The sequence below is a fragment of the Plecotus auritus genome (genome assembly GCF_963455305.1).
Source record: "Plecotus auritus genome assembly, chromosome: 9".
In the NCBI taxonomy this organism is placed as follows: Eukaryota; Metazoa; Chordata; class Mammalia; order Chiroptera; family Vespertilionidae; genus Plecotus; species Plecotus auritus.
Genome location: NC_137783.1, coordinates 43985781 through 44271745, shown reverse-complemented (window position 1 = coordinate 44271745; position 285965 = coordinate 43985781). Strand labels below are relative to the sequence as shown.

The 285965-nt window shown below is 51.2% G+C and overlaps 1 protein-coding gene across 2 annotated transcripts; it reads right to left on the bottom strand.

The window, feature by feature from the left end:
- Nucleotides 1–43413: 43413 nt before the first annotated feature.
- COL13A1 (collagen type XIII alpha 1 chain) lies at nucleotides 43414–182791 on the bottom strand. 2 transcript variants are annotated; one of them, XM_080640098.1, is made up of 38 exons: nucleotides 182629–182791; nucleotides 165264–165333; nucleotides 120598–120624; nucleotides 117580–117615; nucleotides 114709–114735; nucleotides 113436–113486; nucleotides 109075–109110; nucleotides 108333–108359; nucleotides 107443–107469; nucleotides 103344–103370; nucleotides 103221–103247; nucleotides 102323–102349; nucleotides 99297–99362; nucleotides 95855–95962; nucleotides 93500–93526; nucleotides 92729–92764; nucleotides 82322–82366; nucleotides 81381–81413; nucleotides 80571–80597; nucleotides 77609–77650; nucleotides 76293–76379; nucleotides 74499–74552; nucleotides 73108–73152; nucleotides 72682–72750; nucleotides 69914–69976; nucleotides 68858–68902; nucleotides 68339–68491; nucleotides 67678–67776; nucleotides 66374–66418; nucleotides 63959–64000; nucleotides 63022–63048; nucleotides 62059–62139; nucleotides 56010–56063; nucleotides 55433–55486; nucleotides 54426–54461; nucleotides 49007–49093; nucleotides 45229–45267; nucleotides 43414–43634 (listed from the first exon to the last, which is right to left on the bottom strand). In XM_080640098.1, exons 1-38 carry the CDS (start codon nucleotides 182631–182633, stop codon nucleotides 43632–43634), a joined length of 1854 nt encoding a protein of 617 aa, XP_080496224.1. In that variant the 5' UTR covers nucleotides 182634–182791; the 3' UTR covers nucleotides 43414–43631. The 2 variants fall into 2 exon arrangements, with proteins under 2 accessions (XP_080496224.1, XP_080496223.1); XM_080640097.1 differs by lacking the exon at nucleotides 103344–103370 and adding an exon at nucleotides 58776–58811 and having other exon boundaries at nucleotides 43489–43634; nucleotides 182629–182759.
- Nucleotides 182792–285965: the final 103174 nt, after the last annotated feature.

Sequence of the window (285965 nt, the reverse complement as noted above, 5' to 3'; positions counted from 1 at the left end):
AATCAATAATCAAACTAGGCATTCTTTTTTTTTTAACGTATACTGTGGTTCCTTTGCTAATCTTTTGAATGCATGAGGTGTTTTCTTGGGAAACACTATAAGGTTGATATTCTATGTGGTTAATCTTACTTGACCCAACCCCAGTCATTCACAAACAACAGATGTTCATGGTATATTTTTCACTTTCCTGCTTGCTCTGTGAGCAATTAAGTGTGTAGTACTCTGCCTTTTTCAGGGCCTCAGATTTCTAGTCAAACTTGGAATTTTCCTTGTGCTGATTCTCCTCCCTTGGTGTACAGTGTTTGGGTGTGGTTCGAGGCTTGTGGCTGTCTTCATTCAGGCTTGTTCTTGTTTGGGGTTGCTGCTAGTTCAGGCATAAGGTTTGTGTCAGAGGAAATTTAGAGGCACTTGATATTTCTGTTTGGAATACTGGGAACACAGGGGTTTTTCTACAAAATTTGAAATGTAATAGCTCAGTCTCCCTGTTTACAAAACAATCACAAGATTTTTTGGACAATATCAGAGCCTCATAGAGAAACCTCCAGGGTAGCTGATTGTCAACTCTGGCTTTGGAATAACTGTTCATCATCCCTCGACTCTCAGCCAAATATTATTATTAATTAGAACAACAGATTCATAAAATGTGATTTTAGCTGTCTTTACTTCAGTTCTGTATATAAAATTATTTGAATGCCTACTTCCGGTTGTTAGCACGTACCGTGAAGCAATTTGGATAGGAATGGGTAGGACTAATGTAATCAATCCAAAGAAGCAAAGGCAGTGAAATGGATCCAAAGGTATGCATTTTGTCCCCAAGGACCATACATACAATTTCTGGGTAAGGTATTTCCATTCTAAGTATTTTTGGTTTTATTTCTTTTTTTCCTGATGACAAAAGTGAATAATATTCATTGTAGGAATTTTGGGAAAAACAGAAAAGTAGACATCATTCTTAATCTCAACATCAATAAAATAACCATTGTTAACACTTTTTTCATATCCTTTCTGTCATTTTTATCTTTTAATATATTTTTATTGATTTCAGAGAGGAAGGGAAAGGGAGAGAGAGCTAGACACATCAATGATGAGAGAGAATCATTGATCAACTGCCTCCTGCATGCCCCACATCAGGGATCCAGCCCGAAACCCAGGCATGTGCCCTGGCCAGGAATCAAACAGAGTCCTTCTGGTTCACTCCCGCAGGGCTAAGATTTTATCTTAATCACTGGTTTTAAGCAATTTAATTATGATATGCCTTGGTAGAGTTTTCTTCTTGTTTATTTCTTGAATCTATGGGTTAGTAATTTTGATAAAATTTGGAAAAATTTCAGCCATTATTTCTTCAATTATTTTTTTGCCCCATCCCTCCTCTTTTCTCCCCTTTGGGGACTCCAATTGCATATTTTTAGGCTGCTGGAAATTTTCCCACTGCTCACTGATGCTCTGTTTTTTCATTTGTTTCTTTGTTTTTAGTTTTTAAAAAACAATTCAGTCTTTTTTTCTCTGTATGTTTTATTTTGTATAATTTCTATCACAGTGTCTTCAAGTTCATTAATCTTTTCTTCTGCAATATCTAATATGCTGTTCCTCCTATCCAGTGTGTTTATAAAATATCGGATGTTGCTGTTTTCACCTGTAGTTCATTTGGGTCTTTAAAAATATATCTTTCGTATTTCCACTTGCTCAATCTTTTCTCAGCTTTATAGAATATATAGACTGTAATTATAATAACTGATTTTGTGTCCTTGTTGATTAATTCTATGCATATCATTGCTGTATCTTCTTATTATGGATCATATTTTCCTGGTAATTTTTTAAATATAATAGTTCAGCAGTTTCTTTTTTTAAAATATATTTTTATTGATTTCAGAGAGAGAGAGAGAAACATCAATGATGAGAGAGAATGATTGATCACTTGCTTTCTACATGCCCCACACTGGGGATCAAGCCAACAACACGGGCATGTGCCCGGACTGGGAATGGAACCATGACCTCCTGGTTCATAGGTCGATACTCAACCTATGAACTGAGCCACACTGGCCTGCCTCCTGGTAATTTTTTTAATTGGCTCCAGGTATTGTGGGTGCTGTATATTTTGCATTCCTACCAATATTCTTGAGTTTATTCCTGGGGTTCAGTTAAGTTAATTGGAAAGAGTTTGATTACTTTGAGACTTTCTTTTAAGCTCTTGTCAGATGGGATCAGAGCAGCTTTTGTTCTAGGGCTGATTTCGCCTCACTAATGCCTTAGGAATTACAAGCCTTCTCTACTCGAGCTGGTGCAGCCACAGACTTCACCTGGTTCTAAGTGAACTCTAGATGTTTTTCACCTTGCTCCTGTTGAGTGGTTCCTTCTCCAGATTTGGGTAGCTCCTTATGTCCATGTGCTCATCAGTACTCAAGGGGTGCCCTCTGCAGATCTCTGGGCTCTCTCTGTGTGCTCCTCGCTTCTCCTGTACTTTGCCCTGTGGATTCCAGCCACACAGCCTCCTTGAATTCCGAGTTTTGTCTCCTCAGTTCAGGAAGACAGTTGGGTTCCTCCTCTCTATGTTTTGGCCTGAATATTTTCTCCAGGCTTAAGCAAGCTGGGACAGTTTAAGAACCCACCTCATTTGTTTCCCCTCTCTCAGGGATCACTGTTTTGGACAGTCAGCCAGTTTCTAAAACCAAGTGTTTAAAATACATTTGGTCTTGTATTTTAGTTATTGCATGCAGGAGGGTAAATCTGGTCCCTGTTACTCCATTGTGGTCAGAAGCAGCAGTCCCTGTCACAACTTTTATAGTGATCACTTCCTTAAGTTACTTTGTAGTTTTATCACCCAAATGTACATCTCTAGAAATTATAGGTTAGTCTTGCCCATTAAAAAATTATTATATAGCCCTGACCGGTTTGGCTCAGTGGATAGAGCGTCAGCCTGGGGGGGGGGTCCCGGGTTCGATTCCAGTCAAGGGCATGTACCTTGGTTGCGGGCACATCCCCAGTGGGAGGGGGGGTGTGCAGGAGGCGGCTGATCAATGTTTCTCTCTCATCGATGTTTCTAACTCTCTATCCCTCTCCCTTCCTCTCTGTAAAAAATCAATAAAAAATATTTAAAAAATTATTATATATCTTTTAAGTCTATTTTAATATACAGAATCCTTCTCCATCCTTCCTTTTCGTTTCATGTTATCTGTGGAAGAACTGGACTGTTTGACCTGTGGTTTCTCATGCTCTGGATTTTGCTGGTGAATATCTGTGGTTCAGTTCCTTCACACATTGTGCTAGTCTTTTGTGTTCCCTGCCGTGGGGTAGCACCAGAGGTCTGATTGTCTGATCAGACTTGGGTTCACTATCTTTGGCGAGATTACAGTGCTTCTGTCCTTTTTCACCAGGAGGCACATAATGTCCGTTGACTCTCTTTTTGTGATATTAGCATTAATGCTTAATGCCAAATTTATCAATTGATTGAGGATTGTAAAATGGTGATATTCTAACTCTTTAATTTCTTTTTCATTCATTAGATGGAGTACCTTTATAAAGAGTCACATGACCTCATTACTATTTGATTACCCATGGTACAGTTATATGGGAAAGCAGAATAAATGATTCATTTAAGATAATGAATTGGTTTCATATTATTCTCTCAGGATGACCTATTAGTTTTTAAAAAAAATCATTTTAAATATTTTAACTCATAGATTGATGGGTTTTAATCAATTGCAATAATTATCCTTTTTGAAGCTCAAATTGTCCCTTCTCTGGCTTGGGGGAGCCTCTTCAAGTTGGCTCTGAGTCCTTCTAATACTTTAGTAGCTTGATAGTTGCCTCTTTATCTAGTGTGACAAGATGTCTTGGGCTCATTTTGTACAAATTCTGCCCCAAACCAGGAACAGCAACTTCCCCGAGAAGCCCTAATTTCTTTCTGTGGAAAAGGTATTACAAACATCTGAGTGCTATGGATGATCACTGCTATTAGGTCATCATTGTTTCTAGGCTTCTTTATGAAAAGAGCTAAGATTTTTAAAAAATTTAATTGTGTAGATTTTTTAGAGAGCGAAGAAGGGCGAGGGGAGAGAAAGAAACATCGATTTGTTGTTCTAGTCATTCACGCATTTATTGGTTGACTTTTGCATGTGCCCTGACCGGGGATTGAACCCCCAACCTTGGTGTATCTGGATGATGCTCACCAACTGAGATAGCTGGCCAGGGCCCAGAACTAAGATTTTATATGTATGCTTGTGTGTGGACTTTTGTTGTTGTTGTTGTTAATCCTCTTCTGAGGATATTTTATCCATTGCTTTTCAGAGAGAGTGAAAGGGAGGGAAATTGTATGTGTTTGCAAGAGAGAGAGACATTGATGTGAGAGAGACACTTTGACTGGCTGCCTACTGCGAGTGCCCCACTTGGGGCCAGGGAGCAGACCCGCAATCCGGTTATGTGCCCTTGACTAGGAATCGAACCTCCCACCCTTTGGTGTGTGGGTCAACACTCTAACCACTGAGCACACTGGCCAGGGCTATGTGTGTGTACTTTCTTATTTTAGAAGAGAGAATATCTTATAAGTTTATTTTGATACTTGTAATTCATAACCACGGAGTTGTAAAATTCAACCTTTTCTATATTGCATCTGTATCTCCTCTCTTCTCTTCTACACCAGGAATTTTGATTCTCAAGGACACAAGAGATGATATAATTAGAATAATCCATAATTTTACTTTATCCCTCACTCATACAAAACACCCTCGGAACAATAATTGTAATACTACTACCACCAATGTTATCACTAAGAGCAGCTAAATACTTTTTTTGCATATCGTCTCCCCATTCTACCTCCATTTAAAAATAATTAACTGTATCTACCTTGTTTGAATTTCACAGCAAGCCGTTGCATAAATCTCTTCCTTTTAGTGTTATTTCTATAAATAACTACTTGTTCATTACTTATTACTTGTCCTTATGTTAAATATTTCTTTAGTCATTTTGCTTGACTGAGCTCATTCATTAGTATATTTCTCAAGGAGGGTCTCATGGGACCAAAACTATCTATTTTTGCACATGGATAACATTTTTTGCTCTTTATACTTAAAAGTCACTTTTAGTGTTTATACAATCCTTGGCTCATATTTTCTATCTTTGAGTATCTTAAAAATACCTTCCATTTGCTTCTGGAGAAATATTAGTGCAGAAATATTTTATGATAGTATAATTCGTTCTCTTATAATCACCTACTGTTTTAACTTGATGCTCAAAGTATTTTTTCTTTAAAGTTTAGTGACTTCATTAGAATACTTTGTGATGTAGGTCATTCTGAATTGGTAATCTTAGGTACATGGTGTGTTCTTTTAAAATGTAGTTTCAAAACTTATTTTATTTAAAAAATGTGTTTTTGAATTGCAGTTTTTGGCAATGATTCTGTTTCCTTGTTTTAGTTTTTCTCTTTGGAGACTCCTATGTACTTATATATTGAATCTTCTTTGCCTATATTCAGTATTTGTTACTTTTTCTCTAATCTTCTTTAACACTTCTGAAATTACTTTCTTTTATTAAATAAACTTTATGTTTTTTAGAGCACTTTTAAGGTCACAGCAAAATTAGGTAGAAAGTACAGAGTGTTCCCACATCCCCTCCCTCTTTACCCCCTCCCCTGGCTACATACACATAATCAACATCCTGTCCTTTAATGGTACATCTGTCTCAATTGATGAAACTATCTTGACATATTGTTATCCAAAGTCTGTAGTTTACACTGGGTTCACTCTTGGAGTGGTTTCAACAAATGTATAACAACATGTATCCATTGTTTAGGATCATGCAGAATAAAAATAATAATATATTTGGATTAATATCTACTATATTTATTACTGTTTTTCTTTTGGCTGCCCTTTCTGCTTTTTGTGGTTTCAATTGAACATCCTTTCTAAAAAAGAGGGAATACGCTAATTGACCATCATGCCCTCACAAAGATGGAAGCACCCACAGCCAATAAGGAGGGAATATGCTAATTGACTGCCACACCCTCAAAGATGGTGGCAGCCACAGCCACAAGATGGCGATGCCCAGGGCCGGCCCAAGGTGCAGGCAAGCCTCAAATGGCGGCTGCCCAGCTGCCCAGGGCCACCCAAGGCTCAGGTAACCAGGGCCGGCTGAGGCTTGTGCTGCCAGCAGTGGCAGCAGCAGATGTGTGATGGGGCATCACCTTCCCCTGATCACTGGGTCACCTCCCGCCCCTGAGGGACCAGGCTGAGGGACCCGCCCCTCGGCCTCTAGTTTTATATAATTACTAGAGGCCCGGTGCACAAAATTCATGTACGGGGGGCGGGTGTCTCTCAGCCCAGCCTGCACCCTTTCCAATCTGGGACCCCTTGAGGGATGTCCAACTGCCCATTTAGGCCCATTTCCAGTGGGATCGGGCTTAAACAGGCGGTTGGACATCCCTCTCACAATCCAGGACTGCTGGCTCCCAACTGCTAGTCTGCTTGCCTTCCTGATTGCCCCTAACCGCTTCTGCCTGCCAGCCTGATCACCCCCTAACCACTCCCCTGACAGCCTGATCAATACCTAACTGAACCCCTGCTGGCCTGATTGTCCCTAACTGCCCTCCCCTGCCGGCCTGGTCACCCCTAACTGCCCTCCCCTGCCAGTCTGGTTGCCCCTAACTGTCCTCCCTGCAGGCCTGGTCACCCCCAACTGCCCTCCCCTCCTGGCCCAGTCACCCCTCACTGTCCTCCCCTGCAGGCCTTGTCCCCCCACAACTGCCCTCCCCTGCAGGCCTGAGTCCCCCCCAACTGTCCTCCCCTGCAGGCCTGGTCCCCCCACAACTGCCCTCCCCTGCTGACCTGGTACCCCCCAACTGCCCTCCCCTCCTGGCCCAGTCACCCCTCACTGTCCTCCCCTGCTGGCCTGGTCCCCCCCAACTGCCCTCCCCTGCAGGCCTGGTCCCCCCAACTGCCCTCCCCTGCAGGCCTGGTCCCCCCCAACTGCCCTCCCCTGCAGGCCTGGTCTCCCCCAACTGCCTTCCTCGTCACCCACAACTGCCCTCCCCTGCAGACCTGGTCTCCTCCAACTGCCTTCCTCTGCTGGCCCAGTCACCCCTAACTGCCCTCCCTGCTGGCCTGATTGCCCACAACTGCCCTCCCCTGCAGGCCTGGTCCACCCCAAGTGCCCTCCCCTGCTGACCTGGTCTCCCCCAACTTCCCTCCTCTGCTGGCCCGGTTACCCCTAACTGCCCTCCCTGCTTGCCTGATCACCCACAACTGCCCTCCTCTGCCAGCCTGGTCACCCCCAACTGCCCTTCTTTGCTGGCCTGGTCACCCCTAACTGCCCACAACTGCCTTCCCCTGCAGGCCATCTTATGGTGGCCATCTTGTGTCCTCATGGGGGCAGCCATCTTTGACCACATGGGGGCGGCCATCTTGTGTCTTGGAGTGATGGTCAATTTGCATATTACTCTTTTATTAGATAGGATACTTTCACTCCTTTATTTTACTTATTTATTATTTTTTAAAATTTAATAAATCTTTATTGTTCAGATTATTACAATTGTTCCTCTCCCCCCCGCCCCATAGCTCCCCTCCACCTGGTTACCACCCCACCCTCTGCCCTTACCTCCCCCCCACTATCCTCATCCATAGGTGTATGCTTTTTGTCCAGTCTTTTCCTGCACCTCCCACACCCCTTTCCCCCTGAGAATTGTCAGTCCACTCCCTCTCTATGCCCCTGATTCTATTATATTCACCAGTTTATTCTGTTCATCAGATTTTTTATTCACTTGACTTTTAGATTCACTTGTTGATAGACATGTATTTATTGTTCCTAATTTTTATCTTTACCTTTTTCTTCTTCCTCTTCTTAACGAATACCTTTCAGCATTTCATATAATACTGGTTTGGTGGTGATGAACTCCTTTAGCTTTTTCTTATCTGTGAAGCTCTTTATCTGCCCTTCAATTCTGAATGATAGCTTTGCTGGGTAGAGTAATCTTGGTTGTAGGTTCTTGCTATTCATCACTTTGAAAATTTCTTGCCACTCCCGTCTGGCCTGCATAGTTTCTGTTGAGAAATCAGCTGACAGTCGTATGGGTGCTCCCTTGTAGGTAATTAACTGTTTTTCTCTTGCTGCTTTTAATATTCTCTCTTTGTCTTTTGCTCTTGGCATTTTAAGTATGATGTGTCTTGGTGTGGTCCTCTTTGGATTCCTTTTGTTTGGGGTTCTGTGGGCTTCCTGGACTTGTAAGTCTATTTCTTTCACCAGGTGGGGGAAGTTTTCGGTCATTATTTCTTCAAATAGGTTTTCAGTATCTTGCTCTCTCTCTTCTTCTGGCACCCTCACAATTCGGATGTTGGTACGCTTGAGGTTGTCCCAGAGGCTCCTTACACTATCTTCAAATTTTTGGTTTCTTTTTTCTTTTTGCTTTTCCAGCTGAGTGTTTTTTGCTTCTTTGTATTTCAACTCTTTGACTTGATTCTTGTGGTCCTCTAGTCTGCTGTTGGGTCTCTGTATAATATTTTTTATTTCAGTCAGTGTATGTTTAATTTTTAGTTGGTCCTTTTTCATATCCTCGAGGGTCTCACTAAATTTATCGGCTTTTTCCAGGAAATTCTTGAAAAACCTTATAACCGTGGTTTTGAACTCCATATCCAGTTGTTTGTTTTCCTCCATTTCTTTCATTTGTGATCTGTTTCTTTGTCTCCGCATTTTCGTTGCTTCCCTGAGTTGGTAGAGTAGCTTTGTGTGGTAGGTGTCCTCTAGGGAACAGTGGCTCAGCCTCCCCAGTTACCTGAGGTGGACACTCTTGGTGCACCCCGTTGTGGGCTGTGTGCTCAGCCTTGTTGTAGTTAAGTCTTGATTGTTGTTGATATCACTGGGAGGAATTGACCAGGCCAACTGGCTTTGAGGATCAGCTGTGTCTATGCTGGGAACACTTCTGTGCTGGAGACACTCTTATGAGACAAGACTTGAAAATTGCAAAAGCCTCTGTGCTCAGCTTGGATGGGGCAGAGTTTCAGGGCGGAGCAGACAGCCTTGGTTTCCCATCAGCCCTGCCCTATGAGGCCCCTGGGTCTCAGTGTCCCTCAGTAATCACTGCAAGTACCTCTGAGAGAAAGCCACCCTCGAGTTTCGCCCGCTGCCAGACAGTCCAGTTTCTCCCCAAATGAGTCGTGGTTCCCAGAAACTTGCTTGGAACTGGAGTTCAGCACAGTCGGGAGCTTCTGTCTCCCTCCCGCTTTAGAAAGCCAGCCGCGCTCTCAGCCGCCTGTGCATTCAGCAGTCATTCCTCTCTGCACGTGCACGCCTCTGGACCTCTGCCTTCTGCAGCTCCTGAGTCTCAGTGTGCTTTCTCTTTTCCTGACAGTCCAGATTCCCCCGAATCAGTCTGGTTTCCCAGCATCTCGCCTGGGACTGGAGTTCAGTGCAGTCGGGAGCTTCCTTCTCCCTCCCGCTTTAGAAAGCCAGCCACGCACTCAGCCGCCTGTGCACACAGCCACCCGTCCTCTCAGTGTGCGAGTCTCCGTACCTCAGCCTTTTGCAACTCCTCTGAGTCTCAATGTGCTTTCCACTTTTCTTCTAGTTGTAGAATTTCCACTAGGCCAGCTTTCCTGTGGTTCTGGATGGTGTCCATTTTGTCTTTTAGTTGTAGTTTTGATATTGTTGTGCGAGGCAGCAGTTTAGGTGTTTACCTATGCCACCATCTTGGTTTCTCTCCCTTTCTCTCCTTTATTAGTACATCCATAACACTTTACAAAAAAACCTTTTATAGTGGTTGCTCTAAAGTTTGCAATATACATTTACAACTAATTCAAGTCCACTTTAAAATAGGTCTATACAGCTTCATAGATAGTCATTTATTTTACTTCTACATAGCAAATTTAAGCATTTATCTATATAATTATCATAATCAAATACATTGTATTATTATTTGAACAAACTGTTAGCTGTTATATCAATTAAGAATAAGAGAAATAAAAGTTTTTATTTTAGCTTTTCTTATTCATTCTCTGATGTTCTTCCTTTCTGTATGCAGATCTGAGTTTCTGACATATATCATTGTCTTTCTCTCTGAAAAAACTTTTAAAATTTTTGGCAAGGCAGGTCTGCTGGCAAGAAGTTCCTTCAATTTTTTTGTTTGTTTTGTTTTTTGGTCTGAGCAAGTATTTTGAAGTATAATTTTTCAGGGCACAGAATTCTAGGTTGGCATTTTTTCTTTTAACACTTTAAATATTTCACATCACTCCCTATTTGCTTGCATGATTTCTGGGAAGTCAGATGTAATTCTCATCTTTGCTCCTCTATAAGGAGCATTCTACCCCCTTTTCTTCCAAGATTGTTTCTTTACTTTGATTTTCTGAAATTTGGATAGGATATGCCTACGTGTAGTTATCATTTATGTTTTACATCCATCCTTAGTGTTCTCTGCGTGTTCTGGGTCTGTGGTTGGAGTCTTGGGTAAAAGGAACTGCAGTGAACAGGCCTTTAGTAATGTAGTGGTGAGATGCAGGGGAAGAGGAGCGCTCTGTAGTCTATTGCCAGCAACCAATTCCAGCATGTAATAATTACAAGAGTTTTATCAAAAGGTTGATGAAGCTTGGGCGGCTCAACAAGGGTGAGCCACATATGTAATTTACCTGTTGGAAATGGCTAAACGGCACTTCCCCCAAACCTGAATAGGATTGTCTACTGCCAGACAGCTCAGGGCATTTTATTGCCTCCTGTTGGCCAAACACCTGAACAGCTGTAGGCTATTCCCCAAACTGATAATGCTTCTGTATTCTACCCTTTGAAGTGTGTATTTCCACCTTGCCTTGGGACAAATTGTGTTTAATAAATACCTTGGGGTCCTTAGACAAGGTAGAGTCTTTAGCTCCTTTTAGCTGAAGATCCTCTGACCCCTAATGCCTTTCAAAATTATCTTTCATCTCCGGACTCCTTATTGAATCTACGCGCAGCCCCTTTCTCCAGAATGCTGAACCCTTTGTAAGGCTGGGAAAAGAACCCCGGCAGTCTATGAGGAAGTGTCAGTCTTTTGGTAAGCTTGTGTCCATGGACTATGAACTTCACGGGGCAGTTCCCCCCACCCCGCCTCCAGGAGGTGGGACAGGATGGCTAGAGGGGTCTGGAATTAGGTATTTCCTTTTCTCTATGTGGAGGGCTACAGGGAACTGGAATTGGGTATTTCCCTTTCACCAGGCTGGTTAGGCTCTGATAAAACCCAGCAGGTTAGGCTTTGGAAAAATAATTTCTCCTAAGGGCAAGACTTGTTAAAAAGAACAGCGTGCTCTGGGGTGTTTCAAAATGGTTTCTTTCGCCCCCTCCTGCCTGAAGCACAGGGCATTTTTCTCTGATACTCATGCTGAGGACCTTGGAGGGCTCCTGGAGGTAAAACTCACAAGAGTGGGAGGGTTACCCTGAGAGTTATTAAGTCTCAGACCTGTCCACACTGAGCCTCCAGCAATTCATCAATTACAGCTCAGGTTTTCCTACCCAACCCTGGTTCTGTGGAAGTTGTGATTCTCCTTATCCACCTGTCAGTGCCTCCAGTTTAGAGAGTTCACGTTTCCTTTTAGTCCTTCACAGTCTCATTTGAAAGGTCTTTCCTCCCTGGTGGGCTCAACTTCAATTTTTGTTCTCCCAGCCAGTGAGTCACCTGAGAGCTCTGCCCCACCTCTCAGCTGCTGTTTTCAAGTCAGCAAATAAAAAGAATATTAATGTAGCTTTTTATAGCTGTTTTCAGTAGAACAAAACAAGCTAGCCTATCATTTTCAGAATAGAACCTACTTCACTGGGTTTTAATTTTGGTAAATATTTAAATGATTTTTCTAGCATTTCTAATTGCTTATTTTTTAAAATGGTCTGATTGTTTCATAGTGTCTTGTTCATTCGATATAGCTTCTGCACTTAAAATATCTCTAAAATTTTAAGCAGATGGTCTTTATTCTATCTTTCAGTTTTCTATTATTGTTGGTTCTTAGGATATTATTTTTCCTCTGTGAAGCTTTGTGCCTCGTGCGTTCTGTAATTTTTGATTGCAAACTAATGTTCACCAAGAATCATTATGTTGGAGTTCTTAATATGGTTTGTAGAAATTTTCTAATAGACAGTCTGCATTTGCCTCTGGTAATACTGTAGGGGTTTTACTATCTTCAACCAATTTTAATGTTAATTTCAGGGTTGTAGGTAGATGGGGAATGGGAATTGCTATTAACAGTAACAGGATTTCTTTTGGGGTGGTGAAAATGCTCTGAATTAGTTTTGATGTTTGTACCACTTTGTGGATAAACAAAAAACCACTGAGTTGTACACTTTGAAGTGGTGTGAATATTATTTTATGCATTTTTATTTTATTTTATACATTAAAAACAAAAATATCCAAGTTTATATTACCATTCAAATAACATAAATTCAGACTGCACATTCCTCCCGCCCAGCCCAAGACCCAGGCCCAGGTGGACAGCAGATTTTTTGCTGCATTCCTGGGCCTGTGGATAGTGTTTTTCAGTCCCTCTTTTAAAGACAAAGTGATTCAAGGTGTGTTTTTTTAAATTTTAGCTCTTGCCTTATATAAGCCTTAGACATTTGTTCATATCTTCAGTGGGCATGAAAATCCCAACCTCAAAGTCTTATGTCTTAAGTCTAATATCCCTTTATGCCACCATACTCTTTCTTCCTTCTTATCATTCTAATTTGAATTATCTTTTTACTTTTGGTTCTGGGAATTTTTTCTCTTGCTTTAGAGCTATCTCTCTGGGTTAGCTAATTATTTTTAAACATTGGTAAATATAGCCCGACTGGTATGGTTCAGTGGTTGAATGTTGACCTACGAACCAGGAGGTCATGGTTCCATTCCCAGTCAGGGCACATGCTTGGGTTGCAGGCTCGATCCCCAGTGGGGGGCGTGCAGGAGGCAGCTGATCAATGATTCTCTCTCATCAATGTTTCTATTTCTCTCTCCCTCTCCCTTCCTCTCTGAAATCAATAAAAACATATTTTAAAAAATAGTTTAATATAGCATATTATCACTCTAGTACATACATTGAGTTAGCCTGTTCCCTATTTTTACCACTACAAATAAGACTGCAAGAAACATTCTTGCTGAGTCTTTCAGGTTTTTTTTGTAAGGTATAGTCACAGAAGTGGGACTGTTGTGTCAAAAGTATGTGCATTTTGAATGTCAATAGCTATTGCCAGATAATTTTCCAAAAATGTTGTAGAACTCCTCACTCCCACCAGCATGGGTGAGACAGCACTGGCCAGTGCCGCAGAGTGGCAGCAGCCTTCTCTCAGCTTGGCATGAGATGGAGGGTTGAAGCGCCTTAACCTGAGTGAGCTTCCCCGGAGTTTGGGTGGTGGAGGTGGAGGAGGAGGAGATAGAGAGGATACCTCAAGAGGGATATATTGTTGTTGGACTGCTTATAATTGGGCAGGTGGTTGAATAACTAATTTTGAAAAGGGAGAGAGGAAAATTTATGAAGTTGTGAAGCAGGTCTTATCAGTTGTAGAAGGTCTAATTCATACTAAAGATTAGCCCTGTCCATCTTTTAAAGTATATGCTGTTATGTCATGCCAATTGGCCCATAAAGATAACTCCCAGGCCCTCATTAAGGTGATTCCACCATCTGTTCAGTTGTTCTGGAATTGCTGGAGCTTCAGTTCAGTTTTGTTCAGTCTTACTCTTTGGATCCACCTCTCAATTTTTATCCCAAAAGAAACTGACTTTGGTAACTTTTCTCTTTGGCTGAACATCCCCCTGTCCCCGCCCTGGGATGCTGGCTTTAGTCTTCTCTCCCAGCTTTTGACTGTTTTGGGATGTGACCTTTACATACACTCATTTGGCTACCCCTAAGTCCCAACCTTGGCCCACCTGTGGTGGGTTGGAGTTGGAAAAGAATAGCCATCTAGTCATTGAAACTTCTGAATTTTCTTTTGCTGTGATGGAAGACAGTGTTGGGAGTTAAGGAGAAGATGGGTTACAAAGATGTGTCATTTTGAGAATATTCATATTTAAAACTAACATTGATGTTTTTGAATACATGGTAAGGAATTGGAGAGAACAGAGTAATGGGTTTTAAGCACAGAGGGTTTATCAAGGGAAAAAGTTATGTCAGGCAACGTTTTGTAGCTTATTTTGATAGCTTTTAAATAAGAGGAGATGCAGTAGATGTAATGTGCTTATGTGTTAACAACACATTTCAGTGTTTGAAAATTTTACTAGTAAAATTTAAGATGCCTTGGAATTAGAAACACAGTCACATGGTTTGCAATCTGTTTGAAAGACTGTAAACTACAAATGATATTGTTTAGCAATTGGCTGAGAAGTTTAACAGAGGTTGTAGAATGAATATGATTGCTGGAACCTATCATTCTTAAGAAAAAATGTCTAGGAATTTCAGGAGTCTCTGAGCAGGATATTTATGGGAAGAGAAATAATTTCAGATCCGTCCTCTTAGAAATCTTGAGGTGCTGGGTGAGCTGACTTTTCAACGAGGTGGCAGAGGGGACAGTGTTTAATGGAAATGAGCATTTTATGTTCCGCTATGGCAACCAGCGTGGACCACAGCTTGCTCCATAGGAATTCATTCTCTCTGTGGTGGTTGGTAGTTTCCTACTCTAAGTGTTGTAAGGATTTAGAAAGCTTTTTCTTATAAATTAGCATTGTTTGTATTCCAAAGTCTTATGGTTTGATATAAATTATTACATTCATTTTCCTGAATAACTGTTGGGATTCTTTGCCAATTGTACTGATGTTATTTTCAATGATAAAACCCCACAATTTTGTTATTCAGGAAGAAACTACATTCAGTTGTTTAATTTCCCCCAGACGTGTAAATGTTTGATTGATTTTTTTCCCCCAGAATGTAATTAATCTAGTTAATCTGGGTGTGTTTTTGAAGGAGGTTACAAAGCATTTTTAGATCCTGTCTTAGCTTGGGTTCTACAACAAAATATCAATAGGTGTTTTGTGCCTTAAACAACACGTGTTTATTTCGCACAGTTCTGAAGGTTGGAAGTCCAAGATCAAGGTGCTGGCAAATTTGGTTCCTGGTGAGGTTCTCTTCCTGACTTGTAGTTACTGCCTTCTTACTGTCTGCTCACATGGTGGAGAGAGAGCTGTGGTCTATCTTCCTCTTCTTACAAAGATCCTTGGGTCAGGGGGCCCCACCCTCATGACCTCATCTAAATCTAATTCCCTCCCAAAGGCCCCATCTCCAATTACCGTCATATTTAGGGATAATGCCTCAACATATGGATTTTGAGAGGATACAAACATTCAGTCCATAACAGATTGCATGCCTTTAAATTTGATTCCAAGAAAATGCCTACTAATTACACATTTGTAATGGGAAAAAATTTATATACAAATATTATCTATATCTATATTTTTTCTCTATCTCTATCTCTATCTCTATCTCTGTCTCTGTCTCTGTCTCTGTCTCTATCTCTATCTCTATCTATAGAATACATTGTTTTAATTTATAATAGCATAATCAAGTGAAAAGTTTGCTTATCTCTGTCTCTCAATTAAACATGTCTCAAGCAGCTGTATGATTTGCCCACAAGGCCAAGACTAAGGTGTGCATATACACTGAGTGGCCAGATTATTATGATCTCTGAATGCATAATAATATGGCCACTCTGTGTGTGTGTGTGTGTGTGTGTGTGTGTGTGTGTGTGTGTGTGTGTGTATATATATATATATATATATATATATATATATATATATATATATATATATTAGAGGCCCAGTGCATGAATTCGTGCATGGGTGGGGTCCGGCCAGCCTGGCCAGGGGGAGGGGACATGGGCGGTTGGCGGGCCTGCCTGCTGGTCGAACTCCTGGTCGAGGGGACAATTTGCATATTAGCCTTTTATTATATAGGATATACACTGAGTGGTCAGATTATTATGTGTTCAGAGATCATAATAATCTGGTCACTCAGTGTATATAGATATGTATATAATTATGATCTATGATATACAGAGGATAATGAAAAATATTTTGAAGTTGTACAAAGGGCAATGTCGGGAACCAGATAGAATTCACCATGAAGCTATTCCTTTTGGGAAGTTTTAAAATTACAAATTTAATCTCTTTAATTGTTATAGTTATATTCAGATTTTCTATTTCTTCTTCAGTCAGGTTTGATGGTTTGTATCTCTAGATTTGTCCATTTAATTTATGTTATCTAATTTGTTGGCATACAAGAACTCATAGTATTCCTTTATTATTTCTTTTATTTCTGTAAGATCAGTAATAAAGTCTCTCTTTCATTCAATTTTAGTAATTTGAATTCTCTCTCTTTATTTTCTTTGTCAGTCTGGCTAAATCAACTTTTTTTTTGAAGAACACATTTTTTGTTATCAGTGATTTTTCTCTGTTGTTTGGTGTTCTCCATTTCATTAATTTCTCATTGGATCTTTATTATTTCTGTCCTTGTGCTTTCTTTGTATTTAGTTTGCCTTCTTTTTCTGTTTCCTTCAGGAAAAAATTAGGTTATTGATTTGAGACTTATTTCCTTTCTTTGCCTTTTAAGTATAGGCATTTACAGCTATAAATTTCTCTCCAAGCACTGAGTTAGCTGCATCCTCTATGTTTTGGAATGTTGTATTTTCATTTTTATTCACACAAAGTATTTTCTAATTTCCTCGTGATTTTTTTTCTTGACTCACTGGTTATTTAGGAGTGTGTTGATTTAAGTTTCCTCATTTTTGTGAATTTTCCTAATTGCCTTGTGTTATTGATTTCTAATTTAATTCCATTATAGTCAGAAAACATAGTTTGTATTATTTCAACCTTTTAAAATTTATTGATAATTGTTTTGTGGCCTAAAAAACAGTCTAGCCTCAAGAATGTTCCATGTGCACTTCAGTAGAATGTGCATTCTGTTGTTTCTGGATGGAATTGGAGAGAACAGATTTCCATAGATTTCTGTTAGAGTTGGTTTGTTTATACCATTGCTCAAATGTTCTCTCTCTCTCTCTCTCTCTTTTTTTTTTGTTGACCTGCTACCATGTTCTTTTTATGAATTATTGTAAGTGGAGTATTGATGTTTTCAACAATTATTTTATAATAGTCTGTTTTACCTTTCAATTCTGTCAGTTTTTACTTTACGTATTTGGGGATCTGTTGTTTGGGGCATACATGTTTATAATTTTTATATCTTTTTGATGGATTGATCCTTTTATCATTATAAAATACTCTTCTTTGTCTCTAGTAACAATTTTTTTCTTAAAGTTTATTTTGTCTGATAATAGTATAGCCACTCCAGTTCTCTTTTGATTACTATTTGGATGATATATATTTTTTCCATTATTTTCCTTTCAACCTATTTATGTCTTTGAATGAAAAACGTGTCTCTTGTAGGTAGCATATATTTACATTATATATTTTTTACCCATTCTAAGAATCACAGGACTACAAATCTGTGTTTTGATTGGCAAGTTTAATTAATTTACATTTAATGTAATTATTAATAAGGTATTATTTACATCTGCTCTTTTGTACATATTTCTTTAAATATTTTTTTCTGTCCCTTTCACTCGCTTCTTCTGAGACTCCTATTAGCACATGTTGGCATGCTCGATGATGTCCCACATGTCCCCAAAGCTTGTTTAGTTTTATTCTTTTGGTTCTTCAGACTGGATCTCAATTGATCTATCTTCATGTTTGCTGACTCCGTCTTCTGTATGCTCAAATCTGCTGTTGAATGTCTCTAGTAAATTTTTCATTTCAGTTGTATTTTTTAACTCCAGAATTTCCATTTGTTCTGTGTTATAATTTCTATCATTTTTTTATATTCTTTATATGAAGAGACAAGTTTTCATATTTTCATTTAGTTCTTTAGTTATGGTTTGCTGAAGTTCTTTGAACATATCTAATACAGTGATTTTAATGTCTTTGTCTATTAAGTCTAAGGGCAGTTTCTATTGCTCACTTTTGTTTTTTCCATTTATGGATTTCCTTCCTACCTATCTTCTTTCCTTCCTTCTTTCTTTTATTTATGCGTGTATATATACACATATGTACATATGTATATATGTACATATGTATATATGTATATATGTATATTGTATATGTGTATATATGTATATATGTATATATGTATATATGTATATATATATTTCTTGAAATAGAACACTTTAAATAATATTATATATCATCTCTAGAAATCAGATTCTCCCTTCTCCCCAGAACTTGCTGTTGTTGCTGTATTTATAAATTAACTTTCATGAATAATTCTGTAAAGTGTGTATTTGTCATTTGTGGCCACTGAAGTCTCTGCTCAGTTAGTTTAGACATCAGCCAATGATTAGACAGAAATGTTCTCAAATGGCTAGAACCAATAAGTCTTTCATTCTTTGCCAAGTGTCTCTGTGTATGTGTTGGGGCATGCCTTCAACACTCAGCCAGGTACTTGACAGCTCTCCCTTAGCCCTGACTTGCTATACAGGGAGGGCCTCAAGGTCAGTCAAAGGTAATTGCCTAGGACCTTCTCAGGTTTTCCTGAGCATGTGAACTGCCTAAGCATGCGTGTGGCCTTCTACATTACCAGGAATATGTTGGCACTTTTAAAAGTCTCCTGTGGAAGTCTCATTTCCCAGTTTTACTCTTTTTTTATTTTATTATTTTTATACATATGTGTCCTTATTCCCCCATTACCACCCACCCTCATGCTGCACCCACCTCTTGTCTGTGTCCATTGATTAGGCTCACATGCATGCACACAAGTCCCTTGGTTGATCTCTCCCCCTTACTCCCACCGACCCCCTCCTTCCCTGAGGTTTGAGGTTCTGATCGGCATTTCTCAGTCTCTGGTTCTGTTCTTGTTCATCAGTCTATGCCGTTCATTATATTCCACAAATGAGTGAGATCATGTGATATTTATTTTTCTCTGCCTGGCTTATTTCACTTAACATAACACTCTCCATCTCCATCCATGTTGTTGCAAATTGTAGGAACTCCTTCTTTTTTTACCTCAGCGTAGTATTCCATTGTGTAGATTTCCACAGTTTTTTAATCCACTCATTTGCTGATGGGCATTTAGGCTGTTTCCAAATCTTAGCTATGGTGAATTGTGCTGCTATGAACATAGGGGTGCATATATCCTTTCTGATTCGTGTTTCTAGTTTCTTGGGATATATTCCTAGAAGTGGGATCACTGGGTCAAATGGGAGTTCCATTTTTAGTTTTTTGAGGAAACTCCATACTGTTCTCCACAGTGGCTGCACCAGTCTGCATTCCCACCAGCAGTGCAAAAGAGTTCCTTTTTCTCTGCATCCTCGCCAACACTTGTCGTTTGTTGATTTGTTGATAATAGCCATTCTGACAGGTGTAAGATGGTACCACATTGTTGTTTTGATTTGCATCTCTCTGATGATTAGTGACTTTGAGCAGGTTTTCATATGTCTCTTGGCCTTCCTTCTGTCTTCTTTCGAAAAGTGTCTATTTAGATCAGTTGCCCATTTTTTTTTGATTGGGTTGTTTATCTTCTTTTTGTTAAGTTGTATGAGTTCTCTGTAAATGTTGGAGATTAAACCCTTATCGTTGATATCATTGGCAAATATGTTCTCCCATGCAGTGGGCTTTCTTGTTGTTTTATTGATGGTTTCCTTTGCTGTGCAAAAGCTTTTTATTTTCATGTAGTCCCATTTGTTTATTTTCTCTTTAGTTTCCATTGCCCTAGGGGCAGTATCAGTGAAGAAGTTCCTTTGGCATATGTCTGAGATTTTTTTGCCTGTGGATTTCTCTAGTATTTTTATGGTTTCCTGTCTTATGTTTAAGTCCTTTATCCATTTTGAGTTTATTTTTGTGTATGGTGAAAGTTGGTGACCTAGTTTCATTTTTTTGCATGTATCTGTCCAATTTTCCCAACACCATTTGTTAAATAGACTGTCTTGACTCCATTGTATGTTCATGCCTCCTTTGTCAAATATTAATTGGGCATACAGGTTTGGGTCCATTTCTGGGTTCTCTATTCTATTCCATTGATCTATATATCTGTTCTTGTGCCAGTACCAGGCTGTTTTAAGAACCGTGGCTTCGTAATACAGCTTGATATCTGGTATTGAGATCCCCCCTACTTTGTTCTTCTTTCTCAGGATTGCTGCAGCTATTCAGGGTCTCTTTTTATTCCAGATGAATTTTTGGAGAGTTCATTCTAGGTCTGTGAAATATGCTGTTGGTATTTTAATGGGAATTGCATTGAATTTATAGATTGCTTTGGGTAGTATGGACATTTTGATGATGTTGATTCTACCAATCCATGAACATGGTATGTTCTTCCATCTGTTTATGTCTTCCTCTATCTCTTTTTTTCAGTGTTGTGTAGTTTTCCACATATAGGTCTTTTACCTCCTTAGTTAAGTTTATTCCTAGGTATCTTAATTTTTTTGGTGCGATGGTAAATGGGATTGCTTTTTTAGTCTCTCTTTCTGTACGTTCACTATTGGTGTATAGAAATGCCATAGATTTCTTGACATTAATTTTGTATCCTGCTACATTGCTGAATTCATTTATTAAGTCTATTAGTGTTTTGATGGAGTCTTTCGTGTTTTTTTTATGTACAATATCATGTCATTTGCAAATAAGGACAGCTTTACTTTTCTTTTCCAATTTGGATGCCTTTTATTTCTTCTTCTTGTCTAATTGCAATGGCTAATACTTCCAGTACTATGCTGAACAGGAGTGGTGAGAGTGGGCATCCCTGTCTTGTTCCTGTTCTTAGGGGAAATGGTTTTAGTTTTTGCCCATTGAGTATGATGTTAGCTGTGGGTTTATCATATATAGCTTTTATTATGTTGAGGTATGATCCTTCTATTCCCACCTTGTTGAGAGTTTTTATCAAGAAAGGGTGTTGGATTTTGTCAAATGCTTTTTCTGCATCAATTGATATGACTATGTGATTTTTATCTCTCAATTTGTTTATGTGATGTATCACGTTTATTGATTTGTGGATATTGTACCATCCTTGCATTCCTGGGATAAATCCTACTTGGTCATGGTGTATGATCTTTCTGATGTAGTGCTGGATCTGATTTGCTAGAATTTTGTTGAGGATTTTGGCATCTATATTCATGAGGGATATTGGCCTGTGATTCTCTTTCATTGTGTTGTCTTTATCTGGTTTTGGTATTAGGGTGATGCTGGCTTCATAGAATGAGCTTGGAAGTGTTCCTTCCTCCTTAATTTTTTGGAATAGTGTGAGGAGGATAGGTTTTAGTTCTTCCTTGAATGTTTGGTAAAACTCCCCTGTGAAGCCATCTGGCCCTGGGCTTTTGTTTGCTGGAAGCTTTTTGATGACTGCTTCAATTTCTTCCATAGTTATTGGCCTATTGAGATGTTTAGATTCTTCCTGATTGAGTTTTGGAAGGTTATATTTTTCTAGGAATATGTCCATTTCCTCCAGGTTGTCCAGTTTGTTGGAATAGAGTTGTTCATAGTATTTTTTAACAATCCTTTGTATTTTGGTGGGGTCTGTTGTTATTTCACCTCTTTCATTTCTGATTTTGTTTATTTGGGTCCTCTCTCTTTGCTTCTTGGTGAGCCTGGCTAGAGGTTCATCAATCTTGTTTATCCTTTCAAAGAACCAGCTCTTGGTTTTGTTGATCTTTTGTATTGTCTTTTTTTTGGTTTCAATGTCGTTTATCTCTGCTCTGATCTTTATTATTTCCTTCCTTCTGCTTACACTGGGCTTTTCTTATTGCTCTCCTTCTAACTCTTTGAGTTGTAGGGTTAGGTAATTTATTACCATTGTTTCTTGTTTTTTTGCAGTAGGCTTGTAGAGCTATGAACTTCCCTCTCAAGACTGCTTTCACAGTGTCCCATAGATTTTGGATTGTTGTGTTTTCATTGCCATTTGTTGCCATGATGTTTTTTATTTCTTCCTTGATCTCTCTGGTAACCCAGTCATTGTTTAATAGCATGCTGTTTAGTCTCCATGTGTTTGATTTTTTTTGGATTGTTTTTATTGTAGTTGATTTCCAGTTTTATGCCACTGTGATCTGAGAAGATGCTTGATATGATTTCTATCTTCTTGAATTTGAAGAGACTTTGCCTATGACCCAACATATGGTCTATCTTTGAAAATGACCCATGTGCACTTGAGAAGAATGTATGTTCTGTGGCTTTGGGGTGAAATGTTCTGAAGATGTCAATTAATTCTATCTGGTCTAGTGAGTCATTTAGGATTGATGTTTCTTTGCTGATTTTTTGTTTAGAGGATTTGTCCAATGGTGATAGTGGGATATTAAAGTCTCCTACTATGATTGTATTGCTGTCAATTTCTCCTTTGATATCCTCCAGGAGTTTTTTTTTATGTATTTGGGTGCTCCTGTATTGGGTGCATATATGTTTACCAGAGTTATTTTTTCTTGTTGGATTGCTCCCTTTAGTATTATGAAGTGGCCTTCCTTATCTCTTGTTATGTCCTTCACTTTGAGACCTAATTTGTCAGATATAAGTATTGCTACCCCAGCTTTTTTTTCCATTTCCATTCGCCTGAAAAACCTTTTTCCATCCCTTCACCCTCAGTCTGTGTGCGTCTTTTTTTCTGAGGTGGGTTTCTTGTAGACAGCAGATCTATGGGTCATGTTTTCTAATCCAATCTGTTACCCTATGTCTTTTGATTGGTGAATTTAATCCATTTACATTTAAAGTTATTATTGATAGGTACTTACTTGTTGCCATTTTTATTCTTTACCCCTGTGTTCCTTCTTCGCGTACTATTTCTTTTTTTACAGCAGACCTTTTAGCATTTCTTGCATCGCTGGTTTGGTGGTAATAAATTCCCTTAGTTCTTTTTTGTCTGTGAAGCTCCTGATTTCACCTTCAATTTTGATTGATAGCCTTGCTGGGTACAGTATTCTTGGATTCAGACCCTTCCTTTGCATCACTTTGTTTATTTCATTCCATTCCCTTCTGGCCTGATAAGTTTCTGTTGAGAAATCAGTTGCTAGTCTGATGGGGGTTCCTTTGTATGTAACTTTCTGTCTCTCTCTTGCCGCTTTCAAGATTCTTACTTTGTCGTTGGTGTTTGCCAATTTAATTATAATGTGCTTTGGCATCAGTCTTTTGGGGTTCATTTTGCTTGAGACTCTGTGAGCTTCTTGGATTTGTGTGGGTTTTTCCTTCCTTATATCAGGGAAGTTTTCTGTCATTATTTCTTCAAACAGGTTTTCTATTCCTTGCTCAGTTTCCTCTCCTTCTGGAACTCCTATTATGTGGGTGTTGTTTTGTTTCGTGTTGTCCCAAAGTTCCCTTAGGCTCTCCTCCTGATTTTTAATTTTTTTTTCCCTAGAAGCTGCTCTACTTGGGTATTTTTTTCCCCTACCTTGTCTTCTAGCTCACTGATGCAGTCCTCTGCTTCTTCTAGTCTACTCTTGATGCTTTCTATTGAGTTCTTTACAGCAGCGATGTCATTTTTCATTTCTTCTTGGTTCTTCTTCATTTCCTCTTGGTTCTTACTTATATTGTCAAATTTGTCTTACATTCTTTTCAGCCACCTTATGACCATTTATCTGAATTCTTTCTCTGGCAGTTGCTTGCCTCCATTTCGTTTACTTCCTTTTCTGGTGATGCCTGCTTTTCTTTCATATGCGGGCTGTTTCTTTGTCTCCCCATGGTCTCTCCTTCTCCGGGTGTCTGGTTATGTAGTTCTCTCTCTCCTGTGTTGATTTAAAGGCACAAAATACAACACAACCAAGTACCACACACAAGGCACTGAACAGAAATGTATTCACAATATTAATAACCCCAAATAAAGGTGACTACCAGAGAAAGGCAAATTAGGGGATAGGAGAGAAAGAAGAAGAGAGGAAAAAAAAAAAAAGAAAGGAGTGCCAAAATGAAATTGGGAAAAGAAAAAAAAAGTAAGAGAGAAAAGAAAGAGAATAAGAAGAAAAGGGGAACAAATTGTATATATGGGGGGGCGGGGAAAACTCCAATAGAACAGCCACTAATCCCAGCAAATGCCAGCAACAATTACCTGGAGTTGAATACAAACTACAAACAACAATTAATATCAAGCGAGGCGAGGAAAAACAGATGCAAAAAACAAACAAAAGCAAAGCAAACAAGAAAACAAAACAAAAAAAAGAATAAGCAAAAGAATCTCACAAACAAGCATAAAAAACAATATAATCAACATTCGAGCAAACAACAAAAGGACAGAGAGAAAAACAATTTTTGGATAGTGAAGACAGAGAAGAGAGAGGTGTGCATGAACTTGGAGCAGGGGATTGGAAATTAGACATATAAGTATGGTGAAATTTTAACAGGGGGTAAAAAGAAAGAATAGGGAAAATCTAAGGCAGGAAAAGGATAAGAGAAACAGGACAACAAAAGGGCAAAAGTTAGGAAGAGCGTGATGGCATAAAGGTAGAGTTGAGATAGAGTAGAATGATGCTAAAGGAAAGATGAAAATAGAATGTAGAACACTAATCTCAAAGTCAAATAAAGAGAAAATAAAATGACACTTTTTTTTAAAAAAAAGGTAAAATAGTAGTAGTAATAATACTGATTGAAAAAAATGTAATAATTAAAAAGGTAAAATCAAGTGAGGAAAAAAGAAAAAAATTAGTTTCTTAAGTAAAAGATGAAAAAGAAAAAAAATAATAAAAAAATAAAAATAAATAAAAATAAAATGTGCAGTAGTGAAGGTCATTCACTTCCTCTATTGTTCTGTTTGGCACACCTGTTTCCCAGTCAGGACAGTATTGCAGTTCCCTGCATTCCACTGCTCCTCAGTATTGTAAGCCAGTCCTGATATTTAAGCAGGCGGTGTGTCTTACTTTCTTGTATTCCTTAATTTGTGATTACACAGGAGTCAATTTGTGTTTCAGCCCCTGGGTGGCAGTGTTTCTGGGTTGACTTCTGGTTCTATGGGTCCTTTCTAGCCTCTACTTTAGATCCTGCTCTCCCTATGGCACTCAATACCGGTTTGTGGGAGTGGGCTGCCCCAGAGCTGATTTTCTGACGGTCACTCCCCGCTCTGATCCCCAGGTTCCAGAAACACAACTTTCCCCTGCAGTCTCCTAGGGTGTCCCCAACTGGGTGATCCTATGTATTGGGCTCAGTAATCAGAAACAAGGATTCAAAGAAGAGAAAGCGCGAGTGTGCGAACTCCGGGTTTGCTCCTAAGCCTGCGCAATCCCCTTTTCCCCCTTGTGTCCAAACAGCTGGCACACTCCCAGAATTTTTAGGCTGTCCTTCTGCGTCAGATCAAAATGGGTTGCTTTTTAGAGATCCCCTCTGTTAGCAGCTCTGAGGACCCCCTTCCACTTTCATGGATCATGCCAGCCCCAACAGCCACGGATTTTTCTAGGCTCAGACTTCCCCTGCTCCTCCAGCTTCCACAGTGCGCTCGTTTCTCTGTCCCGCCAGGACCAGAGACCTCACCTTATCCCAGACGAAATCTGACCTTTCTGTGGTGGAGTGTAGAGCTCCTCTGAATCCGCGTGTTTGCGCCAATTGGGGACCGGTGTTCTGGGGTTCACAGCTGTTTGGTGGGTGCCGCAGTTGTAGATTTTCAGGTTTCCAATAACATCCACTTTCCCCTTCAAGATGGTGCGGTCTCCGTGTCCGAGCCGGTGGCTCTGGGAGGGAACCCAGCAGCAGTGGGGGCTGCCTGGTCAGGGGAACCCCGTCCAGCAGTCCCCCACCTTCTCCTGGAGTATAGCTGTCCCTTAACTCTCAACAGACACTCCTTGTGCGACCCTCAGCTGTTCTTTCTATCTGCTCCGGGACAAGGCTCGGGACACGTCTTTCCATTCCGCCGCCATTTTGGTTCCCCCCCCCCCCCCCGCTTTACTCTTTAGAACTTGTTAGTTAGACAGTTGTTTGTTCTAACTGGCATCTACCACCCCGGAAGCCATAGTGTTAAAAAACCACTGTGATGGTTTCTCACAAATGCTCCTCCAGGTCAAATAAAGATAAACATGTGAATAGAGCCTTCTAGGTAATGGCCAGACAGGTCAGGTAATGCACATTTTCTGCAAATGTAGCCTCAAGTGAATCCAAATCTGGTTCTGCCTCTCACTCCCTACACCCCCTCCCTCCCCAGATAGTTGCTAGACTGCTGATTTTCATTGTGATTTTAGGTTGTTCATTTTCAAGACCACCACTGAGCTGGGGAGGCAGGTATGGAAATGAGGCAAGTCGGGTGTCACCCAGTTTTCTTTAGTTAATGCTCTTTGGATTGCTGTAAACTTTTAATTAATTTCTAGAGTTCTGAAAATGTTGATTCTGAAAATTTTGCCATTCTTCTAATTGTTTTTATGGGGGAGAGGATTTTTGGATCTCCTTAGTCCACCATTCTTACTGTTGATACCATAGATACCTTAAAAATTTTTAGCACACAGCATCTCCTGTATATGTCCACAGTTAACCAGTAAGTTTATCTTTCTCCTTATTCAGAATAAGGAATAAGCTGGGGAGGTTTTACTTTCTCTTTCCCTAGGTCTCTGATACTTTTGTTGTTGAGAAAAAAATTCTCAAAATTGATAATTCTGTTTGTTCTATTGCTATCAATAAAACAACAATTTAGGCTTAACTGTACATTTTACTAATTTCTATGCACATACCAGTTTCTTATACCCTATGCTGCCCTTTTTGCTGGAGTATACTTCCTAGTAATAATTTCAATAAGAGTTTATAATCTAAGAAATATTCTGAGTTCTAGATATCTGAACATGTCTTTATTTTATTCTAATACTTAAATAATAGTTTGATTGGATATAGAATTTAGGTTTGAAATTATTTTGTCTCAGAACTTCAAAATTATTTCTACACCATCTTCTTTTTAAATATATTTCTTGAAATAATTTTCAAACAATAAACAATTACAGTAGTATAAGGAACTTCATATCCTTCACCCAGATTTACCAAATGTTCACATTTATTATTTTATTTTTGTCTTTATCCTTTCCTATTTTTTCTAAACTATTTGAGAGAGAGTAGTAGATACTCATCTCCTTGACTTCTAAATACTTCAATGTTTACTAAGGGCAAGAGTATTCACTTATATAACCACAACGCCATTATAAAATCAGGAAATTTAACATTGATACAATACTACTATCTAATCCTCAGACCATATTCAAGTGTTTCCTATTGCCATATATTGAAATTTATAGCATTTTTCTTTCTGAACCGGGATTCATTTTGTTGTTATGTCTCTTTAATCTTTATTCTTCATTAATCTGAGTCAGTTCCTCAGCCTTTCTTTGTCTTACATGACATTGATATTTTTGAAGAGTACAGGACAGTGTTTTGGTTGAATCTCCATCCATTACATTGTATTCCTGCATCCAGTGTTGTTGGTTAGAATTTGGAGGTAGAAGGACTGAACAAGGGTGTCTTTAACTCAGCATAACCCAACTTCACTTTTAAAAAGCCAGGGAGATAAACAAGTCTACTTTTGGACCATCCAGTACCCAAACTCCTCAAGGCCTGTTCAAGCTCAGAATCCTTGGAGGGGAATTTAACAGCTCATTTTGGGGAATTTACTGCTCTTTCAAATGGAACATGAGCTGGGAGAGTGATCTCTATGTTTGGTGCTATCTCAACCAATCTCTTCTCATTCCCACTTTACAAATCTAATCTCTGAGAGGTTGTCTACTGACTTTTGTCAATCACACTTACAGCTGTCAACGGCAACTATGCTCATATCATATAGAAAATACCAGTGGTCACAATGTATCTCCAGTTATCACTGTGGGCCACAGTAGTATCAGAAGAGAGTTAGTTTCATGACTTTACTTTATGAAGAAGTAGAAGCCTTGGGAGGTGAAGAACTAATGAAGGCCACATAACTTATTAGTGCCACAGCCACATCTTGAATTAATATTCTGATTTATTATTTAAACGTGAAATGATCCAGCAATCCTAAGGAAACGACTACTTAGCAGTGGCAAGAATACAGCGGCCACATTAATTAAATTAATACTGGAAAAGGGGGAGGGGCATAGTTCATGTCTCCATGGCTAAGACTCTGTGAATTAGCCAGCATTCAAAAGGCCAGGTGAGTGATATGCATAAAGTATTATTGAAGGGCGCTCTAGGAGGTCAAGAAAAGAGAGACTGAGTGCAATTCATTATTCAAAGAGCATCTTAACTGTCAGCACATTAAATTAAGGGGCCAGTAGCAAAGAGGTCCTTCCCAGTTAACAGCCACAAATGTGAGGGGTCAGGGGTCTCTAATTCAGAGGTAAGACTCTAGCCATATAATCGTGGAGATTTATTGTTCTTCCAGCGATGAGTGTTATGAGATCCAGGGTCAACATCCTTCACTACATCTGCTTTTGATAAGCTCTGCAGAGTTAGTTATTTATGTCAAGAGTTCTTAGCCCCAAGCAAAGTGGGGGTGGGGTGGGGTGAAGAGACAGTGAACAGAGAGAGGGGAAGGGCACTGAGCTCACAGAGGTCAGAAGGTTAATACTCAGATACAGGACTCCATCAATATCTGCTCAAGGGTTTTCCTGGTTACACATTTACGAGTATAATGTATGAGTTGAAAATGATGATGGGCTTTCATGTCTGTGGACTAGGCCTTGGAATTAAATAAAGCAGAGCATTGCTGTATAATTATAGAAAATATTCTTCTGTTTCAATGGAAAACCATGCCTCATCTATAGCAGATCCTTCTGGCTTGTCAGATTCTAGATCTGTTCATTGTCTCCAAGCTATTTTACAATGCTTTGTAAGTTGTAGGTAAGTGGTAGATATGTAAATTCCATCCTGGGTGATAGTGATTATTGACTTTGTTCTATTTGTAAGTCTTTCAACATGCCTTTACTCTATACAAATTTGCGCTTTTTTGACTTTTCCCCTGGACTGGTTAAAACATTTTCAACTCATACAATATGCTAGTAAATGTTCCCTCATCATGTGAGTCAAATAAAATATTTAAAATGTGTTAATTTTTATATCTACACGAGAGTCAAGATTTTTACTTTTCCTGACCAGTATATTTCTTTTAAAACATAATTTTCTATGGTTTTCTTTGTGTGTATGTTTTTAAAAATATATTTTTATTGATTTTAGAGAGGAAGGGAGAGGGAGAGAGAGATAGCAAACTCAATGATGAGAGAGAATCATTGATTGACCACCTCCTGCATGCCCCAACTGGGGATTGAGGCTGCAACCTGGGCATGTGCCCTGACTGGGAATCAAACCATGACCTCCTGGTTCAACCACTGAGCAACACTGGCCGGGCCTGAGCGTATCTTTTAACACAACATCCTCTGAGCTTGGTTGTTTGTGGAAAAGTTCAGCCACTCTCCTCTTCCCTGTTTTTCTGAGGTCTGGTTCTGCAGATCATCGCTCTGGAGATTCCTTCCCTGGAACTTTTAAACATCAGTCATTTAAAACAAAACACAGCTGAGACCTTTATTTTTCTTTTTTGATGCTGTTTTTAGCACTGTTGGGTTTATTGATTTAAAATCACAGGACTACAAATCTAAAGTACTTACCTGTTGAACCAAATGTGCATCCAGGAGCTGGTAGAAGTTGGTGGTGGTAGGAGAGGGCAGTGGGACAGAAAATGTCAGGAAACTGGAAACAGAAGAGGTTCTTTATATATTTCACCCTGGTGCAGGCATTTCAGAACAGGAAATGGCACAGTTCATGGCAGACCCAGACCTGGCATCCATATTTCCTGGTTGGCAAGTCTGCCCTTTTCTTCAGAAAAAGAGGAGCGGAGAGAGAAGCCTTAACTTTTAGAAGCCCTCCTGTTGTGAGCAAGGAAGTGTACCAGGAAGCAGTCACTCACACATGTTTATGTCTTCCCACAGCTAACTTTATTGGGGGAGACAGGCCCAATAAGCCAATTGAGTCACACACAGGGGGCGGGGAGCTTATGGAATAGAAGTGAGCAGAGTGAGTTCCAGTCATTGGCGGCATCCGCAGGTGGACAGGTAGGTGTCCCCCTCAAGCCAGGTGGCTACAGTGGTGGCACGTGTCCAGTGGAGTGTAGGTTCGGCAGGAATCCGAGCATGACCCCTGGTACAGCCAAGCTCAAGTGTTGTGTGGTCAGAACTCTTGAGTTCTTACAGCCCAGAAGGGGTGGAGGCCCCACTCATATGGGATCCAGGGGGAGTCCCTATTCAAGTGCCCAGACTTGTGGTTTTGGGCCTCTACAAGGTGTTCCCATGTCAAGACATAGTACTTGACAATGGTCATGGCTGACAGTGACTCCATATTGTTTTGTCTAAAGTGTCCAAAAAGTCCTCTCTGCTTTTGCTCCATATACCCCCAGGCAGACCTCCAAACTGTCCGATGCAATGACTGTATTTCTGATGCCTTAATCTGAAGATAGCGGCCATAAGTGACTGAAGATGAATGTAAGTTCCCTTTCACTTGCCCACCATGCGTGCACCATCTTGAACAGCAGGAAGAGAGGGAGGGACCACAGCTCCAGAGAAGGGCCTGTGGATAAAGGGCCCTCCCTTTGTCCCTAGCTGCTTTTCTCATGAGCTGGAGGAAACATGATGTTGAGTGACCTTGGGTGACTCACAAAAGTTCTCAGACTCTTCTGTACAAGACGAGGTGGGTATAGACCAGGGGTGGGCAAACTTTTTGACTCGAGGGCCACAATGGTTCTTAAACTGGACCGGAGGGCCGGAACAAAAGCATGGATGGAGTGTTTGTGTGAACTAATATAAATTCAAAGTAAAGGAGCGGAGGGGAAAGCAAGAGAACCGGATAGAACAGCTGGATCCGGCCCGCGGGCCGTAGTTTGCCCAAGGCTGGTATAGACAATCTTAAGGCTCATTTCTATTCAGACATGGTAGGAGGTCTGTGGTCTGTTGAAGTGGGAAGCAATCAGCCATTCACGTGGCTTTCTCTGGAATTAGATAACTTCAGTTTGGTCACCCACAAAGGATCCGAGGGTACTGCTCAGTGTGGTAGAGTTATATGCAGGATTTCCTTGGCTCCATAGTAGAGTCTGCACGGGACATTCCTTGGGGTTTCTGCCCACTTTAAAAGGACTGTCAATCCTAGGTCACTTGATTATATTTCTGACCCAGTAAAAGTCTTCTTCCTGGGATGTTAGTCATCAATGAAGAAATGTTGGTGTCTAACAAAGAACATACTCAAAGTTTGAATATTTAAAATAATTTTTTTGAAACTATGTCTTCCCTAAATGCTCTTAAAGCTAATAAAATAATTATTAAGTACTGACAGGAAAAGTTAACTTCACACTCAATTTCTTTTCGCTTTGTCTCAAAATAGAATTCAAGCAAAATACAATTTTATGTAAAAATGTCCATCTTCCAACCAAATGACATAATGAAAATTAAGATTAAATAATTCCATTCCTTTGAGTACAGTTTTTTTTTTTAACTTTCAAAGTATTTTGCAGCTGTTACCTTTTGGATTTTAAAACAACTGTGACAGCTGTTTTCATTTTTAGATGAAGCTCCAAGAGGTTAAGTGACTTAGTCAGTCCCACATCTGTTAATGAAAGAGTCAGAACTAAAACCCACTCTCCTGACCCCTAATCTTTTCCTCTTTATATGGCACCATCTTACTTCCATTAGTTAGGAATGAGGGTTTCCTTTAATCATGAAACTCTTTCCCTTCTGAAAGATATTAAAGTAAAGGTATATAATTTCCAAACACACACACACACACACACACACACACTCCAAAAACCAAGATGTAGATGATTTGTAATTTATTACTTAGATCAACTTCCATTTTAGAAAAGACAGAAACAAAATATATAATTCATATTTACAGTATTTACATTGGAACATATTTACACCATAGATATTAATTACAAAATAGCATAGAAAACTCTAGGACGCAAACAGTAAGGACCACAATTCCGGCAGAGAATTTTCTGGTTACGTTTCCCCTTAGACGTCAAAGTGCATTAGACTAACTGTTGCCCAACCGTTTTGCTAATTGAGCCCGTTACTCTTTCATCTTTTTAGCTTGATGGTCTCTCCTAAAGAGCCCTTGTTTAGTGTAATTAGTAATTAATCTTTCCACACCACTCTCTTGGGTTCACCTTTGATCCTTAGGATACCTATTCCATCACTGTGGTTCAGGCCATTGGCCCTTGTGGGTTTTCAGATGGCAGCGCCTTCTACTTAAAGGAGCAGTTGTACTCATTTGCTAAAGTTCTCCCCATTTGGGAGTAGAAAAAGCTACATATTAAGGAATAGGCTGATTTGTTCAGCTACATTGATACAGAATTATCCAGGTGTAAAGAATATTTAGCGCTGCTCTTTATGATGCCAAGGTCCAGAAAGGGTTGACATTTAGTGCATTAGTAGCAGAACTGAGATTGGAACCTGGGTCTTCTGACCCCCATGCAGGGCCCTTACCTGGTGTCTCTCTGTCTGGGATGGAGTTGTTCAGAATTCCAGGTTGCAGGCTACCTAGATGTGTTGAAGTGGGAGGCAAGCAGTTTCAACGAGATATGGGTATGGGTTAGCTGGGGGCTCGGCTCTCTACTTCAAAATTTGCTACTTGTGAAGCCATCTGGTCGTAGGTCCTTAGGCAAACCCCAACCACCTGGGATGTTTTTCCTGGGGTTCACTTTTAGTCTGGAAGTTATCAAAATGAAATGAGACCCTACTGTCAAGGGGAAAAAAAGCTATCTTTGGCCTGGTATGTTCAGGCATGGCTAATTGAATCATGGGTAATTAAAAATCAAAGTCAGAAATGAGAAGGGCAAAATAATCCACAGAGAAACATGTTTTGTTGAAATAGCACCTGATAATGGGAAGAAAAGCATATAGGTAGCATTTAAAAGGACCCATCTTTTAATGTCAGTATTTCTCAGAGAGCTTGCTCCCTGCTTAAGCAAAGCACTTTCCTATATTTTCATAAGTAATTACCAGCCTTCCAAATACCAAAGGTGATTAGAAAAATAAATTGAGTGCACCAAAAAAATCTCCAAAATTAAGAATGATAATAGAATAATAGTGATAATGGTCACAATAAAAAGAGAGACAGTACTTAAAACACCAACATATGCCAAAAGGTATTTACATATATAAAGTTAGCTACAGCACAACATCTATAAAATGGGTGTGTAAGATTTAAACATTTCTGGAAGCTGTGAGAAGCAAGAGAAACTGTTCCATTATCAAACTCATTACGGAAATAAAATACTGTGCATTTAAACATTGCGCCAAATAACAAGAAAATAAAAAGCTTCAATGAAAGTGTAAAGGTAACAAACGCATAAAATCCAGTTGCTGCAATGAACTGGCTGGGAAGATCAGCCTGGAATTGCCATGGAAGTTTGCAAGTTCAGTTGGGCAGAGAGGAAGTGCTGGGGATAAGGGAATCAGGTACCTTGCCCCTTGTATCGTTTTTCTGGTAAAATGACATTTGTTACTGAATCCCTGAAATATAAGATTCTATAATCTTTCTCACAAAGGAAGCTCTTATGGAGTCATTGAAATTCTTTGGAGCCTTTCTTCAGATCATCCATGGAAGAGGCCGCGGCGCTCAGTGGAGTCTGGCGTGCAGAGGGCTGTTGGAGAAAAGCCATGGTCTGAGGCACAGGGTGCTGCCCAGAAGGGGTCCCTTCGGTCAGTAGTGACAGACTGAGTTTGAGGGTAGGACCTTGGGAAGCGCACAACAGCCATCGTGCTCTTGAGTCACATCCAAAGTGGAATGCGCTTCAGAGGCTGCGAGTAGAAGCTCAAGAGGCCCCAGGTCTCCCATGCCCCGGGAAGGTTTCTTCCTGCCACCGCCAGCCGTCTGGTGTGGACAAGCCGGGAGCTGGAGCCCTGATGGTCAGAACCACGTGCATTTTGAAGAAGCCAATGCGAGTGCCTCGGGACTTGGGGAGGGACATTTCAAGAAAGAAAACTTCTGAGAGGCTATTTCAGAAAAGAAAACTTAAACCGGAGACACCTGACTTTTGCTTCCAACGTGGGGACATCTCGGTTTACGATTAGGTTAATATCTGGGCCGGGGGACAGAAGGCTGTGCCCCAACATAGCACCAGCCAGTTCCTTTGAGTTTGTGTGCCAGGTAATGTCATATTTCTCGGCCAATCGGTACAGAGGAATGTTGCTCTGTGCTGCCTCTACTCCTACTTGGTGAGGGTGTGCATGACATGTTTTTGTATAATTCATGCACAACCATATTCCCAGAGACAACACGTTCCCCTGCATGAACCCGTGGCAATGCCTTCCAATAAAACACAGGCATTGATTTCCCCTCCAACACAGTTATTATAAACCCTTTCGGCCAGATGACAGCTACAGAACCACAGTTGATCATTTGAGAGCACACACTGACTGCCAAGGCCCGGGTGGCAGGAACCCTGCAGAACTCTGCTCATTCATGGGAAAGAAATACTGGGCGTCTTCGGGGGCGGAGGGGAGGGGGCGGTCTTGGATGGCCCTGGAACAGGCTTGCTTGGTTTTTGGCTAAGCTATGAAGCAAAGAGTTGGTTTTTAAGAAACCTCTATTTTATGCCACAAATACCTGGCACTGGGTTTCTCTGAAGGTCTCATTACATGTTTGAGATCTCGCCTCAGATCCCATCGATCCAGGAACAGGGGTGGGGGTGGAGGTGGGGGGGTGGGGGGCGGGGAAACCAAGCGGATTTCCGAAGGAAAAGAGATAACCAGCACAGGGAACTTTAGCTCTTCCTTGTTCACTGCAGCTTTCCATCCAGGTTTGGTGGGGAGGGGCCTTTATCAACTCAGGCGTAAGCCAGAGCACATCTTTAAATTAGAAATAAGTGGTACCTGTGTGGTGAAAACAGAACAAACCAACCCCTGATAGGCATAAGGAAAAGTGCATTTGACCTACAAAAATCAACAAAAAGTTATTGAACGATAGAATCACAACATATCACCCTCAGTCTCACCCTTTCATTTTAAAGACACTCTCTGTACGCAAGCCTCTGCCTTCTGCTGAGATGCAGCATTTTGTGGGTCTGTACTAAGGAGTTTGCTGTGACACGTTGAACTTAAAACCAGTAGGAAACCCCGGAGACTTTGCTTATGACCCTGAAACCAAAAGACAAAGAAAACAAAGCATTTCCTCACCAGTTGGTCTTCATAACAATGTTTTACCAAACTGAGGATAGAAACTAAAATAAAAGTAGGTATTTCTCTTCTTGTGGGGAACATGAGATAATGATGCATCCTTTCTATTGAAATGGAAGTCACCAGGAGTGTTTGATCGGAAAACAAAACTATCAGAGGAGATGGCAGATCTTTCTCCCCAAGGTACTCGTTCAGGGAAGGTGAGCTAGATTGATGCTCAGTGGACTGAACTGAGAGATGGGGACAAGGACGGAGGGAGCCAAGTGGTCTGAGAGTGAGAAGTAGATGGAGGGAGAACTGAAAAATAAATACACAGAACAAGGGCAGATGCAAGATAAGGAGGGGAGAGGTTCTCAGGGGTGCCATAAAGAGAAAAGGTTGGAGCTAAAAAAAGTGATGGCCATGAAGACATCTGAGCTGCTGGTCTGGCTGGGGGTCTGATCCCTCCGGGGTCAGAGATAGCTAAGAGGCTTTGGGAACCATTTGGGAAAGCACCAAGAAGGTAGGCACCTTCCAAACTCTCCCCATCTGCTGGGCCTAGTGGGAGATGGAAAAATGAGGCCCCCTGAGACCAGCCACTGACCCGCTGCCCAGGATAGGTCCTGTTTTAAAATAACCTCTTCTTGGTAACTGGCACCTGGGAGAAAGGGGCTCCGGAGGGGCTCAGGATGGGGCAGCCATGCATGTGTGTGTGTGTGTGTGTGTGGGGGGGGGATACCTGGGGTGAGGGGCGGGGCTTAGCACCAGGTTGCCTTCACGGGAGGCACTTTTGACCCAGAGGAGAGCTCAAGAGAAATAACTTTTTAAAAGTCATAGGAAAAATATAACAGCAAAAAGAAGACATCTTGTATAACATTAAGACAGAAATGATAGAACAACTTAAGCCATTAGCAAACTATATGCAGGTAAATGTTTTCTTCCCAAAAAACCCCCACTGCCCGCAGTATGGACAGGTCCAGCCCCAAAATAATTACCTCCAGGGAAAAAGGTAATTAATTCTGGGAAACCTTTTTCCTACCTCCTCCTCCATACAAGCAGATGAGATAAGCTGTTGACCTTCCTTAGGCAATTCTGAAAATTAGGTTCTGACTTACTTAAAAAACAACACCAAGAAAACATTTAAACCTCAATGAACTGCACTGAAGTTTCCTGCATGACAATTTTTCATCAATGAAATAGAACTTCTTCTACTGAAATACTAAGGGGATGATTGTTAATCCTAAGGTGAAAGATGGACCACCTGGGGTCTCGCCCACAATGTCAGAGTGGGCACAGGTGGGGAGGATGAGGAAGGCGGGAGGATGAGGAAAGAGGGAGGCTGCTGGGGAGGTGGAAGCAGACCCGGTATAAACAACGCACACCCATCTTATGCTGGAGCCAAAATGGGAAACATTCTCATTCAACCAGAAATACGGATAAAGCAAGATTTTAAAAATTGCCGATTTTTCTCTTTTAGGGAAAAGAACTAAAAGCCCCTATGGATGGTTATGGACTTTAGTTTTAAAAAGCAACTTCCCAAGGCAGTCCTCATGTCCCGCCCCAGATCAGCCACCATTCCCTATTCGTTATTCGGCCACAATGTTTGTCAACAAGGCCCTCTGTGTGCACACACGAGAGCCTCCTTTGAACCTAATTTTGCCAGAAGTTTTAATGAACCATTTTTCAAGTTACTCCAGTTAACTGAGGTTTGTCTATGAAAAGCAAGGCTTTTTCAGAACAGTGAACACGAACCCTCACGTTGTCCAACCTTCGTACAGTACAGTACACTTCTCTTGGGTGTGCCAAGTCATGTCATGGAGATGTTCTCCCATCACCTGCGGGCCGGCAGAAACTGCCCGAGGCCACAGAGGAGGGAATGGAGGCTCAGAGCCTGGGAGGCCTTGCCCCAGGTCGCTCTGCGGGGGCGGGGCCGAGGGTCAGCGTGCAGGCCTCCTGCCTCCAGGCCAGAGTGCTTTCCCACTGGCTGAGGGCACTGCAGGCACATTTATTTTGGCCAACATTGTAATAAAACACTTTGTCTTTGGAATGAGTGGAGTGCAAGAAAAATGTCTTAGCAGGCGGTTTCACTGCATGTCTTCCAGGGAAGTGAGCCCAGGGACCACGGTATCCTCTCTTTGAAGGGGGCTGTGATGGATCTGTCTTCCTCGACGGTTGTTGGTTCAGAGTGGGTTGCTTGCTGGCAAGTGATGAAAACCATTTGACTGTATACAAATGTCCAGGATTCTGTGAGTCATCGAAAGTCCTCAAGCCCATTCACTTGTGTGTCATGTCATGGAAGGATGTGTTTAATTTCTCCCATGCCCCGGGGATGGCAAGGAGAGTTGGGCAGCTGGTTAACTTGGCTGTAAAAAGGCCAGTGGTACCCACTGTGCCCCACGTCATGTCTGGATCACCACCCAAGTCCATTAGCCATGACTTTTGCCACATCCAGTTATGCACATGCACCCGTGTCCCCAAAGGGGGCTGAGATGGGCTCATGACGTTTGTCCGAAACCCTGGATGAGCTACTCCTACTCCGGTAAAGAGGCTGCTGTCCCTACTTACAGCACACATCCAAGGAGGGAGAGAGGTGGAGTTGTCAGTGAAGGTGGGACTGTGATTGACAAGCTTTGTGAGCCAGACACTCTGAATGGGAAAAATAGTAAACTTGTTCTAATGCATTTTCTGTAACCTACAGGGCTGAGAAAAGATGTTATGGATTTAAAGTGAGAACGTGGGCCCTGGTGACCCAGCTCCTCAGCTTGGAATTGTCTTAGAGAGGCATCCCTCTGAGAGTGAGTTATTCAAGAACACCCACTGCCCCTTGTTCCTTCCTCCTCTGTCCCCCTTCCCTTTCCATGCAGGTGTCATTTGAGTTCTGATCTTAACTCCCCACCAGATGAGACTGGAGGTGAGAACAGAGGGTGTTTACCTTTGTTCCCCAACTATATGCACCTGGCCCCGACTTCTCAGGCCCTCCTAAGTAGGTTGTAGCTCTAGGGAGCCATGAGTCATTGCTGGAGCTTGGGGTTGGGGGAGGGCTGGTGTTGGGTCATGGTTAGTGTGACCCTACCTCCTGGTTTGCCAGGTTGACTTCTGTTGTCAGGGCATAATGATTAAGTGCCTCCTTCACTTGCAAAGTGTCCTGGACTGAACAAGAGAATACGGCCACCCTACAGGAGAAGCGGGCAGCAGGGTGGTCTGCCTGTGGTGGCCACGGGAGAAGGAAGGCAGTGGGTGGCTAATTTCCAGGCACTGTCCCGTTGACAATCTTGCTAAAGGAAGATGGTTTATTCAAGATCCTCTTGAAGATAATGTATGTAGATTGCTTTCTCTCCATCGGTGTCAGCTCAGTCCTGGCTGGGGCATCTCAGGGCACCAGACTGAATGCATGAGGCCCTGGGCTCTGAGGACCAGACCAGGGTTCCAACCCAGGAAAGAACACTGTGTCTTCCTCTTGAAGACTCATGTTCTCTGCTTTACTAGCTTGGAACACTCATCAGCTTATGACATTTGAAAAGCCCAGGGAGTCAACGGGCTAACGGTGGCAGCACCAATGGGAGTTAAAGGAAATCTGCTGAGAAGGAGTTGGGAAAGGTGGCAGGCCTCTGGCCCCGCCTCCTGGGGAGACTGCCCAAGGTCAGGACCTGGCAGCTCCTTCTTCAGACAGGTTGCTCAGAGAGGTTGCTCAGAGAGGTTGCTCAGAGAGGTTGCTCAAAGAAATGCAATTCTCCACAAGGAATGGGCATCCCAGCGCCCTGAGATGGCAGCGACAGCAGAGGGCCCAGCATTGGGCGCGGCAGAAGCCCCCGCAGACAGCTGGGGAGACGGGCACCAGCCTTGCTCTTCGGGCTGGGCTCTGGCTCTTGGAGAGGGCAGGAAGCCGTGCTCTCCTGCGGTCACCCTCTGGTCACCTCCTCGAGCCAGGACCCCGGGAAAGGTTCGGCTGGCGACCCTCTGTCCAGGGGCAGCTCCGTCTTCTCACTCCTCCAGGGAAAGGCACTTTGCCAAGGCTCTGGGCTGGCTGGCTTCACTTCTTGGCAACTAACCATGGACTCTGGCCCTTGGGGAGGTATAAAGAAGGGGATGTTTCAGATAGAACCCCGTGGGTGATTGGCACATGGGGGTGCCTCCTGGGCCGGGTGATCCCACAGAATTGGCTGACCTTGGCATAAGTCTAGCACCCTCCCAATTTGGACCTGCCCTCTCTGCTCACTTTCTTACAACACAATTCCATTTGCCATCCCTTGATTCGAGAAGCAAGTGTGGCGCAGGATCATGCTCACTGGAAGATGCTATCAGGGAAAGGAGAATGAGGCAAAGGAGGGGACTGCCTGTGTGTCAGCCAGCTCCTCCCTCTCTGCTGGGCCCACTGGGATCTCTCTTCACACTGGCCATGCTGTGTTCTCTTCATTCAGGCCATGCTGGCTGCCAGTGTCCTCATTAAGTACTCAGTCTCTGATGAATTCGCCAGCCAGACACCAATGTGAGAGGCACCCTCTGCCACCAGGGCTGCCCTGGGGACGCTGACCCATCACCTCCTGTGTGGCCAGGGTCCCTTGGGATGCTGCTGGTTAGAGTTAGGAAGCACACGCATGCCACACAGGTTTGTAATGCCAACTCCATGCATAACAGCATCACAGCCAGGAGCTCTAGGGGAGGGGCCGGAATGCTGCCAGGAGCTGAGTGGTCAGTGGAATCTGAAGGTTTCAGGTAGTCAGAGGTCACTCAAGACAACTTCCTCACTGGACACTCAGGGCAACTGACCCCTGGAGTAAGTTGCCCTGCTCCAGGTGGTGGAGAAAGGACTAGAAGCTGAGCCTCCCAGCTTGCTGGCCAGTGACCACCTTTTTCGTGGACTAACTTGACTCTCCTCATGTCCGTGGCACTACCTTCTGCCAGGTGAAGGCAGAGCCTGGGAAGGGAGGCCAGCATGGGCCTGGCAGGGAGGAAGCACAGGGGGTTTAGCTGGGGCGTGGTATGCGTGTGTGTGTGTGTGTGTGTGTGTGTGTGTGTGTGTGTGTGTGTGTCTGTGTGTGTCTGTGAGGGGGAGCTTCCTTTGGCTCACATGACTACAGAGGCATAAGTTGGTGAGAGCCACTGTCACCCTCAGGGCACTGGCTCAGTCTTTGTCAAGCCAGGTGTTTGCACGTCTCCAGGTAGAGTGCTGGGCAGCACGTCCCCTGTGCCAGAGCACAGAGCGCGGGCCAGGGAGGGAACCAGAGGAGGCAGCCACTCTCAGGGCCAGGGCCTTCCAGCTCACAGAGCACGTCGCCAGCCGGGTGATAGTTTGGCCCATGGACCAGGGCTGGGTTCATGGCTTTCTCCCTGGGCTGGCAGGTCTCAACAGGAGGCGCTGCACTTCCCCAGAAGGTCCTGAGTGTCTTTACCTCTGTGAGCCCTCTCTGCCCTGCAACCCTGAGCGGCCCTTTCCTGATCCTCCCTCGGTCTGCACCTGCGCTTCCTCCCAGCACCTGGTTGTCACTTGTCCACTGGGCTGCTGGCATTAGTTTGATCCCCAGTTACTCCGCCAGCTTCCTGCCATTTGCTTCCCTATTTCTAATCTCCCCGCACCACTTTTGATGCAGAGTGGAGTTAAGGTCCAAGTGGAGAGGCCCAGGGGTTCCTGGAGTCAGGAGGGTGGGGCTGCGGGTGTGCAGCTCGCAGCCTGTGATGGGAGGAGGTCCTGGCGGAGGAAGCACCAGGCTGCTTGGGGAGACAAGGAGCTTGTGGACGGGGAGGGTGGGGAGGAGGAGGCAAACCTCTGTGAACTGCCACCCCCTGTGGAGGGCAGCATGGGCGCTGAAACCAGGCAAATCATTTCTTTTTTCTCTGAGCACCAGGCAGCCTGCAGTGGAATATGCCTAGGGCCTCCCTGCCCCCTCCTATTTGGGGTTTTCTGCCACTTTCTCTGTACTTACTTTCCTTGACTCTGAATTTTCAACTTTTCTTTGCACACATTTCTATTTTATTAACTATACTAGAGGCCCGGTGCACGAAATATGTGCAGGGAGGGTCCCCTCAGTCTGGCCTGCACGCTTCCGCAATCCAGGATACCTCGGGGGATGTCCGACTGCCGGTTTAAGCGTGATCCTGCAGGAATTCCTACGGGATCGGGCCTAAATAGGCAGTTGGACATCCCTCTCGCAATCCTGGACCGCTGGCTCCTAACCGCTTGCCTGCCTGCCTGCCTGATTGCCCCTAACCCCTCTGCCTGCCTGGCTGATCACCCCTAACCCCTCTGCCTGCCTGTCTGATCACCCCTAACCACTCTGCCTGCCTCATTGCCCCTAACCACTCTGCCTGCCTGCCTGATCGCCCCTAACCCCTCTGCCTGCCTGCCTGATCGCCCCTAACCACCTCTGCCTTGGCCCCAGCCCACCGTGGCAACCACCTCTGCCTTGTCCCTGTCCACCATGGCAGCCACCTCTGCCTCGCCCCTGCCGCTGGCTTTGTCCAGAAGGTTGTCCGGAAGGTCATCCGGAAGGACATCCGGAATGACATCCAGAAGGTCATCCGGCTGTCCGTCTAATTAGCATGTTACGCTTTTATTATTATAGATTATTGCGAGGGACTTTAAACCCTCGTGATATTAGCTGGGGGGTAATAAGCAAATGAAAAATGGTGGGACTGAAGCACAGACAAAGGCTTCTGTAGGCCCGAAGGGGATTCATCTAACACAGAATCCCAGCGTCGGAAGCTTCCCAGTGAATGCTGGGATCATCAGTGGGTTCCAATTGCTCCAACCAGGACAGAAAGGGAATGAGGCAGTGGGTCTAGAACGGCCAGATCCTCGGGATCTCAGATGGAGCGAGGAAGCAGAGAAAGCGGTGAGGAGAGCACATCGAGGTGGAGAGCTCAGCTCATGGAGCTCAGGACGAGGCAGGGCCTCAGTGGGCTGCTCCCTCCATAAAATAGAAAAGAAATTATATTTTATGACTGCTCTGATTGGAAGGGGAGTCAAACCCTGCCTGGGTTCATGATTACATATTAATTTTTATTTTTAAAAGAAATAAAAACGAAAATATTTTCTCAGCCCCTGAAAGTACTTGGCTGTGCCAAGTGGTGAGGCCGGCCCGGATGGGGCCATAGGAGCTGGTCAGTGTTACCCGGAAAGCGCTGCCCCTGGCACTCTCCCTCGGTAGGAAAGCACCTGTGCCAGCTGGTGGCTTGGGCCTGTTCCCTCCCTCATGCTCTGTCACGTGGGGAGGGGCAGATGACTCCATTCAGTGGCCATGGAGGTCAACTCTAGTTCAAGTGCTCCACTTCTCAAACGAGGAAGCCAAGACTCAGAGGAGGAAGCTGTCTATATCCGAGTGGACATTCAGAGTAAGAATGCAGGTACAGTCCCCCGGCTTTGGGCAGCTTTGACGCAAGAGTTTGTGAGTGAGACCTCACCAGCAGTGCGGCAGGGTCTCAGGATGTGAAGCCTACCGATGTAGCAATCCTGTGACTGTGTGTGGACAGGTTTGAGTTTGAGTTTGCCTGTGTACTTTCTACAAAGAGAAGAGATACAAAGACAAGTGAAAATGGAAGCAAAATGAGAGGGTGTTTAAACTACTCAAGTAGTTTGTTATTGTCAAGACCTTCAGAAGCACCAGTTTATGTTGTAAGGCATCTGACAATAAACTTGTGTGCTGCACCAGTTAATTCTTTTGTCTTTAAGATAGGTTTCCTGAGACCTCTACTCAGCAAGGTGCTATAAAGAGGCAGCAGTAAAACTCTATTTCTGAAAAGACAAAAGCAACTTCAGATGGACCCAATCTGGCCCAGATTCGTGACCGTTTTCTGCCTGTTCTTTGTTGGAGTGAAATGGTGGCTGAGGCAAACCTTCCAACTGCTAGTTGTGGGTGGACCTTGCAGATCTATATCAACTCACAGCCACCACCAGCAGTGGCCGGTACTAGTGACAAGCATAAAGGAAGAAAAACAGAAACCTACCAACAAACAAAAGTAGCAAAGAGCCCTTTGTAAGGAGGTCTGGGGGCTGCGGGGGAGTGAGGGGTTCATCACAACTGAACCCTAAGTGCTCAAATGACACCGTCACGAACTTGGAACATGTTACAGTAGACATTGCTGAACGGAGTCCCCTCCCTCCTGTCGGACTTCACATCTCAAAACATGACACTTCCGAGAGCCCTGCTTCTGGGACCTTCTGCTTTCACAAGAAATAAGGTATTTAGTTTAATGACTAATCAGGATCATGAACTGCTGTTTCTTTTTTTTTTAATAATGAAAATCCATAAGAGTTTAAAAGATACTTAGACACACCTGGTTTGGCAAACACCACGGACCTTCATGTTTTTGTGGGTTCACACATGGGCTAGCCAGCACCTTCATGCTGGTTGGCTCCCTTTGGCAGCGGAACACAATAATTTATTAAGTTTCCATACTTAATAAGTGTGCACAAATATCATGCAAACATGTGACCATCTCAGAAACAGAAAGTGTATTAGAGTCATAGACTTATACAAAACATCTTGTAAACAAAAGAGGAGAGGTTGGTATTTTCTGTACAAAATATGCAAGTTTTTACTTTTTTTAATAATCTGTAAGATGCATCATACTTCAGGCACTTTCCAAAAGTAAAAACTGTATAAAAATAAATATTCTATGTACAAACACACACACAGGCCAATCCCAGGTTAGAGGCATCACTGCAAAACAAAAACAAACACAAAACAACGTAGAGTTAGTGCCAGTGGGCCTCTGGGTGTTTATCTCCCTGTGTGAAAGGAGGTCGATCTTGTCCTGGGTTGGATGGGCGCTCTGGATGGGCAACTGGGGTTGAAAACCCTGGTTCTGACAGTCTGCCCCCTGAGGGTGGGAAACCGCTTTCACCTTCCAGTCCCTCCCCTTCCTGGCCACTAGAGGGCACTTTCTGTCCATGCTGCCTCTGGAGGCTGGGCAGTTGAATTCCTGACCATCCCAGACTGTAGTTATGATAGGAACCAACTGACAGGAGGCTCTCTAGCTGCTCTTCCAAGACACCGTAGCTCTAGAGAGTAGCTGTTCGTCCACTGCAAAGCGCAACCATCTCTAGTCCCTAACCATCAGCAGCAACCTTGAAGGAGAAAATCTTACCCTGAGGGGGCAAGGGGTCTCATTCAACACACCTCTTACCTGCTTCTGTGGAGCTGTAACTAGGTTTAGGGGAACTCGCCAGATGACGAGGCACAGCTGGAGGGACAGATTCTTGGGGAGGCATCGGCCTGGGGTGCTGAGCTTTCTCTCCCTGGTGAGGGTGTTTAGGTACCTGGGCAAGTAGTGCTTCACCAAGGGCTTCACTACTTTTACCCAATCCCATGAACGAATGAGATTTGGGCATTCAGCATAGAGGAGCATATTTAGCTCATTGTCGGTATGACCCTGCTGCCACGGGGACAGGACCGGTTTAGCTAAGCACAAACTCTGAGACAGGCTGGGGGTTCCAGCCCTGTTACGAGGAAAAGTCTTTGATGGGGGGCAAGGTGGAGGCAGGCTGTGGGGGGACAGCATGGCAGTGTTATCTTTGCCGGGGACCACTCTAGGTTTCTGGATTAGTAAACAGATGGCCCAGGTCCGGCTGGGGAGCTCTGTGTGTTGGGGGCTGTGGCTGAGTGAGACAGTTGTGTGCCAGGGCACAGCCCTTTGAGGTCAGATGGCTTTAATGATGGCAAAACCCAAGGCAAGTGTGAATAAATGACAGCTCCTTGTTAGAAATTCTGGGCCACAGGTCTCACGTGTGGAAGCATGAAGCTCTGACACTTACATGCAAGGGAAGGGTCGAGTGGTGAGCCGGCCAAGCTCTATGTGGAGGGATAGAAGCCATGTGGATTTATAGTTTAAGAAATTTAGATTTCTTACATCTGGATAAATGTCATCGTATGGCTTAAATGACCTCAGATGAACACTATGAGAATAGCTAATGACAACTAATTTTAAAACAAGGTCTAGAGCTCCTTGGAGAAAAGGTACTGTATACATTAACCACACAAAGCATACAGATGTCATCTGTGTGGCTGCATGGAAATTCCATACACTGGGTTTGCTGGTGCCTTAAAAAGCATGTTTAAATGTTCTCCAAGTGTGTGCAGTGCGTGGGATGTCTAACGGGCACCCTGCCTTTGGGATCATCCCTTTTCCGACCCACATCTACTGCCTCATCTGCAGAAAGGCCCCGGATGGAAATGGTGCATGCTTATCACGCTGTGGAAACAGCGCCCGAGGACACCTGTGCCTGAGGCACAGCGAGGCGCTGGGAAGACTCACCTTGTTCCAGCAGCCCTGGACTGGTAAGCCATCTTCGCCCTGCGGTGAGGAAGGAAGCACATGGCTCAGACTCTCCGGATGGCCCATCGAGCAGGCAGGACGGGGCAACAGGACCACACACTGTGGTAGCTGGTCAGAACCCGGCCCCTGCCTGCTCCTGTCTATTTCTTTTCTATTCCTATTTCCTCCTGGTCAGGGCCTTGGAAGGAGGCAGGAAGCAAGTCCATCTGTGTTCCCATTGGCTCAGGTCACGTGAAGTTACAGTGCGAGCCCAAGAGGGCTGTTCTAGTCTGAGGGTTGGTGAGCAGAGGCAACCTGAGAGACATGGGAAGAACCGCCTGCTCTCTGCTCTGGCTCCATGGAGAGCTGCATGCTCAGGGGCAGGTCCCTCAGCACCGGGCAGCCTGCTTCCTCCTCTGTAAAGCCTGGGGAAGGCAGGGCTGCAGGACATAACTGCCAAGGCCCCCCCGCACCCCAGCCCCCCGTCCTCCCATTCTCTTATTCTTTTCTCTTTCTCAGCAGTGGCAGGAGGAGATGTAGGTAGTTCCCATCTGATAATCAATAAGGAGGGGCACAAAGGGACATGGCTCTGAGGGGCCTTCAGTGCAGTGACAAGGGCTTGCAGGGAATTTGGGAAGAAGATGCAGTGGCCAGATGGCGATGAACTGTGCACTGTTGTTCCCTTTGCTGAAGGCACCCCTGGAGCATCGGCAGCCTCGGGGTGTCCCATCTTCTGGGGCTCTGCGCCCTGTCTCTCTGGCCACCCTGGGGGAATCTAGGGACCTCTGAGAGACAAGGTGGGAGTGGGAGGCTGAATCAGGGCAAAAATCGGGTTCTCAATCCTCGTGTACTAGAATTGAAACCCAGATCCTAGAATTCCAGGCTCCAGGGCAGAGGAAGAGATGGACACAGAGATTCAGGGGCCCAGAGCCAGGGGTCAGCCCCAAGGAGATTGCGTGAGAGCCCCCTGGGCCCCAGACCCATTTCATCCACCATGACGGCGCCTAAACCTCTCTCCTGGCGTTCAGCAGGCGGCCAGTCGGTATGGCGGGCTAAAGTCTAGTTATCTTGTACTAAAACCCATGATCAATAGCACCCCTGCCCCACACCCATAACAACACCATGCAGGAGACAGCAACGAGAAGTGAAGGGGAGTTAGGTGCACTTCCACAGCAAGATTAATACACATGACACCTCAACATGGGATGTTATTGGAGAATATGCTAGTTTGCATTAAGGGTCAAATAAACATGACCTTCATTTGTCCCCTCTGGGTGTGGGAGAGTCTGCAGTGGGAGGTGGTGCATTCCAGGGTTCATGACGACCTCATGCCCCTTCCCCAGCCCGCCACAGAGTGCCCGCTGCACACGGACTCTGGAAGGGAGAGGAGCCTCCGCTGGCCACAGTGGCATCCCATCGGCACATGGATGGTGGCAGGGGTGGGGGACAGAGGGCGGGGCAGGTGAGGAGAAGTGTGAGGGGAGCAGGGAGGCTGCGGCTGGCGGAACTCCAGGTGCTCAGATGTGGGAGGATGTGGCAGAGGACCTGGCTGATAGGAGGGACAGAAATTCCACAGTGGAGAAAGGTGCCTGCGTGCGCCACATGCTCGGGTTCAACAGGCCGGGCCAGTGGGACGTGGGGGCCAAGCAAGGGTTTGAGAAGAGGGGACAGGCGGCATGCTGCTGTGTGTGCTTGTACTGTTCACCTTTGTTGGTGGTCTTAAAAGCTCCTTGAAGGGGCTCTATGGTCATCTCTTAGGTCACACATCATATTTTAAAAATAATTTTCTTCTTCTGCTCCAAGATAATTCCTGTGTGACCCCAGGTGGGGCGTGGGGCTCCAACCTCTGGGGGAAGCGGAGGAGAACCGGAAGCTTTGATCTGTCTGCTTCCTTGGCAGGAAGCGGGAAGGATGCCATGGCTCTCTAGCAGGTCCCACCTAGGGAGGGACTGGGCCCGCTGGGAGCAGAACTGCTGCCCTAGTCTGGGACATGCCCCCCCCCCCCCCCACCTCTTCTTCTCTTCATTAACTACATTCTCAACCTTTTCTCGCTCTTCCAGATGGTTCACTGATGAACCAGCTCAGATGAACGAAAGGGAAACCCAGGGAGGGTCTTTGGGGACTTAAGCAAAAAGGACGAACCCTTTAGGGTCTAAAATCCTGACCCTGGACCCCCCGCCCCCCTCCATGGCAGTCATCAGGGCAGCTGGATAGAATGGCCAGGACACCTCCTTCTCAGTGTGCCCCATGTTTATAGGTGTGCCCACCTGCCTCGCCGATTCGTGAGATGCTGGAGCAGGGAGGGCTGTGGGCAGACTCGGGCCTCTGTCTCAAATGTTGTGCCAGGTGCTCAGCCATGCTTGCCGAGCTAACAGCGGGGTGCAAAGGAAGAGAAGTCCCCGTTCCTATGAGCCTGCCCAGAGGACCCACTCTCCTAGTGTTCTCTCTGGGAGCAGATTTGTCTAGAAGCAGTTGTGGAAGGAGGATCAGGCACAGCCCACGCTGGCTTGGTGGGCAGGGATGGCCCACACTAAGGGGATGTGCTTATGAGGCAGCTGCAGGACGAGGCCAAGAAAGCATCCTGGTAAGCTTTGCATGCAAGAGTGGGTGTGGCGGGAGCCCCGAGGGCCAGCCAAGGCCGGTGACCCTTGGTGTCTACAGAGAGAAGAGGCGGGGAGTGGAGACTGGATGGATGGAGCCGGAGGAGGTGGAGGGTGGTGGGGAGGAATGCAGGCATGAACCACACACGTGGGGAAGCCCAAAGTGGCCATGCAGGCAAGGAAGGGTGATGCCATACCAACGGGCACGGGGCATCCAGTCCGTCCAGCCCTGGTAACCCCGGCTCCCCTTTCTCTCCTTTAAAACCTCGGTGTCCCTGTTCACAAAACCAACCACGATGATTATTCAGGTCAAGGCTGGCCAGCTCCGACTGTGGAGTCGAGAGGCCCCGTCCTACCCTGCCCAGGATGCAGGACCTCCACAGTTGATGTGCGTCTCCTAAATTCAACTTCAGGCTTCCTTTGGCCTCCAGGAGAGTTTAGCTTTGGAGCATGGGCAGCAGCCCCCTCTCCCTTGATGGACTCACTTGGAGTGAACACAGATGAATTTCCATGCCCACGCGTCAGAGTTTTTGGAACCTTCAAACGGGCTGCAAAGGCACTTGAGAGGCCGGCCGATGAGCCACGAGGCATTTCTTACTGGCTCGTTGGGAGGGCTTCCTGGGTGCTTGCTTACTGATGCTGATCTGCAGCTTTTAGCTGGGTGGCTGGTGGGTGCTGGGAGTCTGTATATTAAAAGCCACCTTTCTGACCTTGTTTTGCCTAGTGGGGGCACAGGGTGCCCTCAGGAGACGCTAACCTGGGGGTCCTGCATCCTGATCCGGTGAGGATTCCACCAGCGTGAACTGCTGGCTACACAGGTGGCCACGAAACGAAGAAGGCAAATGCATGGCTCACAAATGCTACGCTGGCTTCCACAGCCATCCTGGAGTTAAGAGTTGAGGCCTTTTCCCAAATCCCTTTCCTCGGGTCTCTCCACATCCACACATCAATTGTTCTGCAGCTTCAAAGGAGAGGGATTTAGCCAGAATGACTTGCAGCTGTGGCTTTAAGGCCACACCAACGGCAGGCAAGCATTCCACGGGCCACAGGCACAGATAGATTTGGTAGCATCAGTGTAGTCATTCGGCTCTCATCTTAGTGTATTTGCCTTCTTTGTTTCCAGCTTGCAAACCTCAAGGGAAAAACCAGAACAAGGCAAGTGATAAATGAAAACATACCAACGGACAGGGGGCATCTAATCCAGGCGCTCCTTGGTCTCCCTTATCCCCTTTAGGCCCTCTAGAGCCTTTCTTCCCCCTCTCCCCCTGTAAATAATAGTTTAGTCCAAGAGAAAAAACAACATCAAAACTTCAGGATCATTCATGTGTTAAGGTTAGAGATAGACATAGAAAAAAACAAAGAGGGGAAAATAGCTTCTCTCAATTAGGATGGTCTCCCCAATAGGATTTGGGGTCAGTACTCACTGCCACCCCTCTAAGGACCTGAGGGTTTGGCAAAGGCAGGTGGGGAGGGGCAGGGGAGGTGAGCGAGACCTGGGAGCAGGAGGGCTCGGAGGTGGAGGTGGGGGGGAAATGCAGATGGAAGATACTGGTGGGCAGCTTTGCTAATACTGAGCCCAGCGTGTAAACAGGGGGACTCACTTCCTTCTATTTGAGGGTCCATTTTTGAAAGATTTTGGCTTGACCACTTTTGTCCCAATTGGTTTTCATCCCTTTGATATTCTATTAGGAGACAAGGTAATTTTTATTTAGAGCCCTGGTGTGCATGTGTGTGTGAACACAGCATGTATGAATGTGTACATGTACATGGTTGTGCACACGTGTGCATGTATGAGCCTGTGCTAGTATGCACATGTGTGTCCAGGGCTCATGGGTGGTCCCTGGCTCTCAGCTGGGTCCTTCCATTCTGTGTCTCTTGTCCATCCTGTTCTGAAGCCATAGGCAGCTATTTGTACACAGACAAGTCGGTTCAAGGAATTCACTTGCTTCTGAAAAGCTTCAGTGAGCATTGTCTTTCTCAGGTGAACCCCATTTTGCATGTGCCACCGTCACGCTCCGTTTAAAGAAGGGCTGTGGGGGATTCTTTGCAATGAATTAGAGTTTGGATTTTCACAGGTTGGAGGGCCAGGTGTGCCCCCGGGAGCCTTCCTGGGAATGCCTGTCCCCTGCGATGGTCTAAGGCCGTGGTCGGCAAACTGCGGCTCGCGAGCCACATGCGGCTCTTTGGCCCCTTGAGTGTGGCTCTTCCACAAAATACCACGGCCTGGGCAAGTCTATTTTGAAGAAGTGGCATCAGAAGAAGTTTAAGTTTAAAAGATTTGGCTCTCAAAAGAAATTTCAACCGTTGTACTGTTGATATTTGGCTCTGTTGACTAATGAGTTTGCCAACCACTGGAATAGGGGCTTAATCACAAGGAACAACAACAACCTGTAATTATTGGAATCGAGAGTCTAGGTCAGTGGTCAGCAAACTCATTAGTCAACAGAGCCGCAGTTTGCCGACCACTGGTCTAAGGCTTCCACAGTGTTGCTCCAGGGCTCCAGGCCTCGAAGGAGGGCAGCACATTGGTCAGAGCAAAAGCTCACTGACAAAGCAGGCTCTGCCTGTGATCAGCTGTGTGACTTTGGGAAGTTACTTAACCTCTCTGAGCCTCAGTTGCTTCACCTGTAAAGTGCAGATAATAACACCTGCCTCAAAACTTTATTGGAGGCCTTTGTGTATGTGAAGCGCTTAATACTGGCACATGGTAAATGCTCAGTAAATGATAGTTGCTTCGTCTGATGTCAACAACAATTACTGTCTCTCGTTAGCTAGTATAAGGTATAGTCTCGTGTGTTTACTGTGTTCCTGTAGTGGAAGGGTAAGGGTTTGTGAGAGGGAGCCAGAGGATAAGAATGTTTTTGATGTTTTCCAGGATCTTTGGAAATTCCTTAAATCTCTTGATTCCCGAGGTTCCCTGTGATTGCCAATGCGTTGTTCTGAGTGAGTTTTCTAAAATGCAAATGTTTACTTAGAAAATGATACGAGTTTACGAGGGCTCGTGTGCTGCATACCAGGCAGAATCGCATTTGCTCTGAGATACTCCCACCAATGAGAACATTGTGGCCTGAATAGTCCCCGTGCAGTGGACAAGCAAAACCACTTGCTGTGGGAGGAAGCCCCACGTGAACTTTCTCAGGGATGAGACTCCTTTGCCCCTTGGGTGGGGCCAGGGTAAACGTGAGCACTGTTTCCCCAAGCCTGGGGGCTCCCGGTCCCTGGTGACTGGCCTGTGGGTGATGGAGGCTGTGCTGGTCCTGCCTTTCAGGATGGGTGACTTGCATTATGGGGCATCATGTTCTAAGGGCACAAGAAATGGCTTTATATTGGGTGCCCTTTGGAGACACTAGAGTAGTAGCTTTGCCTACATCCTTCTGCTCCCAATGAGGCCCCCGCAGAGAGAGGATTTCAGCTGGAACAGGGAAGGCAGATGAAGCCAGCTGCAGAGGTTTCCTTACACAAAATAAATGCAGATGTAACAACTGATTTAAGAGGAAAGAAATTGAAGCTGGGGGAGTGAAAGGGATAGGATGAGGGAAATGGGGTTGTTATAATGTAGTGCAAAATAGAGGGGGATAAATATTGAGGGAGTAAAGGAAGGAAGAGGCAGGCCCAGGACAAAGAGATAGTAAGGAGGCAAGGGGGCTTGGGGAAGCAAGATACTCACGCATGCATACACACACACACACACACACACACACACACACACACACACCCATACACACAGGTACACACACATGCACACACACAGGGCACACACATGTGCATGCACCCCCCCCCCCCCCCGCCACAGATGGTGTATCTCTGAGAGTGACAGTAGCCGCACTACATGCGTGCAGACCTTTCAGTTGGCTGTAGCTTGCAGGCAGTTCCACCTTCATACCCAATTGTCCTGGTGCCCAAATTGCCAAATTCACACCCCCTTTTATCCTTGATGGACTTTTTCATCCTCAAAGTGGCTCCTAGGCCAAATTCACAAGGCTGTGAAGGGACAGACGGTGTCCTCAGTGACAAGGACAGAACGTTCTTTGTACTGGCAGGTGTGTCCCCTCAGAAAACTGCCTGTTAGGGGCTCTGAGCCTTGCCCACCACCCCGAGGACCTTCCTCCATGAATGGGAAGAGGCTCAGGACCATCGTCTGGCGGGACTCGAAGGAGCAGCGCTTTAAGATTGCATCTCAGGCCACCGTCCGATAGAATGCAGGCACCGTCTGATAGAACATTGGGACCTCTCTGATGGGGTCCCCGGCATGTGTGGTAGAGTTTGGGAGCATCCCTACAGGCAGCCACCCTCCACACCTGGTGGGGCAAGGGGCTTAGAGCATCTCCAGCAACAAAGAGACTTCTAACCAGACTGTCATCTAAGCCCTTCCAGCCTCTTACCTTGACCAAAGTGTTAATTCTGAGCTTCCAGGCATCAGAATAAAAGCTGTCCCTAGCCACGGTGCAGATTCTACTTAGACCTTTCTTTGATTTGAAGGCTTTGTGTCCAAGCCCTCACACCTCCCCTCAAAAACCTCAGAGGCTGGTGGCACAAGGAGGTCTGAATGAGGAGGTGAGGTGTAGGGGGACCCTTCCAGGACATTCTGGCATCCTGACAGTCAAATCTCTTGGAGGGAGAGAATAAGCTGCTCCTTGATTCGCTAACTGGCTCTGGGGAATACTAGTAAGCCAATGGGTTCTTTGCCACACTCAGAAGAAGGCTCAAGCAATTTGACCACTCTCTGGACTTGACTAAGTGACATTTGCTAATTTATATACGGGACGGGGAGAGCGTGTAAAACCTTAGAAAGGGGAGGTGGAGAAGAAACATTTTCCCACTGATCCCCGGGGCCTTATTGCCTCATACAGTGGCCTTGGTTCTTAAACATCAGTGCCTCCAGCTTCCACCTCCCCTCCATCTGTGACAAGGGCGTCTGCCTGCCCTGCCCCCACCTCTAGAACCACACAGTCGTCACGTGGGCTGGTGTTGCAGCCCTCAAATAGCTCAGTGCCTCAAGCCAACTGAAAACGTCTTAAGAAATTGGTTTAAAAAGTTTTAATTGACTATAATAACGAAAACCAGAACATGTTAGAAATAAATTAGAAAGGAGGTTAGTATGCCAACGAGAAGGTGGAATGATCAATTTTTTTAGTGGCCTAAATTCTTTGGTGCCACAGCAATGAAGGTGGGCTTCCCAGCCTGATTTAGCAGGCCGGCACATCTCTGGGAGTAGGTCTGTCTACTACAGTGGTTTCTAGACTTGGTCTTCCCATGGACAGTCTGTACAGGCGGCTCTTCCTGCTCCCTCGTGTTTATAAAACATATGGGACAAATCGAGTTGCTTTTGGCCAGCTGCCAGAAAGGAGAATTTAGGGACATAGATGTACTCTAAAAATACATCCTAAGTTAGAGAGGCTGGAATCAGTGCTAGATTTAAGCGTACGGATTCTGGCACTTTCTACTTAATGATCATGATCACCAGTATTCAAAGCTCAGCTGGAGCCCACCTGCTCTGCCTTCAGCTCTGTGGGGATTCAGTGCATTTTATCATCGTTCTGGGCCTGTTTTTCCATGTGTTCTTGCCACTCCTCTTCTACCTCTAAGATCCTTGGATCTTTTGACTTACACAGGGGTGGGGAATCTTTTTTTCTGCCAAGAGCCATTTGGATATTTATAACATCATTCGTGGGCCATACAACATCAGCTTAAAAATTAGCCTGCTATATTTGGTCAAACATTTAATTAGCTCACCTCCAATGCCTTGGCAGAGCCAGACCAAATGATTTTGCGGGCCTTATACAGCCTGCGGGCCAGACGTTCCCCACCCTTGAACTAGAAGATGCCCTTGGCTGTTAGGGGGCGTGGGTCACACTGAGACTCACTGTGATGAGCAGCAGTTGAGATATTCTAGAAAGGAACTCAAAGGTCATCTCCTGGTCAGATGGAATTAAATGGTCCCTGCTGGGACCAAGTATGTCATGTGTCATATACATGGCATGTGTCATATACCATGACATGTCTCTGGGTGCTGTGGGCATTTGGTAACTGTGTCCTGGTGAAGATGGCAGAAACCAACGGGAGAGCTGGGGGCCTCTGAAGGCATGCGTCATTTCCTAGTCCTGCTGATGCTTTCCAAGAGAAATAATGGCTGTGCAAGGGTTGGCTGCTTACAATAGCTTTCTGCTTGTTCTCAGAACTGGAATTTATTTTCTCTCTCACCAGTGGCCTGGGATGCCTGGCAAAACTGTTTCAGAGTTTGCTAGGACTAGGCAACGCTGGATTTAAAAACATCATTTTGGGGCCCATTATCAGGGCACCGTAGAGAGAGCTGGGCACGTGACCCCCATCACTGAATGGCAATGCTAATCTGATGGCCACCATGGGATTCTGTCCTCCCTTGTCAGGCAGAAAAATACAAGCTTCAATTTCAGGATCAGGCCCCAGGCTCCCTGCATGGCCACAGATTAAGCCACTCACTAGCAATCCTTTTAATTTACAACAATTTATCAGGAAAAACTGTATTTGCCATGTTGGGTCAGGAATCTCCAATTGGTCATTCCACCACATCATGAAGACATTAGTAACCAGAGCCAAAGGGTGAGGGGTCAGACTCACCCGGTTTCCTTTGTCCCCGGGTGGTCCATGTAAACCCTGCAATAAATCAGGGACATGGAAACACATTAACGAGAAAACACGGGATGGCTGTGCAGTGCTTCCTCCCAGGCTCATAAAGTTCTTCTCCGATGCCTAATTTATCCAAGGCAGATTTAATTATCCCCATTTTACAGAAGGGGGATAAAGGGGCTCGAGGAACTTAACCTAGGGATAAATCATGAATTATGGGCAAAACCAAGAGCGTGGTTCTGGTTTTTCGCTCCGTGGCCGATGTCCTGCTGTGTCCTTCAAGATCCCTCAGGCGGAGGAGTGACAGGTGCTGAGGACGTCTGGGGAGGGAGCTGCCTGGCAGAGGAGGTGTTTGCATGGCTCTCCAGACAGGTTCTTGCTAGAAAAGTGGCTGCGGAGCTCCCCAGACCCCTCTGCGAGTTGCACGCTGCCCTCCATGTCCTCAGCGGGGGAAAGAGCACAGGCCAAGGCTGGCTGGGGCTGCACACTTAGCCAGAGCATGGAACCATGAGCAGGTAGATGGACAATCTTCAAGTGGGTGGGAAATAAAATTCTGGTTTTCTCAGGCAATCAACTTTTTAAAACAAAGCAATGGGGAAATCTGCTTCAATTATGAAGCCATCCCTTGGGAAAGCTGCCCTCTCCTTCTTGTAGGATAGGATTTGGATTTGATTCCCACCCCCCGCCCCGCCCCCAGGACAGGGCCATGGCACATTCATCTGTGAGACCCCCACTGCATCGGACACGGAGCCTTGTAGTGGATGGGGCTCATGATGTGTTTGCTGCATCCCAGCAGATGGGCCACACAGTTGAGGACCTGGTCCTCCCGCAGGAATATTCTAGCGTGTCGACCATTTGGCTGTTGGCAGCTTCTTCTGCCATAGAAGTGAGAATTCTTGCTTAGCTCTAGATTTTTTGCTGTGGGCTCGGGGCATTCTGTTGTGACTGTTTCTGGTGGACAGGGTGCGTGAAGAAAACCTTTGACCCGTGAGACTTACAGGAAGCCCAGCTGCTCCCGTTGGTCCTGTCATCCCAGGGTCGCCTTTGCTGCCCTGAAACAGGAGACAGAAGCCAATGAGCCCTTCTGGATGTAGTAACAACCTGCCATCAACTGTTTTCTGTTTTAAACCTGGGACGCCTCGCCAGGCCCCCCCAACAGCCGTGCAGGAAGCAGGGTCTGAGTGAAGGGTTGCGGTTACTAGTGTGGACTCTGTCCAGGGAGGCAGCTGCAGGCCCCTCCCCCTCCCTCCAGCAGAACCTGTTCCCCAAGGCCGCTGGGAGGATGGAGCAGTGTCCTGGGGGTCCTGGCTGGCCAGAGGCAGAAGCAGGGGAGAAGGAGGGAGGAAATGGGTGTGAACAGGAAGGCAGGGAAAAGAGAACAGGAGAAAAGAGCTGTGATTTCTTCCTTAAAGCTGTCACCCGCGAGCAACCCCCCTGGTTGAGGGCGGCACTCGCTTCCTCCAGGAGGGACGGGTAAGGGCGGAGACTGCCGGGCTGAGCGGTGACCCTGGGGCTGGTGCCAGGACTGATGAGGCTGAGGTGGGTGCCCAGGCTCCCGGCTCACTGAACACTCACCCTCTCACCCTTTGGTCCGGCTGGGCCTGGAACTCCAATTGGTCCTGGAGTACCCTAGGGAGGCGAAGGAGAGCAGAGGTGAAGGCCCTGAGGCGGGGAGCCCTGGGCACCCGCCCGACGCCTGGAGAGGAGCAAGGTCCAATGGCCAGTTTTCAGGGTTGGCGAGGCCAGGCTCGTTCAGGGCAGTCATTTGACTGAGCTGTGTTCCTGTTTGGGTTTGGGGGCCTCGGGGAGAGAGAGCCTCCCCTGCCTCAGGGCCGGATTTGAGGAAGAAAAGAGACCCTTTCACTTCACAGCCAAGCTTGCCAAGGCTGAAAACGGTAGGAAAACGGTTGCTTAGTTTGCTCCCAGAAGCGCTTGGGAGGGAGTCGACACCAGCCCAGGGATGGGGGCCCGAGGGTGGCACCCCTTTGCTGTCACAGCTCCACATGCAGCGGGAGGGGCTTCATGCCACAGAGACCGATGCAGATGCACACAAAGAGGCAGGCGTGGGGGGGTCATTCAGCCATTGCCCACCCACCTGCCCCACTGCCGGCCCGGCCGGCCTTCAGCCGGACCTCTGTCCCCACTCCCGGGCCCAAGGGAACAGCTGGGTGGGAGAGTGAATTAGTGTGCCTCGATGCCTGGTCTGCCAACACTGGGGGGAAGGGAGATGTGTCAGAAGCTCCTCACCCAGGGCCGTGGGGGGTTGGGGCAGCTGGAGCTATGGGAGCTGCGTTGCTTAGAGACCGAGCACGGCTTGCTATGGTATAATTAAACATCTTCCTCAGGTTCCCAGGTACAGCCGGCTAGATAGAGTCTGTGTGGCAGAGCTTCCGATTGCTCGGCCTTGGTGTTTGTGTTTCCTGCTCAGACATGAGGGGTGTGGGCTGAGCCTGTGGACAGTCCCCCGTGTTCCAGGTGCAGCTGTGAAAGGTGGGGCAGGAGCAAGAGGGGAAATGCTGATTTACATTATGGGGCAGGCAGGGGCGGGGGTGCAAAAGGCTATTCTCAGTGCTTCCTTTGCAGCTACCAGGGAAGAAGGAAAGCTGTGGGCATTGGTGGCAAGAGCACATCAAAAATGAAAGAGGCCGGGTCAGAGTAATGGTTCAGCCCAGAGTCACTGGATGGCTTCCAGTCCTGCTTGAAGGCTTTGAATTCTGTGATACTGCAGATGTTTCTTGGCCTCTCTGAGGCTCAGTTTTCCCACCTGTAAAATGGGGATGATAACACAAGTGTCTGCCTCTCAAGCCGCTGCCAGGTTAAAATGGATGAACACATGTCACGCATTTGGCGCCCAATAAATATCAGTATTGGCAGGGCAGGGTTACTTTTCCCATATAAATTTTCCTTTAAGGTTGTGATATCGATTTTATGAAAAAATAAATCCTCAGGTCCAAGGGGACAAAATTTACTGCTGCCCTCTGTTCATCATGAATGGAGGAAGTAGCTGAGAGGGAAGTCTCGGTTTCTCTGAGTCCAGCCACAGATCATCAGCCCAGCTCTGACTGGGCGCCTGGGAAATGTGTGCTCAGGCAAGGAGGATGGAAATGGAGGGCCTGTGGTGCAGGAGCAAAGTTGTAACAATGCTCAGAAAAGGGGCATATTCTCCATTTATGAGAGTCTATAATTTTAACTCCATAAACACGTAGTGGGGAGAGGCCCCTGGGAGGCCTGTTGCCAGGGTGATTTGACATCTCCCTCTACCCTGAGCGTATGTCCTCCCTCCTCAAGTGAGCCCTGCAAGTTCTCCTCTTCCCCCAGGTGTCGCTCCAGCCAGCTCATTAGAACCTTGTCTTCTAGGCAGACCAAGCACCTGTGGCCTCAAAAATGTCCTGCAAGGTCAGAGCTGAGATCGGGCTGGCAGGGGCTGGGCACACATACAGCTCTGGTTATAGCTGCTCCCGAGAGGGAAGTCCAGCCTCCTGGCCCTGATGGCCAGTGATCCCAACACCATGGAGAGGGACAGGCTTCAGCTGGGAGTGCCACTGCCCTGAAGACCTGATGGGGAGCTCTGGGAGGAGGACTGGAAGGTGAAGAGGAGGGGCGTTTTTTCCTGATGCTTCAGTTGTTAAAAAAGAGAAGATTCAGGTACTTTCCAGTCAAGAGTAGGTGATGTGTGTTTTCTGGAATCAGGAAGAACAAAGAAAAAGGGGGCCCAAGTGTCCATCAATTAGCTCTGCATAAACCCCCTGTTGGAATGGATGACTGTGGTGCAACAGGAAGTGCAACATGCCCACAGAACATTGAGCTGGGACTGGCCTGTGTGCTCCTAATGCTACACCTGCCCTCACCCGTCCATGCTTTCCCCACCCACTACATCAAACTGGTGGCTACGCAGATCTAGGAAGCCCCTATGGGCAGACAGGACATGGACAGAGCTCACAGTATGAAGACAACACAGCATGACGGGCACATACAGACACTGTTGTGTTTGGTGGGGATGAGTCATGGCCCAGATCCCCAGGGCTGGGCTCCCAGCCCGAACTCAGCATTCGCTTAGGAAGAGTCTGCTGCTGGAGTGGGACTCCCACTCCACATCCAGGAAATTCATAGTTGAGGACCCTGGGTGCATACTAAGAGCAGGGAAATTTAGATGAAGGCCAGACATCTTTGGTCAAGACACCAGAATAAGCACTTCTGAACAGAGCACAGGTGGTACCTTTCTGGTGTCAGTAGTGGGATAAGTCACGACTCACTGGGAAAACGAGGCCACAGTGGGATAGATGAGAGGGAGCACAGGCTGGGGTGGGGTGGGGTGAAGGGTAATGGAGAAGTGACACTCACCGGTGGCCCAGGTCTGCCGTCCAAACCTGAAGCTCCCTGGACAAAGGGAACAGTTTGACCAAAAGAAGGGTAAGGGAGGAACGGGAGGGAGAAAAAGGGATCAGGGAGGGAAGAGGTGAGTGAAGCAGTGACTCTGGACAGACACAAATGCTGGTAATCAAACAAAATGGGAGAAGTAAGCTTGGGAGGACAGGTAATGGTATTCACATGGAAACCAACAACAACATGGAGACACTGAATGCAGTGTGGCTGACTGCTGAGCAGGCTGGATGGAGATCAGTGCACATGACTGTTCTGATCCTCTGTGCCCCCGGCTCCCCTTCTTCCTTTGATCCCCTCTTAGAAACGCCCCCCCCACCCCCCCGCAAAGGGTGGCAGCGCTCTGGGGAAAGGGATATAGAAAGTGAGTTCTTGGGGAGGTGTCTGGAACCTGAGCTGGTGCCTCTTTCCCAGGGCCAGTCTCACTGGGGAGAGACAAGCCTATTTGAAGGGTGGGGACCTGGTGAGGCGGGTCTCCCCAGCCTATTTTGCAAACCTGTTGAGACTGGGCAACATGGGGGACCCTGAGAGGCTTGTCACTGAGTTACAGCACCTGGTTTTAAAACCCGAGTTGATGCTTCTACTCCAGCTAGGTGGGAAGAGTTGGCCCTTAAATGATAATACTAATGATGCCTGGCATTTATCCAGACCTTCACAGTTTGCAAATCTCAACACAAGCTCAATCCATTCGTGTTATCCCTCTGTAAAAGAATAGGGCTTTGGGGCAGCTGACTGGGACAGAGGTCTAAGGCCATGTATACCCTGGAGTAAACTCGCTGAAGGTGGGATGCTCTTAAGACCCACTCACTATGCAGTGTCCCTGTTATATAAGGTGGGAATGGGAGTTCTTCCTCAACCTTGGGCTATAAATCTACCCCTGAGATCCACCTTGGAGAACCAGGAAAATTATCGAATGATTCCAGTGTGACAAGCCAGGGAGAAGGAAGCAGGACACTCCAGTTCAGTAAGGCCTGAGTTATTGGAAACTCCTTCCAAATGGGCCTAGGACTTAGGATTTGAAGGTGGAGGGATGCCCCCAGGCAAGAGGGCAGGGAGCTGCTTCCTCCTGGGGGAGGGGTGTTGGATGTAGGACCCTACAGAGCCTTGCTTCTCAGTTCGAGGCCCTACTTACTTCTGGGACAATCTTGACTTACACTGAGTGGCCAGATTATTATGATCTCTGAATGCATAATAATCTGGCCACTCTCTCTATATATATTAGAGGTGCGGTGCATGAATTCGTGCATGAGCCTGGCCAACGGGAGGGGACATGGGCAGTTGACCATCCTGCCTGCTGGTCAAACTCCTGGTTGAGGGGACAATTTGCATATTAGCCTTTTATTATATAGGATATACACTGAGTGGCCAGATTATTATGCGTTCAGAGATCATAATAATCTGGTCACTCAGTGTATAGCCTAGAGAGCTGTGGTTCTCAACCCCAGCTGCAACACCAGAATTTCCTGAGGTGGATGTGAAATAATACAAGTGCCTGGGTCCCACCCCAGCCCAAGTCAACCTCAGTCTCCGAGAGTGAGGCTGGGTAATGGCAAGCTAGAAAGTCCAGGTGACCCCAATGTGCAGCCAGTATTGAGAACTACTTATATAAGGCAAATAGGAAGAAGTCAATAGGATATGCCTGGAAAAGCATGCTGCTAGCATATGGAATATAATATCAAGGTGAAGCCCCAAAACAGAACATTAGCTAAATATCCACAAACTTTGTCTCTTCATATTAATACTGAGTTATCTTGAAAGGTCTGGAGCACAGACAGAGGTTTTCAGGCCCTCTGTCGGCCACTGACATATTTTGTATGGTCAGTAGTGCTGCAAGTAATTTTGATTGAATGTAAGAGACTAGGGAGATTTCACATAAAATGCCAGATTATCAAAACTAGAAAAATGAAAGATAGACTGGGCACCATGTCTTTCCTCTGGCATCTTGTTTGATGATATGACTTGTTTGGTCTCTCTGCCATTTGCATTTTGACGGAATTCTCCATGTTCACTAGGGTTGTTGGGGCCATGAAGGTGGACAAGGAGAAATTCATGGTTGAGTGGGGGCAGGGATGCTCTTTAATAGGAAGGAGTTCTTCATCATTCCAGATGCAGCATAAGACATGGGAAAATGTCTGCTAAAGTTATCAGTTTTCTGTAGTCTGTCAAGCGCATCAGCTCCTTAAATGTTCCTGCATTTGATGCACTAATAGGATGTAGTTGTATCTCTTGCTCTTGCTTTTCGGCTGCTGTAATTATATTAGCCAAACCTTTAAGCTCTGCCAAGCTGGGGTAATTGGGCTTCCCATTGTTCCCCTGCTCTTTACGGCTTCCTGGGGGTGGGAACTGGCCTGGCACCTGGGACAGGGGAAGCCCCAGTGGCTGGAAAGAGGCCCTTGCGTGGCTGTGACCTCAGTGGAGGAGCAGCCTCTGGCCTGGCCTGGCCACCGACTTAATATGTGACCTCAAGTGAGTCACTTTCTTCTCTGGGTCCCTCAGTGAAATGATCAGGTGGGTCACTGAAATTCCTTCCAGCCCTTGATAAACAAGCCAAAAGCAGTGCCAACCTCACTGGGTTTGAGGGAGGGTGGAGCCCAGGGTGGTGGGATGTGCTCTCCTGGACGAGGTGACCAGCCCACCAGCCCACTGAAGCTTGGGGCAAAAGGGTTTGTCCAGGCCACACCTGGAAAGGCCTTCTGAGTGAGCCCCCTCCCCTGACTGGGGGCCTCCAGCCCTGGGCAGGCGGAGATGAGAGATTTCAGGGGACTGGGATCAAAGTGGCCCTAGCCAGCGGGGACAGGGGAATCTGACCTTTTACAAGCTTTTTTGCTGTGGCCAGAGCTTAAGAGCAGAGATCAGGGGTGCTCTTGTGGCCCCTCCTGGGAAAATAGAAGAGTGATGGAGCAGATGCCTCTGTCCCACTGCTCCCAAGTTCTCCAAGTGTGGCCCCTGCGAGGGCACTTTTATTGCTTCTGAATCAGGCACTCCTAGGGCCCAAGGTTGTGCTTAAGCCACCTCTGGCTCTCCAGCTGGGTGCTCTTTAGGGAAGGGGGCCCTGTCTCATTCAGCTTCATAATCCCTCCACACTGAGACAGGGCCTGGCCAGAGCAGGCCTCAGTAAGAGAAGCAGAGCCCAGGGTCTTGCCCAGGTGGGAAAGCAAAACCACACTGAGCTCTGGAGTGCCCGGCTCCCTTCAGGACCCCCGGCTGGGCTCCTCGCAACCATTGCTGGGTCCGCGATACTCACGGGCAATCCCAGAGGACCTCGGTCTCCTTTTTCTCCCTGGACACCCTTCTCTCCTTTTGCTCCATCTAGTCCTGCTTCCCCCTGAAGGCAAGGGAGATGGGGAGATTACAGAAGGGCATGTCTCAGACAATTCATTCTAGAATTCTGAGGTCCTGGGGTCAGGAGTGGGTGCAGGCATGGGGAGGTAGAGGAGGAGGTGGCTGGCCCAGGGATGGCAGGCTGGGGACTCCAGGGATCCCTGGCTTAGCCCATCTCTGCCTCAGCTGGAGTCCCCTGTATCCCTGTAGTAACTTTAAGGTCCCCAAAGGTAAAAGAGATGGTGGAGTGGACACAGACCCACAGGGAAGCTGCATGCCAGGCTTTGGCATAGGTGACTGACTGCATGGCAGGAAACAGGGGACCCTGCAGAGGTTGGCTGGCAGATGCCTGAAATGCCACCACCAGAGCTCTAAGGCTCCCAAACAAATTGGGAGAAAAACTGCCCCACAGTCCCCTGTCATGTTAGGGCAGGAGACCAGGGTTGTCACGCCAGCAGGCTCCAGCTCCTCTTATCCATCTGAAGTGCTTTCAGGGGGAGATTGGGAGAGCCCCAGGCCAGAGTGCAGCAGAGTGGCTCCTGGGAGGGGTCCCACGCCATGCCGCTCTGTCTCCAAGGGTCTGGGGCAGGTGACGTGGGAAAAGGATCTCATCATTTGCCAAGCATCTAACTTGTCATTCTGTAGGGTCCACTGGTGGATGGGAAATTTCTAAATCCGAAGCCTGACTGGTGTCAATGATGTATGTTACAAGTACCATAGGACTTCACTGTGTCCTGATCATACTACACTGGCCAGAGGGTCACATAATTCTATTTAGGGAAGGGGTCAGCTGGGCTGCCCACTTCTGAAGCACTTTCCCTCTTTTCTGCCCTAAGTCCTCTTCCCCCACGCCTCAAGCAGCACTTGTCACATGACCTCTTCTTACCTTTGGTCCCGGAATGCCTTGGAGCCCCTGCATTTGGAATGAAAACAAGGTGCTTCAGAACTATATTTCTGGGTAAGTCAAAAATCCTTGTCCACAAGTTGGACCACAAATGTGCAAGGGCACAGGGTACAGAGTCTGGCCTGGGTCCCTGCCCAGGGGAGGCAGAAGGGAATGCTAAGAGGGGGTTGTGCTTGGGGCTCCCTAGGGTGGGATCTGACCCAGGCTTCCCCAGCCAGAGGGTCTCATGAAAGACTGAGAGGAAACACAGCAAAAGTTGAATAAATTAATATATGCAAAGTGCTTAGAGCAGAGTCTGGCATGTAGCAAGTTACAATAAATGTTGGCGACTATCATTATTACTACTACTACCTCTACCAATGACAGCAGGTGACACAGTGCCTGAGCGAAACATGAACCCCACAGAGACAAGAACTAGCATCTGTTGGTTTGGGGTGCTTGGGAGCCCTCTAGGTACAATGCAAAGGGGTCTTTTTAAAGGCCTTTCCTTATGTGTAACCATGGAAAGGCCCATCCAGTGGGGCTTGTTTTAAATGGTTCACTTTCTATTTTAATCCCAGTCTTCTTACTGGTTGGTTAGCAGGAAGAAGGAAGAACAGGAGCTGATGTCTGAGGGCAAAGGTCAGAGCTTAGTGACAGTGACTTCTGCAGAGCAGTTGGACTTGACCCCAGGGCTGCCATGCCAGTCAGCTGTTTCCAAGAAACCAGGCAATGCCCAAGCTCTTTAGTGTCACTGGAATGGTGTCTGTCTGACATGGGAGGGAAAAAGAAGGGGTCTGTGGATGAGAAAAACCCCACCCTGGGAGGAGGAGGTGACAGTGACCTAGTGGTGAGGTGGAGCCCAGTGACTACCCTGGGGAGGGGACATTAGGGACCCAGTCACCAGGAACTGAAGCACTGATGAACCTTCCAAACTTACCGGAGGTCCGGGAGGCCCCTCTGGTCCTGGTGGCCCAGGAACCTAGAAGTGAGAGGGAGATGGTTAGCCCACCCTGTTATGCTCTAAGTGGTCCCACCTGACAACATGGCCTGGGGTTTGGCTGGAGACTGCAAAGATGAAGGAAGACAGAACTGCCTGGCATACAGTCTCCCAAACGAAGGCTTAGAACATTGTCACCAACTCATAGCAGCTCATTAGCCTTTATAATGTTGCAAACAAATGAACTATTGCTGGCAAATGTCCTTGAAACATCTACCCACCCTAGATTTTTTTTAAACTAGAAAATTTGGCAGCACTAAGTTCTTGTTCCTGCCTGTCAACAAATGCCTGGAGCTAGATGAGAGCTTTCCCCTCCAGATGGGTCCTGAGACCTTTAATTTGACCCAGTCCCCACGGCTCCCTTTTGTGTTTAACCCGAACCTGAACCTCGGTGTTTGTTTGTTGCATACCTGGCCCTTGTAGGCATTTGAATTTGAGACCCTTGGCTAAGAGGAGCAGAGGTTGGTTATCTGGAATTGGGGGAGGCTGAGATATTGCCTCAAGTCCCTCCAAATTTGTAACAGAGACTGCTGGTCTCTGTTTCCCTTGAGGGCAAGTTGAAGTTGAAGAGATGTGGATGGGACAGTGCAGTTGGGGAACCCAGGGCCGTCTTCCTCTCTAAGGGGGATGGTATTTAGTGATGAAGATTGACACCCATTTGTCTACAGCAGCCACCCAAGAGGTGGAAGGAGACCTGCCTACTCCTTTCTGAGCTGGTTACCCCACTTCGGCTTTGGGGGCTCTTCTCACCTTCTCAAGGATGGAATCCCCTGGGTGTGACCATGGTGGAGACCCTCTGTCAGGCCACCCTAGAGGGAGGCCCTGCACTGGGCAGATGGAGACCCTGACATCTCTTGGACCCTTGGACTTTTCAGCTCCAGAATATACAGTCTCCTTGCAGGGAACTCAATCTTTGGAAACTCTACTTGGAAAAAATTACTGCTTTTTCTTCTTCTTATAAATAAATAATTCATATATCCTGATTGTGGTAGTGGTCATACAAATCTATGCATGTATTAAAATTCACGGATGTGTACACACACTTCCCTAAAAGTCAACTTTACTATATAATAATTAAAATATAAAAAAATTTAAAGTAATGCAAATCCATTAAAATATTTTAAAAATTAAAAAAATTGAAAGGAGGCAAAGGAATGAATATTTGAGCACTGCTAATATTTTGCTTTATTTCCTTCTACTCTTTTTTATGCATAAAATATATTTGAATATATGTGCATACTTATGATATTATATATCAATATATGTCATTTATATATATATATACATACATATATACGTATGTATAACTTGATTCTCTGCTCTTTTTCATTTAACACAAAACCCACTTTTCCATTTTTTGAATGTTGCCCACAAGCCTCCGTTGTATGTCAATATGCTATTCATTGAGTGCAGAGTTGCAACTTAGCCAGGGCTCGGAGCAGTGCTTGGCACAGGGACGGTCCCAACATGAGGACTATTATTACCATCAGCATCATTACCAGAAGTTACTTAATCATTTCCTTCTTGTTAGAAATGTAGGCTGTTTCCAATTTTTACTTTAAATACTTCTGGAAACAACACTTTGGGGTATAATGCTTTTCCTGAATTTCAGAGCATTTCTTTAGGAGGCTATCCATCTCCAAGTAAGTAACATGCTATACAGTCAGCTCTGTGTCACTAAATGCAGACGGGGCTTGGTGACACTGAAGGTGACAGGAGCCAGGGGACTTCTTCAGGGACTGAGAAGGCACGGCGGTCTCTCCCTTAGCTCTGCGGTGGTGTCTGGGGGGCCCAGGTCTTCCCGCCAAGCACCCTCTCCCTCATGTGTCCTTGACCTCTTGCTTTCCTGGCTCTTTCCCTCGATCCTACATATGTGAACCTGGCTTCTATCCTCTTACGCCACTGTTCCCTCCTCTTCCCTTCATCACCACACCTCTCAGAGAATAATGCCTCCTCTCTGGGAAGCCCACCTCTGCAGCTTCTAGGCAAACTCCTACAGAGTCTCGAAACTTTGGGGATGCTCACCAGACTCCCTGAGTTGGTGTCATTCTAGTACCCACTACTGGGGACTGTTTGCTGCGCAGGCTCAGCCCCAGGAATGAACTATGGTGGGTGCCTGGCGAAATGCCACTGAGGGACTTGATTAATGGGGAGACCATGGAGCAGACTGGGGGCTCCATGGCTGGCCACTGCGATGCTCGGTGAACGTTCCCCTCCTCGCCCCCTTCCTGAACAGGGCAGCTCTGAGTTTCATTCTAGATCGTGGAGATTCTGCCCACACTGGAGAGACCAGGTGTGATGAGGTTCCTGCCCATGAACCCCGGGACACAAAAAGGCAGAGCAGGCACCACCTACCTCTACTCCTGGGTCACCCTTTTCCCCAGGTTCTCCTTTCTCCCCCTGTGGGCACAAAACACCATGGCGTGATGCCAGCGCTCAGGGGAGCCTGGGACAGACACACCCTCAAATCTGTGACAAACCAGACCGGAGGTAGACTAGGCCTAGGTGTTGGCAAGGAACACCTCAGAGGCTATGGGGTGGTCAGCCTGAGGGACAGAGATGGGACAGGTGGCCTGTGACCCCTGCTTTTAAGAACCTGAGCTTTCAGCATGTGGGAGGAGAGGCTGGCATTTTCTATGGGTCCTGCAGGGCACAGGCCCTGGGGTAGACCCACAGAATATGGCATATGGCAAAGGTGATTATGTGACAAGCTTATGTTTATAGTATACAAATGATAACCTATGACATATGTTAAGATTGTTACAAATATGTTACACACACAGAGAGAGTTCTGTCCTGCCAGCACACACAGAGAGACTCCTGCTGGCCTTGGCCTTGAAGAAACAAGATGCTATAACGTGAACTGCCTACTGTGGGGAAGGCTGTGTGGCAGCCTCTAGGAGCTGAGGGACCAGTCCCGCTATAGCAAGGAGCTGCATGGTGCCCACAGCAGCGAGCCTGGGTGGGGTCCCAGCTCTAGATGAGAATGCAGCAGGCCGACATCCTGATGCAGCCTCAGGAGGCCCTGGGTAGAGGACCCCGCTGGGCCGGGCCTGGACTCCTGACCCACAGAAACCATGACATCTTAAGTGGGTATTGTTTTAAGCTGCTGAATTAGTGGTGGTTTTTAAAATGGCTATAGAAATGAATAAGGCTCCAGAGGCAGAGCGAGGGCCAATGGGGGGATGGTGATGAGGGAACTTGCACCCCAAATCTAGGAGCACTCCCTTCAGCATGGAGATGCCCCCCAAGAAGGGGACATGTTGGATGCGTTGGGCTGCCTCCTATTGTAGCTGAGTGAGGTGGCCGCAGGCAGTCACGGGTGGGACTGGTGGGCCTTTGAGGTCTTCCCACTCATAAGAGGAGAATTCTGAGTCTAAGATCCTGGCCCCTTTGAACTATGTTGGCTATGAAGACAGAGGCCATCATGCTGTGGGCTGAGGGAGTCAGAAACCTTGTTTAGACTCAACTGTCCCTCAGGAAGTATATGCTCATCAAGAGGACCCCCTCCCCAGGCCCGGCTGGCCAGAGGTTAGTGCGGCCTCACTGCAGTGCCAGGCACCTGCTAGGCTGCCAACCACGTGAGGGCCACCCCTGCTCAGGTGCCCTTGTCCGCAGCTGCCGGCTGACCACCTGGATACCCAGCCCTCTGGCCTTACTGTAAATCCCGGGAGCCCGATTGGGCCAGGCAATCCTGTTGTTCCGGGTCTCCCTGGGCCACCTGGTTCTCCTTTCTCCCCAGTTGGGCCATCTAGACCCTAAGGACCGACAAAGATCTCTGTTAGTCAAGCGCAAGGTTGTCACGCTGAGCATCTGTGACCAAGTGTGGCATGCACGCACGCTCCCTTCCTCCACAGGCTGGTGTCTAGGATGGGCCAGAGAAGGCCCCAAGTCAAGGCAGTGGCCTGGCTGGAGTGGGCTGTGACCCCTTTTTCGTACAAGCATTTTCTCGTGGTGAGAGGCCTTCTGCATACTTCCCCAAGAGGCAGTTTTCTACCCATGACTTCCTCTCCTTCCTGGCATCCTCGCGAGGTATGCAGGGAAGGCATTCTAAGCCCACTGCAGAGACAGGGACCGAGGCTCTGCCAGGCTCAGGGACTTTCAGGGGGACACAGACAGAAGACAACAGAACAGGACCCAGGTCTCTTGAGGGGGGACACTGGCCTTTGTAAAGGAAGGGGCCTGAGGGGAAACGAGGTGAGTCCCCTTCCCCCAACTCCCAGGTTAGCAGCCCAGGCCGCAGGACCAATGTCATGCTGGGGCAGGGAAGAGAGGGCGCATGCAGAAGGGCAAAGCGGGTCCAGACATCCTGGCACTTACCGGTGGGCCTACCTGCCCCGTCTCCCCTTTCTCCCCTTTCTCTCCTGGGCTCCCTGGATGTCCGTCTTCTCCCCTTATTCCTGCAGGCCCAGGCTTTCCTGGGGGGCCTTGGGGACCAGGAGGGCCCATGTCTCCTGGTTTGCCTCGAGGTCCCTTTAGAATATATCAACACCACTCATTAGATACACAAGTGGAGAACACAGGAGAGAGAACGTGAAGGAATGGGTGGCCTACAGGACTGGCTCTTCTGTGCTTGGTTGGACCAGGCAGAGAGCTCGTCTGACTCCCTGTGGGAACCCAAGGGGCCTCAGCCCCCAGCCCCAGCCCAGCCTATGTGGCCTGCTGGCTTCTCCGAGGCCGCAGCACGGGGCTCAGCAGGGCATCTGCAGGGTGGGCCTCCCGTCCCTTCCTCTCTCCCTTCTCCACAAGGTCCACCTTGGGCTTCCTCCAGAGCCCCTGCCCATCACCCCCAGGGCCAGGACCAGCGTCAGAGGTTTGTCTGGGCGTGTCTGTTCTCACCTTTTCTCCATCATGGCCTGGAGGGCCTGGCAGTCCAATCTCCCCCTGTGGCCAGAAAACTAAAGGTTACTCTCAAGGGTGACAGCTGCCACCGAGCGGCACTTCCTGTGCCAGGAGTCCTCAGGAGGCATGGACACGCACTGTCTCCGTTCCAAGGTGAGGTCCCAACACCGAGCGTGTGCTCGGCCCTCCGTTAGTGAAGAGTGGAGCCAGGACCTAAGTCTGAGCACCCTGGCTCCGAAGTCCTCGTTTAGCCCCAAATCACATGCTGCCACCGAGGGCCCTGGACACTCACTCCATGGCTCCATGGGAGGGTTGCCTGCCTCTTGGTTCCCTGCAAACCCAGCCCTTCTGTCTTGGCTGCCCCACAAGGCACTCCTTTCATTTTTCACACCAACCCATGCCCCTTCTTTAGCTCAGAGAGGGCGATAAAGGAGGTGTGGCCTCTGTCTTGGAGGCCAGGTGGCAGCCAGCTGCACCACCAAGGTAAAATGCTGTTGCTGCTATGAGAGAAGCCGAGAGGAAAGGACAGTGAATTCTGCCTGATAGATCAGGGGAGGCTTCAAGGAGGAGGTGAGCTTTGAAAGGTAGGGAAGAGGGGAAGGGGTTTTAGGGTAAGGGCCTCATGAGCAGAGGGCAGAGGGGTAAACACGCAAGGCCTTCTGAGAAAAACCACAAGGGCTGGGGCAGAGTATAAAGGGAGCCAGGGCAGGGAGCGAGGAGGGGTGAGATTGGGGATGGGCTCAAGGCCCTGTTCCCTGGTGGCAGGTTGGGGTCACTGCTGTGGGTTTGGCTGGGGCAGGGTCTGGTGGGGCAGGCTCTGCCACATCAGAGGGGTTATGGGCGCCCAAGATAGGCAGCCAGGGAAGAGAGGCAGAGCCCAGGGTGGGAGGAGTGATGGCAGCTGGGATGTGGGTGGAGCCTTGGTACATTGGGAGGGATTATAGGCCAGAGCCAGGTGGTGCTCTGGGAAGATGAGAGGGTCATGGGATGAGGGGTGGCCACGGGGTCCCACGCTCAGAGTCACATGCTCTGTAGGGTCAAGACAAGTGTTACCTTCTGGCCTGGGATCCCTGGAGCTCCAGGTGGGCCGATCTGCCCGGGAAGACCAGGGGGCCCCTAGGAAAGAAAACAAAGACTCAAGGAAGGATGTTCTGAGGAGCAGGAATGGCCTGTCACCAGAGGGGAATAGCTATAGGCTGGCTTAGAGAGATCAGGCATTTTCAAACATTCTGTCAGTGGCAGGAACACTTTTTTTGCAAAGGAGATAATATGGGGACTTCACAATGTGTAGGCGATAGGCACCGAGTGTGTCTGGGTTAAAGGAGGTGGTGGGATCCAGAGCCATGCCCAGCAGTCTCTCTCCTCCTGCCTCTGAGGCACTGCTGGGGCACCTGGGCTCCAAGGAGACAAATCTGACCTCCCCTGACAGTGACTTAAAATGTCTCCAGGCAACCAAACGTCCAGCCACAGGTGAAGGTCTGGTACATCGATGCAATGGAGCGCTGCCAGCAGTGAGAGAAGAACAAGGACTGCACCCGCCGTGCCATGGTGACACCCAGACACACGGCGCTGAGCAAACGAAGCCGGATGCAGACAGCTACGCACGGCGTGCTCCCACTCACAGGAAGCCCAGGGAAGATACATCTAATCCACGGCGACAGAAAGCCGAGCGGTGGCTCCGGGCTGGGGCAGGTGTGGGACTGACCCCAGGCCCATCCATGGAGGAACTCTCGGGAGTGACTGGGGTGGTGCATACATGTGTACGGATACATTTGTCAAAACTCAGCAAACTCTACACCTAAAAGGGGTAGATTTTATTGTTTGTAAATTATACAAGGCTGTATTTATAAAACAAAAACACGTGTTTCCAGGAAAGTTTTGCTTCCAAAAACTATTTTGAATAATCCATTTTAATTTTTCCAAATGAAGTTCATTGATTCCAGAATCCTGTGGTTAACACCAGTTTCTGGGACTGGGGCACCTGTGATTGGTGCTTGGTTCTGGGTTTGTGTTGTCCCTAAGTGTGTCTGTGGCTCATCGCCACTAACAGTATTAGGTGAAATATATGCCAGTAGTTTGAGAACGTGGAGCCCTCCCTTGGCCCCTCCACCTGGTGGTGGAGTTTGAACTACAAGTATTCACTGCAGGCTGCCACTGGTAGGCATGTGTGCAAAAACCAGGCTTGGAATGCACTGGTTCTCCAGGTGCCCATAATAAAATTGATTTGTAGGAAATGCAGAGAGTCGTTACTCATTTTTCAGGGTTATGCACTTTATCAATTGAAGGTGGAGAACAAGGAGAAACATAAAGGCATCCTCCTCTATACCTCTATTTCCTTGACAGAGCTGTAATGAGAACCCAGCATTTATACTGTGCCAAGTATACTCTGCCTGGTAGATCAGGGGAGGCTTCAAGGAGGAGGCGCACAGCTGAATCAGTGAAGAGCAACTCCAGCAGACAACCAAGACGCAGGCTGGGGACAGCTCCTGAGACTCCCTGTTCAGACTCAGGTCACTCTCTGCCTCAGCCCTGCAAGGCCAACCCTCACCCCAAAAAGCCCAGCGTCTGCCTTCGTGAGGCAAAACCTCAGGCCCTGTTTCCAGCCCTCCCTTCCTGCAGCCCCAGCCTGGTACCCGGGGAAAGTGAAGGAAGAGGAAGACTTATGATCAAGGTCAGCGTCAGGGTCTCCTAAAAAACCATCAGCATGCCATCAGGTGAAGGGCAAGTCAAGAGCCATCTGTAGGGTCTCCTCGGCCCAGTCATGGACCGTGGGAGCTGGGCCCCTCTAAGGAGTAGGCTCCGTGCCTCCCAGCCCCACGCACCCCCACCTCTCCTAGAGGTTTGGATCACTGGGCAGGGAACACCCCACATCTCACTGAATGCTGCTCTGAGGCTGTCTTACTTTGACTCAGACAAGCCCTCAAAGAGCCTGCAGCCTTCCCTACACTTTGCCAAAGAGGTTGGAAGCAGCATCCCTTATGCTTTCTAGCCGCTGATTGGGAGCCTCCCTCGCTTTTCCCTCTTGTCCCAGGAGCTAGATTTCAAGGTTCCGCTGCACCGCCCTTCAAACAAACAGACAGCATAGCAAACTATGGAATCACTCAATTGTTGGCATTAAAAAAGAATTATACAGCTCATAAATGGAGTCACATCGTTAGAACGTTTCCTTTAAAGGAGTGGCTCTCCACCTGAGGCGGTTTTGCCCCTAGGGGGCATTTGGCAATGACACATTTCAGTTGTCATCACGGGTGGGGTGCTACTGGCATCGGGAGGGTGGAGACCAGGCATATGCTGAACACCCTGCAACCCACAGGACACCTCCCCCCACAGCCCCGAGCAAAGAGGACCCAGCCCCAGCTGTCGACAGGGCTCGGGCTGAGGAGCTCTGCTTTCAGGGGTGGGTGTCGTATGAACTTGAAATACGATAAAATTGACGCAAAAGGGAGACATGGTCCAGGAAGACATGTGAAAGGGGAGTGTGTGCTCTGAAGAAATGGGCCCCCCAAACCCTGGATGGGCCAACACCCTGCAAGGTGCCAGGATGCTCCAGGAATGGCTCTCAGTTACCCAGAGCCAGGAGAGCGGGCCAGATGGGCCCAGGTGGGGAGCCAGGCCACCTGGATGCCAAATGAGCGGGCCATTTGCCCGGAGGCTGCACAGGGGAACCCAAACAGCAGGCCAAAGGAGGGGCAACAAGGGAGCCTGGCTCAGTGGCCTGGCCTCAGGGCCTCCATCCAGGTGCGCAGCGCTCCCCTCTCAGGCCTCCGTGCAGCGCGAGGCCAGCACCTGCAGCTCTCTCGTCCCAGGCCAGCCCCACGCACCTGGAGCGCCTCGTTGATGCTGGCGTTGCACTCCACCGGCTCTCCTTCCCCGGCCTCTCCCTTGGAGCCCTGCAAGACAAATAAGATCTCAACCGCCTGGGCCAGCGGGGACCCGACCACAGCTGCCGCCCGCTGTTTGTCAAATGGACCGTGGACAACACGGGCTGTGCCTGGCTGCACACAGGTGGGTCCAGAGCAGCAAGAGGGGAGCCTAGCGGGGGACCCGAGCGCTCTCAGAGGATGCCTGGGAGTTGGACTCCGTGAGCGCCAGACTAGACCGACCTGGAGAAGACTGAACCAGTCCTGGCTGCAAGGCCAGACCCTTATTGGGGACCATCAGGCTCTTCTCCTCTTCCCTCAAGACCCCAGGGACCAGCCACTTCAGAGAGGTGAGATGCGCTGGGACTCTGGGTGAGATGCACATACCTTGGGGCCAGCTGGTCCCTGTTCTCCAGGCGCTCCAGGGTCCCCCTGTTGCACGACAAAACTGGAGTGAAATGGGGATAAAGCTAGGTACAGAGATCCTGTTGCCTCCAGGTGGGCCACGCGCTAGGGCCATGGGCCGCCAGGAGGCTCACCCTAGCTCAGCCACAAGGATGCAGAGCTCCCTGTACCTGAAAGTGCAGGCTCCTCTCTACCCGGAGGCATCCCCTCCCTCCTTCCCAGCTCCCTCAGCTTGCACTGAGAGGTATTCTTTCTGTCCTGCGTTAGTTGTTAGTGACCCCACCTGTGTCCGTCTGCCACCTCCCCAGGCCTCTAAGCCAGCCACCTCCATGGGGGCAGAGATGAGCCCTCTGGTTCTCCTCATTCCCATTCTGCTCATGAAGCAAGGGCTCTGAAACTTTTTGCCAATTAATTGCCTGGGCCAGTGGTCGGCAAACTGCAGCCCGAGAGCCACATGCGGCTCTTTGGCCCCTTGAGTTTTTAGCCAAGGCCAGCTTAGGAGTACCCTAATTAAGTTAATAACAATGTACCTACCTATATAGTTTTAGTTTAAAAAATTTGGATCTCAAAAGAAATTTCAATCGTTGTACTGTTGATATTTGGCCTGTTGACTAATGAGTTTGCCGACCACTGGCCTGGGCCAATATTTGCCTTGAAGAGCCCATGTAGTTCTTTTAGGGGCCCCTCTGTTCGTGAAAGATCCAAACTGCAGGATGGAACACGGGAGGGTTGGGGAGCGGAAGGTATTAGGAGCCCCCAGCCTCCCTGAGCGGGGGACGTGAGGGGACTTTTTCCTGTTGGAAACAGGACAGAGGGTGGGGAATAAATGAAACAGTGGTGTAAATTGTGAGAACAAACCACGCTTCAGTTGTTCTGGGATAGTGTTAACATTGAGGACAATTTAAAAAAAAAAGAAAAAGTGAAAATAAAGGAAAAGTGAACCCTTTAATGTAACTCAACTCCTGAGGACACTGGAGGTGGAGCTCATGGAGCATCTAGCCACTGGCACCTCCAGGTCACCTGCCTCTCTGCCTCCCGCCACAGCATTTCAGTCGTGCTCCTGTGAGGCACACAGCACCCACCCGCCCCTGCACGGGGAGCAGCTGGCGGGAAGCGGGAGTCCCCTGAACCAGGGCTTGAAGGCTAACAGAGCAGGGGCTCTGGGCCACTCCCCAGTCCCCACGTCCGGCCCCTGGGCCAGCCTTTGCATGACTGCTGTCTCAGGGGACACACAGCAGGCAGGAGTCCCAGCCGGTCAGCCTGTGCCCAGGGGGTCCAGCCGCAGGGGTGGCCACACTGCTCATCTCTGAGCTGGGGCTTGAACTCCCAAGCTGACCCTCATCCTGTAGCTTTCAGATCTGGGGCCTCTGTACCTTATCCCCCTGCTTTCCGGGGGGGCCGGCCTGGCCATGGACACCAGCTTCTCCCTGGGGAAGGAGAGAGATGGGGTGAAGGCTTGCAGGGCACCTTGGACAGCCGCTCAAGGGGGCAAAAGATGGTCCTGCTGTTAATGTCCTGGCTATTGTGTCTTTGGGTCTCCATGTTTTTCTCTGCTAGATTCTACGAACTCACCCCATTCCACCTACCTGACTCCTACCCATGCTTGGGCCCGGCCCCGGTCTCACCTCCTCCTACAGCCCTTCTTTCTACTCCCTTCATCCTCTGAGGTCTGTTCTCACCACTGGCTGGTGTCCACCCCACACCACCCACCCTCCCCCCCAGCCAGGCCACCCACAGTTCTCAGTTAACATATATGTGCCCAGTTCTGTCTTGGCCCCAAATGTGGATGCCAGCAGCCCTTGGCGGGTCATTTTGGAGCCTGAAACACTTGCAAAGGCACACCTCACCCTGCCTGGGGGGTGAGGAGAGGGTGAAGACCCTGGGCCTATGTGTATGTGGGGGGACACAGGGAAGGGGAGTACTGGAGGCCTAGGACAGGAGGGAAAGGGGAAATGGGAAGAGGCCCATCCCAAACACATCACTTATTAAACATCTGCCTGGACTTGGAAGAGGATGAGATGTTGGGAATAGTCTTCTAGCTTTCCCTTTCTTTTGTCCCAGGGTGTGAGGACAATAGTGACCAGATTTCTCCAACCCTAAATGAAGACCCCAAATGTGCCAGCTATTCATGCCCTGTGGGGGCAGAGGGACAAACTCCAAAACTTGGGATGTCTGGGAACCCGGTGGGAGGGCCACCTTTGGCAAAGCTGGTGCTCATGTCAGGGAGGGTCTGTCCCCACCACAGTCAGATGGGCATAGGGCAGGGGTGGGCAAACTTTTTGACTCGAGGGCCACAATGGGTCCTTAAACTGGACCAGAGGGCTGGAACAAAAGCATGGATGGAGTGTTTGTGTGAACTAATATAAATTCAAAGTAAAGGAGCGGAGGGGAGAGCAAAAGAACCGGATAGAACAGCCGGATCCGGCCCGCGGGCCGTAGTTTGCCCAAGGCTGGCATAGGGCATGGGCACGGGGAAGGGGAAGCCACGTCTGCCTGTGAAGTTCCTCGTGCTCCCTGCACTGTATTCCTGCGAATTGTGGCTCTGCCTGTCCTGCCAGATTGCGGGCCAGCCCACCATAGCAGCCCTTGATAAACGCCAGCCAGTGGGGTGAATGAGTGTACTGCTGCCAATCATGTAATTAATATTTTCCTTATAAGCTAAGAAAGAGACCCCCTCACCTCCCCATGCTGCTAAAATAAACCAAGGAAGCATCTGCTTTGGGAAACTGGAGTCTTACCCCTGCAGTTTCCACAAAGAGCAAGGAAAGGGTGGGCGGCCAGCTGTCTCCCGGCCACCACCCTCCTCCCCGAAGTGCAGCAGCACAGGTGGGGCTCAGCAGCTCGCTGGCCTGTGGCCTATTCAGAGCCGAGCCGAGGGGCCTTTCTGGCTGTCCTAAGGCCCTGCAGTCGCCAGCCCCTGACTCAGTTACATCATAGCCATTTGAGTCAATGGGACCAACCCTCTGTCTTGGGTGACATCTCTGCTGGATGGCCAAACAGTCTCTGCTTGGAAGTAGGAGCTCAGGCCAAATGACCTTTCCAGAATCCACAGGAAAAACCACACTTCTGCAGCAAAAGACTAGAGAAGGCAAGGTGCCCAGGACACAGAGTCCCCAAGAACCGGCTGAGGTAAAGGCCTCAGGCAAACATCTTCCTTGAGCACTGACCTTTGGCCCTGGCAGCCCAGGGAGCCCTGGGGGGCCGGGCTCCCCTCTGCCTCCTCCAATAGAGTTGCCAGAATCGCCTTTCTCTCCCTGAGGGTGGAAAGTAAGAGTTATTAGTTCTTCCCTCACAGTTCAGGCTAAATTTGGCAGGGGGTGAGGGTGGGCATTAGGGGGCTGTGAGCTCCAGAGGCCTTCAGAAGCCTGGCCTAGTCTGATCCAGCCGCAGGTTTTGAGGAGAGAATGGAGCTGGCTATTCAAAGGGAACAGGCTGAAGCAAGAGACCTAACAGAACTTGGGTCTGGAACAGTGTTTCTCAAAGGGTGTTCCATGGAACCAGTTGGCATGGCTCAGTGGTCACAGTTTGATGCCGGTCAGGCCACACGCCAGGTTGCCGGCTCGATCACCAGTGGGGGGCATGTAGGATGCAGCTGATCAATGATTCTCTCTCATCATTGATGTTTCTACCTTTCTCTCCCTTTCCCTTCCTCTCTAAAATCAATTTTAAAAATATATTTTAAAGGGTGTTCCATGGAATACTTCTCCAGGGGGTTGAAAATACACTGAGTGGCCAGATTATTATGATCTCTGAAAGCATAATAATCTGGCCACTCAGTGTATATCCTATATAATAAAAGGCTAATATGCAAATTGTCCCCTCAACCAGGAGTTCAACCAGCAGGCAGGCCGGCCAACCGCCCATGTCCCCTCCCCCTGGCCAGGCTGGCTGGACCCCACCCATGCACGAATCCATGCACCAGGCCTCTAATACACACACACACACACACACACACACACACACACACACACATACATATACACACACACACACACACACACACACACACACACACACACACACTGAGTGGCCAGATTATTATGTGTTCAGAGATCATAATAATCTGGTCACTCAGTGTATTTGAAATGTGAAAAAAAGGGGTCTGGTGGCCAAACAATGTTAGGAAAGGCAGAATGAAATGAAGCTTTGCGAGCTCCTTCATGCAGCGTGCTCAGAGCTCTGACAGGCGATGGTGCCTGTCACTGTTTGAGGGGCCACCTTACCCAGCTCTCCCACACTTACCTGACCTCTAGTCTTTCTTCAAATGGACTATCTTATGGAGCTCATGTACCACAGAGCACATTTTCAGAGCAAAGAAGTCTGACCAGGTCATAGCCATTGAATTCTTTGAATTTGGGCATTGTTTGGCCAATCAGGGCCTCCCATGTGGCATCGCCTTACCCCCCTCCTCTGGGAGGGAATGTGCAGGTGGGAACGTGGCTGGGGATGGGCATCTTACCACGCAGAGCTCCTCAATACCCACCTTCTGCCCTGGGAGGCCAAGGCCCACGGCGCCCTTCTCACCCTGCAGAGAAATGCAGACAGTGTGGTTAGAAGCTGCTCCTCCAGGATGTGGGTGAGGCCTCACCCCGCCAGCGCCAGGCCTTGGCTTTCCTCTCTCCCACCTCCCTGCCCCTCAGAGGGCTGTTTTCTGAAGGACTCCACTTCCGAAAGGACCCCCATCTGGCCCAACTCCTTCTTAAGACCACTTCACACTGGTGACAGCCTGCATCAGTGTTCCCCTCTCCCCATGTGGGCTGGGCTCTCATCACTCATGCAGAGAGGGAAGCCAAGAGCCCTTAGTCCCTTTTGGGGGTGGGACGAGCAGTGTAGAGCCAGGCATTTGGGAAGCTCTTCCTTTTAACCACCGTGCTCTTTTCATGTTCATGTTCATCAGGACCAGCCATTAGAGGCCCCTGGTCTCCAGGGAGAGCCTTCTGCCCGCTTCCTCCTGCCTCTAAAGACAAGACCAGCCCGGCCGGCATGGCTCCGTGGATGAGCATCGACCTATGAACCAGGAGATCACGGTTCGATTCCTGGTCAGAGCACATGCCCCGGCTGTGGGCTCGATCCCCAGTGTGGGGTGTACAGGAGGCAGCCGATCAATGATTCTCTGTTATCATTGATGTTTCTCTCTCTCTCCCCCTCTCCCTTCCTCTCTGAAATCAATTTAAAAAAAAAAAGTGCCGAAACTGGTTTGGCTCAGTGGATAGAGCGTCGGCCTGCGGACTGAAAGGTCCCGGGTTCGATTCCGGTCAAGGGCATGTACCTTGGTTGCGAGCACATCCCCAGTGGGAGGTGTGCAGGAGGCAGCTGATCGATGTTTCTCTCTCATCGATGTTTCTAGCTCTCTATCCCTCTCCCTTCCTCTCTGTGAAATATCAATAAAATATATTAAAAAAAAAAAAAAAGACAAGACCATCTAACCAGGACTTCTCTTTGGAGGAATATTTTGAGAAGCTTGCCTCCTGTTATGGGTTGAATAGTCCCTCCTCCTCCCCATTTGTATGTTGAAGTCTGAACCCCCAGTATCTCGAATGTGACCTTATTTGGAAATGGGACATTGGAGGTGTAATTACATTGGAGGTGTAATTAGCTATGATATGAGGTCATGCTGGAGTGGGGTGGGCGCCTAATCCAATATGACTGGTGTCCTTATACCAGTAAGAAGGGGAAACTTGGACAGACATGCACATGGGGGAACACATGAGAGAGTGAAGGCAGAGATGGGGTGATGCTTCTATGAGCCGAGGACCAGCAAGGATGGCAGCAAACCCAGAAACCAGGAGACAGGCCTGGGCTAGATGCTCCCTTACAGCCACAGAAGGAATCGACCCTGCTGACTCCTGCACCTCAGACCACTGGCCCCCAGGCTGGGGGACAATAAACATCTGTGGGTTAAGCAACACAGTTTGTGGTCCTTTGTGGGGCGGCCCTAGCTAAGGAACACCCCTTGTAGCCAGTTCCTTCCTGAAGAACTCTCCCTCTGACATGGACCACAGAGCCCGCCTCGGTGTAGAGGAGGGGGCTCTGTGCCTGTGAACAGCCCGCCCTGTGTCGGCGGCAGAGATGGTCTCATAGGCAGGTCTCCTGAGGCTCCACCTTCCACGCAGTGTCTCACATCAGGAGGCCCCCAGAACACCTCCAGGTCAGCGCGAGGAGCTCCATCCTCCACAGCCTGAGGCTGGCAGTTCATGTGTGTGGTTACATAAATTGAGGGCCCTGGGTCATAATTTGCTCAGACGTCTCAATGACTTGTCTGGCTGGAGCCACACAAGAAGCCACGCCAGGTCACTGGGGGCCACCCCCTTGTTACCTGGCCTTGGGGAGGAGCTGAATGGCAAAGTGGCCTGGAGCTGGCCAAGGAAGGAGAGCAGGCTGGGTAAGTGCCCAAGTGACAGGAGGACAGCAAGTCTTGGGAGCTCAGCAGGCCCTGCTCTGCCTGGGCTGTGCCTTAGCGGGCATGCCCTGAAACAGCCAGGAAGGGGTGCCGTCTACAGGGGTCCTGGGGGAGTGGGGACAAAGGGAGGAAGGGCCTTCCTTCTGCTGGGTTCTGGGTAACCCATGTCTTTCAAGGAGGGAGGGTTGCTCCCGAGTGGAATTTCTGAAGCTTTGCAGGCTGTTCCAGCACTGCCCTTCTCCTGGGGGTACATGCACCCATAGCACACTGCAGGCAGCACCCCAGTAATGGAAGGGAGAGGTGGGCAGGGAGTGGGGGACCAGCAAAGACACAATATCCTATCCGCTGGCCCCTCTTTCCCAGCAAACCTGGGGGCCCCGGCTTCCCTGCCGCTCCTGGGTCTCCCTTTGGGGTAAGAAGAGAAAGTCATTCCTAAGAGGATGGAGGTGGGGGTCATGAGGGGTATAATGGACAGTGAGTGGTTACATAAATTGAGGGGCCCGGGTCACAATTTGCTCAGACATCTCAATGACTTGTCTGGCATTTCCTTAACACTAGTCCCATAAGATGCTCCTCTGAAAAAAAGGATGCCCTGGTCAAAAAAGTTTGACATTCTTCATAAGATATTACCTTTTTAAAGCTTTCCAATGCACATTTAGCATGTTAAAGGTTCTGAGAAGGCCTGCACGAAAGAAACCCATGTAATATTTTTAATCCCCTATTTCTCAAACATATTTGACCATGGAAACTTTTTTTACATTCCTTAATGAGCTAGATGAGAGAGACAGAGCCCCCAGGTGCAGGGGTCAGCAGCTCCTGACTGCTGGAGCCGGTGTGTAGGCAAACCAGCCGAACTGTCCAGCCAGAATCCAGGAGCAGGGAGGCACTTGCTGTGCCACCCTCCCTGGCAGGTGGTCCTCTGCTCAGGTCCCCAGCCCCAGGCCCACCTCAGGGGACCAAGAGCGAGAAACAGCAGCGGCTCCTCCGACCTCCCCTGGAAACCTGATGCTCCATGCAGCCCAGAACATTCCCTCTGGGTCAGTACCTTGGCTCCTGGGGTTCCTGGTTCTCCCTGTGTAGGAAAAAAAAAGATTCAGGTAAGGAAATAAGAGGGTGTGAGAGAGTGGGAAAGGGAGCAGGAACCAATGAGCAGAGCTACACTGGGGGGCGGTGAAGCACCTGGCCAGCTCAGGTTTTCCAATGCTTTCAACCTTAAGCCACAGGCCAAAGCGGCCTCCTGGACCACCCCTCATTCTCCACCAGGTGAGGCGTGTGGCTGGTGTGGGTGTCAGTGAGGCCCCGCAGGAGAGGGAGAGGTGCCCCTGTAAGTAGACCTGCTGGAGAGCCGCCCCGAGTGCTTGTGCTGCTGGGTGTTTCCACCGTCCGCCTGCCAACCACATGGCAGTTAGCGTGGGTTCAGGAGGAGGAATCCAGCCCCTCCCTGAAGCTCTGCCAGCAAGCAGCTGTGAAATTCCAGTGTGAAGGAGAGCTCTGGCTCCACTGCATGGCAGGAGGGTGAGACCTAGAGCTGAGAATGGTAACCCTTTGCTACTTCCTTGCAAGGCTTAGGTAGACATTGGATGTTCAAGTCATGTGTGCATGCACCTGACATTGGCTGTTCAAGTTATGTGTGCATGCACCTGACATGGGCTGTTCAAGTCATGTGTGCATGCACCTGACATTGGCTGTTCAAGTTATGTGTGCATGGATCTGGCAACAATGCTGCTTCAGGAGAAATGTTCCCCAACCCTGTCTGCCTCCTCCTTGGTTCAGGGTCTCTGAAGTTCCAACTCTGTCCTCCTCTCTCCATCTCTCCCCCATTACCCCTCAGTGTTGAATTACGAGTTTCACTGACCTTCATCCCAGCCACGGCGATGCCAGGAGCCCCCTGGCAGAGAGAAGAAAAGGCATGGAGACTTTCTGCAGTCAGGGGGAGCACGGAGGAAGTGGCCAGCCTCCCAGCCTCCCCTTGGGGAGATGCGAAGGTGGACTGCTCATGCCTGTGTACTGCCCAAACCCATGGGAAAGGAGGGGTGCTGAGCTTGGCATGGGGGGCGGGCCCCGAGGAAGAGGCTCTGTGCAGCACAGCTGGGTGCCGAGGGTCCCACCCACCTGCTCAGCACCTAGGCTGTGCTGGGGGACACAGTGGGCATCATGGCAGGATGCCCACAGGTGAGCTAGATGGGGCATCCCTGGGGTGAAGTGAGGGAGGGCTTCATTGGGATAGGAGAAAAGGAGGAGGAGATGGGGGAGGGGAAGCAGGGAGAGCCTTGGGGAAGGGGAGACGAGTAGATGTGGGTGTCACCATGTACAGTGCCCCCCAGTGTGTGTCAGCAGGCTTCTCCTCACAGGAAGCTCTCTGGACCTACCCCCTCATGGACTGGGGAGCAGCTGACAGTGAACCCCGTTTCTATATCAGTCCAAGACCACTGACTTTTGAAGTGAACAGGCTTCCAAGCACACTGCTTAGTAAACCCCAAGTAGAGGTGATGTTACGGGGTGTCTGCTTACAGGGTGACATGGGTCTCAGGACTGCAGCCAGAGCTGGGGTTACCCAAGAAGATTATTATGACCCAAAGTTGCTCAGAGGAGGCCTGGCCACATCAGAAAGGGCACTGGTGAATGATGGGGCCAAAGAGGAGCAGCCCTGCCTGGAAGGACCGGCTGCACAGCAAGGGGCGAGGCCTGGGAGGATACGCACACCCAGTCTTCACCGTGGGACCCGGGAAGGAGGAGAGTGGGAGAGAGAGGCCAGGGTGGGGGAGGGGCTGCCTGGGTGTGCTGAGGGGCAGGTACCTTCACTCCGTGTTTGCCCGGCATCCCTGGCATGCCCCGTTCTCCCTGAAGGAAGAAACAGAAATGATGAGAAGAGGACCAGACTCAGGGCCCTGAGGCAGCCCTTGAACCACGGCCTGCTAGGCCAGTGGTTGGCAAACCGCGGCTCGCGAGCCACATGTGGCTCTTTGGCCCCTTGAGTGTGGCTCTTCCACAAAATACCACGGCCTGGGTGAGTCTATTTTGAAGAAGTGGCGTTAGAAGAAGTTTAAGTTTGAAAAATTTGGCTCTCAAAAGAAATTTCAAATGTACTGTTGATATTTGGCTCTGTTGACTAATGAGTTTGCCGACCATCGTGCTAGGCTGTCACCAAGAACGGTTGGTCTGGGAGCTCAGGAGTTGAGCTCTGGCAGTCACCATGGGCCACTCAGTGTTGTGAACTCACACAGGGGTCCAAGGCATGGATGACAGTGAGGGCAAGGCCCCAGAGAGAGCAGCCACCACAGGAGCCGAGACCTGTGGGGATGGGGGGCAGGGAGCTGTTCAAGATCTACTGCCAGCGGGTCTGGAACTCAGTGCTGCGGGTAGCAGCGGCCCTGGGCCACGTACCTACTGCACATCCTCCCTCCCACCCCCCACCCCCCCCAGCACTTCTTGCCCGTTTTCATTCCAGCAGCCCTGCTTCAGCGGGACCTGCGGGCATGTCATCTCCCTTTGGGGCTCCTTTTCCTACAGGTTCCTTGGGTCTAACTCCTCCCAAGGGCCTGTGGGTCTTGGCCCCACGTGGCAGAGGGTCTGCCTGTACTTGGATGGTGGGGGACTGGAGATGAATCAGGCGCCACCTGGCACCTTCCAGAGGCACCAGGACAGCTGTCGCTGCTCCAGGATCGTGTGGGTGTGCACTACCACCTCAGCAATGTCTTCAACCTCTCGTACCTCCCCGTGAAATGCCACATCGATGGGAGGGGCTGAGCCCAAGACACACCAGGAGGAGAGGGGGTTAGAGATGCCGGCCAGTGGCAAATGGGGGCTGCCGTGTTAGGGTGACCAGGGGAGGAAGAAGAGCAGCTCCTGCCTCCATGAGTTGAACCCCAACTGAAGCCCCAGGCAGGGCCCAGAATGCTGTGCAGCTACAGGTGACAACAGCCGGCCTGCTGCAGCTTCCTGTGTGTGAAGGCCAGCGCTGTGGGTGGCCATGCCCAAGCCCGTTCCCGGCCCAGCTTCCTCTCTCAGGCCAGCGGGCACAGACACAGGCCATGCTGCTGTTCCCACAGGCTTCAGGCAGAGGGGTAACCTGGTCCCACCTCAGCTGTCCTCACCCCCATCTCACCGAGGACAGAGATGCTTCTAACTCTGCTCCAGGACTGAGCACTCCCTGTACGTAAGCTGGACAATAACACTCCCTACTCAAAACAGCCACTGCCTGGCATTGACCGTGGAAAAGGGGCCAGGGTCCTGAGCATGGCGTTCCATCCTCGCTTCCTTCCCAGCCTCATCTCCTGATAGCCTGACATCTCTTACCTGCGTCCCTGAAAACACCACCCACTCTCATGACTTTCTGTTATTTCCTCAACACTCTATTCGTTGATGGTCACACACCATCTGCTCTGTGGAGCCTTTTGCTATGCCCAGGCCCCGCGCTGGCTCCTCAGTGCAGCAAGGATCACGTGCATTTGTAATCTGTGCACAAAGCCACGTCGGCCTGAGATGTTCACCTCCATTCTCTTGGGGACAAGTCTCTGAATTCTGCAAAAGGCTCAGAATTTTTAGCTCCAAACCCAGGAGCCCTTTCTCATCCTCACTTACCAGGACCCCTGCGCCACAGGCAGTGACCACAGCAGACAAGCCAGTGGCCCAGGTCTGCCCTGGCCACCAAATTCTGGGGAACCCCTCTTACGGGAAAGAGCAGAGAAAGGCATGGCCATTTACTGCATCTGCCATGTGTCCGGCACTGGGGTAAGGGCTTTTCATCTTTCTACTCACCGTCCAGGAATCTACTCCTGTGTGGGAGTGGATGTTACTCCTGCTTCACAGGAAAAGAAACTGTAGCTCAGAGAGGCCGGGTACGATTGTCAAGGTCATGCAGAGCAGGGATGTGAACATAGGTCTTTTGTCTGCCAAAACCCAGGTACCCATTTCTTCACCCCAGTGCCCATCCTCTGGGCTGGTGTTCTACCTGCTTCTGTTAAACACCCTCTGCAGGCTGAAAGCAGGCAATGTCCTCTCTGCTGGAGGGCCCTGGGCCTGTGCCCCACAGGCATGAAGAAGTCAGCCAGGCCTGTGAGGGCAGCTCTGCCCAGAGCCCTGGGGTGGGTCTTTAACCATAGACACCGAGAGAAAAGCGTGGGGCAGGGCCCTGCCGGCCAGTGCAGGTCTGCTATGTGGCCAGCAGAGGGCACCCCAGGACCTCGTCAGGAGTCTGGCAACAGGCCTCCAACCCCTTTTCAGGAGAACCAGCTGAGGCCCTGCTAACATGCCAATCAGCCCAAATGGGTTGACTTAGCCCCAAGGACATCATACAGAGTCCCTGGGGTGGGGTAGAGGTACAAGTGGGAGGTCAGCTTGGGGGTCCCTGGGTATCCAGGGATTTCCCATTTGTCCTGCCCTGCCCTGCCCCTGTCTTTCCCTCAATGCCCCAGCTTCCCCCTCCCACCTCCATGCTGAGGAGCTGATGGAGTCAGGAAAGGCTGGCTGTGTGACTCCAGATAAACCCCATTCCCGCTCCAGGTCCAGGATCCCCAGCTGCAAAGTGAGATTAGACTAGATGGTTCCCAGCCACTCCTGCTCCTCCATCTTTCTCCATCGCCCCCAGCCCTGCCTGTGGGAGACCCTTAGGAGGGAGAGAGGCCACGGCCAGGGAGGGGACACTGGGTCTGTTGGCAGGTACAGGACAAGGCTCCCTGGTGGAGGAGGTTAGCTCTGGGTAAAACTGCGGCTCTAGGAGGGCTCTCTGCCTTCTCCTCCTGCCCCCAAGAGACAGACAGCTTCCTGTGCCTCAGCAGGGAGGAGGGTGGGCTCCGGGCTCCTGTCTCCAGCCCCCACAGGAGCCTTGCAGAGCAGGAGGTGGGAGTGAGGGCTTCCGGCTAATTGGGCTTGTCTTCAGCCCATGTGGGTTTGTCTGTAAAGACACAACCATGCCCTCCAGAGAAATCCGGCCCCTTGGAGCCTCCTAAGGAGGCAGCCCTCCTCATTAGTGTGGCTGACCTTTGCCCCTTCCCTCCCTCCTGGGTCAAGTCTCTTAATTCTGCAAACGACTAAGGGTCCCTTGATCCCCATCTCAGGGCCTCCCTCACTCCCAGCCCTTTGCTGGGCAGGAAGCAGGGGTGCCCTCCGCTGACCCACCCTGTGGGCTCAGTCCACTCTCATCAGCCTCCTTTCTCCAGGGCCTGTCTCCAAGGGCGTGCCCCAGCCTGACCTCTGAACTGGGGACTGTGCTGTCCTAACAGAAAGCACTGGTTCCTGGACGGTGGCCAAGGTGAAAGAGGGGTGAGAGTCAGTGTCAAGGACTCGGGGTGGCTGTGGCAAGCATACTTGTCTGTAGGGAGGAGGCAGGGGTGGTGTTGCTGCAGCCAGCGCTCTGAGGAGGCCGATGCCTGTGCACACAGCTTTCCCTGGTGGCACGCCTCAGTGAGGGCACATCTAGAGGGCCCTTTCCTGGCTTTCTTCTTTTTTTATTTTTATTATTTATTGTCTAAAGTTTCACATATGTCTCCTCTTTCCCTGCTTGACCCCCTCCCCCCCGCAAGCCAACCTGGCTTTCTTCTTAAAAGTGTCCTTTTTAAAAGGTTTAAGTTTGGAATTGTGCTGAATTTAGACTTATTAACTCACCGGCTTATCTTAGGTGGGAAGGAGCTGTCATAGTCTGTTAAAGCCCCGGCCCCAATTTACCCTCTATCTTTGCCTTCCCAGGTCCTCCCAACGGGGAGCCTCTGGGTGGGTCTTAGCCACTGGGTCTGGGTGTCCTGCAGCTGGGGAGTGGGTGCCTGGGCATGACAAAGGCTCTTGCCCCAGGGGCACAGAGCACGGATGGCACAGGCTGCTGTGGGACCAGGCTTGTGACCCACAGGCGGCGCCGACCCACCACCTGGTTCTTTAACTGTGGTGCTGAGAACCAGTGCCTGATTGCGGGCCTGGAAGGGGTGGGTTCCATTCATCGTGGCTAAGAAAGCTCTGGGTGAGCACAGGTGGGGAGGGGGACGACCCTGTCCCAGTCAGGACTTCACAATGTCACTGACTCTCAGCTGGGCCCTGCCTGTGCTCCCACTGCAGCATCAATAGGTGCTCCATGCTGGTCCTTGCCTCCAGGTGTGAGGACCCATCCTTTACCCAGATGACAGGATGGAAGCGAGCTCCTTGGAGCACAAGCTGGCCATGCTCCTGTCCAGGAGGAGTGGCCTCTTAATTGGTGATTTACTGTTTGTGGAACAAGCGGGGCAGGGACTTGGCAAAAAAACGTAGTCTGGAAGGAGGTGGGGGGCTTCAAGGTCAGCTTCCCAGCCAAGCAAAGGTCAAGCCAGAGAAGCTTGGGGAGATGAATGGACCTCCCTAATGTGAGGCTCCTGCTGCAGCCCAGCGCTGGGTGGGGGGCCCTGGGCTGAGGCAACTCTACACACAGACTCTTTGTTCTCTGCAGGGAGGAGGAAGACCTGTCTGAGTGAGGAGTGGAGGGCTGGGGGGAGGCCAGCAGGCAGCTCTGGCCTCAGGCCTGGACCAGGGCCTTTTCCTGGGCTGGAAAATCCGGGTGAGGAGGGCCAATGTCTTTCTCTCACCTAAAGCGTTCCCAGGACTCCCTTCCTGGAAGAGGGCAGTTCAGTGCCCTGTTCCTGCTCTAGCAGCTCTGGGGCAGAGAGTCCTGGGACCACGGAAATGCCAGGCCCCCCGGTAATTGGGGCTGGCAGGAAGCGATCTGGGGAATTACCGGGTCAGGCGCCCCATCGAAGGCCAGGGCTTTGGAAGGGCCGCTGGCTTGTAATCTCGATTTGAGATCGGGTGATTTTGCAGTTAGTTCCAAAAAGAAAAGTCAGCTCTAATTAACCTGTGGACTTTGGAGTGCAGGAGCAATGGGGCCCAGAGAGCGGAGGCTGGGGCTGGGAACCTGCAGAATGGGAGCCCATCAGCCTCAGATCTGGAGCCCCTGTCTCAGCTCCCTGATCTGCCTTAATTTAAATGGCCTGGCTATCCCCACTGGGATTTCGTGGCTTTGAAAGAGTGCTGTCCCCATCCCAGAGGCTTCTGTATCTACCGCTTCCTCTGGACGAGGCACTCTGCCTGTAAGCCCGAGAGAAGCCTGCGGGTGCGCAGGTCCTCTGAGAGCCAGAGGGGCGCAGGAAGGTTCCGGAATAGCTGCAGTGCTGGGCTGAGCCAAGCTGCCTTCTCCTGGCTCTATCGGAATCCCCGGGACCATGCCAACTCCCTGCAGGAATCACTCAGGCGAAATCGGTGCCAGTGGAAAAAACACCACACTTCCTTGGTTCTTCGACTAAAATGCACCACGTACCCCATGCTTTCTGCCTTAGACGTAACACGTGCTGCTCACAGAGAGCTGGAGGCTCAGAGAAAGGCCCGAATCCAGCCACAACCTTTCCTCGCAAGAAGGAAACAGCTCAACACTCACCTCCTTTCTCCTAGTGGAGGGGGAACTGCCTACTGGAAATCCTGGCCCCCCCAGGGCTGTAAGACCCAGGTGGTAGTCATTCAGAGCAAGGCTTTAGGGTCAGACAGATCTGACCGCTTCCTGGCATGGACCTTCGAGGGTTCACCTTTGTGAACCTCAGTTTGTTCATCTGCCAATTGGGGATGAGAATAGAACGCACTCAGAGGGTTGTTATAAAGATCTAGTAAGTTGATGCGTGCCAAGCGCCTCATACACAAACTGGCATGTTGAAGAGGCCTCGTACCGTAGCTGTAATAATGCTAAGTACCATTCTACGGGAGTGTGTCCACCCACATGGCCCCTTGCTCTGACCGGCAGATCAGAAGGAACACATTCTCTCGTAGAGGAGCGGTGGGGAGGCTGGCGTGGCCGGAAAATGAGGACTGAGACGGGCGGGGTGGCTGAGCTTCCACTCCTTACACCCTCACCTCAGTGTCCTAGCCATCCAACCATAGGGCTCATGGGCCTGCTCCCCTGGGAGTCCCTGTTTCTGGGGAACCAGCAGCCTCCAGGAGGGGTGACTGCAGTTAGCAGCCGCTCTAGCACGAGGTTCTTGCATCCCGCCTCCTCTGGTCTGAAAACGCACAGCCCACAGTTGTGGAAGGGAGCGTGCGCTCAGCCACAGTCCTTCATGCAAACCCGGGGACTTAACACCCAGACCACCACCTGCGTCAGACGCACCCCCCTGCAGAGACAGACTGACCAGCTCCAATTGCTTAGAGATAAGCCCTCACCAGGTTTGTGATCCACATACAGTCTGACAATCCTCGTCAATCCTCCCGAAAGAGAGCCAGGGTTGTAATGTTTTAAACACACTTTGCGTCTTGCAACATATTTAAAGGAGATTGGCGTCATAAATTTGGACCAAATAGGTACCACATGGGCGCACAACAATACTCGCAGTGTCTAGGCAGCGGGGCTGGCCCTGAGTGGGGCTGCGGCAGCACAGGGCCCGCTGGCCACATCGGGCTCAGGTCCCGAGGAGCTGGTGGACAGCCTGCCCTGCTGGCGGGCTGGCCTATGGGAGGCTGCCAGGTTGGGTCCAGTGGCTGGGGGGAGAGGGGGTGGATGGAGCTAATCATTAGCAAAGTTCATGGGCTGAGAAACATCTCTGCTGAGAGCTAAGTTCCACCCCATGTTGGAAGAGAGGCCTCCCCACATGGGTGTCACGTCGCTGGGGCACAACAATTGAAGCAGATGCAGAGGGTCTCTCAGTTACCCCACAGGTCCCCCTCACAGCCTGGCTCCTGTCCCAGCCCTGTGTTCCCACCTGGTAGCACTCGCTCTTCCCTGGGATGGGGAGCAAACTCGTCTCAGCACCTGCGATCAGGTGCCTCCTTACTGTGCCTTACTCCAAGCAGAGAGCAGAGAGGGGAGAAGAGAGTAACAGAGAAACGATGGGCAAAGGAAGGGTGCTTGAGGGAAGAGCCCTCTACTTCCAGGGAAACCACAGCGGACGGTGGTCTGTGCACAGCTGGCTCAGCCTGGGTGAGACCCCTGAGCAGAAACTCACTTCTGCACCAGGGTGAGAAGACTGGCCTCTGGACCTGGACTCATGAGACCTAGCTTCCAATTCCAGTGGACTGCTCACCAGCTGGCAGCCATGATAAGGACCGAGGAAGCTAGGGAGTGAAGGACCCTTGGCTGAACCAGAGACGTGAAGGATTATTGCACTTGTCCTTGGGCACTGGTCTCTTCATCTCAGAGTTCCAACGGGAGGCAAACTACCTGGACATGGCGATCAGAGGGGCTGGGCAGTGGTCAGGTGCTTGTAGCCTGCTGAGAGTTGCCTGACCTTGAGGAATGACCCCAAGTCAGTTGGGGGCGAGCCCTCTGCTGCTGGCCATCAGGCCCCAGTGCATACCCTCTGGGCTTTGTTGAAGTAACAACAGAACTAGAATCCCGGCACAGGGAGGGCCAGCCCAGACATGTGGGTGCTGAGACCACCTCGTGCTCCAGGAACACCTACTGACCAGACTCAAGGACAGGCTGGGAGAAGTGGAGGCCAGAGGAGCCTTCCAGAAGCCTGAGTGACATGAGAGGGACAGCTCCTGGCCCCCACGAAGTCTGCTCTGGGGAGAGACGGCTCAGGGCTGGGAGAGAGGCTCCGGCATGGAAGGGTACGCTCACAGCCCCTGCAGACTCCACAGAGGCCGCTGTGGAAGGGCAGAGGGGGTGGTCTGACAGAGAAAGGAAGGGTGAGGAGCAAGAGCCGAGCATGGAGAAGAAGGGCCTTCTCAGTTCCTCGTAGATCTAAAAGGGGTGACGCTTGTGCCTTGGCTAGGTGGCTTGGCTGGAGCTTCGTCCATATACTGAAAGGTCCTGGGTTCATTCCCCATCAGGACGCATATGAGAGGCAAGCAATTGATGTCTCTTTCTCACGTCTATATTTCTTCTCTCACATCTATGTCTCTCTCTCTCTCTCTTTCTCTCTTCCCCTTTCTCTAAAGATCAATGACCATGTCCTTGGCTGAGGATTAAAAAAAAAAAGTGGTGATGCTTGTCACAAGCCTGATGTAGGTGAAGAAAGACCTGATAAAGGCTCGAGGAGACCAATACTCCTTCCAAAGCCAGGGTCGCTCTCTATGGAGAATGGAGCCAACTCTGTCCCCAGGAAGCCGTAGTTTCCCTGAGCTGGAAGGATTTTAATCCTGTCTCCCATCTGATCTAGAAGCTGCTCAACACATGCCAGACCCTACCCGAACACCTCCGGTGACAGGGAGCTCCCTGCAAAGGTTCCCATCAGCACTCGCGTCAGCCCCTTCCATGCCGGAGCCTCTCTCCCAGCCCTGAGCCGTCTCTCCCCAGAGCAGACTTCCTGGGGGCCAGGAGCTGTCCCCTGTCAGCAGGACCACAGCGGTTTTCTTGCAAATGCAATGCAGTCAGGGTTGAATGATCTGTCCCACAGTCTGAGCCCAGGATGGCTGCCCTCAGGGGACCAAGGCCTCTATCATCATGATACTCCAGCCATAAGCCGAGTCCTCTTAGGACAACAATCCCCCAAGCTCCTTTCTGGACGAACCAGGCTCGCAGTTGGCAGGAGAATACAACATGGCCATGGTATGGATGCTGGCTGTGGGCATCGCCACGATCCTAGGGCAACCTCTGCCGGCCCCACAGTCTCTCTCTACCGCTTGAAAGAACTGGTGTGGCTGCTAATGGGAAAACCGACCTGCTCTGCACCAGGAGGCAGTAAATTTTGTGAGTCTGTGCGAGTGGATAGAGACAACCGCGGGGGCTATAATTTCCACTTCCTGACACAATGTAAATGTCTCAGTTTATGCAGAACTAATTACAGAACTCTCAGGTCTCGCCATCTCACCCACCAAACACCCATAAAATGATCCGGATTACGGAGTGTGCGGAATGAGCTTCTCAGGAGTGATTCTTCCATTTCCACCCCCCACCCCACCCCCGTGTGCCCCCCTTTCTGTCCTGCCTCTTTCCTTTCCCTGGATGTCTCTAGTCTAGAGGCTTCCCAGCCAGGGTCTGCAGGCCGGATGGGCTCCATGTAGCAGGTGGTTCCATGAGAAGGGCCCAGACCTGGACATGCAGCCTCATAGGGAGGTTTTAGGACCAGAGACGATGCAGGTCACATTGAAGAACAGCCTGGCAACATGGTGGGCATTCAATAAGGGGTGACTTCTATTAAGATTATTTTTGTTTTCATAGTTATTGTAAGGACTGCCACTGGGCCTTGGTTCAAACAGTTTCCCTGTCTAAAATGCCATTTCCCTTGAAATTTGCTGACCGAAGGACCCAGTGGTGGATTAAAAATGGCCACAAATGCTCTGCCACTCTTCCCAGAAGAAGTGGAAGCTGAGTCCCCTCCCGCCACCCACATGACTTGGCCATGTGACTTGCTTTGATTAATAGGACATCAGAAAATGTGATGCCAGTGCACTGGGACTTGCCCATTTTGAACACTGCCCGGGGCCTGCTGCACTATAAGGAAACCTGTCTAGTCCACAGGGGTGGCGGGGGGGGGGGGGCGGGGGCTGAGATGCCCAGCGGAGGGAGAACAGAGGCACCCCGCCCACAGCCAGCGCCAATCACCATGCATGTGGAGGTGGCCGTCTTGGCCTTTCCATCTGTCATGCAGTGTGAATGTGTGAATGAGCCCAGGGGAGACCAGCGGTACTCTCAGATGGCCAAGCCACAGAATCATGAGAAAGAAATGGTCATTTCAAGCCAGTATGTTTGGGATGGTTTGTTACACAGCAATAGATAACTGGCACACCTACCCATTCACCAGGACTGAGCTCATAGGCTGTCACCTCCCAGAAGACTTCCCAACTCCTGCCAACCTGGAATTAACCTCTCCACCACCCTGTATTCACAGCGCTTTGTGATGGCAGCAACCAGCACAGACAACCTTCACCAGGGTTATTTGTGTAGGAATCCCATCTCTCTGGCCTGTGAGCTGCCAGAGAGCAGGGCTGGGACCCTACCCCATTTCCCCAACCGTGCTCAACACGGAGCTCTGCCTGGAGAGCCTGAGGCGCCTCGGTACAGATACAGCCACCCAGGTTGGTGGGGGAGACTCTTCTGGGTCAGAGGTCCAGCTGGACCACTGATTTGCCCAAGGCCCTGTCCCCTCCTCAGCCTCCTGCTACCCCAAGTGGAGACAAGACCTCTGTCCAGACAACCTCACACACATTATGAAGCTCATGCTGGGTGAGTGTTTGTGCAAAATTATGTGTGTGTGCATCATGGTGAGATCCCACTTGAGTTATTGCTGTGGGGTGAGGTCTTCCCCTCCCTCCACGTCTTACCTTCCGGCCATGGTAGCCCTGGATCCCTGGGTCTCCCTGGTGGGGGGACGGGGAGACAAAGAGAAGATGGTTAGAGGGGTTTTCCTAAAGCCAAACTTCAGCTCCTGCTATTCCCCTCACATTCCCATTCCTCTTCCTCCCCATGTCTAAATCCTCCCGACCTCCACACGCAGCCAACCCTGGAACAATAACAGAGGCTGTTCTTCTCAGAACAAGTCAACTTGGCAGGAGACCTGAGTTTCAGTTTTGGTTCCACCACCGATTCTCTGTCGAAAACTTGGACCAGTCACTTTGCCCCGGGCCCTCAGCATCATTTGTAAAATGGTTGGGCTTTGCAGCTTCTCATCCTCAGAGCCCGAGGTTCCCTGCTTCAGAGGGAGAGTCTGTTTGACATCATGAGCTTCCAGATAAGGTTTCAGAAGAGACCAGATGACCCCGAAGGTCCCTTCTAGTCTGATCCCTTAGGAAACACTTTTATTGGGATGTTGCGACAGTGTCCTGGGCATCAACCCTGAGTTTCCAACCAGCCTATAAGCTCCTTGGAGGTGGGACCAGCCATAGGACTTGGTCAGCTGAGCACACAAATGGTCCATCCTTGTGGGACCCCAGCAGTTCCCAGGGGGCCAGTGGTTTGGAAGTGAGCCAAGCCTGATCCATCTCTCAGCTCAGCTCCCTCTCAGCTCCTTACGCAGAACCCTTCAGTACTGCCTGCCCCTCCTCCTGCAGGGAACTCTCCCACCCGTTCAGTGTATCACCCCAAAGGGCCCTCACCTTTGGTCCAGGAGGCCCAGGAAAGCCCTGCGGAAGCAAGAGAGAGGTGAGTGGAGGTGGGTTCCACAGGTAAAAAGTTGAGGTTAGTCATGTTTACAGGGGATGCTGGGGCAGAGCGGTGCTTGAAGAGCTCTAAAGGGCTTTGGATGTGCTAGAGAACAAATCAGAGGATCCTGGGAGGATGTCTGAAACCTGCTGAGGGCACATGGGGACACCAGGCTGGTGTCTCTCTCTGGAGCCATGTGGCGCCGTGGGCATCTTCTCTGTGCTTGCCCACTGGAAAATAGGTCAGTGGCATCATGTTAAGTTGACAGTGTGGTTTGGTCCAGATCCCCACCCGCCCACCTCCTAATTGGGACCCCTCCCTGGAAAGCCACCAGTCATGATTTTGCCTTTGGCCCTGCCAGCCTGCGGGGGAGCCCTTTGTCTCCGTCCCACCAGGCACTGAGACCATGGCAGCCCACAGTGGGGAGGTGGGGCGGGCCCAGGAGCCCGAGGGAGAGGCGAGGGAAGATGTGCTGTCTCCACGCAGGTGAGAGCGGGTCTGGATGGCAAACACGGGCTTCAGGAAACCCTGATGCCGGAGTCTGGGCTGTTTCAACTGGTTTAAAAACACTCTCTCTGTTTTTTTTTTTTTTTTTTTTCTTTATAAAAAACCTAACAAAGAAAACCATCTGGCTTGGGTTCAGTAAGGGGGAGCCCGATGTGTTTGGAGAGGCCAGCCAGCAAAGAAGTGGATTTTGAGCACTTTTTGGTTTCCCCAGCTTGGTTTGGTTCAATTCCCTAAATTTCACTTCCTTTCAGGTTTTCCATTTTCCCATCTAAAAAAGAAACTCATGAAAGTGAGACTAATCTCCTTCCCTGAGGTCCTAGGGGGAAATGATGGAAATATTTAAAATCTCTTGAGGGGGTCAAGCTGGGCAGGAGAGCCAAGCCCCCAGCAAGCTAGTTTCACACCGCTGTGCCCCGTTCTGGCCAAGCAGGTGCCGCTCAGCCGGAGCTGTTGCCCAGCCCAGGAGACCCCCACCCTGAGCCTCAGCATTGGCAGCTGGGACAGCTGAGGGGCTAGAGGTGAAGCCAAGTGACCCGGATGCGACTGTACTCATTGAGGGCCATTTGGCAGGGAGGTCATGACTCAGCAATTTCTCCTCGGCGGGGGCTCCATCCCAGTGACAATCAGGTGTGCAAACATTTAGGTTCAAGGATACAGATCGCAGAAGGGAACTCATTAACTGCTCTCTCAGGCCCAGCAGCCCTAAAACCCATGTAATGGGAGATGCCTGATGTGGAAAAGAGTGTGCTTTATGATGGCAAATGAAAAGGTAACGATATAAATGTTATTAGTCAGAACATTATCAACCTGGAAATGTTCAGGTGCAGATATATCTAAGGAGGAAAATGGAAGGACTCTCCAAAATGAGAATGATGGTGAACTCTGAATATGGGAAAAGAGACCATTTAAAACCTTTTCTTTGTCTATATCCCAAACTTTTCATGATAAATGTATGAGGTTTCAGTCGTAAGAAAGAAAACCAGGTTTGTTTGTGTGTTAGCCACCTGGGAAAACATTATTAAACAGACTTTGTCCTTCACCCTGTCCCTCCAGTAACAGATGCCATTAGTCTTAGCTCTGGATTGAGAACCCATTTTCTCCAAAGAAGTCCAGATGCCTGCTGGGTTATTCTCCTGCCCTGCTGCTTTCTTGCACTACATTGGGTTGAGAAACACCCAGGTCTTGGCCAGTGCTTGGGAAAGGGTGACTTGGTGGCCACTGGGCTTAAATAGTCACCTGTGTGTGGTCTTGCCTGGAGGTGGGGTGCTTGCTAGCCTCCCTGGGCCCATGCCAGTCCTCAGGCTTGATGCAGGGACCCCTGGCTGACCTGGCATCCAGCTGGTGGCTTAGAAGTGGGAAACCTGCACACACCAGAAAAGCCATGTTTGTTAGGAGTGCCAGCTGGTTGGACAACCCTCCATCAGAACTCACTGGCCCCAATTCAGGTTCTCCCAAGCCCAGGGGTCAGGGAATAGCCATCAGAGGTGGCCCTGGAGACTTTTTCCATTTCTGAAGAGCTGAGGGGTAGCCTGTCAGTGAGTTCCTGCCTAGAAAGCAATGGCTGGAGTTGAGGACATGGCCTCAGGAGGGGTGTTTTCAGAACCAGAGTGCGACAGGTGAGTGTGGCAGGGATGGGCAGCTCCTTGCACAGGCCACCCATGTGCAATGGCCTTGCCAAGATGCTTTGGCCATTCAGCTGGGACACAAGTTCCCATTGGTTATGCAAAGTTTGGATGCTTCCAGAGAATTCTTAGAACAAACCTTGGGAGAGGAGGCCATGGAGAGAGGAAGGGGGTACTTACAGGTGGCCCCATGGGCCCTGGCAGTCCTGGATGCCCCAGAGGTCCACTTGGTCCAGGGGGGCCTGGTGGCCCTGGTGGGCCTTGGATACCAGCCTGGCCCTGTTCACCCTGAGATTTGTGGAAACAAATGTTAGAGAGAGACCCCCAGGCTGCAGAGTGATTCCCACCCCAGTGCCATGCACCCGGTGAAGGCCTGCGTGGGCTCTGGTGGGGAGGCGGTGGTGGTGTGATGGTGAGGCTGCTGCGGTGGTGGCGTGATGGCGAGGCTGCTGTGGTGGTCACTACATGCAGGGACTGGTGGCAGCAAGGAGACGGCCAAGACATTGGGCCCCCAAGAGGAGGGGCTTCCAGGGAGGATTTGCTGGTCCCAGCATGACAGCCCTGTTGCGGTGGCAGAGGCAGAGGGGTGAGCGAGGTGACCCCTGGTGGAAGGTCTGCTCCCAGACTGGCCAGAGCGCCAGAGTTCCCTAGGCAGTCTGGGACCGGGGCCTGCCTCCGCTCCCGCCGTGTGGCAAGCCATGTCCTCCCTCTGCACCCTGGCCTCTCAGCCACCGAATGAGAACAGTGGTTCCTTCTTTCCTAATGCAGCTGTTTGTCATTTTTGATGATCTGGCCCAGAGGATCAAATCAGATCCTTAGGTCAGAGGTCATAGACTTTTGTTTGGCTCACTAAACAATTGGGCAAGAGATTTTAAGTAAAAAAAAAAAAAATTGGATTGATGGGTTCTGATGAAAAAACTGGGAGCCCTAGCAGCTAGGCCCACATTCCTGGGGGCAATCATGGACTGGGTGGAGGAATGGCGCCCCCTTCAGGTGGGGCATGAGTTCTCCAGTTGCATCAGGATGGGTGAGGGCCTTGGGAGGCAGGGGCAGCATCATGTTCCCTTAGGAGGAGGAGAGAGCCTGGGGCTGGGGACCAGTCAGAGTTATCCTAAGTGAGCTCTCCAGGGATGATCTTGGCTCAGGTCTTGTGACAAGGGGCCCATCCCTACAGACAGACTAACACAAAACAGCCCGTGGGGGAAGGTGTGGGAGCTCTAGGCTGGGCTGCAGGGGACGCAGGTAGCCTGAGTTCCAGGCCCGCCCACCCTGCTCAGGGGGATCTCCGCAAGCCTGTCTGACTCCTGCTTCCCTGTGTAAAAAGGGGAGCTGATGGTGCTTCCTGCAAACTCTATAGAGGGAAATGATGAGTATAAACAGGAGTGCACGACCTCAGGATGAGAACTGTAAGATTTTAGCAGCACCTGCTTGAGCCAGCTCTTGGCTGGGACATCCTAGGGCAGACGGCACCCGGCAGAGCTGCTCTGGGCCCTGGGCTTCATCCTGCCACACCCCGAGAAGCTGCTTGAGGGTGCTGAGTGCTCCCGGTGGAGGAGGCAGGTGCAGAAAAGGGTCACAGTCCCACTTTACAGAAAACAGGCTCAGGGAGGTTGAGTTCCCTGATCAAGGTCACATGAGAATTCAGGGGGAAGTCAGGACCCCAACTCGGAACTACAGACTATTCCTATTCATTCCAAATAAGCCCCCAGCAAACATTGCTCACCGTCCAACTTTCTACACTTTGGAAGTGACCTCCAACACCATCTGGTAAGCACATCATCTCTCTTATAAAGTGTCCTGTTTCAACTAATATTAGACCCAGTATTTAAGTATCTTACAGAGCCTATAAAATCAATATTGGTTTATTGATAGGAAATGGACAAACCTTTTTATGTCCCACCACGGCTGACAGGCCGAAGCTGCAGCAGGCAGAGCAGGGGCCGCTAAACCTCTCTCTCTGCATTGGAAACCAGGCCAGCGCAGCACAGAGAGTTCTGGCTCGCACACCCCTGGCTCTGGAAAAGGGAGGCAGTAACATGCCTGGGCCCCTCTCAATTTCTTCATCTGAAAGGTGGGGATGATGACAGTTGGACCGCCACTGGCGGCAGCCAGTGTGGGATTACATGAGGTGATCCATGTAGAATTCTTACGACAGTGCCTGGAGCCCGCGAGGACTCAACAAGTAGCACTAATGCAGCTAAGGCAGCTGAGGCCCGGAGGTGGCCGCTTGGGTTGAGGTGAATGGCCACTCTAAGAGCAAGGACCCAGCTCTCCCAGGGTGGAGTCTGGCACGGGTGGGAGTGGGTGACAGTGGGGTGGGCCTGGTGCTTCTCCGAGCTGCCAGCGGGCCCCCTGAATAGCCATGCTTGGGGTAAGCACTCAGAACACATGGAGGCTCTCGAGGATTTGGCTGGTGTAATGGGATACGCAGGCTCTGGTAACACACCCATCACGTGTCCCTCTGTATTTTTAGTTGTTAATTGGAGTGATTTTTTTCAGCCTTGTTCTATCAGGTGTCTGACATGCAGGCCTCTGTACTCCTGATGGTGGGAGTACAGATGGTGGTGCCAGGCCGTGCTGTCAGGCTTGCAGGGAGCATCTCCGAGCCCTGTCCCTTCCAGCATCCCTGTGGCCTTGGGGGTACCCCCTGCATAGTGTAAGGAAGGCTAGGGGTGTGGGTGGGAGCTGCGGGCTGCCTGGCCTAGAATCGAGCTGCAGTACCTTAGCCTAAACTCTGGGTCTGAGGTCTCTTGTTCTTTGTGGTGTGGTCCTACCCAGCCTCATTGGGTTAGTAAGGCAGGAAGAAGGAATCAGTTGCTCACAGTGATTACACCTGTTGATTGTGGGCTACATTCCCTCTGCAAACTCCCTCATTCCTCAAACTCAGGTTACAAGTGATCAGATGCTAAGCAATCTGCATTTCTAAATATAAAGGGTGTAGGGCCAACTGAGAGAGCCCTGGGTGAGTGGGGGTCTGAAGACCTGCTGCCAATTCCCATTCTGCCTCTTGCAGTTTGTGTGACCTTGGGCACAAATTCCCTTCTCTCTGAGCCTCAATTTAATTATAGCAATCAAACTGTGCTAGGAACTAGTCTAAGTACTTTGCATACACAGCAACCTGATGCAGTAGGAACTGTTATTAGCTTTATTTTACAAATGAGAAAGCTGAGGCACAGAAAGGTTAAGTAATTTGCCCCAAATCACACAGCTAGTAAGAGACAGAGAACCTGGGTCCTCTGCAATGTACTGTGTGACCTTGGCCAACTTACTTAACGTCTCTGAGCCTTGACTTCCTCATTTGAGAAATAAGGATGACCATGCCCGATTCGTAAAACTGTTGGGCGACTGAGATGAAATCAGGCCTGTGAAATGTGGGACACGGTGGCTGGCACCAGTGAAAGCTGTTGTGGTGGCTCCTGTGAGTAGTAATGGGCAGTGGGAGTTGGGGATCTGTGTGTCTCCGGGTCTATGGCATTGACCGGTCCATTTTTGTCTAGTTTAATTTAACCAAAAGAGAGTGAGGTTCTGTTTTCGTCTGCAGTCCCCGCTGGCCTCTCAGGCCCAGAGACTCACGGAGCCCCAGGGAGGCCACAGGAGGTCGGGACAAAGGGAAGGGGTCTACCTGGAAGGTCCGCCTTTTAATGACTGGGGGTGGAGCCAGTCGCACTGAATTGAGAAGAGGCAGCAGCTGAGGAGAAAGATGAGTTGGAAGGCCAGAGGGCAAAGGCCAAAGGTCGCAGGTGTTCAGGAGGATGCCAAAAGTCACCAGGAAGTCAGGGCGGCCAAGAGGGAACAGAGGAGAGATAGAGAGAAGAGAGATTAGCGAGTGTGAGGCACAGGGAGGGGAGGCATGGACCCAGCACTCTCCAGGCTTCGGGGGTGCAGTACTGAACTTTCCTTGGAGGGTACACCATCCCTTAAAGGAGGAGCGGCCCTTGGGGTGTTGGCCAGCAGCATCCCCCAACAGGGAGAGTGGTCCTCCTTGCCTGGGCCTGCCCTTGGTGGCCACGCTGGGCCAAAAAGCTGCCTGACACACAACCCAACATTGCACTGCTGGCCCACCCATTCTTGGTGGTGGACACGGGCTGCTGGGCTGAGGGCGGGAGACTCAGAGGCTCTGGTTACGTAGGAGCCACAGGACCAGCTAAATTGGTACTTGAAGCCAGGTTGGTGTGTGGCTGCCTCTGGGTGCTCTTTTTGGTTGAATGAGAAAGGCCGATGTCAGCGAATCTGGGGAGGTGGTCAAGGGCAGTGCCAAGCCCGGTTCCCGGGGGCTGAACCGACTGAGGGTGTGGCCAGTGTGGGCACAAGATAAGTGCTACTGAGGTCTCACCCTGGGCCTGGACGGCTTGGAAAGTAGAGGTTGGGCAAGGATGTCCAACCACTTGTTTGGGAGAGGCAACTTGCAATCACAGTATTGCATGTGACTTTCATTTCTGGAAAACCTTGCTGCTTTCCATCTCTCCACCCATGCAGCTGAGCACCCAGTGGCTCTAGGAAGTGGCTACCCAAGTTAAAACAAAGATGGCATCTAATCAACCTTTTGTTTTGAAAGCATTTTAACTCCCACGAGGCCCCTGGGATGAGTGTTAAGACCAGAGACCACCTGGGCTGAGAATGTGCCCAGCTGGGGGCTTGGGTGCCTAGTCATGGCCTTTCTAGGTCATGGCCTTCTTCCCGGGCAGCTGCCGCACCCAGAGCCCCACCCCCTCCCACCAGGGGCCTGAGGATGTGCAATGTTGGTCTCTGCGTCCAGGAGCCTCTCAGCAGAGCGGGGCCAGAGACCTTCGGGAAGAGAACCTACAAACCTTCAGGGTAATTATCTGGTTGGAGTGCAGAGCTGCTAGAGAGCCGCTTAGGTACTCCTGGGAGGGAAGGGGGAATGGAGGTGGTGAGACAGGGAAAGGGGGAGAGTGAGTGCCCGGGCCGCAGATACAGCTCCCCCGCTCCCCTGCTCCCTGTCCCAGGGGACTCCATCCCAACCTTCGCCCCTGCTCCCCTCCCTGCAGGTGCTACAGGCTGCAACAGAAGCAGGGACCAGCCTGGATCTCCCGGCATCTTGTGGATCTGGAGGCCTGCCACCCACCATGCCCGCAAACCCCCAATCAACCACTTGCCCTAGAAGCCCCCTGCTTTCCTACCCACTTCCAATGAACAGCAAGTGCCGCGGCCCGGCCCGCTCTCACCCCTGCCTGACCTGTACCCAACACTGCCATGGCCATAATGTTGTGTTTTGCTGTACCCGGTGGCCAAGGTGCTTCTGGAGGCTTCTGTCCCTGCCCTCTCCTTCCTCTTATGCTGGGTTTAGGGGCAGAGAGCCCTCTCCTGCCCCCACCCTCGTGTGTTCGCCCAGGTCTGGTGACATTCCCAAAGCGCCTGCAGTTGTGCTGTCTTCTGTGCAAGGCGAAGCTGTCTTTCTTTCGGGCAACATAACAATCCTGTGAGCCCATCGTTTCAAATAAACACAGCTGACCTTCTATTATTGTATCAGGATCAGGCTGGCCGGAACACAGGGCCCCTGCGTCTCTGGAGCACATGCCACTGACAGGCTGGCTCTGTCTGCATGGCTGCTGGCTTGCAGCCCCTGCCCAGGCCCAGCCCAACCTTGGCCTCAGCGCCAATCCCGCTGCTCATGTTCAAGGCTCCCGTGCCTTTTCCTGGCCCAGGAACCCAGGGGTAAGAGTCTGATTGGCAGGACTCTGCTAGCAAGTCCCTCCTGGTGGCCCTGCGGAGCCTGGTGCACTCTGAGTCTGGCTTGTGCTTGTCTCCACTCCCTCATCCCCCTGCCCGACAGGGGTGGGTGGCCAGTGAGCCACACCATGTTTGTGTTTCTGGGTACAATGAGCCTCAGGACAGGGGAATGGGCACTGAAAGATGCCTGCCCAGGTCTGAGAGTGGCAAGGCTGATCTACCAAATGAAGGGCATTTTCCAGGTCGCTGGGCCTCTCACTGGAGGAAGCAATGCATACTTTGGCCCTCCCGCCTCAAGAAGGGCTCTGCAGGTGCGGCTGGTGCACCGCTGCAGGCTTTGGGCTGTGCAGCCTGGGGGAGAGCCAGGACAAGGAAGGAGCTGGTGGGGGTGGGGGAGTGAGAGACCATCTCAGCCCCCAAATCCCCCACTCTGCTTGAGAAGAGCCCAACATCGCTTCTTCAAGAGGCAAAGCGAAGACTTCACCCTTGAATTGTACAATCCGCCCCCAGCTATCTTCTCCCATTGAGGCTGGGTCATCTGAAACAATGACTAACCCGAAAGTCCCTGTGATTTGGCCAGGAAGGCAGCCAGACATACACGCAGTCACACTCACACAGACGCACAGACTCGCACAAGTCACACGGCCTTTCGGAGGAGGCGATGGGCAGAGAGAAGCAGCTGGCACTCAGAGTCACGGATACACACCTGCTGGGAGACTCGCAACCCAGACAGCGTGGGGCAGATACACAGACACACATGGATGGGCGGATACGAGCTGGAGACCGGCTCCACACAAACTCGACTAATTACAGGCACACTCCGGGGCCAGGCAAACACTGCTACCCAGGGCCCCACTCTGGCTGCTGGCCGCATGGGGGTCGTATGCACCTATTCCCAAGCTCTAGGTGCTGGGGGCCCAGGGAGATGAGGCTAATCAGTTTTAGGGGTTCACTTACCCGGTGCGGGTATTCTCCACACTGACCCTGAGGGGAGGGTAAGGAGAGGAGGGTGTTAGGCACTGGCTGGTGGCTGTCCGTCAGGGGCACCTTAGGGCTTGTACACACCACGCACACTCATCACCCACCAGACCCCCTCTGGTCCTGGACTGAGCTCTCTGAGGTGGGAGAACTAACCTCCCTCCCCACCCCTCCCCTGACTGGCAGCATGGAAGAAACCCCAGGGCCTGTCTGGATGTGGCCCCATGGAGCCTGGACAGGACTCCACTGCCGTGTACCACTTGCCATGACACAGGCAGGAGCTGTGCTCCACACCTGGCTGGAGAGATCTTCCAAAAAGTTTGGCCCTCTGGGTGGGTCCACCCGATGCCTCTGCACGGCAAGGCAGGTGGTGGGCAACGAGGCCCTCAGAGACGCCTTCTCTGAGCTGGGGGTGCCAGGTCCCTGTGCCATCCACCTGGGCAAGCCCAGCAGAATCTCCATTAGAAATTCGGAGAGAGTGAATGTAGGGAGCCAGGCAGGGGCCAGACTAGTGTTTACACACTGACACCTCAAAATCCCAGCGGCTCCTGGAGGTGGGTCAGGAGACATGTGGGTGTGGCAGGTGGGAGGGGCTGAGGGAGAGGCTGAGGAGGGCCAGGCTTCAGGGCCAACCCTGACCACCCCCCCTCCCAACTCCCGACCCCAAGAACAGAGCGTGAACCAGAGCAGCTTCCCTTTTCTCTATTCTGTACCAGGCACCACGGGGGCTCCCTGGTTCTGATAAGAACTGAAGTTTAAAAATAACCACTCTGGACCTCTTCCTACCTGTTTTTGTGTGTGTGTGTGTGTGTGTGTGTGTGTGTGTGTGTGTGCCCTACCTGAGATGAAAATTCTAGAAAACCTCCATCAGGCTTACCTTTTCTCCTTTCTCTCCTTGGGGCCCCTATGAAGAGATGGAGAGGAGAGCGTTAGAAACTAGAGCGGAAAACACAGTGGCCCAAAGCCTCTCTGCGGGGGAACATTGGGGTGAGGTACCAACCGGCTGTCCTCGGGGACCGGCCAGGCCCTGTGGGGAGGAAACACACAGGTCAGTGGTTCACAGGAGGCCGGCCAGGGCGTGGCCCAGGCAGGGGTGGTGCTGGAAGCCGGGCTTCCAGGTGCTTCTCAGAATGCCCGGGGTCGCCAGGGCTGGGCCCCACCACCCACGCCTGGTCTTCCTGGGCCCGAGACGCTCCTGGGGTGTGGCCTGTACCCCACATCGCAGCATCTTCATCGTCAGTGGGCACGGCTAGCTGTGCCCTGTCCCCACCTGCATGGCCGAGAGGAATAGGTGCCAACCTCATTCATTCCTCCCACCATCATCTCTGGGCCCCTGGCTAGGAAGGAGGCTGCATTTACAGGTCAGGTGGGGCCCCGCCCCTGTGACGCCCCCCTCCCTCACGCCCATCTATTTTATGGCTTTGGAGGAATCTTTGGCCAAAGAGAGGAAGCGGGAATTTATGACTTAAGCCAGGTCCTGGGCCCCTTGGAGAAACAGGAGACCTTGGGATTTCCTTCCAGGGTATCTTGTCAAATCTACAGGGCTGAGAAAGGCGCCCAGGCTCAGGGTGGACCCACGTTCTCTGAGGACATAGCGTCTGGCTGGCTGTCAGGAGCCTGAGTGGAGCCCGTGTGGAGGCCTCCACGGCTGGTATGGAGGGAGTGGGAGGACAAGCACTTCTGGCTTTGAGGACCCACCCTGAGGCTGGCTTTCAGTATATGCTGAGCTCACACCCCACTGGCCCGTGAGAAAGGTGCTCACATCAGCTCCATCTCCCAGACGAGGCGAGGGAGACAAGGCTCAGCATGAGGTGGCATTGGGACGTGAGTCCAAGTCTGTCTGACCATCAGGGGCCAGCTGTTTCCACTCTGCCACGCTCTCTGAACTGGGCTCGACCTTGGGAGGCAGGGCCTGGGCTTTTAGACTTGGCTGAGCCCAGGCAGTGCCCCGGCTAGTGGGGCCTGAGGTCCCTTCCAGCCACCATCCCCAGGGCCTGTGGAACCCACCTGCTGGGCCCATCTCTTTGGGGCTTGACAAGCTCATGATTCCCAGGACAATCCTTCTGGGTGGAAGATGAGCCTTCCCTTGCTCCTGGCTGGCCAACTGGACCAACCGCTAGACTGGGAAAGTCCCAGGTTCATAGGGGGAGACAAGTGGCCTTTGGGGCAATCCATGTGGCACCCCAGCCCATATGGCTGACCAAGTGTTTAGTATCAAGATCCGCAGAATATGATGCATCTGGCAGGAACCAGACTGCAAGTGACCAGGCCAGAGAGAGGAGCCAGATGAAAGAGGGAGGGCCAGGGGCCAAGAAATAAACAAAGGTTCGGGATTACCCAGGCTCGCAGGAGTGAGTCAGACACCCCAAATGGTGGTCCCTGGGGCACTCGTAGTCCCAGAGGTATTTGCTTGATCCTGCACAGTTTTATTTCACTTAATTGCCAACATTTAAGAGCAAGGAGAGCACAACAAAAACCTGGATTTCAAGTTTCTTTTAAAAATTTCAAGGTCCAATAACACATGACACCAATTAGCTCCCGCTGAAAGCAGCTGCCCCTTGAATGGCATGGGTGACGTGCTGGCTAAGGTGCCTGTCGTGTCTCCTGTGTGCCAGGCACTGTTCTCAGCACTTGGTGGGAATTAACGGTTCCCACCCTTAGCAGCCTTGTAAATGGTGGGACAAGTTGTGAGTTCAAGAGTCCCAACTTTCCTTTAGGGCACCAGTGGGACCCCGATCCTGTCTACGCCTTACATCAAGTTCTTGGGGCTACTCTGAGGTGGGTGGGGCAGAGGTAACTGCCTTTTAACAGGTGAGGACATGGGTTAAGCACATGAGGGTGAGCCCCAGCTCCCATGTTGGACGCCCAGCAGAGGGGAGAACCAGCTGGGGAGGAAGGTGAGTAGGAGATGGACATATGATAAGCAGACCAAGATAATTACACCAGACAGAGCATTGAATTAATAGCTCGGCATCCCTGTGCCAAGTCAAACAAGAGTCTAATAGCTCTGTGGCCTGTCGGATTTTGATGGATGACTATGAGGCAGATAGGGGATCTATCACACCGGTATGGGCTCAAGAGAGATGGGTGGCCCCACCCTTCCCCTGAATTAGCTCTGACCTCTGAACAGGCAGGTTAATTGGGACGGGGTAGAGGGACAGCAGGAAGGGGAGCCCCATAAAAGGGTCCTTTCCTTCAAGACAAGGGGTCCTGGCAGCAGAAAGGAGGCATGGTGAAGGGGTAAGATCTCCCCACATGGGTCTTCATCCCAGCTCTCTTACTTAGAAGGTATATAGCCTTGGGCAAAATATTCAACCACTCTGTGCCTCCAGCTCCCCTTTTGCCGAGTGGGAATAAGAAGTCATTATGAAGATTACAGAACAGTGCTAGCTCATGACCATCATGACTACTTCTCCGTGCCAAGACTATTATGGTAGCATCAGGCCACCAGGAAGGAATGCCCCAAACACCTGGCATCCAAGCCCCTTAAGCCTCGACCACAATGGTAACATGGAAGTTTACTCCTGCCTTGGTCTCCATTACTTCATACATGTGGACAACATTCTTAGGAACAGGGTGGGGGCAACAAGAAATGCATTTGCAGTGGAGATGGCTGGGATGGAGAGGAAAGCGGGCTGGGGACCTGGGTTCCAATGCCAGTTCTTCCACCCACTACCTCCACTATTTCACTGCCCTTCTTCTGGATATTTTAAGGACTTTCCTGCCTCAGGACCTTTGCACAAGCTGTTCTTCCATGTCCTTCCCATTCCCTTTTCTCTTAGTTAAATCCTCAGGAACACCTCTCTGACCCTCAGCCTGGGTGAGGTGCTTAATACTGAGGTTGCTCAGGGTAACAGGAGCTGCCTTTTCATAGCACCAATTACCAAGGCAATTTGTTAATTAAATCAGGGAGTATTTAAATGTATGCCTCCCAATTACACTGGGAGCTAAAGGATGGCAAGGACAGTGTCTTCCATATTGCTGTCTGTATCCCTAGCACCTGGCACAGGGTCATGCTGAGGATTAAATGAGATAATATATGTATAGTTCTTAGCTTCATGCCACCACGAAGAAAACCCGCAATAAATGTTAGCTGGGTCTGAGTCAAGTGGACATGCTAAGGTCCAGAGGGAGCTGAGTTACAGGGATCCCATGGCAAGTTAGGGAGAGCTGGGGCTGAAGCCCAGGCCTCCCAGATGACATCCCTCTGACTTCGTTTCCATCTACGAGGTGATCTGCAGGGTTTTGGCCTCCCATACCCTGGCACTGCCCCAGGTGTGGATGGAGAGTGTCCTCACCTAGCACTTGGAGCAAGGTACCAGCCTGAGCCTGCTGGGCAGGGGGACAGGAGCCTGCTATGTTGCTCTCACACCTGGCACAAGTCCCAGGCCTGGCCGCAGAAGCTGGCAGCTCACAATGCCGATGTGACCAACCCCGGAGGCAGGGCAGATCCCAGCCGGGACTGGCCCCTCTGCTTTAATGGCCCAGCAGTCCCTCTGAGAACTGGCCCCTCCCCTAGAGTAGACATCTCCTGCCAGGGACAGACCTTTTCCTTCTGGAAGAAGTGGCCTGGGGCGGGGTAGGGGTGGGGGGCGGAACGGAGACAATACAGAGAGGAAATTCTGGTTGAAGGCTCTGCAGAGGCAGAAGGGGCTGGAGGAAGGTGGGACCTCCACCAGCTTCTTCTCTGAGGCTGCTTTTGCCTAGAGGGGCAGGACTGCCTAGAGTCCAGAGCAGCCAGAGGAGGCCAGGCATGAGGAAACCAGGCCAAGGATGAGGTGCTGGAGGGCTCCCTAGACCCCCAGTGTGAGCGCTGAATGTAAGCTCATCCCCGAGGGGCGCTACCTCTAACTCCGTGTGACATTGGCCAAGCATGGATTCCTCTGGGCCTCCCTTTCCCCATTTTTTACATGGAAAATCCCCCTGCCCCTCTCTCCTCCCTTCACTGATGTGGGGCTCTAGGGGGATGCACTGTATACAGCAGGGGGTGGTGGTGATTGTGGTGGCAGCTACTTCACTGTCCCTGTTGCCCCGTTGGCCAGGCAGTGCTGGGCTGATGCCCCACCCCTTGAGGGAAGACAGGAAAGCTGGGGTCTTACCATCTCTCCTTTGGGTCCGGGGAAGCCCTGGAAGGAGAAGAGCATGAGTGCCTGGCACATTGTTTGCAACCCAGAAGCCGCCCTGCCCTGCCACACGTGGCTCCTCCCTCCATCGCCAGGTCCTGGGAGGTGAGGGGACATGATGACCACAGCCACCCCGTGCTTAGCTCTGGCCTGCAGAGGGGAGTGACCAGGCGGGCAGCCAGGCCCCTCATCTGAGAGGATGCCAGCTGCTCAGGGAGAGAGAGTGGGGTGGCATCTGAGAGCACTGGAAGATTGAGTTCTCCCCAGGTCACCCCTTCCTAAGAGTAGGGAGGGGTCTCCTTTCCCTGTGAACATTTGTGTCATTCAAGCCAAAAGATTGAAATGAACAAGAGAGTTCAGGATGGAGCAGCGGCCTCCGTACAGACTTGGACGTGTGTGTGTGTGTGTGTGTGTGTGTGTGTGTGTGTGTGTGTGTGTGTGTGTCCACCAGGATGGGAGCCCCCGGGAGGATGGGAGACGCAGGAGGCACCCTGGCGGTGCTGGGAGCAACAGTGTGAGCAAGTGCCAGGCTCCGTTTAGAATTAGTTGAGCCCTCCCCATCTAGTCCCCTTCCAGTAGCACCCAGCATCTCTACATTCTAGGGTGGCCCTTGCTCCAGATGCTGAAGGCCCATCTTGGCGGCGGTGGACTTGTGCCCGGTGGAGGCCCACTGGGGTCAGGGGTTACGCAATCTAATGGCCCCTCCTCCCTTCCCATTGGTACCAACTTTCTGCCCCAGGAGTCGTCATTCTATCTAAAGCTTCTTTCCAAGGAGTTGGGGTCTTGCCGAAGGATTAAGAGACCCCAGGTTAGTGACCGGGACCAAGTGAGGGGGAAGAGCCTGAGGCCCAAGAGAGTCTACTCACCGGTTTGCCGTCTAGCCCAATGGGGCCCTGAAAGCAGAAAGAGGACAGATGTGAAGGCCCAGCAGCCAGGTCTCCTGCCAGAGAGGCCACCTGGACAGTGGGTAAGACTCCACCAGTGAGGGTTCGAGTCTCTGCTTGGCCACTTATTGGTGATGTGACCACGGCTAAGCCAGTTTCCCATCCTAAAATGGGGATGAGACTAATAGGCCTTCTACCGAGGGTGCTGGTGAGGAGTGAGATGTTGTCTGTGAGATGTCCCACAGGAGGACCCGCTGGGGCCATCACCATTGCTAACGCAGGCCTCTGCCTCAGCCGGGCGGACAGTGGGCAGTGTGTTCCTAGGAAGTCAGGCTGGCCAGGATCAAGGCCTGCTCCTCTGCCCTCTCTCTTGGGGTCTTGGGCTCCCAGGGAGGGGTCCCAGGGCATCCAGACGGCCACCTGACTGCCTCGAGGATGGAGCTTGCCTCCCTGCAGTGCATCATCTGTGCCACACTCCAGTGCGCAGGGTTTGCCAGCCTGTGACTTCTCTCACGGCTCCTGTCCTGCCGTCCCTCCATCTCCACGCTCATTTCCCTGTCCTCACTTGCACTGCGCTCCTCTCCTCGGCTGCTCTCAGGGAAAGGCCAGAGGAGAGGGCCCTATTGACCGGGGTTGGAAGGGCAGGGCTGGCCCTGCATGAAGGTTACCCAGCCAGACCCAGGGATCCCCGGAGCCACAGCTCACCTCAGCTCTCCCCACTTACCGGAAATCCAGGAAAACCTCGGGTGCCCGGCTGGCCCTGAAAGGAATGGAGAGGAGTAAGGATGGTGAGGAGGAGACGAAACTAATCCTTAGCCCCTGGTTCACCTTTGTTCCCAGAGCGGCCTGGTCATCCTCCCACTCCTCTGTGATCATCCAGGGAAGACACCCTCCACTCTGAGCTGGCTGCGAGCGGGGATAAAGGTAGCAACTCCTCCCAGGACTGGGGTTGGGGGAGGGGAAAGGAGATGGCCAGCATCCTTTGGGTCTTCCTGGGAAGTAGCCCCTCGAGCTCCTCGCTGCTGTGGACACCCTGAACCTCAGCATATAAACAGGTGATGGAGAGTGAGAACATCGGGGACTCGGCCGGTAGCACACTGAACCCATGACCTGTGGTTTTCCAAGTCCTTTTTGTTTACAGTCATGACTCACGGCCACTTATCTAAGGACAGCTTGGCTATCAGCGGGTTCGGAAACCTGGCCTTCCAGATGCGTGTTTTCAGGCCGGGCTAGGGGTGCTTGCTCTCTCCCCTCTTAGCAGGCCTCTTTTAGTTGGGCAATTTTGGATACCCCCATCTTTGCAGGATCAATTCGTGCCCATTTTCCTGGGGTTGCAGAGGAAATAGATAGATACTCAGGTTGGAGACTACAAGCAGGTTCACTGGTTTATGGTCAATAATCAGGACAAGAGATGTGCCCAGCCAGGTGAGAAGCAGCATGAAGCTGTGCAGATCCAGGGCTGGGAGTGGGGTGGGGGTGTGGGAGTGGGGTGGGGGTGTGGAAAGAGGGCTGATCGAGAGGTCAAGGGCTACAGAGAGCTAAGAAGCACCAGTGCTGTCGCTCTCCTTCTCAAGACCAATAATGGCTCTCGTCTACATACGCCATTCATGGCCATCCTCGACTCATCCGCATCTGCCATCCTAGGTCCTTTCCTGTCTTATCTTCCCACCGACGCAGGCACACTGGCTCACCTGCCTCCCCGAGACACACCACATCTTTCAGGTGTTTTGCTTTCAGCTTGGAGTGCCCCCCTGACTGAGATGGCCACAATCTCTTCCCAAGCTTGGGCTCTTGAATCTGGCTGCCTCCACCAACAATGGTTGTGTGACTCTGAGCAAGTGGTCTAACCTCTCTGCCTCAACGACCTCATCTGGAGGATGGGGACAGCCGTATAACCTCACAGGGACACCGAAGCACATTCAGTTATGTTTGCGAAGCCCTTTGAAATGGCAGCTGATGCCGAAACCGGTTTGGCTCAGTGGATAGAGCGTCGGCCTGCGGACTGAAGGGTCCCGGGTTTGATTCCGGTCAAGGGCATGTATCTTGGTTGCGGGCACATCCCCGTGGGAGGTGTGCAGGAGGCAGCTGATCGATGTTTCTCTCTCATCAATGTTTCTAGCTCTCTATCCCTCTCCCTTCCTCTCTGTAAAATATCAATAAAATATATTAAAAAAACAAAAAACAAACAAAAAAAACACTTTGAAATGGCAGCTGCCACCATCGGCCGATAGTTGGGTTGAACTGAATCTAGAAGCACCAAAATAAAGCAAGGTTGCTTTTGAGCCTGATACTTCTTAGGACCCAAGGTGGCGTGTCCTTGCCAAACAGTAGTGTCAGAACCAGACCCTATCCATCTGCTGTGAACCCGGAACATCTCCAAGCTGCTTCAGTCGTCCTCGAAGCTGTGGACACAAGTGCCCAGAAGCCTCTGCTCTGGAGGCATGGCTGGTGGGATGTGGACCCTGGCCAGTGAGTGTACTAGCCAGGCAGGGAGTATGCCGCAGGCTCAGGATGGGCTTCTGGCAGGCATCCAGAAGGGCAAGCGGGAAGAGATGCCACTCTTATACAGAAGGGCCCCTGGCTTCTCTCCTCTCAAGGATAAGTGATGCTAAGAATAGCACCAAGCAGAAAACTCGGAACCCGTGCAATGTGACCTCTGCAACCTCCCACTGTAAACTTTGGACTTCTCTGAACGCTGAGAGGAAGGAAAGGCCAGGAGGAGAGGATTCCAAGAAGCATCTTCAAGTCCCACTTGGGCTAATGTTTACATGGTGGGGATGATCACATGGTTTGCTAATTACAGAGCCTGCCTGGTAGCCGGAGGCCTCTCTCCAACCCAAAGCCAAATCCAGGGCCAACCAAGGGCTTTTTAGGGATCTTGGGAAGAATGTTGTCATTGACCAAATGGAAACTGGGACTCTACTTACTGAAGAGGTTGGGTCTGGGTAAGGCACTTGGAGAGGCTTGGAATTGGATTTTAATTTACAACAAGTTCTATACTAAGGTTGGACATCCCTTTCCATGTTTATTGCTGGTCCTATTTATTTGTGAACAGCCTGTTTGTATTCTTTACCAATATTTTCTACTAGGTTGTTTGTCTTTTTCCTATTGATTCGAGTAAAGCTCTTTGTCAAGCACAGTGATTCTTTGGTAATCATGCTGCAAGCATTCCTCCCATTGGCATTTGCCTTTCTAATGAACTACTTTGTGCCAGATGGAAGTTTTACATTTATGTTGACAAACTTATCCATCTTGTCAAACAATAGTTTCTTGTGGTTTCTGGGTTTTATGTTGTGTTTTGAAGGTCTTTCCCAAGTTAAACATGAACCCGGCCAGCACGGCTCAGCGGCTGATCGTGGCTCATGAACCAGGAGATCAGGGCACATGCCGGAGGCAGACGATTAATGATTCTCCCATCACTGATGTTTCTATCTCTCTCTCCCTCTCCCTTCCTCTCTGAAATCAATAGAAATATATTTTTAAAAAATCATAAAATGTTTGCTCATGCTTTGTCCTTGTATTTTAGGGTTTCATGTTTTGCATCTAAGTGTTTTATTCATTTGAAATTTACTCAAATTTGATATAACAAGTGGGGTAGATATTCAGATTTTTTTGTTGTTGTTGTTTAAAATGGCTTTTTTTCTAAGAGGCTTGTCAATGGGCCCAACATCATTTTCTGAACAATCAATTTTTCTCTCTATTATGAAATCAAGCCTTTATCATAGACCGACTTACAGGTGCATTTGGCTTTATTTCTGGCCTCCCCATCCTGTTCCATGTGCAGTGATACTTGCTCCACCTCTCAGCTCCCAGCGCTCACCATCGCCCCTCCCTGGCTGCTTAGCTCATCACAACTCTGACCCCTCTCCTTGGACTGTGGGTAAAGGAGAAGACGCCTGCTTTCTATTAGCTGCTCCGTTGAAGGCAGGAGAGTGGCAGGCTGAGCTTCCCCCATCCCTTGGGCCAGCCTCAGACTCCCAGAAGCTGGCACCTGAGTAGAAGGTACAGCTCTCATTGTAAACAGCAGGTGAGGAAAAGCACGTAGCAGGACATGGAGAGGGTGGCCTGCTGCTGTGGTGGAAGCCCTGGGTGCCAGGGGTCCTGGGTTCTGGTCCTGCCCTAGCCTCTATGTGTGGGGCCCTGGCCAAGCCCCTTCCCCTCCCTGGACCAGTTTCCCCTTCTCAGAGGGCTGTGCATTCCACTGCTGAGGTCCTTTCCACCCTGACAGTTGGTGATTTTTATTGATTTTAGAGAGAGAGAGAGAGAGAGAGAGAGAGAGAGAGAGAGAGAGAGAGAGAGGCGGAGGGAGAGAAGCATCGATGTGAGAAAGAAACAACAGTCGGCTGCCTTCCGTATGTGCCCTGATCTGAGATGGACCCACAACCTGGGTATGTGCCCTGACCAGGAACCAAACCCCTGACCCTTTGGTGTATGGGATGATGCTCCAACCAACTAAGCCACACCAGCCAGGGCAATATTTGGTGATTTTATGGAAGCCCCATGGCTCAGGCATTCTTTGAGAACAGCAGCCAGGCCTTCTTTCCAGAGTCACCATCAGCACCCACGTCACCTCTGCCCCTAAAAGAGCATATCTACATGGAATCCTCTCTGACTTTCCCAAGCCCCAGCCACGGGGCGGAGGGAGTAAGACACAGGACCAGGCTAAGAACAAAAGGAGCCTCTGAGGGAGAGAGGTGGCTCGGGTCTCCCCGGGACCAGCAGTGGGTGTGGGATCAGGGCCTCTGTGCGTGGGTATTTGCTCCAGGGGCTTCCAGAACTAGGCTTGACCCCTGGAAACTGGAGCAACCCCTCCCAGTGAGAGTGGGCACGTCCTCCCCTTTGGCTACAAGCAGCAGGGCCACCTGGCAGCTGCTGCAGTTTCATAATTTAGAGGCTGTAATTTAGGTATATTTAGTCAGGCCACTCGCTAACATCCACAGCAGCCCTGAGGCCTGGCCTGGCAACCGCGTCACATGTGGTGTCTGCCACACCCAGAGGCAAAGCCTCCACCCCAAGCCCTTTTCATTAACTCACCCATCCCGCCCATCTTCCCCCCGCCCCCCAAGAAAAGCAAAGACCACTCACAGGGGGGCCTCGGGGCCCGATGATGGACATCCCGGCATCTCCTGGGGCCCCCTATGGAAGAGAGAAGGCAGAGAGGGAGAGGGAGCCAGGGGCAGGGGCAGGGGCAGGAGGGGAGAGAGGTGGGAAGAGAAGAGTCAGAGGGAGGGGCTGGCAGGTGGGGAAGGAGGAGCATGCCAGGGTGGAGTGCCAGCCGGAGGCGGAGGACAGAGGGGCCAGGGGATGCACAGGAAGAGGGAGGTCAGGGGAGAGGAGGCACAGGATGAAGGAAGCATCCAGGAAAGTTTGAGGAGAGCAGTGGGCAGGCAGGAGGGATAAAACAAGAAGAGATGTAGCAAGAGCATAGGATGTTGGGACCAGGAAAGAGGGCGGTAGGAGCCCAGGCCCAGAGTGGGAGAAGAGGATTCAGCGCAGTGGTGGGCAAGAGGGGGCAGCACAGGGAGAGGGAGGGAGGAAGCGGGGGAAGGAAGGGGACAAAGGAAGGTGGGGGAGAAGGAAGGGAGGAGCACAGCTCAGCCATGGCTGCTCAGGCCCCAGAAGCCTCTCCCACCACCCTACTCAGGACACTCTCCGACCTGCCCCAGTCCCACCCAAGTTTCCAGCCCCCCGGTCTTCTTCCCCACCCCCGTCCCCAAATACCCATGTGGCTGCCCACCCTGCAGCTGATGGACAGCAGCCTGCCCCTGGATGGAGCTGCTGAAACAGAGGGTGGGGACACCACACACACTGGCCGTGTGGGCCCAGCACCCTGAGCCTGAGGTCGAGCTGCCTGGAACTTCCTAGTCCTGGGTTCAGGGTGACACAGAGGGGTTCCATGTGGTGGGGAGGGCAACAGAAGGAGGATGAAGGTGTATGGAGCAGATGGGATGAGAGGTGATGCTCTGACAGAAGGATCCAGGAAGTGCCTGCTGGGAGGGGGGCAGGAGGCTGCATCCCACTCAAAACAGGGACGTGTGCTCCTTGCCTCTGGGAAGGGTGACTGCCCGAGGCCCGGAGTCAGAGCTCCAGGCACAGGCACAGGCAGCCTCAGCAGGCGGGGGGGACCCACTCGCCAGGAGGCTTGGGGCTCAGCCCAGGAATCCCAAGACCCCAGCCTGATGGTGTGGAAGCTGTTAGGAAACGGCGTGAGAGGCTGAGGGCCCGCAGGCCCAGCTGGCAGCTCTGCTCCGTGGGCATGCCAGCGGGAGGGCTGAGCTGGGGCCTCTTAAAGCCCCTGAGTCCACGGGGTGGACGCATCGGCCCGGGCGGAAGGGCAGAGGGGAAAGTGTGGACTCACCTTCTCGCCTGGTTGGCCCTTTACTCCCTGGGGCAGCCACATGCAACACAGGGTGCAGGGGAGAGAGAGGGAGGGAGAGAAAAAAGAAAGGATGAGAGGGAGGCGCACACACAAGGATCTGTGTTAATGGCACAACAACCAAACAAAAGAAATCGCCGTGAAATGAGAAATAAAACAAAACACAGATGCTGACACATGACAGGTCCCGCCTCTGGCAAGCACCGCGTGTGCATGGCTATTGCCTCAGCCCTTGGTCTGGCCCCAGCCCGCCCCAGCCCTTCCAGATAACAGGGACCTTCTCCAAGCCTGTGTGTGTGTGTGTGTGTGTGTGTGTGTGTGTGTGAGAGAGAGAGAGAGAGAGAGAGAGAGAGAGAGAGAGAGAGAGAGAGAGAAGGAGAACACGCAGGTCGGAAAATCTGCCTGAGAAGCCGTGGCCCCATCTGGATGGTCAGCTACGGTGGGGTGGCCATGGGGAGACTGTCTTAGGGACTGCATTGTGGAGTGGAATCTAGCTGGTGTGAAGATCTAACTGAGCACCAAGCACAACAGACACACCAGGAGTCCTTAGGGCTGGCCAGGCAAGATGGCGGGAGAGGGGTTGGAGCAACATGGGAGGACAGATAGTAGGACACACACATCTGGGAGGATGGAGGATGGATCTGAGATGCAGAGGAAACTGGGTCCCTGTAACCATAGTGACCAGTGGATAGACAGCCCCAATGGACCCTAATCCTTAGAAGCCATTTGTGCCACCCCTGGTGAACCATGGGACAACTCCCTCAGGCATTTCACACCTACTGGTCACCCCAGTTCTTATCAGGTGGCTCCTGCCGGGACTACTACTGGGCAGCCAAATGGGTCCATTGTCACATTTAAAATAGCACAAGCAGCAGGAAACCCTCAGCTTGAAAACAGCTTTGTGGGGAAGGAAATGGGGAGACCTCCTGTGGCTCTGCCTCCAGTCCCACTACTGTGGGCAGGACTAGGCTCAGGTGGAGACTGGCTGGGGGAACATGTCCACAGGGCCCAAGAGGGAGGGCAGGAGGGCAGCAGGAGGGGGCAGGCCCTGAGGGGCAGCAGGAGGGGCAGCTTTCATGTTGCAATCTGCCCAGCAGCCTGGTGGCTGCACTCTGAGCAGAGTTTCCTGAAGCTTACCTGCTAGGCACAAAGAGTTTAGAGTCTGACAGTCAGCTTGGGTACAAAAGCCAACTCCACCCCAACCCTGGCCTGAGTCTCAACATTCCCATCAATAAAGTGGGATCTTGGAGGGCTACAGTGGAGAACGTGCCTGGCATAGGCCCACCCACAGCAAGCCCCTGAGAAGGGCTGGCTGAATGTCCTTTCCCTGCTCTACACAGAGAAGGATCCAGTGACAGCTTGGGGGACTCATGTTTGGAGTCAGAGAACTGAAGGAGAGCATCGGGTCAGTGCTGTGGCCTGGGAGGTGGTGGCAGAGCCCATGGCTGGGCCCTGGGGAGCTCAAAGCTCTGTGACCTGGAACACCACTTGTCCTGAACCTCTGAAATGTCCTGGATCCTAGACCTAGGTACTGAGGCTCCACCCTAAGGATCAGACCCTCCTCAGAGCCGTGATGCCAATGTTGGGGAGGGGATGTAGCGTTGCCAGGGTCAAGGGCACAGGTCTGGAGTCAGGCTGCCTGGATTAAAGCCTTGATCAGCCACTTCCTGGCCATGTGACCTTGGGAAAGACACAACATCTGAGCCTCAATTTTCTCACCTGAAAAATGGGGGTGGAAACTGTGCCTACCTCCTATGGTTCTAGTGAGGACCGTGTGAGCGGATGCACGGAAGGCTCTTAGCACAACGCCCGCATGCAGTTAGTTAGCACTTGCCAGTGTTAGCTGTGGTCTGGATGCCCTCGCTCTGGGCACCAGGCTCACACCAGCAAGCAAACTTGCACTAGGATGCCATTCCCAGGCCTAACGCCGACCAGCCCAGGAGGTGAAGTGATGAGGAAAAGCACGTGAGTGACACGGAAGGATGGCAGAGGGGTAATCAGGGAGCACCCGGGAGCCAGGTTGAAGGTCAAGGCTGATGGCAGGAGGGGAATTAGGGGTCCGACAGGGTGGTGGTGAGGCCGGTATGGCCATCAGTGCCTTGGGCTGCCAGCCCGAGTCTGTCCTGCCCTTTCTAGACCCCCAGAGGCTGGAAACCACCAGGAAAGTCCCAGCACTGGGACCTGCAGGCCTCCCCATCCCTGCATACTCTCCCTGTCAAACACTCCTGCTTCCCGTTCGCCATCTGACTTTCAGCAGGAGCCGTTACATGTTTGACTCGCAGCCTCCTGGTGAGGATTTGGAAGCGCTGCCTGGAGCAAGCCCCGCCTTCACCACCTTCTAGGCTCTGTCTAGGGAACATGCCTCAGAAGCCGCTCCACGTGGTGTCCAGAGAGCACCTGGAGGCTGCATTTCTCCCATCTTTTGCTCCTCTTGCCGGGGGCTGGGGTGGTGGTGGTGGCTGCAGGAGCTGCTAGAAATCGAGGGTGAGCTGCCAGCCTCGGGGTAGAGTGGGTGGGAATCCTCACAATATCAAGAGGGGTTCGGGCCTCACCCTGTCCTCCCAGGGTGATGGGCAAAGAGCTTTAGTTATGCTTTTTCTTGGAGTTTTCCTTTGCCATGGCAACTCTCTGGAGAGTAAAGCCATATTGGAGGAGCTGAAGGGTTGAAATAAAACTCCTCTCTTCCTGGTCGGTCCCTCTCTGCAGCTGACTTGGGCGGGGGGAGGGAGAGGTCCAATTCCCCTGTTCTCTCCTCTTGCTGAGGCAGGCAGCATCTTGTCATGGTTTGGAGGACAGGCCAGCGTGGAGAAGCAAGCAATGGCCACCCAAGCAGGTAAAAACGCCCCAACTCACCACACGTCCAGGCATCCCAATGGCACCTTTGTCCCCCTGATGGAGGAGGCAGAGACAATTAGATGCAGCTGGAGCTGGGCCAGCGTGTGAAGGGCCCCCTGGGAACTGTGCACCCAAGACCTGGTTTGCATGGGCAGCTGGGATGGTGCCCAGGCATCGTGTGGGTGAACTTGCCCATTTGGCCCCCAAAGACTGTTCTGCAAGCAGCCACCCCTATTGCTATCTGCACTCAGGCCTGGCACTGTGGTAAGAGCACTAATGTAGGAGTCTGGTACCCAACCTGGGTTTCCCTATGTATTCCACTAGGGGTCCAAGGCTCTTCTTCCCTTAGGTCCTGTCACACTCAGCTTCGAAGCACAGAGCAGGGTGAGTGGCAGCTCCCATAGGACAGATACGTGAATCACTTTCCTAGATCTGTCTTTGCCAAAGCCGGGGATCAGTGCCCACACTCCCCGGCTCCTCCCAGGCCCTCTGTCCTTCCACACCCCTCCTTTCGGCCACCCCAGCACCAACAGGAAGGACCGTGAGCCGTGTGGATGCAGCCGCATCATGAGCTGCAGCTGCCCAGAGGGAAATGCTTTGTTTTGTAGCCAGGGTTACATCTTCTCACTCTGGAAATCTGCTTATTAAGTTTTGTCGTCCCCCCCCCCCCAGCCCCGCCCGCCTTTTGGTAAGAAAACATTTTTTTGCAATTATACGTGTGCAGACATCATAAAGTCTGGGGTGGGCCTGGGTTTGCTAGGAGCCTGCAAAGATGGAAAGCAATGGGGGCCAAGAATCAGATGGTGTTTGTCCTGCTGAGCAGGTGAAGCTGGGTTTGTGGATTCTCCTGAAGGGTGCGGGCATTTCTGGGGTGATTCTGTGTCTGCGGACCACACCGAGGCAAAATGCCCTGAGGGACAATTAGTACCCCAAAATATATATGGACGCACCAGAGAGTGGCAGTTGGCTCTGAAATTAGGCTCTTGTGATGTGTACCTTGTCGAGACCGAGGGCACCTTTAGTGAAACGCTGGCCTTTGCTGTGTGGCAGGGTAGTGGCGTTGGCCACGAGCATGGGTCTGTTTCCTTAGCCTCCCTGAGCATCTGCACCTCTCTCATGGCTGCTGGGCGGCTGCCCTGAGATGATGTCTCTGGAACGCTTACTCCTGGTGTCTGGCACCTGGTGAGTGTTGCGTAAATAAATGGCAGCGAGGGGGAGTAAGCCCAGCGGGCAAGTGAATTTTGTGAGCATGTTTATCCTTCCCACATTTTGCATTTCACAATGGGCCAGCGTCAGCAAATCTCCTGTGGGTCACTCCGAGGTCCCTTCATGCAGACGCAGGAGCAGGACCATGACCTGTGGCTCAGCGGCCCTTTCTGCTGCGGCCCCAGGCCCACTGGCCGTCGGGTGTGACATCCCCGTGGCCCACTTACTCTCGGGCTTTTGAATGTTATTGCAGGATGTGTGTTTTGGTTTCTTTTCATTTCTTTTTAAAAACTAATGTTCTTTGCAGTCCTGGCCATAAAACGCTCGGGTTCGGGACAGGCGCGGAATGGCCAGAGACTGGAAACTATGTGCAGCAGCCCCTGCTCTGTGAATTGCCCCCAAATGCTTTTTAAAGGTGGACGTTGTCAGAAAAACAAAGTCTGCCCACGTTCCCCCAGTCATCTGATTTCCCCCCTCCTTGGGTTTCATGGGACCGATTCACCCGTCCTCCTCTGCTTCGGGGCTCGGACTTACTGGGCGAGTTTCCATTTTCAAGGCTAAATATTCTCCCACATGCATTTCATTAAGAAAGTCACTGCTGGACATGAATTCTAGAAGCTGTTGGATTAGCCATGAGGTTACAGTATAATTCATGTCAAAAGAGGAGTAACTGGGGTAAGAGGGATCCACACAGGGTCTGCAATTCAATGGATGTGGCCTTCGGCGCAGGGAGAGAGGGCAACCTGGTGCCAGCCCTGGGTCACATGCCACACCTCGCCTCGGCCCTCTGGCTGGCTACGGCATCTTGCCGAGTCCCTCTCCACCCAGGGGCCCACAGTATCCAGTACTCAATGCATATATGTCCTGGGCTACATCTTACAGAGCAATGCCTGTGAAGACTTTAAAGATGGTTCTCAGACATGGTGCATGGACCACAGGAAACAAAAGTACGGAATGGTGTGTGATAACATGGGCTCCCGAAAGGTTTACAACGAAAGCTTGGACAATTGGACAAGAGATGTCACCTCTCTGTGTCTTAGTTTCCTCATCAATAAAATGCACACAATGATAACCATTTCATTGAGTCACTGACAAATCAAATGTATGATGAGTGACTGGCATAGTGCTTGGCACGTATTAAGGTCTCAATGAGAGGGGACTATTAGTATTATTTCTACTTTTATTTCAAAGCCCCCATGGTTACTTGGCACAGCCTCTCTAACTTTCAGATATGGTAACTGGGGAGGGGGTGGGGAACAAAGTTTTTGAGTGTACTCTCACCAGAGGGCATAGACAGGGGTGGGCAAACTTTTTGACTCGAGGGCCACAATGGGTTCTTAAACTGGACCGGAGGGCCGGCACAAAAGCATGGATGGAGTGTTTGTGTGAACTAATATAAATTCAAAGTAAAGGAGTGGAGGGGAGAGCAAGAGAACCCTCCGCTCTTTCGGCTCCGTGGGCCGGATAGAACAGCCGAACGGGCCGGATCCGGCCCGCGGGCCGTAGTTTGCCCACGGCTGGCATAGGACAAAGCAGGGACAGTGGTCTTAATCCTAGCTGGTGTGCAAGCGGATGCCCCTCTCAGGCCTCCATTATAGGGCCATCCGTCTGGAAGTCAGACCCAGCATGGGAGTCACCTGTGTGCTGTCACCTGCTTGTCCGGGCCCAGGAGGTACCAGGGAGCTTCCCCCTCAGCTATGGGCCAGAGAAGCTGGAGAGAGGCCGCTCACCCAGCCACAGCTGGAGGAAAGCAGCCACCCAGCCTTGCCGGCGCTTGGGCTCAGGAAGATCATGTGAGACAGATGCAGAGAAGAAATGAAAGCTACTTACCGGGAGGCCAGGTCTCCCAACAGGACCCTGAAATAAAGGGGGAGAGTGAAGTGTGTGAAGGTCAGGGTATTGTAATACCTGCCCCCCCCGCAGCTATGTGACCTGGAGTCACTTCTGCTCTACGAGCCTCTGTAATTTCATGAACAAAATGAGGGGAGGGCCTTGATCACATTCAAGGATCACATTCAACCCAGGCTGACAGCTGGACATCATATATTTCCCTATTCCGCCAGAGAAAGAGACATCTCTTCTTTCCTCAGTCATCTGTTTCTGTCTCATGGTTCCCATAATTAAGAATTCTCTCTTAAATCTAGTGCAGGCATGGCCAACAGATGTCAGCATGAGTGTGGACCCCAATGGGTTGAGTAAAAACACTATGTTAAAAAGCCTCCTAATTGATTAGCAATGTCTGCCATGGGCATGAGGGGTTGGGCAGTGGTGGCCACACATTTTGTACCACTTAAATGATTCCTGCTGCTACCGAAAGCCATCTTCCTGTGGCCGTGTTCTCCAGGCACTGGAGGTCCTTGTGCCCACAGGAACGTGGGTCTTTCGACTGGAGTACAGAGCCACCCCAAGAAGGGTCCCTGAGACACAACCAGGGGGCAGCAGGCAGGCATTGTGACCAGCTGCCATCTCCCTACCCCTCACCTCTGGCCAATGGCATTCTTTCTTTGCAGAAGCAGAGAAAACAGGGCTGGGAGGCGATTCCCACCCTGGCCAGCTTCCCATGTCCTCCTCATCCTGCCTGTGGTGTCAGCCCCGTTGAAAGATTCAGGACTCCTCTGTGTCAGGCTGAGAATGTGGGGCAGCTTCTTGGGCTCCTCCCCTCACTTGATGGCTCTGGGGGTGCCCAGGAGGGCAGGGATTACAAGGGGAGATTCAGATGCAACCCTCCCATTTGCTCCTGCACTGCGGAGCCCACAGGAGGGGCAGCGCCCTCTCTGGCTGGGAACAGAGCCCTCAGAATGCTCCGTTCCTGGTGAGGGCAGGCCCTCCAGGCAGGCAGGCAGGCAGGGATCCCGAGCTGAGCCACCGGGTGAGCCCTGCAGCCTGGCTGTGGGGAGAAGTGAACGGGGAAGTCCCGGGAGTGGGGGAGATGAGGACTCTTTTTGGCTTTGTCCAAAAAGAAGGGGGAAAGCAGCCCAGTTCCAGCAGGTGGTCTGTTGAGGTCTCCGATGGCGGAGTTTATTTTGGAAGATTGATGGCAGGAATTGAGCTCTGTCATCCAAGACATGTCAGGATAAATCACCCCCTCCTTTCAGGGAGCGCCATGATTTCCTTCCCTCCCTGTAACTGGGAGGCAGGGGGCTGGGCGGCCTCGCCAGCGCGGGTGCATGGGTTCAGTGCGCTGCCCGGGACACACGTGGAAGAGTAAATCATGTCTTACTATGGACTGGGCCGGCCGCTCTCACAGGTACAGGTCAAGAGAAAAAAAAGGATGGAAATGCCTTCTCTGCGGGAGGCATGGGACCGGCTGCTTTCAGTAACCTTGAGAAAGATCTGATGCCGAGGGCTGGGCCCTTTCAACTCCCGTCTCCAGCCGCCCCTGTGACCTCTGGGCCTTTTGTTGGGGTATCAAATGCTGTCCTCAAGAAGACACGCTCCTGTTCTCTGGATCTATTACTTCGGGGGCCAGTCTCCTTGAATGCTTCTCAGGTTCTCTGGAAACGAGGAGGCTCCCCGCCCCGCCCTTGGCCTTCGCGACGCCAGGGGAAGGAGCCTGAGGTGCTGCCTATGATTTGTGTCTCCCACTCTTAACTGCCCGCACTGCTCTCCCAATAGCAACCACCACTGGTCCAAAGTGACGTGGCTAGAACGGAGCTGCCCACACAGCGGGGCGGACATCACATCCTCAGGACCCGTCTGCACTTAGAGCTGCTCACTGACCTGTTCACTGAACGGGCAGGAGGCCTCCAAGGACCAACACTGAATAGAGATGCCCTTTCTTCTGTTTAATGCCTGGTGCTTCTTTGACTCCAGTTCTTTAGGGACAAAGGAGCTGGGCGGACAATGGAGCCTGCCAGCCTTTCAGATTGAAATTGGGACCTGCTTTGGGGGCCGCCACTGTCTGGAGGGGTGCAGAGGTGCGTGGAGAGCAAAATGGCGGCCCTCTCCCCTGTGTCAACCTGCTGGAGGCGAGACAGGCCAGTAAGCCAGGACAAGTGGAACTGGGAACGGAGGCAGAGAGCTGAACAAACTGGGCAAGCAATTTACGGCAGATGCAGAAGGCCACCTCCCTAGAGAACATCTAGGCCTCAGTTGTATTTCAGCTCCAGGCCCAGGACAGCAGCAAAACCAGGTGGGCGACGCCAGGACCAGCTGCAGTGACTAAGGAACCTTGGCCCTGGCGACGACCAATCAGTAGAGACCAGGACCCTGAATGCCCACACCTGGAAACGGATGAATATTATGCTGAAACCCTCCCCTGAGACCTCCCCTAAGATTCCCGCCTGCAAAAGAGAGATATAACCCTCAAGACAAAGGGCCCAGTGTGAGCTCTCTCTCTGGGGGCACCCCCCCATTCCCTTCCTCTTCTTCTTCCCCCACAGGCGTGCGTCTTCTTAAACTCTAAGGGACCCCACGAGACTTGCAACCAGGGCAGCAATGGGCAGCGGCAGCTCAATCCTGGGCTCCCCCTCTGAACCTGTCTCCAAGGTCCCTTTTCTCTGACTTCCCAGTGAGCAGCCCCGCCTCCGCTCACTTATTTTCTGTGACATTTTTAGAGAATCAGAGCAGCCCAGCCTAGGGTCTCCTGTGGCTTCTCCTATGCTAAGCCCTTCCTTGTTCCACTGTGCCCAGCTGTAATAAATGTACCCTCTTAGTCACCTGGACTCATGCTGTGAAATTTTTCTTGCATGAAGTCAAGAACCCACACACTATGGGCTGGCCCTAGGCAGACCCACTCAGGGCCAGGTTCCCTGTCGGTAACAGAGGGGCCCTGCAGACTGCTCTGGAGGGTGTAGGGGCTCCCCTGGAAGACAGCAGGGCCAGCTGTCAATCCCCCCGCCCAGGGCCCGGTTACCAGCAGGGAGCAAGGCCTTTCGGATGTGCAAGAACAGGCTGCGGCTGGTGTTACTTACAGGAGGTCCTGAAAGAGAGAGAAAATGCCAGGGTCAGTGTCGCTGATGAAAGTGTGGGGCGGACTGCCTTAGAAGCAGCGTCCAAGAATTCTTCATGAGGGGTTTCCATCTGGTCTTCGACGTTTGTACTTTCCTGGCCCACTTTCACCAATATAATCTCTTCTCCCTTTATTTCATCTCCAAATTCTCGTTATTGGATGAGAAATCCAGAGATCTGGGCCCCAGGCACAGCCCTGCTGGGCCCTAATGTCCCGCCTCAGCTTTCCACCCCACAAAATGGGCTCCTCTGGAAGCACCTGTGGACGACAGGGGCCACATGCTGACCTGACAAGCTCAGGGGAGGCCCCTGCATGGCGGTCTTGCAAACTCAGAGACCTAAAGTAACCAAAAGATGGTCTGAAATTAAACTTTAACTAAACGCAGTTATGGTGGGCAGTTAGATCTTTTACTGAGCCCATTTGCCTTTTGCCTCTAAGATAACATATCTGTGAGATGTCTGGGTAACTTGTAACTTCCCTTTTTCTGGAGTCCCTGGGGCACAACCAAATGTGGTGGGGGCCAGGACAGATACCACAAATTCCTTCATTATCATGTTAATTGTTCCTGCACTCACCTAAGTATGTGTCCATCATTTTACTTTTTATCTAATCCCAGGGCTTTCCCATCGCTTTGCTTTATCCCACCTCCTTAATCTATCACCAATGAATTTCATGTAACCCAACTATGTCCCTCCTTTGATTGCAACGTATAAATACAAATGTAACCGGCCATTCTCCGGAGCATTATCTCAATTCGTTGAGGTTCTGCTTCCCGGCATATGTTGACAGTTTGGCTCAAATAAACTCACAAAAATTCTTTATAGGTTTCAATGGTTTTTTACGTTAACACACCCTAGCTCACGTCCACAGTCGCTCTTCGGAACACAGGGCGGTGGGCCCTCAGGCCCATTGAGAAGATTAAGAGTGTACGGAACCAAACGAGATTGTGATTATCAGCACGAGTGTCCTCTGCACGCTTCCACGAAACACAGTGGAAAAGGAGCAGGAAGCAGCAGTAGTGAAGGAGGCTTCTCCTTGGGTTCCCTGCCTCACGTCTTACCGCCTGTCCTGGTTTCTGTTCAGCTGTGAGTCAGGCATCTGCCATCCAGGGTCACTGCCCACTAATCCTTTCTCACCGCCCACCTCTGCGCTCCAGCCCCACCTCCCTCCACGCCCCTCTCTTTTCCCTTCCCTTCCCTTCCCTTCTTTTCCCTTCCCTTCCCTTCCCTTCCCTTCCCTTCCCTTCCCTTCCCTTCCCTTCCCTTCCCTTCCCTTCCCTTCCCTTCCCTTCCCTTTTCTTTTCTCTCCTTTCTTTCTAGTTGTGTCCACTTGCCTTCCTCCCTCCCACAGGCCTCAGCAATAGCCCTATCTCTTACTGACAACGCCCAAGAATTACAAATTCAAATGTTCTGCAAAAGGGGGCAGGAGGATGGGTGGGGCGGGAAGGTAGAGAAGGCATTTCTGCAGAACATGAGTCATGAAACCCCCAGGGCCTGTGGGATTCCCAGCTGAGCTGGTGCGTCTGCCCATCCCCTGGCGACCTGGCCCCGTTAACACAGCTGCTACTCCAGTTGCTTCTTTTATGCTCGGCCAATAAAGACTCCTTATGTTTCCCCTTGCTCCTCACGTTCCCGAAGCGGCTTCCTTCTCTCCACCTTCATCTGCCAGCTTCTCTGTCCTGGTCCCCATCCAGGAGGAAACAGCCTCTTTGATGCTGGCCTCTGTCAAGCCATCGTGTTAAAGGGGAACAAAATGTTTTAAATTAAAAAAAAAAAAGGCAAGAGGTGTAGTGACTGAGCGAGGCGGCCCCAGCAGCCCTGCAGGCCAGCGCGGGGGGTTTAGGACAGCGGCAGGGAGAGAGGCTGAGGAGGAGGGAGCATCTGGGACCTATTAGGCTGAGGGGCCGGGGAATGTCACCCAGAATCTGAAAATATCCCCAGAGTACAGCCTGCCAGCAGAGCCAGCCCAGCTGGAAGGTCCGAGCCTCCGGCTGGGGGAAGTGTCCTCATGAGAAGCAGGCTGCTGACAGAGTTCGGCCCACAGCAAGTTTTGGATGGTTTAGCCACATGCAGGCCAGATGCCCCATGCCCTCCGTGCCTGACAGGGCCCTGGCCCTCAGCGCTGGCTCTAGGGAGTCCCTGGGGACGCGGCAGAGCTCGGGTGATGGCCCTGCCTGCTGTTGGCGGTCTCGGCTGCATGGGTACCCGCAGATGCAGCCGCGCAGCCTATGTGGGATTTGGCACCCTGCCGGGTCCCAGGAAAGCCATTTGCTCAGTCCCCCTCTACGTGATATAAATTCTCTGGAAGATTTCACGGGTTTTTACATCCACCACCACCATCCTCACTGCACACATCTCTATGGCCCCTACTCCTTGACAGGCACGATTCTAAGTGTTTTCCTTTAGGGAGAAGGTCCTATTATCCTTAGCTTGCAGATGAAGAAACTGAGGCACAGAAATGCTGAGTTACTCCCCCAAGGCCCTTCACTATGAACCTCTCTCCACGCCTCTCAGTCAAAGAGCAACTCAGCTCACCCCTGAATTGTATAGAGCCGTTCCCTCTCCACACCTCTCCCTGCTCCTCTCTCTAGACCCCGCCCGCCCACCCCTCTTTTCCGGGCCCCTTTTTCTGATGTGAGGGATTTTGGCTCCTCCGAGCTCTCCAGGGCTAGTGCTCCCCGATCCGTCCTCACAGGCTTCAGCAAAGGGAAAGCACCTATTTGTCAGTTAATTCTACACCTTGGAAAGGAAGAGAGATAGGGGAGTTCTAGAAAAGATTCTGCCCTCACAAACATTCCCCGCACACCCCCACCGATGAGACCCTGAAGGGTCCCCCTTGGAAATCTTTAGCCCCCTTGGGACAATCTAACTGCTGCCCTGCCCCTGCAGCTTTCATCATCCGTCCAGGTTTCGGAGCAGACGATTCGTGATACTGTGTTCATTGCCCTGCAGCACCAAGGTGCCTGGGGAGCCGGTGGCTTTGAGAAACCCAGCGGCTTTGAGAAACCCAGCAGTGCCTTGAGGTCACTGGTTGGTGTCCCATGTGAGTCACTTGCTCAGTAACATGGCTGGGGACTGACCTGTCTCCCTGGCCAATCACCGAAGGATATAACTGTCCCAAGCATGGCCAAGTCCCCATTGTACAGATGGGGAAACAGAGGCCCAGGGAGGGCCATGGGTCTTCTTAACAAACCACACTGTCTCTTATGTCTATGTAGTTGACCCTGCAGGGGTACAGCCCACACTGCCGCATCCCGAGGGAGGAGGCCCCCACCCCTGCCTGCTGTGGCAGGGAGAATCATGAAGGCTGGACCAGTTCCCAGGGGCGGTGGGGGTGGGGAGGTGGGAGGCGGGGACAGCCTACAGTGGGCCCCAGGGAAGGGTCCCTGCAGCTGCCCCGGGTGCAGAAGTTGTGCCCGAGATCCTCCTCTGTCACCCAGCGTCTTGGTGAGGACACCTCTCCTAGTAAGCTGCAATATTCTTCCTGAATGACATGTAGGAATAGATTCCTAGGGAGGATCCTGGGGTAGTGTCTGGGCCATGACTTTCTTCACCATTTTTGTATATTCATTCATTCATTCATTCATTCATTCAGTGATCACCTACCATGTCAGTTTTTGTGCTGGGCTATGACTACATAGAGATGACTAAAGCACAGTTATTGCCCGTCGAGGAAGGAAAACTTCATTTTTTAAGCACTGAATATCTTCCAGGCCTGATGCTAACAGAGAGGAATAACTCACTTCCTCTGGTTGAGAAGTCAACGGTTTCCTATGTTAGAAAGCTGGAGAAATTCCAGAGAAGAGAACTAAAACAACAAAAGGATTTAGGGGAGAAAGGTTTGCTGCAAAAGGATTCATTCATTCAATCAACAGCATTTACTGAGTGCCCATTACTTGGCGGGTGTAATGCTACACACCGTCATTACAACAGGACATTTAATCTTTACAACAACCAGGTGAGGCTGGCATTATCATCTTCATATCACAGACGGGGAAGCAGAGGCTCAGAGGGTAGGCAACCTGTCTAAGGGGGTCTCCCTGTTTTAAGTGTCAGTGTCTGGGGTTTTTCTTTTTCTTTTTAGGTTTAATTTCCATACAGCAGAGCCTGGAAGGTTTAATTTCCATACAGCAGAGCCTGGATTTGAACCAGGTCTCTCTTACCCACAAGCCTGTGCTCTTCAGCTAGAGGTCATGAAGGTCATCAGGGGTGGGATGACCTTCCTGGTAAGCTCTCACTCCCTTCCCCAGGGCTTGGCCTGCCCAGACCCTGGGCCCAGTCGTGGTCCTGGTTAGGAAAGGAAAGAGTGACAGGGTGTGCCCAGGTCCAACGTCATATGAGCTGTGATCTAACCCTGCTTGACTGCCGGGCTCCCAGCAGATGGGGTCCTAGTCCTGACCCATGCTCCTGGTGCTTGCTGCCAGGCTGCTCGGAGCTGACCACCTGCCACTGGCTCTGCCACGTGCCGGCCCACTCACTGTGCCAGGACAAATGCTCTGCATCCAGGGCTCTCCTTGGAGCAGGCGACTAACCGTGCCTGTCACGCTCTATCGGCTGGAGCAGGGGTTCTCAACCTGAGGTGATTTCGCCCCCCAAGGGCCAGTTGGCAATATCTGGAGGCATTTTAAAAATATATATTTTTGTTAATTTCAGAGAGGAAGGGAGAGGGAGAGAGAGACAGAAACATCAATGATGAGGGAGAATCATTGATCAGCTGCCTCATGCATGCCCCACACTGGGGATCGAGCCCGCAACCTGGGCATGTGCCCTGACCAGGAATCGAACTCCTGGGTCATAGGTCGATGTTCAACCACTGAATCACACTGGCCGGGCTGCAGGCTTTGTAGGTAGATGGCCTGTGCCTCCCCAGGAGGGGCCTTTTTATTCTAAAGCCCTTGCTTTTGAGAACTCATTATGGGACTGGCATCCGAGTCTGTCTCAGCATTGTCATAAACACTAAGATTGATTGAGCGCTCACCAACCACCACCAAGAGCCAAGCAAACTATACATCAACTCATGTACTCTTCACGGTAGTCCTGTAAGGTAACACCACTATCAGTCACACCTAACAGGTGAGAAACTGAGGCAGAGAGGTCAAGTTACATGGTTGTATGGCTTGAATCCAGGCATTCCCTTAGCCCCCAAACGATGCATTATCTCACTGAGTAGCAACAACAATCCTGACAGGCAGGTCAGTGCTGTTATTGTTCCATTTTACAGACGGGGCTCTTGCGGGGCAGAGAAGGTAGGTAATTTGTCTAAGTCATCATACAGCTGGCTGGTGGCAGAGACGGCCTTTGGAATGGATGCCTCCTAAAGCTTTCCTTGTTATCCCCTTACATTGACTGCTTTAGCTGTGAAAGCAAATAAGAGTCAACGAAACTTAGGTGGTAGGTGAGAGGGTCAGTTAGATTGTTGAGAAAGAAAGTCTGCAGTGAGTCCTTTGAGGAGGATGGCTTTAACCGCAGGCTAACTTCAGATCACTCCCATCTCTTTCTCTTTCTCTTTCTTTGTCTTCTTCATATATATATTTTTGTGTGTGTGTGTTTTTGTTTTGTTTGTTTTTGTTAATTCTCACACAAGGGTATTTTTTTCCCATTGATTTTTAGAGAGAGTGGAAGGGAGGGAGGGAGAGAGAGGGAGAGAGAGAAACATCGATGTGAGAGAGACACATTAATTGGTTACCTCCTGTAAGTGCTCCGACTGAGCCTGGGGATTAAACCTGCAACCCAGGTATGTGCCCTTGACTGGGAATTAAACCCAGAACCCTTCGGTGTGCAGGCTGACACTCTAACCAGTGAGCGACACTGGCCAGGGCTCCCATCTCTTTCTTAAGGGGGGTTCCCAAGCATACTCAGTGAGGGCTAATGGCTAACACCATCCAGACACTGCCTGTCTGAGCAGGAACTATAACTCATGGTCTCATTATTCCTCCCTTTACTTGGAAATAATGAAATAGAACCCTGACTTGACAACTTGGACCTTTAATTTATTAAATTGAGCTCCTGCCCAGAATCGTAGGTAAGAGCATGGGCTTTGGAACCAAACAGCCACAGTCAATTCCTGGCTTTTCTACTTACTAGCTGTGTGACCTTGGACAAATTGTTTAACCACTCTGAGTCCCACTGTCCTTTTCCATAAAACGGGGATAATTATATATCTGCCTAGTTGAATTTTGAGGAGTAAATGAGAGAATACTGGTAAAGGTTTGAATACCATCCCTGGCTTAAGAAAGCACACTCAATAACTGGTTGTTAGGACAACTCTTATGGTGATGAATTTGGAAATGATGACGTCCTACCCCAGAAGGGTATGATACCTTCCTCTATTCTAACAGAAGAACGGCCAACACAGAGAGCTCTTTCCATGTGCCAAGCACCATGCTTAATGTTACCCGGAAAAGACCAAATTCAATCCCTACAAGCCTTGTGAGATGGACCCCTTTTCAGATGAGAAAACCGAGGCACAGAGAGGTAGGGATCCTGCTTGGGGTCACAGGCTGGTGAGGGACAGGCTGACTCCAGGGCACAAGCTGTTAGTCCCGCTGCTGCACTGCATTCAGATGAGGCCCTGAAACCCTGGAAACCATGAGAAACAAACAGGCAGGGGGCAGGGTGAGCTGAGATCAGCAGAGCAGGATGGCCGGGGCTGGTGACCACTGGATGAAATAGTGCAGATGGAAGTCACCAGCTTTGGACTGGTGGGACAAATTACGCATTTTCTTGCTTCCTTGGGCCCCTGACACTTCCAGGTGGGGGTCAGAATCAGAAGCCCCAAGTGAGGAAGTCTCAAGGGTAGGTCTTGCTGGTGGAGATTACAGGCCACTTTTGCAGATTCAGGCCAAGGGCAAGCACTGTTCTCTGGCCTCCCGTTTCCTGAACAGCCTCCAGCACAGGACGGAGGGGCAGGGCTGCCGCACAGATGGGGAAAGTGGGCGTGGGGATATGTGGGAGGCTCTCTATCCAGCTGCCCCAGTGTGGTCAAGGTGGAAAGCAATCAGGACCTCCCCTCTGTTCTGATAAGGATCTGGAGTCTCATTTGAACTTGTCGCCCTTGACGGAATCTTCAAGAAGCAGTGAGATATCTCCCAAGGAGAGTTACTTCCTGCCTGACCCGCACCCCTCACAGGGTCCTTCCCAGGAAGTCAGCAGTTGAGCAAGTGATGCTCCTTTGTCACATCCAAAAGGCACAAACAGTTCTCAGCAAAAGTCTCAGTATGTACTCTGCCACGCCCTTGTATCTCCTCCAGGCACTTGGCTTTGACTTATCACAACCCCCTGGTACCTTGCTCACTTCTCTCCCAAGTACCCCAAATAGTCAATTAGTTCATTCTTCTCATTTCTATATGCAGATGCCAATTCCATGTTTTTCTCCCTGTCTTTTCTCTTACATGGTAAGATTTCTGTTGGGTGTGGTCATTTATTCTTTAGTCACTACTCCAAGAGGAGTTGAGGAAGATTTGATGCTGCAAACTCCGGTGCCTACAAGGAGCCAGGCAAGTAACATAAGCGAATGAGGCAGGCCAGGTGTAGTGCGATAGGGAGTGGTAGAGACTGTGGCAAAGTGCTAAGGGCTTGCTTATGTTTCTAAAATGGAGTTATCACCCATCAGCTCTAACCAAATACTGCAGGTGGGGATGAAGACCCACTATTATCAGATCTTGAAATATTCAAGAAAAGCCTCAAATTGGATATTTCATGTAAAATCTTCTGATTTTTAAATGTTGTTACTAATTTAGGAAAATGTAAAAACAAGCCAAACAAAGCTACATTTAGTCCTCAAACTGCTAATTCACAATACACAATCTCTGGGGACCTTCTAGGCCTGATCTGTTCCAATTCCACAGCCTGGAACTGCTGGCCCAGAATGTGTGCTCAGGAAATCCTTGCTGAATACACGGCTGAGTGTGGGGTGGGCTCACTGACTAGCACCTAAATTCAGGATCAGGGGAGAAACAATGCTGTACAGTGGAAAATGCACTTGTGTTTGAGAGTTCGCTTTCACTAAGTGTGGATTGTTTGGTTATATACCATATTCAAGCGTGTTTACATCCTTCCCTTTTTGCCTCCCTCCTTCCACTGGACATGGATATGGACATGCACTGAATGAGGCCCAAGCCTCAGGATGTCAGGTGAGTTAGAAAGCTGAATTTTACTCAGGCCTGGAGGTAAGGCAGGGTTATGTTGAGTAGTGACTGGGATTAATTAATAATTAATGAGGTACTTCATTATCCCTGGATATCTGTTTTTCTTAAAGTATACACAATTAAAATTCTATATCATGATTACTAATTAAGAAGTGCTAATGCTTGATCATAACACAGAGTATTTTAATTTATAATAGCATAATCAAGTGAAAGATTTGCTTATCTCTGTCTCTCAATTAATCATGTCTCAAGCAGCTGTATGATTTGCCCACAAGGCCAAGACTAAGGTGTGCATATATAACTGTGGCCAGCGAGCCATAAAGAAATACATAGCCTCATGGACAGCAGCTTAGCGACTCCACCTGGGCCCTGTTCCACACGACCTGCCTGACCGATGCCACCTGTCTGAATGGTGCCACCAAGCCTCACTGTGGCCAGGATACCAGCTACCATGTGCCAGGCAGTAGACTGGGCACTTTCTATTCACTGTTTCTAATCTTTATAACACACCTTATCTGCAAAGTACTCTAATTAACAGATGAAAACTCCAAGGCTCAATGAGTTAAATAGATTGTCCAAGGTCAAACAGCTAATAAATGATGGAGCTGGGATTCTCACCTGGGTCCATCAGACTGCAAAGCCCACCCTCTTTCCACATCAGCACGCTGCCTGGAGAGCTGGGAGCATCACCCTTCCTTACACAGGACAAAGTTACACAGTACCCAAGATTCTCCAGGGAAGCACTGGCACGGTTAAGACGAAAGCCCAGATGTCAGAGCCTTACTTTTAGAACCAGACTACTCTGGGAGAGCAAATACCTGAGACACATACCAATACTCCTATATACAGGCCAGTGGCAGACATAACTAATCTATTTCAGTACCGCTTCTTGTACTTTTGGCAGCCACAACAAATCAATCAGAGCTGGCACCTCTGAGGAAACATATTTGCCATCCCTGGCCAGGGTCTTAGCACAACCACAAGTAAAAGAATGTTCAAAGTAAGGATGTGGAAATTCCAGCCAGAGTCTGGTGGCCAGCAGAGAGATGCAAGCCACTATCTTTTGAATGGAGAGGGGCTTAAACATGTGACAGGAGAAGGAGCAGTAGGAAAAGGAAAGAGTGACGTGAGGCTCTGTAGTTTAAATAGCGGCCCTGGGCCCGACTGGCATGGCTAGGGTGTGACCTCACGGGGACTTGTAAGGGCTGTGGGGTCCCGGGGTGACAAGGAACTGGATATATCTGAGCTGAGAATAGGGAAAACACTTTGGATCTTCTATTTGGCTTTGCTTTTTTAAAAAGAGTTTGTTTTTCTGACATTTATTTATTGTTAAAACAGCTCTTTAAGAACATTAAAGGACATGTTGGGAAAGAAAATCATCATCCCTAATCCCCCAGCCCCCTGCTCTCACACAACTGTTTCCATTTCTCTGCTTCCTTCTGATCCCGGGCCACACGCAAACCTACATTTGCAGAGTTGACACTGGCGTGCATTCGCGCAGACTTCCAAGTGACATTTGTTAAATGGCTGTGCAATATAGCATGGTGCCCCTATTCATCGGTGGCTAGATCTGGAAGTTTCCACGTTTTTTATATTTTATGCTACAATGACTATCTCTGTGCAACGGGCACTTTTCTTTTGATAAATGATGTTGTTAGGCTGAGAAGTGGGACTGTTGAGTTAACTTGAAACCTCTGGTGCAGATGGTTATGACTTTTTGCACTTGTGTCTGACCTACATGAATAAACTCCTGGGAGTCTCCAGAGCACTGTGCTTGAGCTTGGAGGCCAAGAAGGTTGCTCCAGATCACCCAGCAGAGAGGCCTCCTTGGAGAGCACTTGTGTTTCAGGCTCCTCGTCCAAAGCTCCTTTGCACCTAGAAGTGGGGTTCAGAGGTGAGGGTGGGGGGCTGCAGACTGGGAGGGGGTGGATGCAGAGCCCACAGGGAGCGGGGCAGCAGCATCAAGAGGAGGGTGAAGCCTCTGAGAGACCCCCTCCTCCAGGAATGTCCCTTCCCCACAGGAGGCCCTGCCTGACTTTTTAATTAAGAGAAGGTGCTATTTAGAGGGGGCTGGCACCACAGGGAGACCAGGCTGTGTTATCAGGTGCTGATTCACATGAAGTAGCTTATGGTAGAGAAACCTCTCCTGCAGCAACTCTGCACTGAGCCTTCCACTCACCGCCTCCAGCTAGACAGCCCGAGGCAGCACAGCGGGTGGGAGAGAGCTCCACAGAGGAAAAGGCTGGGTGGTCTCCAAAGCTCTGGTCCCTTCTGCCTGCAGCGCCAGGAAAACACAATAAACACAAGCCTAGCAGCCCCTGCCCAGACTCAGGCCTGTCCCAGCCCCATCCCAGCCCCATCCCAGCCCTAGCATAGCCTAGCTCAGTCTAGACACAGCCCCAACCCCAGTTCAGCTCCTACCCCGGCCCCAGCTCAGCTTCAGCCCAGTCCCAGCCCCCATTCAGCTTCAGCCCCAACTCCAGTCCAGCCCCAGCCCCAGTCCAGCCCCAGCCCCTGTCCCAGCCCCTGTCCCAGCTCAGCTTCAGCCCAGCCCCAGCCCCAGCCTTGGCTGTGTGGAGAGCATACCTTGGCCTAGAACATCACTTCACTGCCCGGGAAGAAAGTTTGTCGGTTTAGCCCAGTCCAGCCCACTTCTCTCCCTCCCCTAGCCCACTGGGGTCTCCCAGGATCGGGTGGGTATGACTACAGGCCACACTCTGCATCACCATCAGTCCGGCCCCCAGCCCACCATTCCAGCCTGGGGTTCCACAGGGCATCAAGGCCAGGCCTCACACCCAGGGCTGGAGGCCTTCTTGGGCTTATGCCAGCCCAGCCTTCTCACCTGGGCCCACACCAGCCCAGCACCCTTACCTGGGCCCACACTAGCCCAGCCCCCTCACCTGGACCCACACCAGCCCAGGCCCTCACCTGGGCCCACACCAGCCCAGCCCCCACACCTGGGCCCACACCAGCCCAGCCCCCTCACCTGGGCCCACACCAGCCCAGCCCCCACACCTGGACCCACACCAGCCCAGCCTTCTCACCTGGGTCCACACCAGCCCAGCCCCCTCACCTGGGCCCACACCAGCCCAGCCCCCTCACCTGGGCCCACACCAGCCCAGACCCCACACCTGGGCCCACACCAGCCCAGCCTCTACACCTGGGCCCACACCTGGCGAAGTTTTAGATAGTCAGCGGTCACTTTGGAGCCCTGGCTTTATGTGTCTGGCACTGTCCTAAGTCGGAATTGGGGCCTCAGAGTTGAAAAAGACAGAGTGAGTGCTGACCTGTGACCCTGGGCAAGTAACCCTCTGAGCTTCAGTGTCCCCATCCATAAAAGGAGGCTAAAACATCACCTACTTCAGAGGGTTGTGGTGAGAATTAAATGAGGTAATATGTGCGAAGTGTTTAAATTGGTACCTGACACATAGTAGTGCTATGTAGATATTAGCTTTTACATTGCTATTTTTCTTTCTATTTGCAGGCAATAAACAATAAACAGAAATAAGTGAGAAAAATTCAGGCACTGATATCTTGTATGAAGAGGTTAAAATAAATGCAAAAATGTAAAGAAGGGGGGTTGGAATTTGGGAAAATGCAAAGATGCTTTGGCGTGTGGGTGGCAGGGGAAGGCCCTTCTGAGGGGATGATGTGGGAATCAGAACCTAGAAGATGAGAAACAGCCAGTGAGAGAAGATCCCACGGACCTCCATTCTTCACAAGCAGCAGCAAGAGCAAAGGCCCTGAGGTAGGAACAAGCTTGGGTGTCTGGGAAACAGAAAAACGCCTATGTGGCTGGAGCAGTGATGTCTGATGCAGTAGCCACCAGCTACTAGAACATTGGCATTTAAATTAAATAAGAAATTCAGTTCATCAGTCTCACTCACCCCATTTCAACCCACGAGAACCGCATGTGGCTCGTGGCTTCTGTAGTGCGCGGCACAGGTATAAAGTATTTCCGTAGCTGTAGAAAGTTCTCCTAAGCACCTGTGCCCTTGAGCTTTGGGATACAAGTAGGGATTGACATGAGAGAAAGCAGGAAAGGCAGGCAGGGCCAGACCTCAAAGGATCTTGAAGGCCAGAGCCAGGAGCTTGGCATTTGTCCTAAGTGCGCTGGGAAACCTTTGGGGTGTCCAGACTTTGGCAAAATCATTTGGCTTAGGGGTGGAAGAAAACGCCTTCTTGATCGCCTACTCTCTGAGCCAGAGGGATCCTCAGCAGGCAGCGCTGAAGGAGAACAGACGCATCCCTGCGTCTGACAAGCCTACAGGTCCTGAAGAGTTTACAGAAACGCCTCAGAAACCCCGCGACCTGGCATTCTCCTGAGGGACACCTGCACTCAGTGAACGCAGAGGTGAGCTCGGGTCCTGAGGCCACAGGCCCATGTGCTGGCACCTGTAGAAAGACCCCGGTAGTGGGTGCTGTGCTCTGCCCGCCAGACGCCTCTTTCAAGGGCTGAAGGACTTAGTCCCCCAGCTGCTGAAAGTGCTGCCAACACACTGCTCTCACTGTTCGTTCTCATCGGGAAGTGCCTTGAAGAGAACCGCCTGGTCCAGGGCCCCCTTGGTAGTCTGGCCCCCACGCCCAACTTGGGACAAGTCCGCGGGGCCATGTCAGCTCCGGAGCTACCTGGCTGAGGCCTTCCTTGGAGCCACACCACAGCTCAACGTCTCCCTTTGCCCAATCCCTTCCTTCCCCACACTTATTAGTAAAGTCATCTTCCCAGGGCACGCACTCTGCCTCAGCCCCTCAGCATCACACACGGCCTGTCTCAGGGATAAAGCAGTCACCACGGTCCTGGCAGCTCAGTTAGTCAGAGCATCACCCTGACATGCCGTGGTTGCTGGTTCCATCCCCAGTCAGGGCACATACAAGAAGCAACCAATGACTGCAGAAATAAGTGGAACAACAAATTGCTGTCTCTCTCTCTCTCTCTCTCTCTCTCTCTCTCTCTCTCTCTCTCTCTCTCTCTCTCAAATAATAAAAAAAAAAGTAGTCACCATGATGACAACAGAAAGTCAGGCAATGCTCTGACCAGGGGGCAGCTTCCTCTGAGTGGTGATGGCCACCGGAAGGTCCCCAAAGGGCCCTCACATTGCACATGCCCCCTGGGGTAAGACATCATATTTACTGAGCGTGCCCCTTTGACACAGTTTGTACATCCAGTCCCAGTTGCCCTCACTGGGCCCCTGAAAGCAGGATTATAATTCTCATTCTACTGGAAGCAAAGCCCAGACTTTGAGCGAGTCCACAACGAGCCCAATTTCTCACAGCTCCCGGAGGCTGAAACTCCGGTTTGACCCAGTTCTTGCTGATTCGGGAATCCACTCCCTTGCCTGTACTGTGCTGTGCAGCCTCAACTCAGAATTCCAAACGCAAGGATTTCATGAGTCAGCGCACAAATTCCTTTAAGGAATGTGGACATTTGGATCTCATCGTGCTTTTTCCAAAGCGATGCTCTCCTCCCAAGGGGGCCTTCATGGTGCAGCTACAGCTGCCTCCTAATGTCGTCATAGTCACTCCTTTTCCAGGCTCTACAGACACCGCTTTGATGTGATAACAGACCCTGATGAAGACCAGGATGGTCAACCCCAGCTATTCTCCTGACCTGTTCCTCATTGGGAGCTGGCTGGGGACCACTGTATCTCCCAGGCACTGGAATTCAGGGCGTCTGAAATCCCCCAGGCAGCTCTCAGTGGGATAGGCCTGGAAAGAGGCCAGGAACATTGTGATTTCAGCAGATGGGGAAAAAAACAACCATAAAAGTGTCACCTGGGCCCAGCTGGTGTGGCTCAGTGGTTGAGCATCGACCTATGAACCAGGAGGTCACGGTTCGATTCCTGGTCAGAGCACATACCTGGGTTGCAGGCTTGATCCCCAGGAGGGGGTGTGTGGGAGGCAGCCGATCAGTGATTCTCATCACTGATGTTTCTCTCTCTCTCCCTCTCCCTACCTCTCTGAAATCAATAAAAACATATATATTTTTGAAAAGTATCACCTGGGGATGACAATGGTGACCTGCCCTGGGGACAGGTTGAGGCAGCCCGGGAAGACGTCAGGAGACTCCGTCCTGTGGCCAGCCCCTGAAGACTACTAGAGACTACACAGTTGGCTTCTGAAGAAACATCCCATAGGCTACCAGGGTCAGAAAGTCTGCAGAATTGGGGCCGGGAAGGGCTGGGGTCAAGATCAAAAGGAGATGTGACAAAAAAGAGAAACAACATCCTCTCCTCTTATTAAAAATAAGTAAGAATAGAAACTTGCCACCAGGGGGAACGATCCTGCTGCCCTCCCCAGTGACAGAGCGGAGGACTGCTGAGCTGGGTCTGCCTGTGGGCCGCTGTGTGGGGTGGAGGGAATGAGGAGCGTGGCATTGCTGCCTGGGGCCCTGGGAGCAAGCATCGAGAAGAAACACGGGCTTGGCTTTCGGACAAGCAAGGCTATGTCATCACCCCAGTCAGCCCCCTCTGACAGCTCTCCTTCTCCATACGGTCACAGGCAGTGTGGACACTTGTGCAGCCAGGGCTGCCACACCCAGCCGGCACTGCTCTTGTGACATGTCCCCGTGGGATTTCCTGCTATGACCACTGTCCCCCATCACAGACAGCCTAAGCTATTCAGACAATTCATCTCCATATCCCCTTCAGATCAGATGGACTGGAATTGCCTTAACAATCTTACCAAAAACAAAGAAAATTATCAAAATCATTTTTTAAAGATGTCTTAAACGTGTAAAAGATTCTTAACTCACAAAGAACAGGCTTACAAAAAACAGGCTTCTGATCCTAAACCGATGGAGAGGCACTTCCAGGCCTCAGCCTCATTCTCTGGCCTCTGCCCCCTCCTCAGATCCCGTCCCCACTTTCTCCAGTGGCTTCGCCGCCTCTGTGACTTAGAACTCATTGGGCAACTCATTGGGCCTAGACATCCTCACTCTAGGAACGGAGACAAGCTGGGACGGGGAAGGAGAGTGGAGCCAGGGCAGGGCGCAAGAAGGCTGTGCTTCCTGCCCCTTCCAAGCACCCTGGGTCTCAGAGGCCCTTTATTCCTGTGGGGCAGGATCCAGCCCTCTGACCTTGATTCTCTCTCATCCTGCAGGGAGAGGGCCCCTCCCCCCATCCTGTGGGCCAGTCCCAGCCCTCTGACCTTGATGGGAAGAACCTATTGAACTTTCTTTAAGTTTCTTGGCTGGTTTTGTGGGGCCTGCCTGATTGCTTTTTTGGGTCACAGATGGGGAGGGTAAAGAGAGAGTGATGAAGTCCCTGCCCCCACCCCTCCCTCTTTGACGGGAGGCTCCTGTCCCTCCCTCCCAGGGCTCCTAATCCCTGCAAACGCCTGTCCTCACAGGCTGAGACGCTGCAGAGCCAGAGGTTTATACACAGACCCGTAATTTATTGGGAGGCTTAGGGCCAGGATGAGTCTGGGCCACATTCTCTTCTGTCCTGGCTCTTCTCACCTGGGCTGGAAGCAGGGAGGGGAGGAGAAAGGGGAGAGAGATGAGGGGATGGGATGGAGGAAGGGGCACTCATGTGCGGAGGGCCTACTCTGTGCCTGATCCTCTATGAGGTGTTTTCAGGGTGACTTCATTGGACAGACCGCAGCAGGTCCCTTGTACCTAACTAATGTGTGCACGTGTGTGAGCAGTGTGCACATGTGTGTTTCAGAGATAGGACAGTACAGTGGCCTGGGTCCCAACTCCAGCCCTGGCTTTTATGGGATGACCTTATATACAAAGACACACTCCTTCACTTGCTGGAGTCTTAGTTTCTCATATGTGAAATGGGGAAGAGAATTTGTACTTTCGGGGTTCTAGAGGAGCTGGAATAAAGCCCAAGCGGGGTGCCGGGCACAGTGTGAAACACACAATAGATGTGGCTGTTGTGAGAAGGAGGAGGAGGAGAGGGAGACTACGAGGGGGGAGGCATAGAGAAGATGAGAAAATGGGAGAGGAGGGAGGAGGAGTGAGCAAGAGAACTCACCTGCTTGCTTCCACCTGGGGTGTGACCACTCTAGTTTTCTAGCCGCACCCACCAGGGAAGCCCCAGCTAGTAATGATGGAGACAGACCAGAGGGTTCCGGGCAGCAGAGCTGCCACTGATGCAATGCCCAAATGCCTGCACCCTGGCTTCCACCAGCAGCCACTGCACAGAGGCCGGATCTCCAGGGATTTGGACCCTCCTGGGGCTCTCTGCTGAGAATAAAAAAAGCACCCTGTGTCTTTAAGGAGGCGCCTGTTGGGAGCCCAGGAGGGAGGAAGGTTAAGATGATTAGCTGGTGCTAACAAATTTAGGATGTGGAAGAAGTCTTTTCTTGGCTGTCCATCAAAGGAAGGATTGAATGTCCCTGAGCTTGGAGAGAGCAGAAGGAGGGAGGAGAGGGCTGGGGGAGGGGAGCAGGAGGGTGTTATGCCGGTACCAGCTGAGCCTTCTCCCTGGACAGGCCTTCCTGGGCACTGGGGGGTGGGGGGTGGGGTGCAGGAGTCATGCAGGCTTGCAGGGCCTGTGGCTGTCTGTCCTGACTCTGGCCTCCACATCAGCCTGTCTGTCTGTCGTCGCCCCTCCCCCCCCCACCCCAACCCCAGCTCAGGTTATGTCCAAGCAGCTGGCTGAAAAGTGATCCTGGAGGAAGAAGGCCCTTCCTGTTGATTAGGAACAGGGACACTCTCCCCCAATCCCCTCCAGCCCAACCAGACCCCCACCTCAGCCAAGCTCCCATGTCCTGGGGCCACCTCCTGCCCCTTGTCACCGAGGGCTGAGCCGCTCTTCAGCGAGGCTTCCCCTGGAACCAAGGGGAACAGTCATGGCCTCCCAGAGAGATCACACACCACTCGCAAAAGCCTTCATAAAAGGTTATTTCCGGCACGGGCTGGGAGGAGGGGGGCATGGGAACGGCGCCATGTCCAGGAATGGTTCATTCAGAACTGCCGGGCACGGGCTCTGGGCCAGGCCCTGTGCCGGGCACTGCGGAAACAGACAGCAGGGCACTGCTCCTGTCCCTGCCCCGGACCTGCCCGCAGAAATGGCTCCAGTTGGGGAAAGAGCAAAGAACACAATGATGCTAAAACGTATGGCCGTGGCTTTCAGAACTCAGTGGGCAAAAGCACAACTTGGAAGGCGTATCTAAATGCAGATTTCTAGGCCATCCTTGGCGATTCTGATGCTGCGGGTCTGGGCAGGGAGCAGATGGCGGCATGTTTAAGCAGAGAGGAGGATTCCGGTGCTGGTGGATGTCGGGGTTGATTTGGAGGAAGGCTGAAATGTAGGGAGTAGGGGTAGTGCAAGCAGGGGTTTAGGGATGGGAGAAGGTTTCCAGAGGAAGTGATCTGAAGGTGATTTCTTCTTCTTTTTTAAAAATATATTTTTAGTGCTTTCAGAGAAGAAGGGAGAGGGAGAGAGAAATAGAAACATCAATGATGAGAGGGAATCATTGATCGGCTGCCTCTGGCTTGCCCCACACTGGGGATTGAGCCCGTCACCTGAGCATGTGCCCTGACCGGGAATTGAACTGTGATCTCCGTGTTCATAGGTGGATGCTCAACCACTGCACCATGCTGGCCGGGCTGAAGCTGATTTCTGCTGGGGAAGGGGCAGCAGACTGAGTGAGAGGAACAAGAAAAAGACCAGGATGAGCAAGAAGTGAGGTCTTGGGAGCATTCAGGAGGAGTTTAATGTCTCTGGCAAGGGAAGTCTTGATTGGGTTTCCAGTTTTGAAAGACCTTCTAGCTGCAAAGTGGAGAACAGGTGGAGGGGACCAGACTGGACAAAGGGGCAGTCATTAGGAGGCTGTGGCAAGATGAGGGCTGATGGTGGGAGTAAGACAGTGGCGGGAGGTGGGGAGGAGGGGACAGACATGGGATATGCCAAGGAGGCTGAGTCTGCAGGACATGGTGCCTGGTGGACTGAGGAGCAAGGGAGGGGTAGGACGCGGTGATGATTCTCAAGTTTCTAGTCTTGGTAGTGCGTGGAGGGCTGCATCCCCCCAAGGCTGGGATACGAGAGAAAGGAGCTGGTCCCAGAGGAAAGTGGGCATTTTGCTCGGACCCAGTCCCTGGGAGTCCCTAGTCGAGTCATGGGCCATCCTAGTAGAGATCAGCAGCAGGCAACGGAATTGGACGATCTGGAGCCCAGGGAAGAAAAATGGGCTGAAGATGTAGATTTGGGAGATGGCAGGACCCATGTCTGTGGCTTTCAAGTTTTTCTACTATTAGAATCACAACTGGAACCACAGAAACAAAACCCTTCATGAAACAACAGTTCCCTTACTATATGCAGTACACTGGATATTTTGTACTTCATTTTTCATTATTTGATTTCATTTAATTTAAAAAAGTGCTGATCACAGCCCACTAAATTGATTTCACTGATAGGTTTTGATCTGCCATTTGAGAAACACTGATCTCCATGGAAATGGAAGTCATTGGCATGAATAAGGTTCCTAGGGAGAGGATTTAGGATGCGAATGTAGGTTCCCTAACATGGAAAGGCCCTGTGGGAAATGAGAAAGCAGCCAAGGCCCCTGTGAAGGAAGGAACCAGAAACCTAGGAGAGAGAGACAGTGTCTTGGAAGAGAGGAGACATTTTGGAGAAAAAAGGGGGTTAGCAGAGAAAGGCCATGTAGCATGAGGCTTGAAGAGCACCCAGGACCCAGCAGGGCATGGCCTGGTGGTCAAAGGAGCCTTGACTCTGGATCAGACTCAGGGAAGGTCAACACAAGAAGCGGCCTCAGAGGGACTCTGGGACATGCTGCAGGTAGGGAAACTGAGTCCTGCAGAAGGTCGGGGACTTGCCCAAGGAGACCTGCGGCCCTCTCCTTCCTATCTCAGCCACCTCACCGTTGGCCTGTGAGGGCTGCTAGCCCACCCCTCTGTTACCCCATCTCCATAGAGCACACATGGCCTCTCAGGGTCTTAGGAGAGATGTGTTTCCTCATCCTCGCTCATGCTGGAGATCTGCTTGGAGCTGAGTAGACACGTATGCTGAGGATCAAGGGCCTTTGTTACCTCCACTGAGTCATGATATGCTGAGGACCTACTATGTGCCAGGCACTATGCTGGGCCTAGACCTAGGGGTTCCTAACCTAGCCTGGGGTGGGGTTGGAGCCAGTTCCCCTTGGATGGGAGGTGTCCACTAAGACCTGAAGAATGCGTAGGAGAAAGCTCAGCTACAAGTCAGGACAGACTGTTAGGAGCCTGGGAGGAAGTTTTACCCCCCCACTTTCCACAGATTCTCTGGGATTGAGTGGGCCATTGTCCTGGGCTCTGAATGTTGGGCAGGTTGGGGAGCTAGAGACTGGAGGTGCTTGGTGGCTCAGAGGCTGCCGGATCCCCAAAGACCTGGGCCAGAGCCCCTGCTGCACAGGCCATATCCTTCCCACCTGGGGCCTAGAGAGTGTCCCTCCTGTGACTTTTCCATCCTCTGGATGCCTGCACTTCACTGGGGAGAGTGTGGTCTGCCCAGGCTGGCACCTTCCTGGAGAGGAACTTCAAAGAAGTCCTAAGCCTTCCATGGAACAAACCAAGATGCTTCTCAGAGAGGACCTGGATGCCATCTCACCAAATGTCCCATTTTGCAAATAAGGAGACTATAGGACAGAGAATCATATACCTAATTAGGCATAAGACCTTACCACAATATAGTTCCCTTGCAGGCTTCTCCGGTAAACTCCTACTCATCTCTCTAGATCCACCATTTTCTTCTTCTTCTTTTTTTTTTTTAGATATGTTTTTATTGATTTCAGAGAGAGGAAGGGAGAGGGAGAGAGAGGTAGAAACATCAATGATGAGAGAGAATCATTGATCGGCTGTCTCCTGCACACTCCATTAGGCATCGAGCCCACAACCTGGGCATATACCCTGACCAGGACCGAACTGTGACCTCCTGATTCATAGGTCAATGCTCAACCACTGAGCCATGCCGGCCAGGCAGATCTACTTTCTTTGGGATTCCCAGAATGGAGCCCAGGCCTCCAGAGCCAAACGACTACAGACTGTAGATCAACCCAGAAGCTGAGGCCCAATTCCATTTACCTCCCCAGCGCTGTTGTCCCTGAGAGTCTGGACACCCCTCCCTCCAGTTTGTATTCACCCGGCATACGCACTTCGTAGATTCAAGCATCCGTTAAGGCAGGCAAGGCTTGGTTGGCCATGACCTCCCTGACCATCAGCTGAATCCTCTGGCAGTTTGTGCAGCCTGACTGATCTGCTGAGACCTAGGGGCCCGTCTCCTGCAGTGACACAGTGGACGGTGGAGGAGATGAACCCACCAGCCACCATTTCTTTGCAGGAGGCTTTTGGTCACAGGCTCTGCAGCTGGAGAACATAAACAATTTAATCTTACTGCATTTCTGCAGCCCAGTCACAGGGAGGATTGAACCTTGCTTGGTCCAGCTCATATATGTGCAGACCCAAGGAACATAAAGGCCTCTGCTCTGGTGTAAATGCTGCTACCCAACTGCTGCTGGGTCCCTGTCTGAAACCCTCGCACAGGAGGGCCCAGTGGGCTTGTCAGGGAGCTGCGTTCTTTCCTCCCCAAAGGAACAAACCCTGAGTGAAGCAGACACTGGCGGCCTGGCGCACACTGCGGTCAGTATCTGGGCAGCCACAGCCTGTCCTGACTGCAGGAGGCAGGTGTAAAGATGACTATGGTCTCATGGAAAGCCAGCATTCACAGTGGGGATAATGTTAGTGCCCAAGTAAGCATAAGCTGATGAGACGGGGAGTGGGGCTGAGAGGCCAGTCCGAGAGATGCAGCCCTGAGGGGGTAGCTACAGAATATGGACATCGCGTGGCGACTGAGTGTGGACTGGTTCTGGTTCCTGCTATTGACAGCAGCCAGTGAGCTTCTCATGACACCAATCTGACCAGGGCAGGGCTCTGCTCAGTACCCTTTGGTGGCTCCCCATTGCTTTCCAGATAAAGAACAAAACCTTAACGTGGTCTACAAAGCCCCATGTGTTCCAGTTCCTGCTGACCTTCTGAACCTGGTCCCCTCCCACCCTCTCCCCCATGCTCCCCGCTCGGGCCACAATGCTCTTCCTTCTGTCCTTCATGCTTCCCGCATGCCTTTCCACCTCGGAGTCCTCGCACATGCTGTTCCCTTTGCCTGAAGTGCTCTCCCTCTTTGCCCGGCCAGTTTCCACTCCTTAAGGATAACTCCCCCAGGGGAGCCTTCCTGAAACTCCCTGACCCTCATGATTTTTTTCTAGCTTTCCATGGGATTCTGTGTCTATTTCCCTATGGTAGGGCTGCTCACCATTGCAATTTACATTTGCTGGTATGATTGATGGCGCTCCTCTCCCTTGCTCTGTGAGGGCGTGCCCAGCACCTAGCAGAGGCCTCCCTTAGAGTGAGTGCTCAATAATACAAGTGGAATGCAGATATAAATGAGTAAATAAAAGGATGCTATTGTGATTTTGTGCAAGGCAATTCTCTGGGCCTGATACCTCAAATGATGATTTGTAGAGTGTCTTCTCCACGCCAGATGCTGGGGAGGGTAGAGAGCTGGCTAACTAGAGGGGAGATAGGCGTGCAAAGAAGTCACGATAGCACAGGATCAGGTGATGCTGGCTGGGGGTACAGGCTGGCTCTGAGGAAGCGTTGAGCAGAGGCATTTGGTGGGGATGGCCTGGGGCTGGGAGGACTTCCCTGAGATGGCAACTAAAGCCCCCTCCGACGGGTAAGCGAGAGTTAACAGGCAGAGATGGAGAGAGGGCGTCCTGGCAGAGGGCAGAGCAGGGCAGGGTGCAGCAGGGAGGGACTCCTAGGACAGCTGAGCTACAGCGAGGCCAGGAGCTGTGCCGGGGAGAGGGAAGAGACAGCCAGATGGGCCCAGTTAGACTTCCTTGTGAAGGCGCTGGCGCCACTGTGGGGTTTCAGGCAGAGGGGCGGCAGGGGCCTGTCTCCCTGGGTAAAAGGAGAGACTGGGGCCCCTCCAGCTCAGGCGCCTGAGGTATGAAACCCACGGGACAGAGGAACATGGGCTGGGGTAGGAAGGTCCCAGTCTTTGTTGCCAGCAGAAGCCTCACGGGACTGGTTTCCTCCCTGACGTCAACTTAAAGGTCACACAGATCCCAGGTTTGCTCGCAGGAGCCACTTAGGGCTCGCATTTTATGCTCTTACTCAGCCCCCTTTGGGATCCAATGACATTCCCAGGCTAGGCCACCTCGTGGGGTAACCAACCCTGAGCCCCAGAGGCGCTGTAAGAAGCAGGACTTCCTTTAATTTGTCCTAAACTTACCTCGCTCAAGTTTCAGAGTGGGGGCATCATCCTAGGATTTCGGAGTGAGTGGAGACGGAATGCACCCGGCACTGCCGCAGCGGGAAGGGGAACTCAGGACATCCTTGACTCCGGGGGCCGGGGCCGCTGCATCTCATCAGCCCCCCAGTAGTATTCCCACCGCAGCAGCACAGACAGGCTGTCCCTTCCTCCCCCCAAACCCAAGTCCCTCTCTGTGCCGGACTAGGCACACTGGGGAGGCAGGAGCTGAGGAGCAAGAAGTGAAACTAGGCCATTCAGCGGACTGCTTCCTCTAGCACATAGAGACCACAGCTGGGGTGTGTGTAAATGACATGTAAATGACAGGACTCCTAAGTCACCAGGCTCCTTCAGTGCCGCTGACTGTCCCTCCAGCCTCTGCTTCCAGTCCTGGCCCCATCCCGCCAGGAAACCTGCCCCCACCAGCACCTCGGGTTGAAGCCATTCTGCAGCTTCAGCCCCTTCAGAGCCCTGACCAGGCCAGGGCTTCAGTTAAAACGCTCCAAGTCCTACTTGGCTTCTCTCCGTCTCTCGCCCCGACAGCAGTCCATCAACAAGGCCTGCCAGCGTCACTTCTGAACATGCCCCAAGCCAGTCACCATCGCCTCTCACCTGGACACTCCCACAGGCTCTTTTCTCCTGCCCCTCTGCCCCCCACCCACCCCAGCCGACAACCCATTCTCAGCCTGCACCAAGAGGAATGTAAAAGGTAATCTGAGCATGCGGCTTTCCCTCTTAAAACCCTCCAGTAGCCTCCTGGTTCCCTGAGGGCAACATTTACAAACCCCACAGGCCAGAGTCATGGGAGGCACCACAGAGCTGGCCCAGGACCTCTCTCCTCTCTCCCTTCCCCTCATTCCATCAGGCCACTCGGACCTCCTTTCTCTTCTTCATGCTCGTTCCCACCTCAAGGCCTTTGCACCCTCTTGCTGACTGGAATGCTCATTCTCTATCCTCTGTTTTAATTATTTAATCAATGTATCTAATAGACACTTTATAGTGCTTTATGGTATGCCAGGCTTAACTCTTCAAGTTGTATATAATTTATTAACTCTGTGCATGGTTGGCTCACTCAGCGAGGCTGCCATAGCCCCATTTTACAGATGCGGTAGCTGAGGCCCGGAAAGGCAGGGCCACTCAGTGTGTCCAAGAGCTGGGGCTCACCAGCATCTTCCAGGGCAGTTCTGAAGCCTTTAGGAAGGCCTGTATCCAACTGGGCACCCGTGCCCTGTGCAACCACATCTTACTTAATTGATAGGTTCTTGGAACTTTGGTGAAACAATGGATTACAAAACCAGCTGAGGCTCAGAGAGGTTAAGCTGCTTGCCCATTGAAACACAGCTGGATCCCAAAACTCAGCCAGCAGACCATCCTGCCACTGGTCAGTAAAGACATGGCTAGGTGACCCTGAAAGTGCCTCTTGCTGTCTCTGTGTCTTAGACTCTGTCTGTGAAGCCCAAGTTCTTACTGGATCCTGTCTAGGTCTGTCTGGCTTTCACATTGGGAAGGGAAGGGAAAGGAAGGGAAGGGAAGAGTGCGGCCCCTTGCAATATGAGGAAGTGGCTGCCTAGATGCCTTGGAGCAAGGGCAGATCCCACACTGCCCTGGGCATCGTGGATGGAGTGTAACCAATCCAGGGGAACCCAGTCCACAAGGCCCTGGCCTCCTGCGCTGGCTGGATGACCAAGACCAGGAATAAAGGAAGGCTGGAGTTTCCCAAGGCCAAGAAAATGACTCATACCCACAGGGGATTTTTAGGTGGACAAATGCTGTAACATCCAGCCCCACTGCAGAGCTGCTAAAACGAGCATTAGAAATGGGTTTCCAGCCCAAGTTTCCTTTGGATAACAAGACCTGGTTTCTTCTCTGTATGTCTATTTCTTTGTCTTTTTAAATATTTTTTTAGCAGAATCTTTGAGACTGTTGTTCTACGGAAACATGATCCTACTGTGTAGGTGTCCATTCCACAAGGGGGTGGGCACGGAGGATGGAGGAGAAGTGAGAGTCAAGGCCGATTTCTAACTCTCGAGGGACCCCGTCCCCCCAATAGAAGTAAGGAGAAGGAAAGGGAGAAGCTTGTAGGGCACAGAAAAGACCAGCTCTGACTTCATCCCTAGATATAGCTGTACGGGGGGTGGTGGCTCCAGGGGCCAATCAACTCAAGGGAGGCGGTGGCATCTTGTGTCCTGTCGGAAGGACAGGCTCTCTCATGAACAGATGAATCCGAACCACTCGCCCAGCCTGGCCTGAGCTCTTGACCTCGGGAGGCATCGGGGCGTGGCGTTGGGCGGCACTGGCCACTGGGCTGTCTTACATCCCCCTGCCTTGCCTTGGTTTCCATAAAACTCCTGCCTCCCTGAGACACAGTAGTGGCTCTGGGATCCTTTTGGGGGACACGGCATGGTGGAAAGACCCCGGCCATTCCCCATCTGGCTGTGCAGGTTGGAGCAAGTTCCTTTTTCCCTCTGAGGGCCTCATTTTTCCCAACGGCAAAATGAACAGATTGGATAACACCAGAGGACTTTGCATCTTGCTCCTAGAGTTCTGAGGTGCCTAGAGGGGGACACCAGTGGGACACACCCTGGGCGCTGAGCCCCCCCATCCCACAGGAGGGCTCTGCTTTTACACGGGCTGCATGGAAGATCCCCTGCAAAGAAAGGGTCTGCCACTGCCCAAGGGGACCTCTGCTGCCCCTTCGCTGTTGCAGTCTGGATTTGGCAGCTGTAAGGAGGGGGCACGTGACCCCTTCCGTCCCTGCAGGACTGGGGTAGGGAAGGCAGGCACTTGTCCTCGTTTCTGGTCAGGAGCCAGAAGGAGGCCACCATCTCTCCTTAGCGTACAGGAGCCTCACTCCTCCTCTCTCAGTGCCTGGCTCGCTCCTCCTTGCTCCCCAGCTACATCGGGGAATGCCTGCCAGATGCCAGCATGATAATTGTCAGGAATGGGAGCTGGATTCTTCCAGAGCCAAAGAGACTGTCCAAAGTCAAGTTCTGTCTCATGCTTGGTAGAGAAGAGGCAAAGGGCTGAGAAAGAATGACCCGTGTCTGCAAAAAATCAGGCCCGCTGGGCACCGTGGACCATACAACCTCCATTAGGCAAAAGGGCCCTTTTATCCAGAATACCACGTTTTCGGGAGAAAGGGGCAGGTGATCTCAAAAAGTATCATAGCAGAGGCTTCCTCCTCCTGCTGTTGTTTCTCGGAGCCAGAGCACATCCAGCCCGTGACTCACTCACCTCTGTCATCCCGTTCTCTGGGATCAAAGCAGAGCATGGAGCCCCGGTCAGTGCCTCTGAGGGCCGGCCGGCGAGGAGAGACGCAGCCAGGGGGCTGTTGCCAAATATTTGGAACAAGAGGGATGCGGAGGCCCACCAATCAGAACCAACACAGCGTGAGGAGTGGGTCAGGCCACCGTGGAATGTGGGTGCGGCCACAATGTCCGGGCTCAGGAGCTCCATGAGGGAAAGGCACCTGGTCCTCAGCTAAAAGGGAACCGAAGAGGACGTGCAGGCTGCCAAGGCCCTTGGGCCCTGGGCATTCCTGAGCCTGGACGTGCAGCCTGAAGAGCCCTCTGTGCCAGCGCGTGGGCAGCGCTGGGAGCACACGGCCGTTCTGCCCTCCAGCGGTCTGGGACCTGCACCCCCTCCCCGCTGGCCTGTCACGGTGTGCTGGGCCCCTGGACACAGCTTGTAACTCTGTGGGGAACTGGCATCTACTTAAAACTGGCCACCTGTGGGGCATGTCCTACTGTTCCATGCCAGGCTGGCTCATGGTGCTTTCTCCCCACTGGGGCCAGAGCCCTCTGCCCAGGAGCCCTCTGCTGGAGGCCTCTGCCCAGGCTCCACCTTCATCCCAGCCCCTAGGAGCCTCCCTGGGCCTCCACTGGGTGGAGGAGCTGAACCTGCCCAGTCATCTCCTCCTCCTTTTGTCGTTCTCCTGCCCCGTCGGAGACATTCCTGCAATGCCTTGCCTGCCATATCTGCCACACATGGACTTGCCTGCCATACCTGCCACACACGGACAGATGGCAAAGACTTTGTGTGTGTGTGTGTGTGTGTGTGTGTGTGTGTGTGTGTTTGGGAGGGGAGGGTGTTGGGGAGGAAGCATCAGGCTGAAATGAGTGTGTGAAGTGAGCTGAAAAGAATGACAGGCAGGCCCTGGACTAGCCCTGCTGCCACTCAGCTACTGGAGGGTCTGACCCTCCTGTAATGCCCTCCCCTGCCTGCCTGCCCCACCAACCTCTGCCACCCCGCCCCCTCTTTTTTTTTTTTTAAATATATTTTATTGATTTTTTACAGAGAGGAAGGAAGAGGGACAGAGAGTTAGAAACATCGATGAGAGAGAAACATCGATCAGCTGCCTCTTGCACACCTCCCACTGGGGATGTGCCCGCAACCAAGTCACATGCCCTTTGACCGGAATCGAACCTGGGACCCTTCAGTCCGCAGGCCGACGCTCTATCCACTGAGCCAAACCGGTTTTGGCAACCCCGCCCCCTCTTGCAGAGCCACTGCCTCTGTGCTGGGGGTCTCTGCTGCTTCTCTCCATGGCCCCTGGAGCTGGTGCCTTCCGTACAAATGCCAGCCTTGCAGGCCCCATCTTGGTTCCTGCTTTGATTGTGGCCCACCCCACAGGAGCTGGGGCACCAGGACTGCACATGGACTGCCCCGGGCAAGGCACCCCCCTGCCACCACCTGCAGACCTGCCCCCACCCTGGTCCTCGGACTCTGCTGTCGCCCCTGCTTTCCCTGTGGCTTCCTTGCCCTGGGCTGTGAGTCCCTCCTAGCTTCCCGAGGACAGGCCTGGCACAGAGCGGGACTCAGGAATTGTTTGCTGGGTCAGTCAGTTGATGAAAGTGGCAGAGACAGACAGAGGGAGGGAGAGTGCGTCTACGTTCTGACACTGGCTCTGGTTTGCTCCGAGTCAGACTGCTTGGGTTTAAATAATTCTGGCGCCAGCACCCACTAGCTCTGTGGCCTTGGCCACATCACATAACCTCTCCGGGTCTCAGTCTTCTGATATGCAAAGTGAAGATAATAATAGTATCTGCCACATGAGGTAATTATGAGTATTAAATGAGATAATGCAAGAAAGTGCAGATAACGGCACCTGGCACAGAGTCAGCCCTCCCTGCATGTAGCTGTGATTATCACTGCTCACTAATGTCCTCCAGACCAGCATCACGGTCACTGCCAAGCCTTCCGCTTGGGCCCTGGGGCTCCTCCAGCTAAGGTAGGCTGTGCCGTGCAGGGTGTACATTGGAAGACGGTTTTCCGAAAGTACCTGCTGATGTTTCGGAGCTGGTTTTAAGTCCCAACCCTGCCCCTTCCTAACCTGTATCCTTGACTGAAGGATTGAGTGTCTGGGTCCTTATCAGGAAACCGAGTGACAAGGATGAACTGAGGCCTGTGAGGTGCGGAGCGGGCAATCATGCTAGCTGCCAGCAGAGACCATCGGTTGTCTTGACGGTGGCACAGGAACCCACCAAGGAGAAACTGAGGTGAGCCTGGGAGCAGGGCAGCACGAGGGGATGGGTGGCCAGGGTGCCTCCAGGAGGAGCTGAGAGCTGTGTTCTTGTGCCCAGCATGCCCACCTTCTAGTCCTTTGTAAGGGTCAGGGGCCCTTGCTGTTTACTGCCCCCTCCCTCCAAGCGGCACGCAGGTGGCAGGACTTGCTTTTGGGACCCTTCAGGGGTAGAGCGGGTAGAGATAGACCAGGATATCCTCCACTGAGTCCGGAGCAGAACGCCCTTCTGCCCTCGGCAGCCTGCGCCAGGCTCCCAGCTCCGCAGTGCATATGGGACCAGGGCTCCCCATGTGCATTGTGTGGGTACCTCCAGCCTGGGTGCCCCCAGAAGACTCTCCAACAAGATGCACCCGTGCCCGCTCTCCGCCCTGAGCAGTGAGCTCCGCAGCCAGCCAGCTCCATGTAAGGCTTTTCTTCTCTAAGGCCACAGCCTCAGAGCTTCCCTCTCCCATGCCCCGCCCCCTCCCCCCAAGGGCCCTCAGCACTTCCCCAGGGACATCCTGCAACCCCATTGCCCAACCCCCAGCTTGTCCGAAGTAGAGCCCTGCCTCCTTCCTCCCCATCTGCTCTGTGCCCAGGGCACAGGTGCTGGCACTCAGAGCCTTGGGCTTGAGTCCTGGCTCTGGCTCTTAGCCATGGACATTGGGCGATCCTTGAACATCTCTGAGCCTCAGTTTCCTCATCTTTGAAATGGGGATAACCACAGCCCTACATCACAGGATGCTTGATGGGGATATAAGCCATATTGTATGTAAAGCATGAGGATGACACCATCTCTTAATATAAATACAAGCCATGATTGCCCTTTCTGTCCAGCGCAGCCATCAGGTAAGCCACGATGGGCACGTACAAGTACATCCAAAAGCTATGGAGGAAGACGCAGTTTGATATCATGTGCTTTCCTCTTAGGGTGTGCTGCCGGCGGTACTGCCAGATCTCTGCTCTTCACCTGGCCTCATAAAGCTGGGATGCAAGGCCACGCATATATCAGATTCGTGAGCACAGTGGTGACCGCAAACGCCCTGTTCCTAAGGGTGCGACCTACGGCAAGCCTGTCCATCATGGTGGTAACCAGCTAAAGTTTGCTGGAAGCCTTCAGCCTGTTGCCGAGCAGTCAGCTGGATGCCCCCGGGAGGCCCTGAGAGTCCCAAATTCTAACTGGTTTGGTGAAGTTCAACATGCAGATTCTTTGAGGTTATCCTCATGGATCCATTCCATAAAGCCATCAGACATCCTGACACCCAGTGGGTCACCAAGCCGTCCGCAAGCTCAGGGAGGTGTGAGGGCTGACCTCTGCAGGCTGCGAGAGCCCTGCCCTTGGAAAGGCCCAAGTCCCATGACGCTATTGGTGGTTCGCTGTGCAGCGTAGAGAAGGTGCAATACTCTCCAGTTACCACTGATGGATGCTTGTAAAGTTTTACCTAGCAAACAGTTTAGGACAGTCATGGCTGCTTTACAAAAAAAGTGCATCCCACGACCACGGTCACTCATCGGGGCTCGCAGGCTCGCACTGCCTTGCGTCCCCGCTTGCCCACACCTACCAGGTGGCCAACACTTGCCAATGAAACCTCGTCCACATGCTACTCTACGCCGCCTCTCAGCAGAACTCAGCCCCTCCTCCTGGCTCCTCTGCTTGACTGAGTTCCTGCTCTACCCTGCAGGGAGCACAGCTGGCTGCTGTCACACCTGTTCGGAGAAACCTTCCGTGGCATCTTCAGGGCGGTGTTCAATGCTGTTCATGGTCTGTTTCCCGCACCCCCAACTTTTCATCCCCGACTTCTCTCTGACAACATCCCTCCATGTGAGCTTGCTGTAGCCATTCTAGATGATTTCTTCTCTCCCAGAGTGAGGAGGAGTAAGAAAGCACATTCCTTAGGTCCCTATACTTTTATCACACTGTTTCCTTTGCTTACAATGTCCTTATGGAAGTATTCCGTTCCTGGCGTCTTAACTTGTCTTTCGAGGTCTGCTTCAAATGCCACTTCGCCCACGAAGCCTTTCCTGACTCCTCCCTTCTAAAGCAATCACTCCTTCTCTTGCATTTCCCAGATGTGATGCCCTGCTTTGGCTTAGCTCTTACCTAGCTCTGGATAGGAGGGACTGTGTCTGATGCTCCTTGTACCCTCACGGCACTGAGCATGGGCCTGGAGCTGCTGTTAACCCATGAAGGGCCCAGGTCACATGTCAACATAGTGTACAGGCAGCCTGGAGCCCTGAAGAGCACACAGCCAGCTCAGAGTCTGGCCACTGGTCCCTGGTCTGCCTCTGCTGGGTTGGGATAAGGGGGTGGGAGGTGGGGGTTCGCTTTGGCCATAGTTTCTGTCCTCATGGGGCAGGTGCCAAGGAAAAGGCTCTGACAGATACGTGTGTGATACACACATGTGGAGCCATCACAAGAGTGGGTAATCCTTCCAGGAGCTGGGGAGTCTCTCCTGGCCTCTCTGAGGCTGGAAGCTGGACGGACAGGAGGAAATGAACACACAGCCTGTGCTGCCGTGTACTGCGAGTCCACCCAGACAGACAGCTGTCCCTTGTTGATGGGAGTTCCTGCAAAATTCAGAGTCACTCCCAACCCCACCAACAGCTGCTGCACACATGGCCCCTTCCCCTCGCAGGGCCCAGAGTGAGGCCGGGTGCCTGCCTCCGAGTGGATAGAGGGCACAGACATGACCTTTAAGGAAAGTCCCACGCCCAGCGGCTCCTGCTCCAGGCTGTGGCTGGAGACAGTGGAGTGCAGGGAGGGTGAGTCTTTCTTCATAAACCAGGGTTCCAAGGCCCGCGGACCCTGAGCATCAGCAGCGATCTCAAACATCCCCTCCAAGGAGCCAGCCATCGCCCCACTTGTAATTAACACTCCCTCCCCCACAGTCCATGGCCCTGCATCCATATCGTACAGCCCTCAACGCATCCTACCTTCTATTACATAACGGGACTGTGGGCAAGTCTAATTCCTCTCCCTCTAATGGCTTTCATTTATATCCTACCCAGCAGTTGACCAAGAACTTTTGCAATAACCCTGTAAGACATGTATGCGTAAGAGATGAGCTCATGGAAACTCAGAGAGGTTAAGCGGCTTTTCCCATGTCGAAAGCCACACATGGAGAGCTGGGAGGCCAGCTCTGAGGGTAGGCGTGCATCTCGCCTATTTTGCATCTCCTGCAGGGCATTACTGAGTGTAGAGACATCCAGGATTTTTCATGGAGTTGGAATGACTTAGCCTCTGACAGGGCAGAGATGGAGGTGAGAGGAAGTCAACGCCCCCTGAGCCTAAGCTATTTCCCTGTTGCATTGGGTGGCACAAACCGGTACCTCTTCCGGATCTCTCATGGCTGGATGCATCGGGGTGAGGGCTGTACTTCTCCTCACAACCCATTTCACCAGAAGCCCCTTTCGTCATTATGACAACTAACAAACCGTTTTGAGCCAAGTACGTGTCAGGTCCAATAAGGTGGGTACTGTCATAACCCCTCACTTCACACCAGGTCAGGAGAGTCGTTCATCCACACTCCCATGACTAATAAGGAGAAGATTGGGATTCCTGGGATTTGACCCAGGATTGCTGGGAGTCAGACTTGTAACTGCTGGGTTAGCCAGCCTCTCCTCGGGCAGGTCAAGCGGGTACCACTGCTACGGAAGCTGGGCAATCATACCTCCCTGCAGACAGCCCAGCCCTGCCCAGGACCACCTGCCTGTAGGGGAGTCAGAGACATAAGAGCAGATCCTAAACAAGACAAGACTGTGGACAGTAGATACATAGCTTGTTTCCTTGAATCCTCACCTCTGGCCTTTCGGCGGGCACTAGCTCCTGCAGCTCACAGTGGTGCTCAGAGAAGTTAGGGACCTTGCAGGGCTATCAGCCCTCAATGCCTGGCTGTTGCTCCCTCACTGTGGGGCCAAACAGCCCTTGGAGCACAACTCTGAGGGAGCTCAGAGAAAGGGCCACCAGCCATACCTGGGAGTCATGGGAAACGCTGCAGAGGTGGTGACACTGAGCAGGGCAGAGGAGGGGAAAGTAGGCACCCCAGTGTCAGGAGGGGGCTGGGAGTTGAAGTCCAGCCCGGCAGGGTTGGCCTCCCTGGGTCCTCATAGGGCTGGCACTACTGCTGGCCGCCCAGAGGTGGCTGAAGGCCCCATACATGGGATCTAAGCTCCAGGCAATTACACACCTTTGTTGTTGGTGGTGGGGGGTGCCAATTGGGTACTATAGAGTCAGGCCCGGAGGCTGGCTCAACATGCTCTCATCCAAAGCATCCTCTAATCAACTTCAGAATTAAAAATGCTTTATGTTGAAATATTTTACACATTCAAAAAGGTACCATGTATATATATTTTAATAATATAATGTATTATTCAACAATAAAAAAGAATAAAACACTGGTACATGCTACAGCATGGGTGAACCTGAAAACATGACACAGCCCACAGACATGAAAGATCAGTGGTTGCCTGGGGCTGGGAGGGTTGGGGGAAATGGAGGATGACTGCTAAAGGGCATGGATTTTTTTGAATGGTGAAAATTCTCTGATTTTGATGATGGTCATACAACTCTGAGTATACTAGAAATCATCAAATTGTATACTTAAAATGGATGAATTTTATATGAAATTATATCTCAGTACAGTCGTTACAAAAAATATAATGGCCCTAGCTGAGTGGTTCAGTTGGTTGGAGTGTCATTCCATACACCAAAAGGTTGTAGGTTTAATCCCTGGTCAGAGTATGTACAGGAGGCAATCGATAGATGTCTCTCTCCCTCCCCCCCCCTCTCTCTTTCTCACTATCTCTCTCTCTCTGAAACCAATAAGACATATCATCGGATGAGGATAAAAAAATGAACTTGGCATACCCATCATCCAGCTTAATAGCAATACAGTCAACCCCTCAGGGACCCCAATCTCTACCTCAACCCTGCTCCCCACTGAATCTGATGTTTATCACTCCCATGCATTTCTTCATATACTTATTGCTTTTGCATATATTTCCTGAACAATGTGTCATGTTGTTTTATGTGTTTCTAACGTTATATATATTAATTGTATTGTAAAAATTAATTGTAATTCGCTTTTTTCTCCCCATAGGATGAGATTCACCCATAGTATAGCTTGGTTTGAGGTCCAGTTCATCTGTGACGATGGTGTATGGCATTTCATTGAGGGAAGTACCTCGATTTAATGTCCACATGTCTCTACTCTTCTACTGGCAGATATTTAGGCTTTCTTTCCTTTTCTCGGTAACACACAGAACTGCGGTGAACACGCTTCCCCTCATGCACGTGAGTGTGTGCCCAGGAGGGGGCTTTGTTGGGGGCCATCCCACTCTTTCCCAGAGATGTCCCACATTATTCTTTAAAGTCTCTTCTCCTTACATGTGAGAAAACAGAGGCCCCGAGAGAGGACAGTGCCCTGCTCAGAGCCCTCAGGGCCTGGGACCGGTTCCCAGTCTGGGGCTTCTGGCCCCAGCACTCTGCCTTTCCGGAACCCTCCGTTTCCTTATTTTTATTTCTCTACAAATCCCAGTGACCACCCGGGTGGGCCTTATCAGCACCGATCTAGGAGAAACACATTATCAGCAGTGTCCAGGAGGCTGGGGATCTGGAAGTGCTTTCGGGAGGAAACGGGAAGAAATTATTAACTTGAGAGAATTCCCCAGGAGGCTGTGAAGTGGGGAGCGGAGGGCCTTGAGGAAGAGGCCCTTCCAGGGCGGGGGCGGGGTGGGGGGAGGTGTCTGGGGGCAGCTGTGGTCACTGCAGACCTGCTCACACTAGCTCTCGACCCCTCCCCACAAGAACTGAGTGCTTCCTTATGCCCAGGGTCCTCTGGGGAAGCAGGATGCCTGAAATAGGACCACAGAGGACACAGGACATGCCTTCATTTGGAGGCCAGGGTCCGAGCTTCTGACTGGCTATCTGATTTCCAGGGCACACCATCCCTACACCGGTCTGTCTGTGGCTCCCTCCCCTACAGCCTCTCTGCTCCAAATACCGTCACCAGCACACAGGCATCACCAGGTACCACAGGTGTCACCAGGCATCACCAGGTACCACAGGTATCACCAGGCACCACAGGCATCACCAAGCATCACAGGCATCACCAGGCACCACAGGCATCACCAGGCACCACAGGCATCACCAGGCATCACAGGCATCACCAGGTACCACAGGCATCACCAGGCATCACAGGCATCACAGGCGTCACCAGGCATCACAGGCATCACCAGGCATCACAGGCATCACCAGGCACCACAGGCATCACCAGGCATCACAGGCATCACCAGGTACCACCAGGCACCACAGGCATCACCAGGCACCACAGGCATCACCAGGCATCACAGGCATCACCAGGTACCACAGGTATCACCAGGCACCACAGGCATCACCAGGCACCACAGGCATCACCAGGCACCACAGGCGTCACCAGGTACCACAGGCATCACCAAGCATCACAGGTATCACCAAGCATCACAGGCGTCACCAGGCATCACAGGCGTCACCAGGCATCACAGGTGTCACCAAGCACCACAGGCGTCACCAAGCATCACAGGTGTCACCAGGCATCACAGGCATCACCAGGCACCACAGGTGTCACTCTGCACGCAGAAGGGATCATACCCGGCAGGCGGGGGAGGCCTGAAGGGGCAGCAGACCGCATTAGGGATTTGAACTCTATCCTAAGTGTGATGGAAAGTGCTGACATGCTTTAACTACGGTTATGCATTAATTTTAATAAGGCCACCTGGCTTCTGGATGAAGAAGAGATTGTGGGAGGCCCGTTAGGGGCTGCTCATGTGAATAAGGTGGGGGATGGTGGCAGCCTGAACAAGAGTGACGGTGGTGAAGATGGAGGGAATCGGCGCAGTGGGATCAGTGGGGCTGGGTGATTGATGGGACGTGAGGACAAAGGCGGCATGGGCAGACACCCAGGTCCCAGCTCAGTGCTGGGCCCATGTGGTGATGGTGCCATTCCCCAGGACATGGAATGCTGGGAAAGGGTCAGGTGTGGGAGGCAGACGCTGGCTTCAGCGCATGCGCTTTGAGGGTGGGCAGTCTGTGAGGCTGCCCAGTGTGGTTCGTAGGTGGAGAAGGTTCTTCCCGGCTGGAAACCCACAAAAGCTCTTCTCTGTAAGAGCCTCATTCTGAGCTTTGCTGTCAAGCGCCTATAGAATCGAAATCAAATGGTTTATGATCGTGGCCAGGGAGAAACCTTTGCAGGTGTACACATTTTGGTCTGTTTTCACTTCTCATTTGAAGACAAATTACTTGTCCCAGTAGGTGGTTTTGCCTGGATTATACATTGAGCACACACGAGGCATTCTGTTAGCATGGTAACCAAACTGCAGAACTACTGAAAATGGCTGTGGGAGGAGAGGAGGGCGGAAGAGCTGCAGGGACGCTGTAGTAGGCCTTGCGGGGGTGGGGGAAGGGAGGGGAAGGTGTGAAACAGAACACAGATATCAGAACAGCATGAGCGACTGTGACAGGTGACACATCAGTGTGTGGGCAGGGCAGGTGAGTAGCCCAATTTTACAGGAAGAAAAGGAGTACAATGTAGTGGGAGACTGGCCACAGACTGGACTAGAGAGACAAACATGGGCTGATTATTGGGTGGGGGGGTGAATGAACACTAGGGAGTCATGGATGGCTCTTGAGCAGAGGAGTGGAATCGACAGGACCCAGCAGCTGATGAAGTGCAGTGGGTGAGGGAGAAGGAGACACTGATGGGCTGGTGCCTGGGTGTCTGGGAGGTCAGATGGGCCATGAGACAGGACTGCAGAGTCAGGAGGAAGCGGTGGGGTGGGAATGAAGCTGACACAGCACGTGAAAGCCCATCCCTCTGGCTGAAGCAAAATAAGGGCGAGCCGGCATTGAATGGTAGGGTCTCTTCCAGGCTGGGTGCACTTTAAGGAGCATCCAGGAACGACTCAGAATTACCCCAACGATTATTTGCACGTAGAGTTTCTGAGGTACCTGAAAACAGTCTTTCTTTGGATTAAATGTTCTCCCTAAAACAGCCATCAGCTCTGCAATCTTTTTCTTTATTAGTGGCACCAGGGACACTTTGTTCTGCAGTCTCCCTTTTCTGGGTTAGCTGAGTCTGAAATAAGGAGAACCACAAAGAAGCGGGGGCTGTGGCTCTGCTCCGCTGAGCCCAGGGGAGGCGGGAGGGGCCCAGCTGGGGACAGAAGCTCTGGCCACGGGCCCTGCCCATGTAAATGCAATGAGGCTGCTGGGGGCAAAAACGGGTGCCAGGGCAAACAGGGCACGGCTAGACAAAGGCAGGGCTTCAGGACGTGCGGACACCAGCTCTCACCACGTACGGAAAATAACCAAGCCCCGAGAGGCAGTTCCCGCACGAACGTAAATGGAAACACATGAGAAAATAGAGCCCTGTTCATGGAATCTCAGACGTTTTTGTTGCTGCAAGGGGCTTTCGCCTCTCCCAGCCATTGTCCACATCACTGCTGGTTCTGGCTCTAGAATACAAATTGGACCGGGTCCTATCCCTATTCCCCGAACCTTCTCTGATGCAACATCACCTCCTGTGGGGTGACAGAGCCAGGGCACAAGCATCGCTGCCCACTGCTAGGCATTCGCAGTGCAAATCATTCAGTGGTTGTGCCTCAGAATCCAACTCAGCACAGCCCTCCGGGTAGCCATTACCAACCAATCATGCTCAGGGCGAACCCTTTGCCTCCCTTTGAATGGAGGGCGCTGAGCCGGAACTTCTTGGCCCGACCCTCGGCTGTCTTTCCCACCCTGATTTCCCATCACTGCTTCTGTGCCCACTTCAACTGCTCGCCCGCCCCAGGTAGACCTGCCCTTTTCTCACTCCCAGAGCCTTGTCCGGGCCAGTGCCTCACCGGGAGGGCCTCTATGCAGACTGTGAGCTGTCCCTAGGTATCTGTCCTCCCACTTCCCAGAGTAACTAAGTTATACCTGGACATGGGGCCACCCAGCAAAAAACACCTCCTGGCTCCCTGGGATCTGGGGGGACCATGTGACTAAGTGCTGGCCGTGGGATATGAGCAGAAGTGATGCATGACAGGTTGTTTTCCTTCAAGTTTTACTCTCAGGGTTTGGGCATGAATTCTCCTGCCCCGCCCCCCGCCCCTTTCCATGCTGGCCAGGGGGACGGTGAGAATGAAGCAGTGACAGGAGCCCAGAGACGGAAGCCACCTGGCGACGATGGCAGGGCCACCCCCGCTTCCCTGGACCACTGTCTTCCAGCCTGCAAGGAAGGGACCTCCCTCCTCCCTTGTTGGAGTCCTGTATTTGGGGTCTAGAGTTAGGGTGGCAGCTGTGTCTATGCCTCCACCTGCTTCCCTGTTCCTTATCTCCAGCCTCTAGTGCCACCTCCTCAGGGACATTTTCCCAGAGGGCCAAGCTCCTCTGGAATCCCTGGCACTTCATCTGCACCTCTCGTTAGCACACCGTAAATCAGGGGTGGGCAAACTTTTTGACTCGAGGGCCACAATGGGTTCTTAAACTGGACCGAGGGCCGGAACAAAAGCATGGATGGAGTGTTTGTGTGAACTAATATAAATTCAAAGTAAAGGAGCGGAGGGGAGAGCAAGAGAACCGGATAGAACAGCCGGATCTGGCCCGCGGGCCGTAGTTTGCCCAAGGCTGCCCTAAATCATGGTTGTGGCCTCTCCCACCAGACTGGCAAAGGCACTACGCACAGGCCTGACCAGGTCACCCCTCCCCCACTATGGTCGTCCAACCTCTTGGCCTGGTGGTCAGTGTGTGACACTGACCTAGTCCTCCCCTTATGATGAAGCCCAGACAGTGGAGGAACCTGCTCCCGCAGCTCGGCTGGTCCTGGCTCCCTCCCTGTGTACCACGTAGCATCCCTCACACTGCCGGCCCCACCCAGCCCCAGCGTGGCGGCCCTGAAGTGGCCGCTTCCTTGCTGCCTGGAGCCTACATTGTCCTGCTACTCCTCTGTTACTAAGAACAGGGAGAGAGAATGGGAGAGTTTCCCTGATCTCTGTGTTCCTTTCAAGTGGCCTAGGAAGTCCCACGGTCTGTATATCTGTTCCCAACGCCCTTCTGTCCTGCCAGGCCATATGCTTTGCAAACGGCCCACACCTATTCCTCTGAACTTCTGGCAGCAGTGACCCTCCTAACGAGGCCCGACCTTTGGCATCCGGTCCCGGCCTCCAGGCCTCCAGGCCTCCAGGCCCATCATCCCCTGGAGCAGTGCATGCAGCCAGAAGCAGGATACAGCCAGATTTCAGCCAGTACGTGGCTATTTTGGGACAGGGAGGATCCTGGGAGGATGCTGGCAAGGTCAGAGTAGAAAGGGAAGGAGGTGGGTTTTCTGCCCACGATTATGTGTCCCAAGCCCTTTGGATGCCACCCAGGGCCCAAGGCTGCCACAAGGAAGAACACACCCACCACAGACTCCCACCTCAGCCCAGCGGGTCTCAGAGGCAAACTGGGGCAGGCCTGGGCTTGGGGCTCCGGCTCCAATCTCAGTGGCCACAGTGGGCAGGAAGAGTGTGTGCTTATTTGCTGTGTCTCAACAGCTGTGATTTCAGCCTCAGGCAAGACTCAGAGCAGTCTCCAAGTGGGCGAGGCATCAGAAACCAACCGGAGGAGAGATGGAGAACACAAGAAAGAATCCAATCACCCAGGGATGGGTCTTGATCGGTTATGGAACATTCCTTGAGCATCTAGTAGGCATGGGGCACAATATGAGATGCTGGCAAGACAAAAGGAATGATGCTTTGACTCTGACTGTGGCACTTACAGTTGCCTACATCCTTCTGTAAGTATCAGGTGCTCTAAAGTGGTTACACTCTGACCCCTGACTAAGGAAATACTCGGAGGGGCAGGCTTTCGGTGCACGAGTGAGAGTGGTGTTTTACCCAGGAGTTTGGGGATTTGCAAACATTTCAGGATGTCAGAACTCCACTCTGCCGGTTTGGAGAAGTGCTCAGTACTACGCCCAGCACACAATTGGTGCTCAATTAGGGGCAATGGCAACTGCTATTTCTCATAACAGGTTGGCAGCCACATGCCCGTAGGCTTCAGTGGGTGAGAAGCCCCGGGTTGGGCAGAGGGGGCAGGTCCAGGGACATAGCAGGACCTAGCCCATCCTAGCAGATGCGTTTACTCCGGGGCTCTATTGTCTGAGCGCCTGTGCAGCCCTTCCGGAACTTCGCTCCTTCCTATTTTGCCTCAATTTGGGGTCTTGTCTTAAATGCCCTGGATGTTAACTGCCTGGCTCTGGTCTGTACTTCAGGCCAAACTGCCCTCTGGGGAATTCTCTAACACCCTGGACACCCCTTCTGGAACCCCCTGCTCTCTCTCCTCCCATCTCCTGGCCACCTCATTCCCTGCTGGTGGCCCCTCCCACAGAGGACCTGCATCAAGCCTCCCCTCCCCACCCCCACCCCCCCGCTGTGTCCCTTCACCCCTCCTCCCCACCACCTCTGAGCTGCCCCTGCTGCCTCTCTGCTTTCTCCTCCCCACCCAAGAGCCCTGGGTCCCACACAAACTCTCTTCTTCCAAATCCTTCCTCCCTCCTACCACATCTTCCCTGGCTCCCAGCCTCCCAGGACCACCAGAGCCAGACTCTCCCAAGCACAAAATGGATATCTGTTGGTTAGGCACCCACCCTGACATGGGCAGGGCATATGAAGCCCAATCAGGCAGGGAGGAGAGAAGGGTAAGCCTCTGTTTTGCCACAGATGTGCAGCCCACATTGCCCCCAGCATCAGGATATGGTGCTTCATAGGGATTTCTGAGAATCTTTAAAGTGCAAGAGGGATTGAGGGGGACAATAATTGTGCTTGGTAGGAGTCAGGAAAGGTACTAAATACTTCCCACCATTATCTCTCTGAATCGACACCATATACCTGCAGGTGGGTTTTATCCCCATTTTCCACAGGAGACAACCAAAGCAGAGAGAGGGTAAACAATGCTCTGAAAGCCACACGGCTGACAAACGTAGAGCTGAAATGCAAACCCGCGTCTTCATGGCTCCAAACCTCCTGCCCCTCCCCAACATTCTATACTCGGAGCAAAAAGACCAACTTTAATTGACCAGAGTTACAGAGATGACAGACACGAAGATTTGAAACGTGCGCTGCCCTCGAAACCCTGATGCTACCCACAGCCGCTCTGCCCGGCCTGTCACCCCAGCCTTGCCTTCATCTCATCTCATTAATCTTGGCATTCGTCTCCCCAAAGCTTTCCCAGATCCCAGGGCTCAATCTCCTGGGCCCTGAGGGAGGGAGGGAGCTTCCCAGGGCTTCTGGACACCCTTTTAATTAACCCAGATGACCCTCTTCTGATGAGGGCCAGCTGAATTGCATCACGATGCCACCATCTCCTGTGGCAGCCCCCCCTGCACTGTGACTCCCACCTTGGCCCACTCATGCTCCAGCAAATGCTGTCCCTTCACTTCCCATATGCTCAATACATGCTGGCCTCTCTCCACTGGCTTGGGGACCATGGGTGAGGGCCACTGGGGCTCCTCGGCCCCTCTGTCCATGGAGGGCCTGCCAGAGAGCTCAGTTAATGTCCTGCCAATGCCACCTGCCCATGGTGGCATCAAGGGGCCACCTTCTGAGCTGGCAGAGGTCCAGAGTAGAGTGGTGGGTTGGGGGCTGCGCAGGTCCTCTGCCCTCCATCAAACCTGTCTTCACCAGCTTGCAAATCACTGAGTCAATTTGGAAGGCCCCTGTGATGACTTGATTATTTTCTCCCCCAACCCTTTTTTGGAACTTTCTTCCTCATCCCCCAAAAGTGCCCATTCCAGTTACCATGGAACAATGAAACTTGCTTGTCTGTCATTCTCATGGCTTAATAATAATGGTCAGCAACATAGAAGAGTCCAGATGAACTAACTTATCGTTATGATTAACTGTTTGCAATGAAACTGAACCCAACACACAGCACGGCGCTCAGCACAGAGCAGGGACTCGGTACATCGCTGCGACCAGATGAACAGGCGCGGCGAGGAGCGGGTCGCTCTATGCAGAGGAACACGCACTAGCAGAGGTGCCCTCGGAGGTGACCCACCCACACAGGGCTAGTAAATGCAGGAGCAGAATCTGAATCCAGATTGGCCTGGTTAACTCAGTTGCACCGCATCACCTTGACCTTGAGCAGTGTGCACGAGTGCGTTTGTGCAGGCCGTCTCCATACCACACAGCACAAAGCACCCTAAGCCCACGCGCGAGGGCAGGGAAGTCTTACAATCGGGGCACTTCACTCATTCCAGTAACAAACACTTTTGTATGCCTACTATGTGTCAGGAGTTGGAGGCGTAATAGTGACCATGATGAGCCTGGTCCCTGCCCTCTTGGGCTTCTCTTCAACGCTGCATTGCCCTTCAGAGTTTGCAAAACGTAGTCGTGCCCATTATCTTGTCTGATTTCACAACTTGGTGCATATAGCGAAGGCCCATAGAAGCGTTCATGAATGAATGAATGAATGATGGATAGGGGATGGGTGGGCCGATCAATGAGTAGAGGAAAGGCAATACCACAGATATTGCCATTCCATCTTTCAAATGAAAAGTGATGCCCCGAGCAGGGTGTGGCCAGAGCACAACCTCCTAGGGGTCCTCTGGTGTGTGTCCCCGTCCTAGTCACCGTTCGCAGGCTCCTTACCTGGTGGGCAATGACACCCTGGAGACGTCTTCGGGGCTTCTCGGCGCCTCCGAGAGTGGAGCTTCCATTTCTGCACAAGAAGACAGAGGAGAGGAGTCACTGGGAGTCCTGATGACCAAGCCCTGGGACTCGTCTGTGGGCTGGCGCGGTGGGGGTGTGGGAGAAGGGCCCCTGGGGGCTGGCAGGAGGGCTGTTCCTGGATCAAAGACTGGCCACCGGACGTCTGGGTAATAAGAAGCAGACGGAAAGGTCCCGTCTAGCTAATTTCAGTGTCTGATGTCTTTGGAGTGCTCTTAAAGAAATTAACCCGGATCACAGGACCCTGTAAACCAGCTGTGGCCTTCCTGCACTGCTCACTCATGGACACCATGGCCTGCTTCTCTCGGCTCTCTGCTATTTGGTTCCTGGCTAGTCTGGGCTCCTGTTGGATCCGGGGCAGGGACAGTGACTTGTTCTTCTTGTGTCCTTCTCAAGCCAGGCCCAGGCAGGAGTGGTGGGTTGGAGGCTGGGCAGGTCTGCCCTCCATCAAACCTCTCCCTCACCAGCTTGCAAATCACTGAGCTAACCTGGAAGGCCCCAAAGAGGTGGCGACAAGTAGAGTGGGGCACCTCCTGCCCACAGGAGCTGCCATTCCCCTGGTCGTAAACAGACACGCACACGCCCAGGAGCACCGGTGCCTGGGTGCTCACGCTGTCAGCGTGGTGTGCTGAGTGCCTCAGCCCTCACAACCACCCTGGGTGGGGGCTGCACGCACAGAGGTTAACAGGCATGCTTCCGGGCCAGACTGCCTGGTGCAGCCCTCGGGCCGTGAGCTGCTAACAGTCCCTACCGCACCAGGTTACTGAGAGGATAGAAAAGGTCGATGTATAGAAAGAAAAGCCCTCAATACATGTCAGCTATTGTTGCACTCATGTTACAGGTGAGGAGCCTGAAGCACAGACGGCAGACTGTAACCTGGCCAAGGTCAGGGGAGGAGCAAGGCTGGGATTTGAACCCACACTCTCTGAAGCTAGTGCAGCAGTTAGAAGCTGGTAGCCCCAGAGCCAAATTGGCTCTTAGATGTATTTTAATTGGTTCCCACAGATATTTTTTTCATTGAATTTGTTGCCAATATTTTGAAGAGGTTGATTTTACATGCACATCTGCATTTCTAATTTCTCTGGAAAAACTGGAAGATCTGGCCGCATGGGGCCTGCACGATGACTGATTCTGATTGACAGTGTCCAGTAGTCCCTGACATGTGGACCAGTTAGGGTGCCAGCTGGCCCCCACCAGCAGCTCTCCAGCACTTAACTACTGTGTAGTCTGCCACTCGGGTGGGCCAGGAGGGACGTAAAAAAAGGTCGAGTGGGAGGTGTAGTGGGATGAGGCGTCACCTCTGGTTGGTGGTAGAGAGGGAAGGTCGGGAAAGCTTCATGGTGATTCGCAGCAAACTCATGTCTGCTCAGCCCCGATCTATATTGGCACTGAGATGGGTGCTTTATACAGAGAATCACATCTATTTTTCACAATCTAACAAATTTAACAGTGAACTCATTTTTTTCCTTAAGGAAATGGAGACTCAGAGAGGCTGAGTGACTTGTTGAAGGTCACACAGCTAGTACGTGATGGATCTGGGGCAAGAATCAGGCTTTTTGGTGCAAAGTCCATGCCACCCTGCTGGAGAAAGGTGTGCACAAATGCCCCTGGGAGAGGGAGCACAGCGACAGGCAGGGTGAGGACGCTGAGGGAGGAAGGGGGCAGAGAGACAGGAAGGGGAGGGAGGGAGGAAGTCTCAAAGAGGAGCCCCTCACTCAGAAAGGGAGACTGGTCCATAAATGTTGTGGATGGATGGTGAGTCTCGGCCACAGGTGGGCACAGCATGGCTACTGGGCAAACAAGTGCCCTCCCAGGACAAAGTCTGGTGAAAGGCCCCGCGATGCCCAGCCCTGAGCCCAGCTCACCAACACCTGTTCCATCGGGACCACACCTATCGACTTCCCTTCCCACCAATGACCTTGGGCTCTTGGAGACTTATTGGTGGCGGTTCCTGGCGCACAGTAGGTGTGTGACAGAAGTCTGCTAAGTGACAAGGCCATTCAGTGACTGACAAGCCCAAGCCAGCTGAGTGTGCAGCATTCTGGCTGCAGGTTGCAACCACTAGGGTTGTCACTCACTCAACAGCAGCAAGAGGCCAAGCGCGGGCTGAGCCCTGGAGATGGAGCCGGATAGAAGGCTGGAGGCTGAGGTTCCTCTCTGGAGGCTGTCACCGTCATCATGCAACTGAGAGACACAGGGGTCTGCGGTGTGGCATGGCAGGATGAGAAGGGGAAGGATGTGCAGGGGGAAGAATGCACAGGGCACAAATGGACCTGGTGGGAGAGGGTAGGACCAGGCTCTGCCATGGCTGCCAAGATGCCCCCATGGGGACAGGACAGGGGCAAAAGCAGGCTTGTGGGAAGATAACAAGCTGAGCTAGAGGGCTGCCCTGTGGAGGAGTCCAGATGGGCAGGGCTGTGTGGTTCTGGAGCTCCGGAGAGAGGCCTGGGATAGAAAGGCGGATCGGGAGCCAGGGACACCATCAAGAGGGAAGGAGACAGCCCAACCGGTGTGACTCAGTGGTTGAGTGTCGACCTATGAACCAGGAGGTCATGGTTCCATTCCCGGTCAGGGAATATGCCGGGGTTGTGGGCTCGATCCCCAGTGTGGAGTGTGCAGGAGGCAGCCAGTCAATGATTCTCTCTCATCATTGATGTTTCTCTTTCTCCCTCTCCCTTCCTCTCTGAAATCAATAAAAATAACTAAGAAAAAAAAAAGAGGGGAAGGAGACATCTGACAGAGATGGGAAACTGGCTGCAGTCAGGGTGTGGGTGGGTTTTCTTGGCCTGTGCAGTGTTTATTTTTGAAAAGCATTATATCCCAACATCGCCACACCCCTTCCAGAGCCTGGGCTTCCATTCCGCCCACTGACCCTCTCTGCAGCTCACTCCTGCCAGCGCCTCAACCCTGGGATCCCTCCCGCCTGCGGGCCCCTTTTCACTGTCCTTCACCCACCACATTTCACGTCCCTCCTTGCTCAGTGTCAGTGATTACAATCACTCTCCTGGCTACAGCCCGGGCTGCCAGCATACCCTTCCCTTTAGCACATTGTCCTGGCTAAGCCACAAACCTGGTAGATTGGATGTTTCCACGCACCCCACGCTGGTACCCACGCAGCAGAAGGAAGCCAGGAGGGTGCACGACCGTGGTGACCGGCTTCACTTTAATCAGGATCATTATCTCAGAGCAAAGCCCAGCCAGCCTGTTGTGATGCGCTAGTTCCTCATCTTCCTGTCCTAGTCGTTCTCACACCTCCTCTCCCCAACCCCAACACGCTGTCACCTGGTGACCTGGAGAAAACAGAAGCCACCACCACACACACCTGCCCATCTGCCCCTGTGCGGGCACACTCCCTTCTCTCCTCTTGCCTGTCTGCCTCTGTTCCCAGATAAGGCCAACCCCCTACCTGCTCAGCAGGTCCTCCCCCTCCTCCTGCTCCAGGGCATCTCAGCAGCAAGTCTCCCTCCCACTGCCCATCTGTTGCCTCCCTGGGACTGGAAATGTTTTCTGCAGGGGGCCAGCTAGTGACTATGTCAGGCCCTGTGAGCCATGCAGTCTCCATCACAACCACTCAACTCTCTGTGTAGGCGAAAAGCAGCTAAGGACAGCTCGAAAGCAACGCAAGCAAGACTGTGCTCCCATAAACATGTATTCACGAAAACAGGCTTCGAGTGGGATTAAGCGATCCTTCGTGAAGGACTCCTGATGTACATCACTGTGCAAGCACGCTGTTGATCCTCCCATCACAAAAAAAGAGACAAGATAAGAAAAGTCCTCTCTTGGTCAAGTTTTTTTTTTTTTTTTTTTTTTCCTAGAAAAACTCCCTGATGGACAGTGTAGCCTCCTGTTCCCTCCTGGACTGCTCCTATCAACTCTGACCTTCCCTGCCCCCAAGAGGTCCTCCTTGTGCCCAGTGGGCAGCCCCCACCTCATCTCAGCATCTGCTCACTCCTCCTTCCCCTTGACAACTTTCTTCCCTGGGCTCCTAGGACGCCACTCTGCTCCTTTCAGTGTCCTGGGCTGGCTCCTTCTTACCTACTTGACTCGTAATGTTGGAGAGCCGCAGGGCCCAGTCTCACCACTTTCCCTCTGCACTGCTCCTTGGGGCTGTCGCTAGTCTTACGGCTTCAGCACCGATGTACGTGGCCATGCCCTGCTCCTTGCACCTCTAACCCGGACCTTCCTCCAGATGCACTGATCCAGCTGGCCACTTGACATCTCCACGGGTAGGCATCCCTAAATCTGCCCAGCAAATCTGAGCTTCCCTTCTTCCCAGCCTGCCCCTCCCTCGTCACAGGTAATGGCCCCGGCAGCCTGCCAATTGTTCAAGACTTTGACATCATGAGTGATGCCTCTTTGTCTCTCACTCCACACCCATTCAGTCAACAACTCCTGTTCTCTACCTTCCAGACAAGTCCAGGATCTGACCCGGTCTCACCACTCCCACCCGCTCTGGTCCAAGCTTCATCAACATTCGTGTGATGGCTGCCACTACCTCCTGGTGAATCCCCTGCCTCTGCCCTTGCCCCACAGACCACTCAGCATGGCAGCCAGCGTGACCTCACAGGCCCCCTTGAAGTGCCTGCACATGCCAGGCCTCCTCCTACCTCAGGGCCTTGGCACTTGCTGCTCTCTCTGCCTGGGATGTTCTCTTTCTAGCTAACCACCTGGCTCACTCTCCATAAGGCCTTCCTCATCCCCAGTGCCCTCCTGCAATATACTTACTATCCCTCCTCCCTGTTTTATTTTCTCCTTAGGATTTTCTTTTTGTTGATGCCTAATTTTCTTGCTTAATGTCTCCCCCCACAACCAGAAAGTAAGTGCCGCAAGGACATGGGTATTTTGGTCTATCTTAAATCACTGCCATATCCTCAAGGGCTAGAACATGGCCTGGCATATGGTAAATGCTCAATACATATTGGTTGCTTACAAAACAGGAGACTCGCATAAAGGTCCAGATTTCTGATCCTTCGTACAATAGCAGGACCTGGCAACACTGGGCCACTGAGTGATGGCGGCCGCTTTCAGGGGGGCGTGTGCTTTCCAGGCCACCACAGCCCCTCGCCCTGGCCAGCTTCACCTACTTGGGCACCTGAGTTGAGACGCCTAGAGAAAAATCCCCAGGCTGAGGCTCAGGGGCAGGTGGAAAACTTTCTGAGGCCCTGGGATGGACCCCCAGCCATTCTGGACAGAGAAGCCTTCCTACTTTGCTCCTACGGGCAGCCAGGGCCTCCTGGAATGCCTCGCGTGGCCACAGCTGAAACATCACCCGCCTGGTCATTGCAGCTATTAAAATGCCTGTATCAGTATCAAAGGGAAAATGCCAAGCGGCTACTCACTCCCCCCAAAGAATGCAGCTCCAGCCTGGCCTTGGGTTTAGGGCCACTCCCTCCCCATGCTCAGCTTTGGGTTCTTAAAGGGCTCAGGTTCAACCTCGGCCTCTGTAACACAGGGCGGGTCCAGGTGTGGGGGTTGGGACCCCAAAGGCAGAGGCCAGGTGAGGTCTGCACTCCATAACCATGACCTCGAGCCTGGCACTTCCCCCATGAGGGATTTGCAAAATGGGGATGTGAAATTATTAAATGAGCTAATATTAATAACGAGAGGCCCGATGCACAAAATTCGTGCAAGAGTAGGCCTTCGCAGCCACGGTGGCTGCCTGGATCCCTCCCTCGCAGCCGCAGCGGCTTCCTCAATCCTGTAGCTGCAGCCCCGGCTTCATCTGGAAGGACATCAGGTCTAATTAGCATATTACACTTTTATTAGTAATAGTTACACATACTGCACAGTGTATACCAGGCACTGTGCTAAGTGCTTTAGGTGGAAATGTCATTTAATATTTAATTTTTTATATTATTGGCAGTTTTGAACAATTGGCAGTGTATTACTCCTGTTAGAACCCACTGGCCCCTGGAGGCTGCGATGGGTCTCTGTTTAGGGTTAGCAAAAACCTCTGATGGAGTGCCCATGTCATGCAGCACTGGTAGTGTGGCCCCCAGCTCTCCCACTAACTGTGTATGAAGTGAGAGAGATCACCTCTCTGGACCTCCGTTTCCTCATCCGTAAACTGGGGATAATATTAATTCTCCACTGGCCTGCCCAGGACAGTTGGAGGGATAAGTGAAATGAGATCAGAAAAGAGAAAGAGGTTCTAGGTGTGAAGAAGGGTAAGCACCTGCTGTGCCAGGTGTTATTCTTACTGGCCAGGTGAAGGCCACTTCTCTCTGGAGCTGGTGCCAGGCCTGCCTCCGCCCCGCCCAGGTGCCCCATGAGGCTGGTAGGGCCTCAGGCACCACTGTGAGCAGGTGGACATATGGTAGTTTCCTGCCCTGCCCTCCCCGCTGGGGAAACCCAGGTGCCGCTGCCTGCAAAAGGGAAGGTGGGTGGGGCTCCACCTGCGGGCCTGCCTTTTGACCTGAGGACTAGGAGTTGAAAGGAGGAGTTGCCCAGTGAAATGACCACACTGGGCAAAGCTCTGGCCAAGTGTCTGGTGACAGTGCCTGGCATGGAGTGGGCACCTGATCCATCTGCTAGAGCCCTTCCAACACCCTGCGCCAGAACTGTTCCTGGGCCAGCACCTCCTTGGAGACTGAGCCGGCCTTGGAGGGCAGGGCCTGGTCTGATGTCCCTGATCCACACTCCAAATTACTTACTTTGAGGTCTGCCCTCTAGGGCCAGGAGGACATGCGCTTTGGGCTGGGCTTCAGCAGGATTCCGATAGAAGGAGACGGGGGTTGTGGCGGGGGTGGTGGGGGGGCGCGCAGGAGGGCAGTCCGGTGAGGACCAAAGGCACAGAGGCAGGACCCGGGCCGCGCAGTGCTGGCTCTGTGGACCTCATCCCAGGGACCACAGGAGACACGGCCCACAGACTGAGTTTGTTAAGGCAGCAGGCCCTTGTGCGGCTGCGTGCCCCGGGGTGCTGGCAGCTCAGCAGGGTGAAATCAAAGCGGAGGAAATCTAGACACTCAACCCACACCCACCAGAACTGGACTTGCCTGGTCTGCTTGCGGGGGGGTGGGGGGGGTTGGGGGTGGGGGACTCTGTGCTGGGGCCCCGGAGGGCGTGTTGTGGGGTGGGTGCCTTAGAAACCGTCTTCTCCCTCCCTCCACTGCTCTCTTTGTACAATGGACTTGGCGCCTGATCACAGGCTCCCAGGGCCAAAAAACAGGGGCCTGAGGGTCCTCCGGATGCCATTGCCTCTGCCTCCTGCTTCACCAGAAACACAGACAGATGTGGCCCCAGGCTCTGCAGGTCAGAAAGCCGGGGAAAGGAGGTGCTGCCCCTGCATGAGGTTTCTAGCCTTCACAGGAGGAAGTCCTTTCTTCCAGCTAACCTACAGCCCTGCTGCTTCCTCGGGGGAGTCAGGACCTGGACTTAGAACTATGTGGATGTGGCTGGGAGCCAGGTTAGCATGGGGCTCAGGACTTCAAGAGTTTCAGGGAGTCTGGGGTCATCTCTGGGCCACGTGCAGGATGAAGCAGGGGTCCCCTACAACAGTGTGGGGAGGGGCTGGGTGAGAGTGCTGGGATGAAAGTCAAATGCCTCTCCTTTCCTTCCCTCCCTTCCACAGATGGTACTGAGCATCTGTCTGTGCCAGAGCCGTGTGAAGTGCTGGGAACACACAGACTGGGCTGGTTCAGGCAGCCTGAGCAGAGCAGACATTCAGGCTGCCTGCACGGAGCTTACTCTCTAGCGAGGGCGCGTAAGAATCTACAAACCACGCACATCATCAGCACGAGGCAACCACTGTCATCAGAGTTATGGCTGGATGAGGTGCCGAGGGCCTGTCCTGTGGCATGGACTAAGCTGGCCCATCTGGGGACCCGACAGCTGGGTTGAGGTAAAGGATGAGCAGCAATGAACCAGGTGAGGGGCCCAGGTACAGGGGAATGGCTAAGACCAAACCCAGTAATGTGCTTCTTATGAACCAGGCAGGGGTCTGGCATATATTCATTCATCCAGCACTCACAACCACCCAGTCATGAAGGAGGAAACTGAGACAGACAGAGGTGAATGAACGTGCATGACGGCACACAGCCAAGAAGGGCAGAGGCAGGATTTGAACCAGGAAGCCGAGCTCAGAGCCCAAGTCCCTCCACTGTGTATGCCTGTGACCCAGGGTGGCTGGAGGGGGAAGGCTTGGCTCTTTTCAGGGGATCAAAATATTACAATAATCACAATCCTGTTCCTGGAATGCCAGGTACTGCTCAAAGCCCTTGTTTTTACTTGTTTTATCCTAAAAACAACACCCATAAGAAGGAGGTCCTCTCATCATCGCCCCCATTTTACAGAGGTCCCACCCAAAGTACTGAGAGGTTAATCTACTTGCCCACTGTCACCAGCCAGTGATTAGCAGAGCTGGATTTGAACCCACAACCTGGCTCCGGAGTCTGTGCTCGGAGACTCAGAAAGTGAGGGGAGGGGAGTCATGAGGCTGGAGAGGGTGACAAGGGCCAGGGCTCCTGGCCACTAAGAGCAACAGGAAGTCATTGAGGAGTTGTAATTAGAGAAGTGTGGTGATGAGAGTTCTTAAAAGATCGCCCTGGCTGCTGTGTGGGTGGTGAAAAGGGCAGGACAGAGTGAATGGGTGCAGATAAGTTAGGAGGCTCCTGCCAAGGCCCAGGAGTGCCCAGGGCAGCTCAGGTGGGGCCGGGCAGGAGTGATGAAGAGAAGGGGACAGATCTGTGGGGGGCTGAGAAGGTGTGATCAGCAGGCCTAGAGGGGGTGCAGCTGGAGGCCAGTGCATTCACAGTTGATGGGGTGCTGGGAAGGTCTGGATTTCTTGTTCAGTTTAGACATGGTGAGTCTGAGGTGCTTTCGAGACATCCTGGAGGGTTGGGATGAGAGGTGTAAAGATAGGTCTGGCGCTCTGAAGAGAGGAAGAATGCACATGACATTACAGCCAGAGCTGTCCAACCATGAGACAGTCACCTGCACAAGGTAGTGAGCTCCCCATCACTGTGAGGGTGTAAGCCTGAGAACCAGACACGTTGTGGGGCATTCATAGTCCAGGGCAGAGCTCCCTTCTTTCCAATACTCTGCTTCTATGGAGTGGGGAGAGGCTGGAGGTGGCAGGACCACCCTCTAACCGCCCATGTCACCAGTCTCCCCCTATACCCAGGAAACCTCAAGTGCCACACAGGGAAGTGGACTAAGGCTGTTCCTGGCAAAGCCCCAACGAATGCCCCTCTAACCAGCCCCCTTTCTGCATCCTTGTCCCCCTTCATGTCCTGCCCTACTGGCCACCTTGTCAGAGCATGTCAGATGCAGAAAACCTCCAGTGATGGTATCTACAGAATAACAGGTGACCGCAGGTGCAAAGCTCCTTGGATGGCAGAATCCCAGTCTGGGGCCGCGAGGCAGCCCTATGGCATCTTACAGAACAGGCAGAGTGAGCTTCCTGGCGGGAGGGAGGAGTGGACGGGGAGAGCCTGCTGCAGTGGGAAACGCCAAGCAAAGGAAAGGCCAAGACAGGACCATGGGCATCAAGGAGACCAGTGAGGCTGAGGCAGAGGGGTGGGGGTGGGGGGCAGGGAAGAGAGGAAAGCATGCTGAAGAGGCGGCAGAGCCCAGCTCCTGAGGACTAGAGCATGGCAGGCTTTCTGGGAAACCCACAGTAGCCTCCCGGGAGGGAGACAGGGCCCCAGTGTCCCCCTGAAGGCCGTGCCCAGCCCCCCAGGCAGGCAGTTCCGCCCCTTTGTGCTCAGCTTGCCCTTGCCCTTTGAAGGTCGGAGGAACCCCTGCTGCTGGCAGCCCCACCCGCCCTTTGCTCACAAGAGTTTTCCTCAGGGAGGCCACCACCCGGGGCATGGGGCATGTGGCCTGTGGCTGGGGTCTTGCTGGAAGCCCAGATGACACCCAGGAGAGCCGGGGAACCAGCCTCCCAGCCACACCCAGCCACGCCCAGCCCCAGCCTCAGTTTCCCTTGGAGGAGCCTGCTGACTTCCTTTACTTACGGAGGACTCAGCAAGCGGCTTCTGGGAGGGCAGAATCCAACCAAAAGGTGTGGGAGAATTCCTGAGGCTTCTCCTAAAACTTCCTCTCTTCTGGATGGCAAACTCTCAGTGCATTTTATTTTATTTTTTAAACCAAAACAACAAACCAAAAAATCAAAACCAACACCCTCCCCCCCCCCAAAAAAAAAACACACAAAAAAAACACCACAACCCAAAACCTACTGCCTACCCTTCTTTAAACCTCCCAGACTCAAGCTGCACAGTGCACGGTGGGACTCTGACATCTCACTGGGATCTCATCACTGTCACCACCAGCCCCGCAAGCTATGCTGGGGACCCAGGCGAGGGCTCCAGTTAAATGGCACGGGATGCTCCAGCCTGGGGCTCACAGAAGTGCTCTCTCTCTCTCTCTAAGGGGCTGCCAGACATGGAGCTTGTTAGGCACCCTAAGCCCACACCCTCCCCACGGGGATTCCTATCAAGGTTTTGGGAAGTGGGTCAGCATGGTGAGTCAGCCAGCCTGTCACCGGCTTCGAGCAAGCCTTTGCGGGTGTGCAAACATGACGAGAAGGAGGAAAGAATAACTTTAAAAAGTGTAGTTACTATAGAAGTTTTAGCTTTATCTTGTTTCTAAAGGGGCGTTCAGTCAGCTGCATAGACAGACAGACAGACATGTTTATACAGTAAGGCTACAGGAAGGAAGAGGGTAAAAGCAAGGCCAGGGCAGGGATAAGACAGAACTGGGAGCGGGGCTTTACAAACACTGCTGCCGCGGGGCTGTGCTCTGCCAGGCGGTAAATCCGGGTCTGGCGCTAAGCTTCCTAGAGGACAGCCCAGTGTCCAAGAAGCAATGCACCCTTCCCGGGAAGCTGAGCATCCTGGAAACCAGGCTGATACCACAGATGGCACCCTAGTGTCGTTCCTACACAAAGATGGCATCCTGGGTCTGATGCCAAGTCAGTTCAGTAAATGCCTCCGCAGTGGGAGCCAAAGTGAACCGAACAAGTCCCCAGCCCCTGGCCTACGTGACTGGCCTTAGCTGTATGGTACCTTATACTAGTGGCTCAGAATGCCAGCTCTGGGGTCAGACTGCCTGGGTTCAAGGCTTGGCTCTGCTATTTACTAGCTGTGTGACCTTGAGGAAATTACTTAACTTCTCTGGGCCTCCACTTTCTCTTCTGCAAGAAGGGAAAAATAGAACCACTTCATAGGATTGTTGTGAGAATTAAGTGAATTCATAGATCTAAAGCTCTTACACAGTGCTCAGTAAGTATTAGCTATTACTGAAAGTTGTGGACATGGAACACCCCCCTCAAATCTCCTCTGATGATGAGGGCGGTGGTAATGTTGCTATTAATTGAATGATCCCATTTAACCCTGCAACAAGCCTGGGAGGAGATGTCGTCATCCGTTTTTACAGATTAAGACACCGAGCTCAGGTCACACAACCAGTTCGTGGCAGCAGTCCACGTGACATCGAGTGCTATGGTTTTGCTCACTTCAATGTTCTGCTCCGACCAAAACATGCCAAGCAGCCTGGGCAGGTGAGGTGAAGCTGCTGACCCTCAAAAGTAGGAGGTAGGGGGAGGCGGGGGGTGCTCCCAGCTGCTCTGTCTGGTGGGAACACATCACCCCGAGCCATCCCCACTCTCCCAGCAGGACCAAGGGTGGCCCTGACTTAGGAGTTAATTGTTTCACCCTCTGCTGGTGGCTGCGAAACACCCACCTCCAGGGCACCATCCCCCAGCAAATGCTGAGCATAGGGCTGGGTCTGGGGGTGTGGGTGTGGGGGGCAGCTGACTGAGGTGGCTTCACTAGCCCCCAGCAGGGCAACCTTAAACCATCAACTAATTGGTGAGGGCTGCCTATTATGTGCCAAGTCCCAGCCTAGACTCAGGGACCCTGAAGCCAGCGAGCCCTATCCATGCCCCTGGGTTGTGTGTGAGCAAATGGAGAGACAAGACGTTTAAAGGCAATAGAGAGGAGGGCACACTGCACAATGTGTGTGAGACTGAGCCATGGATGGCAAATACATGTTATCTTGGCCCTTGACCCTAATAGACCAGGAGTGGCAGCCTGGTGCACGGTGTTGAGAGGGATTCTGAGGCCCATCTCGGTTCACTGGGAGTCATGGCTGCTGTGGTTCCGGGATGAGAGAGGCCAGCACGTGCCATATCTTATCTACTTTCTTCTCTGACCTTGATGTTTGGCGTGGCCAGGAGGTTCTGCAGGGAGAGAGCCCATTTGGGTTGGATGGATGGTTTTCCAAGTGGCCCCGGGCCAGTCTAGAACAAGGGAGAGGCATCTTTCTGAGAGTGCCAAACTGGGAAACGGTGCTGAAGACCCATGCGATTTGTCTCAGGTGCTTTGACTGTTCCCACCACCTTCCCGTGAAGGTTGGTGACTTAATGAGCTCCTCATTCTGGCTTGGAGCTACCAGCTAGCTTTAAGGCCTCTGGAGAAGCTGTAAAACTTTAGGAACTCTCCCTGGCTTTATCGATAGTAAATATTGCTCTGTGTTTAAAAAAACTCATTTAGAGTCATGAAATAGCTCTTTCTTGAACCCAACTCACTGGTTGGTAGTAGCTTCCTAGAACCGTGTTGAAGGAGTCTGGGGCAGTATGTAAGTGCAGTGGGAAAGCACTACAATTGATTAACAAGGTCTGCCGAGGGCCAGGGACTGCGGAGTGGAGCACACATGGGCCATGTCTTTGCTGTCACTTGGCTAGACAGTGAACTGTGGTCTGAAAAGGAGAAGAGAGGTATGCAGGACAGGAGGTGTCTCTGATACCTGGTTTTGCAGCCTTCAAACCTTTGTTCTCACCTGTAGGGCAAGAGTGGTGGACAGGAGGGGCTCTATTGCCTCTATTTACACCCACAAGACTAGGCATTTGCTCACTCCATGGAAGGAGGAGGAGTTTCAGGACTGACACAGTGGAGTCCTTACTGCATGTGAGGGCACCTGGATCTAAGGTCTGTTCATCACAGTGGTGAAGGCAGCTATGATCGCTACAGATCTTCACAGACCACGCCCCTCACTGTGTCACATACACACTATCTCTTTAAGAGCCTGCTCCCACCCTCATCCCAGCATCTCAGCCACTGCTTTGATCTCTCCCTAAACCCTCCTCTGGAAAGGACCCAATAAAGGGCCCCTGTACAGACCCTATAAGTGTGAGACATTCCTATTACAATGGTTGCTCTCATTCTGTTTAGGGAGGAGAGAGTCTGCCTGGGTTTCCTTAACATTCACCTTGAATGTGGCTGCTGACACCCCTTGCTCCCCCTTGGCCTACAAATGGATTTGGTGATTAGATTTTAAATTCCACTCCCTCCTCTTTCACTGCACACCCTCTGTCCAGCCATAGGTGACATCTGATTTCCTCCATTTGGGACATTCCAGTTTCTCGCTGCACAGCAAGCACATCAAGTAACGGCAGCTGGAGTGCTCATTAAGGTCCCAGACCAGGAGAGCGGAGCTGATGGGGGAAGAGTTGGGGCCTGAGGTCTGGAAGCCACACTCCCAGCTCCCCATGAGCCAGCCCCCCGCCCCATCCTCCTCTCCCAGCTCGGACCCTCCTCTCCCAGAGGCTGGCCCTTCTGCTCACAGCTGCCCCCGGCTCTACTTGCTCCAGGCTCCTCTCCTACTGGGTCCCCTCAGCATGGCTGGCAGCTTCCTCCTCCTCCTGCCTCACAGATGCGGTCTGTGCCCAGCATTCTGCTTCCCCACTGGGGTGTGTGGTGTGAATGTGCCCCTAGATTCCTGCCTCCAGGCCATTGCACAGGCAGTATACTCTGCCCAAGGCCCTTCTTCCGTCCTCCAGGGAGTGGCACAGGCCCCCCTGCTCCAGGACTGATGGCCTGCCGCAGGTCCCTGGGAACCCCCTGCGAGCACTCCTGTGGTCCTGAGCATGGCCTCTGGTGGCACCTTTAAGTGCATTCTTGCATCTGCCATCTCCTGGGAGTCTCCCAGCGTCCCCCAGAGGGAGGCAGGGCCTGGGGTTTCTAGAGTAGGGACCCAAGCTCAGGGGGTGGCAAAGCCCACTGGAATCCTGGTCTAGGCCCCAGTATTCACTGGGGGCCTGTGTACCATGTGAGAGCGGGAGCCCTCTGCACATCCATTTCATAGGATCACACGTCACCAAAGCCATGGCCTCCTCTCTTCTCCGCATTTTCTCTTCTCCCAGGGGTTTTGGCCAGTCCCAGTTCTCCTCTGCTTACCCTTTCCTCACCTTTGCCATTTGCTCCAACCTAGGAGAACATACCCTGGAAAGGAAAGGTCTGGGGTGGAGGAAGGGCCTCAAGTTGCTCTGGGGAAACCTTTGCTGACCCAGAGTGTCTTGCTCCTGACACAGTGCGGTCACACAGAGCTTCCTACGTGACGTACATGTTGCATGTCTGTGCTGTCCAGTCTGGTAGCCATTAGCCACAGGTGTCTACTGAGCACTTATTTGAAATGTGGCTAGTGTGCTTGAGGAACTAAATTTCAATGTTATTTAATTTTAATTAATGTAACTATAATGAGTCACATGTGACCAGTGGTTACCATATTAGACAGTGTGACCCTTAGAGGGCCCCTTCAGGAGCCCCTGGACTGAGGCCCCACCCAGGACCATCTCCACAGAGACTAGGCCACCCCCCTGCCACCCTCAGGACAGCTCTCTCTCTGGTTCCAACACCCTTTGCACCTGACCTCAGGCCCCACCACTGCAGCCACCCTTTCCATTCACCCTTCTCTGACCCCATTTGCACCCCTAATCTGGGTCACAGCCTGCTCGGGCTACACTAGCCTCTTGTTTGACCTCTCTGCTCTGCCTTAAGTTCCCATACTGCCCCCCTCTAGGCCCTTCTATGGCTCCCCGCTGCTCTTACATAGATCCGTCTCTAAGGCCGCCTGTCTCTCTCCAGCCAGATGCTGTACCATGCCACCCTCCCAGCTCTCCAAAGTGCGCTTTCTTCAGTTCCCCAAGGCAGCCCCCTCCTCTGACTTTCAGCCTCCCTTTGCCCCTACGAACAAGGCCCCCACACTCATTGCCTTTGCCTGGAAAACTCCTATTTATCCTTTAAAACTTTGCTTGAAAATCACTTTGCCAGGAACCCACCGCCATCAGGTATGCTGCATGTTAATACATTCCCCAGCCTCCTCTGCTTCCATTATCACAGCACTTTTCACACGACATACTCACTACCCACTTTCTCCTTTGTGTCCTGTTTGCCTCTGTGTTTAGGAAGGCAGCCATGTGTCCACACTGCCTGACCCACAGCCAGTTCTCAGGAAACATTTGCTGAATGATTGGATGAAAATGGACAGAGAGGGTGGCAGGACCTCGTGCACTGGAAGCAGGGTCAGGAGGCCTAGGGTCTAGTCCTGGATCTCACCATGTGACTCTGAGTAACCTACCGCCCCTCTCTGGGCCTTAGTTCTCCCCTCTGTGAAATGGGGTCAGTTCAGGTGCTCTGCAGATGAGAGGTCTAGAAGTCAGTGTGGTAAAGATGAAGCAGCAGTTTCATGAGGAGGAATCAGCATATAAGATAACACTGTCAGGCCCAAGACCTTAAAAGCATGAGACTTGGCATGGCTAAGTCTTAAACAGAGGAAGCAAGGCTCTGGGAAAGAGCCGGGGCATGTCCTGGCCAACAGGAGGGGCCAGGAAGGGGAAAGCATGGTGAGAGGAACTAAGCAAAACTCTCAGGGGCTGATGCTTGTCCCTCAGCACCCAGCACCCAGAGGCACCCAGGAGAGCCCCACCTGCCCTCAGACCCTCTCCACTGCACAGCCAGTCCCATGTGCACTCTCAGCCAGCCCACAAAGCCTGCTGCTTGCATTGCTGAGCCTAGAGCTCCCTGCTTGTCCCAGCCGGTCCAGGGGACTGTGGGCCTGACTGTGCCCTCTGGGTTCCCTATCGCCTGGCAGAGCATGGGGATGAGCTGATAGCAGCAGTCATGGGTGAGCCAGTAAACTAGCAATGGCAAACTTGCCACCCTCTCTGCTCTGGCTACGTGGCCTCCCTCTCCTTGACCAGCCTGGAGAGGGGGGGCAGGTACCAGCCTCTGCCTGGAAGGGGCACCTGAGCGGGGCCTGGCTGAAGGAGACTGGTGCATCATTCCAGAATTGATACAATGTCACTACAGTTAGAGCTGCGTTCTGATGTTTGCCATCGTCACCACAGTTTTGCCAGCTCAGAAGGGTTAGGTTATTTGCCCCAGGTTGCACAGCTTCTAAGCAGGACCTACTGGACCGAGGCCCTGCTCCTCACTTTCCCACACCACTTCTTACTAAGAGGCCCTCCCAGTTTTTCCCATGGAACCTTCCACTGCAGCCTCTTCCAGGATCTCTTCCCAGACTGCTGCACCCTCACCTGTGGGTCCTGCCCATCACCGGGCCCTGGATCCCCTGTGCTGTCTGGATTCCCATAGTCACCAGGCCTCATGCCCTCACTACCCGGCCTTTTCTGTGATGGCACCAGTAAGACTGCATGTCCCTCCTCCCTGGGGAGGGTGGGTTTTATGTACTCCCAAGATCGCCCTGGCTGAGAGACACTCCTGGCTTTCACTTGTGTTCATGAACATTTTGGGAATGGGAGAAAGCTCAGTATCCTTTTCCCAGAGAAACACACCGACACAAAACGTTGGGGGACTATTCCAGAGGGTAGGAAATGAGAAACCCAGCTTAGGAACCAGAGGGTATGCAGAGCTGGGGAGACCCACAGCTGGGCCCCAGTGGTCTGGGCAGCGGGCAGGGACCAGGACACCCCCTGCTGCAGGAACTGCCTCCTGTGGCCCCCTCAGTCCCTTGGATGACTTCCTCCCTCACTCTATCATAAAGAAATGTTGGCAAAAAAAGGCAGTACTGATCCTCCAGGGATAGATGGGGAGGGCTATGGGGACAGCGAGCCTCGGCCTGGGACCACGGGCCACAAGTCCCATCGCGTGGGCGCTGGGCGGCTCTCACCCCACCCTGGTGGGACAAGTGGAGCTTGGCCTCTGAGCGCCTGCCTCTGCGCGCCCTGCCTTCCTCCACCTGCCCCGCGCGCCCAGGGCGCTCCCAGCCCCCAATGCGGGGTGGAGGACGGGGGGTGGGGTGCGGAGAGGGTGCCTGCCTGAAGCGGGATTGAGGGGGCCCGCGTAAGCCCCTCGGGTCCTCGGGGTCCCTGGCAGGGCAGCATCCATCCCCGCCCCCAACCCCTCCCTGGGACACCTTGTCCGCGTTCCCGGGCGCACTGCGCAGCGCGGATAGCAAGTGCCCGCGGGCACCGGCTGATGGAGAGTTTGGAAGCTGCGCGAGGGGGCGCCGCGGGGAGGGATAAAAGCCAGCAACAAAGAGCACAGACCTCATCAAGCAGTTGGTTGACTCGTCCCAAAATAGCCGTCTCCATTTGCTGCTCCCCACACTCGGCTTCCAGGCGCAGCACCCGGGCCTGCAGCTCCACCGTCCGAAAGTGGGCGAGCAGGCTGAGCCCCAGCGAGCAGAGGGCCAGCGCCAGCAGCCCGCACGAGCCCGGGCTCGGCAGCCGCGCGCAGCGCTCCGCCGGCGCCACCGCCAGCGCCACCGTCCCCGGAGCGCCCCGCTCCCCAGGGCCGCGGGCACCGGCGGCTGCCGCTTTGCGGGCGCGCTCCGCTACCATCCCCTCGCGTCTTGAGAACCAATAAATAAATAAATAGAATAAATAAAGGCGAGAGCCGCTGCCCAAAGGCTCGATCCAAGCTGCGGGACAGGGGTAAAGGGCTTGTGTCCTGGAAAATGTTCCTTTCCTTTGCTCCCGGCAAAGAGGATGGAAAAATTAGCAGCAGGAGGGGGAAAGTCGAGAAAACACAACCAGCGGCACTCGGGGTACGCCCAGGTGAGAAACAGTTACTTCGAAGAGTGTTCCAAGTCCAGGAAAGTTAGAGGAACTGGTCGGCACTCCTTCTCTCCGTCCGTCTTTCCCTTCAAGTATCCGCAGAGTCCTCGAGTTGCTTCTGCACTGTCCCTGCTACTTGGTGCCTCGCGTCTCCCGGCGGCGAGCCAGTTTCAGTCCCGGAGCGAAGGGGCGCGCACGGAGGGCCCCATGGGCAGAGGTGGGTCGCGGCCGCTGCGAGGAGCACTGGGGCCGATTCCGGCGCCTCTGTAACTTGACACACTGGCTGCGGCTGCACGGATCGGATGAGCAATCCGTGCTACTTCCCAAACTAATCTCTCCCGCCCCTCCCTCCTCCTCTCCTCTCCTCTCCTCCTCCGCCTCCTGCGGGGCCGACGGCTTGGATTTGTTTATTTATTCAAACTCGCCCGGGTGGGGGGCGTGGTGTGGAGGGGCCTCTGCCCCTAGCCACCAGCCCCAGGAGCAGTCTCTCCCCCGACCTCGGTCTTCTTTGAAGTGACACGGGGTTATTTATAGGCAGGAAGGGGGTGTGGAGTGGCGTTAGGGCTTCACTTCTCTCCCTTTCTCCGGATTCACACCGAGGGCCCTCCTCGCCTTCCCCCGAAATCCTGGGGCCAGGCATCCCTCTGACTAGTTGGTAGAGCCCGCCTCTGGGATCCTCCAGGGCGCCCGACCGAGTTATTGTCAGGCGTCTAGAAGGATCTCCACATCCTGAGCAAGACGATCAGAATCCCTTCGGCTGCCACGGCGCCCAGCTCCCTCACCCCCCACGTCTCATCCCTTCCCTGACTCCCCGGGGTGACTCCACCTTGGGCTCTGTGCCACCTGAGTCCTGCAGCTTCCCCGGGGCCTTTGGTGGGGCTCATACCGCCAACCACACCTTTCCTGGGGGTGACAAGTTAGCCCTCCAGGGGCAGCAGAAATGGTGCCTTTTCTCTCTTTCAGACCCACAGTAACAGGGTAGAGGAAAATGGAAACTTAGCAGCAGGGTTCATCCCAGGGTGTCCGAAAAGCAGGTCCTGCTCCCTGCCAGTCTTGATCCCTCCCTTATTTCCTGCCATTGATCTGAGACCCATTCCATCCCTCTACTGTCAGACCAGCAGGCCCCCAGCTAGCCCAGCCATCAAAGGTGAGCAATTCTCGCGCTCCATCCTGTGGGTCCTTCCCATCTCCCCCTCTCCTGCCGTCATTTCCTAAACCCCAGAGAGAAAAGCTGCCTGAAGGGCATTGCATGGTTTCCTCTCTGCTCTTGTCACCTCTCCCACTTGAAATAACATTTGTATCCCAAGAGACTTTATCTCCCTGGGCCTCTTGTCACTCCTGCAAATGAGGTGGTGGGAATGAGTTTATGCAGAAAGCATGCTTCCCAGGACCAGGGGCAGGAGATAAAAGGCTGGCTCCTCCAATGTGAAATGGGGGCAGGGGTGACAGGAATGCTGGATTTCGTTTTATAATAACAGGGTGTGCCACCTTCACATTTTATGTCTTGACCTGATCAAGCTTAATATATAATAAATACAGTATCATGGCACACTTAGTAGTGTGGCACGTTTGAAAGAGTAATATGGTACTTATAAATAATGTGTGATAACATTGCCTGCTGGGTCAGTGGAGGACTACAGGGGTAGAAATTGATGCTGCCACCCGGCTGGCGGCCAGGAGCTCTGGGTCAGGCCCGCCTCTAGCATTTCCTCCATGTGGGGCATTGGCTACTAGCGTTTCCCTACTCTGTGATGGTGTTGAAGACCACCAGGGGGCGCCAGAGAATGTCTGCACCGAGAGGTACTTGCCTGGGGATTCAAAGGTAGTGGGAATGGAAGAAGGGAACTGGAGTGGGGGTCAGTTTCATCCTTCGTTGTTCCACAAGCTGCTCTTTTCCCTTTCAGGATTTTAGAAGCCCTCGGGAATGCTAAGGCAGTGAAACCTAAAAGGACTTGGGGCTGGCGCATGCTCTGTGATTGGGAGCTGAAGGAAGAGGGTACTAGGTTAACCTGACTCCAGCATCAGAAATGACATATCCAAACCCCAGGGACTTCCAGGGGGACTCGAGTCAGAGAGACCCAGGTGTCAATCACGGTTCTGTCAATGATGGAGTTACCTAACGTCTCTGAGCCTGCTTTTTCATTTACAAAACGGGACTTATTGAAGTAAAGCATGTAAAGCACTTAACACAGTGCCTGGCACACAGTAGCACTCAATAAATGATAGCTACTTCATTCTTTAGGAATCATGGCCACTGGAGTCAGCTAAGATACAGCCACTTCTGGGCTCCCAGTTGTGCAACAGGAAGAAATTTCAACTTCAAGATGAGTCACAGCTTCTTTTCCCCACAACCGATCGCTGGGGGTAGCAGTGGTGGAATTCAGGCCTCAGCCTGAGTAGGGGGGCCCTATCCCCAAATGTCCCCTCCCTTCTTCATGCACTGAATGACATTCTGAGCCTGGGGATGCTCCCTTTCCATTAAGCATTGCCCACCGCAGGCCCTGTTACAGGGTAACTGGGCTTATCTTGAAACCTCTTTCTGCAGAAGCGGAGCCTGCAACTTGGAGACATGGGAGTGAAAAGACCCTTCTCTCCAGGAGCTCAAAGTCCAGAGGGGAAGATAAGATACGTTCAGACACAACAGGCAGAGAGTGAAAAATCCATGAAACAGAGCAAAGGCCGCAAGAAGGCTTCCGGGAAGAAGGGCGGAAATCCTGTGACTCAGGACAAGTCCCTAGGAAATCGGGTTTCTTGTCTGTAGCCAGGAGATAGAAGGCTTCCAATGCTAACCCAAGGAGTTTGACTTCAATCTGTGGTCATGGTTACACTCCCAGATAAAAATGGATATTCCGGGTACCAGAGTGGAAAGCTAAGAAAAATGTCCCTGTGCATTTAAGCTGTTCTGTTCCTCAAGCATTTTCTGTTTTGTTGTTGTTGTTGTTGTTTTTGGCTTCCACATATTTGCTGGACCCTCTGCCAGGGAGTTCATCCTTCACTCACCTGTTCTCTGTACCTTAAAACCCTGCCAATTGCTCCAAGCACAGTTTTATGGAGGGAACCCCACTTCTTTTCCTCTCACTGTGGCTTTGGCAGCCTTGACCTCTCTCTTCCCCAAACCGTTACCATCCCAGCCCCTGAGACCTCCTGCCCCATCTACTCCCGTCTCTCTGGCCTGATTTTCAGTCCTTTCCGAAGACTCCTCTTTCTCTCCCCATGTCAGAACGCTGGTCACACCTCCTACCCACAACTCTTCACCTGGCTGCTTATCAGAATCACCTGTGGAGGCCACAGGCACGTGGACACCTGTGGTTTTACCTTCCCTGAGCCTATTCCCCCTTTTCTCATAACTGTGGCTCAGTTTCCTTCGGGGGACCCTCTAACTCGCAGTCCGTGTGGCTTTAATGGCATTGACCCCGTCCCTGGCCCTCAGGAATGTGAACTAGTCTAACTCTCTCCCTCGGCTACCGTCCAGGTCAGGCTCATGAGAACCAGGCTGGAATGATGGGGAAAGCATAACTCCCTTTGTGAAGGGCTTTCTAAAAGAACGGCAGCTGCTGCTGGGGCCATCTTGCTGCTGGTCTTAAAGATCCGGTTTGAGAATGAAACCAACACAGGAGGCAAGCCGAGGTGGAGACAGACGGAGTCCCGAGGACATCATTTAAATCTTAGGTCAAACTGTGCCTGCAGCTCATGCCTGCACTTTTCAGTCACAGGAGTCCTTTTTGCTCAAGCCCGTTTGCGTTGAGTTTCTTCTCTTGCAAGTAAAAGGACCCACAGCCACAGACAGTCAACAGCTTCCTGAGGCAGAATCTCTCTGTGATGGGAATGGCCGCACAGGGAAGCCCAGGTTCCATCCTGCTTTCAGAAGCGTCGGGAGGGACATCTAAGGTAGAAGGTCACTGCGCTGTGCCCTCCCCCTGGGACTGGTCCTCCTGAGCTCCACTTTCTGTCTCTCTGATGAGGACTCTCCTGTCAAATCCGCAGCCCACAGCCCCATCCCTGGCACTTCCCACCCATGTCTCCAGCCCCGTTTGGAGCCTGCCCCCAAGTCAGCCTCCCCTCGCTCTGCCTCCCTTTCCTTCCCTTGGCCTGTGGCTCTGGCACCCTCCTGAGGCCCAGGCTGGGCGATTGCCTTCTCCTTGCCCTTAGCACCTTCATTTGGTTGGCACCAAGTCCTGTGGATCCCACCTCCTCAGTTTCTCTCAGGTTTGTTCCTCCTTTTGGGTTTCTCTGCTCCCTCCTGCTGCCTGCCCCATGCTTGGCCTTTAAACAAGCCCAGCTCTGCCTGGCCAGCATAGCTCAGTGACTGATCTATGAACGAGGAGGTCACAATTCGATTCCCGGTCAGGGCACATGCCCAGGTTGTGGGCTTGATCCCCAGTGGGGGGCATGCAGGAGGTAGCCAGTCAATGGTTCTCTCTCATCACTGATGTTTCTATCTCTCTCTCCCTCTCCCTTCCTCTCTGAAATCAATAAAAATATATTTAAACAGGCCCAGCTCTCCCACATGGTAGCCACTACCGGGAAACCTAACCCGAGGAAGACTGGCCCCAGGACCTGCCAGAATGTCCCCCAGGCCTGGGACTCTCTGGGCTTTATGATCACTGGCATGTCAGCCCTGGCTCTCAGCTCTGCCTCTGTGTAGAGTGAACACTGAGATAGAAGAGGCCTGGGCTCCTGTTGGCTTCACGGAGTTGAGTTGCCAGACAAGCCTAGACTTTCATGTGAATGAGAAGGAACTTATCTCATAATAGCCCCTGTTATCTGGTCTGTCTTGTGCAGCCTCAACCATGTCCTCACTATGAGCTGTGTCTGTCCCTCCCCTAAGCTATGAAGCCCTAGAGAACAGGGGATTGAATTTTAGAGCCTGTACCCAGCACTCAGCCCAAGAAATGGTGGTTTGAATGAAGGAGTGAGTGAATGAATGAATGACTGGATGGATTCTAGCTCTGGCTTTTCCCAAATATATTACTTAACTTGGAAATCAGACTACAATCTGCACCTGCTCCATGTACAGCCCGTACTACCAAGACCCACACTGAAGTATCAGGGCGAGAAAGGGCCTCTTCGAGATTACATTTGAATTTGAAATCAAACATGCCTGCAGACTCTGAAGGAGGACCTGCCTTCATCAAGCGTGGCACAACGCAAATCTCCCATGTTATAGTTTTCCCGTAAAAAATGGGAACTGTAGGCACTTAAGCCCCAAATGCACAGCTAAGGAACACCTGGCACCCTGAATAAATTTCAAAATGTATCTGTTTTCAAAATCAATTCTTTTTCATTAGATGGTGCACTTCCCGTTGTAATGCTGGTACATGACCAACAGCGCCCATTACCAAGCAGTGCGAGAGCCCCAGGGAAGAGACTGGATTGGTTTTTCAAACCACTGACAGTCTCTAGAAAGTCTGCAATGTTCGCTGTTTTAAAATTAAACATCTGGTTGAAAGATCTGTTATTTTATGATTTTTATAACAATTCATGTGCATCTACTTCCACTTACTATGTGAGTTTTCAAGATTGATGGGCAAGGAAGGGAAAGGAGAACTGGGATGTGTAAGGGCCTTTCCAGCTCAGAAATCTATCCATTCGGCAAATCTCCATGGAGCCACGCCCTGTGCTGGTATTGGAGACACATCGGAGAACAAGGCAGGCCAGTGGTGGAGGCCGACAGGGGTAAGTGCTGCAATGCAGCGCATAGTGGGTGCTTGGGGAGCACAGAAGAGGAGCCCCTATCAGCTTGGGGGATGAAACCTGAAGGTTGAGCAGAGTTAGTTAGAGAAAGGGGTACAGGGAGGGCATGCCCAACAGAGAAACCTGCTTATACGAAGGCCTGGGGGTGAGGAAGAGCATGTGCTTTGGGGAAATTGTGAGTAGTTCACTGTGGCTGAATATGGAATGCAAAGGGAAAAGGTTGGGGCTTATGCTGAGGTGGGGGCAGGGGCCAGGCAGGATAAGGGGTTTGGATTTTGTCCTGAGGGTGAAGGGGAGCCATTGAAGGGGCTGTGCTGCTATGCTGGGTGTTGGGAGCTGTTGACCTGAACCAGATGGAGATCCCAGAGAGCATGAACGAAGGCCAGGCTCGGAGGAGAGGTAAGATGAGCAAGGCAGGTATTCTCGTGGGCTCAAACTCTCAATCTTGCCTGGGTACAGGCTCTAAAATTCAATTCGCTTGCCCCAGGTTGAGGAAAGTAGCATGTGGTGTATTTGGGGGGAGTTCTTTGTGGGTTGGGGGCCAGGGCGAAAGTCCTGTTTGGAGCAGCAGGTCAGACGTTGGGAAATGCCTTTCCGAGTCCCCATTTCCTTCCCACTCAGCCACGCCAATCAGTGCATTGGCTGTGACTCTACAGAGCAGGGGATGGGGTCGAGGGGCAAGGGCTGCAGATGTGCGGGGGAGAGACAGCCTGCCCAGGAGGCCCTGGGGGCCTTATTAACTGGGGCCAAAACAAACTCTCTCATTAAGTAGAGAGCAGAGCCAAGTGTGGAGGCTGCACTGATGCAAGTCCTGGGGACCCTCTTCTGCAGGCCGAAGGGTGGGGAGGAATTTGGGTTCTATGGTTTCAGGCCATGAGTGCTTGCGTGCACGTGTGTGGGAGTGTGACACCAGCTGCCATCTATCTAGTGTCTCACTGTGTGTACTTGCCTTTATCTGGTCTTGTGTTTTGGTGCAATGAGATCATGCACATTTCTGCACACACATATAAGCAGGCACATGCAGGGGAGGGCAAAGACTGTGGCTGCTCAGGGCTGCTCCACAGTACAAGTGGGCTGGCTCTAAGCCACTCCCAGTGTGTGTGTGTGTGTGTGTGTGTGTGTGTGTGTGTGTACCCATTCATGTGACCAGAAAGGGGTGTGTGCCAGCCTCTATGTGTGTCATCTGCTTTGGTCTAGATGTATACACAATAACATGTACATGCTTCTGAATGGTCAGATCCCCAATCATGTCTAGGAGTGACAGTGGCAGTAACTAGGGACAGTATTTCAGTCATCTATAGCTGCCCCAAAACTTAGTGACAGAATGACTCATTATTTCTCACAATCCTGTGAGTTGACAGGGTTCAGCAGAGTGGTTCTTCTGTTCCAAGTAGTGTGGCTAAGGTCACTCACGTGGATGCATTATGCCAACTTGGCTGAGGTTCGGACATTCAAGACGGCCTCTCATCCTTCGGGGCCCCTCTAGGTGGTCCCTCATCACCCCATAGCCCGCCCTGAGCTTCTTTACTGCATGGTGATCGGCTTTCAAAGGGAGAGCTCCTGGAGGACAAGTTCCATTGGACATATGCTTATGATGCATTTGCTTCTGTGACACTTGCTAATGTCCCATTGGCCAAAACAAATCACATGGCCAAGATCAGATTCAAGCACAAGGAACTATCCAAGAACCTGATTCCAGGATGTGTGCTCCCCTGGAAGTCACAGATGTAACTCTCTACCCCAGACCGGGAAGAATGCCTGATAGGGTCGGCTAGTGGACCTGTGTACAGAATCACTTGACACCGACAAGTAGGATTTGGGGGATGTTATGATGGTTAGCAAAATCCATGCCTAGTGCCCAGATTCTGCCCAGACCAGCTCTCTCCTGATGACCTCTGCAAGAGCATCTGGAGGCCCCAAATAGCCCCTTGCCCTCTGGTCTCAGGTGGTTCAAGAATAATTCAGCAGAAGTCTGAATCTTGGCCTCATTTCAAGCATTGGAAAACTCTGGGACCCAGTTTCTGCTTCCTTAGAGGCTGTTCTGAGTGGTTTCATGGGCAGCTCCACTGTTGACTATCTGTGCAATCTTGGACAAATTATGTAACCTCTCTGGATCTGTTTTTAAAATCTGAACTATAAGGAGAACAATCCCTGTTTCCTAGGGCCATTGTGAGGACTAGATGAGATGGTGCATGCTCAGTGCCATGTCAGTACTTAATGTGAGACTGCCATGGCCATGATCGTAATTGCAGAGATTGGGGACACACAACAAAGACCAAACAATCATGCTCCCTCTCACACCCTGTGTTCCTGCAGCTGAGAGGAGGGACAGTATAGGTCATTGATCCATCAATCAGTCCACACCTATTATTGAGCTCTGAGTAGGAGCAAAACCCAGAGTCGGGGACGTACAGAGCTTGCAGTCCCATGGGGTCTCTCTAGGGACTTACATGCATGGGAAAGAGAAGAGTGGTGCCAGGCAGCATGAGCTGAGGGCCAAACAGAGTAGTGACTCACACTTGGAGAAGAAGAGATGGGTAGAGACTTGGAATTGGGGTGAAGTGCAGGAAGGCTTCCTGGAAGAGGTAAGCTGGGCCTGCACCATGGCAAGATCCAGACAGAGGAGAGGACTAGGAGGATAGAGCAGAAGTTACAAATTATGTGTTCTATCCTTGCTAAGGATGCATCATGTGGCAGCCTTATCCCCAACAGCCCCAACCACCATCTGTCCCTTTCATTCCTCTCTTTTCAGATGGCATACATACCAAAACTCCCATTTCCTCATCATTAGCAGACATCACTAATCAATTACAGAACACACACCCCAACACACACAAACACACACACACACACACACACACACACACACAGACACTTCTTAGGCTTCTCAACGCAGGGGGCTATTATCAATCTATTGAGATCAGCACTTGGGGTGAAAGCATTTTGCTGACTCAGTTTGAGTTGAAATAAAGCATCATCTTTGAAAACAAAACTCTTAGTCCTGGCCTCTCCATCTGCAAACTGTGTGCCCTTCAGTAAGTGTCTTAACCTCTCTGGATCTCAGCCTCCTGCTGGGGTAAGGGAATATTAATTCCTACTCAGGGGAATGCTGAGAGACTCGAATGAGATCATGTGTGCGAGACTCTAACAAAGTACAAAACCCAGAAGAGATTATATTATGGTGATGGTCCTGATGCAGCCAGACGTCAGAAAGCTGGAGCAAATGCATCCATTAGGGCCCCATTTGCAGCTTTTTGGAGGAAGAACAATCAGTTCAGGAGTGAGAGTGAGAGGCAGACCCTCCAAGCTGTCAGCCTGTGGAAACGGCTGGGAATCTGGGCTCGGCACAGAGATGGTGGAAGGCGCCCCAAGCATGTGCTTGGAGAAGCAGCCCAGGGCTTGAGCTCTCCCTGACAGGCAGGAAGAGCTGTCGGAAAGGCCAGCAACAGGGTTAAGACAGATGTTTTTGGTTGATGACAGATGGGTAATGGAGAGCACAATTAGTTTACTAAAGCAGATCCCTGTTTACGAGCATCTGGGAACTACAAGTTATGGTGTGGTGTCTCTGTGTGCTCTCCTGTCCCCAGCGCCCCCATCACTGTGGAATTCTTTGTCTTGACCATGGAGCTCAGTCTTGGAGCTTCATCTTAAGAGCTGCTCTCCTGGTTTAAAATAGAGAGAATTCCTACCCTTTGCCCAGAAGAACCTCTATACATCCTCCAAGCCTCCTCTGGTACATTCACTTGAAGAAACTGAGCACAGAGAGGTCAGAATGTAGTCCAAGATCACACAGCATACTAGTGGCAGAGCCAGATCTGGCCAGGCCTCTTCGCTACCAGGCACCCTACAGCCTCCACATTCAACCTTAGTCCAATGCCCAGACTATAGCCAATGCCAGAAAACCCAGAGAAGGGACCCCAGAGGGAGTTTTGCTCCTTCTTGTGCTTTCCCTAGCTGTAGCTGTGAAAGCAGAACTGCCTGGAACTTTCCTGTGACCCTCATTACAAAGGCCTTTTTCTTCCTTTTCCCCTAAAGGCTGTTGTTAATGTCATTTCTAAAGTTGGGGTGGGGAGTGCCCTGTTTGTCTTTCCTATATCCTCCCCCCAAATCAGGAAATGAGGGGTCTTGCTTTCCTTGATTGATTGGTTCCTGACATTAGCTCACCACCGACAGTCGGGCTTGTTGTAGATCTATTAACTTGAATCTTTCCTTGGCTTTATAAGGCTCTAGGACAACATCTGGAAACAGATGTTTGCTCAAAGATGGAGCAGAAGCAGGAGGCATGGGGCCAAAAGAAAGCCACAGCCCCCTGCGGGAGGGGGCAGATGTGCTGACTGCTCGGGCAAACTGTAGGCCTTGAGCTAGTGTGGGAGCTTTGCATATTTGAAGGAACGGCTGCTCCCCCTCTGGGCTGGGCACAGGCAACAGTCACACTGGGCCTGCCCTGGGGATTAAGGCCAGTGCTCTAATGTACTGGATTCTGTCCCCACAGCCTCCCTCTTTGCTCCATCCCATGACCAAGTACTAGGAGTCCAGCTCCTTCAACATGTCAACTTTCTTGTTTCCCAGAGATGGAAAATTCTGAAGGGCTGGAGACTTTATCAAACGCAAAGTTGTTGAGGTTTCCAATATGAAGCTCAGGGCTGGGCACATTAAAATTCTCAGGAAAAGAGTGATGATAGTGGAGATGGTGGTGGTGGAGATGGTGGAGACAGTGATGGTGATGGTGGTGGTGGTGGTGGTGTTAGTAGACAGTAGTTTGAATGTGGATACAAACCTGAGTATCCACATGTTCACCAAGTTTCTCCCAAATACATGGCTGTGTTGGCACTTGACCAAGCTGGGCCAATCACAAGAACACACATTTCTAGGCATTGTGATTGGCCCAAAGGTGACCAAGCTTGACCAATCAGGGACCTTCCTTGGATTTTTAAAATCTGAACTTGGGAGATGGAAATTCTTTTGCTTTTGGATCCCTATGCAGCCAAGATGTAAATCTCTGAAGCTCACATGGACTGAGGTTTGTCTATAAATGGAGAGAATTAAATGAATAGCAGAGAGAAGCAGAGATAAGAGATGAAGAGAAAGAAAGCATCCTGTTGGTATTTGGATGTTTGAGTCTCTTGAGCATAGTCATCCTTAGAATGGTCTTGCCCTTTTCAATTTGGGTGTGTGAACTATAACCTCCTCCTCCTCCCCCCGCTTAAGCTAGCTGACTTGGGTTTCTGTCTCTTGCTACCAAAGGGTTCTGACTGACCTGAGCAGAAGATGATCATGGAGGTGTAAAGATGATGTGAGAGAGAGTCTAACGATGATGATAGTAGAGATGAAAATGAAAATGGCAAAGACAACATTGGTGATGGGGTGGTTATGGTGATGTGATGGTGCTGCCAAGAATAGGTGGTGATGATGATGGTTTAGATTAGATGGTGACATTGATGGGAATGATATTTGTGATGACGGTGGTGATCACATGATTGATTATGGTGCAGGTACTGACTTTACCAGCCTAATCTGGGTGTATGTCTTAGAAACAAGTCCAAAAGACCCAGGAGAGGACCATAAAAAAACAAACCATGAGGGCAGGGACAAAAATTCCTCAAGAATGTCAGGCATTGTCCTTTTTCTTAGATCAGGGGTGGGCAAACTTTTTGACTCGAGGGCCATAGTGGGTTCTTAAACTGGACCGGAGGGCCAGAACAAAAGCATGGATGGAGTGTTTGTGTAAACTAATATAAATTCAAAGTAAAGGAGCGGAGGGGAGAGCAAGAGAACCGGATAGAACAGCCGGATCCGGCCCGTGGACCGTAGTTTGCCCACGGCTGTCTTAGATGGATAAATTCTAGCTAAATCTGGACATGGAGAGGAGGTCACAGATGGTACCCTATAGAACTTCGTAACAGCCTTGGAACCTTCTGGAACAGAAAGACCCAAGGGCGTCAACCCCATCGGGTCCTTTGGAGAATCCCAGGTGGCTCCAGGGATTCCAACATCAGTCAAGATGAACTTGGGGTAGAACAGCAAACAAACAAAAAAAAGCACTGATCTCATGGTTTATACTTTGTGTATATCTGTGACCATTTGTTCATCCTGGTCTAGTTGGTAAAAATGAGTTACTTCTGGAGAATAATAGAAACACATTTTTGCTAAGCATTTACTATGTGCCTGCCAGGGGCTGTTTGTCTTGTGTGATAAAATCCTCACAACTCTAGGTATTTCTAATCCCTATTCATCAAATCAGGAAATTGCAATAGAGGGAAGTGATTTTTTTTTTGTGTGTGTGTGTGTGTGTTTTTAATCCTCACTCGATATTTTTTTCCATTAATTTTTTAGAGAGCGTGGAGGGGACTTGTCACTAGTGAGCTGTGTTGGTTCAAAGTCACACACTATAATGGTTCAAAGTCACACTGTCAGGCCCTTTATTACAGCTTATGGGGAGAGAGAGAGAAAGAAATATGAATGTGAGAGAGACACTATGATTGGTCACCTCCCATACATGCCCTGACAGGGCCTGGGGTAGAACCTGCAACACAGGTACTTGCCCTTGACAGGAATCGAACCGGCAACCCTTCCGTTCACAGGATGATGCTCTAACCACTGAACTACCGACCAGGGCTGTGCTTTTTTTAATCCTCAACCAAGAATATGTTTTTATTGCTTTTAGAGAGAGAGAAAGGGGCAGAGAGGGAGGGAGAGAAACATCGATGTGAGAGAGAAACATCAATTAGTTGTCTCCTGCACCCACCCCAACGGGGGATCAAACCCACAACCGAGGTATGTGCCCTGACCAGGAATCAAGCCAACAACCTTTTGGTGTACAGGACAATGCTCCAACCAACTGAGCCACTGGGCCAAGACTAGCGTGGGTTTTGTAACTCACCCAAGATCAAATGTGGTCCAAGGTCACACAGCGTATACTAGTGACAGAGCCAGATCTCTTCCCTACTCAGCACCCTGCAGCTTCCAGGTTCATGCTTAGCCCAATGTATGGACTGTAGCCAATGGCCAGCAAGATTTCTATTCTGCTAAAAGGAGCATGCTCCCTTATAGGAGGGAAGAGTCAAGTGGCTAGAGAAACACAGGAGGGTCAGTACTGACCCTGCGAAGTCTTCTCCCCCAGAAGTTATAGATCCCTGTAGCTGGATTTTTTCAAAGTAAACACATGCCATTTCCATAATGGAAAATTTTCTTTAAAAAAAAAAAAAAGTAAGTAAAACATTCTCCTGTCGTCTCCCTTGGCCAAAGAGAACCGAGAAAGATAAATGAAGCCTTTTACACAGGCGCAGGAGGTTCCAGCTCTGGGCTCCACCCTGACAGGGTTCTGGCTTTGTTGGAGGCTCCCTCAGCCTCAGGAGCGCCCATCCCCATTTCCCCTGGAGGCCTGTGGGGCTCTGCAGTGGGAATATGATCCTTGAGAGTGGGGACCCCACTCCCCTCCTTTCAGCTTTTCCTTCTCAGTGGTGACCCCTGCAGGCAGGCAGCACCACTGTGCTAGCTAATGCTGTTCATTTACCTACTAGTGGCCCGGTGCACAAAATTCGTGCACATTAAAAGGGGATTAATTAGAGGAAATAATTTAATATTGCTATCTGCCCTTTCTCTATAATAATAGAAGTGTCAGAGATGAAAGAAAATTAGTAAAATGTATATAAAAACCTTTCTCCTGTCAGAGTCTGGGGCATACCACGGGACCCAGAGTCAAGTCCCCACCCACCCACATGCACCTCAAAATCGCATGAGACCCAGACCCAACTGCCCTCTGCCCCCATTGGGCTAGATCCAGACCCAGCCAGTCCCACCCTTGTCAAGCCCTGCTGGGCAGGGGGCATAGCCTCAGGTCGCCTGGCCCAGCGCCAGGACGGGGGCATGGCCTGAGGTCCCCCAGCCCAGACCGGGGCAGGGGGCATGCCTTGAGGTCCTCCATCAAGCCCTGCCAGGTGACAGACACGGCCTGAGATCCCCTGTCAAGCCCTGCTGGGTGGGGGGCATGGCCTGAGGTCCCACGTCAAGCACCGCCAGGCGGGAGTGCGTAGCCTCAGGTCCCCCGGTCCAGCACCGGGAGGAGGGCACAGCCTCAGGTCCCCTGTCAAGCCCTGCTGGGCGGAGGCGCGGCCTGAGTCCCCCCGACCCAGCACTGGGGGTGCACCTTGAGGTACCCCATCAAGCCCAGCCAGGTGGGGGGTGCAGCCTGAGGTCCCCCAGCCTGATGCCAGGGTGGGGGGCGTGGCCTGTTGTCCCCTGTAAAGCCCCACAGGGGCAGGGGAAGGCGTAGCCTCAGGTCCCTGCTGATTGTTCATTAAGGCTCCTTATGGGAACTTGGCCTCAGCTGTGGGTGCAGCCATCTTTGTGACGGAGTGATGGTCAATTAGCATATTCCCTCTTTATTAGATAGGATAGTCTAGGGCAGCCGTAGGCAAACTACGGCCCGCGGGCCAGATCCGGCCCGTTCGGCTGTTCTATCCGGCCTGTGGAGCCGAAAGAGCAGAGTGTTCTCTTGCTCTCCCCTCCGCTCCTTTACTTTGAATTTATATTAGTTCACACAAACACTCCATCCATGCTTTTGTTCCAGCCCTCCGGTCCAGTTTAAGAACCCATTGTGGCTCTCGAGTCAAAAAGTTTGCCCACCCCTGGTCTAGGGCCTGTTGGGCACCACTGAGGCCCCAACAGGTGAAAATATGTGTCCAAGATGACTTGGCAAGTAAATGGCAGAGCCAGGACCAGAGGGAAGGTCTTGGTGTCCACGCCTGCCACTGTGCCCCATAGAAGCACATGCCTCAGAAGCCCTCCCATCAATCTATTGGTCTGGGATGTGATGAGAAAACCTCTGAATTTGGAGTCAGACACCACCATCTCTATCCAGCCCCACTCTTTGTTGTCCTAAATGCTTTTTCCTAAGTCAGCTTTAGTTCCCAAGATGGTGTCCACAGCTCCCCACATGCTTTTCATTCAGATCCTGCCAAAGAGAAGGAGCACCTTAACATTATCAGCTGAGTCCTAAGATTCATCCTAATTGGACTAGCTCAGGTCACATGCTCACCTCTGAACCAATCCTGGTGGGCAAAGGAAGCAAAGTGCTCACTGGCTTCACCCCTGGGTGGAGTGAAGTTCGAGTTCACCTTCTTGAATCACTATCCCCAGATAGAAATAGGGCTCCAGGGAGGAGCACCTGGGTCCTGGGTGGCAACAAACAAATGTCTACATGGTTTATGGTGCTGGGACTCCTCAACGTGTTTATCAGGAAAAATGAGTCTAAATACTTTAACAGTGGTTCTCAACCTTTCTAATGCCGTGACCCTTTAATACAGTTCCTCATGTTGTGGTGACCCCCAACCATAAAATTATTTTCGTTGCTACTTCATAACTATAATTTTGCTTCTGTTATGAATCGTAATGTAAATATCTGTGTTTTCCGAAGAGAGGACTGAGAAATGAACCAACACAGCTCACTAGTGACAATTTGAAACCCTGAATCAAGCAAGTGGCATCTGAAGCTAGAGTTATCTTGGACTTTCAGGAATATGTTCCAAAAATTATTTTTGCTCAAGCCTGATGGGTTGGGTGTCCTGTCACTGGTTCCTCGAAGTGTCCTTACTGGTAGAGCGAGTATTTTCATTACCCCCACCCTGGACTAAAAGCCTGGACTAAAAGCTCCTTATTCATCTTGTGCAGAGCCCAGGTTTTCAATGAGGAAACTGTGTCCCTGCCAAATGATTCTGCTTGGGAGTGTCAAAACATGGGGCCTGTTGAGAAAAAGCAGTCGTCTATAATGGTTCAAAGTCACACTGTCAGGCCATCATTACTTTGATCATTACCGTGAATGGCTGGAGAAAGAGGTGCTCCAAAGGAAGCAGAAGAGAGAGGCAGACAAGAGCCAACCCTTACAGAGGCATCGCAGGGCAGCACCGGGTCACTCCCTGGGGAAATTAAGCCTGGCTGTTGGGAATGTTTCCCAAGAGAACGTGCATGTCTCTGCTGCAAATTCCCACTCAAGCCCTTCCTCAAATGGCTAAAGTATCCGAAGAGCTTTGCTATGTATTTTTCATTCCACATCCTATTTGCTCTGCCTGCCTGTCCCCAGCCAGCTAAGTTTAACCCAATTGAGACATTCTTCTTGGGGAATTCAAGTTAATGGAATCCCATAACTCTTGGGACCATGAGTCTACTGTCCCTCTGTGTAGCTTTGATTATGTCCAGTTTCTCAGATGTCACCAAGCATCTTCTCTTGCCAACCTCAGGTTTGGTGGGACCCTCATGAGCACTGGCGTGAATTAGATGCAACCCCTGCTTCTCAAACAGCTCCGAGGTGGGGGAAGTTACATGCGGCCTGTGATTGGATAATGTGGGGGAGGAGGAGTGTGGGGAAGCAGGCATGGCGGGTGTCACAGGGCCCGCCTTGGCACTTCCCCTTCAGTGGTGGGGTCTCTCACTCCAGGGAGAGAGCGAAGGCTTTCTGGGCCAAGTGGAGCAGAGACAGAATGATCCAAGGCCTTATGTTCATATTTCCTCCCATCTTCTAGGGCTGTTTCTGCCTCGAAAGCTCAAAAGGGCTTATGAAAACCACACTCAGGAGGTTAACTGTTGAAACTGAGATTTCACAGTCACATTATGGATCTTATCCTTAATTAAGCTCTTGCTTTTTTGGCCAGGACTCTCCTTTCTTTGAGCCAATCCAACAAGCTTAAGATAAAGCCAACAAGTATATGTCTCGTAGCGTTATGGTGGTTTCTAAACCAGCCTACAACATGAGAACCCATTGACAAATATAGCTACAAACTTTATCTGTCACAAATTGGCTATATTAGCTCATGAGCGGCTGGTTACCATTTCCACGTTTTAGGGGGTTGGTTTTTTGAGCATAAAGGATTTGAGAAAGGGGGGAATGAGTTTGTTTCCAAAAGAGGTGATGATGGGGTGGGGATGGGCTACATGAAGATATGGCCCAGAAAGGAGAGAGCTAGGTAAGAGGGGTCGAGAAGATGTATGGGAGCATAGATATTTAGTTGTTCAAAGCTTAGGAGCTCTGCTGTGTGGCTTGGGACCACTATTCAACCTCTCTGTGCTTCATTTAAGAGAGATTAAAAAATTGGAGCCTCTGATAGTGGGTGATGATGTATTAGGGATCAAATACTGCTGGAAGGTCATGCAAAACTTGGTGGCTTAAAACAATAGTAATCATTTATTACCTTCCACAGTGTCTGTGGTTCAGGAACTCAGGAGTGGCTTGGCGAGGCAGGTCTAGCTTGGGGTCTCGCATGAGGCTGCAGTTAGATGTCGATTGGGCTGTACTCATCTGAGGGCTTGAGGATCCACTTCCAAGGTGGCTCAGTGGCTTTTGGTGCCAGGACTCAGTTCCTCTCCATGAGGATGTCTCCATAAGGCTGCTTGAGTAACTGCATGGCAGGACTGCTGGCTTCCCCCATGCAAGGGGTTCAACAGACCCAGGTGGAGGCCGCAAGGCCTTTTATGACTTGTCCCTGGAAGTCACACACTATCACTTCTACTGTGTTCCATTTGTCACAGTCCTAATTCAGTGTGGGAAGAGACTACCAAAGGTGTGAATATCAGGAGGCAAGAGGCTAACTTCCACAGTGCTTCCCTGGGCCCCCATCACGCAAGACCCTACCATATGCAAAAATACACTCATTCCTTCCCAAGGCCCCCCAAAGTTTATTCTGTTAAAACATCAGCTCAAAGTCCAGAATCTTACCATCTAAAGCAAGTCCAGGTGTGGCCAAGGCTCCTTGGGTGTAGTTTTGCACGTGCAGTTCAGTTAATGATGGAGCTTGAGGAGTCAGGAAGCATCTGGGGTAGGGTGGGGAGGGAGCAAAGGATGACAGCGTGTGGTAGGCAGAGGAGCTCGCTCTCTATGCATGAGCCTGAAAGGCCAGACAGCTGATGGGGCCCAGGAGAGGGAAGCTGGAAGAACTGCAGAGAACAGCAGATGGGGTGCCGCAGGTCTTCAGTCACCACTGAACTACAGGAAGGCCTCATTGATGCCTCCAACTGTATCTTTCAATTAGCTCATGTTTATTGCAAGTCCTCTTTAGGAGAAAGGGAAAAATGAAACAATAACTGAAAGTTATTGTGAATGGATGGTCAAATCACCCCACACCCCCAGGTGGCCTGAGGCTCCTGGGGTCAAACACATTGAGCATAATGGCAATTGAGGGTCCCACAATGAATCTCCAGTGTATAAAACAACTGATGACATTTTGCTTATTAAGGCAGGAAAATGGCCTCAGACACGTGAAAAAAAGCATTTCACAGTACGGGTGGGAGCAGGGTTGGCTAGAGTGGTTGGCTAGGAGCCAAAGAGCAGCAATTTGGGGACTGGTCCCATGGGCTGTGTCCTACTGACAGAGATAGAGGTGGGAAGTACCAAGTACTTGGTGAGCACTGGTGCCCCCATTTACGGCTGTGGGATCTTGATACGTCTCTGGGTCTCAGTTTCCTCCTCATCCAAATGGAGACAGCAACATCAGACCCGCCTGCCTCACAAGGCTGCCTGTGAGATGCAAGGAAGACCATGTCTGTAGTCACAGCTGCCCTATGTGGTGCACATTGTTCACTGAATAGGGGTGCCCGGCCCAAGGGGTGAGCAAAGCCTGAGTCACCCACTCTCGACTTAACCCATCATAAGATCACGGGGCTGCTCAGCCCAGAGAGGCCTCTTTTTCAGAGCCCCAAAGGGGTCACGTGAGCCAGTGGCTCTGTGTACAAATGGCTGATCACAAGTTGTGTGAGGTGTGAGTGGGAAGGACCACTGGCTCTACTCTGAGGCCCTGAGTCCTCTCTCTGCAAGGCAAACAGAGGGACAGGAGAAGGGAGCTGGGTCTGGAAGTGAAATCATTGTCTTCCCACTCCTGTAAGTGGAGGAGGGACAGCCAGGGCAGAAAAGGAAGAAGTGTTGGCCAGGGGCCTCTAGCAGACTCACAGGAGCAGCTGTCGGTGCTTTCTTGCCTCCTTGGGCCACAGCCCCGCTGTGCAGGCTGCAGGGGATGAGGGCAGGGTGAGGCCAGACTGGTAAGCCAGGCTGGAAGGCCCTGTAAAATGAGGGGATGGGCAGTGCCTCCTATTCTGTGAGAAGGAGGGGGCCCCCACTTCCATGAAAACACCCCAAGTTCTTGTGGCTCCTGACTCTCCCCTGCTCCCCACCCTACCCCCACCCAGGATCATTGGGGTGGGCCCTTTCTGCTGCCTTATGGCCCAAGAGCTTTCTTAAAGCCCGGATATCCTGCCCCATCCTCAACTGCTCGTGGGAGAAATGATCTGGGTGGGGAAAGTGGATTACCACAGGTAAGTCTTATTCTTCGGGGCCATTTTGGTGTGTGGGAAATTTCTGCAAGGCTGGCTAAGACCTTGCTGCTGGAACATTCTATGAAGCCATTTCCCTTCCTTGAGATCTTGCCACCTGCCAGGGCTCTCTGTTATAGGAACCAGGTCCCCTCTGCTCTCACGTCCTCCAGAGCTCTCTGGGAGCCTCTCCGAAACCACCACTGTCTGTGCTCTTGTGGCTCCTGACTCTCCTCTGCTCCCCACCCCACCCCACCCCACCCCTGAGACAGAGCCTCCTTTTCAAATCTGAGGGTGCAGTCACTGGTCAGGCTCATGTGCTCTTTCAAGTCTTACTGGTGTGAGCCCTTTCTGCTGCCTCTGGCCCAAGAGTTTTCTCAAAGCCCTGAGACCCTGGCCCCTGCTGTCTGAGGTCACAGCTTTCCTAAGCGCTCTGGGTGCTCAGAAGAAAGCCACTTGGCCAGGTCACAGCTGAATCCTAGAACCACTGGTTTCCTGGAGGAGATCTGGAGGAAAAGGCATTCTGGTGAAGGGCAGGAAACGCTGCTCTGTGAAGAAGGATGAAGGGACAGGGAAGATTTACTCTAGAGAAGAAACAGCTCTGAAGGGATGTCAGAGGGGAGGACTGTTCTGGGACTCCATGTAGACCTGAGGGAGTCAGACTTCAGCCCTGCTGAAGGGAAGACTGAGGGTTTGTCTGAGTGGGAAGACTCTCCTTAGAGAGAGGGAATTCCCCACTGGTAGGAAGACGGAGCAGAGGATGGAAGAAGCCTGGATGGGGAGTCAGACCCTTGGATGGAATGTCCTGAGAGACCTCGGGGGTTTCTGCCCCACTGAGATGTCATAATTCTTCACACCACTGAGTTCTGGTGACTCTCACACTCCTTCACTTCAATTCCACTAATCCACACCTTGTGGTAACTCAGACAGGTGCTGTCTGAAGGCATCACCAACCATGGAAAATGAGTTTGCTGAGAGATAGAAAGTGAAATTATATCACAAGGGAAGGACTGCCCATGAGAGCAGACTGTTCCCAAGCCTTCCTTCATTGGCTATTGGCCGGAAGCGTCAGTGGGACAACTAAGTGGGCCTCTCCATAGGCCCAAACAATATGGGTACAAATAATACAGTAATAAATGAATAATACATTAATAAATAAATAATAATACAAGAATAAACTGTTCCACGTACTCACACCTGTAAATCTACTTTCACCCTCCCCTGTATGTAAGCAATCATCATGATAATTGACATCATTGTTGGCTCACTCCACTCACTGCGACCTTGCCTCCTACTCTTTCTGAGAAAATTGAGGCCATCAGGTATGAATTCTCAATTCCCACTCATCCTCACCCTCAGGTCTCCTGCCAGCCACTCATCCTGCTTCCCTCACTGCAGCCTCAGAGGATGAGGTGTCTTTCTGTTCAAAGCCAACCACCCCACCTGTGTCTTTGACCTCCAATTCTCCTGCCTCCTCCAAGAGGCTACCCCATTAGTCATCTTTCCCTCTCTTGGATCTTCAGCTCTCCCAGTCCACTGGCTGCTGCTTTTCTGCCTAAAAACATCCTCAGGCCTCTCATATCCAAAAACAAAATCTTCCCATGTCATCCTCTAGCTTCTGTCCAAGTCTCCTTTCTTCCCTCTTCATCTAACCTTCTTGAAAAAGTAGTCCACACCTGCTATTCTCCAATTGCTCACCACCCATTCTAACCTCAGTTCCCTGCAAATGTCAACTAAAGTTGCCTTTAATTGCTCTTAATGTTCTTAATTACCTCCACTGATAAATCCAATGGACATTTCTCATCCCTTAGCTACTGGTTCTCACTGCTGTATTGAAAACTATTGAACACTTCTCTTCTGGAACTCTCTCCCTTTGCATCTGTGATATCCCCTTGTATTTCTTGCTGTCTTCTTCTCAATCTCCTTCAAGGGCTCTTTGGTAGCTAGTCTCCAAGACAGCCCCCAAAGATTCCCTCCCCCTGTAGTTTTCCTTGCATAGTCACCTCCCACATTATATAATGGTCAGACAGTGTGACCAGTAGAATATGGCTGAAGCAATTGCATGTCACTTCCAAGATTAGGAAAGACAATATGGCTTACAAAAGACAATATGGCTCCCATTTTGTTTTTTTCCTTATTCTCTCTCTCTTGGATCACTTACTCCAGGAGAAGCCAGCTGCCATATAGAGGCCCCTCAGGCAACATATGGAAAGGCCCACTTAGTTGTCCCACTGACACTTCCGGCCAATAGCTAGAGAGGAACTGAGGACTCAACCAATAGCCATGCGAGTAAGTCTTCTTGGAAGTGGATTCTCCAGCCCAAATAAAGGCGTTAGATAATGCAGCCCAAGCCAACAGCTTAATTACAACCTCACGAGAGACCCTAAGCCAGTACCATCCAGTTAAGCTGTTCCCAGATTCCTGACTCTCAAATATTGTGAGAAAATAAATGTTTGTTGCTTTAAGTTACTAAGTTTTGGGCAAACTTGTTACTCAGAAACTAAGATCCTCTTTTTTTATCTCTATATGGAGCTCCATGAAATGTTGATGTTCCCAAGAGTTCCACTCTGGGTGACCTCACTTCTCACTGTCAGCATTTCTGGGATGGGCAAACACTATGGGTTGCCTATCCAATAGTCACCCCACATCCCTTATTTATTTTCTGCTGGCAGAATCCACCCCCCTTAATTGAGGCTGAAAATACCAGATAACTGTTTATCAGCTTCCCTTGCAGCTAGGATATGGGCACAAGTCCAAGCCTGAATCATGGGACCTGAGGAGTGGTCTGCTGAGTGTTCTGAGAAAAGTTTTTCTCCTTGACAAAAGAGGGAGGTTACTGAGAGACTCTCCATTTGCCTTCCAGTTTTTAAGTGTGATGTGAAGTTTAATGTTGGAGCAACAAGATCTCTGTTCTGGGAGTGCATTTCCCCCATCTACAGTGAGCACTGGAGAATATGCCCTTCTTGGGGGCTGAGCAGTTTTCTCAGCCTGTTTCTTGCCTGTGGAATATTGCCAGCCGTTAAACCTTGAATAGTCATCAGCTTTTTAAGTCAAGGCTTGTGACTTTTTGGCAGTACAACTCACTTAAAGACACAGCAGTCTTCTTAGGTATTCTTAACAACTCCATGTACCAATAGCCACATTCATCGTTTTTATTCCAGACATACATTTAAACTTTCTGAATTTCTTTCCTCTGTTGTCCCCATTGGCCCCCCGCTTCCTTCACACCACTAAGATTTGGGGTAATTAATCACAGGGGTGTTGGGCCTATCACCCTGAGATGGGAGAGCACTCCTTCAAGTCTCTGTTCCCTGAGTCAGTTTGTCCAGGTGAAAAGATTCGCCTTAGTCTATTCAGAGTTTTCAAGAATGGATATGACAGCCATACATTAATCTGATCCTTGCCACAGGCTAAGACTACCACTGGCCTCATTTAAGATTTTTTTCTTCATCAGTGGTTTTCAGCTATTTGATTGTGATGTTGCCTTGGTATAGTTTCTGTGTGTTTATCCTGAGTTTCTTGTATTCACTGAGTTTCTTGAATCTATGAGTTTATATTTTTCATCAAATTTGGAAAATATTTGGTTATTATCTTTTTCAAATACCCACATACCTTACTCTTTTTCTGAAACTCTAATTACATATATGTAAGACCACTTGTCTAATAGGTCACTGAAGCTCTGTCAGTGTTTTCTCAGATTTACTTCTCTCTGTGCTTCAGTTTATCCTGCCTTTAAGTTCACTTATCTTTTTCCATCAAGTCTAATGTGCTAGTAAGCCTATACCATGATTTTTAACTTCATATACTATATGTATTAGGGTTCTCTAGAGAAACAGAACCAACAGCATATATGTCTGTCTACCTAGCTATCTAGCTAGCATCTATCATCTATATAGAATAAGATTTATTGTAAGAAACTGGCTCATGCTATGATGAAGACTGAGAAGACCATGATCTGCCCTCTGCAAGCAGGGAAAACCAGTGGGCCTGACCCAGGAGTGCTGATGTGTGAGTTCCTGGTCCAAGGAGGAGGGAGGGAGGGAGGGAGGGAGAGAGAGAGAGAGAGAGAATTCAACTTCCTTCTTCTTCTGGCTCTCAATGGGTTGGATGATGTCCACACACATTGGGGAGGGCAATCTCCTTTACTCAATCCGACAATTCAAATACTAATCTCTTCTGGAAGCATTCTCACAGACAGAGCCAGAAATAATGTTTAACCAGATATCTGTACATCCTGTGGCCCAATCAAGTTGACAAATAAAATTAACTATTATGCTGTATTTATTAGTTCTAAGGTTCCATTTAGAACTTTAAAAAAAATATGTTCCATTTCTTTTCTCATTATAATTATGCTTTCCTTTAAATACTTGAATCTATTATAATTGCTGTTTAAAATTCTTATTTGCTAATTCCCTCAAATATGTCAATCCTGAGTCAGTTTCTATTGGCTGATATTTTTCTCTTGGTTATGAATGTCTTTGCCTCTCATATCTAGCGATTTTTTATTGAAAGATGACCATTTTGAATATTACATTATTAAGCGCTGTTGGTGGTTTTTAAAAAAATCATTCTTTAAAGAGTGTTTAGTGTTGTCAGTTTACTCAGAGATCAGCTTGATCCTTCCAAGTATTATCTTTAAGCTTTGTTAGGATGGGTCTAAAAGCTTCTACTCTAGGGCTTGCTAGTTTAGCTCTACTCTTAAAGTGTGGCCTTTCTGAAGTTTCCACTAAATACTCTGGGTGTTGAATGAGGTCTCTCCATCTAGCTGGCCTACCCTTAAACATCTCTCAACTCTGAGCTCAGAGAGCAGAGAGGTTCAACTTACAACACCAATAAATAAATACTTTATTTCTAGTATTTGCTTTGTTTCTAAACTCATGGAGACTCATCATACACATGCACAGCTAAGTATTTAGCCAAAGATTCAAAGGACTCCTATGCAGTTTTCTGGAACTCTTTCTCTGCATAGCTCCCTCCTCTCCAGCACTCTGCTCTGCAAATCCCAGATGCATGAGTTCTCTGAGTTCTGATCTCTGTCTCCTCAAAACAGTGTGACCTGCTTGGGTTCCCCCGCCCAAGGTCATGGTCTGGTAAATACCTCTAGGCAGAAAGGTTGATCATATAGTTCATGTTATTTGTTTTCCTTTCTCAGGGACCACTGTCTTGTTATGCTGGCTAGCCAGTGTCTGAAAACAGATGTTTCATATATTTTATCCAAAATTGTACTTGTTTCTGGTAGGTGGGGGCAAGTCCAGTATCTGCTACTCTATCATAGCACAAGCAGAAGTCTACACAGGATAAAGTTTCATTAGCCTTTCTGACTGAAAGCATTTCTCAATTTTACCTTTTACCATTTAGGATTCAGAAGCAGTTGCCTCTTCAAAACCCACAAGTACTAATGGTGGGCATTTAATTCCCGCTCATCCTTGCTTGCCAACCAGCCAGTTTGTGTGTGTGTGTGTGTGTGTGTGTGTGTGTGTGTTTCTGAGCCTATCTCTTTCATGTTTCTTTTCTAACACAGCCAAAGGCAGGCATCACATCTACTAAGCAACTGTTTTCCACTCTGTTTCCCTGGGGTGACAAGTCCTTTAGGTACCCGTCTGTCTCCACGTTATTACAGGGCATTTACTTATGGATGACCAGAAGTGGCAGAGTTAAAATATATAAAAATCTGGGTCTTTGATGAAGAAGCCCAGTACTACCTCCAAACTTATTAAGTGAAACAGATAAATGCCCTTGTTTGTTTTAGCCACTTGTAAATGTGTGTTCTGTTCATTGCAGCCTAAAGCATGGACACAGGAGTGATCCCACCTCCTTCCATGATTTCTGATGCTCATGGCCCTCGGGTCTTCCTCTATAGCGACACATTCAGATATCTACCTGCCTGTGGGTCATCTCTGCTGGATGTCACCAGGTTCCTCATGCTCAACAAACAAAATTGATCCTATTTCCCCTCCTAAACTGCCTTCTCTCAAACTCTCAATCTCAGTTGAAGGTACCATCTGCCTTTGCAACCCAAGCTATAAGCCTGGTTGCCACTCTGGAATCCTCCTTTTCCTTCTTCCGTTGAGATCCATAAATCACTAGATCCTATAATTTTGTCCCCTAAGCATTTCTCACATGCGGCCTCTTCTCTCCATCCCTCACACTGCCACTGAGGGTAGGCCCTGCCATCTCTCCATTTACCCGCAGCGGGTCCTCCTGCTTCTAAGGCATCTTCCATGCTGCTTTCTGGAACAGATTTATCTGTATCACTTCCTCCTTAGAACCTTGCCGTGCCCCTCCACTTGTGTACATGATGAAGTCCAAACCCTTGCCAAGGCTTACAGGCCTCCCAGTCTGGCCCCTGCTGACCACTCCAGCCCCAACTCTTGCCACTCCCCGATTTCATGCCACACCCCAGCAACAACCATCTGTGGTTGCTTTCCCTCGTCACACTGCTTTTTCTCCTTATGGGCCACTGTGCCCTACCTGAGATATGCCCCTGCCAGCTCTATCCCATCCCCCAGCTTTTCTCCGGCAAGCATCTATCATCCTACTTGAGCAGGGGTCCCCTTTTCCTTCCTCCAGAAATCTTCCCTGGTGACCTCACCTTGCAATCTTGTACATTACCCTTTTCTGTGATCTTCGTACAAATAGTTCTTACCAAACCTACCATTTTGCTTTGTAAACACGGTTGTGTGTATCTGCCCCTCCAGACTGGGTTCCTTGAGGGCAGACACTGGGACTTACTTGGCCTTGAATCCTCAGCCTCTGCCCCATAGTGGCTGCACAATAAATGTTTAACGACTGAACGGATCACCCAATAAATCCCTCATAGTGGCTCCCTTGCTGTTGTACTGTGGAATGCTTAGTGGTTCCCTCACTTGAGTAAGTGGATTAACTTAAAAATAATAAAACTGTGTTTCCTTAAAATCATTTTTCCACCAACGCTTTCTTTTAATTAGTACAATCAGGGACCAGAGTGTATTTGTGGTGAGGTTTCCATAGCACATCTCTCGGAAGGGGTATTATGTTTCTAGAAGCAAAGAATCATGGCTTAGGAAGAAAAGATATGAAAAGAGCATGGCATGGATCTGAGAAGCTGCTGGAAACTTTTCTAGGCCATGGAAATCAGGAAGGGCCTCCAGCATCCATGAGGGGGTGACTATGGATGTGGGTGACTTGGTGGGTGTCTGGCAGTGCCTTCTTCCCCAGTTGCTACACTCACCAAAATTCCACCATTAGAAAGTCACTCCATTGACTATCCATCAACCTCTCCTGTGGAACGCTAAGCCAAATTTCCTGTAGAAGGAAGTTCCTCTCTTCTTCCAGGGACTGCTTTCTTCTGCCTGGAAAGCATCTCACACCCGCCCCCCACCCCACTCCTCTGTCTACTCCCATTTTTCTTGTTCTTTAAAATGTAGATGAAATTCCTTTCCTCCCATGAAGCCTCCTCAGATATTCCTTCTAAGATTGTGAGGGCCTCAAGAGAAGAAGCCATGTCTCATTCAAGGTCATGTCCCGGGTGCTTGCTACAGAGCCTGGCACGTGGTAGATGTTGAACAAAGGGAGAACTGGCCTGAACTCACTCAATGCACAGTCATTTCTCCATCCCTGTACATTCCGGATGCTTTTATCGATGCTGGTTCTCTGGTCCCCTGGTGATCACTCATGCCTTGTGGAAGGTCTTCTGTTGCTCAACTGAGATGTTCTTTTTGATGTGCCTTTTATTTTTTAACACTTCCTGAATGTTAGTTTTCTCATCTGGGAGGTGACTGAACAGGCAAGGCCATGCCTCTGCCTTCCTGGGCTCCCCCGGTTGGTGAGGACTGGGGGGCATCTTGTGGACAGGTTTTTCAGCTTGGAACAGATGATGAGGGAACTTCTGGCATATGGTATGTGGGACACCACTTGTACTTTTATTTTACACCCCAAAATAATGGGGTAGCCTGCTCCTGGGTACCCTGGGTGGATAATGGGAATGTCATACAGGGTAACCAGGTAAGGGCTCAGTAAAGTGCAGTGGCCCAGGTGATTGTTTCTCTTCGGCCGGGTGATTAGTGCATCAGGGGTAAAGTGAATTCACGAGTCAATCAATGTTGGCCTGTGCAAGCTCTTCGGTTGGCAGGTGGTAGCTCAGAGCCCTGCGGCCCCTGGGCCTTCAAACATGGCTCCTCAATGCGGTCTCCTGCCAGGTCAGCTCACCTGGCTCCCCTTGGATGCCCTGCCCACACTCAGGCCCCAAACTTCCCCTCATTGATACTTCCTCCATCCTCACCTGAGACTCTGGGAGAGTCCCTGTCCTATCTCCATCCTGGTCTTAGACCCTATTCTCTTCAGGTTCTTTCACCTACTGACTCATTCAACCTCCCAGCAACTGAGAAACTAGCTTCCTTTGCTTGGTGATGGGGAGAGCTTAATACTTGCATGTCCACTCCTCAAATGAGGAAGTAAGGGAAAAGCTCATATCCAATCCTTTCTACTGTAAAATGGCAAAGGGTGGGAAAGAACACTTTAACTTCCCTATTGAAAGAGGCTGAGTCGTTCCTGTCATGATGGAGTGGGTGACAGGCCCCAATTCCTCACCCTTCTTGGTGGCCCTGCCCGCCATGCCTCTCCATGGTGGAGCATGTTTCTCTGCCCCTTCACCCTGGGCAAGGCCACGTGACTTGTTCTGCCCAATGGTCTAGAGCCAAAGTGAAAATGCACTGGCTCCTTAAGGGGCTTCATGTGTTTCTGCTTCCCTCTTATGCCCATCGCTGCCATGAGAGGAACAGGCCCAGCCACCCTTTCATCCTGGAGAATGAGAGGTGCAAGAAGCAGAACATCCCCAGCTGACCCGCAGGCCTGCAATGAGAAGTAGCCCAGCCTTGATCAGCTGAACCTCAGCCAGCCTCTCTGAGAATGAATAATAACTGAGTTTTGGGGCTGTATGTTAGGCAGCATTGTTGTGGCAGTAGCTAACTGAGAGCCAGCCTTCCAGAAGGCCAAGGTGAAGCACTGAGCACATAGTAGTTGCACAGCACATAATGGATGCGTAGTATTGGGTTATCAATTAAGCCTTCCTGGTAGGCACCATAGAAGAATATGAGACCATCAGACCTGGAAGAGCCCTTAGAGGAGTTGTGGATGGACAAACAACATGGAGTAGCGCTGTGACTTGCCCGAGGGCACACAGGGAACTGTGGCCAAGCTCAGTCTAGCACTCCAGGCTGGTGGCTCCATAACACCATGAGAGGATGTCCCTGCTTGCTGCGGGCCAGCTCCACGGTAACCATGGCTTCCTCCTTGGCCATGTGTGTGCGCTGCAGGTCACTGTGCTGGAATTTTGACAAATGTGAAGTAGTGACAAAGGAGGAGAGGCAGGAAGCGGTTCAGCCAGAGACAGGACTCTAGATGTAATCAGGGATGATCCATCTGCACTCCTGTCTCTCCATGGTGCCGGATGCCCTGTGATGGGACCCCCAGTCCAGACCTCAGTCTGTGGACCAACTTCTGCAGCCTGGTCTCAGGAGGGGAGCTTGCTCTCAGGTGCTGGAGGCCCAGTAACAGCCTGAGCCCCGGACTCAGCCCACCTGTGCCTCAAGTGGCCTGCAGCACATGGCAGGCAGAAAAGGCAAGCCCTCCGGACGCCCACATATGCGATTCCACCTCCAGCTCTGCCCCTTGCTGCAGCCATTCCTCTGAGTCTCCCTGCCCTCCTCTGGCTGGTGGGGTGAGTGATCCTGGCCTCCCAAAGGTGTTGTGAGGATTACCTGAAATACCAAAGGTGCCACACTATGCGTGCACCTAGTACCTAGTGCTTGATAAACGCTGCCTCTGCCTTCCTCAAAACTCACTCTTCATGACCAAATGGACTTTCTGAACTTTGCTGGTTTATTCTGACCTTGCAAAGCCTGGGTTTCCTCTAGGGAGGTGTTGGCCCCGCCCTGCAGCCTGGAGTCTGGGGACACTCCCTCCAGCTCCCCCTCCCTCTGCTGGTCTCTCCCCGTCCTGTGACTCCTGGCCCCCCAAAGAGACGTCCTTTCTCTTGAAACCAGTGCTTTCATGCTCTTTCCCTTCTTGTATCCTCGCTCATTTATATGAAAGTGAAAATGACTGATATGGCTAGGGCTTTGCCTTCTGTTTGGGGGTCACGTTTTGGAAGGAAACAAAGCCGTCAGCAGGCTGAGTGATTAGAGGGTCCCTCCGGTATCAAGGTGCACATGAAGGAGTTGTCTGTGGTTCGAGGGACCTCCTCAGAGGGGACCCAGGAGTCAGTTTTTCCTGTTCTTTGGGACCCATCTTTGAGCACATCAGCTCCACAGGCAGCCTGGCTCCAGGTAAGCTCAGCCCACCCCTCTAAGTCTCTCTTAGAACATCTGGGACCCGAGAGGCAGCTGCTCAGAGACTCCTACGGAACCCCACAGAGCAGCTGCCTCGAAGCCCTGCTGGTGCCCCGTTCTGAGCCGATGGACCTGCTGCCTTGCATCTCTTTTTGTACCTCTGCTCACACCCCAGCTTCTTCCTGTGGTTTGGGAAAAAGATGGCCTGATTCATGATAGGAGCTTTTTGTTTACATTCCCCAGGTCCTTTTACTCTTAAAAAAAGGGAAATGAAAGAAGAAAGGAAGGAAGGAAACTTGTCCTTTGGCCAAAAGTGTTTTAAATGGAATTTTCCTCTTTCTTTCTTCTTCTTCCTTTTCCCCCAGCAGTGAACTCCCAGGCCCTGAAATGAAAGGGTAGGAACCCCTCTGGCTGTCAGAGAGACAGGTGTGCCAGCCCTGCCTGGGGAGCCAGGTTCTGGGGCTGCCAGGACCAGGCCTTCGCCTCCTGCCCTCCATCAGGGGACATCTGGTTTGGATGCACTGACAGGGGCAAGACAGGTCAACACATGCGTTTTCACACAGCCCTCACCCACCACCCCTGAGTGTTTTTATAACCTCCTTGCTCTCACCTAATTTTTCATTTCTGCTGCCTTCAAAATCAGAGACAAACATGTTATTATTTTATTTTCTCCCATCGTGCATTGTTCGCTGAGGCCATTTTGTTGGTTTACTTGTGGCTTGCTGTCACCAGAACATGAATTCCATGAGAGAACAGACAAGGTCTTTCTCGTTCATGCTGTCGCCGCAGCACCAAGAACAGTGCCTGGCTCTGGGTTAAGGAGATGAAAGGAGGGAGGAGGAAGCCAGATCACCCCAACCCTCGCTTGCTGCTGCCACCATCAGCTCTCTGAAGTTCCGGTCTCCAGACCCCTCCCCACACATGCACACACACAGGTGAACACACACAAGCACACAAGCATGCATGCACACACTCATACATGTACACACTCTCTCACACACACACTCATGCACACACATACATGCACACACACTCATATGCACACGTACACATGTGCACACATACATACACACATGCACACATGCGCATACACGCACATGCACACATACACGTCCATATTGAGAAAGGCGCTCTTCATCAGCTTCTGAGATGGAGTGAGGGAGCAGCAGGTTTCCCAGCACCTTGGGAATGACGCTGAGGCCACGGCCCGCTGCTCAGGGCCTTGCCTGGAGAAGAGGGGATGACCCACTTCTGCCTCCCTTGGGGTCCCTTAGCTCAAGAACAAAGGTGCAGAACCACTTGCGCTGCCAGGCCCCTCTCCTGGGAGTCTGACCAGCCAGAGGCCAAGGAACTGGGGGGATGCATAACTATCCCAGTTTTGCAGACGGCAAAACCTTTGGCGGCCAGGCCGAGGGATACACCAAACAGGGAGGGTCGGCCGTTCAGGCGGAGCCAAGAAGTCTCCCAGAGCTGTCAGCTCCCTGGCCCGCTTCGGGCTGCCCTTGGCTGGGAGAACTACATCACTTTGGAGGAGAAAGCAGGGTCTCTGCCAGGCCCATCTGGCGTAAGCTGGGCTGGCTGGGCCCCCAGGAGCACCTGGCTCAAAGGTGTGTGAGCAGCTGCCACTCCTACCATGGAGTGCTGGGGAGACTGAGAATCCCACTACCTGCCCTCCGCCCAGCCGGCTGTCCGCAGATGAGCTGACCACGCCCATGCTGTCCTTTGCTCAGGGCCCAGCATGGCTCCCAGGTCTCTGAACGTCTGCTGCCTTGGCGAGTTATTCAAATCCTCCCACTGTGGATGTTGAACGCAGGCTGGTTTACAATCAGGGAAACTGAGGTTTAGAGATGTGTCACGAGTCCAGGTCGCACAGGAGCCAATCCTGAGTGGGTGATGCCCCTTGGTCCACTCTCCTTCCCCTGCGTAAAGGAGACGTCACACTGGCACTAATCGGAGACCTCGCCACCTGCTGGCTCTGCCCTCCCCACCCTGCCCCACCCCCTGCAAGCTGAGAAGAGAGCGTGGGAGACGTGCCCACGCCTTCCTGCCCCATCGCAACCACAGGGGTCCCGGCGGCGGACGTGGCCTTGGAGCCCAGCAAGCATCTCCAACTCTGTCCCTCATCCAATGGACATCAACATCCTGAAAGATAATCTCCTCCTTCTTTGTCTGCAAAACACAGGTTTCCTCTGAGGTTTTATGGGCCCAGAAAAAACCTGCTGTTTAAGCAAACAGATGCTGGCACATGCAGCCACCGCTCCAGTCTCAGGTCTGCTGGATGCCACTCACACCCAGCTCAGAGGACGAATGAACACATCCAGGCTCCAAAAGGGGCTGGCGCCACATGCTCCATAAGTCAGCGCGCCATCGCCAGCAAAGGCAAGGTGGTGCATGGAGAGAAGCCAGCTTCCCGCCCTGCCTCTCTCCATCACTGGCTGGGCCTCAGTGTCCCATTTTTAAAGTGAGGAGGGTGTGCTGGATGTTCCCGAACGCCCCTTAGGTCTACATTCAGTGTATCTAAGCTGACCAAGGCCTGACGACTCCCCACCCCACAACATGTGTTCTAACCCCTGCGAGCATCTGTTTCCCACGTCAGTGTTTTCCAGACACTTTCCTCATCTCACAAAGTAGTGGGGAAGGAAGAAACCAGGGTTACTGCTGACAGAGAAAACAGAGATGCCCAGAGAGGTTATGTGAGCTGACCAAAGACACACAGCCGACTCACCCCCAGAGCACAGCTTCTCCTACCTTGCCTTCCAAGGGCTGCAGTGGCTCATTTAAACTGAGCAGTGGGAGCGGGAACCAGTGGAGAAGAGTGAAACCAATCTACAGAATGGGAGCGATGTTGGGGGGCTAAGGAACGTTCCTGTCCCCTCTCTCCACGAGGCTTGCCAGCTATTTGGGGGAAGAAGAGAAAGGCAGGCAGCAGGAGAGGCCCTGGGTCTGAAACCCAGCTTTCACCGCGAGCAGTGAGCAAAGAATGCCTAATGACTCCAAGCTGTCCTGGAATATTCTCTCGGCCCCCCGGGAGCTGCTGGGGAGTCTGGCTGCCGTGCACAGCAGCTGTGCGAACTGCCTGCCGGCAACTAGCCCAGCCACAAGGGACCACCGGCAACCACAGCCACTGGGCCACTGGCAGGTGGGGCCAGAGTCAGAGAGCTCCCTCTTTCCTCAGCTTGGATCTCCGGGGCCAGCCTGGTGAGCAGGAGCAGGGCTGCGTGGCCAAGAGGAGTCAGGCCCCAGGTCCCCCCTCTTCCTGCCAGCTGATGGGATGGCCTCAGGTCAGAAGGGCATGCAGGGCACTCCTCCTGTCCCCACTAGGCCGCCCTCAGGACCCAAGCAAGCCCTGATGAGCCAAAGGGTCCTGTTCTGTGAATGTCCCTCTCCCCACCCCTTCCTTCCATCAGCTACGTATGTGCTTAGGCCCAGATGCTGCCCCAAACTCTGCCATTTATGAGCTGTGTGACTGTAGACAAGTTATTTAAATACTCTGGGCAATTAACTTAACTCTGAGGCAGATAGCTAATTCATAGGATTGTTGTGAGAATTAAATGAGTAAGCAGGGGTCCTCAAACTGTGGCCCGCGGGCCACATGCGGCCCACCGAGGATATTTATCCAGCCTGCCGGGTGCCGCTGCCTGTCCTGCTTAGCAGCCGGCTCGTCCTGGGCCCGCAGTGCGCATAGGAATTTGTTCATAGTTTTTTTGTTTTTTTTTAAACTATAATCTGGCCTCCAACAGTCTGAGGGACAGTGAACTAGCCCCCTGTTTAAAAAGTTTGAGGACCCCTGGAGTAACGCCTTAACCATGTCCTGAATCAGGGCACTGGATAAATGATGCCTCTTATTGGTATCATTTCCATCAGTCCCCTCCCTGCTTCCCTCTGTGTCAGCCCAACCCCTCTGCTGTCATTGTCAACCCATTCTCTCCTGGAATCACACAGGCAAGGCCAAGGCCCCACTGGTTCGGCCAGTAAAGGGACAGCAGGCTGCCCTTTAAATCCGGCAGGTTTATTACCCACGTAGACATCAGAAGGGAGAGGACCCAAAGATGCCAGCTCCCCAGGTCCTTGTCCCACACGCCAGGAAGGACGACACCAAAAGGAGAGGGGCCGAGGGAGTGGGAAGCAAGTTGTAAGAGAGCTCATCGCTTAGGACAGTGGTCAGCAAACCACAGCTCGCGAGCCACATGTGGCTCTTTGGCTCCTTGAGTGTGGCTCTTCCACAAAATACCACATGTGGGCGCGCACGTACAGTGTGATTGAAACTTCGTGGCCCCACGCAGAAGTCGGTTTTCGGCGTGGGCGAGTCTATTTTGAAGAAGCGGTTCTAACGCTGAGCCACACTCAAGGGGCCAAAGAGCCGCATGTGGCTCGCGAGCCGCGGTTTGCCGACCACGGGCTTAGGAGCCAGCGCTGGGCTGCAGCTGAGCAGCTCTGTAGTCTGCACCTGCACCCAGGGGGGCGGGATGGAAGCCCCTGCCTCGTGGGAACCGGCATCCGTGAGAAATGGTCTCTGACAGCCTCACAGGGAGACAGGGAGGCCAGTGCTCGATGGCCTCAGCAGCTCCTCACAAGCATCTCAGTCGCGAGTGCTCTGGGGGCACCACCCAGTGCTCTGCCCAGACCAGGTAACTACAGCCCACGCCTCCCTGAGAGCCTCTGTGGATGTGCAGGCCACTGGCTGCCTGGCAGAGCCCTTCGCCTGCCCTGGTCTTGGCAGGCTCCTTTGCTCTGTGGTGGTGGGTCCCCAGGCTTGGCCATGTCTCCTGTTATCATTTAATGGCATCGGTGATGATGATGGTAGCAGCATTCACTGAGAGCACGCAGGGCCAAGTCTTACGTATTCATTTCAAAGAACTCCAAACGACTCCAACACGTTGCTACTTTGACGATTCCCATTTTATAGATGAGAAAACTGAGCCCCGGAGAGAGTAAGTGACTTGCTCAAAACTAATGATTGACGTGGGATTTCAATCCTGGCCATCTGATCCCAGATTCAGGCATTTTCCTTTGGCTCCTTTATACGGATCCTGTTCTGTAGTATTTCACCAATACTTCTCACCATGAGCTCCGGGATTCCTGGTCTACGGGGACCCCGGCTCCCCCTTCACTGCTGTGCGGCCCTCAGCCTGGTCCATGGGTACTTGCAGCAGATGTTAGCAGTGCCCTGCCAATGGCTCCCCTGCCTTCCAGCACCTGTCTCTGCTCGAGGGTTCTCTCTGGCCACTGGACCGGGCTCTGCCTGGAAGTAGCCCTCAACTAATAACTTCTGCGAGTTGGTAAATAGGTACCCGGTCCTTTGCCTTTGGGGAGATAAGTCTGTGTCACAGGTTCAACACTGGCTCCCCCAGTTCTCCAGCAAGATGGAGCCCAGCTGGCCACAGTGCTCACCTGCTGGCATGCCCTTTCCTGCTGCCCTCCATTATCCATCTCAGTTCCCCATTCAATGACCAATAAACTATCCCCAAGTAAGCCTCACAAATAAATGACTTGTCCTTACCTTCTCACCTGGGGTCGGCTTCTAGGGGAACCCAAACTAAGACAGCATCATGCCTGTGGGACGTTAGCCTTCAGGGAACAAAGTTGGCGAAGGGTGAATTAGTTAATTTGCATACTTTAAAAAAAACTAAATGTATTGGGGTGACATTGGTTTCTTAAATTACATTTATTGGGGCGACATTGAGCATGCTTTTACTTTACTTTGGTTTGAAGTGATCCATCTTCTCCAACCAGAGACAGGAGAGTATGATTGCTTCAGTGTTAGTTTTCTAGTTTTTCTCCTTTCCCTTCTTCCCCTACTCACTTTGTGGCAAGCTAGAAAATGATGGATTCTGCGCGGGCAGCTCTTGGTGAAAGTGGTTTATTTTGGCCACTGGAGAAAGAGGGGGTCGAAAAGCCAAGTGGCACCCATCTGTCTGTTGCCCCACATACAAGACTGTTCCTGTAGGAACAGCAGAAAGAAGCAGCTGCGAGGAGCTTGGCTCTAACAGTGAGGATCTGAGCTTTGGGCAGGAACTCCCATGAATTGAGACTTTTCACCCTGTTTTATCAGCGCGCATAGAGGTCCTATTTCAGGAAAGGTAAAGCAGTCATTTACAAAAGAAAGTCAGTCTGCATCTGTGGGTTATAAGAAGGTAGACCACTAGCCTAATAACTTTCTACACTTTTCACTGTTTCAGAATATATTTGTTTAGGAAAAGGTAAACCCCACGTAGGAAAGACAAGCTCCCACCACAGAGGAAGAGCATCTCCAGCATCTCCTTCCTCCCAGTGGAGCCTGGTAAAGATCAGCAGGAAGAAAATGACAGGAAGGCCATGAGTGTGTGCAGGGGAAAGAGAACAGCACACATGTTTGGGAGTGGTCAGGGAGGGCTTCCTAGAGGAGGCAGCAAGGGAGCTGGGCCTTGTGGATGGTTTGGGATGAAACAAATGGTGAGTGGAGCTCCCAGGTTTCAGTGAGGACCTGTGTTCCATCTTCAGGCAGAAGTAAAAGAGGGAGGAGGCTTGCTGAGGGGGTTTTGGGAAACTCAGCTCTGCTGCTCACCAGCTGGGTGATTTGGGCAATAACTCAGCGTCTCTGAGCCTCCCTTCCTCGTCTGTACAGTGGGCATCACATCAGAGGGTTGCTGTGAGGATTAGACAAGGTGATGTGGGCAAAGAACCTGACATGGAGGGCGTGGCCGGGGCCTGGCTGCTGGTGCTGATGCTGGTGTATGTGGGGACACAAGTGGTCCAGGCTGACTGCTGTCTACAACGTTGATAACTCGGAAGCTGCTGGGGTGGCGCCTGGAAAGGCGAGACGCCAGCGCTACTCAATTCTGGCCACCTGCACACCATTTCACCTTGGTGAGCCCCGGGTCCCTCATGCAACCTCATGTAAAATGGCATTTGACTCTCAGCTCCACCTGCATCCAAAGCTATAGAGCAGAGCTGGATGAAGAAACAGATGTGAACATAGTTTATAAACTGTTCAGTGCCAGCACTTTCGAGAAATGTGAGTGATGGCCACAGCGACTCAAATTCAAAATCAGGCTGCTCATAGCAGAGGTTTTATTGTGGGTCAGGAATTCCTAGAAATTTCAGGCTGGAAATGATTCTAGATAGAGTCATCTAGGTTCAACATGTCCCATTTGAAGATGCTCACCACAGCCCAGAAATGGAGAATGATTTACCCAAGGCCAGCTGCCTGGCAAGAGGCAGGGCAGGGAATTGAACCAAGGACTCTGGTGGCCAGCTAGCCCAGTGGCTGCCAGTAGCAAAACTACCTCCTAAGCAACCCCCCTCGGCCCCACTTCCGTCCCCCACGTCCCCTTTCCGGGCTGTGCCATCTGTCTGGCTTCACTCTCTCCTGCCACCTCCTGCCCCCACCTTCAACACCCCCCCCGCCTCCACCTGGTGACTTGGCCTCCACGTGTTTGTCTCACAGTAACTGCACTGGCACAGGTCTGTGCTTGTCAGAGTCCCACCTCTGTTTACTAGTGTTTATCCGGTTGTGTCCTGTCTGCCCTTTAGCCTGGAAGCCACAAATGCTCATCTGGCCTCCTGGGACCGTCACCCAGTCCTGTGGGCTCTGACCTTTGCACAGAGCAGATGCCCTGTGATGCCACCAGCCAGCCAACATGGTGCCCAGGCCTGGGGAGGTCTCAGTGGCTGACACAGGTAAGGATATGAGGCCCCCCCCCCCCCCCGCTACCCCCCCTACCCCCGCTGAAATGGGGCCCAGATATTAGCAATCATAATCATAATTAAAAATGCCAGTTTTTATTTCTCGTCATTTAGTCTATGTAGGAACTGTACTAAGTGGTTTATATGTGTATCATCTTCCTAAAGCCTTAGGCCACCTCTCTGCCTGATGTAGTTAATTGCTATTCCTATTTTTTTTTAACTTTTAAAATACTTTTTTTTTTTTTTTTTTTTTTTTTTTTTTTTGCTATTCCTATTTTTCAGATGAAAAAGTTTGGGTACGTTATATTTGCTAGAGACCACAGAACTCATGGGCGGAGGAGCCAAGATCCAAACCCATGTTTTTCACTCCAAATCCCCTGATTACAGTCACTATCTTATACTGATTACCCTTGCCACGACTCAGGCCCAGCCAGTGTCCACCTGCCCACACCACTAAAGACAAGGCAGTTCCCACAGCCGCAGCCGACCGCTCAGAGGGGCAATGGGTCACAGCCATCTCTGAGCCACCTGCCAGGAAACCCTGGTCCCAGTCAGCTAGTGAAACTGCTGCATCGGACTCTGATGCGTGATTAGTGAGAGTCTAAGTGGATCCAGCCTTTCAGAGGGCAATTAGGCAGAAGCCAGCAGAAATAAAATATGTCACAGTCTTTGATGTAGCAATTCCTCTTCTAGAAAGTAATCACCCACGGGCACAGCAGCATCGGCACTCAGATATTCACTGTAGATGACCTATGGGCCTGATGTGTACATGCGCAGATGTTCACTGCAGAGACCTGTGCGCGCAGCAGGGAGGTCTGGCCATGCAAGCCCTCGTGCATCCGTAGGGTGGCTCGGAGACAGCAGTGAAAATGAATGAGGCAGGCTTATGGGAACTGACGTGGGAAGATCTCCAAGACATATGGTGAGCAGGAAAAGGCAAGCTGCAGAACACTATGTGAGGTGTGTATATAAAACGCCCAAAACAAATCCGAGTGATGTATATGTATAAATAAACGCCAAGAAAATGGACTGCGGCGATACATCCTGAACTGTAAACAGTAGTTCCCCCAGGGACAGAACAGGTTTGAGAGGGCAGAGGTAAGGTAGGATTGTTGCTATTTGCTCTGTGCACGTGGGTATTTTTTTTCCTAATGAGAACATGTTCATGATCCACTTGTATAATTGAAGAACAAGCCAAATCCCAGGCCCAGCTGGGGCCTACAGAGGAAGGAGGCAGCGAGGGTAGATTTCCGGATTTCCTAGGGCCACTGGGGGCTGCCAGGGAGACCCAGAAATCAGCCTGACCAGGTGGGAGACCCCTGCAGTGTCCTCCAGAAACCTCCAACTGTTGCTCCCCAAGGCAGCATCTTTACACCCCTGCAGTGGTCCTGGGCACCTGTGTCTAATGGGCTCACCGACTTGGTGGCCTGTGCAACCACTCCAAGGATGGATGAGGGGACTCAGAATTCCAACCCACGGGACAGGACCTGGGGAACCTGGGGGCATATAGTTCCAAAGTGGGGAGAGGGAAGTAGGTCTCAGAGCCATTCGGGTGGCCAGCCCTCCTGGAGGAGGGAAGGGGGCAGCTGTGCTTGGGAAGGACCTGTAGGTCTGGGTTTTCAAAGAGTGCCCCTCAGCTGGGGAGGAGCTCTGGGGCTGAGTGTCCTTCACACTCCCCAGCCTCCATCAGGGCAGCCACTGTTCCCCCACCACCACCGCCCCTCAAGAGAACCCCTTCCTTGCTCCATGATTTCAGGGCGCCTTGGAGCCCTGCCTCTGGAGTTGGTAGACCAGGTTTGAATCTGCCTCTAACCAGCCTCGCCAGCCTGGACAAGTCACGTATCTTTCTGGACCCCCATTTCCTCATTCAGAAAGTGACAAAATCGTAGAAACCTCTCACAGGCCTGTTGGGAGATTACATACAATAGATTCCATTTATAAAGCATCATTACATGTGCATAAAAAGTGCGTGGTAAATGCACTGATGAGTTCTTTCTGGGCTACAGCTAGTACCTGGGCAATGCAGGGGCCTTTAAAAAAGGCCTCCAGCCCTGCCAGCATGGCTCGGTAATTGAGTGTCGTCCTATGAACCAGGAGGTCCTGGTTTGACTCCCAGTCAGGGCACATGCCCAGGTTGCAGGCTCCATCCCCAGTGGGAGGCGTGCAGGAGGCTGCCGATCAATGATTCTTTCTCATCATTGATGTTTCTCTCTCTCCTCCCCTCTCTGAACTCAATAAAAAATATATATTTTTAAAAAGGCCCCTGATCCAGCACAACTCCAGACAGCCTACTTCTTTTTTAAACCCCTAAAACAACAAATGAATTTCCCCTTCATTTCCAGAAGCAGGTTCACACTCCTCTCCCTAAAACCATTGTGGCTGCGTGTTTCAGAATTCAGAACTTTTGGGCTTGAGAGATATCTCTAAACACATCAAATCCCTAGCAGGACCTGGGGCAGCACCCCAGGATCAAGCATTGTCATATTTGTGCAGCAAACTATATGAAGCACGCACTCCAAAGGAGGGAAGTAAATTCAACGAACAGTCTCATATCTGTTCAGCTCAAGTTTTGCTGCCAAACGAGCTGCGGAAAGCTCTGGTTTTCAGGGTTTCTGGGGCAATGGAATTGTGGATTAGAGGCTGTGGGTTTGCTTTATAAATCCTTTGTACTCTCAGACTATTTCTCCATTCCCAAAAGCACCTTTTCTGCACTGCAACAACTCCAAGAAGGAGGTATTTTTATCACTACTTTACAGACGAGGAAATGAAGGCTCAGAGAGGTTACGTGACTTGCCTAACATCACACAGCCAGCGAGTGTCAGAGTCAGGACTAGGAGCTGGGATCTCAAATTTCTTGGGACGGCAGTGAAAAACAGGGCTCGAAGGCAGTGGGGTGGAGGGCCCTGTGCTTCCGCTGCTCCCCCTCAAGCCCCCAGGCAGCAGCCTGAATTCCTCCTCTGAGCCCGGCAGCCGACGATGCCTGGGCACCTGTGCCGCTCACAGCTGGTCTGTGCTGTCCTCCCGCACAGGGAGCACAGGCACTGGCTTCTGAGGTCTACCTCTCCATCGGCGAGTTTCCGGGGATGACAGTAATGAAACTGTAATGGAGAAGAGTTTTCACCCTACCCATGTGTTTTCACTTCAGCCGTACAACCAGGATATTTCCTGGCATCTGGGTTCAATTGCAGGCAGATGCGGGGGAGCGGGGGCGGGGGGGGGGGGGGGCTGGTGGTGGTGGAGGAGAGAGAGCCAGACTGAGACTTCCCAGTCCCACTGCGGATGTGCCCCGAGCTATGGCATGCCCTCTCCCTGTTCGGTCATTGCAGCCAAGACTAGTCAGATGATGTGGATAACTGGGGTGGAGGGGGTGTAAATAAATAATGGAGCACAGGGAGACGGGGTGTTCAGCGGCCCTGCTGGTCTTTGTGGGATGGTGTCCAATGGGGAGGGGTGATTTTTCAGCAGAAGAAGCCAGATCCTGACCTGGAGTCATCCGGGTGGATGGAGCCCTCCCTGGGATGTATCCTCCCGGTGAGTCTTTGAGCCACAAGATAGTGTGTGTGGGTCTCTCTCTGGGAGCTGGCTGGGCAGTGAGGTTCCGCCAGATCTACACTCCCCCTGGGAAGCTCAGACACCAAGTTTGGATTAAATCACTGGTCTGGCCCTGAGGGCAGCTGAGCCTGTGCCGGGTGCCTGTCCCCTCCAGCACAGGGAGCAGAAACAGTCCCAGCTGCCCTCTGACCCCACAGGCTCTTGGGGTTAAGCCCAGCTTGCTCTGGGAAGACATGCTTTACTCTACACTATGAGCTGGGGATGCTGAGCCAAGGTCTTTACTAGCCCGAGTGCAACCCGCCCTCCTCATCCTGCTGGGTGCTCTCCCAGGTCCATCGAAAAGCACTCTCACCTTCAGTGGTAGGTGGCGGGGTGGGGTGGCTAAATACACAGGCTCCGAAATCACACAACCTAGTTCAAGTCCTGCTTGTATCATGCACTGTTGTGTGACCTTGAAGTTACCAAACTTCTCTGTGCCTATGATAGGATCTATTATCAGAGAAGCCAAAGCCAAAAGAGCTTCTGGAAACAACAGGACATTCCTTTTACCCTGAGCCCCAGGCAGGGGAGGCAGATCCCGTGAGGGATAGAGCAGCAACAAGTCCAGCCCTCTGCCCAGGCTGCCCAAGCTCCTTCCCACTCACCCTGGGCTGAGTCTGTCTCCAGGCTTCCTGGCAGGCCTGTGCTTCACCACCCCACAAAGCAGAGGCTATCTGCCATTAAGTGAAAACAAGCAAACAATCAAGCAAATATCTCTCTCTCTCTCTCTCTCTCTCTCTCTCTCTCTCTCTCTCTCTCTCTGAAAAAGTGGTGCTATCTTTGAATAGTGAATAGATATTATAGCTGCACATGCTGAGGGAAAAGTCTAGAAGAAATAAGCCCAATTCAACCGGGAATGACTACTGATGTTTATTCTTTTGTCACAGTGAATCTTTCTCTCTGCTTGTGCCAACTTTGTAGGATAGATGGATGGATGGATGGGTGGATGGATGGATGAATGGATGGATGGATGGATGGATAGATGGATGGATGGATGGATGGATGCATGGATGGATGAATAGATGGATGAATAGATGGATGAATAAATGGATGGATGGGTGGATGGATGGATGGATGGATGGATGGATGGATGGATGGACGGACAGACAGACAGACAGACAGACAGATAGATAGATAGATAGATAGATAGATAGATAGATAGATAGATAGATAGATAACAGATAGATAGAATAAAATCTTTTAGAAAGCCTTCAGATTATTGGTCACAGGTGTCCAAGTCTCCAGCATGGCCGGGGGCTACAAGGTAAGTGTGGGCTTTGGCTTCAGACAGGCCTGCATTCAGGCTAGCTAGAATTAGAGAGGCAGGGAAGAGAGACATGACCTGTCAGGGATGAGCACAGGAGAGGGACAGTGGTAACTTTTGCCAAGCCTTTTCTGTCTGGGGAACACCCTTCTTTACTCTCCTGGCCCCTTCGGCAGTATGAGCTGGGCCCTTAGGCAGCATGAGCTGGCTGCCAGCCTGCTGAGCATATTTGCAGGGCTGACTTAAACAGAAACACGCTGGAACCTATTTTGGGGCTCATATGTCACATGTTTGGAGGGCATAGCTAGACCTGCAGGAGCTGGTAAGGGGGTCACTGTCCCTTGCCATCCTGCTTTGGACTTCCAAGCCCAACATATGGCTTAGCTCGACTCTTTTCTTTAAGGCTGGGATGGAGTACATGTATGTGTGTAGGCTGTTGGGGGCTGAGAACTGAATCATTTTAGTGTCAGCAAGACACATCTTAGAGAAGCATGTAGTTGTATTCCTAGGAACCAAGCTAGAGGAGGGAATCAGGCAGCAGCTAATGCAATTCTAAGAAGCCGTTGGTGTGACTCAGCCCATGGCTGAATGCCTTCTGTGGCTGGAATATCACTTCTACCTGAACTGGCCCATTCTGTGATGATTTGACTAGTGTCTTCCATTCCTCTAGAAATAATCTCCTTAGTTAAGAAAGAATAAATGAGCCCAAAGTCCTGGGCATCACCAGGAACCCTAGACTTTTTCAAAATGGTGCAATTTGCTAACGGCCTAAGAAGAAAGGGGCCGGGCCTAGAAACCCACTGGTGTGGTTCAGAAGTCCTCTAAAGACTTTTGCTCCTTAGATTGTCATGGGATCTGATGTTTCCCCAACTGGAAAGGGTCCCTTTAGTTTTTGGTTTGTCTTAGAAACAAAAAACAAACAAACAAAACACAGCTTCATTGAGTTATAATTTGCATACTCAAAGTGTGCAACTCAGTGGTGTTTAGCATATTCACAGCGTTGTGGAACTACAGTCCATTTTAGAATAGTTTCATCAGAAAGAAACCTTGTACCAATCAGCAATCACTCCCCAACTCCCCACTCTATCCCCTCCCCACAACCTCTAGCCGTAGGCAACCACCAATCAATCCACTTCTGTCTCTATAGATTTGCCTGTTCCATTCTAGGCCTTTCATATAAAAGGAATCATACAATATGTGGTCCTTTGTGACTGGCTTCTTTCACATAGCATAGTGTCTTAAAATTCATCCATGTTTCAGCATGTGTCAGTACTTTGTTCTTTATTGACAGATAATGTTTCATTGTATGGATATACCACATTTGGTTTATCCATTCATCATTTCACAGATATATGAGTTGTTTCTCCTTTCTGGCTATTATGAATAATGCTATAATACACACCCATGTACAGATTTTTGTAAAGACACGTTTCTTCATTTCTCTTGGGAGTATCTCTAGGAGTGGAATTGCTGGATCTTATGGTAAATCTATGTGTAACCTTCTGAAGAACTGACAGAACATTTTGTTGTTTACAAACCCACCAGAAGTGCATGAGAGGGTTCCAATTTTTCCACACCCTGGATAGTACTTGTTATTATCTGTCTTTTTTGTTGTAGACATCTTAGTGTGTGTGAAGTGACTTACTGTGATTTTGATTTTGATTTCCTTGATGGCTAACAATTTGAGCATCTTTCCATGGGCTTGTTGGCCATTTATATAGTGTTTTAGGGGAAATGTCTACTCATATCCTTTGCGTTGTTTTTATTATTATTATTATTGAGTTATAATGGCTTTATTTATATTCTAGACAAGTCTCTTATCAGATATAATATTTGCAAATAATTTATCCTATTCTGTGGATTGTCTTTTCACTTTTTAAATGGCTTCCTTTGAAGCATAGATGTTTTTAATTTTGATGCAGTTTAATTTATCTGTGTTATTTGTTGTTGTTGTTGTTCGTGCTTTTGATATTGTACCAAAATACATCTAAATTTTGCCTAACCCCAAGTCCCCAGATTTACACATATCTTTTTTTCTAAAAGTTTTATAATTTTTAGTTCTTTAGTTCTATGATCCATTTTGAGTTAATTTTTGTAAATGATACAAGTAGGGGGTTCAACTTCATTTGCATGTAGATATTCAGTTGTCCCATCTTTTGATAAACAGACATTCTTAAATTTAATGTGCTTGACCTAATCTTTTATTTTAAAATTAGGAGTCTCAGTTTTAAAATATTTCCATACTCCCCAAGACCAGAAAGATATTTACTTACATTTTCATTTAGAAATTTAAAATTTTATTTTTGACATTTAAAGCATTTTGAGCTGATTTTTGTTTAAGGTGTGAGGTAGGAATTACATTTTATTCCCCGTCTTCACCCATCTATGCCCAATTATTATGTACCTTTAGGAAAAACACCATACTTGTCCCACTGTTCTACCATGCCACCTGTATCATATATCAGATATGGTCTGGATGTGAGGTCAAAGATTCAGGTTCAGCTGGCAGGCATGACTCAGTGGTTGAGCATCGACCTATGAACCAGGAGGCCACGGTTTGATTCCCAGTCAGGACACAGGCCCGGATTGCGAGCTCAGTCCCCAGAGTGGGGCATGCAGGAGGCAATAGATCAATGTTTCTTTCTCATCATTGATGTTTCTATCTCTCTCTCCCTTTCTGTTCCTCTCTGAAATCAATAAAAATATATTTTAACAACAACAATAACAACAGATTCAGTTTTAAACCCTGACTTTCTCACTCTAGCTGTATGACTACTGGCAGGTCTCTTCCACCTCTCTGAGCCTTGGTTTTTCCTGACTGTAGACTGGGTTGTTTGAAACTGGCATCGTTAAGAAGTTGTAATGTAAAAGCAAAATACATGATATGATGTTGCTGCTGATGTTGATGACAACGGCAAAGATGATTCAGGGTAGTCAGTCGTGAAAGCTTCATCCATTCTCAACACGCAGGAGGAATGACTGTCTCAGATTTGTCTAGGGAACCAGAAAGAACCCCAGCGCTTACACAGAGTGAGGGAGGATCTGGGGGAGGAAGCCCCAGAGCACAAACAGCACAGTGAACAAATATTAGGCTGGGGCGGGGAGTCCTGGGGGATCAAAGGCAAACGGATCCTGGTGCCTAGAATGGGGCAGAGGACCTGGAGTGGGTGAGAAGACCCACCTTAAATGTTTGGATAGGCCATTGAGGGGGAAAGTCAAGGTCAGCTCACTTGAGCTGGGAGGAGCTCAGAGACTGACGGTGGCCCTCTAACCCTCCAAGGCCTCACACAAAGTCAACAGGTAGAAAGGCCTACCAGTTCTCTCAGCAGCACTTGAACTGTGACTGGTTCATCGAGACTATGCCACTCTGTATGATGGGATGTTTTTCCTGAAGTCAGGCTGTCCCACCAGCCTGGGAACATCCCGTGGGCAGGAAGCTTAAATCCAGCACTCAGTAGGTGTTCAATAAATGTCTGATGAGTGAATGAAAGAAAGAATGAAAACGGGGTTTAAGCTGCATGCATGGGAGGTCACTTGACCTCAGAATGATGCATCATGGATGTGAGTGGAGGTGCTTCTCCCTTTAACCATGTGCCATCTCCAAACTTCCTGCCCTGTGACTTCCATGGTGCCACCCTCTCCACAACCTCCTTTCTCCTGAAATCTTGGTGCCCCCCATCCCCTGAAGTCTATCTTCCAGAACTACCCTTTTTCTCCCTGCCTCTCCCCTACCCTGCACTTCCAGAATCTCAGGCTCGCTTCTCCAGAAACTGCCCAGAATCTCCTCTCCTTCCTCCACAGTTGCTCTGGATTCACCCATTTAGCCGTCACCTATGTGCTTAGCTGGGGGTTTGGCCCAAAGCCAGATCCTTCTGTTTCCCTCTGTGTGGGGGAGGGGGTTGGGGATATGGCATGCTCACCAACATTTTCTTCAGTGGGAGAAGAAAGCCCAAACATGCCCTGCAGACCCCACCCAAACCTCCCTCTTGCAATAGGAGACCCCAGAGCTCTCCGCAGCACACTGTGTCTGGAAAAATCGGAGCAGCCCCCACATGAGGCTCACGTTCCAACTTGGGAAAAACAATTTCCATCCTGATGAGCCACAAACCACCCCCGATGCACCCACCACACACCGGCATGCAGAAGCCAGAGCCAAGGGCACAGCCCAGCTCAGGATACATGCCCGCCTTAGCCTGGTGGGAACAGAGGAGGATGAAATGGAGAAGATGGGGAAATTGGGGGTGACAGAGCCAGGTAGGGTGGAGCAAGAGAGAAATGGAGAAACACAATGTGGGCCAAACTTGCAAATATCAAAAAACACAGCCAAACTGCCTGTCTTCACTTCTTCTGCCTCCCACTCCCACTCTTGTACCAGACGAGCTCTACAGAGCAGATTGCCCACGCTGTGATGGGTCCTGGAAAAGTTCCCTTTGCCCTAGGAGCTGGGTCATGCCACATGTGCCAGGGCATCTTGGATGAGCAATGGCGTCTGGCTCTGGGCTTTGTGTTTATAGATGTCCCCCCAAATGCAGACACACATGAACAGAAGTGTGCTTTTGTTTTATTGTTAATCTAGTTGGCAATACAAAGCCTAGAATATTCCATGGGCCCCTCCTCCCTGATCCCTCCCTGCAACCACTCATTCCATTCATTTCCTTGCCTGCGTTAGCCCCTCCCCCATTGTTCACCTGTGCCACCTTTGGGACCACTGCTTGATGTTAAACGTCCCCTCCACCTGCCTTTGCTTGCAGTGGTTCTCAACCTTCCTAATGCCGCGACCTTTAATACGGTTCCTCATGTTGTGGTGACCCCCAATCATAAAATTATTTTCGTTGCTACTTCATAACTGTAATTTTGCTACTGTTATGAATCGTAATGTAAATATCTGTGTTTTCCGATGGTCTTAGGCGACCCTGCTAGTGGTTCTCAACCTGTGGGTCGCAACCCACAGGTGGCGAACTGCTGCTGTAGAGCCTAAGACCATCGGAAAACACAGATATTTACATTATGATTCATTAACAGTAGCAAAATTACAGTTATGAAGTAGCAACGAAAATAATTTTATGATTGGGGGTCACCACAACATGAGGAACCGTATTAAAGGTCGCGGCATTAGGAAGGTTGAGAACCACTGGCTTAGAGGAACCTGGATGACACCTAGTAATTCAGCAGCTACGTGAGCCCTGAAATGCAGGCCACGCAGTCAAGAAGCGCAGAGATTTCTGCTGCCGTAGGACATTGAGGAAAGAGGTTTATGAGCCTGATGTTCTGCTCCATTAAGCTGTCGCTGGGTGTTTTGAAACCACGGGCCAAACACACAAAAACACTTGTAATCGCTTTGTGTTTATGCTTGGCCACTTTCTTCTAATATTACCATTATTACACCGGAAAATATTTTCCCTTTAAATATGCACTTTTGCTTTTTTATAAATGTCATTTTATTATATCTTGAAGTCAAAATGTTCCCTCCAGAGAAATCCATCTCCAACTTAACAATTTAAGTCAATGAAAAAAAATAGGATTCAGTATGTGGAAACTCACTTTATTTCCCTTGCTGTTAACATCTGTGCAATCTTCCCTTCTCCCATTCATTCCCCGGCCCTTTGGCATGGAGGGCCACTTGCAGTTGCTCTCTGTAACTCTAACAGACAGCCGTGAAATCCTGAGCTTAGCCCCTGAGAGGAAGATCGTCTGGGGAGGAGATCAGAGTTCACAGTACTTTAAATACAGCCAGATCCCCCCAACTCAGACTCACGAGAGCTTGCGGTTATCAGCTCGGAGCTGGGACAGAACCGGAAGCGCATCCACCTCCAAATAGACAGTGATCTGTTTCCCAGAACAACCAAGTCTTTATCCTCTTTTTGAAGTTCTCCAGAGGTGGGAACGCCACGGGCACCTGCTCTAGAGTTTCGTGGCAGAGCAGCCCTCCTTCGACCACCGACTGCGATCTCACCAGTTTTAGCCACATGACTAGGGTTGCCAGACTCACTCAGAATGAAAACAACATAAAGGATGCCTAGTTCAGTTTTAATTTCAGATAAACGATGTATAATTTTTAGCCTAAGCACTTACCGTGCAACATTTGGGATGTACTTATACTACTAATAATCTGTTTGTTTTGAAATTCAAATGTAACTGGGTTTCCTGCATTGTCTCTGGCAAACCTTGGCATGACCATAAGTCAGGCAGATGCCAGCCACCGCCTGTGAGCGCATAACTCATGCCCTAGGAGCTGTCTTTGAGGCACTGACTTTCACTGCAATCGGAGAGGACCTGCCCCGTCCCATGGGGAGGAGGTGCTCCAGATCCACCCCCTCTGCCGGACAGTAGTCCACACCGGGGTCAGTGGGTTCAATTCAGCGTGAAATTCATGATGTCTGATGACCGATTGCCATCACCTGTCAGGAGGGACGGGAGAGTGTGGCCCCACCAACCGGGCAGGTCCCAGCATCCAGAATGGGACATGCAAGAGCCATGGCCCTTCTTCCTGCCCTGGGGAGGAAATGCCACACAGAGGCTGCCGAGAATGGGCCAGGCAGAACCCAGTAGCCAAGGGACAGATCCCCAATAGGGGCGGGGGAGAGGACCCAGGAAGAGAGAGGAGCAGTGGGGAGGAAGGGGCAAAACTAGAGCAGAGAAGAGACTTGAGCAACTTGGCAAGTAGAGGAGTTTCCCAGTCATAGTTGAGACGCTGCATAATAGAAAAGGTCCAAGTGTACTGCAAACCTGGAGGGCTTCCCAGGGGAGGAGTGGGATCCGCTGAGGTAGGATGAGGCAGAGCTGGGTGGACTGGAGCGCTACTCTTAGGCAACCAATGTCTGAACCAAGTATGGTCAGTCTTCCTTGGTCCTTTTCCCTTCTGGTCTGTCTAGGATGGTTTCCAGGAGAGGTGAGGCCGGCCCTTCCCCAGCTGGTGGGTACAGCAGTCTCAGGAGGCACTAAGCGTGCGGGGCGCTGCTGGGGAAGGCAGGGAGGCTGCTGGCAGAGTCGGAGAGGCAGGAGCAGGAGGGGGATACCTGAAGCCCCACAGAGAGAAAGTGCGTGTGTGTGTGTGTGTGTGTGTGTGTGTGTGTGTGTAAGCACTTTCTATGTTTTGGCCACTGAATTAGTCAGCATTCTCAGCTGCCAAGGAAAGAAACTCAAGTCAAGCTGGCATAAGCCATGAGGAGAATTCATGGCTTTCAGAGGCTGGGATCAGAATTTGCTTTGCGTCCATCTGGACCAAGAGGCCATGTCAGCAGCCGTCTCTCCCTGCCTGTCCCTGTGTCTCCTTTTCAGGGCGTTGGCTCATCCAATGATGCTCCCTGGACTCTGGGCTGTTCTGTCGGCTCAGCAGCCCGAGTGGAGGTGCTGGCGACGGCCCTGGCTCAGTCCCGGAGTCTGGCTTGGCTCACGTGTTCACTTCTCAACCACCACCAGGCCAGGAGGAGAGAACACATGAATTTGCCAGGCCTGGGCCAAGGGTTCGAGGCTGAGGCGCAATGGGGTTCAGCCATCCCCAGGGACTGACTGAGAGAAGTGGTCCCTCCACGGGAAATTGGGCACCATTAGCAGAAAGGCTGAGGGCTAAGAAGGGGATGATGATCAGGTGAAATTGTCCACGACAGTCCAAAGCTGATGTGATCTTTGCGGCGAGGGGGCTGGATACGAATTATTAGCTTATTTTACAGAGAAGGAAACGGAGGCTTAGAGGCCTTGGGACTCATCCAGTATTATGGAGCGAGGTGGAGGCATAGCAGAATTCAAACTCAGGATCCTTGGTCCTGACATGGCCACAGCAAGAGAGCCTGCCAAGTAGAGGCCCTCTGGGAGGAAACAGGGTCCCTGCCCTCCCAGGGCCTCAGCAGCCAGCTACTGTGAGCAGACTGCTCCTAAATTGCATGTAAAGGAACAAGAATTCCTTCGGAGCAAGCCAAGTGTGAGTGGAGAGGGCACAGGAGAGCAGGCTCCAGGCCTCGGGGATGTGGGGTGCCTGCAGCTGGGTATTCACAACAGCAGGAACTGTCACGGGAGCAGCAAGGGATGGGCCTCCTGGCCGGGGATCCGAGGAGTGGGGCTGGGTAAACAGGCAGCCCAGATGTGGGTCTGGGCAGGAAGAGCTTCCTGAAACCCTTGCAGCCCCAGGAGGCGGGCCCACGAGACCTGGAGCCCCATGACCAAGGAGGCAGCTGGAGCCGCAGCCCAGCTCCAGGCTCACCACGCGGCTGGAGGCTCCGTCCCATCCCCAGCCCGCTGTGTGACCCTGAGCAAGCCACACCCCTCCTGGGCCTCAGCCTGTAACCAGTGGCTTTCCTTTCCTTTTATTTTTGTTTTGAGCTGCAATCCAGAGTAAAAAACACCTTTGCCACTGACTCAAATCTCCAAATCTCACAAAGTAATATAATTCCAAGCAATACACTGTTATTTTCATTTATTTTAAAGCTGGTTTTTACCTACCTACTTTTGAAAAACCACACTGGACAAGGTGATCTCCAAGGACCTTCGGCAGGGCTTTGGGCTTGAAATATCTGTTAGGTTCTTGGGGGGTGGCGGTGGACAGAGGTGGGCATTGTAGGAGCTGATGCTTAGGAACACACACACACACACACACACACACACACACTCAATTCTCTCATCGGCCTTCCCAGCTCTCTGGGGAGGTCACTATGGGTCAGAGGCGCTTTCTTCAATGTGAACCTGGTCGGTTCCCTTCCCTGGAGCTCCTTTTCTTGACCTGTAAAATGGGTAATAGAAAGTACAGGCTGGACTGTGGCCATGAGCACTGGCACTCTGCCCTCTGGAACGTGGGTCTGCCATGTGCCCTCTGCTCCCTCCTTGCTCTGCTGCTGTGGCCTGCTGCGCCAGCATCCGTCCATCCCACCTCCGGTACCCAGAGCGCCTTGTAAGCGGTTTTAAGGACACCAGCTGCATCTGTCGGTATTTGACAGGTGGTTTAATCAGAGGCTGCAGTTTCTGTTTGAAGAACAAGGGAGGATTCCAGAGGGAGGCCCCGAACTTTCAAGGAAATACCGACGGGTCGACTTTCTGTCTGTGAAAGACAGCCCTGCTGAAAGGGCTGCGAAGCCGTAAGTGATCAACTCCCATCTCGGTTCTGGAGCCAGCTCACTCAGGCCATTTCCTCCCTCTTCTCCCCGGGCCCGGGTTGAGCCAAGAATCAGACCAGGTGACAACTGCCTTTGCTTCTGCAGGGCCGGAGTCATTGCAACTGGGCCAAATTTGGGGGTGTCAAACTGGCCACTGATAGGATGTTTAAAAACTGACTTTTAATTGCACAAGTGATACATGAATACAGTTTCCATTTCCCCTCTGAGACTTCCTTTAAAGATGAAAGAATTCAGGTAAAATCAAAGGCCCCTGTGAGCGCCACACGCAGACCCATTCCTTACTCCCACGTTTCTCCCCCATAACCCTGTTGGTGTTTGGTGCAAAAACAGGTCATGCTGTAGACATGGGTGTTTTCTTTTCTCTAGCAATTGTGTCTGCATCGGACACTGTCCACTACCCACCCAAGAGCCAACAGCACCCTTTTCTTCCCTAACAGAAGCCAGCATGTTCAAGCAGTGGGCAGAACTCTCCTGGTGTCAGGGAGAGCAGGTCCTCCTTCTAACCCCTAGAGAATGAATCATGATTGTTCTAAATGATTTCTGATAATCTCATTCCTTTCACCAGAAAGGTCTAAAGGTTTCCAATGAGGGATAAGGGAAATTCTACTGGGGAAGGCTTCCCTTAACAAAGAAAATGCCAAACATTTGTGAAGAGCAAACCCTTTCCCCTCTTCCTGCCTTAAGGGTGATGATGTCTGGATGTACAGTAGCCATTTCATTACTGTGAGGCAATGAGCAAAAGAGAAAGGCCAAGGAAGCCCTAAGATGTACTGCTGGGCAGCCGACCCAACTCCACCAGTTGCTATGGCTGTATTCCTTGTTATTTGGGAAAAAATAAACTCCTCTTCCTTTAAGCTGTAGTAGGGTGGGTGATTGGTTCCTTAAAGCAAAAAGGAATTCTGACTCAGGATTACACTGTATATGTCAATCAAGGACTTGCTTTTCCCCCTACTCAACAGTAATTCTGAGATCTATCCATGTAAGTACACAGGGATCATCTTTTAACTAGTAAACTAGAGGCCCAGTGCATGAAATTCATGCACAGGGGGGAGGGGGAGAAGGGAGGAGGCCCTCAGCCAGGCTTGTGCCCTCTCACAGTCCGAAGCCCCATGATGGATTGCCCCACAAAGGGAGGCCCTGCCCACCCGCTGCAGCCTGCCCATCGGTGGCCTGGGCCTCTCTCTGCAGGGTGATCATGGGGCGATGGCCAGGCCCCCAACCAATTACATTGCACCCGCCTTGGCTGGCCTGGAACCAGTGGGTGTCATAGCGTGGTCGTCCAGATGGTTGTTCTGCTGTTCAGCTGTTCAGTTGATTTGCATATTACACTCTTATTATTATAAATTGTGTTCCACTGTGGAATAAACCATATTTCAGTTAGCTGAAATAAACCGTATTTTAGTTTACTGCACATTTTTGTTTCGCTGGCAATAGTGGAATAAACGTCCTGTACATTGCCAGCATTCCTTCAGGAGGATTCTTAGAACTGCAATTGCTGGATCATGGGCGATGCACACTTTGAGGTTTAATATATTACAGCTGAATTGCTATAGAAAGTGGTTGTGACCAATTTACACTTCCTCCCGGAGTAAATGGGTCCATAGCCCACACCCTTGTCGGCCTTTCTTTGGCCATAATAAGGTTTGAGGAAACCTCAAATTGTTACTGTGTTTTACTTTCCCTGATGACTAATGAGGGAGCCTGGTTGCGTGTATGTATGTATTAGTCATTAATGTTTCTTTCAAAGTATTTGTTGTCTTTCAAAGTATTTTCCACTGTGCCATTTATAAACATTCTGTGTGTAACATGTCCTAGCAAACATTTGTTTGTGAAGAAAACATTACTAATTTGTAGCCATTCCTGATATATTATGGAATGTGAACCTTTATGGGCTGTGTCTGTTTCAAGACTTTTCTCCCAATAAGTTGCTCGTCTTGCTCCGGCCCAGCGGCAGCCAGCCCCACAGACCCCTGCCTTGGGTCCAGGGTCACAGTGCGGAGCAAGGGCCTGAGACCAGGTCATCTGACCTGAAGGAGAGTTTCATTCTCTTTCCCTTGTGTCCTGCTGTGCCCCTGGAGGTTAATAATAACAAGCTGCTTCTCCTCCCCCGGTCCCCGGGGTGTCCTCCTCTCCTCCTCCTTTGGCTGACGGTCCCCCCATTTGGGTCACTGCCCTGGTTTAGCATCAGAGGAGGGGCGTCCCTCCCAGAGATGACTTGGGTTCCCCTAAGAGGAGGAAAAAGCATGTGAAGGGCTCATATTTGGGGGCTCCTCTCTCCCTAGGGTCACAAGGATCTGGGGGTGGCCTCATTGTCATCTTCTCTGTTCTCCCTCTACTCACACCCACACAAGATAATCACCACAAGGACCCTTTAGAGCCTGGGCTTTGCAAACAAAAGCTCCCGAACTAGCTGCCACCCAGTGCTGCCAATTGGGTCCCCTAAATGGTTTGTCTTCCTTGGCCCTGCTCTCCGTCCTCCCCCAAGGATTAGGGCCAAGGCGTCAATATTCCCAGGTCCAGAAAACCCCCATGCAGTCTCCCCTTGGCCCCAGATACGCTGTGCACCCTTGGGTGGGCTGGTGGACCTCTCTGAGTTTCTAGGCTTCCGTCTGGAAAGTGAAGTTTTTGGTCCTCACATCCCAGGAGCCTCCTTCCCTGGGATGACCGCATACCTGGGAATGGAAACCGTGGAACAAAAGCACGCAGGTGGGCTGTCCTCTGCTGACATCATGCTTTTCCTATGGGTGTGGGCTTTTCTAGATCAGCCTGTGACCCAGGGGCACCAATGCCCTGGAGTGTCTGCTCCTGGTTTGCCTTCCTTTGCTCCCTCTACTCCTTGCTGCCCTAAGGATGCTGACGTCTCTCGGCAGCCGCTGGCCTGGGCCTCAGTGCAGCAGCCCAGATCAGAGGCCACATACCCCTGCCCTGTAGGAAATCCTCTCACAGTTCCTCATCTGTTAAGGGCCCAGGTGGCTGCCAAGCTCCTGACACTGGCCCAGTACCTCCTCTAGGCTCATCCTTGTGATCCAACACATGCCCTGGTCACATCAAACAACCCCCTGTTGTCCAGATATGCCATCTTCTTTCACACCTCCATGTCTTTGCAAGGCTGTTTCCATTTCCCCAAATGCCCTTCTTACTCATTGTGTCTACTTGGCAAACTCCTACACATCCTTCAATACCTTGATTCCAAACCTCCTCCACCACAACAGTTTGTCTCTCCTTCCTCAGCATCTTCAGACCAGTGTACAGAATCACAGCCCTAACCACACTGTAGTTTATTGATGATTGACCTATATGTTGACCTTAAGGTCAAGGGCAGAGGTGGCAACTTGCCCATCTTTGTACCCCAGTGCTTTTAAGGTATGGGACAGAATAAATCTCAATGCATATTTGGAGAGAGAAGGAAGGGAGAGAAATACATAATTCTTTAAAACCTTCATGCGGTGGGTAAAATTTTCCCCAGATTTCAAATGAGAAAGTGAATCTTAGAAAAGTTAAGTCATGTGTCCAAGTTCCTACAGCTTGAGGGGAGTGGGAGCAAGATTGGGGTCCAAATGGCCTGGCCTGACTCCAGGCCCCAGGCACTGATCCAGGGTGCCCTATTGCTCCTGCAGGCTAGCCTTTTGTAGACTTTGGACCCGTGGCATCTCCAGGCTTCACTAAAGGTGGCAGAAATGATTATATGGAGCCAGTTTTGTAAGGCTGTGTGTCCTGGAGTGAGTCACTTAACCTCTCTGATCCAGCTTCCCCACAGGCAGAGCAGCAGTAACAATCTTATGGGGCATTTTTCCCAGGGCCTTATTCAGTTCCTACCAGATACAGGATGGGAGGGGGCTTTGAAAAGTCTGCAGGGCCAGACTCCTGTGTCAGGTTACCATTCATAAACACACACAGTAGAGCCTGCCAAGCCCAGAGTCCATCTCCCCTCAAGGGCCTCCACTTCCCCACTCCTCACCTGCCTCTTTTGCAAACAAGCAGGCCAGGCCCAGGGTGGGTGAGCTCCCTTCCCTACTTCCTCTCCCTCCTTTAACACACAAGTGTTGTCACATTCTGGGAGCAGCCTCAGGCCCCAGACACCCCAGAGGCTTCCAGGATCAGCCTGAATGCTGGATTATTTAGCTGGTGAGTGGGGAGGGAGAAGGCTCCAAATAGACATGCCCCACCTTCCTAAGGCCAACTTGACCCGCCGAGACTCTGGCCAAGAAAGAAAGGAAGGCACTTGGAAAGGCCTGGGAAGGGTGTTGACTGAGGTCTGCACATCGGGGTCCTTGGTCTGCCTTCTGAGGAGCTACCTATCCCGAGTCCAGCCTCCCTGGTACCCCCAGGCCTGGGCTGACTTATTGGAGAGAGGAGGAGTGAGGAAGCTTGGTCACCTTCTCTGGTAGGAGACTATGTACTGGACAGAGATGCATTCATTCATGCAACAAACACTTAGGGAACAAGCCCTGTGTGCCAGGCTGTGTGTTGGGTGCTAGAGGATAGGCATGGTCCCTGCCCACGAAGGGCTCCTGGCTCCTTGGTTTCATTCACAAGGATATTTAGGAAAGGAGCCCTAGCAGCAGCTCGCATGCTTGCATAGCTTAGCAATAGACTCTGCACTTAGACTTGATTTTGGAGCATGTTCCCTTCACCCAGTTACAATCTTGTTTTATTCTCTGGGTGATATTGAGAGGAAGGCAGGGCAGGGGATAGTTCCACAAGACTGTTAACTGCTGCTCTGCCTGTGGGGAAGATGGACCAGAGAGGTTAAGTAGCTCACTCCAGGACACGCAACTTTACTAGTTGACTGGCAATACTTGAGTAAGTACTATGCTCAAGGAGATGCTGAGGTTATGTGTGCTCAGTGCTGGCGAGAGCTGTGATTATTAGCGATGTCTGTAGTGGATGCAATAAGGGGCAGAGATAGTACAGGTGCAATGGTGAAGTTCCCTGTACCAAAGTGTGCCCTACTCAAGGGCATAGGTCAAGTCTTGTTCACTAATGTTTTCACGGCACCTGGCATGGTGCCTGGCACAGGTTGATGCTCGATCACTACACACTGTACATAAAATAGCGAAGAACAGTGAAAATGCTGAGACCCAGAGTGATGAGAGGGACTGGTCCAAGGACACACGGTGGGCCTGAGTCTCCTGGCTGCACACCCTCCCCTGTGTTCTTCTCTCCCCCCACCCCCACAAGGTTCTCTGCAGCCAGAACACCATGAGACAGAGAGACCGACTGGGCCATTCCTCGGGGGGCGGGGTGGGGGAGGAGGAAGAGTATGTACCAGCTTCCCTCCCTTCTTGTGGCAGCTGCCAGTCCTCCTCACCTTCCCAGAGAGGCCCGAATCCTGCCGTACTGTCCCCCAGACACACTGTGAAGGACGCCAGGGCCCCCGCTGGGAACGGGCCCAGCTCTGCCCACCTCTGGGCATGAAAGCAACAGACCTTCTCTTCTTTGCACAGATGACCAACAAATATTTTAAGAACTCTGCAGGCCCAGACCTGGCCAAACAGTCCTAAAACAGAGAGTTCAAGAACTTTTTAAAGACTCCTTCCCTGGCAGCCAAGGTGTGGAGCTCTCCCCATTCCCCAGCACCGTGCTAGTGAGCATCGCCTCACAGGGTCTTTATTCTCCTGAAAGTGCTCTCATAACCACTTCGGAGCTAGAAGGGAATCACAGAATGTTGTCACATGAAGGATTCCTGGAGACCCTCAAAAGCCATGACCCAGAGAGGTCACACCGAGAGGTGGGCAGAGCTGGGCCCGTTCCCGGCGGGCTCCTGGCTGCCTTCAGGGTGTGTCTGGGGGACAGTGCTGCAGGACGCAGGCCTCGCTGGGAAGGTGAGGAGGACTGGGGGCTGCCACAGGAAGCGGGGGAAGCTGGAGAGAGTCTTGGGGTCAGGCCCCAGCCCCAACTCAAGTGTTTAACCCCCAGGGTAATACCCAGCGGCTGCCCCATCTTCCCCAGGTCCTGTCTGTGCCACCCACAAACCACTTCTCATTCATTCATGTATCTTTAAACATTTTCTTGGGTTTGTTTTCCATTCTTTGAGTTTACCAAAAAAAAAAAACACAAAAAAACCTACATAAACAATCCCCCAAAAAAAGCCACAAGCTCGGACCAGCTGCTTGGGTTCAGGATCAAAGTCAATATTCTCGGGAAATGGATCTTTCCTCCCTCTCCCCACTCCCCACTCTGAGTGGAGTCCCTGTTGTTTAGCATAACTCGAGGGCAGGGAGCCCAGGGCAGGCACGCACACTGCATGCTGAGTGCTGAACGGTGGTGCTCTACACCCCCTGTGCTGTACTGTCCACAGAATCACCCCACTTTGCTGATGGGGACACGAACATGCCCTAGGTCGTGTGATTGGCTAGTAATCGGTAGAGCCAGGATTCAAACCCAGGCGGTCTAGAGTTCAAATTCCTGCCACTATGCTAAAGGGGCCTTCTAACATGGTCCACAGGGTTGGGGAGGGAGATGGGGGTATGGGGAGAGCTGAGGGGAGAGCAGATCTGCTGCCTCCTTCTGAAGAAGGGCCTACAGGGTGGAAACCTACCCCATCATGTTCCTGGGGAATACTGTGCAGTATGTACACACATTCATGAATTCATGTAAACACATACTTGCACGCATGTAAACACACACTCAAACCCCTCATAAGGACCTACACACACTCACTCAGAGACCACGCAGCAGTGCAGAGGTGCCCAACCAGGCCAAATCCCCAGGACATGTTCCTCACCCCAAGACCTGAAAGCAGAACACAGCCCCTAGATGCTGGCCCAGCCTCAGCCTGACTTCCTCTGCCCCTCCCATGGGCGTAGGCAAGAAGCAGGACTTCTCTTATCATGGCCAGGAGGCATCTCACTTGCGCTTCACTTTGTCACTTCCTCCTTTCCTTTTGCCACTGCTCACTGGCCATAGGCAGGTAAGGAAACAGATCAGACAGGGAAAGTGACTTACCTGAGGCTGCACAGTGGAGCTTCCTGTGGTCATATTTCAAAACTTTACTTGCTTGAGGTCCTCCCTGGCTTGCAGTCCTAGAAGGACTAACAGAGGTTCCCTAGCAGCAGGATAAGTTGGAGTCCCTGTGAATGTTTGCTGAGTGAGGGAATAAGTGGATGGATGGGTGGATGGATGGATGGATGGATGGATGGAGTGAATGTGGAGTGAGTGAGTGAAGGAAGGGAAGAGTGAATGAATGATGAGTAAGTAACATACCCAGGTCCTCTAGGCCTAGAAATTCATTCAATTGGGAATAGCAGATACAAGGCCAGACTCTGCCCTCTTAGAGGTTGTGTTTTCATGAGGAAATTGATAATTTTTTAAAAATGTAAACAAGAAAAAATGGCCCACAATGAATCACCTTTGGGGGAAGATTTCCAAGAAGTCACCCCGCCACCATTATGCTAACCTCAGTGGGGTGTTCTCTCCCATTTGGCATCTGACCAAGGAGTAGACTCACCATTCCCCTTTAATGTAACGGAGAGAAGGCTTGTTTAAGTAAGTCTTTACTCTGGACTTGAATATAACAATAGGGAAATAAACCCAGAAGCTGGCATGCACCTTCCTTAGGATTTCCAAGTTCCTGGCATTCATGTCCCATTTCCTAGTCTGGTACCTATGCAGACATCACTGACTGATCTTGGCACTTCCTCCCTGAGCACAGGGTTCTTCTCTGAGCTGTGCTCCAGGCAGCCACTAGCAGTCGGTGGATTCTGACATGTGAAAGAACATCTATTTGCCCTTCCTGGCCGTGGGGACATTGATGACATCTTCAGCTCAGGGAGTCCTTGGAGAGGCCTTGCACCTGGGGAGGTTAGGGGTCATCTTGTTCAACTCTCATTTTAATGAAGAGGTTCAAAGAGGCCAAGTGACTTGCCCAAAACCTACATGGTGAGTGATATGGCTGGGTCTAAACCCAGATCTCCCATGGAACACCTAATGCCCCCTGATTGCCCCTGATCCTCGTCCACTCTGCCTTCTTTTCTCCGGCATTTAGGGAGATAGAAGAGTTCTGTCCATCTCTCTGGGGCCTCCTGGACTTCCTTTGCCGGTGACTTTCAGCCTGCCTCCTCCTTTTTGAACTTTACTGTCTTTCCAATGAGATTTTGCAGTAGAAGGGGTTCAGAGGTGGGCAAAGCCGTCTCATGTTCTCCCTTGAACCATGAGGGGGAGAGAAGGGATTTTTCTCACCTGCCCCAGCCCTACCTGCCTGTTCCTCTGAGACCTGAGTAGAAAATATATCTAAAGCTTCTAAAAGGATTTTGGGACAGAGCTGGCAAGTCCAGTTACTGGAGCCTGGATGCAGCTAGATCTGAAAATAATGGCTCTGGTTTATGCCACTGGGTATGGATGGGCTGGGTATAGGGAAGCAGGCTGGTGGTTGGTTGATGTTGTGAATGGGTGAGTGGGTAGGCTGCGGTTGTGGTGGGAGATGACCGAGTGCTGACTGGACTGGCTAGAAATTAGGTGTTAGAAATGAATAAGCCTGGTGACAGGGGAGTGGATATAGCCAGAGATGACCTAGAAGGAGTGTTGGCTTGGGGTATGCCAGGAGAGAGGTGTGTATCCCAGCCTGTAGCTGATTAGGGTAAGCACTGTGGGTCCAGAGGGGGTGGGAAGTGTGTTCTGAGTGTTGGGTGGGCTGGGTGTCAGCTGGGTGGGTCGATGGTGGCACTGGTTACGTGGGCGGGTGGGTGGGTAGGCCAGGGTTGGAGAGGGTTGGGTATATCGATGAAGTCTGGGCCTGGGAAGGCAATTTTAGGCTGAAGATCTGGATGAGCCACTACATCTTCTCTTTAGCGTTTGACATTTGGCAGTGGCTGACTCAAATGCCTGGCTCCCCCATTGTCTCCTTCGGCTGCAAACCCGCTTCCAGCCACCACTCCCCACTCGCCAATTAGCCACCACTGGTGCTGAGGGAATGGACCTGGGCTGGGTTGGTGGCTATTCAGAGCGGTGGTCAGGGCCCAACTGACTTGAGCCAACCCAGAGTGACCTCTGGATGCTTTCCGGAAGCTTCTGGCAAGTACCCTCTCCTCTCACATTGCACAGGCTCAGCTGCTTGGGGAGGACGTGGAGTGGGGGGAGGACCCAGCGGGCGGCTTTCCGCAGGGAGGGTGTGTCACTGTGATTCCTACAGAGGAGTGGCAGGGCTGAGGGCCTGGGAAGGGGGTTGCCAGGGAGGGAGAGCCGCAGGAGAGACCAACCAGGGCCTAAAAAAGATCCGCTCATGTAGATCCTTTACAAAAGAGTTTGGCTGTGAATCTGGGCTGGAATGGGCTTTCGGGCCATTCAGAAAGAAAGAGTTTGTGGAGCTAAACTAGGAGCAAACAGGATGACAGAGGGACCACTGAACCACCACGAGTCCAGAGGCAGTTTGTGTGAGTTCTTAAGAGCAGGAGCTGTGCAGCCAGCCTACCGACATCTGGACCGCAACTCTGCTACTTGCTGGCTGTGTGACCTCAGGCAAGGCATGTAACTTCTCTGTGCTTCCCCCATGAAATGGGGATAATATGATAATACCTATCTCATCGGGTGGTGAAGATTAAATGAATTAACATGTGAGAGGTGCTAGAAAGAGCATCTGCAAATGGTAAGTGGTATACGAATTAGCTATCATTGTTATTTAATTGTTACTATTATGAAGACAGACTGGCCAGCCACTTCTCATTACCCAGCTGTCTACCTGGGCTTGTCTCCAGAGTCTCTCATTAAAGGGGAGGCCCGGGTACAGCCACAGGCAACTCTGTTGCTATCAAGACATGCCTCTGCGGATCTTCGAAAGGCAATAAAAATGCATCCATTACTGTGCATGTCGCAGGCCCTCTTCCACATCAGGAATGATCCCTCCATTCCCAGCACGGGGGAGGGACAGGAAGAGAATGGTTTAAGGGAGGCTAAGGACCAGAGGAGGCTCCTGCCAGGCCCTGCCCTGAGCCCTGTGAAGGGACAGGTGTGGAGACCACAGGCTGCTGTGGCTCCACTGCAGGGGAGATGAGAGAGCGATGGATGGCCTCATGGCCGGGCCCTCTCACCCTGCAGAGGTCTGGGCATCAGCTGTCCAACCCCAAGTGGCTCCTGTGGAGGGTCTGGCTGCCAGAGAGGAAGCCCAGAGGGTGCCAGCCTCTGCGGGGTCCAGGTCAGGGGCCAAGGCCAGCTCTCAGGGCACAGCTGCTCTACTGGCTCACCCCCCAGGAACTGTCAACTGCACACTCACCCAGCGAGGGGCCAGCTGATTACTCTGGAGTCCCGTTCCACTTCCAGACACTTCCTGTTCCCGGGCTCGGCCCCTTTTGTCCCCAGTGGGATCTCAGACATAGGACAGACGCTGGGTCCCAAGGACCTGGCTTCCAGGGCTTCTCACAGACTTGGGGAGCGGAGGGGGTGGCGGGCAGGGGCAGTGTGTGTGCGGGGTGGGGCGGGGGAAGCTGAAGGGGTAAGGAGCAGTGGGCAGCATTGTCCCCTCCCCATAACCAGCTGTGGGACCCTGGACTTCTGCCCTTTGCTCTAAAGGTATGAATGAGCTTCCTTCATTGGGAGGGTGGCCTGGAAGGAGATATTGGTCATGGCTGAAAAAAACTGAAATTAGGACTTAAAAATGGAGCCACAAAACCACAACTTTGGTTCCCTCAGTTGTTATCACACCCTCAGGCACTTCCACCGCTAACAGGCGTGCCATTGCCTGGGCACAAACCTGCCCACCTCTGTGACGCACAGGGGAACAGTACCCGGGCCTCTTTCTGGGTCCTGGGTATCCAAAAGTCTAGCTGAGTTGGCAGGATTGGAGGAGCCAGGGGCAGACATCCAGGTGCGCATGCACCTGTGTTTGACCTCAAAGGCAGATCCAAGGGCTGTGGTTTATGTCCGACCTGCGCCATCGGCAGCACCGACATTTACAGAGCAGTCGACTGTCACTGCCCCCATTTCTCCTTCCCTTCCAAGTGGGATGATGAAGAGGAAGGAAACCAAGAATATTCCTTGCAAATTCCCAAGAAGAAACTCAAGCCCAGAGAAGTTAAGTGACTTGTCTAAAGTGGCCCCGTGAGTCAGAACTCAATCCAGGCCGGGAAGCCAAGTGTCTGAGTCCCATATTGGGCAGGAGGAGGGGTTCAAAAGCCCCTGTTGGCCTGCCTCTTTGTGGCTCCTCCTGCTCCTGGGGCATCTCGGGGGTGGTGGGGGGGGGGTGTCCTCCTTCTCGGGGGGTCCACAGGCTCTGAGCAGCTCTGCATCCTCCGCAATGGGACTGCCTGTGGACTCATGGAGCAGGAACACTCGGAGGCCTTGGCCTTCCCCAGCAGGTTGGAAATAAAGCGATGAACTAAACCTTCCCAGCACCTGCCCTCATGGAACTCACCATCAGTGTCTGGCTCAAGGAGCCTTGCCTTGACTTTCTGGAACAGGACAAATGAAGGGTGATGTGAGGGGCTGGCAGGCCCCCCACCCCCCGGGGACATGGAAGGGCTCAGCCCTGCCCTACAGCAGGGAGAAAGGTGGAGGCAGTGACTTAGCTGGTCCCTGCTGCTCGGGGACTGTGGCAGGCAGGCTGAGCTCTGTTGGGGGATCAGTGTGTGGGACAGTGACCCCTCTGGTCATCCTTGGCCAGGACTGAAACCTCTACCTTCCCAGGTGTCTCTCATGGGAGGCTGGGCCCGCTGCAGGCTGGAGCTGCCAGTAGCGGGTTTACAAACTGCAAACTATTCACCATTCAGAGGAGGAAATGGGGCCCAGAGAGGGGAAGAGGCCTTTCCCCGGTCACCCAGGGGGTTATGGGAGAGCCAGGCTTCCCAACTCCCACACCAAGGCTTTCTACCACAGTGCGCAGCTTGTGTCTGACTGGTGACCCGGTCACTTGAAGGGACAGCTGGCATCCCTAGAAGCCAGGCCACAGTCCCCAGAGCACCCAGTGGGTCCTGTCCCCTTCCTTCCAGAACAGATGAGACCCCCACTGCCCAGTGGGCTTTGCAGGACAGAGCCTGGACCCTGCTGATCTGCGTCTGTTCCAGATCCAGGAAAGCAGCCCAAGAGGTGAGGTCGCACTGGTCACCGTCTGCCTGGCTGAAGCAGCCAAGGCCACTGCTCTAAGGTGATGGTCAAAGAGCACCGAAGAGGCAGGGCGGCTCCCCCCGCCCACACCCCCAGCACTGCCAGGCCCAGGAGAGTGCTCCACAGTGGAACAGACTGCAGGTCCAGCTCTTTCATCCCTTTGCTGCTCTGCACACCTTGGCCAGGGACCAGGGGTGGGCGAGGGGGCGGCACAGCCTTGGCCCAGAGAGCCATGTGAACAGCCTCACAGGAGGCCCCTTGGGAGGCAGGACAATTGCTGGCGTCTGCATCAGCACGGAGCTGTCAACCCGTCTGAGCATGGGCTCAGCGCTGACCCCGTTCAGCTCAGGACAACCCAGAACCTTCTTACCCACAGGAAGCCGAGGTGGGGTGGGGCACACAGAGGTCCCACGGCGAGTGACTGGGAGAGTCTGGGCAGACCCAGGCCTCCTGATCCTCCCTCCCTTCTGACCCGAGGGGAAATGGAACACAGAGCCTGGAGTTCACCTTCTCTCAACCCCCTTCTGTGCCTCAGTTTCTCTCTCTGGAAACAGAGCCCCTTTTCTTGACATTCCCCTGGCTGAGAGGCTGTGTGCTCTGGAAACAATTCATTGCCCTGGAGATCTCACCCTCCCTAGCCACCCCTCAGCCAGACTGTCTTTGCCTAGGCCCTCCGACTTGCCCCGCTCTGCCCTGCTCAGGGCTTTCGTCCATGCTGTCCTCCTGCCTGCCACACCCCTGTCTCCTCCCAGGAGTCCCCGAAGGATGAGTGCAGTGAAGAGACAGGCCTCCGCTGAGTCGAGGCTCCAATGCTAGAGAGAGAGAGATAGGGAGGAAGCTGCCCAGGGGAGAGGAAGGCAGGGCGCCAGGGAGAGCAGGCCCCAGGAGTCACGTGCTCGGACGCAGTCAGTGGCAGAGTGAGATCTGAACCCAGTTCAAGTCTAATATCCCGTCCTCTGTGTCCACCTCCCAAGGCCGGAAGATGATGCTGGTGGAGGGTCCTGAGAAAAAAACGAAGATGTAGATTCTCTGTGTGCCCAGCATCTCTGAGCCTTTGTTCAGCCATTTCTCCCTGGAATGCCCTCCCCACCCTCTTTACTTGTAAATCCAGCCCATAACTCAGGGCCAAACCTGAGCGACCCTTCCCCGGGCTGTCACTGCTCACCCACCTCTGACCTCTGCTAAGCCCTCTCCCCCTCCCCCACCAGGTCCTCTGTCCCTCTCCTCTGCGGGATCCGGAGAAAGGAGGACCCTGGCGCTCTATCTCCCAGGCCTCTATCCACACTCCCGCCCCGTCCCCTCTGGAATGAGATAAATATGGCCATGAATGTCTCCCAGTCGCCTGCCTGCCCACACCCCTGCCCCGCCCTGGGTCTGGCTCGCCTTATCTTGCTCTCAGGCCTCCTGAGGGTCTTCCTGCCTCTCATCTCCCTGCTCTGGATTTCTTTCCTACTCGCACTGTGATCCTGTCACTCCTTTGCTCGAAACCCTCAATGATGCCCCATTGCCTATGGCTGCTTGGGGACAGTCCAGGCCCATTCTGACCTAGCCCCAGCCCACGCTTCTGGCCTCGCCCTCTCAGTCTGCACCCTGAATGTGCGGTCTGCTCTTCCTCCTGTTTGCTGAGTTTGGGGGGGCTCCTTACTTTTACATACACCGGCGTTCCCATTTCTCCGACTGAGGAAATGACTCCTTCTCCCAGATCCCCTACAATGTCTCCTCTTCCGTGAGGCCTCCTTCAGGTGCTTCCCGTCGTTTCCATTGCGTGTGGGGCAGATGCCTGTGTGAGGGTATCCATGGGTTACTCCAGACGCCCTGCTCCGTGAGGCCAAGCCCCATCTTCTCCTTTGTGCGCCAGCCCCGACCATGGTTTCCCTGGATCTCCAGACATGTTTATGAAACGAATGAGCCCCAGCAGCCCCCAGGAGCAGAGCCTGCCTCTTTGAGGGCCTCAGGGCCTGGGAAAGGTCCCACACTCCATCCCTGGCCTGTCACCCCTATGTCCACTTCCCCTGATGATGAAAGGTTGTATCTTATGGAGGGATACAACCTTCCATGCCACAGGGAGAAGGAAGGCAGGACGCTCTCGCCAGGTGTAAATGGCTGATGTCTGCTGCTCCTCAGAACCTGGTCGGGTGCTGGGATGAGGAAAAGGAAGAGCTCAGAGCCCATGCCTGTGAGGGAGGAACCATGGGAGGGCCGGGGAGGATGTGCAGGAGTGCGGCTAGAGACTGGCATGGTGGTTCCGGCTGTTACTTTCAGATCCAGTAAGCCTTCTACTGGGGCGGGGGGATGGGAGGAGGCTGTGACCCAGGGATGGTGGGCATCCTGGCCAGAGCCTAAGAGCAGTGGCCCCTGGAGGCCCTATGATTCTGGCTCCAGAGCTAGCTGTCAGGGGCGTCCCTGGCTCGGCCTGCAAGGCTCCGCTTGTGGGGTAGGGAGGGCACCGGGCCGGGATGCGAGCCCAGCTCCTTTCCCCACTGTGTAAACAGATGACTTAAGGGCTTAGGGGCAGAAAAATAAATAGCCCTGCTGGCCACAGCTGGGCTCTGCAGCAGGGAGCTCACTTTTCCTCTAGGAAGCAGCCTTGGGACACTTGGCACCCCTCCCCCCAGCACCCCAGCCTGGAAGGAGGGTCCCGTTTAGCTTCCGACCACCTCTCCTCCCCCCGGATTCCCATCTTCTCTATGAAAACTCCCTCAGATTCAAATTATGTTGGAGAGAAAGAGACCCTGGGACTGGCCTCTAGAAACCACTGGAGGTGCTCACGGGACAGGACAAGGTGTGCCGTAGTGACCTATGCCAGATTCCCTGTGAGCCCAGCCCTGCTGCTGGCTCGCTGGGTGAGCCTGGCCAGGGACATGCCCTCCCTGTGCCTTGGCTGCCTAGAGAATTGGAACAGTAGTAGTACCTGCCCCACGGGGTTGTTGTCAGGGTTAAATGAGATAATGTGTGCAAAGTACAGAATAGCCTCTGGGACATAGTGCGAGCTCAGCAAATGGTAGCTATTATTGTGAATGCCACCTGGCTGCTGCCCTTGGGGTCAGAATCCTACCCAAATAGCCCATCTGCCCCACTTCACACACAAGAGTGGGAGCTGGGGTCACTAGGCCGCACCCCCATCCCCAGCTCTGTGCCAACACTACCCTGAATCTCTGAACAAATCCACCCTCTCCCCTCTGACATAAGCATTCACCTCCACCCAGCTGTCTGCTCTCTGCCGACACCCAGCATTGAGCTTTGAAAACATCTGGATGGTGCATCTTGGCTCTCTCTGTGAAGTCCAGATGTTTGGGCAGCGTGTGGACTCCCCTTTCCGGCCTCCCCCAGGAGTGGGGCGGGGGGATCTCAGCATGCTGTGCTGACCATCTGTGATTACAGGGGGCCCAGCCCTTGCCTTCCCTAAGCTGGGCCTCCAACCAGGGGCCCTCACATGGGGAAGGGGGATGGAGACAGTCCCCTGACTCAGGATGCTGCCTGCTGTGGGCTGGCCCTGGTCCCCACCCCTACAGAATGTGACAGTCAGCTGGGCCCCTTGCCAGAACATAGGCCTGGAGGGACACGTGGAGCATGTGGGGGGGACAGGAAATGGCACAGGATCTCTGCTGACCGGAAGCCTGGAGACAGCGAGTGAGGAGACCTGGGCTCTAGTCTCCTACACAATTGCCGTGTGACCTTGGGCAAGTCAGTCTTCTTCCTCGACCTTGTTCTGGCATTTGAATAGTAAGGGGGCTGGGCTGGATCAGTGGTTACTAGTCTGACCAGCATCAGAACCCCAGAAAGCCCATTAGATCCCAGCCCTCTTACCCTGTCATTACCACTACCAACAAGATCCCGATTCACAAGGTTTCACCAGGAACGGGCCTGGGAATTTTTAACAAAGGCCCCTAAGGTGGGCCTCCAGGTATGGGAGCCCCTGGCCCAGATGATGTGTAAGAACCTGCTGACCTCTGGTAGCCTCTGTGTGATGTCCCTGGATCTGGTTCTCTCAGTCACGCCGGAAGGCTGACGTCAGCCTGCTCTGGCCTCAGACAAGCACACGAGTAAAGCTAATACCTCAGACCCAGTCAGGTCAGGTGGTGTCAGCAGAATGTGTATGCATGTGCGAGAGGAGGCACTGGGTCTGAATGTGTGGTGTGTGCTTCTCTGTGAGCAGGGAGTGTGAGCGTGTCTGGCTAGGGGTGTGTGCCTGGGTGTGCATGTCATCAGAGAAAGTGTGTGTGTGTGTGTGTGTGTGTGTGTGTGAGAGAGAGAGAGAGAGAGAGAGAGAGAGAAAGTGAGAGAGGAGAGAATGAGAGAGAAAGTGTACTTGGCACCCAAGGCTGGGTTCTTTATAGCTCACTGCTCTCCTGTCACCTCTTTTATACTGGGGAGGAACAGGTGCTGACATGACCCAGAAAGGCCCTCTTGACCCCACCCTGTTCTCTGTGTGACAGAGTGGACACTTGTACCCACAGGGAGTTGCAAGGCTGGGCTCCAGCCTGGAACATACTGCAGTGTGTGGCTAGAGAGGGGACTGGGGCTGGGCCAGGAGGGCAGGAGGACGGCCAGACCCGGCCACTCAGTTCATCCCACACTGAGGCCTTGAGAAAGCTGGGGCCTTGGGGAGGCAGTAGGTCTGCAGAGATCCCCCTTCCCTAAGACCCCAGAACTTCTAGGCAACCTTAAGCCTGGGCAGAAGTCCTATAGACCCTTCAGTCCCACCTATATGCATTCACCCCAGCCCTCAGGCTAAGGGGTTGAGCAAATTGGGCAAAGAGGTGTTGGCTAGAGTTGAGAATTTGGTGGTCCTTCACCCATTACCTGGTTGCATCACTATCTCGCCCTCTTCTTTGTCCTGCATTGGGCCCAAAATGAGTCAGTCTCATCCAGACACACACACACACACACACACACACACACACACACACACACACATCTTTGCAGGTGGAGGCCAACTCAAAGATCTTCTGTTTTCAGACCCCATCTCAGCCTCTGCTACCTCCCGCTGGGCTTATCATGAAGCCCCAACCTGACAGGACATGATGGCTCTGAGTCAAGAGGCCAGGTCTCGGCCCGCAGCACAGCCTTGGCCTTGCTGTGGGACCCTGGGTTAGATCGGGGCCAGGCTCAGTTGTAGGCAGATCCCAGCATCCTCCATGGAGATGAATAATAACATTTAGGATATTACTGAGCATTTCCTATGAGCCAAGCACCCTTGGAAGCACTTTATACATAATGTCCTATTTGACCGTCACAAGGACCCTAAGAGTTAGATACTATTCTTCTTATTTTGCAGAAAGCCCTGAGGCCAGAGAGGTGAAGTAGCTTGCCCAGAGTCACACAGGGAGAAAGTGACAGCCAGGAGGCAGAAACGCCAGGTATGTCCTTCACTACTGAATCGGGACACCTGAGGCCTTTTCCATTCCTGAGCACTAACAAGGTGCCAGGCGTGGGCGCCGTGATGAGCGCTTTCCAGGCATGTGCTGACTTCATGCGGGTCCTGCTTCTTCTGGCCAGAGCTGGAGGAAGAGGAAGCTGGGAAGGACGTGAGTGGTTTGGGAAGAGCGCCGTGGAAAACTAAGGAGGGGAGCTCAGGGTATGGCCGTAGTGGGTAAACACTTTCCCTAAAGGGCTGGATGGTAACTATCTGAGGTTGTCTCTATTGGAACTACTCAACTCAGTCAGCACAGTGCAAAAGCAGCCATGACAACATGTAAACGAACAAGAGTGGCTGAGAGCCAAGAAACATCATTTACGGATGATGTAACTTGAATATCATAATTTTCATGTGTCACAAAACATGCTTCGCTTGATTTTCTTCAGCTATTTAAAAATGTAAAAAGCATTCCTTATTTGTGAGCCATATAAAAACAGGGTGTGGGCTGGATTTGGTCCGAGGGCTGTAACTGGCCAAATCCCTCAAGGGCTCAGCTCACAGGGCTGTGCTTTATGGCTGTCCTGGTTCCTGCCATTCTTCAGCCAGGATGGCGCTCCTGTCCCAAGGGCCTCATCCTGACATCAAGCTGCCCCAGAGAGTCTGAGTGAGAGTTGGACAATGGTTAATCCCGATCCTGATCTGGGATCCAGATCTAAGCCAAGAACTCCTTTAAGGATTTGAGTTTTCAGCACCGCAGTTTCCTGGCTGAGTGATGTTGGGCAAGTTTCTTAACCTCTGACTTAGATGGGATTCCCTTCAGGTGCAAAGGAGAGAACTTCAATTCAGTTGATCCAGTTAAAAAGTAGATGTATTGGCTCCTGTAATGGAAAGGCCAGGAATAGATCGAAGAGCTTCAGGTGCAGTAGGATCCAGGCTCCCAAAGGACATTCTCTGGCGTCTCTCTCTTCCCACCTCTGGGCTCTGTGCTTTGGGTTGGCCTCATGCTCCATTATGGTCATGCTAAGGAGTGGTGGGAGTGCCACCAATGGCTGAAGGCTCACAGCCCGTCTGCCTAGTAACTCCTGTGGAAAGCAAGCTCTACTTCCGCAAACACTTGGCAAATTTCCTAAAGATGCTCAGAGGCTCTGGTTGGCCAGGTGTGGGCCATGAAACTCCTGATGAACTAATCACCATGTCAGGAGAAACGGAATGCCCTGGACCAGCACTCACCGAGAGTGGAGAAGGGGCGGCTCCCCAGTGGAAAACCAGAAGGAGGCCAGTAGAGGCAGGGCAGGCAAGAACAACAGCTGCCCGTCATAGAGTCAAACGGTGGCTGTCCAGCTCTGACAGTTCTTATGGGGAGTGGAGACAACGCCAGTCTTCTTCTTCGTCAGCCTGACCCCGTGATCCTGGCTTCCCCATCATCTGAGCCAGGGCTGCCTTCCTCTTTCACTCCCACTCGTTTTACAAATAAGGAAAATGAGACTTTGAAGAATAAAATAACTTTACATAAGCAAAATAACTGCAAAGCCAGCCAGAGCTTCACAAAGTGTCAATAGCATTGATATCATCATGTCTCCGATTATGGATTTCATTACCTTGCAGTGGGTAAGGAGTTACACGGAGGTAGCCAGGCCCTGGTCTGAAGCTGTGTTTGAGAATTTAAAGTTCTCAAGGGCAGCAACCATGTGTCCAATAGAATGGCTACAAAAGGTCAGGGATAGTGTCTGTCTAGTTCACCATTGCAGCCCCCGCCCCTGCCCAAGCTCAAGGCTGGTAAGCAGTAGACATTCAAATAATAACAGCTAAGCTTCCCTGAGCCGTTACTATCTGCTAGGCACTGTTTTAATCGCTTTACTGACTCCTCTCAACATCTTTTTGAAGCAGGCTCTCTTATTATCCCCACTTACAAATGGGGGACACCGAGGCACAGAATGGTTAAGTACATCACACAGGGCACATGGCTAGTACTGAGGAAATGAGTGGACAAATGAACCTGATGTGTCATCATTGAGTCCTCCTGGACTATCCCACCAGGACCTCCGAGAGTGCAGAGCCCACCCCCACATGACTGATGAGCTGCTCAGCACTGTGAGAGCAACACAGCCGCCCAAGGGAGCAAGGGGCTCCACTCCCTGCAGGAGCCAGCACGTACAGTGGTCTGGGGAGGGACCGTGAGAGTGTCCCAAGATGGGACAGGACTGGAAGGGCTGGTGATCAGCGGGGCCAAGAATGGAGCAGCCTGTGGAGGAAGTGTATTTTGTTTGCTATTCGGAGGTGCTAAGTGGGAAGGTGGCAGGGGCCCTCATGCACACACTCACACACACGGTGTCTCAGCTGACAGGAAGAGGAAATGCCTTGCATTTTCCAGCCGCTGTCCCCAGGCCAAGCCTAAATGCCAGCCCTAAAAATATAGCCTGGAAGCAGAGCCATGCTAACAGCTCCCTCCTGTCTCTGTCACCCTCCTCCCGCATCCCCTCAGGTTTATTTTTGAATGAGGACGCTGCTGTGGAAACCTGAGCCCCTTTCTTTCATGTCTCCTTCCATTCAGGTTTCTGGAGGAGGAAGAGAAGGGAAGGAGGGGGGCACGACCACCTTTGGTTTAGGAGGAAAGCCAAGGGGACGGGGCGGCAAGGGGCACACACAGGGCCCTGCAGGATTTCGTGACCTGGTTGGCAGTGAGGATCTGTCAAGCTGAGCCCAGGCCAAGCACAGCACAGGAACTGAAATCAAATAGACCATTTCTGCCCTCAAGGAACTTGCAATCTCCGTGAGACATGGACCAAAACAAGGAAGAAGAGCACATGGCCCATGACTAACTCCAGGGTCCTCCAACCAGTAGCAAAAGGCCGTCCCTTTGAGCTTGCCCATATCTCACCGGGACGAATAAAAGCCACAGATGAGTGAAAGACTCCCCTGGTATGTATATGACTAGAAAAAAAGGCAAGAAAGTGAATTCTTGCCAGTCCTACTTACCACTGTGCTGGGATTGAAACCAGTGCAATAAGGCAAGAAAAAGACATAAAAAAGCATCTAGATTGAAAAGGAAGTAGCAAAACTGTGTGTTTATTTGCATATAATATGATTACCTACATTGAAAATCCTACAATCTACAAAAAGCTACTAGAATTAATGACAGTTAGATTGTAGAATTCAAAATCAATATACAAAAATCAATTGTATTCCTATATACTAGCAATGAGTAATCAGAAATTGTAATTTAAAACACTGCCAGTTACAGTGGCATGAAAAAGTATGAAATACCTAGGGATAAATCTGACAAAAGATCTGTAAGACCTGTACACTGCAAAAGCAAAGCATTGCTGAGAGAGATTAACCAAAAGAACTAAATAAATTGAGAGATGCACCATGTTCATGGATTGGAAGATTCAATATTGTAAAAATGCCAATTTTCTGCTAAATTGATCTATAAATTCAATGGAGCAAAATCCCAGACGGCTTTTTGGTTGAAATTGACAAATTGATTCTAAAACTTGAGGGCAATACAAAAACACCCAGAACAAAAATAAGATGTGGGAGGCTGGCCAGCCGGAGAGGGACTGCAGGAGGGCTCCAGGGCATGTCTGGCCTGTCTTGCTCAGTCTCGATGGCTGGACTCCAACAGCAAAATAACCTACTTGTCAGAGTGTCTGCCCCCTGGTAGTCAGTGCATGTCATAGCGAGTGGTTGAGCGGCCTTAGCATATCATTATCATATTATGCTTTGATTGGTTGAACAGACGACCGGACACTTAGCATATTAGGCTTTTATTATATAGTATAGGATAGCCCCAAACTGGAAACCACTCAAATGTCCATCCACAAATGAATGGATATACAAATTTTGGTATATCTACACAATGGAATATTACATAGCAATAAAAAGTAATGAACTATCTATATGTATAAAACCCTAATATGCCAATAGACCGAACAGCGGAACAACTGGAACAACTGAACAACCAAACAACTGGTCACTATGACGTGCACTGACCACCAGGGGGTGTGCGCAGAAGATGGTGGGCATTGGCAGCAGGCGGCAGAGTGCAGAACATGGCGGGCATTGGGCATGGCGGAGCAGGTGAGTGGGGGTGCCAGACCAAGGCAGGGCACTGGTCGCTGTCATCGGGGTGAGCCTCTGGTGGTTACTGAAAATTCTTTGCTCCCGTGCACCGTGGTACCTCCCAGCGCTCACACCTGCTACTGGCACTAGCTCTGCTCGCACCCACTGCCAGCACTGGAGCCACTTCTTGCACCCGCTGCTGGCACCTGGCACCAGCCCAATCACTCGGTTCCATCAGCGGGTGTAAGCAGCGGCTGCCGGCCCCAATCTCCACTCAGGGCTTCTCCACCTCCCCCTGCTCCTGAGGGGCGATCGGGGCTGGCAGCTGCCACCCACACCCACTGCCAGTGCCGGCCCCGCTCGCACCCGCAGCCAGCACTGGAGCCGCTGCTCATACCCGCTGCTGGCGCTCGGCACTGATCCTGATCGCTCGGCGCCATCATGACTGCCAGCCCTGATCGCCCCTAAGGGCTTCTCCACTTCCCCCTGCTCCTGAGGGGTGATCGAGGCAGCAGCTGCCACTTGCACCCACTGACGGTGCTGGCCCTGCTTGCACCCACTCCTGGCACCAGCCCCAATCGCTCTGCACCGTCAGCGGGTGCAAGCAGGGCCGGCGCTGTCAGCACGTGGGAGCAGTGGTGGCAGGAGTGGGGCTGCTGGATGACGGGACTGGGGGCCGCTGTGGGAGGGGCTGGGTGGGGGTGTAGAGAATGAGCCAAGACCTGCCCCTGTGCTCACTGCAGCCTCGCGGCCCACAGTCCCTTTCAAGTTGCATGAATTCGTGCCCTGGGGCCCTAGTATATATATAAAAGCCTCAACAATTGTTAGGGCCAGATGACCAGATGACCGGATGACTGGCCAGTAGCTATGACGCTCACTGACCACCAGGGGGCAGACACGCCCTGGTGGTCAGTGCACTCCCACAGCCAACCTCCTGCGGTCCCTCCCCCCAGCCAACTGGCCCCGATTGGCCCTGATTGCTGGCCAGTCCAAGGGACCCCACCTGTGCACGAATTCGTGCACTGGGCCTCTAGTATCTCAATAAAGCTATAAATGCAGTCTGAAAAGCAAAGCTGAGCATTGGCGTGACCAAGGATTCTCAATTATGTTTTGGTTATGGTCCTCTGAGAACCCGATGAAAACCAGAGACAGTCCCACATACACAGACCCCACACTTGATGTGAGGCCCACCTCAGACCTCAGCTTTCATATTCCTGCCCTAAAGCAGCATCAATCACCACACCTGTTAATGTGTTGGTTCCCCACCCAAATTAAATGCCAGATGGACCCCTTCCCCTCAGTATGGCCCACTCCATCCCAGTTGCTTTTTAGAATAAGAACATGTATTTATGACAAAGCCAGCAGAGATTCCAAGGAGGATCCTCGGTGGCCCATGCCCAGGAGGCTGGCCTCATGCCTTGTGCGCTGATGCCTGGACACTTGGTAAGGCAAAGGATTGCAAAGACTCCGAGGAGCCACCCTGGGGGAGCTGGAGGAAGCCGGGGCAGGCTCCACTTTCGCTCCTGCCTGGGTCTCCCAGGCACAGGCCTCCTTCACCACGGCAGCTGGTGGCCATAGCCTGCGATGAGATGGACCTGGCCCCTGGTGCTTTCCCGGTCACGGAATCTCGACACCCCTGACTCTGAGAACGACCCCAGCCTCAGCCATAGACTGACCCTGGGCCCTGGCCCTGGCCCCAGACAGAATTCTAACTCCCACCACAGCTGATCCTGACATTGACCCCACACTGAAACCAAAGGGGAGTTCAGACAAGGAATTGTGGGGACTCAGAGCAAAAGTCATGCTTTCAGTCCCGTTGCCTCTAAACGCGAGCCATGCATGTCACCTGATGATGATGATAAGGAAAAGGTGGAGGAGGTGGGCAGAGTCTCAGTGAGGTTTGGCTGTGTGAGCTAACGTCTACCTGCCACCCTGGATTTGGGACACTGAGAAGAGACACAGATCCACCTCCCCTGATGTTCCCCCATTTCGAGGGGTTAGAGGCAGTGCGTCTCAGCGCCCGTTCCATCACAGCTCTGCATCTTGAGTCTCCTCTTCTGTACCCTGGCATCCCCAGGGAGAAATAGCTCAAACCTCCCAGCAGAGGGCACCCCGTGCCTTCTAACTCAGTACTGTGGTCTGTTTCCTGGGTGCCAGGCCTGGGAGACTGGCACACACTGAGCCAGCTGGGCTGCTGGGCAGGAGGAGGGAGCTTCTGGCAAAATGCCTCCAGCAGCCAGTCCGTCCTGAGCCGAGCCCTGGGCCTTGGGTGGGTGGTGTCGGTAGGCTCAGAGATGCCTTAAGCTGAGGCCAACAGGGATGGGTGCTCTCCCTTGATGCCTTCAAAGCCCCCAACAGTTAGTGGGCACCCACCACAAAATGCTGTGGCGCTTCCGCCTCCTGAGCCTGCCCCTTGCTTCTGGAATCAGGTCCCTGCCCTCCAAGAGCTTCTAATCTCAGCACCCGTGACCAGGGTGCTGGCCAGTGGCTCTCAGCTCTGGCTGCCTGCCCACCAGAAGAGCCTTTTAAAAACATCAGTGCCTGGCCCCCCACCACCCCCGCCCCCCACCAATTAAAAGAGATTCTGGGGGTGGGGCCAGGCATCGCATTTGTTCAAAGCTCCCAGGTTGAGAAGTGAGGGGCGAGAGTCTCTCAGGCACCTTCGCTCTCCTGGCTCTAAGTGTGATCTGAGGACCAGCAGCACCCTCATCACCGTAGCTGGTCAGAAAGGCAGAGTCTCGGGCCCCACTGGCCAGCCAAATGAATCTGGATCTGCCTCTTTACAGGATCCCCAGGGGGTCAAGTGCACATTGACACCTGGGAGGTGCTGACCTCGAAGAAGCAAAGTCATTGCTGCAGGCATCAAGAGGTTGAATTTGTGATCAGGCTGCTTAGAGGCAGAGGAAGCAGAGGGCCCAGCCTGGCGGAGAAGGCCCTCCTTGGAGGAGGGGGGACACACATCCGAAGAGGGAGCAGGGAGCATAGAGAGTTGAGGGAGGAGGTGGGGCATTTCCTATAGAAAAGGGGAGCCCTTGAAGATGCTTAAGCAACAAACCAGCCTGTGAATAAGAGCTTAGAAAATCTAGAACATAATGACTTGCTTTCCCCATGGTGCCAGGCAGAGTAGTCGATAATGAAAATAATAACAAGAAAAACAGTAGCTGGAAATGTTCGTCACTGTCTCCCCCACAGGAGTTCAAGTATCTGATTTGGTTACGAGTAGAATGGACGTTCAGCGGGTGCACTGAGCAGGCTCCCCAAAGCCTGAGAACTTGGCCCGGTAACTGGTGTGATGTGCGCAGGCAATGATGTTGAGTGATTGAAGGAATGAGATACATGAGATACAAACATCATTCCTCTATGCCTGAGGGACCCACCCAGATCCCTGCCTTAGGGGGAAGGCAGGGCAACGTCATTAAGAGCCATCAGACAACACGAGCTTGAATCCTGACTCTCCCATTCACTAGCTGTGTGACTTGAAGTAAACTACTCAACCCCTCTGTGCCTCTATTTCCTCATCTGTAAAATAGACTAATCAAGTTGTGAGAAATAAATTAACTAATATGCACAAGGCACTTAGCACAGGGTTGGCACTTAGTCATCTCTTAATAAAAGGTAACTGAAATCACTATTATGATCGTTATTATTAGCCTTTAGCTTCCTGAGCTATGAAACAAACCTGGATCTTCAGAGTGGAGACATTCAGGGTGCGGAAGCCCCCAGCACCCCATCCTTGGCCTCTGTAGGACGATTTCAGGACAGGTAGTTAGCCTAGTCTGCAGACTCGAAAGGTGTGCTGGGAGGAGAACCATTCCAATAACTCCCTCACACCCACCAACACAGACCCCTCTGGGAGTGGAGGGGGAGGGGCTTCCTTGTCTGAGATCCTAAATCTCTCTCACCTTGCAGCTGGAACCTGGGGCAAGGCCCCCCGACTCTGCTACCCCGGCCTATTCCAGGAAAGGTCAGACCAGGCAGATAGGACCCCTACACACACACACACACACACACACACACACACACACACACACACACACACACTTCTCATCCTTCCCTCACCTTTCCCAGCAAGTCATAGATCGGGGTTCCCCAAAGTGCTTTGCAAGACACGGGCCTGAGGGGTGTTCTCAGTCAAATGTTTCATGTTACATTTCCACCCTGCACCCCCAGGGCTTCCTAGTACACATTAGCTACAAAGGCCCTAACAAGTCCTGCAATAAAGAAACTGTTTTCTCTCTTGTACTACCCTCGTTCCCTGGGTCTGTCATAATAAATTACCACAAACTTCATGACTTAAAATAATATCAATGTATTTGTTCACAGTTGTTGAGGCCAGAAACCCAAAATCAAGGCCAGGCTCCCCCTGCCTCTCTCAGCGTCTGGTGGCTGCAGGCATGCCTTGGCTAGGGACGGCATGACCCCAATCTCAGTCTCCATCTTTACATGGTCTTCTCCCCTATGTGTCTGAGTCTCAAATCTCCCTCTTTCCTTCACATATCACTGAACGTAGGGCCCACCCTAAATCCAGGATGTCTCTGGATCCTTGACTTAATTACATCTGCAAAGACCCTTTTAAAAACATATTTTTTATTGATTTCAGAGAGGAAGGAAGAGGGAGAGATACAAATATCAATGATGAGAGAGGATCAGTTGGCTGCCTCTTACCACCCCTGGGGATTGAACTCGAAACCCAGGCACGTGTCCTGACCAGGAACCAAACCATGATCGCCTCATTCATAGGTCGAAGCTCAACCACTGAGCCACACCAGCCGGGCAGCAAAGACCCTTTTCCAAATGAGGTCATGTTCACAGATTCTGGGGGTTAGGACTTAGACATATTTTTTGAGGCCACCATTTCAAACCCTATACCTCTGCTAAGCCCAGAACTTCTCTGAGTGTGGAGCTAGCCCCTCCCTGTCCCCTGCCTTTCTTGGTGAATGTCTGTTAATTTGCACAATGTTTTGGGGTCACTGTCATACCTCCAGGAGCCCTGGAGGCTGGCATCTGGCCGGTTGTATCCAGCCCCCACCCTATGCTACAGATGAAGACACGGAGGCTTGGAAAGGTGCTGCTCTTGTCCGAAGTCACCGAGGGCGTGACCAGGCCGAGTCTAGGCTGGACTCACAGCCCTGAAGCCAGACCACTGCATTCTGCCTCGGTGCTAATTCCTGAAAAGTCCCGCATTTCCGCCCCAGACAAGCTGCCCATGGCCCTTCCGACCTGATAGCCCGAGGCCCCTCACAATGGCCCTCTGAGGAGAGCGCCAGCAGCGCCATCCCGGCACCAGGACAGCTGCCGCGGGGCCTCAAGGAGACCCGGGAAGTAGATGATGAGGATGGGCTGGGGGCTCGGCTCCCCAGGCCAGAGATGGATGTGGCCATACCCAAAGTGACAGAATGGGCCTTGCAGGCGGCCAGGCAGAAGATAAAAGGCAAAGGACATAAATAACAGGAAATAAAAGGTGGAGAGCTGGCCCAAAGGAATAAATCCCTGCTCCTGACAGGCTCAATGTGGGAGTCAGGGCAGTGTCGGTGGGCAGGGGAGGGGCAGGCGGGAGGGCAGAGTGTTGGGCTGCCAGCTGCCCCCGGGACCCTCGTGGTCACACTCACCACCCGCCCCCCCACCCAACACACACACACACACCACACTCACAGAGGCAGTGGGGGAGGGGAGTCCTGCCTGAATCACCAAGTCACACAATTGGTGACGTCACCTCTTGCCTGTTTCCTCCACGGTGAGATGAGGTGCGGTACTAGGCCAATGTTTCCCAGGCGGGGTCCGAGGACCACCTGCAGCAGCATCACCTGAAAGCTTGTTTAACATGCAGATTCCTCACCCCACCACCGACCCATGAACTAGGTCCTCTGGAGAGGGTCCTGGACCCGCACAACCAACAAGCTCCCCGGAGTGAGACCCATGGGACCCCTCCATCATGTAGATGAGAGGGATAGATGAGTGGGTGGATGGACGGTGAGGATGAAAAGGGGGCACATACTAAACCTGGCAAGCTCACAGGAGGCTGCGTGGCGGCTAGGATGGTCTGAAATGGAAACGTTCTAACTAAAGGCAGGGCATGGCAGGTATCTTCCCGGACAAAGGCCAATCTCTACCTTAAGGGAGGCTGTCTATTGTCTATTTGGATAACATACCTTTCCTGCCTTTGGAATGTCAGGGTATTTTCCTCCCCACTCCCCTTTCCCAGACCCCTCAGGGCACAACCACCACCACAAATCCCCTCATTGTTATTGTTATCATGTTAATTGTTAGCTGTTAACTATGCTATACCCGCCTACTGTAAAAGAGATATGTGGCTATTCCTTTTACTTTTTACCCAACCCCAGAGATTTCCCCTTTGCTTTCTCTCACCCTTCCCTAATCTCTCACCAGTGTCACCCCTTACAGCCTCCCCTTTGAGTCTGATGTATAAAATAAGTGGTAAAACTACCTTTTCCGGAGCATTTCCCGCAATTCCTTGAGACTTTGCTTCCCGACAATTGTTATCAGTTTGGCTCAAATTAACTCGTAAAAATTCTCTACAGGTTTGAAGCTGACAATGGATAGATGGATAATAGCTGTTCCACCCTTCATTAACTTTTTGCTAAGTACTAGGCTGGATGCTTTGCTTGTGCTTACCCAATGCAAATTCCACCTTACCACCCCCACTTTGCAAAAGAAGAAATCTGCTCACAGAGGTTCCATGACCACATGGACAAGTGCAGGGCCAGCCCTCAGCCCAGGTCTGTGAGACCCACAGCCCGTGCTCCTGGCACCACAGTGCACTGCCCCCAGGACAGGGATGGAGTGTGTGTGTGTGGGGGGGGGGGGGTATGCATGTGTGTGTGCATGTGTGTGTGTGTGTGTGTGTGCAGTGATCCTCCAGTCGGTGAGCTTTACAAGTGTGTTGTCTCCATGACCCTGACCTCCCTTAAAGTGGAATCTGATCCCAGGAGCCCCATCCCCACCCCACGGGGGCCCTGCTCTCCCCCTGAGCCTAAGGGCCTGTGTGAGAGCAAGAGGGCCCCGAGATGAGGTGGTGTCCCCCCGCCCCCCGCCCCACCACCCTGCCGGTTTCAGTGAGGATGAGATGAGACCCCAGCATGTGAACGCCTGCCCCACATTACCCCCTGGGCAGCCCTCACCACGAGGGGAAGTAGACACTCTTTTTCCCTGGTGCGCAGGTGCCTCCCTCTTCTTTTTAAATGGCCCCAAATCATCTCACTTCAATTCTCCAAGGAACGGGGACTCCTGGCAACTCTACCCTTTGTCCTCTCCTCTGGCACCAACCCTGCCTGCTTCCTGTGAGGAAGGCTTCCCAGGGGGTTGAGGACGGACCTGACTTTCCAAGAGACACAAAGCCAAAGGCTTGCCCAGTGCAGCCAGCTGCAGAGGAAAATGGGAGCCAGATGTGTGGGCCTTGGGGGGAAGTCCCTGCAGACCGGGCATTAGCACCTCGTTCCCACTGTCCTCAGCCATGGCTGGGGTCACTGAGGAGCACGCCCCCAGCGGGGAGGGGCCCCCAGCTGCCTGCTTCACTCAGAGGAGAGGGGCAGAGGACCCTCCTGAGTGTGGAAAGCTGCACCACCTCTGGGAATTCTGGGCTGAACAGACCAAAACAGGAGTTCACCGGTCAGAGCCAGCGTGCGGAGGCCCAAGGCGTGAAATCGCTGGAACGAGATCACACAGTATCGCTATTTGGACGAGGTATGGCCTGGCCATCTCTTCTCGGCCTCATCAGCCTGTAGTTCCTCTGCTCTCATCCCTTCGTGGCAAAGCAGGCCCCCTGTGGAGAGGAAGCAGTCCTGGGAAGAGCACATGTTAACCATTTCCAGCCACTTCAAGTTAACTGGTCAAAACCCTGAATTTTAAAATGGGGATAGTTTTCCATGATCTAGGCTAGTGACTCTCAATCCTGGCTGTATCTTCAAACCTCTTGGGGGAGCGTAAGAAAAAAGAAAGCACGCAGGTGCCCCGCCCCTCTGCAGGGATTCTGACAGAGTGATGGGGAGGGGCCAGGCCTGCTGAGGTCTCTCCAGGGATTCCAGGTGCAACAACACCCTGCTTCCAGCACGGTGACCCCTTTAGGCTGGCCAAGCCTTCAACCTCGTTGCTCATGACCTCGGGACCAGCAAGGCGAGCAGCACCGGGGAGCTCACGAGAAATGCAGGCCCTCAGGCCACACCTCAGCTCTCCAGACCAGAGTCTGCACCTGAGCAGGCCCTCCAGGCAATCGGGCACATCAGAGTGTGTGCCCATCTTATTTATTTTTTAAATATATTTTTATTGATTTCAGAGAGGGAGATGGAAAGAGAAATAGACACATCAGTGATGACAGGGAATGATAGATGGGCTGCCTCCCACACACCCCACACTGGGGACTGAGCCGGCAACCAGGGCACGTGCCTTGATCAGGAATCAAACCGTGACCTCCTGATTCATCCGTGGATGCTCAACCCCTGAGCCATGCAGGCCCGGCCCCATCTTATTTCTGAGGCTACTGGCCAGAGCAGATTCATGTTAATTCCACTGCCCACCTCCCCCCAAATCCTTCCCAGCCACAGAGGCTGCTTGTCTGCAGTGGGAGGGGCCACGGGTGTTTGTGTGGAGAGCCCTCTCTCTGCCCAGCCCAGGAGGTCCCGAGACCTCTTCCCCCCTCAGAGAGCATGTGGGTGATTTACTGCTTCAAACACGGGGATGAAGGGATGGGGGCGCCGCCGGGAGACGGCAGGCTGGCAGCCAGCCTGACCAAACACACTAACCTCAGCCGCCGCCTGGGCCCTCGAGGAGCCACGAGCTTCAAAGATGCATTAACTCTACGCAAAGAAAGATGGGCTGTTTTGTTTTTCTTTTTTAACAAGTGAGGTTTGTTCCAGGGACTGTGAGCATATGTCGCCAGGCCTATTCCAACCGGGCTGCACCTGCTGATTCCATTCTCAAGGCCCAGTCCCCCCAGGATGTCCCCACCCCTGTGCTACCCACCCTGGCCTCTGCCCTCCCTCCCCCTTTCGTCACAACACCATCAGTTTCTGGAGTTTCAGGAAAGCAAGCCTGGGCTGGAGCTGGGGCTGCAGGTGGCTGGGTGACCCTGTGGAGGAGCAGGGCTGGGCCAGAAGTTGAGACAAAGGCCCCAGGTCCAGAGTGGCCCTGGGCCCACTGAGTCCAGGTCATGGGGTAAGCCAGCAGGGAACTTTCCCTTCAGTGGGAGCCACTCAAAACCGGGTCCTATGATGCCAGGGAAAAGCATGGCCATTCAGGAAGGGAAGGCTGGCAGGTAAGGAAAGGGCATTTAATATTTTTTTTTTCAATTGCAGGGGACATTCAATATTCTATTACAGTTGACCTTCAATGTTACATTAGTTTCAGATGTACAGCAGAGTGGCCAAACACTTATATAACTTACAAGGTGGTCCTCCTGATAAGCCTAGTACCCATCCGACACCATACATAGTTATTACAATATCATAGACTGCATTCCCTATGCTGTACAATTGCCAATTTGTACTTCTTAATCAAAGGGGCATTTTTAAGGAGGGTCAGCATGTCAGAGATGTTTTCTCAACTATGTCACTCCTGAAAGGGAAGGACCTTCTCTCCTTTTCTCTGAAGCATCTTGCAGGGGGCTGGGAACAGCACAGTGGTCAATGGAGAATGAGTCTGGAATAAAGATAAAAAGCAATGGATGGATAATGAAAGGAAGGATGGAGGGTGAATGACTAGGACTTCTGATTCTAACATTATGGCAACCTAGAAACTTGGAAAGGCCCTTTGCCAAAGAACTAGATCCTGGGTAAATTATAACACAATTTTAAACACATTTCTGAGCTTGCATAATGTTAGGGAAATGTTCAAAGGAGGGGGAAAAAATCACAAGAAGCTAAAACCCAAAGGCGATATTGACTTGAGGGTAAATGCACTTATTGGCAACACCAAAGAGAGCCACCTGCAGATAGGAAGAGCTGAAATTAAGTCTGAGTCCCCGGTCAGAAGTACCTCTCTGCTCCCAGCCGTGCACAAATCCTGTGTGGAGGAAAGAGTTCTCAGTGGAGACCCTCATGATGCCCAAAGATGAAGTATAACAAAATGAGAACTCACAATAAAAAATCACCAGACACATAAGGACAATGCATCGCCACAGATTTAGATTGCTAAGGACTACAAATGTTGTAATCAGCAATAGAGACCATTAAACAGCTGTTTTCAGACATCGGACAAAAGGCAACTCAGGACTGAGAGAAGAGAAACAAATGAGCTCAAACCTTGCCCCAGTTTTCTGCATGGAAGGAATTTCTGGAATGCAAAGCTGGACTGGGAACCCAAACACAGTCCAGTGGTCTCACCGAGTTGAAGAGAGAGACATGAGAGTTTGGGCAGGCCAAGGTGCCTAGAATTTGCAGGACAGAATGCCAGAGAGAAGGGAGTTGTGCAGACAAAGGGCTTGTAACATGTGCATGGAGCCCCCTTATAACTTTGGCTGATCTCAATCTGTGCAGCATAGAGTACATGCCCAAGGCTGCCAAAAGAACGGTATCTGGGACAAGAGCCATGGTCAGGGGCTCTAAGACCATGGTCAGGGCTAGAAATCGCTAAAGTTGTTTATTTGCTTTTCATACAATTGTTTTAGTGTCCTTTATCGAGAAAGACGTCTCCTGTCATTATCTCTACTCAAGGTTTTACTGGGGGTACAGCAACACATTGAAAAAACACAAAAACATCTAATTGGGAACAGGTTTGCAAATGAACCAGATTGAACTTTTGGAAACAAAAAAGGCATATATAACTGCCCAAAATCACAACTCAGTGTGTGGACTCTGTGGTGCTGGGTTGGAGTCTGAGATATTAGTATAAATATTGACATAGATAGATAGATAGATAGATAGATAGATAGATGAGTGATAGGTAGATAGATGTGTATACACACGGGTTAGTGTGTATATGTTTCCTAGCTCTGTCCATTGAAAGGATTTAGAAGCAGTAACACTCACCGAGTAGCAATAAGGTACGTCAGGCTCAGATCCTGGTCTCTAAATGCCGTTGTCCAATAAGAGGAACCAGGCTCCTTGATGAAACACCTGATTCTATGTCCGGGGCAGGGAAAATACAAGATAAGCCTACATGTCAGGAAGTAAGGAAGTGCCTTTTAAACAAGTGAAAGGCAGAAGAGCTGAAAGAACTCCCAGGGGCCAAACTTGCACCGATTTAAGCAATAAAACAAACCCCCATGAAGCCAAAGTGATGCAAATAAATGATTTAATAAGAAATAAATGGTGGGGAAGAGAGAACTCTTTCTTACAAAAGAATTCTAATTAATAAATGAGGGAGGACTGAGGAAAATTAAAACCCACAATCAGAACATCAGAGTAATAATTGCGGCAGGCACAATCCACTGGCGAATGCTAAAGTTAGTGGGCAAAACCATAGGGAGAAACGGGATATTTGTGTAACCTCAAAGTATCTCCCCTCAAATACTTACTAATTACTGTGTTGTTGTTAACACATGTCCATGGATTCTTTGATGCTCTCTCTCCAGGAGGTTAGCTTGATTCCCCTCTCGTGAAAGTGAGCTAGATTCATGTCTCACGTATAATAAATAGCTAGGGAAAGAGGAAAATAGTAGCATTTATACTGGAGAAACCTGGCCAGATCCCACCTTAACCAGGTTAATCAAAATTAACATTATTGGTAATAAGAAATGTTGATCAGATGCACAGTGACCTGATGCTGTAAGAAGGGCACCAAACCTCTGTGATATTCTTCCCCCAAATCCATAGCCCAGTCTGATCACGCAAACACATCAGACAAATCCAAATAAAGGGACATTCTACAAAATACCTGACCAGTATTCCTCAAAAGTATCAAGACGATGAAAGACCCAAAGCCTGAAAAACAGTCACAGATTGGGGGCCTAAGGAGACACGATAGCTAAATGCCATCGGGCATTGACTGAGTCCCGAAACAGAAAAAGGACATCAGTGGAAAAACTGAGAAGATGCAAATACAGTCTATGGTTGAGTGAATCGTATTGTGCTAATGTTGGTGTCTTAGTTTTGGCAAGTGTAGCTTGGCGATGTAAGACGTTAACATTAGCGGAAGCTGGAGGAAGGGTACGGGAACTCTGTACTATCTTTGCAACTCTACTGCAAGTCTAAAAGTTATTTCACAATATAAGTTTTTATGTATTATGTATAGTTCTTTAAATACATATATAAATGAGGCATCAGCATAAGATTAGGCACGAGGTAATCCACATCCAGGCGAAGGCGGATGGCCACATATATTCCTGGCGCTCTCTGTCAGCTCCCACTGGAGAGAGTAAGTAGATGGAGAGATATGCAGTAGCTTCTACCTCAATGATACTAAGAAAGCTGTTGCGACATCACCCTAAGCTGAGGTACCCTGTGGCATTTATCCTACGTATATCCCAAATTGTCCTTTAATCTTCCACTTTTCAAACTTGCAGATTTTTATCTTACTTTCCCAGATAGAGTTTAAACTCCTTGATGCTTGGAGATTGCTTGAATTTCAGTGCCTTCTCTTGTGTATTTATCTAATTATTTTTCAATGTAGCTCTAGGCCCACACTTTCGCCACCACTAAAGGAATATAATCTTTCATGTGTCATGTACTAAAAGCCGTATTTTGATTTGCATTGTTCTATGGACTGAATGGTGTCAACCCCAAATTCATACATTCAAGTCCTAACCCCTACTATGACTGTCTTTAGAGATAGGGCTCTGAGGGCAATTAAGATTAAATGAGCTCACAGGGATGGGACCCCAATCCGGTAGGACTGATGGTCTTAGAGGAAGAGGAAGAGAGAGAGAGAGAGAGAGAGAGAGAGAGAGAGAGAGAGAGAGAGAGAGAGAGAAGGGTGCAGGGACTGTCCCAGAGGGAAGGAAGCAGATGCAGGAAGAGGTGACCTGGGGCTAAGATTGTAATCTCTCTCTGCATCTCCTCAGCCTGGGCTTCTAGCACGAGGTCAGGGCCATAGGCTGGCCCACCTCTGAGCATCCCAGAGGCCCTCTGTGCGGCCATTTCTTCATGTGTACAGCAGCCTAGCACAAGGAGGTCCAGCAAAGGAGAGTGTGGCTCAGTCACCCGGCTTTCTCAGAGGGGTGGGTGTGCACACACAGGATCACACACAAGCACAACCCCGTCTTCCTCTCTGTGCATTTACCTGGGCGGCTGGAGCAGGGGGCCACAGTCTGTGTGACTGAAAGGACAGGTAGAGCATCAGTAGAAGAGACATTATGATCGAGAGTAACCATGGCCACTGAGGAGCAGGAGATTTACAACCAGCTGCTGGCCTCCTGCTGCCTCTGCTGGCTGCTCAGCCCCAAGGAAGCCTGCCTGAGCGTTACCTTCTGGGGATCCCTGGAGCCTGTTTTTCCATCTCTGCCAACAAGGCAGCCAGCCCGCGGGATGGTGGAGGGTTTCCTCCAGGGAAGCTGGGGCGGAGGAGTGGTGGCAGTCCGTGCAGGGCATTTCCCTGGGAGGCGGGCAGCAGGTTGGGGGGGCAGTGTGAGTGGTTAGGAACCTTGGCTGCTGTGATGCCTCCCAGCTTCCCAGATTCCAGATTCTTCCCTTTCATCATCTCATCCAGCTTCCCTCTGAGCTTTGGGATTTTAAACATACAATCTTTTTTCCCTCTGACATCTCATTTTGTAGGGATTTTTCTGGTGGTGAAATGCACATGACATAACAGTTGCCATTAGTAACATTGAGTACATTCATGATGTGCAACCATCCCTCTGTCTGGTTCTGCTCTCTTTTAAGCATTATAAGCTCATTATTAAAGAGATTTAGAAAGAGTATGAAGAAAGAAGTAAGCATTCTCCCAGATTCCACCTGCTGGGGATGACCGTGGTTAACACGAAGGCCGAAGGCCATAGTTCCCAAATGAGCGCTGAGGCCACAAGGGCAGGTCCACAGAGGCGCTGTAGGGATGACACAAGTTTTGAGGGCAGCACAGTGACATCTGTCGGGTGCTCTGCAAACTGCTAGCTCTAAGTCCACACCATGAGATCATGTGACATTCCTTTCAAGGATGTCACATCTTGGAGACCGTCTTTCTGTGGGTGGTTAAGGTGATAAACGCAAACACCCTGTGAAAGTTGCATGGACAGGAAATGTGTGCCGGTGTCCAATGTGATGCCGAGGTCTGAGCCGTCACACAGTGCCCACACACCTCCCAGGAGTGAGTAACTGCTTATGCCAAAATAAAATAGAAATGGTTTTCTCTTTCAATTTTTGTGCACTTTTTCAGATGGCTGCAAGGTAAGTTTTGTGCTATTTAGACTGAGTCACTTACCCCGAGGATCTCTTTGGCATTCCTTTCGGCCTAGGGGCACCGTAAAATGACTGACCCTCAGGATGCATGGAGGAGAAAGTTTGGGGCCCTCTGTGGCAGGGCGCTGGCTTCAGCTTTCTGGTGTTAAACCCATGTGGCACCTGCTCCCTAGCTGAGCTCAGCTGCACGTACATGTACAATGGCTGCTGGGACCCATCGCTCTAGAGCTGAAGAAGCTCAGCTCCAAAGGCCAGTAGTCTCACACCCAACCGGGCCCCTCCTTCCACACCCTGATATTCCCTCTCGGAGACCCCGAGATGGGGCACCTCTGTGGTTCTGACAAGTACCAGCCCCACCCCCATCATATATGGGGCCTTAAGATGCCGCTGCCTTCCTCTAGGCTGCTGGCCCGGTGTGCCCCTGATTTGCTAAGTCAGAAATGCCCCGATCTTTCCCCTTCGCCCACTTTGCTGATTCCTAAAGGCCCATCTACCTTTCCACATTAGACTCGTTAGTATCAGATGACTCTTGGACCGGAAGCCCATCGAGCTACTGTCTACCATTAGGACCTCCATGCGAATGAGCTTAGCAGAGTCTTTCCTGAGAGACGTTTTGACAAGAAAAAAAGGAGAGGTCTCTGAGAGAAGCAGGTAAGTTGGGTGTCTCCAATGGGCTCGCTGGAAACACTGGAGCAGAGGCTGTGTGCAGAAGGATGAACGGAGTGCACGCAGGAGATGTGGCAGTGCCCACTACCTGCAGGGATACGTCCCAAGACCCCAGTGGGTGCCTGAAGCAGGATAGTGTCTAACCCTACGTATACTAGGTTTATTCCTATAGACACGTACCTATGATAATGTCTAATTCATAAATTAGGCACAGTAAGAGATTAATAGCAATAACCAATAATAAAATAGAATAATTATAACAAGACACTGTAATAAAAGTTATGTGAATACTCTCTCTCTCTCTCTCTCTCTCTCATAACCGATATGGTTACTAAAGGGCAAATAGCATATTCAGTGTGGATATAATAGACAAAGAAATGATTCCCGTCCCAAGTGAATGGAGCCTGACTGCACAAGATTTCATCACACCTCTCAGAATAGCTTACAATTTAAAACCTATACCTTGTTTATTTCTGGAATTTTCCATTTAATATTTTCAGACACTGGTTGATCGTGGCTAACGGAAATCATTGAAAGCAAAATAGTGGATAAAGGGGGACAAGTAGCCTGCCAGGAAGGAGCTGGACTGCAATGTGGTTGTACGTTAGTCCCTGGCCATCCTACAGGGCACTCCAGAGCTGAACTGGCCCTTCAGACTCATCTCAAATTGAGGCAAGGGGCCAGGTGTTTGCATTCGCCAGCCACTATCTGTGTGACTCACCCATGGAAGGAGATGTGACCTGAGACCAGGAAGGCTACAGTGAGGGATGCAGTGTGAGTCATTGGCAGCTGAGTCCCAGCAGGTGTGCACTGGGGGAAGCACTGGTTACAACGGTGCTGAGCGCCCTGAAGGAGAAATCTAGAGCTCGAGTGCATGTAATAAGGGGGAAGAGCAAATATCTTAACCTAACCTGGCAAGATGCTGGGGGCGGGGAGGTGTGCACAACTTCAAGGAAGAATTCCCGGGAACAGTGATGTTCAGAATGAGGCTTTACACTTGAGGAGGCGTTGCACAGGTAAAGAGCTGAGGAAACAATAATGGATAGCATGTGCAAAGGTCCTGAAGCAGAGGGAGCAGTCTTTAGTTCCCATTGTGCAGAGGGAGGTTGGGGCATGAGGGACCATCACAAATTGAGGTTGGCATGCAGCCTGGGTCAACCAGGACAGGGGTACAGGGAGGGTTGGGGACCTTATGGAAGCACTGACCAGGGAGGTAAGTAACATTGTCAGCTCTCTCACTTCCTGTCTGGGATCCTTTCCCACCCCTCAGGCTGCCCTTTTATGATCAGCCTAACCAATCTATGTGGGTGTAAGTGTGATTTGTCCTAAGTTCCTGCTGCCCCTCTCTAGAGAGGTCCTGGCTCCAGACAACCCCAGCGGCCTCCACAACAGCCAGCAGCCTCTCTCCTGGAACTGCCCTGGTGTTGCCCACGCACTCTGAGGGTCCTCAGAGAAGACAGCAGAGCCTGGAAAGGAATGGCTTTTTTTTCTTTTTTTAGATTTATTGAGGTGGCATTGGTTAGTAGGATCACATAGGTTTAAGGTGCCCACCACCCAAAGTCAAGTCATCATCTGTCACCATAAGAAGCGGTTATTCTTGTCCTCCCCACGCCCTTTCTTGCTCAGCGCAGACAGAGCTGCCCCCTCTAAAAAGATCCCAATGGGGGAACAGGGGAGGGAAGTAAATAATCCCTTTGTGAGCTCCCCCAGAGGAAACAGGGTGGAATGAATTAGCAGAGCTCAAAGGTCCCATCTGGGAAACCATTCAAGATTTCCAGGATCTGACCCGCTGGCAACTCCGAGGGCACCTGAGCAATCAGGGACACACTGGTGGCGAGTCCTCCATCTGACGTCTGTCTGCTTTCATATAAACTTCTCCCGGAAGCCTGGAGCAAGGTCAGGGGTGGCTGGAGCATATCTGCTCACCGCCCCCCCGCAACCACCACACACTCCCAGACTACCCATGTGCACAGAGGTGGCTGGTCACCCCTGCAAAACAGCAGCATCCACCATAACCTAATCAGTGTTTTTAAAAACACTCCAAACAGTTTAATTAAATCTACCAATTGCTTTGACTGCTTTTCTTTCTAGTTTATTAAGATGATGTCATTTAATCATTCCTTTAACAAAGGCAACCATTTAAATTAGCTATGCATGGTACAGGCCTCATAAAATCATCAGCCAAAGACAGGGAGGTAAGTAACATGATCAGATCTCTCACTTCGGATGTCAGTGAATGACATTCCTTTATTTAGCATTTATGTGCCGGGCGTTGTTCTCTTTGCTTAACAGACATCTGCCCATTTGATCCTCACAATGATTCTGGAGGCAGATAACATTATTGTTCCCATTGTACAGATGAGGAAACTGAGGCACCGAGCAGTTAAGTCGTATTCTGGGGCCACAGTTGGTAAGTGGCAGGCCTGGAGTTTGAATGAGAGTGTGGTTACCTGTTTTGAAGTCAGGCCCAGAGGCACCTGGGGGCTCTGTGGGAAGCAGGGGGTCACCTCCAATCCCTTTGATCTAATCTGTTTCATTGATTTTTCTCTCCAGAATAAAGACTTTTGGAATAAAAGGGTTAAGCCTTCAAATAAATTTGCAGATCACTGGCAAGAGAGCTTTGTCAGAAGAGGCAGGAGACTTGCCCTCTCTCCTCTGAAATTTGGATTCAAAGGTTTGAATTAGAACCCAGGAATCAGTAAACACATCAGATGATTCTCATCTTCAAACAAATTTGGGGGAGGGGGGAGGGATCTGCTTTTGGGTTCCAATTCCTCCCCGACCTCAATGTAGCCAAGGTCAAGCCCTGAGCTCAGTTCTTCACTGTAAAATGAGCTCAGTTCCCCACCCGCCTCCCTCCTAGAGCTGCCGGGAGGTGCAATGAAATCCGCACTGGGCTGCAGCAGGTGAGGGGCTGTCGTGACATCAACTTCTTCTAAGGTCCTGGGCGGTGGGGTCCCAAGCCAGGTGGCTCCTTGCTTCCGCTCGCCATGCGTCCCACCCCTCTTCCTAATCACAGAGGCTCAATGTTTTGAATCCAGAGCACAGAGTGAACTCCCAGAAGAAAATACTGCCCCAAACAAATGCATCCCCCTCATTCACTGGGACTCTGGGGTTATGCTCAAGCAGAGGAATGCAATGCAGTGGGAAAATGGCATGAAGGTCAGTGAAGGTCGGAGGGATGGCCAAAGCCACCAGCAGGGTTTGAGTGGGACTGGAAGGAGGGGATGAACCTGGAATGGCATCTTAGGAGGAGAAGTAGGTGAGCAGGGCCCAGTTACAAAAAGATGGTATGAGAGCTGGAGGGGTGGGGGGACTCAAAGTTGCCCCCCGTGACTATGCCTGGACATCTGGGTGTGGACTGTTGGAAAGGCCTTCCCGATGCTGGGTAAGGGAGAGTGGGCTGGACAGGGGCAGGCAGCGGGGATTGGGCCAGCTGCACAGCCCCCTTACACTCACACTCAAAGGCTCAGGGGCTGGCTGGAGCCATGACTGGTCAGCCCAGACTTCCAAACAGCACCCCAAAAGAAGAAACAAAATAAGCTTACATTCTGTCCCTGTAATAGCAGCAGGTTTAATGGCTAAGGAGAGGGTGGCAGGAAGGGAGTAAGTCATAGGACAGAAAAGTGGGGTTGAGGGTACTTGGCCTGCTCTATCCAGGACCCTCCCTGCACCAGTGTTCCAGAATGTTCCACAGACCATGCTCCCATCATGCCCTGAAATTGCCCTGCATCCTCTTGTGGGTCTCCCTGAGGCAGCAAGATGCCCGGCACCCCACATGGATTCAGAGGGGACAGAGATGTGGGTGAGAGCAGGGCCACAAGGCCGTTAGCCTTCCACCTCCAAGGACTTTCTGACACAGCTTGTCCTGGAGAAGGGACGCTCTGGCTCGACTCTCCACTCTCTCCCTCTGCCCATGAAAATGCTGCTGGGGCAATTCCAGGGCCTGTGGAGCCCTGAGTTCTAATCCCAGCTCAGCCCAGCTCAGTGTCCCTTCCCCTCTCAGTTTCCATGTGAAAACTGAGGCCGCCAGGACGGAGCCCAGAGGCCCTTGCAGGGCTGAGATTCTAAATCACCACCTGCTCCGGCCAGATGTCATCACTGCAGGCAGACCGGAGCCCGCTCTGATCTTTCCAGGGGGCGGGATGGGCTCCCACAGCCAGGCCGAGGGTGCGGCTGGTTGGGGTGGGAGGACAGGTGTGAGGAGACCATTCAAATGGGAGGCCAGATCCTGGGCCTGGGTCTGACAGGATGGGGGGGATAAGAACTCAGAAGCCCCAGGACATGCTTCAGCCAGGGGCTCAGACAGGGATCAGCTAGCCTCTGGGCTGGACCTGGTAGGGCTGGACCGGGGGCAGGAGCGGGCCGTGTGCCAGGGTGGGCACGTGCTTGTGTATGTCCTGGGCACAAAAAACTGCTGGGTGTCCAGAGAGGTCACACATACACACACGCGCGCGCGCTCACACATGTGTGTATATCTTCAGGTTTCACAGTCAACAGAAGCCTTTCCAGGGAAGAAGACTGAGACGGGCTCCAATCTAAGGCGAAGGTTCAGCTGGGACCATTGCGACTACACGGCTGGCTGTTAAATTATTAAAATACTTCAATCCCAGGGTCATACTTCATTCTGAAGCTCCGGAGCACCCCGACTTCTGCCCACCCCAATGTTCCAGTTCCAGGACCCCAAGACTTCCCCACAGGCCCACAACCAAAGGGTGAGTCCCAGGCTCCACCAGGATGGACGCCGGGACCACTCCAGTCCCACGTCCCACATCCCACCTCTCCCTGGCTGATGGGGGTCCATGTGTCACTACTCCCCCTTATGTGGATTAGCCCTCCCTCCCCCCACCCTTGCTCCCCTCCCATCTCAGTGGTCCCTTTGCTTTCATCACATCCCTCTTCACTGCAGAAGGAATTCTGGGTCCAGAAGAGAATCCAAGCGACCCAGATTCGAAGCACATCCCCACCTTGAGTTTTGGGGTTCCGATGCCAAGGCCAGACCCTGGGAACTGCTCCAGAGGCTGAGGGGCAGACAGCGCGCTCTCACGCTCACACCCTGTGCCACCCTCCCACCCCACAGCACAGGAACTGGTCCCCTCCACCAGCCCTCTGATGAGTATTCCACACCAGCTCAGTCCCCAGAAGCAGAGAGGCAGCCCCTCCCTGCGGCTGTTTGCTGACAACCAGGAAAGGGTTTTAATCTCAGAAACAGTCAAGGTGGGGAAGGGGAATGCGGGGCGGCGGGAGGGCCATATGGAACCTGTTTGAGGAGCTGGGTCAGAGCCCAGCTACACCTCCATGTGCTGAGGCGCCAGGCCAGCCCTTGGCTTTGCCGGCTCGGCTCGGCTCTGGCCAGAGAGGGGAAAGAGCGTGGGAGAACAGACAGGCGGGCTGCACGCGGACAAGGTGAGCGACATGTGCTCACAGGCGGCTGCCCGTTAGGGGCGGGTGCCCTGGCTGGCCACCTGGTGGCTGGAGGGCGGGCTGGCCCAGCAGCTGGGTGACATGCTGCAAAGTGGCACTTCAGCAAAGTGGCACTTCCGGTCTCCTCGAGGCATGGCAGGGGCTGGCTTGTCCGGGACGCCAGTCCTGCTCAGCCCGGCATTTCCTCGGCCCAGCATTTCCTCGGCCCGGCTCCTGGTGCAGACGGATCCGGAAATCCCTGGACAGCACCATTTCTTCTCCGCTCTGGCTCCCCTGCCTGTGCACACAGCCAGTCTGCTCTGTCTCTGTCTACCCGGCCCAGACCCAGTCCCACACCCGGACGTCGGCCTACACCATGCCAACTGGCCGGGTGGGGCTGACACTGCCATGACTTTGGGCTGATGTGGATGTTGGACTGACCTTGCTGAGTTTGGGGTTCACCTCACCGAATTCCAGCCCCCCACCTCAGGACATGTGCAGCCTGCCTGAACTTCTGTCTAGACTCCCAGGACTTCGAGATGAACTGACCACGTTTCTGATTGATTTTGCAGAAGTTTCTAAGAAACTTGACTGAAAGTAGCATGGCCTGAGTTTCCCAAATTCTCAACCCACCTGCCTGGATTTCTGGTTGGTTTGACTGAAAAGCTTTTTTACCAATTTTACTGATTATTATTTAAAATCTAAACTTCTAGAGTGTTGGAGCTCTCCAGATTCTTTTACTAAATAACAGGAAATTGTTTGGGGAGCCTTCAGCATCGGCCCTCAGCTCACATCCAAGTCTCCCCCAGCCAGCCTGTCTCAGCTGAGGAAGGGATGGGGCAAGGGGTGCCCACTGGTCCTTTATCCCCCTTCTGGAATATTCTAACGTCATAGTGCCTGTTTCTCTCTTAAAAAAAAAATATATATATATATATATATATATATATATATATATATATATATATATATCAGAGGGAAAGGGAGAGGGAGAGAGAGAGAAACATCAATGATGAGAGAGAATCATTGATCATCTGCCTCCTGCACGCCCCACACTGGGGATGGAGCCCACAACCGAGGCATGTGCCCTGACCGGGAATCGAACCATGACTTCCTGGTTTATAGGTCGATGCTCAACCACTGAGCCACGCTGGCTGGGCTAGTGCCTGTTTCTTTATTGACATTTCCATCAGCCATTCTGCCTTCTTTCTCCTTGTCCTGGCCTGGCCCCCAGCTCTTGGAACCACGCTCCTGCGTCAGGGGGCTCTGGGGCCCTGTCTCCTGCTGAGAAGTCATATAACACAGCTCACAGGTGAGGACTCCTAGGCCCGAGGCCTGGGCTCCAGGCTCAGCTCTGCTGGTTCTGGCCATGTGATCATGGCACATGTTAATGACTTTTTCTGAACTCTGGTTTATTCATTTCCAAAATGAGGGTGATTCTCCTGTTATCTCTTGGATTGGTGTGGAGGATTTTAGCAAGAATGCTAATGATAGTTTAGTCTTGTTGGACAGTGACTCTGAGCCAGGGTCTGTTCTGGGGCTGTGTATGGCCTTAGGACCTTCGCCAAATCCTCACCAAAGCTCACAAGTCTAGCAAGGGCAGAACCAGGTAGTACAGGTTGGCAGAGGGGTGCCCTCACCCACTCTGCAGGCTGCCCCTGGGCTTGCTTCACACTGATAGAGGCCAGGAGTGGGCCAGCATTACCTTCCTCATCTTCCTAATTAGAATACTGGCCAGCATCATCTTCCTCACCACCCTAATTATCGTGTTTCCCTGAAAATAAGACATCCTCTGAAAATAAGACCTACTTACAGGTTTCCTTCTGAGTGGAATATAAGGCATCCCCCGAAAATAAGGCCCCAGGCTCTGTCTCAGAATGAAAATTAATTTACCGTAAACTGGTCGCTAGGGCCGCCCCGACTGGCTGTCTAGCAACCAGTGACGTTAGCGGAGTCCCGACGTCACTGCTGTGTGGAGGCGGAGCGGAGGTCGGAGTGAGCGGTGAGCGCGGGGCGGGAGAGAGGAGGAGACTTTCGCAGATGCGTGTAGAAGAACAGGAGGATTAGAGCGGACGGGATGCGGCGAAGGTGGTGAGTGCTGGTCTGTCTCTGGTGACACTACCTGATGCTCGCGGCCGCCTTCATGATGACTGAAGGTTCTCAGTCAGTGGCAGACCCTGCTCCAGCCCAGATCCAAGCCCCAGCAAGCCCAGTGACAGTCCCCAGGCAGGCCCCAGGGGGTAAATGTCTGATAAAGGGGTAGGGGAGATGTCTGGTGAAGGTGTTCAGTGGCACAGGGGTGGGGGGAGGGGAATCACTTAAAATGACACAGGAGGATCAGAGGGGACAATCAAAATGACACAGGAGGATCAAAAGGGGTTACTAAAATGGTAATCCCCCCTCTGATTCTCCTGTGCCATTTTGATTCCCCCCTCTGATCCCCCCTGTGTCATTTTGAGTGATCCCCCTCCCCCCACCTTGATACCCCAATTCCTTTTTTTTTTACCCCTAGAAATGAGCACAAAAAGAAAAAGCTACTCCATGGAGTACAAAAAAGGAATCGTGGAAGACTCTTGGGGCCAAAATCTTACTGCTTTCTGCAAAGAGAAGGTGTTGAGTATCTGATTGGTCCGAATATGGCGAGCAGAGTATGGTAACCTCATTGAACAAGTGGACAAGGGAAATGCTAAAAAGCGCAAGTGTGGATCAGGTCGGCAACCATTATTTTCCGAGCTGGAAGACCTGATCTGTGAATGGGTTGTTGACAGGAGAGCAAAGGCTTTGGTTGTGAATAGGGCTCAGATTCAAGAATTTGCCCTTGCAATGGCACCACAGTTTGACATAGCCCCCCAAAGACTTCAAAGCATCACAACACTGGCTGAATAATTTCCTTCAGCAAAGTGAACTGTCTTTAAGAAGATCTACAACATTGTTTAGGTTGGAAGATACTCGAGTTATTAAGCGAGCACTTGCATTCAAGTCCTTTATTGATGATGCTGACTTCTCTAAATACAATCTTTCCAACATGATTGCTATGGATGAAACTGCAGTGTCTATGGGCCAATCATCTCAAACAACAATTGAACAGCGGGGTGCCTCCTTAGCGTACATTCCCTCCACTGCTTAAGAAAGTGCACGTGTTTCCTGTATTTTGGCAATTCGTCTGGATGGCACTAAAATCCCACCTTTAATCATTTCTAAGGGCAAGAAGGAAAAGATTGAACGTGTTTTGGGCATTTTTATTCCTGAAACTGGAAAAGCCTGGGCCACACAAGCAGTTATAAGGAAGTGGGTCGATTTAATGCTGCCGCTTGTTATGCGAGGGAGCCAAAGAGGTCTGCTAGTCTGGGATGCAGCCAGCACTCACCGCGCTAAAGACATGAAGACATTTCTTCACGAAAGAAAAATAGATCAGATAATGATTCCTGCAGGAATGACGGCCTATCTCCAGACTCTTGATATTGCAATAAACAAGCCATTCAAAGACAATTTGCGCATGGAAATTAATGACTACATTGAAAATAGAATGGAGAGAAATCAGCGTGGAAACTTTGTGAAACCTAAACTGCAAGAAGTTGTGACTTGGGTGAAGAATTCATGGGAGAAAATCACTGACAGTTGCATTGCAAATGCACTGCGAGCAGGCTACCTTGACAAGAAGTACTCATTTAAAGACAGTGCTATTGCTAAACATGAGAGATTTGGTCCACTGATTCTGAAAGAAATGGAGTCACAAGAAATTCACCAGGAAATTCAGGAATTGGATTGTTATGATGATGTTCCAGAAGATGATGACATGATTGTCATTGAATAAATGAGTAAATTCTTGATACTGTAGGATTCACAGTTTATCTGGTTTGTGTTGACAACTACCGTACTACCGTACCATATACAGGTAATAAATTTCCTTTATTTTCATTTAACAATAAATGTGTACCGTATTCTTCTTCATGGAAAAATAAGACATCCCCTGAAAATAAGACCTAGCGTGTCTTTGGGGGCAAAAATTAATATAAGACACTGTCTTATTTTTGGGAAAACACGGTAGAATATTATTGTTGGTGGCCTGTTTCTCCTTGAGAGAACTGGGCTGCTCTTTGCGTCCCACATGGGTGAGGCCATTTGTAATTTGACGGTGTGACTTCATATTCTTTTGGGAACACTGAGGGCAGAAGTCCTCCCAACGACCCCACACAAAGAGACCCCGGATGTTTTCAGACCCTCCAGGCCTGTCAGAACCACAGGGCTTGTTCTGTTGTTTGAGACCTTTGTCAAGCTGGTCACATCTGGCCTGGCTTTACCGTGTGAATCTCCTCAGTTTCTTTCCTGGCACCGTAATGGGAACCAGATTTGCAAGTTCTCCCCAGTCCATGGTGTGCGGGGGTATTTGCCAGGCTGCAGGCTGTAAGCTGTGGGCAGTGACCGTGGAGAGACTGGGCCGGTCCCTGATCTTGAGCAATCCCTGTGCCGGCACTGGTCTTCTTGTCTTCTCCAGGGCGGGAGAGAAGATGGGCATTTGGGAGGATGTGTGAACAGTAGCTATTCATGCCCCCGCCTCAGAAAAGCTCTTTAATAGGGAGAGTTGGTGACAGGTGCTGGGGCTGCAGTTCTCCGTAGTCCCTGTCGCAGGTCCCTGTGTGCCCCTGCTGGTGTGCTGTCCAGACAAATGCCTCAGCCCCTCATTTCCACCCTTTCTTGCCTTTGCACCTGTGGTTCTCTGCCTCCTATGTGTTAACCTGTTGAAAATCTTCTACATGTTAGACATGATGCCTAGAGGCACAAAGACACAATCACGGCCTTCAGTGGCTCGTGGTGGCAGACACATGCAAAGTATCGGGATCATGGGCCTGGGACAGCGAGGCCAACCAGGGCAGGGCAGGGGAAAGAACCAGGTGAGGTAGTGTCTACATAGATTTCTGTTTTGCCCATCTGAAGAACTCTTACTCGTCCTCCAACACCCATAAGCTCATGTAGCACCTCTCCTCTGAAGCTCTCCCGGTCCCTGCACGCAGCATAAATGTCCCTCTCCTGCAGTCCCCTGGCCTTGCCCACAGATGAGAGAGCACTAGCCACCACATTGACGAAGTCTGTTCTCCCGTCTGCCCTGGACTGCACACTCCCTGAGGACAGAACTGGGTTCAGTGTTCACTGCCAGGGCCCTGTAGAAGTTTAATAAGTATTTGTTCAAAGTAAGTCTGTGTCGTATCATATCCACATGTGTATGCATGTGTGCATGCGGCCGCACATCTGTGAGCTGGGGCCTGGTAGTAATGGATTGGGGGGGTAGGTCTTGGGACTCATTATTTAACATATTTGCCTCATTAAGGACTCTTAGCTCCTCCCAGTGACCCATCCTCTCCATGTAGAAAAGCTTGATAGCTGGCTCCCTGGTGCTTGGAAGTTGAAAGATTGATTCTGGGGGAGCAGCAAGAGGGGGCAGGGCTGGGAGACTCAATGCATCAGGCTCCATCCATGCCTCCCTCACAGCCAGCTCAGCCTGGCAGCCAGGGCTTGGGGAGCACAACAAGAGACAGCCAGCCCACCTTAGCCAGGGGCCCTCCTCTTGATTCCCTGCACTTCTGCTCCCAGAAAAATCACACCCGCCCCCCCCCCGAGAAAGCCCTCCACTGCTCTGACCTACAACAGGAGCTTGGTGGGAGGGTACTAAGGGGCCCTAGTGTCCTGACCATTAACATTATGGACAGAAACCTAAGGTTGAATCACAGGTTCATTCCTGTCTAGACACTCATAACCCAGCTGGGCCCTGCCTGCTCCTGGGGAAGTCAGTGGCATGGGTGGTCTAGTCCAAGCTGAGCCCCAACCTGAGATGCTAAGAGGGCAAGGGGAAGGTCCTCCAGGCGCAGAAAAACCCTACATGCTCCCCAAACGGCCCACTGCCTGGTCTATAGTAACAGCCCTTGCTTCTATGTGGACCTTTGTAATTCCCAAGGAATCTTCTCTACATTGTCCATTCTGTTCACATCGGTTGAGCTTTTGCTTGTGCCTGGCGTTGTGCCTTGCTAGTAATCACTGACACGCACAGGCACTGGGCTGTCCCTCACATGCATCGCTGCTGGGTCCTCACGATGACCCCTTCGTAAAGATGAGGATGAGAATATGTGTTTCCATTTCTCAAGGACACACAGTGCTCGGTGGTAGAAGCAGGACTTGAACTCCCCTCTCTCAGGGGACTCAGACCCACACTCTCCCACTGCCCTCTCCAGCCTTTTCACCTGCCCCCAGTAACCCTGGAAAAGCTGGAGGAGGCACTCGTGCCCCTCTTAAAGGGGGAAAGCTGGCCCTTGGAGGGCTTCGGAGACTTTCCAGGGATCTCAGGGGCCAGGCGAGAGTACCACCTGGTTCCAACATCCACGACGCCCGAAGGAGAACCCTCACCATGCTGCCCCAGATCCAAGCCCACTTCCGTGCCACTCTGCCCGACGTGCCCTGCGTCACCAGCCTCCCTCCCAGTCCCTGCCTCGCAGGATCCATGACAGGGGGAGACAAGCGCTGAGAAGTGCGAGTGCGCCCAGCACAAGTGGTTTGTGAGGCATCAGTACTGGTGGCTTTATAACAGGGCCCCGCCTGCTGGCCCCCTGGGGCTCCTGTCCCCTGAGGCTCTCTCCACAAGGACAGGAATGACCCTGCATTCCTGGGGGCTGAGGCACAAGAGCACTCTTTCTGACATGTTCTTGCCTAATTTGCCACCCAGCCAAGGACTTTGGGCTTCATGACAAGGTCAATCATTGCCCAAATGTCGTCAGATCAGATCTATTTTCAGTTTTCAGATGGGCCAGTTGCATCAACCGGGCCTGTTCTCACCCATTTTCCCCTGTCTCTGTCAGCCCTTCCCTGGATGCTCTGTCTCACTCAGAGCTAAGAGCTCTCCCATGTTTACTTAGAGAGCAAACTGCTCCCCACAGCACGGCCTGAAGTTCCAGGAGGCAAACGTTTCCAGACAGGGTTTCCAGACCCTTGAATTCCACCCCCAAGTTATGAGAAGGTCCAGTGAGTCCCAGGGAGCCCCCAAGGTCATGGGTCCTTGCCCCTTGTCCATTGCAGGGTCCCATCCTCCAGGCTAGTCTCACGGGGGTCACCTTCTCTTGGAGCTTGGACATTTGGAAACTCGAATTATTCAGAAACTCAACAAGCACAGGAGCAAAACAGTTGCAGGAGGAGAGCTTGAGTGTAAGTCCCAGATCTGGCCACTGGCAAGTCCCTAGTGGCGCTGGGCACCAGCTTGCCCTGTGTTTGAATGCCAGGGCTGGACGTTGTCTCTGAGTATGAAACTAGCATTGCAGGTGGTCACCTTCTTTAACATGACCAACCTAGGAAAACCATTCTGATGAGGAAGTTTTTAAGGCTCTATCTCATCATCCCACCTACTCTCACCGCATCTCTGACAGCACATGGAATTAATTATCCGTGTGCTACTTAGTTACAACATGAGGAAGAGAGAAGACCTGACATTTATGGAGCACTTGCTATGTGCCAGACCCCCTTCTAAGTGTGTTCTCTATGTACTAACTCATGTAATCCTCCAGCAAGCCTATAAGACAGGTGTTAGCACACACCCCCACCCTCCATGTATAGATGAGCAATGTGAGACGCTGAGAAGTAACATAATATAGCGAGTTCCTGTGGCTACAAAGCAGCAGAGCCAGGCTTTGAAGCCAGGCGCTGTCTCCAGAACACACATGTTTCATCACCAGGCCACAGAGTCAGCAAGACGAACAAGTCTGGCCCAGAAGGGAAGATGGGCTTGTACATAAATTATTCCAGTACAAGTTGGGGAAGTGATAAGTGACCAAGCGAGAAACAGATAACATCCCCAGGGATTTGAGATGAGGAGGAGAAGATTACTTCCAGCTGGAACGAGAGGCAAGTGTTATGGGGGTGACATTTTAGCTGAGCCTTGAAGGACAGGTAGCATGTGGAGCTGTGGAAATTTGGGGAGAGGGAGCAGCTGGCTGTGCTGAGGATGATAGGCAAGAGAGGGAAGAAGCAAGAACATGGACCGAGTTGCAGAGGGGTGGAAACAGCCCTTCATACTGAATGAAGAGGAGAGGCAAGGGTGTTTGGGATGGGGAGAGACACAGTCAGGAATCAGCTTCGGGAATCCGGAATGCTATGCGGGGAAGGGGCGAGCCTGGAAGCAGAAACAGCATGTGCGCTCAGGGTTCTGGCAGGAGACAGTGCAACTCAAGGAGCTCAGTTGATGGGTGAATGAGTAAGCCCGTTGCCTGTGGAGGGGAGATGGGCAGGAGTGGGAAGCCTTTATCACCACTGGCCTGCCGGGTGAGGGCAGGCAATTACATCACTAGACCCTGTGAGAGGAGGACACACAGACCTTTGGGGACCACTAACAGGACATGGCCCAGAGCCAGAACTGAGCAAGAAGAACCCCCATCACATCTCTTGGGGCTTTCCATGGGCAATGGGTGTGGCGAGCAGGCACAGCCATGGCTTACTCAGCCCCACGTTGGGCGCCTTATGTGCTGCGCCAGCTCAGCCAGGTTCGGTGACCCTGAGAGGGGGTGGTGAAGGATTTAGAAAAGACAGAGAAGAGAATGAAAGCTGGGTCTTGGTGGGACGCTGTCCTCTCTGATGGAGAGCTAGCGACAGTGCCACGGACTACAGTGTCTTTATTTTATAGCCAGATTCCACGAGGCAAAGTAAGGATGTGATCAAGATGTTTCCAACATTCTCGTGGGTTTTGATCCTACTCAATTACATGCACCTGAACCCCATCAAGCCCACATCACTCAGACATGTGGGGCCACGTGTTTGGACCATAGGCTCTGCCCTCCCATCTGGGACTTGCATGTGGCAATGAGAGGACTGTGCCCTCTCATTAGTCCGAGGCTTGAACCTGTTCACACACTGTAGCCGCTCTCCACAAGTGGGCTTCTGGCAAGAAAGTCCCTAGGAAGGAGACTGCAGGGGTCAGTTTTTGGGGACACAGAGCAAGACAGAGAAAGAGAACGATGGAGAGAGGATGTGGGGTGGGGATCGGGAGACAAAGACAGAAGACCAGCCCAGATCAGATTTAGAAGCTGTTGCAATGGTTTCAGGAAGAAACACTGAGAGACTGAACCAGGGCATCGCTTCTCCGCCTTTTGGCTAAGATCAGGTGAAGAGACTGAACCAGGGCAGTTGCAGAGGAAAAGGAAGTGTTGGGGACAGGTGTGGGAGAGCTTCAGAAAGTAAGGTTGGCAGATTTGGCAAGGAGTTATCTGCAAGGGCAAAGAAGGGTTTGCATACCGGTGGAGTGCCAGGTGTACATGTAGCAAACCTTCTATGTTAGGTAAAAAAATACACACCAAGAGTTGTAATGGTGTCTGTGTGAACTCCAGAGGCTGTGGAATTGGATCTCGGCCACCCCTAAAGGTTAACAACAGCAGCTCAGCCAGCTTTTGAACCTGCGAGAGGAGAGAGAAGAAAAGGAGAAGGTAATTTCAGCCAACTCTCAAAGCAATATTCAGGTAGAGAGCTACCCTCTCATACAGAGATGAACTATAGACAGACCACTCAGGATGCCCCTGAAGAGGTTCGGAACTGTGACTTGGGGGCGGGGAGAGAGAGAGAGAGAGAGAGAGAGAGAGAGAGAGGTGCTACCAGGGGAAAGAATAGAGATCCTCTAACCTGAGAGCACACAACCTCCCCTTCAGTGTCAAAGCAGCCTGGGGTAGACCAGATTCCTGCTGCCGACCTTGATGCAGGTGATCCTCTAACAGTGGGGAAGATGAAGATGGAGACTTTGAAGAGGGGAGTGATGATGATGACACTGTAGTTCTTGCAGAACTGGAAAATGTTGAGAAAGAAAGAACTGAAGAGCAGGCCAGGAAGGACCGAGAACAGAAAGCTGAAGAAGGAAGGATTCATATGGAAAACATTCTGCGTGGAAACCCTCTTCAGAATCTCACTGGCCCGGCCCAGCCCCAGGTCAACTTCAAAGTTAAGAGAAAGTGGGAGGAATATGCTGTTGTCAAGATCTGTGCAAAAGGTGTGCATGACCAGAAGAAAGACAAAAGATTTGTCAATGGTATGCTATGATCTAAATTTCACAAAAGGTTCATGAAGAAATATATGAAATAGTACAGCTGT

What these genes read in the sequence shown, in the direction of transcription:
- COL13A1 (XM_080640097.1), bottom strand. An exon ending in AAGGAGAGAAAGGAGAAAAG is followed by an intron (nt 102,350 to 103,220) that starts GTAAGCCTGATG and finishes CCCTCCCCTCAG; the next exon opens with GGTCAGTGTGGAGAATACCC. An exon ending in TCGGGCTCCCGGGATTTACA is followed by an intron (nt 66,419 to 67,677) that starts GTAAGGCCAGAG and finishes TTGTGCCCACAG; the next exon opens with GGGGAGAAAGGAGAACCTGG.